The sequence below is a fragment of the Aristolochia californica genome, unplaced genomic scaffold, assembly GCF_029961685.1.
Source record: "Aristolochia californica isolate CCGP_79_NKW_82.1479 unplaced genomic scaffold, dmAriCali1.0.hap1 SCAF_14, whole genome shotgun sequence".
Classification (NCBI taxonomy): domain Eukaryota; kingdom Viridiplantae; phylum Streptophyta; class Magnoliopsida; order Piperales; family Aristolochiaceae; genus Aristolochia; species Aristolochia californica.
The window spans coordinates 8,803,301-9,059,245 of NW_027181815.1; the positions used below are offsets into that span (position 1 = coordinate 8,803,301).

The 255,945-nt window shown below is 39.5% G+C and overlaps 9 protein-coding genes and 1 pseudogene across 13 annotated transcripts; 8 read left to right on the top strand and 2 right to left on the bottom strand.

Moving 5' to 3' along the window:
* Positions 1-1,896: 1,896 nt before the first annotated feature.
* On the top strand, positions 1,897-30,976 carry LOC137949359 (separase). Its single transcript, XM_068795433.1, has 23 exons — positions 1,897-2,087; positions 2,243-2,351; positions 2,441-2,566; positions 9,857-10,150; positions 10,231-10,338; positions 10,464-10,685; positions 10,795-10,905; positions 11,018-11,164; positions 11,334-11,708; positions 11,808-11,897; positions 14,308-14,571; positions 14,661-14,784; positions 14,897-15,406; positions 15,523-15,748; positions 15,829-15,934; positions 16,159-16,335; positions 19,951-20,006; positions 20,086-20,315; positions 20,401-20,641; positions 20,786-21,176; positions 21,297-21,521; positions 29,873-29,960; positions 30,057-30,976. Exons 1-23 carry the CDS (start codon positions 1,897-1,899, stop codon positions 30,587-30,589), a joined length of 4,944 nt encoding a protein of 1,647 aa, XP_068651534.1. The 3' UTR covers positions 30,590-30,976.
* A 7,170-nt stretch (positions 30,977-38,146) lies between these two features.
* Positions 38,147-42,639, top strand: LOC137950045 (NAC domain-containing protein 53-like). Its single transcript, XM_068796395.1, has 6 exons — positions 38,147-38,184; positions 38,694-39,116; positions 39,296-39,573; positions 41,546-41,872; positions 41,957-42,154; positions 42,246-42,639. Exons 2-6 carry the CDS (start codon positions 38,960-38,962, stop codon positions 42,288-42,290), a joined length of 1,005 nt encoding a protein of 334 aa, XP_068652496.1. The 5' UTR covers positions 38,147-38,184; positions 38,694-38,959; the 3' UTR covers positions 42,291-42,639.
* A 3,017-nt stretch (positions 42,640-45,656) lies between these two features.
* Positions 45,657-47,463, top strand: LOC137949360 (putative clathrin assembly protein At1g03050). The gene is made up of 2 exons (XM_068795434.1): positions 45,657-46,305; positions 46,385-47,463. The coding sequence occupies exons 1-2, from the start codon at positions 45,657-45,659 to the stop codon at positions 47,461-47,463; spliced, it is 1,728 nt and encodes a 575-aa protein (XP_068651535.1).
* A 15,278-nt stretch (positions 47,464-62,741) lies between these two features.
* Positions 62,742-65,173, top strand: LOC137950479 (bidirectional sugar transporter SWEET1-like). Its single transcript, XM_068796961.1, has 6 exons — positions 62,742-63,097; positions 63,204-63,240; positions 63,906-64,001; positions 64,099-64,378; positions 64,461-64,580; positions 64,800-65,173. The coding sequence occupies exons 1-6, from the start codon at positions 63,064-63,066 to the stop codon at positions 64,974-64,976; spliced, it is 744 nt and encodes a 247-aa protein (XP_068653062.1). The 5' UTR covers positions 62,742-63,063; the 3' UTR covers positions 64,977-65,173.
* Positions 65,174-74,751: 9,578 nt separating this feature from the next.
* On the top strand, positions 74,752-80,709 carry LOC137950343 (BTB/POZ domain-containing protein At2g13690-like). The gene is made up of 2 exons (XM_068796750.1): positions 74,752-75,845; positions 79,351-80,709. The coding sequence occupies exons 1-2, from the start codon at positions 75,159-75,161 to the stop codon at positions 80,290-80,292; spliced, it is 1,629 nt and encodes a 542-aa protein (XP_068652851.1). The 5' UTR covers positions 74,752-75,158; the 3' UTR covers positions 80,293-80,709.
* Positions 80,710-86,696: 5,987 nt separating this feature from the next.
* Positions 86,697-102,117, top strand: LOC137950930 (transcriptional corepressor SEUSS-like). Of its 2 annotated transcripts, none has more exons than XM_068797596.1 (10): positions 86,697-86,998; positions 87,091-88,917; positions 88,996-89,115; positions 89,631-89,679; positions 89,790-90,004; positions 90,676-90,744; positions 91,621-91,718; positions 92,908-93,001; positions 93,355-93,424; positions 100,710-102,117. In XM_068797596.1, exons 2-10 carry the CDS (start codon positions 87,847-87,849, stop codon positions 101,663-101,665), a joined length of 2,742 nt encoding a protein of 913 aa, XP_068653697.1. In that variant the 5' UTR covers positions 86,697-86,998; positions 87,091-87,846; the 3' UTR covers positions 101,666-102,117. The 2 variants fall into 2 exon arrangements, with proteins under 2 accessions (XP_068653697.1, XP_068653698.1); XM_068797597.1 differs by having other exon boundaries at positions 87,191-88,917.
* A 6,191-nt stretch (positions 102,118-108,308) lies between these two features.
* LOC137949994 (phosphatidylserine decarboxylase proenzyme 2-like) lies at positions 108,309-221,600 on the top strand. Of its 3 annotated transcripts, XM_068796309.1 has the most exons (21): positions 108,309-108,577; positions 108,667-108,746; positions 118,723-118,747; positions 127,465-127,524; positions 127,597-127,665; positions 128,669-128,764; positions 128,866-128,916; positions 134,126-134,209; positions 134,323-134,414; positions 147,389-147,544; positions 147,647-147,731; positions 170,060-170,171; positions 198,104-198,204; positions 208,305-208,352; positions 208,478-208,624; positions 213,729-213,824; positions 213,939-214,013; positions 214,127-214,219; positions 220,607-220,693; positions 220,856-220,906; positions 221,168-221,600. In XM_068796309.1, exons 1-21 carry the CDS (start codon positions 108,392-108,394, stop codon positions 221,315-221,317), a joined length of 1,944 nt encoding a protein of 647 aa, XP_068652410.1. In that variant the 5' UTR covers positions 108,309-108,391; the 3' UTR covers positions 221,318-221,600. The 3 variants fall into 3 exon arrangements, with proteins under 3 accessions (XP_068652410.1, XP_068652411.1, XP_068652412.1); XM_068796310.1 differs by lacking the exon at positions 213,939-214,013; XM_068796311.1 differs by lacking the exon at positions 108,309-108,577 and having other exon boundaries at positions 108,685-108,746; positions 127,605-127,665.
* A 1,206-nt stretch (positions 221,601-222,806) lies between these two features.
* LOC137950481 (uncharacterized) lies at positions 222,807-223,725 on the bottom strand. Its single transcript, XM_068796965.1, has 2 exons — positions 223,443-223,725; positions 222,807-223,304 (listed from the first exon to the last, which is right to left on the bottom strand). Exons 1-2 carry the CDS (start codon positions 223,666-223,668, stop codon positions 222,988-222,990), a joined length of 543 nt encoding a protein of 180 aa, XP_068653066.1. The 5' UTR covers positions 223,669-223,725; the 3' UTR covers positions 222,807-222,987.
* A 13,399-nt stretch (positions 223,726-237,124) lies between these two features.
* Positions 237,125-237,684, bottom strand: LOC137949361 (kiwellin-1-like; annotated as a pseudogene).
* Positions 237,685-244,803: 7,119 nt separating this feature from the next.
* On the top strand, positions 244,804-250,728 carry LOC137950050 (PP2A regulatory subunit TAP46-like). 2 transcript variants are annotated; one of them, XM_068796402.1, is made up of 11 exons: positions 244,804-244,886; positions 244,982-245,078; positions 245,953-246,058; positions 246,190-246,312; positions 247,601-247,687; positions 247,828-247,932; positions 248,111-248,272; positions 248,581-248,616; positions 248,706-248,777; positions 249,955-250,235; positions 250,317-250,728. In XM_068796402.1, exons 3-11 carry the CDS (start codon positions 245,981-245,983, stop codon positions 250,555-250,557), a joined length of 1,185 nt encoding a protein of 394 aa, XP_068652503.1. In that variant the 5' UTR covers positions 244,804-244,886; positions 244,982-245,078; positions 245,953-245,980; the 3' UTR covers positions 250,558-250,728. The 2 variants fall into 2 exon arrangements, with proteins under 2 accessions (XP_068652503.1, XP_068652502.1); XM_068796401.1 differs by having other exon boundaries at positions 244,806-244,891.
* Positions 250,729-255,945: the final 5,217 nt, after the last annotated feature.

Genomic DNA, 255,945 nt, shown 5'->3' on the forward strand with positions numbered 1-255,945 from the left:
TTACTCTCTCTCCCAAGTCTCTTGCTCATCTTTTTTTTTTTTTTTTCAGATTATTGACAAGATTATTGAACCTCTATTTAAAAAAAAAAGAAAAGATTATTGGACCTTTTCAATGTTGGATTCTTTTTTAGAGACATATACCAGATATATTTTAAATGCTTTTAATGTTTCAATTATTTTTAGAAGTACTCTAATTTTCAATTGATATAAGACATATTTTTTTTGAATATTTTTAAATGATATAATTAACTTAAAACATGTGTAAAAAACCACCTTGAAATTGAGGCGCCCGCTTTGCTGCCTAGGCGGTCCACCTAGGCAATAAAGGAGTCAGTGACTCGCTATGTCTAGGCCTTTTTAAAACATTGCTCGAGATTCTCATAATTTATTATTATTATTATTTTTTTTGAAAAAGAGATTCTAATTATTTGTAGTATGCTTTTAACAGTAAAAGAACAGAAACACTTAGACACCTAACTCAATATGCGTTTGACAATAGAAAGAGAGAATTACCTTAAGACTCATACCTATAACATGGACTAATTCACTACCTGACCATAATAATTGGCCCTGGACCCTCATTGTATACCTGTTATCAAATTGCTTCCTTTTAGTTATAAAATGAGCTAACTTATAGAAACACTGGAGTAAAGTATGGAAACTCCAAGATTTCTAGTTTTCTGATTTTCCAATGGATAACTGTGACTTCATGCATGATACTTTAGTTTGGACATGTCTGATTTGTAGAATATTCAAAACCTCATGCATAATGTTGAAAGATGACGTGAGGGGTAATTTGGTATTTTTACCTTGTCTGTAATGCCTAGTGATGGCTCCATCTTGATCAGTATGTGTACACGTGTCTATAGATGTAATTTCGTGTAATTTGGAGGTGTACATGTCAAGTTATATGCTTGTAAGTCTATAGAGGTATTTTTTTTTTTTTATGAAAGTGCGTATATTGATAAAATGTCTATAGAGATATTTGTGACTTTTTACCCTATTTTCAGTTAAGTTAATAAAGGGAGAAGAGGCTCGACTTTTTGCCCTTACTCAGAGCTGTATGCTCTTCTCCAAAAACTCTCTTTCTTCTTCTCTTTACCTTCATTATTTTATAGATAATCTCTATCGCTCTCACTATTATATCAGCTATGTCATGAACATTTCTATAATATTAGAACTGAGGCATACATTTTAGAACATCTTTGTTGTGGTTAAGATATGGTTTAACCATAACTCTCTCATTGTTTGGGAAGGCTTCTCCTCGTGTAATCTGCTTGTTTGAGTTCTCTTAATGAAATTCAGCATCATTTAAAAAAAAAACCAAAGATATGGTTTAACCTGAAGATTTTATTTTTGACATTTTATTTATTTATTGAGGACGTTATTTTTGACAAAGTTGAGTTATAGTAAATTTCTGTGCCAGCTGAAATCTAACATCAAATTTCACTTCCAGGTGAATGTTTTAAACATTGTAAATGAAGTTCTCGATTTTGTATATTATTTTTCTAGCAAATGCCGGACCACAAATTCCCGTCTAGGTATCTGTGCTGCAAAACATTTAAGTGAAATTACAATTGACTCTGGACAGGTACGACCTCTTGTTTTGCTTTATACAGCAACTTTGTTTTCAGCATTTCTAAGTTCAGTTAAATAGATCATCCTAAAACTCTTCTAAGTTCAGTTGAATGGACCATCCTAATTCTTTTTCTTCTTTTTCAGGCCTTTATTCCTTGTGCTACTGTTTTGAATCTTTATGCTGCTGGATTGATTCTTACTGAAGGTGCCAATAGGGGATGCCTCCAAAAGTTGGCTGCTTCACTTGATTCATCACCTACTTGCTTTTGTACAGGGGAGGTTACTCATTCAGAGAAGGGTCCAAAGGCCTGTAGCAATATGCATGGTGGAGTCTCTCTATTCTCCTATATATGTGCTCTTGATTTCTTGTGCAAACCTTTTGCAGACAGTGTAAATACAGTTTGGAAGCATTCAATTTCAGAAAGTGAAGACATTCCATTTCTCTCTGATATAAGTGCTATTCAAGATCTGTTCCTTCATTTGTGTCATGCATTTGTTGTTGGATTAAGGTAAGGGATACTCTGCTGCATGATCTCTTGTTGTAGTTCTTTCAGAAAAAAAATTGAAGAAAAACTTTCAAAGTTTGAACAAGTTTTTCTTTGATTTTCAGCTTAATTATTTTAAGAATTATGTGTTGTGCCTACTGGTCACTTGGTTTGTACAGCAATGCATGTGACAGAGAAAGAGAGAGGTTGCATGAGAAACGCTCGATATTGTTTCATGTGGTAATGGCAGCATTTAGAGTCTCTCTGAGGACAAGTCGGAAATCCCAGGTTTTCACGGTTCATGATTGTTACATAATTGTCCCTTTTATCTTAACCATTTAAATTTGACCTGGGAGCTTACATTGTTGTTGTTTCAGGAGTGTGTGAATTTGATTGATTCTGTACTTTCTCAAGATTGGATTGAAGCCCAGGAAATAAAGTTTCTCATATCTTCTGTTTACAATGTTGGAGTATCTTTTTTTAATAATAAGCAGCTGGAGAAGGTATTGTCTTGCTTGATTCCATATCCTTTTCTGTCGTAGAAGACTTGTCATGTATACTTTTAGATTGTGATGATTTTATTTTATGACATTTTGATTATGAAATGCGCATGCTATTTCTTAATTATGTTGTGTAGAAAATAATAGGAAAGAGAAAAAAGAGAGAAAGGAGTAGAGAGAGATGCATGAGAGAGTTAGAGAAGAGCACGAGAGAGAGCACTTGTTAGGGGTCAGAAATCAACCCCTCTGTATTATATGCTCACTTAAGTGAAAGAACATCTAATTACAATAATACCCCTTTACACATAAACATTTAAGAACTCTCTAAATACAACTTGAAATAAAAAAAATGAAAATTGAACCATAAAAACTCTTAACATGAAGGCCAATTTTACTAATATCCTATGAGGAACATACAACAATAGTAAATGACCAAACTACCCTTATATATGAATTTCAACACTCCTCCCTCAAGTCGGAGCATATATATCGAGAAAACCCATCTTATTATAAAAAATTACAAATTCTTGCTTGCCTAAAGCTATAGTAAAAATATCACCAAGTTGATCAGTTGACCTCACAGAAGGAGTAACAACAACTGTACTTATAATATCACAAACAAAATGGCAATATGTTTAGTCTATTTTGGGTTGCTGAAAATGAAATTGCAGCCTAGGTATCATTGTACATCTTCAAGCTTCTTTAGTAGGAAAGTCTAATTCTTGTAACATCTATCTCACTCACGAAAGATCATTAATAGTGTGAGCCATTGCTTGATATTTAGCTTTTGCATCAAAGCGAGCCATAACATTCTATTTCTTATTCTTCCAAGTAAGTTTCTACCAATGAAAGAAAACACTTTGAGGTAGGCTTTCTATCCAATTTAGACTTTGCATAATTAGCATAAGAATATCCACTACTCTGTAAGTGACTATGAGGCTCATACAACAACCCTCTCCCTTGCATACCCTTCAAATACTGGAATATCCTATATGAAAGTGTCTAAGTGAATCCTTTTGTGGTGCTCCATAAATTGGCTAACTACAATGACAATAAATGATACGTCTGGTCGAGTTACTATGGTATAAATAAGTTTGCCTATTGACTTTCTATACATGATCTTGTCTTTAAGCTTAGAACTATTATCTTTATGGAAACCGTGATTTATTTCCATAGGTGTATCAGCTGGCTTTGCTCCCAATGAACCATATTTTTGAAGCATGTCTGTCACATACTTTCTTGGTGTTATAATAATTCCTGTATTACTCCTTGCTCCTCAATTCCAAGTAAATACTTGAATGAAACCAAACCCTTGGTTTCAAAGTGTTTTGTGAAATGTTCTTTGATTTCTTCAATGACTTTCTCATTTCTTATTGACAAGACTATATCATTAACATACATAATCAATGCGACAACTCCAGAAGATCTCTTTTTGAAACGAATAATGAGTGTTCACAGTGACTTCTAGGAAACCTCAATCACATGACTATTTGGCTGAATTTATCGAACCATGCTTTGAGATTTTGCTTGAGGCCATAAATAGCTTTGTTCAGCCTACCTACTTTTCCAATTTTCCCCTTAGCAACATACCTTGGAGGTTACTCCATGTAAAACTCATCGGTCAAATCTCCACACAAAAAGACATTTTTAACATTCAATTGGAATAACCCATGTTAACTACTACAGAAATTAATATCCAAACAGAGGACAACCGTGCAATAGGAGTATACTCTTTAGCCACAAGTCTGGCTTTATACCTTTCGGTCGACCCATTGACATTGTACTTCGCTATGTACAACCAACGACTGCCAACTATTGTAGCATCTGGTGGTGGGTCACATAAAGTCCATATACCTCTACCAATTAAAACTTCCATATCCAAATCCATAACATATTTCCAATAAGGAGATAATAAGACTTCTTGCATTGAAGAAAGAATAGAACATGAAGACAATAATAATGCACAACTTTTGAACGAACTAGATACAAAATAAAAAATGAAACAAACTTGGAAATGAGATGTTTAGTACCATAGTTAGTACAAGAACAAACACCTTTACGGAGATAAACAAGAAGATGCAAATCACTTACCTCTGAGGCCTCAGATGAAGAGGGCACTGGTGTTGGTGGAAGAGAGGGTTGTGTAAATGGCCTTGGAAGGTGTTCTTCGTTTATAAACTTGCAACGACTTCGGTGTTGGTGGATTAGCTATAGTCATAATGCCAGAGGTATCCTCCATAGGACAAGGTATATCACCATCCACCTCAAGCAAAAAGAAGTAACAGACTCAACAGACTGAGAAATAAGGAGCACTTTCGAAAAGGTTGTATATGCACACACATACGATTTTTTTATGGACGAATAGTAACATTTGGATCAGCTTATTTGGACCCGATGCTTAAAGGGCTCCTTCTAGGCCGCTTTAGCTTACATAGTCTTCATGGCGTCACTACTCCTCGCTCTAGCCACTCAACAACTTTGGTTTGGTCCCTCTATGCACCTCCTTGAGCTAAGTTCTTCGTTTGGTGCGCTTGTAGAAATAAAATCCTCACATTCGACAACTTAGGTGCGGAGCTCAAATACCAGACCCTTTCTGCCCCTTTTGCTACACCTCTCCAGAATCACCCAACCACGTGCTCCTTCACTGGCATTTTGCCTAGAAAATTTTGGCCAACCTTCTGAACCGGATTGACATCCAATACTGCTTCACTTGTGACTCCCATCTATGATTCACTCCCTCATTGACTCTCGACTTCATAAGCTAGGTGGAATGCTTGTCTCCAACTGCACGGTTCATATCCCTTGGGCACTCTGGAAGGAGAGGAACAAAAGGAAATTTCAATTTAAGGTTTCCAGTGCCTCTGTGCTTGCTGATTCTATTGTTCGTCAGGCCTCTACTTGGCTCCTTATGAAGAAAGAATTCTTCTACTTAGACAGCTCACATCTTCGTGGAAATTGGCGACTTGTTGCAACCATGTCTGGGTCCACCCGTTTCTCCACTATGGAAGTCTGGAATCCTCCTCCACCCTAATGCTTCAAGTTGAATTTTGACAGCAGTGCCTTTGGCTGTCCAGGCCCTGCGGGCTTCGGTGGTGTCATCCACTCGGGCAATGGCAGCTTCCTGCTCTCATTCGCTGGCCCCCTTGGCATCTCAAACTCTACCTCGGCTGAGCTTGCTGGCCTCTACCACGGCCTTGCCATCTTTCATGATCGGTTCTCTGGTCCCCTTATCATTAAGGGGGATTCCAAGGTGATCATTGATTGGTGTGCTAATTCTAAAATTCCCTCGTGGAAGCATTGGGATGTCTTCTTAGATATATGTGCCATTACCTCCACCCTCAATTGTACTTGGGCACATGTGCCCAAATCAGCCAACCACCTTGCGGATTCTCAAGCTAGACGGGGCACATCCCTTCAAGCCCTTGTTGTGTTTGGGAGCCCCCCTTTTTTAGGTTGTATCTTCTTTTCTTTTCTTTGTCTTAATAAATTCACACTTTTCATTAAAAAGAAAAAATGATACAGATCCATTTGTGCAGATTGAATTGGGTTGTAGTTTTTGGATTGTTTCCTCTTCAATTGACCTAGTTGTTATTCTAAGAGGTTTTATGCATATTAAAGGTGATTTTTCTTAATCCTAAATGAAATTTTGTGGCTTGTGTAGTCAATATACCTGCACATATTACTTTTGAATCTGCTAGGTGTTTGATTAAAAGTTTGTGTGAAGAAGGTTGTTGTGCTATTGCTATTGTGTTGGTGGATGTCATGGAAGATTTTGGAGAAGTGATTACTCTTGTTAGTTCCTTAGAGATTGCAGAAAACAAAGAGTATACTCAGATTACTTTTGTAAAGCTAGATGGGAGGAATTATTTGAATTGGTCCTAGGCGGTTAAGAAGTTTTTGATTGCAAAAGGAAAGCTAAATTATTTTTTGAAAAAGTGTGTAAATAGACTATAAAAGCGAAGAGTAAGTACAAACAAACCTAGGTCTGAGAGCCTTCCTCCACAATAAGGTGTTGGAGTGAAATGCCAACCTTAACCTGGGTGTCTGCCAAGTGATTAGCAGAACGAGGAATGTGCTTCCAATTACAGTTCAAATGAGAAATTAAATTACATATTTCCGAGTGCAAAAATATATTAGAGAAGATCTACTTGTTCACATAACTAAATTGAGAGGCCAAGGGCTATCGAGTACAAACGTGGTTGCTAAACTCTGTGCTGCCTCATGTTAGTAATTAGGTTATAAATTAGGTTATAAATTGTGAAACTGCTAAGGATATGTGGAAGATGCTAGAATCTATCTTTTTTTTTTTTATATAAAAAAAAAACAACTTGTCTCGTGTGTATGGATTATATTTTAAGTTTTTCAGGAAGAGCAAGGGAGACAAAATTGAGATGGAATATTTTATTGAGATACCCCATTTCATCCCTTTACTATTGATCCTATGAAACCAAGAAAAATGGATGAACAAATACAATTTGCCAGATTTTTGGATGGATTGGGGCCATAATATGAGGCTTTAAGAGCACAGATGTTAGCGGATGATGATGTTCTCACTCTTGAGAAAACTTATAATAGGATAATTAAAACATCACTTATAGTGGTGTCTAAAACCAGCAGGGAACCTAAAACTTCAGATGCTACAACCCTTAACCGATCCTCTACTCCTCGATTTGAGACAACTAGGGGGAGAGGAAGAGGTCTAGGACGTGGTTTTGATGGAGGAGGTAGAGGCCGAGGATGTCGAGATAGGAAATGTTCACATTGTGGAAGGACCAACCCTAATTTAGATAAATACTGGAAGAAGTTTGGAAAACCACCATAGGCTATCTCGTTTATATCTGAAGACATTGGAAGTGCATAGGAATCCAACCACTAGTCCACAAGATGAAATTTGGCAATTACTCCATCTTTTGGGACAACTCACTATTATATCTATGATTGCTTCTATATCTGAAGACATTGAAAGTACATCTTTGCTCATGGCACTCTAGCTACGCTAGGTACGCCTGTAGTACATATCTTTTCTCAACCATAATGTGTTATTGATTTTAGGGCTTCAACCCATATGTTAGGTAAGTCATCCTTGTTGACCAATTTGTCTCCTACTTCCTTGTGTAAGTCTGTGACATTACCAGATGGATCTTCCTCTGTTATAGGTGATGGAGTGGTTCAACCAACTCATTGTCTTTCATTATCATATACTTCATTGTGTGTTTTACGATTTGCAAGCGAGGATGATGATTGGTTCCGGACATGAAAGAGGAGGCCTCTACCATCTAAATGCCAATCTAGCTACGATTATGACTTCTAAGTTTGGGACATCCATCTCTGTTAAAATTGCATAAGTTTCTTCTTATTCTTCCTTCAAATATTTCATTTTAGTGTCGATCATGCCAACTTGGGAAGCACCATAGGATTTCTTTTCTATTGAGTAGTAGTCATAGTATATTTCCATTTGAGTTAGTCCGTTCTTATGTCTGGAGTCCCTGTCGGACTTCCATTTTGTTTGATTTTCATTATTTTTTAACTTTTACAGATATCTGTAGTAGAGTTACCTAGATGTAGGTAGAAATCTGATGTCTTTGATGTATTTGTAAAAAATTTCAATGAAATAAAAACTCAATTTGGTGCTTCAATTTGGGATTACTCATCAACCATCATGTGTGTTTACTCCACAAAAAAATGGAGTTGCAGAACGGAGAAATTGCCATTTGTTAGAAGTAGCTCGTACTCTACTGTTTCAGATGAATGTCCCCAAGTTGTCTTGGGGAGATGCTGTTCTAACCTCTTGCTACTTGATTAATAGAATGCCATCCTTTGTTTTTGGAGAAGTTCCACTGCAAGTTTTGAAACCAGAATGCTACTTATTTGAAGTCACACCCAGGGTGTTTGGTTTCTTGTGTTTTGTTCGTTCATTTGGTCCTCACATTGGCAAGTTGTCTCCTCAGGTTGGTGAGTGCATTTTCTTGGTTATTCGTGTAGTCAAAATGGTTATAAATGTTACGATCCTGCTAATAGGAAAACTTACATTTTAGTAGATGTAATATGTTTTGAGATTACACAATTTATTAGTGCATCACCGAAACTTCATCTTATTCTACTGTGGTTGCTGAGTCCCCTATTCTTGTTCCAGTTATGGATAGCCTCTTTGTACCTTCAACTGTTTTGCCTCATCCACTATTACAAGTATATGGATGCAAAAAGTTACATAGTGAATAGCCCAACGGACTGCAACATCAAGGCTCCTCTATGGCCCCCTCTGATGGGGTTGGATCATCTTCCTCCCAACCTATAGATCTTGCTTTCATTGATTTGCATCTTCCTATAGTTATTAGAAAAGGTACTCGTCATCCTATTTCAAAGTACATTTCTTTCCATAATTTGTCCTTTATTTTGGTTTGTTGTTGCTTCACTGTCTAGTGTTTCTATCCCTACTAAAGTGCAAGATGCCTTGTGTTTGCTTGAGTGAAAGAAAGCTATGGATGATGAGTAAGATGCTTTGCAAACTAGGAAAACCTGGATCGTAAGGTCTTCTATTGGTTTATGTATATTTGTTGGAGGATATTTGGTTAGTTGGAAGAGTAAGAAACAAAACTAGTAGACGTTCTAGTGTTGAGGTGGAGTATCGATCAATGACTCACATTGTACGTAAGCTCATGTGGATTCATTATTAAAGGAAATTAAAGTTGCAGTTGGATAACCTGTGATGCTTGTGTGTGATAATCAGGTAGCTATTTGCTCGCATCTTCCATGAGAGGACAAAACATATTGAAACTGATCTTCATTTTGTGAGATGCAGTTAGCGATGGCGAAGTGATTACCCTATATATCAAGACTATTGAGCAGATTGGTGATATATTTATAGAGCCTCTTGGAAAGTGAGACTTCAATAACCTTTGTACCAAGATGGGTTTGATTGATATATATTCCCCAGCTTGAGGGGGAGTGTTATAAGTCAGGGGTATTTTAGTCATTTCATAAATGTGGGAAATCTGTAATAATTTAGCTAGAAGATCCCAGATAGGTAGTGGAGTTGGGTAGTTATTATGTAACTTTTTAGTTTGTTTAGGAACTGTTTTCTGCCACTTAAGTACACGTCCCCAGGTGAGGGGCAAAGTAGTGTTTTTTGTAATGCACATTAAGTGGATTAATAAAAGGGAGATGGGGGTCGATTTTCCCCCATCGTGCAGGCTCTCTCTGGAGTCCTTTCTCTCTATTCCTCTTCCTCTTCTCTTCTTCCCTGTTCAATCTCTTTTCTATTCTCATTTTCTTACATTTATTTTTCCTGTTCAGGCGTCAATTGCTTTTGCACTATCTCACAGAGCATCATGGATCCATGTCTCTCTTCTCTGCCACAAGTTTACACATCAAGTTGAGAAAATGAACAGAGATAAGGTATCAGATGAAATGATTAAGGACTCTGTTTCTGATGCATGTGCAAAGACTGCAGTATATTTAGATGTTCTCCATCAATCTGGCAATTCTAGCACTGATATAGTAATTGTCAACTGCCTTCGAGATTGGTCTGCTGCTAGAGATCTGTTGAACTTGGGTGGTCCTGTTGTTTTGGTGAAGCAGTGGGCTAAGGTGTGATATTTTAAACTTTTTAATTTTTAATCCTATGGATTATGTGGTTCATGTAGCCTAATAGTGGCATGGCTTTTTAGATACTGTGTAAAGATGCTTTGAGTACTGAAGCAGCAGATAAAGCTTTAAGCCTCTGTTCCTTACTGCCTTCTTGTTCAACACAAACTATGGCCATCATTTTGGAGCAGGTTTCATCCTTTCTCTGCTAGTTTTATTGTTACCTGCTGTTTGTGACCTTGTTGAAAGTAACTTTTTGTTATTTTAAGCTTTGTTGATAATAAATCCTGTATTCTGATTTTGTTTTTTTGTTCAGGAGCTCTTAGCTTATTCAGAGTTAGAATCTCGAAACCCAAGTTTTTGCCAAAAAATGCAGTTGAAGATTATTTCGATTCTTCTGAAAGATATATATGGCTCTAAGAATTGCCCTTTAGAAATGTCAAAGGTTCTTTTGAGTAAGGGAAGGCTCATAAGGTCTTCTGCAGTTGATGGACTAAAAAACTGCATTCAGTGTCTGTCTGAGGCTATTTCTGTATTGGTAAGGTCTTCTTCTTCTTCATTCATAGCCAACTTCAGAACATGAAATATTAAATTCTAGTTATTTGGCGACAGTTGTGTGGGTGACACTTGAATGATTACTGAAACAGAAGGATATACTTGATGAACCTTCAAAAAGAACTCCTTCAGTATCCCATCAGTTAGCTTTGACTTATTGCTTGCATGCACTCTGTATCCAAGAGGAGGATCAAAATTTGAAGGTGAGATTTTTGTTTGGAAACGGTACCTAGTGAAGGCTTGATGTTGTGCTGTTGTATAGAACTGTATAAAGTTTCCTCTAAAAATGTTTCAATGTTCTTGTTCCCTGAACAGGTCATCTTGCATGATATTTCTTCTGCATTAATGTTGTGGTCAAGCATAGACATTCAAAACCATTCGATGTCAGACAGTCATGTAGATTTTCTTCCTGAGAAGACAATACCATTGCTTTGTCATGTGGCCGATCTTTTATCATTGAAGGTAGCCTGAAATTTGAATTCTTTCACTTTACCATAGATGCAATGCCACTTGGGGCCTTTAGTTGCATTTCATGTTATCCTTCACTCTGCATGTCTCTATGTGAAGTTATATAAAGGCCTACCCCTGGCTCAAACGAAATCTTATTATGCTCACTCAAATACAATTTCAGGGCTGCTTGGAATTTCAGTTTGATATTTATAAGTTGATCATCACTTTATCCAAGCGGCAAGACATCTCAATGGAGAGATGCTTAGCATTGTTATGGGGAGCTCGAAGGGTGAACCATCCATTTTGTGTTTTTCCAATCAGTGAAAGTTTCTTACTGAACTTATCAAACCAGTTTGGTAGTCATGTGGAGTCCTTGGATTTTTGGATTAGTTGTATTGAAGATTATCATCTCCAATCAATGTTGGGTTTCTGCCAGAAGCTTCTAATTCCTGATTCAATATCGTTTCAAGTTGATGGAGAGCTTTGTAAAACATTATCTAGAGTGAACATTTCAATTGAAAGAATAAAAGAGGCTGCATCTTCGCTTATTTCCAGTGTACGTTCTCTTGATATTGTTTTAGATTCTTTCTTTCAGAGTAAACACCTACTTAGACTAACTAATGTTTATTGCTTTGTGTCTCCTTTTTAATCTCAGGTTCCTGTGTCCAATGAATCAGCTTTCCTAGCAGGATATCTTTACTATGACTTGTCTGAAAGACTTATTTCAACTGGACAGTTGTTTGAGGTAAGTTGGATCAAATGTAATATGAAGTTTCTCCTTTTGTTTTTTGTTAAGATTCTCAATTGATGACATAAAGCACAGAAGATTAAGAATTCCGCAAAAAGAGGAGAGAAGAAAGGAATAGTTGATAGGTGAGAGAGTGCTCTAAAAGAGAGGGTAGAAGCTGTCAACTTCACCTCTTAAACCCTTATTATTAGGTTAATAAAACAATTTTTTACAAAAATACCCTTCACTTTTATCTAGAGAGTAAGTCATATGAATAAACTAAATCAAATACCCCTAAACACAAATCTACTAAAACTTGACAGTTTTGGTTGCTTGAGATTATTTATCAAGTAATCTTTACATTCTTGACCTTGAAGATCAAATTGTCTGGCTAATATCATCAGAACTGGACCAACTACTGACTGAGAACAGTGACTGGGTCTGGTTTAATCAAGTTAAGCCAGTGGTTCAACCAGGCTGACATGATGAAGGAATGCAAATTCCGTTTGCACACAAGGGAAGGACACGAGGAAAAAGGGGTCTGTCCTGCCCTTCGCCTTCTTGCTGCATTTTTCTGCATGTGGTCCTTCTGTTGTCGGTTAGGGTGGGTGGTACTTCGCTCACCTATAGAAGAGGGATCCCTGACCTTCTTCCCTTGTTCTATAAATTGTACTGGAAGGGGGAGGAAGTGATCATTCGAATTTAGCTGGTTCAGACAGGGTTGTTGACAGACACCTCTCTGTTGCCCTGGATTTTTCAATTTCAAAACCAACATGGGAACCAGTTTTGGTTGAGCCTGTTTCAATCAGCTGGTCCAGTCTGGTCCTGAGAACACTGATCTAGGCGTTGGGTAATGAACCTTGAATGAAATCACTAATCTTCATGAACACACTATCAGCTTAAAGTTATAAACCCTTATCATATGGGTAGCATAGATGCTACTGAATCCATGGTTTTGTGGTAATGGTAGATCAATATACGAAAAAGACTTGGTTTACTATGTCATTTAATATCTTAGAATCGAAGATTATTGCCACTTTGTGCTTGCCACTACCTGTTAGTCAAACAAGTTATTAAGAGATTGCAGTTCATTGCGAAACATTTTGAGGTCCATTATCTTTGTGGGGAGGTGATTATGTCTTTCTGTGTTCCTGCTGTGAATGTACCAGATAGACCCTATGAGACATCACCCAGACTCTCAGAGGCTACACAACCCTGTAAGAGAATTAGACAATGTTTCTAGTGTTGGTTTGAAAATTCAAGATTAAGCATGGAAAAAAGATGAAATAGAGAGAACATTCAAGAAGAAAAAAATGTTACAGGATACACAGAGAAGAAGTAGAGTGTGAGGGATGAACAGGGTTTGATTGGTCAACAGATGATCCCCTCCTTTTCTCTTTGTTTAAAGTTAAAGATGAGGTAAAAGTGCGGCAATGTTCCTCATTACAGTTCTCAAACTATAAATAACAAGTAAACTAACTAAATTTCCATTGACACGCCAAGTTTTTATTGCTGAATGTTCTCCCTCAAGCCCAGAACCAGAATATCTTATAGGCCTAGCTTGGCTCAAACATTGGTAAAAAGAGGCAACACTATGGTCAAAATATTACCTTAACTGATCCTTGAACTGTTCATGTTTTTTTTTTTTAATGAATGGTGCGTATATTGATAAAAAGGAGAAGAAAAATTACAAACCTAGGTCCAGGGGCCTGACTCCACAACAAAATATTGAACTGTTCATGTTGAGTGCACGTCTTTGTAGAAATCATAATAGCTCAAATAAAAGTGATAATCTACCTCAATATATTATATAATGAAATATCAGATTGCTAGCATAAAGACTGCTTCCTCATTATCACATGCCTTCTTCATAAGAATAGTAACTAAAAGGTTGACCATTTTAATCAAATATTTAATTGACAATAACAATTCACGCATAGTATAGGCCATATGCTTTATATTCTACCTTAATACATGATAATTGTTTATTTCTTTGGGGGAAGAGAGCGCAGGGGAGGGGGTGTTTAGTGCATAAAGAAAGTAGTCCACTTTAGGAAAGAGGAACTGAAAGTTTATTGTAGGATTATCCACCAAAGAATATGCTTTTTTGTGTTAGTCACATGGGGGGACTTAGGCCTCTGCCTCAATTGCCACATGGGGGTTTTCCAGTGTGAGGTCTTGGGTTCAAGTCTCACCAGGGGTAAAAGGGGTATGTGCATGTATCATCGACATTAAAAAGAAAAAAAAAGCTTTTATTTTCAGTTGTAAGGTTGAGATGGAGTTTAATATCATGCTGCTGCATCTCACTTAATCATTCTCTAGATTCTTCTCTGATGCCTTTGCCTCAGGTCATATTTAATTTCTGATAACTGCACATATTGAAGCTTAGCGACAGAATTTTTCTAATGGGTTGTTTTTGCTACTTTAGGCACTTGCATTTGCAAGAGAGGCACATCGATTGCGGACAAAACTATTAAACAGGAAATTCATATATTCTGTTGGGGCCCAATTTCAAAAAGGTGTCGAGACAGGGGATGCTATTCATAATAATGAAAGTGATAATATCTTCCTTCAGGCAACTGGGTCTCACACTACAGAAATATGGCCCAATTTCACTAAGCTACAAAACTTGGAAGAGTGTATTCTTAGTCCCTGGAATGTACTCCAGTGTTACCTAGAAAGCTGCTTGCAGGTTGTTTTCACTTTCTTCTGGTATTAAAAGCATATTCTTTGATTTGGTAGTTTTAGCTTATGAAGTCTCATATATATTTTTAATGATAGGTTGGTCTAATCCATGAAAATATTGGAAATGGGGCTGATGCAGAAGCTTTTTTGCTGGTGGGGAAGAAGATATCGTGTGTGCAGAGCTTACCACTTTATAGAGTTGCTTTTGGATGCTTCTTAGGTTAATTAATCTATCATTTCTCCATATCTTATTCATAATTATCATTCTTTGTTTTCATATGGAATAACGAAACCATTTTAGGCATTTCTTAATTGCTTGTTCTTCTTTCCAGGTCGAATATATTGCCAGAAAGGTCTCTGGAGTTTAGCAGAAGATGAACTTGAAAAAGCCAAACAAATTTTGTATGATAGCAACTCAAGTATTTGTGCCAATTGTAAACTGAAGTTGGAAGTTACTTTGGATCTTCAGATAGGTGATTTGGCTAAAGGCTGGTCTCACCTTACCACTCAAGTCAAGCCTTTGAGAAATAAATATAGTGGTCTAGATGTCTATAGAACAGCTTTAGATAAATTAAATCTTCCAGATCTGAAAAATGTGGCAGTGAAGAAGGTTAACAACTCTAACAACCGATCAGCTTGTTTACGGAGGAAACAAATATTAAAGCCTGAAAATAGTGTCAAGACAACCAGTGCTAGGGTTCGTTCTTGTCATCCTATTGTACAAGTTGATGAGGATCTTGTTAGGTGTGATGATGTGGAAAGAAGGTCCTTACAGGACTTTATTTCATTGAAGTGGGAATTTCATCGGAGATGTCTTTCACTAAAGTTGCTTAGTAGGATGGGTAAGGGCTTCTGACCTGAGTATTTTCCAAAAAATAGGGAATATTTACACTGGATATTGCTATTGAGATCGGTTTTCAGCTGAACCTGAAATCCTGCCTTCTATGTTCTTTTCCAGGAAAATGCATGAGAGCCCACAGTGAAGTCCATGAGCTACATAAAATATTCCTTCAAAGCATCTCACTTGTGTTCAAGAAATACAAAAGTTCCCATACTAACGATAATTCTGATCTGCTTAGGCTCATGGGGGAGAAGAGCATTCACATGTTTGTTGTGGAATATGCAACTTTATTATATGATGTCAGCTCGTTTTCTATGCAAAACCTTTTTTCAGAGCAAACTGGGTGAGTCATCTGTAACGGTTGATATTGAAATCTTAATTGCATTTGGTTGACTTATTATATTATTCCTTTTATGCCTTTAGCAAAATCAAGTGCTGTGCTCTTTGCGATATCGAGGTGTCAAGAGTTGTTTCCTGGCTATTGCAAGCTTTTGTACTTTGTCGTGAGCTCCCTTTACTTCTAGAGAAGGTAAAAAAATTCCTTTGATCTCTATCATGTCTACAGAGTTGTTTCAATATTTTTTTTAGTGTCTACATTTACTTTCTGGTGGAAGTTAATATGTTTTCTGTCTGAAAAGTTTCTCTTGCAATGACTTTTGACCTGTATTTTGTCAATAATGTAAATCTTCTTAACCAATTGTTCTTTAAAAAAAAATTGTGACTGAATTTTTAATTTTCATGATGACACTGCAGGTGGCTAGGCTCCTTGCTGCCCTATTTTTCCTTTTGACTGTTACAGAAAATTCTTCATTACCAATGCACTGTGGTAAATCTCTCTCTTCAGTTCATTGGGCGGCATATTTTCACCAAGCTTCAGTTGGTACTTACATAAGTCAACATTACCTTTCCAGTACAAGTGTAAAGCTTAAGGTCTGCAACTCTTTATCTGACCCTTCAAATTAATTCTCTTTTAGACCTACCAACACTACTGTTATGAAATGACCGAACTACCCTCGAACTCTAATGCTTCTCCTCAAGTTGGGGCATATATGTCTAGAAACTGTAGCTTGATACAAAAATGAACAAATTCCTGTTTCACTAGGGCCTTTGTAAATGCATATCCAATCTGATCTGTTATCTTGAGATATGGAGTGATCACTTTTCTAGACAATGAATGAAATGCCAATCTACCTCTATATGTTATGTTCTCTCATGGAATATTGGGTTGCTAGCAATAAAAATAGCTGTTTGATTATCACATTTCAACACCATTGGCGTGTTTGATGCTAGACCAAACTCATTTAATATAGGCTTCACCCACATATGTTCATTAATAGTGTGCCATTGTTGAATATTCATCCTCAACACTTAACCTTGCCACAAAAGTCTGTTTTTTACTCTTGCAACTTACAAAATTATCAGCTACAAACACAATACCTTGAAGTTGACCTTTTGGTCTAGCTTGGATCCTACATAGTGTGCATTCGAATACAATCTCCAAAAGGCTTGTAATTTGTAAGAAAATCCGAAAATCCTCTACTAGGAGCTCCTTTTAAGTATCTTATGATCCTTAGGCAGCCTCATGGAGAATCTTCTTGGGATTCTCCATGAATTGACTCAACTCCTACAACAAAAAGGTATAGCAAGACTAGTCACAGTGGCCTAGATCAACTGGTCAACCAACCTTTTTTTCATTGTTTTATCCTTGAGTAAAGGGTTTCCTTCATCATGTAGATTCAGATTGACCTCCATAGGAGTCTCTGCAGGTTTTGCTTCCAATACTTCTATTGAGACAATACCATACTACTCTTACCTTTAACAACTTTTGTACCTAGAAAATATTTAAGTGACACTATATCCTTAGTCTGAAGTTTTTATTTTATTTTTTTATTGAGATCTCTACTTCTATAATCCCCTTAGTATCATTACTAGGTAGCACCATATCAGCTACATATACCACCAATATCACCATATTTGATGATCAATAAAGAATAAAAAATGAGTGATCACTATGGCTGCTAGCAAATCTCAAAGACATAAAGACCTTACTGAACTTGTCAAACCTTGCTTATGGACTTTGTTTTAAGCCATAAAGTGCTTACTAAAGCTTGCATACCTTACAGTGTTTCCCTGAGTGACATACCTTGGAGGTTGCTCCATATAAACTTCTTCTTGCAAGTCCCCATATAAGAAAACATTTTTAATATCTTAATATGAAATAGAATAAACTTTATTTAAGCCACTGAAAGAAGTATTCAAACATTACTCAACCTTCCATAGGCAAGAAAATATAAAAAACATCCACCCCATAGGTCTGGTATTGCCTTTAGCAACCAATCATGTTTAATAGTGGTCCATTGTTCCATCAACAGTATATTTCACCGTGTAAACTCACCTACATCCAACAAACGCAGCTCCAACTAGTGTTCTCCTAGCAAGCAAAACAACTATTTTCTCAATCATTCCACTTAGGGGACACCACGACATCCTATTCTTTAGTGGCAATGGATATAGTGGAAAAAGACAAGGCAAATGATAAAAAAACATGTGATAAAGAATCAAAGAAGACAAAATGAGAAATGCTATACGATTTACCTTTCTGGAGATCAATAGGAAGATCAAGATTACTAACTTTTGGAGTTGTAAGCATGGAGGAAGAAGGTAAGGGCAATGAAGAAGATCTTGGCACAAACTTTTGGCGATAACCCTGTTGAAGAGCAAGTATGGAAGAGTCTTACGTGTATCTGACAACAAAAAGTCTCAAAGAGTCATAATTAATATGGTAGAGTCTTACAGGAGTCTCACAAGAGGAAGTCTCACAAAAGAGTCTTAATTAAAGGTGTTTTAGTTATGTTAGTCTTCTATTTATGTTTAGTTGTTCAATTGTTATAAGATTTATCTTTTAGTGTTTAACTTTGAGTGCTACTAGGACAAGGGTAGTTTAATTGTAATTGGATTTTACTTGTTTTCTCTATTATAAATAGAGGCTCATTGTACTCAAATTACAACAAGTCAGTGAAGTTTTTCTTTTTTCCAGAAATTTAATAGGCCCTTTGTAGAAGGTTTTATCCCTTTGTAGAAGAAGACGTTGTATTACGTGTTTTATTGGATTGAGCCTGGTTCTATCCTAAAATGACTAGCCACTTAGGAGGCTTATTGTTCAACCTTGTAACCCAATACCATTTCTTAATACTTATCAAAGTGGGACTTTTGCCCACTCAACTTTTTCCCTTACATCAAGATTTAGACAACGCATTTGAGATGTGGACACAAACTCTTAACGAAGCATACAATATACAAACTCCCAACAAAGCACAAACTCGGCCCATGCACATATCTTGCTTTGATACCACTAATGGATTGAGCTTGATTCCATCTCAAATGACTAGCCACTTAGGAGGCATATTACTCAACCTTATAACCCAACACCATTTCTTATCACTTGTCAATGTGAGTCTTTTCCAACTCAATATCGTTCTCATGTATAAAAAAATACAAGGAATATTAAAAAATCCTTAGAAAAAACACTTAAATTATGTTTTATCTCAAACATACATTAACCCAAATAAAAATTTATTGAATTACTCTTATATATAATTGGGTAATGGGTTAATCAGGTATGGAATAACCCTTAACCTTTTCACTTTTTTTTTTGGGTAAACTGTAAATGGGTATTTGGGTAAAATTACTGACTACATAATTGCGTAAGAATTTCTATTTTGTTTTTATTCCATTTTCATTTCATTTAATAAAAGATAAATAGAAAATCAGGTAAAAGGATAAAATTGAATCCCCTAAATCTATTATCATTTAAATACAGCTTGAATAAAGGAAAATATTGTTCTTATTGCTTAAAAGTCATTGTTTGCTCATTTGCTTGGACTACATGGTTTTAACCGTACTGACTATTATATTAAAGATTTTTGTTATTCTTATGAGGCTCACTTCTTTGATCATCTTGTTGGAGGTTATGTAAAGTATATGATTATTTAGGATCTTTTGAACCTAACAAAAACCAAATTTAGTATCTTTTGGAAACAAATTTATGTTTCTTTGTCGTCAAATATATTATAAAGTGAGGTTTGTGCAGTATCTGGTACTTGAAATTCACTTTGTTCCAGAATGGCAGATACGAAGTTCTATGTCTACTGGTTTTGATATAAGAAAAAAAAAAAAAAAACTTAGCAGCCTTCCAAAACCCAGTATGTATTGCTCGATGAGTAATATGTATCGGTTATACAGTTAATAACAATAATAGATGGAATAAACACATATTCTTATGGAGGTAAGTACATAAGAAAGTTCATTTTTAGCCAACTTACATTGATACAGCCAAGAAATTCTGCGACACAGGTAAACCAAACTAAACCTGTACTGCAGTTCATACTGTTGAAACCTGCCTGGGTCGTTACGCTCAAAATCCCATTCTTTGGGTGCCCCACTTTTTTAATGAAAATGTGCTTGAATCATGCCTGTTTCTTCTATTGTAAGTTATTTCTGACTGTTTATCTTATTCTTTATTTTTGGAATTTGATTGCCTAGCAGGGAGCACATTTTACTGGATCAGAGGATCATGTTTCCCGGACATGCAACTCTTGCAGGTCTTTTGACAAACATGCTATTGTCTTCTTTAAAAGGTTTTATATGTGAAATGATTTTTTTTTCATTGGGCTTTTGCAGATTAGTGCCTGAAAAACTTGAAGATCTTGAAAATTTTGTCGAAACTTTCTTCAATGGCCTGCCTAATGTTCCTATAGTTTGCATAAGTATGCTTGGAAGGAATTACGCTAATCTGGTTGGACAAATGCTTCATGTACCCTCAACATTTCCAGCTTGGTTGCTCTTCTCACGCTTTTATTCAGATAGGAAACCTTTCATAATGTTTATACCTGTAGATTCATTTGTTGAAGGTACTGGATTTATCAGAGAGAGATAGTATGTAAAACTTGGTTCTTTCTGGTGTTAATTGTGATACTAATCTTGTTTTCCATTTAGAAAATCAAAGTGGTGATGATGATCCTACCACACCTGTTTCTGAGGGAAACAAGTTCAACCAGAAGTGGATATGTCCTTGGGGCTACACCACGGTAGATGACATTGCTCCCCAATTTAGATCAATCTTGGAGGAGAACTATCTGTCAACGTCAAACCCACCCCAAGTTGATACTCAGAAAACCAGGATCAAGTGGTGGATTCAGAGAACCAGGCTGAATGACCGACTTGATACATTCTTAAGGTAGGTTTTTAGGTATGTATATATCTGAAGCAGGAGTTAATATTTAGCTCACAGCACATTAATGTTTTATGATTTTTTTTTTTATCTATGCAATGATGACAGGATTTAAGAATTCTTATTTGAAGTATAGTTGCTTTCTTGCAGAAATGTGGAAGATTTGTGGTTGGGCCCTTGGAAATGCTTACTCTTAGGGGAGCCTTCAAACACTGGGAACTTAGACAAAGTTGTTGCGAAGTTGAGGGTTGATCTAAGACGTAAATGCAACTTTGAAATACATGAACATCTTCTCAGAACAGTTGTTGGTGGGGCCTCATCTGTTGCTGAATCAGAACAGTGTGTCTCACAATTAGTGTTGTATAAAGGCTACCTTGGTAGAGGTGGTGCTTCTGAAAGATGCGAACTGTTCTCTTCTTTTTGTGGAGTTGGTGGCTTATGTGGATCCCCTCACCAACTGATTGTGGAAGCAATTGAGAAGGTAGCAGAAGATGTAGTTGACAGGGGACCAGTGGTCTTGGTGATGGATGCTGACATACAGGTGGTGATTGGCAGCACTCTGAAGCTTTAACCAATGATTGCCATTAACAACAAAAAAAAAAAACCATTTTAGTTCATTTCCTACCAAGTGTATGTTTTGATGGTTTTACTCTTGATACAGATGCTGCCTTGGGAGAGTTTACCTGTGCTGAGAAAGCAAGAGGTATATCGAATGCTCTCTTTGCAAAGCATCCGTGTGGCACTGCACAGAGAGAAAGTTAGAGGTTTTTCTGATATGTTTCCTCAAGTTGATCCTGGAGATGCATACTTTGTATTGAATCCCAGTGGTGATCTGAACAGCACCCAGCTTGAATTCGAGGAATGGTTTAAAAACCTGAAATGGGAGGTAGTTTCTGTATGCATTTCACTCTCTCACATACACACTGATACACACATACACAAAAGAGGAAAGTAGAAATAAATGAACATGATATTAGGAACAAGAAGCACTCTGGTTATAAGGCAATAGAGAGTTGATAGTTACAATTTTTCTTACTGTGTGTTTTCTGTAAAGATTGGGTGGGAATGGTGGCAATTGGTAGGGGATTGATTATGGATGTGGTAAGATGGTGGTGGTGGTTGTTGGTTAACTAGCTAGCTTTGCAAGCAACAAATCCTCTAGAAAAGATGGTTTTGTTTAGAATTCACTGGGTTGCGTGTCTTTCTAATATTGATAGAGAATGAATACAAATGGACCATCTAAGTTATGCCTATTCATAGAAGCCCACAAATACCAGTTGTTGACACAAGTATTTGGACTTAATTTTGTTGGATTGAGTTTGGCTCTATCCCAAATTACTAGCCACTTAGGAGGCCTATTGCTCAATTTATAACCCTACAAAACTTCTTAACACTTATTGATGTGAGGCTTTTCCCACTTAATAAACATACTACTAGTCAACAAACTCTTGACTGTGACAAACTTTATTGACTCTGACTCTTGAAAACGATCAAGAAATTGGTTCATCATTTATGTCTTTATGTTTGGTTTTTGTATTTCATTTAAGCATTTTGTTTTGTGTGGGCTTTGGTGCTCCTGTGAAGAGGCATGGATTATTGAATGGTAATTGTCATAGACATCCCTCTTAGATGCTTTATGTACGTTCCTAGGTCTTATTTTTATATGCGATTGTGTAATGAGAATCTAGTGGAAAATTTTAGTCTTATTGTCTGTTTAATTCAATGGAAAAATGAAGGCTTATTGCCTAAATTGCCCTGAAATATGGTCTAGTTGCTGACATACCCCTGTGTTTTACATCAATACCTACATACCTTTACTATTAAATGCTATCAATTAGCTTTAACTTGGGCTTGTGGAAGACGCAAATACCCCTGAATTGATAACATTGTGTGTCATCTATTTTATGTGCGTATGAGTTTTTCAATGTAGGCCCATTCAAGTGGGACCAGCATAATATCAGTTTAAGAAAATGATATGAGATCCACATAGTGATTCATTTATGCCCAAATTGCTTATGTGAGCTACATGAATTCACAAATATGAACAATTTTGGTGATATTGTAGGCATAAGTAAACATTTATTTGAAACTTAGGGACATGAGGGCAATTGCACCATATTTCAAGGGTATGTAGGTAATTAATTGATGTAGAGAAGCTAACCGAAGAGTACTTGAATACACTTCATAGATCTAAGCCTGATCAAGGACCAAGTCTTTATTGCTTGGAGTATATATTTTTCATTGATTTTTCTGTTATTTTTGTATTTAAAGGTTTAAGACATTTTTATCCTTTATTAGTTATAGCCAATAGGGATATTTAAAGATGTTTTACCTTAAGTATCAATTTAGGATTGTAGTGCACATAAATTGGTTAAAAAGAAATAAGAATTCCAGCAATTGTCGTTGCTCTTGCCTCTTTTCTCTTTGTGTCCTTTAGGGTTTTAGCAAAAAAACCCTCGATTCTTGACAATCCACTGCGTCAAGTGTTATAAGAGCAGGATTTTCCTGCAATGGCTGCTGATCAGCATGAGGGAGGTGTTGGTTCACAAGATAGGACTCATACATTAGGAACAATTTTTGGGAAGTCTGCAAGGTCTGTAAACATCCATACAACAAATGACTGAAGCAATGACACGCTTGCAAATCCAGCAACCTGGGACTATTCCTATCAATGATGGGGCTTGTGATCGGGTAGTTCAAGAGAGAGATTACCCAATTAGGAGGGAGCATCGATGAACCAACAAATCCTGCAACTGCCACCTGTTCTAGATGAATCCAGTGAGGAAGATTTTGGAAAGGGTAATCAAGGATTTACTGGGGGATGACCTTGTAATCATAATGATGACTACAAAATAAAGATTGATCTTCCTTCTTTCAATGGATAACTTCATATTGAAGATATCTTGGATGGGCTACTTCAAGTTGAAAGATGTTTTGATTATGCAGACACACCGAATCATAGCAAGGCTAAATTAATAGCCTATAAAAGCTGAAAGGAGCATTTGCATGGTGTGAACAACTTTAGATGACATGTAGAATGGGGAAGGCTCTATGAGTACAATTCTACGTCAGTAGAGCTTCATGGACTCCTCTCTGGGCTCCGTGTTTTCAAAGACAAATGTAGCGGTCCTCCTCATATTGAAGGGGACTCAAAGGTGGTCATTGGATGGTGTGAGTGTCCATCCCCTCCCCCGTGGCGACATTGGGATATCTTTCGGGAGATTTTAGAAATTACTTCAATTGTATCTTGTATTTGGTCTCACATTCCGAGATTCGCAAATTCGGCAGCAGATGTGCTTGCCAAGCAGGGAGCTACCCTACAATCACTGGTTTTAAGGGATCTGCTCCCTCCTCTTTTGTAATTTCTCTTGTTTTTATAAATACATCTTTATAAAAAATAAAAATAAAAAATTGTTTCGGTGATACCAGAATTGTTGAGAGGCACACAAATTGTTCGAGGACATGCCATTGAGTTCTTTTGGCTCTCATGTCGTAATGATCTAACTGAAACTGATTCACAAATGGCTTCTAGGTTTATTAGAGGGTTGGCACCCATTTTACAATAGAAAGTATCTATGCAAGAAGTGTGGAACTTAAATAAAGTTATTTGCTTGGCTATAATAACTGAAACACATTTTGGAAAGTTTTTTTATAAAGGTCAATCAGTTGGGAGATCTTATATGGGAGATTTATCAAGTTTAAAGCAAATCAAAACAAGGGCAAAGAAGTTATTGAGGAAGATCAACAAGCAAACTTAGGCTTTTAGCCCAAGGCTAGACGTCCACCCATAACACAAGCCTGTCAAAGGAGGAATTCTCAATCCTAAGGACAACTAAGTGGCAGGTACAGCAACAAAATTAGCAACAAAATCCTTATGCATACCCTGGAGGTAGAGCATGCTACCGATGTGGCTGGAAAAGGCATAGGGGTAATACTTGCACCCAACCTCGAGCTAAGGGATGAATGTTGTTAGCCTAGGAGATGATGACCAACATGACCAGCTTGTAGATAATTTGGTTGATGATGTTGAAGCCGTGGATGTTGAGCTTGGTGATGCACAATGGGCTTATGCTGATGAAGGAAAAAGCTTTAGAGTAGTAAAAGACTCCTAATTACAAACAAAAGACTCAACTAGATTCATACCACAAAATGTTTGGAACCCTATGCATAGTAAAAGGATTAGTTTGTGATCTAGTGGCTGACAGAGGTGGCAGAGAAAATATTGTAGCAAAGGTGGTGGTAGACAAGCTTGGCTTACATATGTTGCCTCATTCAAATCCCTATATAACTTCTTGGAATCAAGATGGACACCAATAAAATATTACCAAGCAATGTAAGGTTTCTTTTTCCTTTGAAAATGTCTACTTTGATGAATTATCATTTGATGTCGTTCATATGGATATTAGTTAGTAAATCTTGGAGAAACCATGTCAATATGATTATGATGTTACCCATAAGGGGAAGGATAATTTTATCATGTTTCATAAGGATGGGAAGAAAATGTCCTTGCTCTTATAGGAATGAAGACCAGCCAAAAACTTTTTAAGTGGATGGGTGTTTCCTTCTCACAGAAAAATTTTTAGAAGATGCCAAGGAAATTTGAGGGATGTAAGCCTTGGTTAATAAAGGAGAAGAACCATGAGTTTACATGTGTCTTTCTTGAAGAATTACCAGATGAATTACCACCCATGAGAGACATTCAGCATGTTAGAGATTTGATGCTGGGTGCTAGTTTACCTAACTGGCCCAACTAAAAAATGAGTCCCATGGAACATGATATTCTTCAAAGACATGTGGAAGAGTAATTAAAAAAAGGATTATTGCATGCAAGCGTGAGCCCTTGTGTTGTCCCTGCCTTACCCCAAAAAACGATTGTAATTGGAGAACGTGTGTGGCGAGCAGGGTTATTAACAGGATTACTATCAGATACAAGTTTCCCATTCCAAGGTTAGATGACACTGTTAGATATGCTTGATGGTGCTAGGTATTGATTTACATAGTGGATACCATCAAATCAGATTAAGACCCGGTAATGAATGAGGGATTGCTTTTAAAACCAAGGAAGGTCTTTATGAATGGTTGGTCATGCCTTTTGGGTTTCCCAATGCCCATAGCAGCACTTTCATGAGGCTTATGAACCATGTGTGTTGGAGTTCAGAGGTATTAGTGTCTTTTTATATGTGCATGTGTAGTCCCTCTAGTGACTTAGGTTCGGTAAAGTGATGGAATGTTATTGGGTGTCTTTTGTATGGGTTATTTGCTGTTTTAATTAGCTCTTTATGTAAAATAGTGCTAGAGGGGTAATATGGTCAATTCACTTAATTTTTATTTAAATTGCTTAATTAAATAGGTTTAGAGGTCGATTTCCAACTTCTAACTATGTGTTGGCCCTTGGACCTTTTCTCTCCTTCTCCCTTTGTTTCTTTCATTTCTATCTTCTCCTTTTCTGCTTCAAAACTTCTTTTGTTTAGTTTTTATCATGATATTAGATCAATAGGTCCAGGGGGAGTTCAAGTTTTTTATCTTTCTTCTTGGTACTTGCGACTTCTACAGGTAAGTATTCTTTACTTTCTGTTTTGATTGTTTTTAAAGTTTCAACTTTTCCTTCATCTGTGTACCAAAACCTATTGGTTCATGGCTTAATGTGCTGTCAAGTACTTACTTATGTACTGTACCCGATTTCTGGGCATGTGACTGCCCCTTTGTGAGTTTTCTTATAGGATTTTTATTGACTGTATTTTGGTGGTGTTTCAGTAGAAGTTCGTGAGATTGATATTAATAGTGTGTAGTGGGCTTTGTTAAGTGTCTATTACTTGTTTCAGTGCTGATCAATTGGTTGTTTGAGCATCAGCATTCATATCTTCTATCATTTCCTGCTCCTAGAGAAGTTTTATTGTTTGCGACCTATAATTTTCATTCCTTTGCTGTTGGTGACTGCAATTGGTAAAAGATTGTATAGTGGCAGCACGAGAAGAAGACGTTACTCCTGCTAGAGATTCCAAAAAAATTGAGAAAGATTGTACTTCAATTCAAATTATGTCGGTAAAATTAAACAGTTCGAATTATGCTTACTGGTCTGATTCAGTTTAGACGTATCTTAAGGCTAAAAGAAAGCTTTTATATATATTAGGGATGGTCCTCCAATCCCATTGAATGGAAAACTAGGAATCAGATAATTATGAAGTGATATCTTGGATTGTCAATAGTGTGGAGCCCAAGATTGGTGCACAAATCCTGACTTGTAAAACTGACAAAGGAACTTGGAAACTCTAAAGTCTCTTCATTCTCATCAAAGTTATCTATCATGGATTTATGATTTGTATTCTTAATATTATACTATGATGCATGGGAGTAAGAGTGTCACTGATTATTTTGATGAGATGTTGGCTGTCTTTAGGAAATCAACATCTATCATCTTCTTACCATTGATGCAAAGGCTCCCAGAAAGAAAGAAAATCAGATGCAGGTGTCTCGGTTCTTACACGGTTTAGGACTAGAATATAATGCCATCCGACCATGGTTATTGGTAAGATGATGATGTGCCTACTTTAGAAAAGGCCTTCTCCAGAGTTTTAAGAGTTGAAGGTGCAATTAGTTTTAGTGATAGAAGTTCTAAATTGGTTGATGCATCGACTATGGATTCTCTCTCCAAACAAAACAAATCAGAAATTACTAGGGGTCGTGGAGTTGGAGGTGGTGGATGTTGTCATAGTAGAGACGGAGGTGATTGTGGTAGAGGTCGAGGAGATAGAAAATGCATACATTATGGCAGAACAAACCATCAGTCTGGCAGGTATTGGGATAAATTTGGGAAGCTTGCATGGGTTAATTCTAGTGTGACAGGGTGGTAATGGTGAGCCTACTGTGTCTATTCAAAATCAAATTCAACAGTAAGTTCATAAGTTAAGGACAATTGTTTGCTTCTTCTGGTAGTTCGGTTTCTAAGCCTACTTCCACTACCAGTGCCACCCTTGCAACTTCAGGTATGCTTGCCTTATGTGTCTTCCTCTCCTAGTTGGATAATTGACTCAGGTGTTTCAGCACACATGTCAGCTATGTCATCTCAGTTATATCCTTAATTGCATCTTCTCTTCATAAATCAGTTGTGTTGGCAGATGGTTCCAGGTCTAATGTTTAGAGGGAGGGTGTGGTTCAGCCACATCTTGTTTATCTTTGTTATTTGTCCGATATGTTCCTAAGTTTTCCATCAATTAATTATCTCTAAGTCGATTGACAAAATCAATGAATTGTACTATAACGTTTTTTTTGAAACTTAGGATTCCATGATGTATAATCACAGCAGAAGAAGATTAAGGGGTGCAAAGAAGAAGAAGCGTTTTGGAGAGAAGGTTTTAGGAGGAGAATAGGAACAGTGACAAATTTGGAGAAAAAAGGAGGAAGATTAGGGTTATGGACTTGTCCAGACCCTCTCCCTTAAGTTTTATTTATAGATATCAAAAGTACTAATATTACAAGAATACCCTTCAAGTAAGAGTGAATAAGAGACATAAATCATAAACTAATTACATCAGTGTCATCTTTATGAGATGACTCTTTATTTACCATTATGCCACCATTGTGTAGGCTTGTGGGCCTTCTCCTTGGTCGTGTGGGCTTGAGCCCATCTTCCAACAGTTTTCACCCACTGTTTGTCTTTTAGGACTTGAGGACGATTAGTGGGGGACAAGAACGTGATAGCTTGTACTATCTTGAAGGGTCACATATGATTGCTGGACTTCATGCAAAGATTTCTCCATACCAGTGGCATCTTCGATTTACGACATCCATTTCAAGCTAAGATTCGTTTACTTTTTTCTTCGTTTTCTTCAGAGTTGTCATTTGTTGCTTGTCAGCTTGGGAAGCACCATAGGGCATTGTTTTTGTCCAATCGTCGTATAAGTAGTCATGTCTTTAAATTAGCTCATTCTGATGTATAGGACCGATACAGGGTAACTAGTATATTTAGGTTCAAGTATTTTTTGTCCTTTATTGATGATTACAGTCGTGTATCTCCTCAAGGAGAAATCTGAAGTGTTTAATGTATTTATGAAATTTTACTATGAAATAAAGAATTTTTGTTGCTTCCATCAAAATTCTGTATTGTGACAATGGATTAGAATTTGTCAACTATTTTTTTTCTAGTTTTTGTTCTGTCCAAGGAATATTGCATTAGACTTCTTGCCCGAAGTGACCTAACCGCCAATATGAAAAGGTGACTTTGTTGGTCCTTCGTCTGGCTGGGGATTACTTAAATATATTTGATAGATCCCAGCTCGAGAAGAAGAAGAAGAAATGAGGCCCCGGCCCTTATTGCTTAGAGTATTTGTTTTTCATTGATTTTTTGTATTTAAGAGTTTACGATATTTTTACCCTTCCTAAGTTATAGCGAATAAGGTTACTTTGATCTCTTTGAAGATTTTTTTCTCTTTAAATATGAATTTGGTGATATAATGGGCATCAATTAGTGAAAAGAAATAAGAATTTCAGTAGTCGTCTTGGATTCCTACCTCTTTTCTCTTTGTGCTCTTTAGTGTTTCAGCAAGGGAACCCCTCGACTTCTAGACTCTCCGCTGCTTTTTTCATTTTTTCATTTTAAAAATAAAATATGAAAAATAAAGTTAAGAATGTGCTTTTGCAACTGGGGGAAAGGGATTGTGTCCTCTTCCTCTCCTCTCTTTGACAAGAAACAGGGAGGGCTGCCCTCATTTCGTCATGGCAAGGAGGGAAATCTGCAGCCCTCGTGCAAAAAGAATGGGAGGGGCTCCCTTTCGTCTTTCTGCCAAAACAATAAGTAATTACAATGTTCTCTAGCTATGGTGACTGAAGTGCTACCTCTTGGTAAAAGGAGGGAAGAAGAGTATGGAAGGCTCCCTCTTAAAAGGTGGGGACCCTGTTACTCAGGAGAGGAGAATGAGCCCTCCCCGTTTTTAACTTTTAGTAGATATTACAATTAGATTTTATTATATTTTCTTTCTTAACCCTAATTTTAATGGATTCCATAATTCATTTGTCAAATTTGGTTGTATTCAGGAATATGGCATATAGGTTGCTGTATTAGAAATTATAGCATCTAAGCCCATATTGTAAACACAAACAACTGACCTAAATATGATTTTTTGAAAATTCTTGTTCATCTGGATGATTTGGATGTGTTGGTCTTTCTCTGTTACTGGCTCTATATGGTTCTTTGAATTTTTTAGATGGTGGCAAGATCAAATGTATGAGATTCCTGTGCAGGGGAGAGCTGGAATTGTTCCAACGACTGAAGAACTAGCCAGAGCATTACAAAGTCACGATCTATTCTTATACTTTGGGCATGGCAGTGGTAAGTCTGATTCTGTTTAGTGCACTTGATACTGACAATACACATAATGTCTTTTTTCACGATATGGATGAAGCAGCAATAATACTAATGATGCAGGGGTTCAATACATTTCTAGCCGTGAGATCCAAAAGCTGGAAAATTGTGCAGCTACTTTGCTGATGGGATGTAGCAGTGGGAGCCTCTCTATCGGTGGTTGCTATGGTCCACAAGGAGCACCAGTCTCCTATTTGTTAGCTGGTTCTCCAGCTATCATCTGCAATCTATGGGATGTAACAGATAAAGATATTGACCGATTTGGGAAGGTTGTGGTTGATTCTTGGTTGAAAGAAGCATCTAAAGCTATATCAGGTTGCTCACAATGTAATGCGTTAACGAAAGAACTAGGTCAGTTGACCTTAGGTGCTAAAGTAAGTGGTAAGGCTCCAAGGACTAGGAGTAAAGCCATAGCAGAAAGGGGAAAATCTCAAGATTCTTGTGACTATTGTAAGTGCAGGGAACATAGCAAAAGAGTTACACTTGCTTCTTTTATGGGGGAGGCAAGGGATGCTTGCAGATTACCAGTCTTGATTGGTGCATCTCCAGTTTGCTATGGTGTGCCGACTATAATACAAAAAAAAGCATCACAGTAGGAGTTGGTGTTATAATAATGCCTTCATCCTGTCATCTCAATTGTTGGATGAAAATTTCACTTCTGATGCCACATGGAGTGGGTTTTACAAAATCCCTTGGCCATTGGGAGATCTTGAAAAGCAGCTTTATCCCAGATAGAATCGAATAATCTGTCCGAATGATGAAGTCCTTGCAGCCCCTGTTTTGTACTATTAGATATGGTTATTGTAAATTTATTTTTACTATGTGGAACATTATTTGTTGGTATTATCTTATACCATGTAACGGATGTAAATGTATTAGGCGAACCTACACATGAGAACACTTGATTCAAGGGAATAAGAGCAGGTACCGTGAGAGTTAAAATTTTGTATTACTATCATGGTAGCACTTGTCATAGTGAAAAGTTTCAGGAACTAGGAAATATGCCCTTCAAGCTTGAGAGTGATAATATTTTAGCTGGTCAGGATCTCCACCTGTTTCAATTGCAAGATCTTTATCAAATAATAAACTTGTAACAGTAGTTGCTCCCACTAACATTGATATATTCTTTAACCATGGGGACTTCCCCTAAGTCTCTAATTCCTCTCTTTCCATGTAGCCTTTAAGCTGAAAGCAAACAGTTCTTTTGTTATTTTTTAATACTTGTTTCTAAATGAGGTATTTTCAAATATGATTTTGTACTTAGGGGAGGAGGGTCTCTCCTTGCATAATGCTTTTTGCCTAACAAAGAGACAAAGGGAGAGGGAGAGGGTGAGAAGGAGAGAGAAGCACTCCTCCTTCCCAGCCCAAAATTTTTAAATATCAAATTATTTTAATAATATGAATAATAAACTATTAATAATCTTAGAATGCAACAAATAATTATTACTTGTCTCATTACGTTAAATTTTAGAGGGGCATATTTAGAATTTGGTCACATTTAAAATACTCAACTTAAATAGCTATATTAAAAAAATACAACATCTAAGAGGGTCGTATTGAAAAATTACCCTTAAATTAAAGTCTATATACCTTTATAATTTCATAAAAGGTGCTTGCATACCCATATTTTAAACTCAATTAACTAACTTTAACTTTGGCTTGAGAGGCCCCTTATAATAACTATATTATACGAGCTACTTGTGTGGGCTGCCAATGTATTATGAGATCCACTATAGGGTAAATAAGTATAGGTAGGGGTGGCATCGAATCGAGCCGGTTCGCGAGTGGCTCGAGCTTGGCTCGGTTCGATTCAATTTATCTGGATTTCGAACCGAGTTTGAGATCCGGGTGAAGTTCGATTAAGTTAACGAGCCAAGTTCGACCAAACCATGGTTCGGTTCGAAAGCTCACAAGTCGGCTTGTTAACTTAACAAGCGGCCCGGGATTCAGGGAATCGAGAGCTCTGAGCAGAGCGACTAGTGAGCGGGAGGTTGATTGATTTCGACTTTGTTTCCTCTGCTTTCGTTCTCTTGATGGGAATTAGGGAACACAGATCGGCGTTCGTCACTTGTCAGGTGGTGATTCAGCGAAAATGGGAGGATTTTTTCTTTATTTTCCTCATTCTCCCTCTTCGATTCCTTACTCTCAATCTTAGTCTCGGTCTCCGATTTTTTCCTCTTCGATTTCTTCCACCAAATTTCTTCCTCGCCAATAGAAGTGATGGAAAGAGGTAAGTTGTTTTATTCTTAATCTTCTGGTTTTTTTTTTCATCGTCGTCCTAACATTGATTTTTTTTTTCATTTTTATCTTCTATATTCCATTATTTATCTTCGATCGGACGAATGCCTTTTATGCTGTTTTAGGAGATCCTTCCTACTTATTTCTCAAAGGTAATCTCATTCTCCCCTACTGTTGATTTTTATGTTTTTAGCTCTTACCGTTCTATTGAGTTTTGCATTTTAATTGTTTTGTATTAATGTTTTAACTCACCACCTCTCCTTAGATTCGGCACTCTGCGGGTTTCCTTCACCTTTTCACCGCAAATTAAAAGGTTCGGACTTTTCGCCGCAAATTAAAAGGTTCGGAGAGCTCCGTTTTTTGGAAAGAGACATCTCATATGTGGAGGTATCAGTTGCCTTTCTTTCTAGAAGATGAAAACCAAAAAGCTAAAGGTTAATGTCTATATTAAAGATTTTAAAATTGGAGTAAATATTCCTTTACTTTCTTGAAGAAAATAAGAAATTATGGACTTAGAAAAGATAAGAGCTGCAAGTGAAAAGTGACTAGCTCAATGACGTGGTAAAATATCCTAGACTCCTCATTCCCTAATCATTGGAATTTAAATATTGGCATTAGGACGACTAGGAAGAAATTGGGTACTCATACACTTAACTGCATCTAGAAACCTCCCTACGGAGGTACATACAAGTTCCTACTTGAGCAGTTTTGATAATCTTGCTTTGTCTTTTCCTGTCATTGTCATTAAAATGTTCCCCCTAGAACTGTTAATCTTCGTAGGCATTGTTCTCTTTATTGCTGATAAGTATCTTAGGTTATGTGTAGATCTTAAACATGTTGATTTTCTCCCAAAAATATGTTTTATACCAGTTGATGGATACCAATATATCTCACCATATTGACCCATATTTAACATTTTCTGGTACCCATTGTTTATACTCTTAACTATATTATGAAGTAGTCCAGATTGAGCATTGTTGTTTGTTGTATTTCAAAGTGACTTCCATTATAGTATTAAATCTGAAGTTTGTACTGGGACTTTGTATTTTCTTTTTACTTAAAGCATCATAGTCCATTGTTCTAGAAACCTTCAACATCATGAAAATAGATCCTAATGACAATTATTTCAATAAACCAACTTAAAATAATAATCATGAGTGTTAGAGTTGATCTTTGGTCTATCACCTCATATGGAACTCATCTTTGTACATAATGGGTAGCTTCTAGTACCCTGTTATAGTACGAGTTGGTGGATGAGATGCTCTTCTAAGACATTCTTTTGTAGTTAGTACATTATATTCAAAAAAATCAACATTTGGTATTGATTGAGGCAAACCTAGAATCCCTTTATCTTAATACACACCCATCCTAGAGAATCTTGTTATTAGTTGGATAGAATTCGTCAACTTTACTGTGAAATATTCCTTTTCCTTTACTTAATGGGAGGTGATTGTTTGGTTTACACATGGGTTCTGGTTGTGGATGTTATTCCCATTACAGTGTAGTACTTGTGCATCCATATTTGCATAGTTGACATTGAAGAAATTTCATTAAATCCTCAATCTCTTTCTTATACGAACTTAAGTTTACATATTTGATTGCTAAATCTAGTGATCCTGTACTTGTTGGATCATATGTAAATGGGAGGAGTTATGTAGCCTTTGAGACAGTATCTGTAGTTTTAGATGGACCTGCTAACTTGGTTTTCCGGTTGTAAGTGTTTCCCACTACTTTTTTTTGTGTTTTTTTTGAGTTTTAAATCCTTTAATTTTGCTTTCATCTATTTTTTCAATTGTTTATCTGGATTTTGTTCTTTGCTTTCATTTGTTGACTCTATTTCTTTCCTCAACTTCCTTCATCACTACTACTTCCTCTTCGTGACTTCCTATCTAGTTGAGGATTTTTTTCTGTTTTTGGTCATTGAAGTAATCCAGTTGTCAATTATACAAATCAAAACAAGCAAAACCCAAATAAACCTCAATGTGTCCAGTCATTCCTTGTTATGTACACTATTTCTATGTTGTCATATTCTTAATAAACATATTTACATTTGATAAGCTTTTATTTTTGAATTCACATTTCATATCTTGTAATTTATTGTTTAATATTTTATGTTTTAGGCTCTGAAATTGAGTGATGATCTCAATCTCAATTTCATATCTTGTAATTTATTGTTTAATATTTTATGTTTTAGGCTCTGAAATTGAGTGATGATCTCAATCTCAATTTCATATCTTGTAATTTATTGTTTAATATTTTATGTTTTAGGCTCTGAAATTGAGTGATGATCTCAATCTCAATGAGATTGACTGTGTAGGTCTGTTGGTTTATGCTAATCAAGAGGTAATACTCATTGGTCCATGTTTAAATATTTTAGATGACTAAATCCTGCAAAATGTTGTCAAATAGGAAGAATAACTAGTCGTTTTTAGTACCGATAGTTTTTTTTGTATCTATCCGATTCAATTGGGGCTTAAACCCAGTTTGCATGGAACTACTAATGTTAATTGGATTTATCTTTATTGTTTGGATTGATTTTTTTCTTTATGTTTTTAATTTGTAATTTTTTTTGTAGAATGTCAACACCTCCTCCTCAATTGACATCAATAATTAACATTAATTCTAGTGTCGCCATAGATAGTGACTCAACTCTACTAGAGTCATATCCCTCTAGAACTATTAATGTAACAAAAGTGAGCCTAGAAGAAGGTACCCTAAATGAGGATGAAGGTGACTCTACTCATAGTTCAAAAGGACAAAAAAGGTCTCATGTGTGGTTGGAATTCAAAAAGTCTCACTTAATGGTACAAAAAAGGCTCAATGTGTTCATTGTAAAATCAATTTGAGTGTTATTAGTTGTGGAGTGTCCACACATATTAGTCGACATTTGAAACGTTGTCTTGGTAGAAAAGTGGCAATGAGAAAACAAAAAACCATAACCTTTCAACTAGTGGGGTTTAATGTTGATCAAAGTCCATCTGGACTTCCTTTTATGGATTTTAGAGGTAAATATGATCAAGCTAAAATGAGAGTATTCATTGTTCATGGGATTCTTATGTTTGGGCATCCATTCATGATAGTGGAAGAGGAGAGATTTAATTTTGTAATGAAGATGATAAATGTGAATTATGAAAAAGTATCATGTAAGACCATTAAGAAGGAATGTATGGAGGTGTACGAGGCAGAAAAAAATAAATTAAATTTTTATTAAAAGAGATTAACAAGATTAGTCTTACCACGGATTTTTGTAAGTCCCAAAATCAAAAGATTTGATACATGGTTATTACTGGGCATTTTATTGACAGTAATTGGAAACTACAAAAACGAATCTTGAGTTTTATGCATGTTCCTCCTCCTCGTAGTGTTGACACAATAGATGCTATTTATATGTGTTTGAAAGATTTGGAAATAAAAAATAAAATATTTAATATCTCAGTTGATAATACTACATATAATGATGTTTGTCTGAGAGTTTTGAAAGATTTTTTTTTAAGAAAAAAGAAATTGGTTTGAGGTGGGAAGTTATTTCATCTGCGTTATTGTGCTCATATTCTGAACTTATTAGTCCACGATGGTCTTGTTCAGATTAAGGATACATTGAGAATGTACGTGAGAGTGTCAAATTCATAAATTTGTCTGAGGCTAGACTTCATACTTTTTTTGAAATTGTACAACAACTAGAATTACGTGAAAAAAGGTTGGTTATTGATTGTCCAACTTGTTGGAACTCCACTTATGGCATGTTGTCTTTTGCATTAAAATTCAAATATGCATTCCTTAGAATTCAAGTTAAAGAACCAACTTATGATTGTTTGCCAAGTCTTGATGAATGGGAAAAGGTTGAAATAGTGTGTGAGATTCTAGAAATTTTTAATGTAGTTACTGATATAATTTCTGGCAGTGACTACCCTACATCTAATTTGTACCTTAGTGAGATATATAAGGTAAAAGAAGTTTTGAATTTTCATTCTACAAATGAAAATGTTTTCATTAGGATAATGGTTAGTAGAATGAAAGAGAAATTTGAAAAGTACTGGGTAAATGCAATTTGTTGATGGCCATTGCTTCAGTTTTGGATCCAAAGGTTAAATTAAGGTTGATCGGAATGTGTTTTCCAAAAATATGTTATGAGGAGGAAGCTATGATGAATATAAACTTAGTTCAACGCACCTTATATGAGATTTACAAGGAATATGTATCCTTATATAATGTGGATATTAGAAATGAAGGGATTGCTTCAAGTATTAGCTCTATGGGTGGTTTCATAAGTCGTAGGTCATATTCTTCATCAAGTTCAGGTTGGTCAAAGTTAATGACTTATGTGAAACAAGTGGAAGTAGTTATTCACCAAGGTTAGAATTGGAAAATTATCTTGAAGAAGGTGTGTATATTTGTGAGAAAATTTCACAATATGATTTTGATGTTTTAGAATGGTGGAAAGTGAATCATATGAATTTTCGGGTATTATCTAAGATGGCAGCATACATCCTTATATTTCCCATATCCATAGTAGCTTCAGAGTCTACCTTCAGTACTGGTGGTAGAGTAATAGACTCATATCGTTCTTCCTTGGCACCAAATACAATTTAAGCTTTTATTTGTGGCGTTGATTGGGTTCAGGCTCTTCACGGTGTCAAAAAAAATCAAAAGGTGAATTTCTTTTGAATAATTATTTATTATGATATTTTTTAGTTTTATTTATTAAAATTTTGTTTTATGATTACAGCTTGAGAAGAAGATTGTGGAGATAATGCAACCAGTTATATGATTTTTCATGTTTTTCTCATCATAATAATTTTAATATTTTTATCTACATTAAGTAACTAATAGTGGAATAATATTTTTTATCTGACAATAATTTTTTTTATTTTTTTATTTTTGTCATAAGTGGAGATTTTGCTCATGCAAAGACTTAGTATATTGTTTTCTAGCACGAAGAGAATGAATTATAGTTTATAAAATTATACTGGATTTATAATTTTTATTTGGGTGATTGTAAATTGATATTGATATTTTATTTAATTTTTTTGTTTGAATATTGTATAAATTTTATTCATAATATTATGCAGTATTTATGAAGTGTATAAACAATTTTATGTAGGTATTATGTAGATAGGTTATGCCTAATTTTAAGTAGAGGTCATGCCCAATTTTATGCAGGTATTATGTACATAGGTTATGCCCAATTTTATGTAAAATGTATGCATAATTTTATATATAATTTATTTGACATGTATTTTTTGAAAAAAATTTAAATATATGTTGGAGCTCGAATTCGGTAAAAATTATTGGGCTCAAACTCGATAACAATTTTAGGATTGAGGCTGGGCTAGAGTTCCAAATATTTAAATCAATCTCGGCTCGGCTTGATGCGACTCCTAAGTAAATGTAATGATATTACAATATTTTCGGTGGAGGGGCCTTATGAGAAATCTGTTAAAAGAAGGGTCTCTTTTAAAATTAAGGGCATTGTGGAGGAGATATTGAAGCTTCCTCAGCAAAGCTAGTGGGAGGAGTATGAAGGAAGCTTCTTTTGGCGATCGAAGTGAAGCGTGGCCAGCCTGATCCTTTTTCCATTTGGTTTGCTTCAGTCAACCCGGTTCTCTTAAACCTTCCTACGGGTCGATAAAAAACCCGGGCCCACACAATGCCCTTATTAGCTCAATTATCTTATATAAAAAAATTAGATTAGTTTTTTAAATAATAATATTTATAAATTTCTATTTATGTTTTATATTTTAAAATTTTTTCTAGTGATTTATAATTATTTTAGGCATTTAGCTGGCTGGACCCTGGGTTGAGTTTCTAATATGGTCCAACCTTGGTTTGATTGAAGTTTCTGGTCTGGTCTTTGACTCCCTACTCATCGACTATAAAGCCCTCTTTTTCTTTCCTAACTAAGAAGAGTTCTCGTCCAACTTTCTCTGGTTTCTCTTCAGCGGAGGTTATTCAGGTCGGAACTTATAATTCTCGTTGATTTTGTTTATTTTTTTTTCTGGTTCGATTTATTTGATGAGGAGTTGTTTTTTAGAGTGAAGTGTTTTTTTTTTTCTTTTAGGGTTTAGGGTTTTACTGGTGCTCGCATTTTTGGATCGGCTTTGGTTGTTATTAAGGTTGATAACTGATTCGTACTGCTTTGATCCATTTTTTTATATTCTTGGTTTCTAAGGTTTGATTTTCATAAAAAAATTGTGAAGTAGACGTTTGAGTAGCTAGATAAATATGTTTGGACTTTTTGCGTTATGCATTGTGATGTATTTAGGCTTTCAATGAGTAGCTAGATAAATATGTTTGTTAGCTATGTTGTCTCTGCCGCTGGACCTTGTCAACATTTTCTTGCCGTGGTTATGTTTTTGATAGTATGTGCTTTTACTCCGATGAGAAATTTGGGTGTTTGATGCTTCTACATTTGCCCTATGTGTCTGACTTTTTTTTTTTTTTTTTTTTTCATTCTTAATACAGAACGTGCCTGCTCAGCCAATGTCTGTTAAACCCAGCAACGAATATTCGTGGCTTCTCCTCTGTGATATTTGTTATTTGTATCGCAATAACTTGTGGTGCTCTCGGCTTTGCTTGTTCCGGCACTGGACTTGACTAATTTTGGCTCTTGGATTTCTCAAGAAATTGCTTGACTGTGGCGTTTATTTGTTCCAAAGCCATTTTATTTGCGTATTAGAGGATTCAAGAACTTTGTTTCTGAAGAAAGTTTCTGTATTGGAAATCAGAAGATGGTAAAGAATACTCTTCCTCCAGGCTTTCGGTTTCATCCAACAGATGTGGAGCTAGTTAGGTACTATTTAAGAAGAAAAGTAATGGGAAAGCGTCTTCCTGTTAAAGCTATTGCTGTAGTTGATATCTACAAATTTTCACCGTGGGATCTTCCTGGTATGTAGGCTGGTTTCGACACTTGAATTTTAAGATTATTGCATATGGTGCTATTTTGTCTCTGGACTTGTATTTTTGTTGCTATTGATTTCTGTCAATGTTTTTATAGTTGAAACATCACCTTGCATAGCCTTTACGTAAATGTTGACAGCAGTATAAACTTCTTTTTGTTACTGCAGAGAAATCATGCTTACGAAGTAAAGACCTTCAGTGGTACTTCTTTTGCCCTCGGGATAGAAAATATGCTATTGGGTCAAGGACAAATCGTGCTACTGAAACTGGGTATTGGAAAACAACAGGGAAGGACAGAAGTATACCCTATAATTCCAGATCTGTGGGAATGAAGAAAACATTAGTTTTTCATGAGGGCCGTGCTCCAAAAGGAGCTAGAACTGATTGGGTCATGCACGAGTACAGGCTTGAAGATCAGGAACTAGTTGATGCAGGTTATTTACAGGTACAGTTAACCATCTTGCAGTTGATCTTTGTGTTTTAATAAGTAACCCAATTTCTGTGGAAGTGTAACACTGCCATCATATAATGCTTGTATCCATTTACTAAGAATTTTTATTTTTACATTAGAGAAGAAGATCCACAAGTCATAGAGGGTCACAAGTTTTATTTCACTGAAAAGATGTTATTGTTACTTTGAGGGTGTCTGGGTAAAAGTTAACTGTTAGAAATAAACATCGAAGGCTAGATGTTTAATTTTCTTGACTGAAACTATGAGCATAGTTTGTTACCTCGCATGATGTTGTGTAATTAGCTTGTTTCTAGGTGCCTTGACATTTTTTATTCAAACCTATTGATAGTAGAATTGTCAAGTTGCTTAGCTAGTTTAGAGTCAAATGTAGGTAGCTACACCACCTCTCTTCTAGTTATTTGACTGTTTGTCATCCCCTCTGTTTGCAATTTGGTTTGTTACATGTGTACAGCATGTTATAATAAAAAAAATGTTTTTTATGCGTTATTGTAAATATATGAAGAAATGCAGTGTATAAAAGGCATATTTATTAGTATCTGTATTGTAAGGGAACAAAAATCCAGTTTTAATTAATTGCGTTTTTTTATATTATTAGTGGTTACAATATCTTATGTAAAACATTTTGGTTAGGAAAAGAACTTCAGAAGAAGAAGAAGAAGACCTGCATTAAAATAAAAATTTTAAAAAGGAATAAAGAGTTGAAATAGACTTATGGGTTCTTCGTAAACAAGGAAGAGCTTTTACCATTAGATCTCTCATAGTTTGAAACATACCACTTATTTCATGATATGTAGGGAAAAGGGAGTATGGATCAAAGTCTATCTAAGATTGGTGCACTCCATTTTTAATTTAACCATGAACTTTCAATTTAATGACTTAAAACTTATTTTTAATTCAATATTAATTTATTATCTGATGCATTGATGATTGATGTTTATTTTAGTTATTTTTCTTATTTTTTCAGTTGTAATAATAAAATGGAGAAAATGACATTGATGTAAATGCAATAAATTAAATGATGTTCTTGTAGATTGTGTGACCTCTCTAAGGAACAAAAAGTTGGGAGCAGCTAAGTCGGCTGGCTTGTCTTGTGTTCTTCTTAATGTTATATCTAGTGCTCCACAGCCATGCTTTTGATGCATGGTTCTGGTTTCTTCTTATTTATGGTTCTATTTTTATTTTGTCTAGTTATATTTCATGCATCCAGAAGTTTGTAAAAAGTCTTAGCAATTTTCTGTATGTGATGCTTTATCAGTTTTTGGTTCTCTTGTTCATCAGTACTTTCTGCTACTGAATTGATGTACATGCGATTTTTATATTTCCAGGTTGATTTGTTTCTTTTCCTTTCATTTAAGCTTGTCCATCTGATGTGAATTTAAAACAACTAAGGGTTGTTTGTCCTTTTGTTGCAGGAAGTTGCTACAGATACATGTTATTTGTTGGTGTTCTTCATCTTTTTAACAGTTTATTAATTATATATTATTTGGTGTGTTGTTGTCTGCTCTAAAAATTTGGATCTGGTAGATCTTAAAATCCTGTAACTCTGCTGTGGTAAGTAGTATGGCAGGTCAATGTTTCAACTATTATTTCTATAAAACTTACTATTTTGAAGATCAAGCTGATTCCGTATGACTGATCACTAATTCTTCTAAAATATGACCCTGTTGCTCTCCTAGTTACGTCACATTCCACCTTTTGTTCACTCTTATTTAACAAGAGTCTCTTGATTCTAGATTGATTTTGTATGATGCAGCTCTGCTCCAATGAACATAAGACTTATGGTACTCTCTCTTTCATGTTACAATGTTGTCTTCATTTAGCAATTGTTCAATACTGATTTCTTGGTTTTTTATTCTCTACTTATTCCACCTTTTGCTCCTTGTTCCCTCCTCTTTTGAATATTTTGTGAGCTCAAGAATAATATATGTTGAATCTCCTATTGCAGGATGCGTATGTGCTCTGTCGAATATTCAAAAAGAGTGGGCCAGGTCCCAAAAGTGGTGAACAATATGGAGCACCCTTCAAGGAGGAAGAGTGGGATGAGGATGATGAAGATGTTGTGGAAGATGATCCTTTACCATTTGCTTCTTCAGATCCTGGTTCTTCATCCAGTGATGACCATCACCTTGTTCCCAGTGGGAACGACCGGAACGAAGTCAATGATTCAAGAGCTGCTCCAGCAGTCTGTAGGGACAAAACAGGTGGTGAGCTGCAAAATATTTTAGTGGAGATTGCTGAATTGAATGGCGGTGCTACATCTAGTATTAATGAGGTGAGTGCATTCTGGTAACAAATAGCATTTGCATACTTGGTGCATACTCTTGTCTGTGTTCTAACTGAATTCGGATTACCGCAGTTGAGTTTGGTAGGTAACGGGTCTCCACAGGATGATGGTTCTGTGATCTTTGACGGTTTGGGAGACATCAACACTCGGCCAGGTTGGAAGGCAAATGATCAAATGTATCTCGCAGAAGAGAATTATTTGGAACTGGATGACCTCTCCCCCCCCATCCAAGGTGGCTTTTCTGCTTTGGGAGCATCTGCTGATTCTGAGGTAAACAAATCTATGCTACCTTGTCCCACCTTGGAAGGTTTCATCGACAACAATTCAATTATGCTGATCAACATTTTCTATTATGGTACAGGTTCATCAAGCTACTAATGCTATAGCATGGGAGGAAGGCGTGTGAAATAACCTTTGGGCCATTTAGATGTTTAAAATATTGTGCCAATTTTTGGCAAGGCACAAATAGGGACGGAGAAGAAAGTCAATACAGCTTTCCAGTTACCGCCTTCTTTCCCTACAGATTTTGTCAGGTCTTCTCATCTACCGACTGTTTCAGAGATCAAGTTTCTCCAATTCGTGGATTACAAGATTAGTAAATGGTCATTCATTCTATCTCGCCGTCTATTTTCAATGGGGCTGTATAATACTTTAAATTTGTTTTTTCATCTTTTTCGTGTCAAATTTTACACTTAATAGGATAAAAACGTATGAGAACAAGAAAAGATTTTCCACTTTGTGTTATACAGTCTGAATTGAATTAGCAAGTTGAACAGAGTTTAGCCAAATTTGATCTTTTACGAGGGTCAAAGTATTGACTAACACTTTTTTTTTTTTTTTTTAACTTCTCCATGAAATAAGTCCTCAAACTGTAGTCGAGTATCAGAGTCACTTTTCCAATCTCAGTCTTAATTTTGAATAGGATCATCAAGAGCCCAAATTAATTGTCAGTAACTTGTAAAAAATACCCTGCAAAGCGTACATGTCTCATTCAGTATAAGCATGCATATAACTACAAATGTGATACTTGGCGTTGTTGAGTTAAATATTAAAGTACTCCTATCAAATGACAATAGGTGTACATAGAATCTATGAGATCAACACTATTGATTTTCAGGATTTCATGGATTTAATTTATGGAGAAAAGGAGAGATACCTATTGGGAGAAAACAGGAAGAAGAAGAGGTTATGGAGTTATTATCTTAAACCATCCCTTAAGTTCAATTTATAGATTAATTAAACTTTAACATTATAATTATGCCCTTGAAACTTAACCTAATTATATCAATGTCATATCTATGAGATGACTATTTATATATCATCTACCATCATTGTATGGGCATGTGGGCCTTCTCCTTGGTTTATGGGCTTTGAGTCCATCTTTCACATCTCTTGGATAAGTGGGTCTTCTTGGTCTTATGGGTTTGGGCCCATCTTCCAACACTCCCTCAAACTAGGGGTAAGAGAATATCATGAACTTTCAGCTTGCTGCAAATGGTGTATAAAATTTTCTTGTATAAAATGGTTGTCATCCATATCTTCCAACACTCTTCTTCACGCTAGTAGTCTCTTCCATGAGGCCCAACCGGCATAAGATAAGTGAGAGTAAAATCACTTCAAACTGTATGACATCGCTACATATTCCAGTCATAACTCATGTTTGATGTAGGGTACACTTCTATCTTCTGTAGGTAGTTGGCCTATACGCAGTGCTCAAAAGTGTAATAAAACTCCTCCATCACCGTGTCCCTCCACAGGATACCGACTCTCAAATGGTAGGAGCAATAAATACCAATTAAGGGGGATAACAGGTAATTACATGGAAGATAATATTTTGGGGCCACCTTGGCTTTCTTCATTATCAGAATAGCCAGCAATTGTGAAATCCTTTAATAATAATGTCTCATCCAAAGAGACACAATAGTAACAACTAAAATAGGTTTGGGCCCAATAACACGTACATGTTGATTTTCAGGACTCCATGAATTTAGCTCATGGAGAAAATGAGAGAGACACCCATTGGGAGAAAACAGGAAGAAAAAGAGGTTATGGACTTATTATCCTAACCCTTCCCCTAAGCTCAATTAATAGATTAATCAAACTTTAATTACAATTATGCCCCTAAAACTTAACCTAATTACATCAATGTCATCTCTATGAGATGACTCTTTATTTACCATCCTGCCATCATTGTATGGGCTTGTGGGCCTTCTCCTTGGTCTATGAGCCTTGAGCCCATCTTTCACAACTCTTGGATGTATGAGTCTTCCTTGGTCTTATAGGTTTGGGTCCATATTCCAACAAACACTTTGTGCTAAATGAGTATAGTTTACAACTGCAAGAGTGGTCACAAATTAGCAAATATCTTAAGCCCAATTTGTCAAGTAAATCTATAACATATTTTAGTCATGGTAATTTGATAACTAGGAATCCAAGAAAATCTCAATTCTTGGTTCCCAAGTCCCATGAAATCCTAGTGAAGCAATACTTTCTTTTTTTGTTTTCCAAGCACCAACTTTAATAAAGGATCGTTTCCTATTCAAATGTCTCCATGTCCTACTCAAAAGTGTCCTAATTGGTCTAGAAGTCTTCTCCGGTGTCCTTAGTGTTCCAAGAGTTTTTGTAAACCAGTCTTATTTCGATAATCCTTGACTCAAAAAAAAACCCAAAAAAGTCCATCACAACCATTCTCGAGCATTGAATAGAAAACGTTTAGTTCTCTAGGTTCCACCCTTCAGAAACCCATTTTCCAATCCCATTCTCAGATCTTGAGTTATAAGCATGTAAAATAAAAAACCCTAATCCTATAGCATAATGCAGTTTAAGATTGCCTAAGAATTTTTTATTATGGAATAGTCCTACATAGATTAGTGAGTACAAATATTTTGAGTTTATTATTTGGAAGAAAAAAAAGGCTTCCAAAGTTGGCTAGCCATTTTGGGATGAGTCTTGGACCCAAATTTACAAGGTATCAGAGTAAGTAGAAAGATCTAAGTTAGCTAGTCATTTTGGGATTGTTCAATAAATTGACAGAAGTCTAAAACTAACTGCCACATAAAAAACGGAATCATTATTATAAAGAGTTGCTTCTCTCTATGAGTTGAAATAATCTGGCAAGCAGAAATTGCCTATTTTTAGGAGATGAACTCTCCTCCATATTGGAATTCGTTTAAATTTCGAGGATGGAAAGGCCTCTACGGAGCTTCTCAATGGAGAGACTTCTTCTCGGAGAATTCCTGACGCTTAATGTGTTGAAAGGAGACCTGTCGTGACAAAGACTACCCCAAAATAGCTCGGTGGCAATCACCTTCCGTCATCTTTGCAACCCATGGAGCTCCTACTTTGAAGGAGCTGGTTTGGGTAGCTCAGAGGTGGTGTATATCCTTCCTGGGAAAGCCTTGGAAAGGGTAGAGAAAAAAAAAAACAGAGGGAGAGAGGGAAAAGAGAACGCCTTGGTATTCTATTTTTTCTCTCTCGTCTCCTTTTTTTCTTTTTCTGTTTTTCGTTTTCTCTTCTCTTTTGCTCCAACAAATCCATTCAGTCTCGTGGTGAAGGATTCAAACTTGAGCCATCCATTAAGGTAAGTTTATGATGCTTTAACATCTTGTTTTTCTTCTTCTTTCTCTGGAAGATCTTTCTGACGAAATCTTTTTTCTCAGCTTCACAGTTTGGTCCTTCACCATTTCCACTCCCGGCTTGTTTTCATTCTCCTACAAACCTTCCCCATATCAAGGAATCAGACAACCTCAAGCGGAGCACGTTCGGTTTCGCCATGGGTTCTAGCAAGATCAGGAAAGCCCTGGGGGCGGTGAAGGACAAGACTAGCATCGGCCTGGCCAAGGTAGGAAGCAGCAACTCCCTCTCCGACCTCGATGTCGCCATAGTGAAGGCCACCCGGCACGAAGAGCAACCGGCGGAGGAGAGGCACATTCGGGAGATTCTCAGCCTCACCTGCTACTCCCGAGCTTATGTTAGTGCCTGCGTGAACAGCCTCTCCAGGCGCCTCAACAAGACACGCAACTGGACTGTCGCCCTCAAGACCCTCATTCTCATCCACCGTCTCCTCACCGAGGGAGACCCCGCCTACGAGCAGGAGATCTTCTTCTCCACTCGCCGCGGCACCCGGCTTTTGAACATGTCCGACTTCTGCGATACCTCCAGGTCCAACGCCTGGGACTTCTCCGCGTTCGTGAGGACGTTCGCGTTGTACCTCGATGAACGGCTCGAGTTTCGGATGCAAGGGAAGAAGGGACGGCGGAACGTGCTGGCGGAAGCGGAGGAGGAGGAGCAGGAGGCGACGCCAGGGACGGGGGTTTCCTTGAGGTCCACCCCCGTGAGGGACATGAAGACGGAGAGGATCTTTATCAGGGTGCAGCAATTGCTGCAGCTCCTGGAGCGATTCCTTGCTTGTCGACCCACAGGCGAGTATTGACAAACGAACTGATGGATATTTTTCTGGAAATATAAAGAGGAAATTTTATTCATGTTTTTGAATTGCAGGTGCAGCAAAACACAACCGGGTTGTGATTGTGGCTTTGTACCCCTTGGTGAAAGAGAGCTTCCAGCTATACTACGACATAGCAGAGGTAATAGGCATCTTGATTGACCGCTTCATGGAAATGGAGGTCTCCGACTGCGTCAAGGTTTACGAGATCTTCAGCAGAATTGGCAAGCAGTTCGACGAGCTCGACATCTTCTACCAATGGTCCAAAAAAGTCGGAATCGCCAGATCGTCGGAGTACCCGGACGTGGAGAAGATAACCCAAAAGAAACTCGATATCATGGACGAATTCATCCGAGATAAATCTGCTTTAGCCAACAGCCGTAGGCTCAAAAGTCAGGAACAAATGCGGGAGGCGATTCAGGAAGCCAATGAGGAAGAGCCGTCGGAAGATATGAATAGCATTAAAGCTCTTCCGGCGCCGGAGAGTTCACAGGAAATCCTTATCCAGGAAGTGACGGAAGAGAAAGAGCCCGAAAAAGAGGAAAATAAGCAGATCTGTACTCAAGTAGAGGCAGATTTGTTGTATTTATACGACGGTGCATTGACATGCGAAGAGAAAGGAGATGAGTTCGCATTGGCATTGTTCGCCGGCGAGGCAGCGGCGCCTACATGGGAAGCATTCAAGGACGAATCATCGTCGGGGGATTGGGAGACTGCATTGGTGCAATCCGCAAGCAATTTGTCAAACCAGAAATCTTCGCTTGGCGGGGGTTTCAATATGCTGATGTTAGATGGAATGTACCAGCAGCCAGCGGTTGCAACGGGAAACCATGCAGCACCATCAGGCAGTGCAAGCAGCATGGCCTACCCTGTGAAGACACAAGGCTTTCTGGCACTGCCGGCGCCACCAGTCCCCGGTTCCCAAAATGGAGGAGACCCCTTTGCAGCGTCGAACACGATCTCGCCGCCGGCCTACGTTCAGATGTCGGACATGGAGAAGAAGCAGAAGCTGTTGGTAGAGGAACAGTTCATGTGGCAGCAATACGCAAGAGAAGGGATGCAGGGTCATCTACCTGTGGCACAGATGCACCCTAACTATCATATGGGAGCCTATGCACAAGGGTATTACAGGTGATTCTATTGTTAGACAGGAGAGGAGAGGGAACAGGAATCATTTGCCAAAGAGTTACCATGGTTATCATGGTTGAAGCTCATAGTTGTTTCTCTTGTTTTTGTAGGGAGGGTCATTGTACTAATATATAGTGTATATCAACACTTATGTTTTTCTAGGGCTTCTCGTGTTGACCCTTGACCCACGAAGACAATACAAGGCTCAAATTTCTAATCCTATGTGAGTATGAGTTGTTGTAAATTAGCTATAGAGGCACAAGTCCCTGTTTTGGAAATATTATAATCGGCCTTAAAATAATTTCTTGTGTGTGACATTTGGCAATCTAAAACACAGTGAATTAACTCTGAAGCGCAAAGACCTTGAGAGTATGTTAAGAATTCACAAAAAGGCTTGTCAACCACTATAATTCCTTTATGTTCATGGTGTGTGTGTGTGTGTGTGTGTGTGTGTGTGTTTTATTCAAAGTGGGTGTAAGATATATATCTAGTGAATAGAGAACACAAGGAGCTTATTGCTCATGAAGGTGTGGCAAAAATAAATGAATAACATGAGCAAGAGTTTGTTGGCAAGCTAAAAAATAAGCTTAGTTGTATATTGTTGTTAGGGTATAAAATTAAAGAAAAATTTTACTATCCCTTATCTCTATGATCATATTGGTAATCTTCTTTACCTGAGATCAAGCTATTAGAATACCAAGGTCATCTTGATAGATATATTGATATCTACAACATTGGTGTTGCCCCCATCACTCACCATTGTTACTCAAGTTTCATAGTAAAAGACATGCAAATCGACACTGACCAACTTGAAGTACACCATAGAACTCAAAATAGTAGTGTTGTGGGCACTTGTTACTATAAGGATTCTTGATTATTATGACGTGGTGATTGATATAATAGAGATTTGCTACTTACAAAAAATTTTTATTTATTTTCTCAAGTGTAAATGGTTCAATGTATACAATAAAAGGCATGGAATCAAGACGAATGACTAGTTCACGAGTGTTAACATGTCTCACACATGATGTGCATTGATGATTCTTTTGAATTAGCTTACAAGTGAAATATATTTTTTACGTAAATGACCCTGAACATGGTGCTCCCTTATGTGTTGTATAAAAGGTGGTTAATCGAAATGTATTTGATATTTTGGAACAAAAAAATACCACCATTAAGAAAATAGATGCCTACCAACAAGTCTCACCCTCTTGATGGCTTCACAATGTGCAACAAGACGATGATGAAAACTTATTGGTCAAGACTAGTATTCCACTTGAGCATAGATTGGAACCACTTAAGGAGGTATTTGCTTGAATGCAAGCAAATTCTCAACATAATTGCATATGAAAACTTATTGGTCAAGACTAATATTCCACTTGAGCATATATTGGAACCTCTTAAGGGGGTATTTGCTTGAATGCAAGCAGATTCTCAACATAAATTGCATTGACGAAGGAGAAGAAGAAGAGGAAGAAGAAGACGAAAAGGTAGAAGAAGATGAAGATGGGCAAGAGGAAGATGAGAAATCTCTCTAAGAAGCATGTTGAGAAACCTATTTCATCTCAAATGTTCTATGTTATCCATCACCCATCTTCTCACCCTATCCAACTCATTGTCACATCATGTCCTGTTAACAAAGCACAATGTTTTTCTTTTTCTTTTGGACTATTTTTATGTAAGTTTCTGTGTTGGACAATAATTTTTTGTATGTATTTTTACCATTTTTTTATTTAACTTCATTGACATTTAGCATTGTAATAAATTATTTATGCATTTTTTGTTATATTAATATATTTAACATCAGATTTTTTAAAAAATATCAATAGAATATTCACCAATAAAAAGAAGAAAAAATTATTAGTGAAAATTAAAGAGTATTCTCAACAAAAAATGTTGTGGACAAAAGTGAACCAGATTTTTACGGTGGATTCTTGTCATAAAATATTTAAAAAAAAATCAAATATATTATCGGGAAAGGAAAATTCATCATAAAATATTTTATTTTAATTTAAAAATAAAATTAGTAAAAAAAAATTTTAAATTGAAAATTTTAATAGTGCAAGCAATTTTGTCACAAAATGTATTTTAAAAAATTAAGGTAATATTCTATGGTAAAAATCTCCATCATAAATAATATTAAAAATACAAAATATATTTTATTAAATAATTTTAAAATCAATGTTGTCACTAACATAGAGGTCCATATTTTTGTTGATATTTTGTCTTTTTGCTAACAAAATCTTGTTTAATGTGATATAGATAGCATAGTTTGTCACTGAAATTCTCCGTCGATATTGTTGATGAATTTTTTACTTTTGTTGACATTTTTCTACCAATAGGTCTTTTAGATCCACTAGCCTTTTTGGTCATTGTTAGTTGTCGATGCAATAGACACATGACATATTGATTCTTGTTGTTAACCCAGGTGGCTTCTCAAGAGGGGGGACGCGTGTGTATGTGTGTGTGGCGGGGCGGGGCAGGGGGTTGTGGAAAGAGATGAATTGAGTTTTTTACAAGTTGTAACTTAAAGTGTGAAATAAATAAAATTGTAAGTATAGAAGGTGACGATTCTTTCGTTACTACACCATTCTGTTGAAGGGTATAGGCATAAGATGTTTGATGGATAATGTCATTCTCTTGACAAAAATAGTCAAGATTTCTGAAAGTATATTCTTTGGCATTATCAGACCTAAGTACTTTGATTTTTTTACCAAATCGAGTGACAACCATAACATGAAAGGATTTAAAAATGGATGGTATTTCAGATCGTTCTTTAAAAAGAAATAGTCATGTGGTACTAGTAAAAATTTAATAAAGTATTTGACTCAAGAAATGTTTGAGACGCTCAAGGATCCCCATACATCTGCGTGGATCAACAAAAAAAGAGAAATATTTTTAAGTTTTGGGCAAGGTGAGTATGTGGTCCCCTGGTGTTTGCTTAGCTGATACACTTCACAATTTAAATTCGACATATCCTTCAAGGTAGGAAAAAGAAGATGAAGAGATTGTTCAGATGGATGTCCCAACCAACTGTGTCGTAGACTTGTCTCAATTTCCTTGGTTGAGGCGATATTTATTTGAGGCATGTCTAGGTAGTAGAGCCCCCCTTGTTCATGGCCTCCACTTATCACCTGCTTCATTGTAAGATCCTGAAACACACAAGAAGAGGGTGAGATGGTAATTGAGCAATTAAAATATTGTGTTAGCTAACTAACAGATAAAAGATTCAAGGAAAAAGTAGGAACAATAAGAATATTTATGAGTGAAAGTGATGGTGTAACAGATGTGGATCCTTTCCTGAGAACTTTATTTTAGGAGTCGTCAGCTATGGTAACAAATTTATTCGAGAGACAAGTAGAAACCGAGTAGAGTAGATTTTTGTTATTTGTGAGATACTTGAAGGCCCCTAAGTCAATTTTCCAAGATGAAGAGGAGGAAGTGACAGAGAGCATACATGTAGCGGAGGTGGCAGTAGCAGTTGAAGAGGAACTTGGAGGAGAGACCATCAGTGTTTTCATTTTCTAGAATAAGTCATACTCATCATCAGTAAGGGTTTTCTTTTCTGTTGGTGGGGTAGACATGTCCTCCTTTGTATCACTTACTAAAGTTTGATTGGCCTTAACCCAATCTGGTATGCCATGGATTTTAAAATATTGATCTATAGTGTGACCATACTGTTAAGTTGTGGAGCCTAATTAATGTCCTACGTTGAGTACATAGCAGATGATACTTTAGTAGGAGTACACTGATTAGACTTGGCCGAGTACACTGAACTAGAGCTATAACACCTTGAAATCATTTGTTTAAGTTCAGGTTACTACTTGCAGGCTATACTTTGAAATAAAATATTAGATTGTGTTGATTTGTGTGCATTCCCCAACTTGAAAAACTAATCCCAAATTTTCATTGAGTCTATGTTTTCAAATCAAGTCATTGAGAACTATTTTATGTTGTTGATCATATTGAAAAGGTACTTGGGGTTGGTGTACCTAGTCTTGAGTAAGCAAGACAGTTTACACCCTATTAAAATTCGAGAGGTGTTGTGATTGAGGGTAGGGGTTGGTAAATTGAGTTTGGTGTTGTATGAGTTGTAAGACCTTGTGTGCGTAGGTGGTGCTGAAAATCCTTTTATGGGTCTAGGCTAGTGTACCTAGTGAAATGTTAAAAATCCTTGTGTTTAGCCTAGTAAGCTACTAGAAAATCTTTGTTAGTCTAGGCTAGTGTGCTTAGTTAGCTGTTGTAATCTAAGTGAAGGATGTTATTGTAAATTAGCTGTTGTGGTCAACATAATGGAGTAAGTCCCTATGTGGGTTGCGCTATAATTAACAATAGTCGCAATTTGTAGCAGATGTCCTACGGCAACCCAAACTAGCAATCCACAAAAGGATTTTTAACCACCTAAAAATCTTGTGTAGTTGATATCTAATTACTCCCACTTATGTTTTGATTATTGTGCATACACATAGATTGTAATGTTGGTCTAGGTGGCTTCTCAAGAGGAAAGGAGGGAGAGGGGCGGGGTTAATTGAGTTTTTGAAAAATTAAGACTTAAGGTGTGTAAGAATTGCATCAAATAAAAATGTAAATAAATAGACAAAAATTCACACACCACAATTGAACACCAAATATTTCTTTAACGATGTTCCCCTATTGGTATTCACTGCCCAAGAACCAATGTTAGGCAAATTTCACTAATACTCACTCTATTAGCTTGGAATTAAAGGAAAGAGATTCTGGCTCTCCTTCAAGCTATGTGTGTGCTCAAATACAAGATTGCAACTTAATCTCCCCCAGAGAGATTAGCTAGAATTTAGCTTTAGGAGACCCTTTCTATTCAGGTTTATCAAGGTTCTAGATGAACCTATTAGAAAATGAAAATTACAAAGAAAGGTAAAACTTACACCCTTGAATTTTGGAGAGATACCCTTCTCCTTGAGAGTTCCAAGCTTCCTGCCTTTGATGCACAATTAAGTAAATAGGAGCTTGACAAATTAGGAATTCAAGTTGGAATGAGAAATGAATGTAGTTTTGCAAAATATGACTCTCTCTCTCATTCTCAAAATAGAACTTAGAAAGGATTTTTAAATGATTGAGAATGAATTGCAGAAGTATGCCAATAAAAGCTGATTAATTTCTGAAGAGGACGTTTGGCTGGGTATTTATAAGTTCCCCAAGCCAAACTACTCGATTTTTGTCCGTTTGCAAAAATGTGACCTTATATTGATTGATCAATCGTGTGTAAGGTTATATTTTTGTTAGAAAATGACTTATTAATCAATGGTATGATCGATCAATATCTTCCTCTTGGGTCTAAAAATTTAAGTTGATTGATCATTATACAAGGTATGATCGATCAATTAGAATTCCTACTAGTAGTGCTAAACAAGTATGATCGATCAATGTTTTTCTATTTTATTTCCCTGGTTGGCAAGGTTTTGTATGATCAATCAGTCTCTGAAGGTTGACCAATAAATCAACATGATTTTTCTTTGCCTGGATATTATTAATTGAGCAGTCCACTTGGGTTGATCAATCATGCTTTATAACATAGTTTAGCCATGTTTTACATAATCGATCAATCGTTCATGTTTTATATTTTTGGCATGTGCACTTTTGGTTGATTGATCATTGGAAAATGTGATTAGACACAAATCCTTCCAGCACCTATATTATATGGTCTATGACCAACTCAAGACAAAGGTTGATGAGTGAAGAATTGAAGACTTAGAGTCAAGTCCAAATTGTGCTATAAAGCACGATCGATCAATACTTGTACATCGATCGATCAATTAGAACTTCACTAGATTGTTCAATAAAGCATGATCAATCAATACTTGTACATTGATCGATCAATTAGAACTTCACCAGTTTGTGCGATAAAGCATGATAGATCAACCACAACTAGACTGATCAGTCATACTTATCCAGGCATACATGATTTTCAAACCATAGTCGATCAGGTAGAATAATGCAATTTGGGAACACAAAGCATGATATAGCAACATCATTAAATTGATTGATCATTCTTGTATTGCATAACTAGGAGTATCAAAGCATGATCGATCAGTCACTGTTGCACTAATCGATCAACTTATGTTTGTTAGTCAACTTTAAAACATTGATCAATCAAAAAGCCATTTTTGACAAAAATATAATCGTTATGCACGATTGATCGATTAATCACTTTACACTGATCGATCAATGTTAGGTCGGCTTTTTGCAAACATGCACAAAAAATCTAGTTTGAAGGAGAAACTTATAGATAGCTCTCCAAATATCTTAAGGATGATGAGTTGAGCTTTTACTTGCATACCCAAACTTTGTAAAAATAGTTTTACAATCAAAGTTCCAATTTTACCCTATTGGAGAGAAAAATCGTCATTTTCTCAAATCTTCCTACTTCTCTCAAAGTTTCCAAAGCATACTTAGTTCGATCAAGCTCCTTTAATCGTTTGTGTTTAAACGTCTAGAAGCTTGGTTCTTATTTGGATAAAAGTTGTTTTCCATATTAAGAAGAAATTGTAAGTTTATATTCTACTATGGTATTCTTATTTCTTCTTTTATAGGTTCTATAGTGATGAGAAAGCTAGAGAAATTAGTTTCTAGAACTGAGAATCTAGAAGGGGAGTGCTTGACTAAAGCCAAAATCTAGCCCATTGTATTGAATCTCTTGGGAGATTAGAAATTGTGTAATTGGGATTACAAATGACTTAAGTGTGCCAAAAACTCTTTGTAATTTCCAGCTACTAGAGCATATATAGGAAATTTTCCAAGCGAGGGTTCTTGGGTAGTGACTACCAATAGAGGAACATTAATAACAAAAAACTTTGTGTCCCTTAGTTTTGGGCATGTGTGTTGAATGTTTTTATCCATATTGCTTTTGCATGCACATTGAATTGATCACAACTTATTTGAATGATTAACTTAGTTAAAATTCTAATTTATAATTTCAATTCACCCTCCTCTTGCGAAACCACCTAGGCCAACATAGGAAGGTAGTCGATTACATGAAGAAATAATAATGAAAAATCGTAAACCACATGGAGAAACAAGAAGGAGAAGCAATGGACCACTATGAAAGTCGTCAACCACATGAAGAAACAATAAAAAAGTAGTCAACCACTATTGCTTATAGAACTTGGCAAAAATGGAAATGTAGTCAACCATATGGGAGTAGTTGGCTATATTTGTTCATAGAATCAAGCCTATGCACCAAAAAGGAGTCGGCTACATGAAGAGGAATCGACTTCTCTCTATTTTAAAACGTTAGACCCAAATCTGGAAGTTGTAGGTCTCCAAATCTTGTAAGTAATTTACCAAAATGTTCAATAGGAAAATTATAATTTTATTAGTTATTTTTTTTAATTTTTGGATCTATTTTACCTAATTCTGAAAGGAAAAACATAACCTTATTCATTCATAACAGGTAATTTTTTTACATTGGAAATTGTGCTATTTAACCCAAAGACGCCCCAAATGAAAATTTATCATTGCCACAGTGAAAAAAAAATAAGACTCCTAAGGCTTCACACTCATTTTAAGAAGGTCGAGTCTCCTTCAAGCTTTGAAAGGCAGCCAACTTTGAATGTTTTCTTCATTAAGCTAAGTACTTCATTGCTTATCCTTCAAAGTATTGATTGAATACTTAGATATTAGTTTGTTGAATGTGAGCTAAGAGTTTTCAAGATCAAATTTGATTCAACCATTGTATTGTGATTTTTTGGCTGATTAACTACCACTCAAAATCTGCATTGTTGGCTTCTTCATTTTTAAAATTATATCTCAAATATTCATATGATGCATTATTGAGGTATTTGAAAAGGGTTTTTACTAAATATTGGTATTTGGGGATAAGATTTCAAATCCAAGTATTTACATGCTCATACTTTGATATAGATTGATTACACTTGGTTGAGTACACTGAACTAGAGCCATAACACCTTGAAATCATTTGTGTACGTTCAGATTACAACTCGTTGGCTATACTTTGAAATAAAATATTATATTGAGTTGATTTTATGTGAATTCCCCAACTTGAAAAACCAATCCCAGATTTTCATTGAATCCTGATTTTCAAATGAAGTCATCTTGAGCTACATATACTTTCAAACCAAGTCATTTAGGACTATTTTATGTTGTTGATCATGGTGAGAAGGTACTTTGGATTGGTGTGCCTATTTATTTGAGTTTAGATTGTAATTTGGTCAAGCCTTGAGTAGGCAAGACCATTTACACCCTATAGAATTTGAGAGAAGTTGTTGTAGTTAAGAAGTAGGGCTTGGTGAATTGAGTATTTTGTTGTACGAGCCGTAGGACATTGTATTTTGTTGTATTAGCCGTAGGACATTGTGAAGGCAAGTAATGCTGAAATTCCCTTTGTCGGTCTAGGTTGGTGTGCCTAGTGAACTGTTAAAAATCCCTATGTAGGTTTGGCTTATATAGTCTTCTAAACTATTGGAAATCCCTTTTTGGGTCTGAGCTAGTGTGCCTAATTAGTTGTTATAATTTTAAGTGAGGGTATGTTATTTTAAATTGGCTATTGTGGTCAATTGAGTGGCATAAATCCTCGTATGGTTGCATTGTAATTGGCTTTAGTGGCAATTTGTTATAGATATCGTATGGAAACTTAAACTTAGTGTAGCCTCAACGTGTTAAAACATCTTGGAGGTTGGACTAGAAATTCACAGAATGATTGTGAACTACCTAAAAATTCCATGTCTACTTGATATTTGATTGTTGTGTATACACATGAACTATATCTTCGACCTTGTTCTTATATTAATTGAAAAGGTAATAGATACACAAAGATAAATTAGAGTAAAATTTAAAACATACTCACTCCCCATCCCCCTACAAAATTTAAAATTAAAAAAAAAATCTAGTAGATTTTAAATTAATTTAAAAAAAAAAGGATAGAAAAGTTGTATTTTATGTATAACAAAGTCAACTTTGGCTTAAACTTGGACAACACATGTTGCTAGAACTAACTATTCTCATCTAGATTATTTGATTAAACTCAATAGACCATGTCATGTTCAAGGTATGAGATAGGTTACTTGGTTGCTTGACTTAAACTTGGACAACACATGTTGCTAGAACTAACTATTCTCATCTAGATTATTCGATTAAACTCGACGGACCATGTCTTGTTCAAGGTATGAGATAGGTTACTTGGTTGCTTGACTTGATCGATACAAACTAACTTGACTTGGGGGGTGCTCCCCCCCTTCCTAGCTTTATAACAAGTTTACCTATCTGATTTGAATCCTATGTACGGAAAATAAATCTATTTTATAGGGAGAGAATCTGCATAGATATATCCATTTAGGAAATGAAGGGACACTAATGCTCCCTAAAATTCATTTTTTATTTAGAAATGGGTTTTCAACCTTTATTGGAAAGAATGCTAGCAAACATCAAACTTCCTTTTCTAATCCTGACACCACTCTAGAATGTCTCAATGAAATATTTAGTGATTATGAAAGATTAAAATACAATTACAACAATTGGTTGCCTTCTACAACTTATGGCCATCCACCTACACTATCTCACAAACAAATATTCATTAGAAAGATAAAAAGGAAACAAATCAAAATCCTTCTTTTCTTCATTGTCAAAGGAAATGAGAGAGAAAAAAAAATAAAAGAGAATGAAGAACATCATACATTTTTTGAAAATATATAAAAGATAAGAGGCCGTGAGATCACTTGAGAGAAAAATATAGAAACCACCAAGGTTTCTGGTTATATTTCCTTCTCTTTGTCCTATTCTTACTCATGTTCACATATTTTGATCCTTCACATTATTTTTATAACAAAAGAAAAAGAAAATTCCAAATTGCAGGTGATATTTTGCTTGCTCCCTAATTCCTATTTTCAACCTTCCTATCTCCCATTCACTATTCAACTAAGCAAAATCTTTGAGTGAGTTGTCCATCTTTCTTGTATGAAATTATTATTATATCATTTTAAGCTCTTAGACTAGAATGTAAATAAGCAATATTTACTAAATCTAACTTTGGGCTTTGAAAACACTTATTACACCTTTTCAAAGTTCAAGATGGCAACGGCTTGCCAATACACCCAAAAGACCGATCTGTTAGGTGCGAAAAGCTACTGCCTACAAGAGTGGACAAAACCACTCTGACACCCACCCTGCCTATTTTTTACCGCCTCTCACGGGATTCGAACGAGGGACGTGGCGTGCCCAGCTCTGATACCATGACAACGGCTGGCCAATATACCCAAAAGACCGATTTGTTAGGTGCGGAAAGCTACCGCCTACAAGAGTAGACAGAATCACTCTGACACAAGACACTCTTTTAATTAAATAAAATTACAAAGCATCTATCACCATCACTGATTCATCCTAAGAGGGTAGTCTTCTGTTTCTTTTCTAGACATGAATCTGTCCCTTTAGTAGAGAGACTCTTTCAGAATCCAAGCTAATGACTGTTTTTTGCTTCCACTTGTCACTCTTAGGACAATAACTAGTTAACTATTCTCACCCCTTTGCTCCTCAAATCGGCAAAATTAACTCGATTACAATCTCAATCACAGTATCCTGGAAATGAAGTAAACTACAGGGAAGAATATCTACAACAAAGCTTTATACTGTGGCATCTGATCGAATGCTGCAAGCCACGATAAGGATAGATGCTACTGCATCAACCCATAGTTATCTAACCTTGTTTGACAAATCTCAAAAGAAGGGTCCCGAATGCACCCAAACTTTCATTTTATAAAATCAGCATTAAATTTCTCATAAATTGAGCAAGACAAAATGCCATTGTGTGGATCGAATATTATAAAAAATGTTGCATGGCTTGCAGGGCAACTTCGCCTACTTGTAGCCACATAAACATTGTGGGACCCAAACCCTCAACCACTAATGGTGATGCTGCAATGATCTGGTGAAGAGATTTTGGTTTTTTTTATAAATGTATTTGGTGAGTATTTGTATGAACAAACGGCTCGAATGCTATCTTGTTGTTGGAAGCAAAGGTAACTTCAATTCATGAATGGTTTGATTCATTGGAACCTAAATTGTCTTAGTTTTCCAATAAGAATAACATTTTCAACTGATTCTTTGATTCTAGTCAAGTTTAATATCCAACGCTCGTCTCAATAAAAACACGAAAGTGGTCTTTTAGAACATAGAAGGGTTGATATGGACATGATCTCACTGGTTTGTGTTTGTGATTGTGGTTAAGTATTGGAGTAACTTCATGGAAATGTATTGGACTGGCTCAAGAACAATGTGGGGCCACCCATCCTCACTATATAATGAGTTATAAAGTGAGGTATCACTGTCACATTGTGACCTGAAGCACTGAGAGTAGATGAAAATGAAAGAGATGGAGGTCGGCATTTACTTTCGAGTACATGAACCTGCAGTGCCCTCCTCCACATGTAATCAGGCGACCCCTCCCGGCCTCCAGAAGTGCCTGTTTCCATTAGCCTTTATTGCTTCTTTTAGAGACGAACTCGACCACGTCTTCTGTATATGCATGTAAAGAATAGACCCTTTCACCTGCTGCAATTTCTACTTTCAAACCATCCATTCTTGTACGCTTTGGGCTTTAATAAAAGGAGATCAGCGGATAAGTCTAATCTGTGGCTTGTCATTGTCACCCGTTTAGGTTTGGAAGTTTGGAAGATAAAAAGAATCCTGAAGAACCTAATTTGGCCTTAGGACTACATAAGTATATCTCAAAAACAAAATGAACCTAATTTAAGTACAAACCTTCAATAACACTCCCCTTCGAGCTAGAGTATAAACATCAAAAACACCCAACTTAGCAAAGGCATTATGAAGATTACTGGTTGCAGTTGTTAGGAAAGATGCAATGACTCTAGCAAGGATCAAGCAATGTACATAAATATTTCAAAGTAATAGCACAAAATATACTTCGCTCCTTGAAGGATGACCTTTCAACTATCCAAATTTGGATTCCAAACTCCATTTCAAAGTGTAAGGATTATTTGGAGTATTCATGAGTGCCTTAACTAGGAATCAAAAAATTATTGTTTGGAGCGAAAACAACTTAAATAAATGAGATCGTAATGTTCAAACATCGACTTATTGACATTCAATGAAATCTCAATAAAAAATTGTGTTAAAATACTTAAAATTTTCATATTCTAACCTTCTCTAGACTGGCCGGATCAAATGTTTGGGCCAGAGGATCCTAACAAAGAGCATTCCTTCTCCTTATCATTTGAACGTTCATGTTGGCTTGTTTTGATTGAATAAATAAACAAAAACAAAAACAAAAAACCCTCACTTGTCTCAACTCTAACAGATGAAACATTGATGAAATGGGTAAATGAAAGGCAACCCTATATATCTTGTTAGGGTTAAAGCTATAGGGCCATTTCAACTCAAGGTGAAGATAGAGTACAACATCTATATTTGTAGAATGATGTGTTCTCATATGATCAGGTGAAAGTCCAATCAGAAAAGTAGAGCCACATATAGAGGGTTGCACTGATAAGTGTTCATGTGCACACTAGCCATGAAAATTTACTTTTTTCAAAGTTTCTCTTCAACATCTCTATCTCTAAACAAACTCATGAATGTCATCTCTTATCAGTGAACAGATACCAATGAATGGTTTTAAGCTATAACAGGATTGATTAAAGAACTTCTTCTCAGCTACTTAAACGCTCTAAACCAAGTAAACCAGAAGTATCTTCAAGATACTTTTCACCCAGAAAAGCCAACAGAAGAAACTCACATACAGACTGACCATGATACTCAGAAAAACACAGTTAAGTATTCGCCTGTGTGTTTTGGCCCCCAATCATCTTTCGATAAAGGCCAGATGCACTTCATCTCAAAACGCGTCCCTGTCTTCTTCCCCATAAATGTAAACCCTAGTTTTTGTTTCCTTCCTCCCCGATCTCTTGACTGTGAGAACAGAGAGAGAGAGAGAGAGAGAGAGATAGCTAGGTTCATTTTACTTCAAGACTGAGTTTCTTTAGAGAAAACTATGTCCTGGTTCTATTCTGACATCAATATAATGATTAGATGCCCTTCGTTACCAGTAGAAGAGAAAGCTTCTCTCTTTACTGAAACAACAAAGCCAACCCACCAAGAGATAGGGTTGCTGACGCCATTGACGAACAGAAGTATCTGGTATTAACGAAGGTTTGTTTCCGATTTGAATGCTTTTTATGTATAAGGGAGATAATATCTGAATTTATTAATGAGCATCAATAAACGGGGACACAATAATCGCACAAATGGGTCCCTCTATCTGCTGCGAGCATGGCTAATATATTCCTTGCTGCTTTTACAGTATGGGCAGACATGATTCTCTGTGAATTTATTCTTTTAAGCATTGTAGAGGGATCGTTATCTGCCTAGTGAAAAGGAAAAACTTTCTTTTTTCTTCTTTTTCTCTCTTGATTCTGATAATACTGTGATTTGTAGTTACTGAATCTAAATGTTTAAATAATAGAAAGAATATAGAAACAAAGATGGTAAATGGGAAAGAGCTTTAAAAGGTGCCTACTTGATATCAAGAGACGTATGGGAAGTTATTTGTCACCTCTAGCAATTTATATTTGACATTGTTTGTAACATTATTTGTTCTCAATTTCTATATATGGAACCGATAATCCGTGTTCGAATAATTTGTTAACAAGAATAACTTTAAGCTCGTCTTGCGACGTAAACTTGCTAGAATTGGCTCTAACAAAATCCAGGTTGGTTCACTCTTATCAAATTGATTTTTTTATCGATTTTTTTTCATATGGGGTGATTGATGCAGCATAATACATAGAACAAAGCTAACCCCTAAACTTCACTTGACCACCTTTAAAAGCTGGTCAACCTTGTGGAATCTGCCCCTAACATTGATGCCCATGAACACAGGGTCAAGAGGAATCTCTCAAAAGACAATACATAGTCACCACAAGAAAACAAAATGTCCAAATTGGAACCATTTCTTCAAAGTTAGGCAAGGTTTCAACTATCAAAATCTTGTGTCTGCCAACCTGCTTAGGCCATATATATGTCATTTTTCCTTGCTTCATTTCATTGGTGGCTAATTCTTTCTTTGTTGTCATAATAACCATGGTAATGGTAATGATAGAGAATTGACATTGTATGAGAGGCTTTTGAGAATATTTCAATGGTTTTATTTAGATTTTGTCTTGATTCATAATTGTGTTTGGAATCAATTACCAATCTTCCATATAATTGGGTGTTTTTTTAAAGTAATTATTGTTCATCATCTACTTGTCTATGTGTCAACTTTCATGTAAAAGAGAAACAAATAGACATTAAAATTGTAGACTATCTTCCCATTGACACATACTTTCTACATGTATATACGTAGGCTATGCATGCACAAATGTTGTTCTTAAAAATGTATGTACATATTTCATGCATGAGATTCGTCTACTGTTCTTAGACCTAACTCAGTCTTCAACTATAGTGATTAAAAATAAGCGATCGTCAATAAAAATATAATTAAAAATTAGAAGAAAGATAATACGTGAAAGGGTCAATCCGGTATAATAGCATAATGACATGATGATCGATAGGAAAAATTAAAAATAAAAGATTTAAAAAAACTAGCATGGAAGGAGGAGGAAGAGTGTCCTTCTGTCCCGACTTCTTGAGAAAAATCTAGGGTTTGGAAGTAGGGCTCTTTCTAATGGTAAGGAAGATAGGAGTCCACACTCTCCTTGTTATTGAGGAAAGCTATAGAAATTTATGATGAAAGTATTTCAAATCTCCCTAGACCTATGTAGTGTTACAAAGAAGGTCAAGCAAGAGGGAGGGGAGGGAGGGGTTTTGCTACCCCTTGGTTGCCCTTATAGAGGATTCTACACAATGAAAGCTTCCAAAATTGGATGATTGTACATACATACTCACACTTGTTTAAGTGTGGTCAATAGTGTTACATAATAACACCCGTTACATCTCGGATATCGGATCGGGGTGAATATCGGATCAGTGACGGCTTATTTGACCTACCGGCCGCGAGAGGCTAATCTCGTCTCGTCACGGTCACTCTCGGTCCACGGGTTAACCGGATTTTCCCGTACAGATTTCCGCTTGCGAGTAATCACTGTACATGCAGCGGGTATCAAAATATACTCTCGTGTATGTTACACGTTAAACTGTTACTGAGCTCTGAAGTGCGGCCCGCGTGTGATACTCTCGTCGGCGTGTGCAGTGGAGGACAAGTGGCGTGAAGGTACGTCCAGTTTAATGCTAGCTTCCCTTGTTGAGGCATCCGCACCTCCCAGTCTGCAGCAAATACAAACAACTGTGAGAGAGAGAGAGAGAGAGAAGAAAAGGGTAGAGACCGAAAGAGCGGTGGATTCTTGTAGTATCGTGTCAGTAAAATTGATGTAGCCATTGTTGATTACCGAAGCTTCGGATAAGGACGAAATCAATAGCAGACTCCTTCTCATCTATAAAACCCCCCCTTCCTCTGCCTATCCATGATGTCTGATTCCTTTTAAGGCTCTCCGCTTTAGGATTTTCTCTGGGGAGTGGGCAAGTAAAGAGTGTTCGACTCTTCTCCGTGTGTGAGAGTTCTCTGTTTTCTGTCCTACTCGTGTTGAGAGAAAGAGGAACGAAGATGGCCGTTCTGCATTTCCTGTTTGGGATTTTCGGTTTGTCTTTTCTCTTCTCTCTTCTTTTTCTTTAGTTTCGTTTCGTTTCTGATTTAGTTTTGTTTGATGGGGTTTTTCCTCTCATGGATTTGGGTTGTTTGTGCAGGGAATGCGACTGCGCTGTTTCTGTTCTTGTCTCCTGTGTAAGTATCATGCAGTCTCTCTCTCTTTTCAGTTTCTTTCCTTCTCTCTTATTTGTTTTATTTGAGACTTGCGTTTGTTTCCTTCGTTTTCTGTGTATCTCGCGCATCCGTGGTTAAATTTCCTTTGCTCTCTTGCAACTTCTTATAATCTTTCATGGCAGAACAGTATCATCTTCTTATAATAAATAAGGATCGCATATTTTTCTCTGTTTTTTAAGCTTTTGGATTCTCTCCATGTATTCAAGAGGGTTCTGTTTGTCGTCAATTATGAAACTCCACTTGTATGAGCTTTGTAATTAAAGCGACCAGCGGATTCTTCTGGTACTTTTTGTTTCTCTCTCCCAAATTCTACTTCCCGTTTTCAAACTTTTTTAGTATTTTTGGCAGTATTAATGGAAGAAGTAAAGATGTCTCTCTTTTCTTTTTGCGGGTCTCCGTAATTTCCGTGCATCTTTCAGAAGAAGAAAATCCAAACCATCGTACCCTCTATCCGAAATTCAGAATGTTGTTTCTTCTTTTTCCTAATAAATTTGAACTGGACTCGTTACGCTTTCGAGTTTGGATTTTGGAATTTTCTTCTGCGAGTTTTTCAATCCTCCTTTTTCATTTCATTAAACTTTGAAAGACTGAATTAATTTGTTCTTGCAATTTATCTCGGTGTTTAGGATCACATTCCGAAGGATCATAAAGAGCAAGTCGACCGAGGAATTTTCAGGGATCCCCTATGTCTCCACCTTGCTCAACTGCCTCCTCTCGGCCTGGTAAAAAAAAAAAAAAAAAACTTGTAAAAGATGCCCGTGACCCTTCTTAAGATTTTTATCCCATCCACTCATGTCTAACTAGAAACTTCTGGGGCAGGTACGGGCTGCCGTTCGTGTCCCCTCACAACCTCCTGGTGAGCACCATCAACGGCACCGGCGCCGTCATCGAATTCATCTACGTCGTCGTCTTCCTCATCTACGCGCGTGGGAAGGTGCGAGGGAAGATCTTCGGCCTCCTCGTTATTGTACTCTCCGTCTTCGCGGCCGTCGCTCTCATCTCCGTTCTCGCTCTTCACGGCCAGAAGAGAAAGCTCTTCTGCGGCTTCGCCGCCACCATCTTCTCTATCTGCATGTACGCCTCTCCGCTCTCCATCATGGTAAGCACCACCAGCGCTGTCTCTTACGACTCGTTGGAAGGGGTTTTTGTTTGAAGTGGTAACATACTTTTCGGATGCGCAGAGGCTGGTGATACGATCGAAAAGCGTCGAGTACATGCCTTTCTTCTTGTCGCTCTTCGTCTTCCTCTGCGGCACCTCCTGGTTCATCTTCGGTCTCCTCGGCTCCGACCCGTTCATCGCCGTGAGTTTCCCTGGCTCTCTCTTTCTTTACTTACACCGGCTGCGTAAATTAGCAAAGATGCGGCGGACAAACCGCTCTCCATCTTTGCGTAACTGCAGATGCAGTTACTGAGAGTGAGACCTATGGAGGGCCACGTGATTTAATTGTGTGGGCCCTACCGTGAGTATCTTTGACCCGCGGTGGTGGGGTTGGTAACAAGTGTGAGTGAACATTGGACAGGTACCGAACGGGTTCGGGTGCGGGCTGGGGGCGCTGCAGTTGATATTGTACGCGATCTACAGAAAGGGCGGAAAGGGGGGGAAGGGCGGCTCGGTGGAGTTGAACGAGCCGGTTAAAGGTGCGGAAGAGAAGATGAACGGGCAAGATGTGATGAAGCAGCAAGAGAATCAAGTCTGAACAAGTGGGGACCACCTTCTTCTTTTTGTTTTTGGTATGGGCATTTGGGCCCACAATGACTGGGTAACGTGGCACGGTGCGTATGTGTGCGTTTTTATTTGTTACGCTCTCTCTTAAATTGTTATGGAAAAAAGTGGGGATGTAGAATTGTTACATTTTGGAATTTCGGGGTTTAATGGAAGGGCTAAATTTTAATATTTTGTTCTTGTTGTTACATTGGTGAGTTTGGTATTTTGGGACTTATCTCGCAGTTTAGAGATCTTAGTGACCAAAAAGAAAAAAAAAATAAAAGAGTATGAACCACATAAAATTTTAATCTTATTTATTTAATATTATAATTATCAGTATTTAATTTAAATTTATTATATTTTAAATAATAAAATAGAGTGATTCTAAGTGTTTCCTCGACTGTTGTACTCAATTAAACATTAATTAAACATTAATTAGAAGAGAAAAAGAACTATTTAGTTGTCTTGGTACTTCTCTCTCCTCTCTCTTCTCACTAAGCTCAAACTTGTTTTTCGGTTATAATTTATGTCTATCTTTGGTGTTCTCTTAATATCTTCCATTTCTAAGTTTGATATTGTTAATTTTGCCTTTTTTCCATTAATAATGTAATTTTAACATCTACAAAAAAATTATAATATTTTTAATATTTTTTATTTTTTTTGTAATTTATTAATTTTGTGTTTGCCAATTTAATTACTAGCATACCCACTTACAATCAAATTAGCAATCTCAATATGAAATATTAAAAACCTATGCTCTTGCCCTTTTCTTCATAATTGAGAGATTCTTTCATGCACAAAGTAAAGGACAAAATCTAGATATTAGACGCTAGATGCTTCAAGTCTTCATACACCTCATAGGTACTTCAAGAATAACTTGTTCTTCTTTTGGCTTTAAGGCCTTTTTGTATTGATTTGACTAGTTTTCCCTCATATATATAGGTACTTCAAAAATAACTTAGTCTTCTTTTGGCTTAAGGCCTTTTGTATTTGTATTGATTTGACTGGTTTTCCCTCATTTACTATGAATGCATGCCCCTAGAAGGCAAATACTTAATTTACAATTATCAGTTACTAGTTTAAGTTTTGATATCATCGTCAATAGATAAAACTTAGCATATAAAAAATGAATGCTCTCTAATAGTTTTTTTTACTCCCCCTTAATTTGTGCATGTATGAGACTTCTTTTTAATTGTTCCCTTCTATTTTACTTACTCCTCCTTAATCTATGCTAACCTTTTTTCTCCCCCTTAAAAACTAAGAGATTTTCTATTAATCGTCAATGTGCTTACAAATTGGGACATGGACTTTTTTTACAAGTATGGACAAATCATAACATCAAAATGCACAAAAAAACACAAATGGTGTCAACCTAGGGCAAGAAGAGCTATAGAGCTAGAAACTTAAGACTCGACTAGTATCTGTCATGGGGATGGGCAAATTTGTACTTGTAAGCTTTAGGTAGGTCATGAGTGACATCCACTATTGGGTACGCATGAGCTGATCATGGAAGGCTTCCTTGGCCTCTTCTCCTCTTTCTAGATCTAGTTCCTCATTGTTATTATCTTGAGTGGGACAAGGTCTCCTTGGATCAGTTCCATCAAATTTCACTTCAACGGACTCCTCTATGGTTTAAGTTACCCTATATATTGAATACTCCAGATGACACTATAGCTGGTTCTATACATCTCTTTTTAGAGACCCCATTTTGTTGAGGGGTTCTACATATTGAAATTATGTGGTGGTATCCTAAAACTCACCACTTGTATCACTCTTACTCCTAATCTTATACCATTTTTTATGTTCAACCTTACTGCCCACTCAACAACTTCACCAAATGTATCACTTTTATGTGACTAGTGATCTTATACCCCCTTTTATATGCTAAAAATAAAAGTCCAAGTATATTTAGACTAATCATTAACAATTTCAAAAACATATTTTTTCCACCAATAAAACTTCAACGTTTCACACAAATCCATGTGAAATTGAGTTTAAATGCGTTTTTCAAAATATTTACCTTTCATGCAAGCATTACAACTGCACCTACATTGTGTTGAATACCGGCGTTGCCCACCCAATATGCAAAGCACCATAAACTCTCTTAGAGTTATATAGTACTAAAGTGGGTCCACAAACTCGATATGACTTTTGAAATTGCTCAAACTGGATCAAACATAAATCTCTTCCACCTTTTCTATCGATAACGGAAGAACACCTAAGAACATTTTGTTAGGAAATTCACATTGTGAATTTCCTATTCTAATTTGGGTAATATATTAATTATACAATTATAGTTTTTATTATTAATGGCATGGGCTGAAATTAAGTGATCTAATTTTGTTAAGCCTATTAAGGAATGGGCTATAGATATGGGTCATGAATATGGGCCAATTGAGTAGATACCATAGGGAATTATGGGAACCCTATATAAAAAGACACAAAATGGTTATGGTCCCCAATATACTAAATCACACACAGTTTCCCTTCTTCCCATCTGGAAGAGAGACGAAGACCCCATTGAGGAATAAGGCGATTTAGTTGAGGAAGACCACAATATCAATATCCCTTCTTATCATTCATCACAGTCTATTCCGCATCAGAAGACAAAAGTCACAGAATGGATCCAGGTATGTTTTCAATCCTAATATTCTAGCATGTTGTAAATTCTGGATAAGAATTTACTATTAGGATTCTAACAAGTGGTATCAAAGCGGTAATGTTAGATTATTAGGATTTTCAGATTAATTATGTGGAGATCGACACTGAGCGCCAACCGACACCGGTGGTCTTCAGGAAAGTTGAATTTCTCTACGGAAGTCGTCAGGGTTGTGCGTCGGCCAGCATCACCGATGTCCGACTGTGGCGGCTCATGCTGCAGCGTCCGTTGGAAAACGCTACGATGACGTCCGCCAGAAGGCCACCGGTGGAAGCCGAACCCTCGACTGCGCGTGGCTGGAGGTTGAAGACGACCTCCAGCGCGCGGAAGAATGAAGATTAAAACAAAAGGCGTTGCAGTGACGTCCGATAGGATAAATGGGAGCGGCGACGAAATCTGTTGAGGCGATGCCCCCCGCTTTTCTCTCTACGCGTGAGTAGAGAGGGCGGCGGGCGGGAAAAGGGGGCGACGACGGAGGAAACCAGTCATCGGAAACGCTCTCCGTTTGGGTATTGTGTTTTCCGTCGTCGCCGTTGTTTTCTGTTATCAGAAGGAATCCGAACAGTGATCGACGGGCCAGAGCTGTCGGGCGAATGGCAGCTCCGAAAACAGAGAGTCCAGTGCTACAGCGCCCGTCGGAAAGAATGGGTGACAACAACGCCCATTGGGAGCGCTACCGTGGCCATTGGGCGACAGCCGTGCCTGTCGGGAAAGTTGTCGTCGCCGTTGGGCGACAGTAGCGCTCGTTCACTCCACCGGGCAAGCTGCCATGCCCATTGGGAAACTACAGTGCCGGTTCACTGCAATGGGCGTGCGTCCGTTGGGCAACTGTTGTGCCCATTCAAAGCAACGAGTGCGCTTCTATGTCCGTTGGACAAACAACAACGTCGCTATAAAAAAAAAAAAAACCTCTGGTTTTGTTAAATGGACTCAGGTGAGTCAACTCAGACCGGTTGCTGAACATCGGGGTCAAGTCGGCTCAGACTCAGTTCTAAAAAAAAAGAAAAAAAAATCAAATTTTTGCGCTCGTGGGAATTCGAACCCACGTGCAAGTTTTGCGTTTGGCATATATGCCCAAAAAGCCTACTCATATTTGTTTGTTACATTTGACTAAATATTTTGTTTATATATATTATATTACAAAACATTCATTGGAGCTCCAAGGAAATAAGGCCAACGCAACGACGCCAATGGGGCGGTGCCACAGTGTTGGGCAACTGAATATAAAAAAAAAAAACCTTTGTAGTGTAGAATAATTTGTCTAGAAATACATAGATATTTGTAGAGAGTTATTTATGCAAATTATGTGCGACCCAAAGGAAGACACAATTTGGCCAAATAAACAACGTACCTGTGATGATAAATGCATGACAATTATAAAGACTTTTCATGTGAACAATAGTCGGTCCAAAGAAAGGTTATTGTTTGACAGAACTTATTATCAGTATTTGATCATTGCACTGAGAGTACCACTTACAATTAATTTCTCTGTCCAAAGACTAAGAATTAATGTTGTACTTAGTTATCTTGAGATAGGTCCCCAATTTGGATTTTATTTTGTATTTGTCTATTTTTCTTTATATGGCATGCTAGTTAATGTGAGTACGCTTATTTATTTTGTTCTTTATACAGTTTCTGATACTCAGAATTGAATTTAATTTTGATAAATTCTTTTTTTAATACAAAAAAAAATTTGTATATCTCGTATCTCTTGAGGTCAGATGCTAACTTATTTCAAGAAAAATACGGTAAGCCAGTAACAAATTACGAACCACGGCATTCTCATAGAACCTAAGATGAACACCAAATTGTACATGTTTAGATTTCAAAATCTTGATTTGATACTTTGAAAGATAATAAAAAGAAGTAAATTAATTAAAGAATATGTATAACCACGCAGTTACACGCGCGAGAGGAGGATCAATTAACTACCTAAAAAGGAGCTGTCAGTACATCTCCGAGACCACCGGTGAGAGGGTGCCTGAGATATCCGACATGGCAGTTCCATTGATCTTCATCCGACTCCACCTCCATCGCCGCCGCGGCCTCAGCTCTTGCAGTCACCACAGGCTGCAGGCCCTGTCGTACATGCAAAACAATTATCTTCAGTTCATTCTTCCACATTTTATCTATCTAATTTTGCTTCTGCAATAGAAAGATGTTGAGAAATTTTTTTGCCAGTAACTCTATCTCTTTGAAGTACCTAAGAAACTAATTTTTGAAAAGAAATCTAATCCTTCGAACTGATTAAATCGTTACTTGAGCTCCATAAGAAGTCATATGTATTTTCATCTTTAGATTAGAAATCAAATTTGAAGCTAGAGAGAGGAAGAAAGCGAAAAAGAAAAATGAAAAGGAGGCTCGCACCTCCGTGAAGATCTTCAATGCTTCTTCTATAGTATTCGTGTTCATTACATACTGTGCCGCCTCCTTCAAGTCAACCAAACACATAAATCGAAAAATCAAGACAGACAAATAACACCAAAAACAAACGCAAAGATCACTCCAGATAAAGTTGCAGAATAATAACGAAAGCATTCTACCATGCAGCAAAAAAGAAAAACAAGATGATCCAGAAGCTTATTAAGCCTCTCTTACCCTAGCGTACTCAATTTGATCAAAAAGCAGAGTCCGAGGCTCGCTCTCGATCGACGATTTTCTCTCAATTCTCGGAGCCGATTTTTCATGTCTTCCATTGCTAATCCTTAGGGTTTTTTTTTTTTTCCAAACTTCGAAAAACCAGAAAACTCCGACAGAACGAGCGGAAGCGACGTCTCTGGAACATAGATGAAACTCGACACGCACCATTTCCCGATATTTATAAGCCGATTACCAAACACTCTTCGACACGTGATCCTTATACGTGTGAAACTTTGACTGGGAGGCGGAAACGTGGCTCTTCTCATGGGGATTTCGCCATCTGGGAATCTCATCACCTACGTCTGTCGGCACGTGTAATACGGATTTGTTGGGCCGTCGGGCGGTCCGTGATTGGAGGGAAACGTCGGTTGGTGAGCAGAGTTTGAAATGAGGACCACACGGAGGTGGAGTCAATTGACCCGTGTAGATTATCTGGTCCGGTTCACGGTTGAGTCGTCTCTAGTAACGCAGAATTTTATATGTGGTTATGGCTTGATTGGGGACTCAATTAGTGGGATGTCCAATAGGCATTAAATTATTAGGCAACTTTTATGCCTTCAAAGCTTTGTTTGATCAAGAGATTAGGATAATTGATGATGCTAATCATTCATAGAGATAAGTTGTTGAACCCTTTCAAATTGTAAAGGTATTCTAATTAGAGAATCTAATTTTACAAAGCTAAGGATCACCTTGTGACGTTTACCAAAAGACTTATAAACATTAACATATCTGTCATATAATTATATCAATTAGTGTTGCATGGGAACTTTTTAATTACTTCGATTGTTTAATATTGCGTGTGTTTATCTAAATATTATATCGACTGTTATGCAATGGTCTCCATGCGGTAAAGAACTTTTTTCCATCATAGGACGATACGATAGGACCATCGAATGTTTATTTTTTTTAATTTTCTTTTGTGTTTGATGGTGAATATTTTATTTAATTAAATTATAATGGGAGACTTAGCTCGACCAAGCTATGAAATTAATAATAATTCGTGCATTATACGAACATGGATAATAATTAATTTTAATTATAAATAATTAATAATTAAGATGATAAAGAACGAAAAATATGCGAGCATAACACATGTATTACATTATGCCTCGAATGGATGAGGTGGAGCCACAAATTCAAGTGAACAAGAAGTTGGACTTGGATGTGATTCGGTTGAATTTTTAATATTTTAATGTATTTATAGAGTTGTTGTTGATGATGGTGTCTACGATTGTTGGTAACAATTTAACATTGTAGTCGAGGGTTACTATGAAGACAATGGTCTCGACTATTATGAGAGGAGTGATAGAGATAATAGAGTCATGCTACTTGCATAAATTTTTTGTTTATATGATAAAATGTAAATGGTTTTATATATGTAATAAAATGTATGACATCAAGATGGATGAGTGGTTCACTAGCATCAACATGTATCAAACACGATGCATTGATGACTATTTTGCATTGGCGTATCAACTGGAATAATTTTTCTACATAGATGACATTAACCATGGTGGTCCATGGCATGTTGTACAAAGAGTGGCAAATCAAACTGTGTTTGATGTTTTGGAGCAATAAATATCACCACTAAGAGAAAGGAAGCCTTCCAATAGGACTTATCCTCTAGATGGCTTCACATTGTCCAATATGACAATGAAGAAGTGTCGTTGGTTGGGACCAATGTTCCACTTGAGCTCACGTTAGCACCACTTCATTGGTGAGGAAGATGATCAAGAAGGAAGACTATGAACTAAAAGAAGATGACCCATTTTAGATGTAAGCATAACTTATTGTAATTAATTTTAATAATGTTGGAATATGTTAGTAATTTGTGTTAAGTATTTGACTTTCTGCACCTTGATCGACTAGTCTTTTTGGGTTGTATTGGTTAGGTGTTTACATGGTATCAGAGCAGGTTTTGCACATCCCGCCTTCGAATCCTCGCATGTTTGGCGCGGGGACTTTGCATTTGCATTTGTATTTGACCTAAATAGGGATGGGTGCAATTTGAACTTTTGAAAACCCATCCCTCCCCTTTAACTTGACCTGAAACTCATCCCCACAAACTCATCATGTCTTTAGAAAATCACCCCATCCTCAGGCCATGACTGGTTTTTGCAAGGGCGTATTAAGTTAAGTTCATAAGGTGGGAATGAAAAATAATACATTTTAAATTACAGAAAACCTACCATAATGTTTAATAATCCATGTTTATCATTTTAATTGACCTTTAAGAATAAAACATTAAAATTTTACATTTTTCTTGGTTAAATTGTATATTAGTTTTAAAATACTTATATAAGTAACCCCATGGGCTAGGTTCGAGGTGGGGGATGGGAAAACTCGTCTTTGCTCCATATTTGCATCAGTTTTTTTTTTCTCACCATCCTAACCTTCTAAGGTGAAGGGGAACCAAAATTGGGTTTGGTCAAGTCGATGTTATGATTTTATACATTATTCTTTAAAGGTTTAATTTAACCTTTCATTAATATGTTTACTTGGTCACCTACAACTAAATAATACAACACCCTTACTCATTGTGATCTTACCTATTTATCTAAATAGTTGATAAATATTTGTCTCTCTCTCATGGAGATGATGGTATTGTAGTCTTATGGAGTAAGTGGAGAAAATAGTAAATTAATATTAGCTTGAGATAGCATTGTAATTTTCTAATTTTTCCTTTATTTTTATTTTCCTTCTTATTTTAATTTTTAATTTGGTTATTTCTTAAAAAATCTCTCTCTTTCTTGACTTTGAAGATGACTAGCTGTTTTTCTTTGTTTTCTCTCTCTTGTCTTCTTTTTCTTTTTCTTTTTCTTATTTTTTTTACATTGCAGAACTAGCAACACTAATAGTTATAAAAACCACTTTCATGCTTACTAATTTTTTTTATTTAAGACCCCCTTTTCCAATATTCCGAGCAAGAGAAGAGAGAAAGAAGAAAAAGAAAAGGGGAAGAAAACTCTCAGATAGAGAGAAGAGAAGAAGAGAAGAAAGGTGTGCGTCAAGCAAAGAGAAAGAGATTTACTCAAGAAAGAATTATAGAACTTGATTAATTCCGAATTACAACACCTCTATTTATAGTAGAGGAAGTGATAGAATCCTTATACAATTAACCTTTAAGTCTCTTAATTACATTCCAACTCTAACTCTCTAAGATAAGTTTATCATAAAAAGATAATACAATCTATTAGAAGTCTGATATAACTTGAACTTGAACTCTTTTTAAATCACGTGGACATAAGAGAGGAGGTTGGCTCGTGGTCTTATCTTTGTGGGTCCCACATGATCTTCTAGCTCATATTGATAAGATTACCAACTCGTGGTATCTTTGTGGGTCCCACTTGATCTTCAAATCTTCTAACTTATTCCGACTTGTGCCTCTTATCTCTTAACTCGTGCTAGCTTGGGTGAGGACTCTTCTTGGCATCCCACGTCCTCATGGTGGGTCTCACCAACTCGTGAACCATAGTGGGTCCCACATTGTAACATAAATTATTATAAATAACACATAAATTTTAAAAATATATAACTTTCTTGAAATCGAGAAATTTTTATCCCTTTGCATCTTACCCACTTAGCTGAGCAAATTGCCAATGAGCACACATTCTAAGCGTTAGTAAAATCCAACTAGCATTTCTCTCAAATGATACATTTTTCCTTCTCTCTTCTCACAACATCTCTCTTTTCCAATCTCTTATTGTTTTTTGGACCACTCAAATAATGATAGGCCTATTGTTGTATTTAAACCTACCTCGGTTCTTCTATCGAAAGTCTTCCACTTCTCATCGTATTTCCAATTGTGTCTATTCATTGGGTATCTCCTATCATAACTTTATCTTTTGTGTCCATTCGTTCTTCAACATTTATGATGGAAGGTTACTATGGAAGAAGGGAAGACAGTCATATATGAAAATCAAATATATAAGTTTACTTCTTTGTTACGCACGAAGAAACCCATGGGTTGTAGATGTTATTTTCATAATAAACACAATTTCAATGGCAGTATCACTTAGCTTAAAGCAAAGCAAATAGCTAATGACTACACTAAATATATGGTGTCAATTATGAGGAGACTTTTTGAACGGCCAAGTTTACAAGTTCAGTAGTTGGGTTATGACGATCTTCATAAAGAGGTTTACCTACCCCCAACTTCTTGGATTTGTGGTCGAGGGAGAGTAGGTATTCAAACTTAAAAAGTCTAATATGGACTGAAATAGTCCCCACTAGCTTAGTTTGAAAAATCCAGCAGAAGTGTTCTTCAATTTGGTTTTTTCAAGTGATATGTTTGTATATGGGTGTGATTCTTATGAAAGTATATGTTGACGGTATTATGTGGATAAGAAGTGATTCAGATGGAGTTTAACAAGTAAAACAGGGGTTGTATAAAGAATCTCAAACTAAAGATCTTGGTTTGTTAAGGTATTTGCTTGGGATTGCAGTGTTGCTAATGTAGAATGCGGCTTTTAAGGAGATTTTTCCCCATCTTAGAGTAAACCCATTGAACTCTCTGCCGTCTGCACCCCTTATCAGTTTCTATGATTTCGGAACCCCCGTCAGGGACTCTGTTTTGCAGAAGAGTACAGGCCGGCGACAGCAAACCGGCAGAAAGCGCACGCTTGCAGTAAGGACTAGTAAAAGCCAGGCCTGGCAGCCAGGCTGCCATTTCTCTGGAACAACAAAAGACACTCTTTTCCTTCTCTCTCCTTGCAAATCCCTCTTTTTCTTCTCCCAAACCAACAAAGAGAGCTAAATTTACCCACATTCCAAGAAATGCCGAGAACTTCCAAATCCCCGTTCTGTCCAATGCCCACCATGCCCTTATTTTCTTCCTGTCTTCCCTGAAAGAAACTGCACTAACGGCTTTCTCCGATGGTGAATTCCGGCGACCAGAGGTCCGCCTCCCATCGGAAGAACCCCAGCTTACGTCGTAGGTTGTGCTGTTCTTTCGTAGCCCCGCAAAGTCCTGAATATGTGCCATCCAAGCCATGGAAACGTGATAGCTCTGCAGCCTTCAGCTCCAAGCTGCATAACAGCGGCAGCTCTTTCCCGAATTCTCCTTCTCCGAACCCTAGAATGGGGTTGGGGTTCATTGATCCCCGAAGAATTCTCTCTCCTGGTAGGGTCTCGCCCATAGATTCCGAACCCCCACTGGAAACCCTTCCGGAGATCTCCGCGGATGTTAGTCAAGAGTTGGAACCGGAGGTCGAGCTGAAATTTAAGTCGATACCGCCGGCGAAGGTGGTTGCGTGTTCTGGGTCGTCGTTGGTGGTGCAAATGGAGGCGAATTCTAAGGATTCGTTGGATGTGAGGTTGGATTTGAAGGGGAAGGACGGGGGGAGGTTGGTGTTGGAATTGGAATCGGAAGTCTTACGTAGAAATAGTTCCTACTTGGCGGCGAAGATTGCTGAAACTCGACCGTCACCAAGTTATTTGATCGAGGTTGTAGACGTAGGAGATTTACATGTGTTCAGAGAAACGATAGAGCTCATGTACGAGAAGGATATTGTGAGAAAGCTTATGCAGTTAGGAGTGACTCGCTCAATTGGCATACTTGAGGTAGGACTTCTTTTTTGGCCTTTTTGCTTTTACTTCCTTTACAGTAAAGGATTGCGGGGATACTGTTTCTTGAAGTTGTTTGTTTAATGTCGTAATTTGGGATGAATAGGGAAGAAGAAAAGAGCTGAAATAGATGATCTGTAATGAAGTTTATAAAGTTTCAGAAAAAACTTTATCATAGAGTTGAATTATGTTCAACCAGATCTAGTATGGCTACGTTACGAACCAGAGATTGTCTAAAAAAAGAAGAGTAACGAAATAAATGAAATAAAATAAAATAAGCTTTAGCTGGTTCGGTTGTTTGGCCTTCTAAATGATTGTCAGACATTTGTCACTGGTCAGGTTGCTTTCCTTATTGAAGAACTCATTAAAAAATATAAATTGAAACTTTGTTTTTTGTTTTTTTTATAAAGAAGATGCTTGAGTTCTCGCCACTATTTGGAAACTAGAATAATCTTAAAAAAAAAAGTATAATGCTGTTAAAGTCCATTATCTCATACGGTTATGAGTTCAATCCATTGCACTTCTATTATCTATAATATTTTTGTTTGGACGTTTTCTGGATGGAGTTTTGGGTGCTAATGAGTATTTAAGCTTGAATTGCCTGAACTCCTCTGGTTTGTCTCCAGAACAATGTTTTTGGAACCTGATGGGTAATTCTCCTTTTCTGCGTTTTTTTCTTTCACTCTTCTACATTTTCTTCTCATTTTTTCACTAGAATGTAGTCTGGCAACTTCATTTGCAAGTAATGCTCTTGTACAGTACTCTGTGGTTAATGCTGATTTGTGCATGAGAAATAATAGATTGAGAATCACATTCAACAAAGTAACTATCATAGCATAGTTTCAATCGATTACTGTATGTTTATGTCGTTTTGCAACTTGTCACTCGTTACCTGTGCTCTTATTCCAATCCAGATTTTCACTCGTTTTGCAATTTTTTTATCAGTTTGATTAGGTTGGTGTATATAGCTCAGTTATGCTGTCCGGAAGGGCATGGATTCAAATCCCATTCTTGACAAATCACCTTTTCTTTTTTTCTTCTCCAAAAGAAAAAGAGTTTGTTGTAAGAGCTTTTTTTCTCAGGTAATGTTAGAAGAACTCTTGCATCATGTTATCGTAGAGAACTGACATGTTTTATGGGTCTGCTGGATTTATGTTGGTTTGTTTGCATAGAGTGGTAATTCTGGTTTATATTAATGAGTATGCAAGTATAACAAGTATAGTTTGCCAAATTGTCTATGCATTGGTAATTTTTGGTTGAAAAAATAGCTACATTGTTGGTGCACATTACTGTTCAAATCACCTGATTTCCCGGCCATGATACATCCTAGTACATAAGAAATTTAGACAAAAGGCTCGATATTTTCCAAATTTGTTGCAGCTAACTTAGTTATTCATTTTCTGTGGGTCTAAGAGTCACCTATTATGTTTAGCAGTTGATTTGAAGTCCTTCCAATAATTCAGTATATTTTAACAGGTAAACAGTGTGCAAGTCAATCAATATCTTTGTCATAGAACTGTTGCTAGTCCTTCTTGGGTCTCTTTCATTAAATGATTATCTTAATTTTGAAATGGTTGAAGTAATCACCATTCAGTTTTTATGACAGTATTGCCGTATCTAATGTTAAAACATCAATCTTTCTGAATGAGCATCTTAACTTTGTGGATACTTATTCGGTTAAAGTTTCTCCTTCAATATCAGGTAATTTGGGAAAAATAGACAATTAATTTTTTTTTAAATGGTAAACTTTTAGTTTATTTATTTATTTATTTTTGTTCTTTGAGAAGGATGAGATTTTATTAAAGCACAAACCAAAAAAAAAATTACAACCTAGGCAAACAGGGCCCCAAAACAACAAGGGATTGGAAGGCAACCTCTTATGTGTCAGCCACAGAGTTGGCTGAACGAGGTACATGAAACCAAGCAATATTCATACAAGAGGAAAGATCAAGGATCTCATGGAAAGTCTTCTAATACTTCTATTATTTTTATTATTATTACTATTATTATTATTATTGTCGTTGTTGATCGTAGTGGAAGGTGACGAGGTTGGACTCGATAACAACCTAAAGTTTGCTGAACCCAACATTCTCAATCTTTAGGAAGTCATAATGTTCACTAGAATGCTACTTCATCACATTTACAACAATGCTATTATCCCTTGAAAAAAATGAAAAGAACATAATTGTGGGGATGAGAAAAAGAAATAATTTTTAATAGAAAAATGATTTTTGTTTTAATGGTAAAATTTTGATTAAGAAAGGAGAAGCATAAAAGGGTCCCATGGGAAAAGCACAAAAGCAACAGTGAGGATAACAGCTAAGTCAAAGCTGTTAGATTTAAATACAACGCCTAATTAGAAAATGGTTGCACCTAACCTACACAGAGTTGAGTCTTTATTTCTTATTTCTTGTCTTATTAGTAACTTTATTAGTATTGTTCTTATTATTGTTATGAGCATTGCTAATTATCACTGTACTTCCAAGCGAAATTCTATACTTGCATGGTGTTTCAACATCTGATTGAGTAGATGTCACATCTGAGGAAACTAGAGGCAAATATTAGAAATATAGTAGGGGACGAGGGGGTAAAAATTTCAGCCGAAGTGACACATGAAGATTAGTCAAGAAGCCATAAAATGGTATTCTCACTTGCAAGCTAGATCAGACTTGCTCTTGCATAGGTGGCCTGGCATGCAATGTTTTCTATTTCTAGCCATTTTTTCTTGTATGGATGAAATCATATTCTCACAGACTTCGACCAAGGGACTGTTTAGTTTTAGTCCTTAATTCTTTTCAAAACAGCTGAGTCCTTAATCTCGTAAAAAAGGTAGAGCTGAAAAAAAACATCTCTATCTTGTGCATCTATGTCAGTCGTTACTGATTGAGGGGGTACCATGTGGATCCCAAGTGAGTAGTGTTCACTTGTAGAGCACATTGTGTGGGGGTAGATGGTTTGAACAATCCCATGTTCATCCAGAGGATCAAGGACTACTCATTAGTCAAACTGGTTACACCGCATATCCGATTCTATAAAAGCACCAATCAAATTGTTATTTGTTGTTCAGATATGACTGGAATTTTTTTAAATCACATATCCAGATGTTTTTGTCAAACGTCAGGAGAACATGTGACTTCTCCAAAATGCAGCCAGAATAGTTATTCTGCTCTCCTGATGGAGGATTTTCATGCAATCACATGCACTAGTGTTATGAATTCTTGCATCTAGATATCAAAACAAGTTGATGTACCATCAAATATTTGGTTTATTTTGGACAACTAATTGAGCTGTCAGCACCAGTATCATTTCACCCTTCACCCTATTTCCATGGCTGGGGGCCTTTGAATAGCTTTTCTGCCCTGTGATATTGCTCTGATTGATGTGGTCATAGTGCTTGGCATCAAAAGCATTAGCTGAGGAATATGAATATGAGATGTCAAAGTAGATCTTGCATGTGTTTATTTTTTATGAAGTATTAAAGTTGTCTCCATCTCATTGTCAGGTATCATCAACTATGAAGTTTGAAAAGGGCATTAATTCATGCCTTCACTACCTTGAGGCCGTCCCGTGGACAGAGAGTGAAGAGGAGAAACTGAAAACTCTCTTCACAAAGTGTACATTTGAAAAGCAAAAGTTTCAAGACATGTTAGCCAGGTTATATCCGCAAGAATCAGCAACTCCACCTCCTCTGGCAATCCATCTTGTCCGGTCTGTCACCCTTGGAGCTGACTCCAGAGATACACGAGCACTGAAATCCTTGGTAAAAGGCCTCTTATCCAAAAGCTCAGTCTATCAAAAAGACCATGCAGGCCTCACCAAAGAGGCTATATACAGCACATGCAACTCTTGTATCACTCTGTTGGCTCAGTATTTTCAGGAAGCCTCTAACTTGGCCCCCAAATTGGTGGGAGCAACAAAGGACAGTAGACGGCCCCTGATCGGGCGAATCTCCAAGCAAGTTGAAGACCTTAACTGGTTGTTAGAAATTCTCATTGAGAAGCAAATGGGAGAAGAGTTTGTGGGCTTGTGGGGAAATCAGAAAGAATTAGTGAGGATGCATGAAAAATCTTCTCCGTTGGTGAGATACGAACTGAGCCGGGTATCGGGCCATGTGTTCATCGCCTTGGGGAGAGGTAAACTACAATGCAGAGGGGAGGAGAGGTACAGAGTCCTCCATTCATGGTTTAGTCCCATGTTAGTTGATTTTGGGTGGTTACAGAGGTGTTCCAAGGGTCTGGATGTGAGGGAGCTGGAAGAAGCCATGGGTCAAGCCTTGTTGACTCTTCCATTGAAGCAGCAACAGAGTCTGTTCATGGAATGGTTCGCTTGTTTCTCAAAGAACGGCGCAGAGTGCCCAAATCTGAGCAGAGCCTTTCAAATATGGTGGCGGAGATCATTCTTGAGAAGTACCAAAACTCCCCAGAGTTGTATTGAGCACCATTGATGGTTCTTCCTGCCTGTTTGTTTTATCAACGGGGTTAGCGGCTTTATCAAAGTAGTCTGAAAAGAATGAATAAAAAAAGGCTTCATTTCGTTTACAGGGAGAAGCCGGGAGGAGATTGGTGGTTAATAAATAGTAATTTAAAAAAAAAAAAAAAAAAAAAACCGTGGACGGAGGAATCTTGATACGAGGCGTGAGAGTGAGCTGGAGAATCCAACTGTCAGCCTCTCGAGAAGACGGGATTTCAGACAGCCGTTCCCGTCGAGGAGATAGCACGTGACGTAATGCCACGTAGGCAGGAACAATTATAACGGAGATGCGGGCGTATTGAATCATGGATGGTTATGGCCACTTGCATGAAGTGATATGTATGACATGCTGATATGGTCCCGGTTAGGGTTTTCCCTGTCCTCAGATCCTCACGCGCGCTGTCGTCATTAAAAATGAAAATATAGTCATGGCAGTGAGGAGACGGCTGGACCCTCACGGAGAACCCAATATGAAAACCTGAACCAAGGGCCCGAACCATCCTAGTAATAAAATCGAAACAAAAATTAGATGATGGAGAGGTTTTCCCCCTTCTTTGTCTTAACTAATAACACAAGACCCAATGTGATAAAGCATGATTCAAGTGATAAAACACACAATTAATCCGTTACGAAAAATCATTTGGTGCGAAACGGCTATCTCATCCGTCTGGTCATGATCGGACGACTTAGATAGGCATTGATTGGATGGCTGAGATAACTTCATTTTATCTTTTCTAATTTCAGAGTTGATATTTATTTTAATATTTTATTTTGGGATAAAATAAGATATAATGACATTATTTTAATTACAATGGATTATAGATATCTTTGTCATAGCGGAATTATTTTTTCCTTTGTTAATTATAAAATAAATTTGAACTTATTCAGTGGAGGGGGAGTGGGCAATGTAAGTTTTGTTTGAAGTAAAACTAGATACCACCCAATAATCTCCTATTTAATCTTTAATACCACTAGTGGGAAAGTAAATACAATTTTACTCTATAACTAAAATATATGAATTTAAAGGCAGTATTTTTTAATCTTATTTTAAAAAGTAGAGTTATTATTAACTAAAATTTACTATTAATATATTATAATTAACTTTTCCTTTTTTATGATTATTTTAATTAAGAGTGTGTTTGTCGGAAATCGTATGAAAAAAGTGAAATTAAATATTTTCATATGCCTCAAAAAAAATTGTTGGATAGGGAAAATTTCAACTCCTATACCTCTTGTTCTCCAAAAACCTAAAGAAGCTAAGAAATGAATTTCATATTGATTCATTAGAAAATAATGGTAAAAATAAGTTGGAAATGCACAAAATCAAAGAATAATTATTTGTAAATTTAAATTAATATAAAATAGTCAAATGAAATATTTTTTGTTAGTTTATTTGTTTGGGATGGCATAACTAGACCCTAGTCGATTAAATTCACTCTGTTATGGGTATAAGTATAAAATAAATTTGGACTTATGACTATAGATCTAATTTTCAAACGTGTTCTAAGTCAAAAGTTGACAAAGGTAGCACTATGAGTAATAGATTCAAAAATCTAAGCTTAAAATTTTAAATTCATTTAATCTCTCAATCTTCATCTAAGTTGAAACCAAGTGCTATACAAAATTTAGTTACTATGAAATATTTAATTTTTTAAGTTAGCTTAAGTCTACAAGAGCTAGTTTTAGGCTTGGTTAATGAGTTAAGGTTAATTCCTAACCAATTTGATTTGATTGGTCTCTATAAATCAATTAAATCATAAATTTATTCAAACTTCTCAAACTAGTGAGAGCATTCTAAAAGCACGTGGATCGAAAATACCTCTAGGACAAAGAGTAAACTTGGATGCCTCTGCATCAATACATTTATGGGAATGGAAGATGGAGGAGAATGATGGCTGACTTCCTCAAGCTTGGAATTGAAAGTGCACATAGAAGAAGTTTGAAAGGAGCTATGTGGTAGAACTGACTTTGATGCCAAAAGGTTCACCCGACTATCAAAAATTTTGGGACCACTTGTAATTTTCACCTTTAATGGCAAGGAAGATAGTGCATTCCTTCAGTAATCAACTGCTAATTTATAGATTAAGAAGTAAAGAACAAGTCAATTTAAGAGTATATATTGTAGATGTCGTATATAAATGCAACATTAGGAAGGATAATCCCTTCATTCATGGATGAATCTTGACACACCTTTTAAGGAATCAAGAAGTGAAAATTGGTCAGTTCAAATTAAAGAAAGTCCTTGGCTTTGTGGCAGCCTCCCTAAACTCAAATGCTTTGGGAGGAGAAGATGTGGGGAAATAAAAAGAAGTTGAAAAAGAAAAGGAAGACGAAGTTGGCCATTTTCACCTCCATAGAAACAAAAGAAGAGTAAGCACATGATCTCAGAACGACTAGTCGCTATAGTAACTTATGTGTGTGAGCACATAGATAATATATTGTGAGGGCTTAAAGAATCATTGGACCTGACAAGGATAAAGGTGGAAAACTTGCATGATGTACAGTATAAAATCCTTGGTCAAAGAAGTAGTTAAGGGGAAGAAGAATTGGAGAATGAGGATGAAGAAGAAAGTTAGAAAGTGACTCCTCTAACACTAGTGGAGATGTAGGTGTCTTAGAGCCAATACGAACTTTAGAACTCATAGAGATTGATGATGATGATCCCTCTTGTGAAGAGGAGAAGAAGAACCAACACCTGTTGGGAACAAGAGAAGGAGAAACTAGATTGCAAGAGAACTCTAGACTGACTCTAGAGTACCAATAGAAACTAGATTGTTAGGTTCCTTACTATGGGTACTGATTGTAATCACTTCTTAGTCTCGTGATGAGACTCTTTTGGATATAATGATTATTATTTTTTGAATAATATTTTGAAATACAATATTACATCTATGTGACTTTGTAGACTCATGATTTGTGTGATATGATTTGGATTATGGTTGTTATCGTGTGCTTATAATTAATTTAAACAATGCCCATTGATACAAAACTTGGGCAAAAAGGATATGAAATACGACAAAGCCAAAACTTTGAAATAACTAAGTCTCACTTGAAGATTGTAGAAGAAAAAATTGTGAAGTTAAGAAAGCAGTCCCATAAGGAACTTGAGAAAGAAGCCAACATATGATAAAGTCATGAAGATGAGATTGGGATAAGAAGAAAAGTTGTAAGATGGAAGGATGAAGAAGTCACCAAAGACAGAAGATCAAAATAAAGTTAAGAGTACTCAAAAGATCAAAAGACAAACAAGAAGGCAAACAAAAGAGTGAAGAAGAAGATAATAAATTAAAAAAGATGTATTGAATGGAACGTCACAAGAACATGATGTGATGAGGAAGGGGCAGAAACCTAGATATGAAGAAGAAAAATATAGCCCCAAAGGTCAATTATCCTAGATTAGGGAATGGAGCATCCTTAAGAGGTTGAAAATTACCCTCCAAGGAACCAATTTATGGGGTAAAAAATCAATTAAAATCCTTGCATCAAACTCAAGAGGAGCAAATGTGGCAAAAGGTATAAAACTCATGCATATGCATTCTTCTGCACCCAAAATTGTATATTGTTAGGAATATTTGTCATCATAAAAAGTAGGGAGAATGTTAATCTCAAGATCCCCATTGAGATAAATTTGATGATGATAAATTTAATGTACTACTAAAGATGTACATTAAGTATTTCTTAACAACACAAAAAAACCCTAAAAGGAAATTTTAAGCCGCAAAACCATTCAACTAGTTAAGGACCTTCTGAACAACCCACTAAAAAAGGGAACAAGAAGATTATGTTAGAAAGCACACCATCCAAATAGTCTAGTGTACTATTTGACTGAACACGAGAAAAAAACTATTGGGAAACAACTACCTTGGGCAGCATTAGAACAACTCATATGGATGCTCTCAACACGGTAAGCAAGAAAAGCTCATCTCTAAGAATGGAGAAGAGAGAATTGTGAATTAGGACCCTTTCATCCAAACTTCTGAACAACCAACCCAATGAAGGAAAGAAGAGAAAAAGAAGGAAACAAACCTCTTTATGAAGACCGTTCAACCAGATAGAGACTATCCAAATGGACATGGAAGAGAAAAGCTAATGGAAGCGTATGATATTATTTTAATACTTTTGGATATTTAAGTTTTTAAACTTGTATATAATATTAATCATTAAAAAGTAAAAAAATAAAAATTTCTTTTGTTTTTCATTTTCCTTGTGCATATAAACAAGATAAATCATATTTGTCATTTCTTTTCTCTTATTTTTCATGGACATCCAAACAATAGAAAATAAATTTTTTTCCTTACTTTTATTTTTTCTTTTGTTTCCTTTCCTCTTTACTTTTTGTGTTCCAAATACAGCCTAGAAGAATGTAAAATTCTTAACTCCTTTGGCTAGTTAGGTTGATTTGATCGTAGAAGAAAATTGCTTGGCCAATGTCATGAACATAGTTAGTTTGGTTACCTTCTTCATTGTAAAATTCTCAACAAATATAAAATTTTTAGTTTTTTTTTATAGTAAATGAAGAATGTCAAGGAAATGAAATACTATCAATATCCTATCAATGTTATGCCTCACCAACTACGCGGAAAGGTGTCTAGCTCTAGTTCAATCACAAAAACTATGGTCAAACCACTAAAGCTATTAGAACGACGTCACAAAGATAAAATTTTAAGCAAAAATAAGAAAGAAACAAATTGGGGCCCCTTGTACAAGGGGGCAATTCCCTGTCCTTCTCAATAATCGGTGTAACTATTTGCACATAGAGGAGGGGGCATCCAACAAGGTGTATGGCAGGTTGAGAGGAAAGGGAGGAGACCTCAATGCATCACACTCTATTCAACTAGCCTCGTTGGGTCATCTAAATTTGTTGTTTAACCACTAAATAGATAGCTAAAAGTATTTTTATGTTTTCAAGCTCAATTGAATTCAATTCATTTGGCCTATCCAATTTGGGGCCATTGGTATTAATACTTATCATCAATATCCTCATAAGGTAAGTGCATAACAACTATAAAATGTTGCAAAATTTTCCATTTACCATCAATATCCTCAAATGGCAATTGCATAACAACTAGAAAAGTTTGCAAAATTTCCACTGTAGATAGGTTGGAAAAAAACAAGAAGGTTAATGGAATCCAAAGATGCATAAGCCTACTTTCATTTTTTATCACTCTTATCTTTTTAAGCAAAAGACAACTCTCACCCATCTTTTTAGTTTTTTTTTTATCGGTACAAAACACTTTAGTTAGAAAACTTTATACTACATTTTCTAATAAGGATCAATAAGTAATGTTATAAAAATTGGCTTTATCACTGACCTATTAAGCCACTAGGTTTAATTCAACCAAATTTAATCGTTGATTGATCGAAGATGATATTATAATCATGCCCCTATCCCTGCTCTAACTTTTATATTTGTATTACATTTTTATATATTTTTTTATATTAGTTTTCAAAGACAACAAAAATTGAAAGTAGCCTAGGAAAAGAAAAATATTTTTTAAATTTTAATTACTTATACACTCTTATTGTTTCTTAAATGATACTTTTTTTAGGAAAATGAAGGTAATAAAAGTTCTTTTTAAGTGAGCGTATTTTAAAAAAAAAGGCTAAATCAGGACTAGAGGAAGAGGTCGCTAGAGAAGATTAGATATCAAACCCTATCACAAGGACAGATTCTACGTGTGAATTTGGGCTTTCTAAATGTCTACATCAGTTTTTTTCCACTTTCTTTTAAGATTAAATATTTTTAATAGCCGCTTCAATATTTCGTCTAGACCCTATTTTCTATTTTTATCATATAAAAATGAAAATTTTGAAATATAATTTATATTATAAATTTTAATTTATAGAATAAATAAAAATCTCAAATGTGGTATACAAGTGAGATAATGAGACTTAGCTGCAATAATTATTTCCATAAAAGTATAGTCTGAACCCGAACCGTTTTGGTTGGACCGATGGAGCAGGAGGCCGGGTCGGAGACCGGCATTCCCGGTAAAACCTTCGCAAGGTTGACAGCATTGGGTCCGGTCAATCGCCGATTAATTATTGTTTCGAAGTGGCAAAGCTGTCAAATTAGTCCACTTTTTATACTAGACCCACCCATTGCCGGTCAATCGCGCATGCATCCCCGGAATCATAGACCCATTCCTCCTAGCTTCGCTCATTCGCGCGAATGTCTTTACCCGGGTCCTCCTCGCGCCACGTCTCTTCATCCGACGGCCTGGATCCGAGGCTTTACCGTAATTATTAAGACATCTGAGGCTGGTTTAAGATTGATGTGGGAAGTCAGCATGTTATGCATGTATGTATGGAAGCCATGATGATTGTTGCAACCGGGCAGATTGAAAGATTTGACTTATTTGGAGAAGACGGTAAAGAAGAGAATGAAGAAGAATTCAATCGGATCCAATGGAATTTTGACGTCCGCAAAGACACAGCAGAGTCTTTCTCATACACAGCGCAGAGACGGAAAGAAGAAAATAAAGAAAAAAGGAAAAGAGGGAAAACAATATTGAGCAAGAGGAAGAAGATATATAGATTAGATAAAATCAGGAACAGGGAAAGAGCCTTCTGGGAGAGAAGGAGAAGAGAATCGATAACGGTTTTCGGTGCTGAAGAGTTGTGATCACTTTTCTTTGGTCAGAAGTGTCTAGAGTGCAGGAATTTGAGAACGCACACTGGTAAGTTTTTGAAATTTTTGTTCTCTTTTTTTTTTTTTGGGTTGTGTGGGTTTTATAGCTCGAAGTTTTTTTGTTGGTTGTGTTGGTATTAGTGTGAAGCCCTAGGTAGCGCTTTTTGAGGTTCGTCTTTAGCTCCAATTCCGGCGTTTAGGGCTCGATCGTGAAGTTGCCTGACTGTGTTTTGGCGGGTAGGGAGGGGTCTTCGACGAAGGGTGAATTTTTGAAGACTGTTGACTGGTTGAGCAGTGTTTGAATTAAGGGGTTTGCTGTGGGAGTCGTTTCCTCTGGTGACATTTGATTGCTTTGCGTGGCTGTGGGAAATTGTGGCGAAGATTGAGTTTGGTGCTTGGATGGATGAAAGGGATTTTGTATATGTTGTGACTGGTGGTGGAAGCAGTTTGATCTGTGGAAGAGGACGGCCATTAATTAGACTCTGAAATGTATTGGGTTTTTGATCAATGAGAGGATTATCTTCTGTCAGTTGTGGGTGTACTATGAAGGTCTTGCTTGAAAACTGTGGGCGGAAACTACTGGCAGTTGGGAAAATAGGATGTTTGGAATTGGACTGTGTTGCTTCGTTGTGGTTTTACTCGCTTCTTGTTATCAGCTTGTTACTTGTGGCTGTCCACTTAGAAGAAGAACATATTTTCTTAAATCAATGCTGAAGAAGGAGTGGGAAGTCTCGAGCTTTGCGTTTTTGGACGGAATGCTACTCGGACTAATCAAAAGGTCCAGCCTTTTGCTGCAATAAGTTGCTTATTTCGAATTTGTTGGTTGGTATCTTTCCATGTTGTTTTGGTTCAATTTATTCGTTTAGTTTCCAATTCTGGTTCTTGTTTTCGTAAACTATGGTGCCGTCAGGGCCTCCTACTCCCGTTGGAGGGGCCCAATCTGTCCCTCCGTCCCTTCTGCGTACAAATTCTGGCATTTTGGGAGCTCAAGGTGGTGCTGTGTCTTCACAATCTTCTTTCCCCTCACTCCTCTCCCCCCGTTCTCAGTTCAATAACATGAATATTCTTGGAAACATGTCCAACGTTTCATCCCTCCTGAGCCAATCATTTGGCAATGGCGGGTCCAATTCAGGGATTTCTGCTTCAGGGAACCTTCAACGTGCGGGCATGGACATGGGAGGGGCAGAGTCAGACCCACTTTCTGGTGTGGCTAGTAGCATGGCTGCTTTTAATCCTTCATTCTCTCAGCCAAACAGTGGAAACCCAAATCCATCAGTTCAAGTGCAAGGTCAACATTTCCAGAACCCATCTGGGACTCAAATGGGACCTGATCAGTCTCAACCTCACGAACTTGAGTCACAGAGCTTCCTTCACGGCCATCAGCCCATTCAACAGTTTTCTGTTCAGCAACAGCAACAACAGCAGCAACAGCTGCCACCACAGCATCAGCAGCAGCAACCACTCTATCAATCACTTCGAGGAGGTTTGAACAATGTGGGACCAGTTAAACTAGAGCCCCAATTCTCAAGTGAACAAAATGGTCCATTGCGTTCATTAGGACCTGTCAAATTGGAGCCGCAACAGCTTCAGTCTCTGAGATCTCTAGGTCCAGTCAAAATGGAGCCTAATAATTCGGACCAGTCCTTATTTCTACAGCAGCAGCAACAACAGCAGCAATATCTTCAAATGTCTAGGCAATCCCCTCAAGCTGCTGCAGCTCAAATGAATCTTTTGCAACAACAGAGGATTTTGCAATTGCAACAGCAGCAGCAGCAGCAGCAGCAGCAGCAACAGCAACAACAACAACAGCAAATGTTGAAGGCTCTCCCTCAGCAACGGGCTCCATTGCAGCAGCAGTTCCAACAGCAGAATTTACCTGTCAGAAGCCCTGTCAAAACCATCTATGAACCTGGAACGTGTGCTCGGAGGTTGACTCACTATATGTATCACCAGCAGCACAGACCAGCAGTAAGGCTTTTGCCTGAACAATGATCACTAAGTTTGATGCTGTTTCTGGTTCATTGGCTCATATGTTTCTTTTTGCAGGACAACAACATTGAGTTTTGGAGAAAATTTGTTGCTGAATACTTTGCCCCTCATGCAAAGAAAAGGTGGTGTGTGTCTCTATATGGAACTGGGCGACAGACTACTGGTGTTTTCCCTCAGGTTGCTGTCTATTTTGATTTTGCTAACAAATCTCATTCTTGAGAGTTCATTATGCGATATTGTTTTTGGAAGTCCTGGAACTTTCCAATAATAAGACATTGGTTTTTTTACTTCGATAGTTGAAACTGGGATATATTTGAATTTATATTGAAATCTTTCTGGAGGAAAATGTCCTAGCGTTTCACCAAAAACCCCTCATACATGTTTCAAGAAATGTCATGGCTGTTGTTACTGATTGTTATATCTGTAAACATTGGCTATACCAGTAAAGATCTGGTAAACTACAATTTCCTACTGGGACTATGTTTCACACCGATGATGTAATCATCATTAAGCATATGAGAGGATAAAGCAAATTAGAAAAAAATTGAACTACTCTACCAGAAAAATTATTGGTTATATGAGACTATTCACTATATCCACTCCATACTTTCGCCATCCCAGAGTTGCACCCTTCTATTATACTTTGTTATTTTCTTCTTATTTGAAATGTTTATTTTCTTGCAATTCTGTAGGACGTATGGCACTGTGAAATATGCAATAGGAAACCTGGTCGTGGTTTTGGTATGTAATTCATATTTCAAGATTCCATTTTCTTTTTAGGATTCACCTAGGATTATTGGCTCTGTCAGTTACCTCATTCTTTTTTTTTTTTTTGTGACTTTTGTGATCAGAAACTACTGTGGAGGTCTTACCCAGGCTTTGCAAAATAAAATATGATAGTGGTACTCTGGAGGAGCTTCTTTATGTTGATATGCCTCGTGAATACCAGAATGCATCTGGACAAATTGTCCTTGATTATGCAAAAGCAATACAAGAAAGTGTTTTTGATCAATTGCGTGTAGTACGTGATGGTCAACTTCGTATTGTCTTCTCTCCTGATCTTAAGGTTGGATGTTTTAGCTAGTTTTCCCTACAGTTGTTTTAATGGTTTTTGAAAGATCTATGGGGTTGATTTTTAAGTTTGAACTGCCTGAGAGGCTAACTATGACTCCTGCTGTACCTGTGTCTGAAACCAAACCTGATTGTATAACCTTAAGACTACCCTTAAAAATGCTAAACCTAGTAACAGGATGTTAAGCCTAATCCTCAAACCTAAAACAAGGGACACCACTAGGCACTCTACAGAGGGACCAGAAAGCAGCAATGGTGACAGCATGCACTATCCTTAAATCTTTTGATAACTCCTACAATTTCTTATTTCTTTCGTGCATTATTTAAAATAGGACACTTAAATATAACTCTATTTTAGTTCTTTAAAAAAAAAAACTACTTTGAAAAGGGTAACTTTGCATAAGCTAGACTATAGCTTTGGAAATTAGTGTAAATTCTTGCCAGAATTATTTCATGTTTGTAACATCAAAATCATAATTCAACAAAACAATTGTAGATTATTTAGGTTATAATCTTAGGAAGATGATGGGAATTACTTGAGTGAGAAAATTGCACCTGCCCCTAGTGGTAAATCTGAAACAGAAAGTTGTAGATGTACTCTGATGTATTCCTAGAATTACTCCATACTAATTCATATTATGACTAATGCACGTAATTCTTTTACAGATTTGTTCATGGGAATTCTGTGCTAGGCGCCATGAAGAGCTTATTCCTAGAAGATTGATCATCCCTCAGGTAAGCTTGGAAAAAACCTTATTTTGGGGCTTAAATAAAATAGCTCCTAAGAAGTGTTGATTTTGTTGTTTTTTATGTGCTTTAAGAGTCAGACTGGTTTTGGGGACTGCATCTGAGCCATGTACTCACCACATGAGTGGGGACTATATTTTTTATGTCTTGTAGTCCTTCCTTCTTGTTCACTCTGAAATATAACAGCATGAAATGAGAAACCTATGGTTGTAAGAGTTCCTTAGACTTTGATTGTTTTTTTTTTTTTTTTTTTTTTTTTTTGAGGAAGGTGATAGTTCATTGCGGAACCTATGTCTTGTAATCCTCGTCTTTGATTGATGTCTATATCTGATTATTCTTTTTCCTTTTTGTAGCTGCTTCTATGGTCTTGATATCATGCAATGTCTGGATATGGGAAGTGCAAATAATTAATTTTTAAAGTGCATGTTTTGTTTTTCCATTTCCTCCTTCTGCACTATGGTTATCCACATTATACTACTTCTTTTGGCTCTTTATGCTTTATTATTAGAATTTTTCTTTATTTGGTTTATTTCCTTCTTTAAATTTGATTATTTATTTTTAGTGTTTGTTGGCAAGATCACTGCTTGTTGGGCTTGCTTAAATTTCAAATCAAGTTTAAATTTGGGTTTTTATGTCATGTCTATGTTGTTTTTATTTTTAAGTGCCTTCACAGACTCTTGTAAAATTCTTTTATTAGATTTCTTCTCTGTTTTGTTTGTTTCCTTGTTTGAATATGGCTATTGTTCCTTTTTATTACATAGAAGTATTTGATGACAAGATTTACTGCCGGTTGTGCTTGCTTGAATTCTAACTCAAGTATATTATGTGGTTATACTGTTTTTATATTGGGCTTCTCCTTTGCAGGTTAGTCAGTTGGGTGCAGTGGCTCAGAAGTATCAGACTGCTACTCAAAATGCATCATCCACCTTATCTGCTCAAGACTTGCAGAATAACTGTAATATGTAAGAGCTGTTAATGTTTTTTTTTTGTGTCTATACCACTGATTTTCTTATGCCGCCTCTTTTTTGTTACTGAACTAAGGAAAAAAATTTCTTCACACTGCTTATCCGGCTGAAAATCCTGAGGAAATATTTTTGTGTCCTTTGTTATTGCAAAAATCTGTTTTTCGCTGCTGGAAATGATATAACAAATTAGCTGTTGCTGTGGCACCATACTGGAACTATAATGGCTGCTCTGTTCTGTTGAGAAGTATTTTTTTTAATTTTTTTTCACTGTCTGGTGTTGCTTGTCTTTGTCTAAATTGCCCCGCATACAGTTAAACTTGTTAACAGAAACTCTGCATTAAGTCCTAAAAAGTGTGATACACCTTGTGACCCTGAATGACCACTGAAATGATATACTTGATGTTTTTTACTGTTTTTTTGTCAGAGATCTCATCATTTCCTCTAGTTGCAGCAATTTTTTTTTTTTTTTTTGGGTGATTTGACTGATTAATAATTAGCTTATAAACAGGAAGGTTCTGGCCTCAAACACTTGAGTCAACCCATTTAACCTGGGATATAAAATGTTGTAAATTATGAAAATTTTGATAATCTCAAAGCTAAGTTTCTGTTTGCTCAGAAGATAAGGGTTCTCCAACTGAAAAATCTTTGTGATATTTAACTGAAGGAATGACTTATCTGCTATTAAAGAACACTCTTCTGAATATTATTTTATACATTATTCTGGCATTACAAGAAGCCCCTAACTTGCCTGCTACTTGATTTTCTCATTTGGGATTGTATAGATAAATTTATTGTAATGTACTGATATTTTCTACTTTTTTATTCCATACGCTCATTGTTTCATTTGTTTGGCCTGCAATTATGATTGGTTACCAATGATAATTATTGCAAGTCAATTTTCCAGCTATCGTCTTCTTTGTGGGATAACAGGAAAAAAATGCAGTTTTTTCTTTTTGTTGGGTGCTTGTGTTTCTATGTTCACTTCAATCTGCTACACTGGAAATTTGTCATGATGTGATAAATCACATTAACTCTTCTAACCTGACTACTTTCGTAGGTGATGTTATTTATTTATTTTTGAGTTTTTTTTTATTAGACGGCTGGATGTCTTTTATCATTTCTTTCAACATTGCTGCTCTTAGGTGGTTTAATCTTGTTGATTTTACAAACTTCTGGTTTGCTTTAGGTTTGTAGCATCTGCTCGTCAATTGGCAAAAGCATTGGAGGTGCCTTTGGTAAATGATTTAGGATATACAAAAAGATATGTTCGTTGCCTCCAGGTAATTTGCTCTATCCATTGCCTCCAATATATAATCCTTGCTGTGTTGGCTTCATCTCATCAATGCTTCAGCTGACCATCTACAGACATCCTTTTTTTTGTAATGGTGATAAACCATCTACAGACATACTATTTTGAACTTTATGAGCAATTCTGCCAAAGTTAGCTTAATTAAGTTCAATCGACCTATTAATATTTCTGAATATCAAGAAGATGCGTGTCATATTTCCTATCATTGGAGGAAGAAAAAAGACTGATAATATGCCAAGAGGATTCCCAGAGAATTCTCTCTTGTTATGTTGTTATTTTCTATGTTGCCTAAAGGTGCATTAATTGTTTTTTTCATAACTGCAGATATCAGAGGTGGTTAATAGTATGAAAGATTTGATTGATTATAGCAGAGAAACAGGCACTGGACCCATGGGTAAGTGACAGGCCTTGTCTTATTGAAGTTACCAGAGGTTAGAAAGTTATTTGATTATCTAATGCTTTAAGAATAATATACAGATCTTGTTTTTTGTTGTCATCTTGTTTTCTCCATTTATCCTGTAAATAGAACTTACATGATACCAAATTTCTTCTTGTGATTGAAAAGCTGAAATCTCAGTCATTTATATTCTAGTTCTGGCAACTACAGATTATCAAAAGTTACCATGTGTTATTTTGTTATGGAACTCTTTTTCTTTTTCTTTTTTTCAAAATGTCGCTCTGCGCGCCCGTGTGCGTAGGAAAGACCGTGCAAGAGAGAGCCCCTCCAACGGTCACCGTCACTCCGGTAGGGCTACCACAATCACTTCCGACACCGGCCGAAGGAGTGTCGAAGCAGCATCGCGCAGAACCGAAAGAGATTTCTCTTCACGGCAAGGAAGAAAATCCACCAAAAGGTCGGACACATCCAACCACCACTCCGGTGAGCCTCCAGAGTCTCCGACGGAAGACCATGACACCTGCTAGACGACGGTCTCTCGATTGAAGAAGCGGAATAACCTTTTCCTCTTCAACTATGGAAAATGCAAAGTTACCATCGAGCGAGTCATTCGGAAATCTGGTTCGGTGATCCGCATCTCTTCAGCAAACGGATCAAAACTTTCCTTCATCTGCGTTCCAACAGAAGTGATCTCTAGTTTCAGAAAGCGACCATCAAAACGGAAAGATCCCGCCAACTCTGGTCGCAGGATTTGATTTTACTCTTCTTGGTGACTACCTTCCGTGGTCGCCGGGAATGTCAGGTCACCCATTGAAGAGGAACCTCTGTTTTGGCAAGATTATTCATCTCTGAGGCCACAAACTCGGGTTGTGGCCGGAGGGAGCTAGCCACAACTCTCCAATGCTTCTCCCCGACGATGCTAGAGCGAAGTTCCCACCCCTCCTCCACGAGACCCCCCCCCCCCCCCCCCAATCACACAGAAACCTCCAAAATCATTCAAATACCACCAAATCTTCTCCAAGACGGGCGAAATTTTTTGCCCTACTCCATTCTAGTCCAAACATCCCCCGACATCATCAAATCCAGCATTCTTCATTGGCTAATTGACGAACTCCACCTCCTCTACACTCATAGAATCTCCTACCTCAGCCCCCAAACTTAGCTTGTTCATTTCGGAACCCAGTAGGAGTCTTCTGCGGCTCTTGCTCTCACACCCCACACCACTCAGGCATTACCAGAGTGGCTCCCCTCGGCACCCTTCTGCCAATACGGCTAATGGGTTACTATCACTGGACTCCTTGTTGAGCTCTGACAAAACACGGTATTCTTGAGAGTCATCTCTGAGTTTGGCTCCATCATTGCTTTGGACCCACTAACTGAGCATTGCCGCCCCCCCCCCCCCCCCCCCCCCCCCCCAGGCATTTTTATAGCTGGCACTAGATCTATTCTCTTTGATCCCCCCAACTTTCCTTCCCACTTATTCGCCACACCACTCACCCACCCACCCATCTCAGTCCCCCACATAAATTATTCCTCACCTCGACAAAATTTATTCCAACCCTGCAGCTGCCATCCACCCCCTTGGATAATGGACTCTCCTCCCTCCAAGATATCCCCTTGCCACCTACCAACGTCGAAATAAAGGCCAGCCAAGACAGTTTCTCTAGGGAGGACCCAATGCTACCACTCGATACCCCCGTAATCCAGAGATGGGAGGCTTCATCTTTCCAGAGCCGATGAAAGAGCTAAAAATTTTGTGGTTGCTCTCCAGACAGAACAACATAAATACAACCCAGAGACCTGGGCCTAGATAGTGGAACTTGCCAGGGTGATGGGCACTGTCTTCACGAAGCCTCTCTCGGGAGATAACCACCCATCCGATAAGTCAAAGAAGAAGAAAAATGATCAATGATTATTCTCTCCTAGAATGTCCGTGGAATAGGGTCTGCGTCGTTTCACTCTATTTGGGACCTCCTTGCCTCTACTAAGGCAAATGTAGTTGTTCTTCAAGAAACCAAGGTGGATTGTCATCCCCTTGGCTATATTCGAGAGTTGTGGCACCTTAAGTAGCCTGGTTGAGTTTCATTGGATGTAGTGGGATCGGTTGGCGGCATCCTACTAGTGTGGGACACCAGTACCATAGAGCTGCTTGATCGATGTTGTGACTGCTTCTTAGCCAACAATGATTGGCTCCAACTTTATAGCAATGTCACAGGCAAAGTTCTCAATCGGGTCGTCTCTGATCATTGGCCGATTATGGTCGATACCCATTTTGCCCCCCCCCCCCCTTTTCAGTTTCAACAATAGCCCCTCTTTTGACCCCTCTATCCTGTCCTTTTGGGAGAGAATGATCGTTGCTGGCCCAAGCGGGTGGACCTTCCCCGTCAAGCTCAAGTTGTTGAAGCCGTTGCTGCGGTCCTGGGCCTCTACGAAGAAGGCCTCTTCCTCGGCTGAGAGAGCCTCTGCCCTTGCTCGGATAGCCGCTCTAGACTCAGAGGAGGAGTCTAGAGGACTCTCTTCTTTAGAAGTTACTCAAGAGGTTTGCCCTTCAAGGGCAAATGCAGTACTTTGCCCACAATGAGCTTGTGCACTGGAAGAAATGTGCAAGATATAAGTGGCCCTTTGATTGGGATGCTAATACTAAATTCTTTTACGCAGTAACCTCTGCACGAAGAAGAGTCAACCGCATAAATGGTGTGACTGCCTCAGATCAAACTCTTATTTCAGACTCATTCGTGATTTTTTTTGCAGATTTCTATTCTAATTGCCGGCCAGTTCGCCCTTTCTTCCAAAGAGTTCACTTCCAGGCTATTCCATTGGCTACAATTAGTCTCATCAAGCTCCCCTTCTTCAGTCGAGAAATTGAAATTGCAGCCCTGGGTCTTCCTCTGGATCACGCTTTGGGCCTAGACGGATTTAACGGGGAACTCTCTCGCTGATGCTGGCCCTTCACCAGAGTCGACATTGCTTGCATGGCGTGCTCCTTCTATTAGCATGGCATCAAATATAGGAGCATCAGAGCTTCGTTTATTGCCCTCATCTCTAAAAAAGTTGGGGCAGTACTCCCATCCGATTTCCAACTGATTAGTCTATCCACCAATGCATATAAGGTGATTGCGCGCCTCCTTGCTAATCACCTTAGGGCAGTTCTCCCTATTGCCATTCATCATGGTCAGAGTGTTTTTATCAAGGGAAGGAACATGATTCGGCCATGGCTTGTCACGAGCTCATCCTCCACTTCAAGGTTTTAAAGCTCCCCAGATTCATCCTCAAGCTTGATTTAGAAAAAGCCTTCGATAGAGTTAACTGGAAGCTTCTGAACACCCTCCTGGGGAAGAAGGGATTCAGGGAAAAATGGTGCTTTTTGGATTCAAAGATGCATCTCCTCTGCAAGCTACACCGTTCTTCTCAACGGAATGGTTTGTCGGTATTTTAAGGGAACCAGGGGAATCAGACAGAGAGACCCCCTTTCCCCTTTGCTTTTCAATGTGGTAGTAGAATATCTGTCCTCCTCGATACACTTGGCCAAGAACTTGGGATGGCTCCTCCCCACGACGGATTGCACAACCTTTGATATTCTGATCCTCCAATTTGCAGATGATACTATTTGTTTTGCGGTTGGTACTATGGATCAAATTAGAAAACTGTGTGCTGTTTTGGAATATTTGAATTGGCTTCTGGTTAGAACATCAATTGGAAGAAAACCACTTTTCTAGGTTACCACATCGTTTCATTTGTGCTTCGGGGTATGACTGACTACTTGGGATGCTCCTTGGGAAATTTGCCAATTACATATCTAGGGCTTACACTTTTTGACTCTCGGCCTTTGGCATCACTCTGGTCCCCTCATTGAGAAATTTGAAAAGAGACTAGCTACTTGAAGGAGTAAGCTTCTATCTACAGCAGGGCGCCTCACTCTCCTCAAGTCTTGTTTGACAACGCTGCCAAACTATCTGCTATCATTCATGCACTCTCTAGCCTCCGTTTGCTCCAAGATTGATGCCATCCGTCGACGATTTTTCTGAGGAGGATCAGAAGACACCTTCAGTTATCATGTGGTGAGTTGGAAAGATATTTGCAGGCCTCGTAGTAGGGGAGGATTAGGCATCCGACTTACGAAGGAAGTGAACAAAGCCCTTATGTTTAAATGGATTTGGAACTTCAACATCAAGCATAACAGCCTATGGAGAGATATGGTCAGGTTCTAACTTCAATTTTCGGGTGCCTGGTGGAGAGAGGGTGGCATCACTCGCCTCCAATCCCTGATATGGAAATCAATTTATAAGCTCTTCCCAGTATTCAAAGATACAACTTCCTTTCACACAGGCAATGGAAGGACCCTCCTCTTCTGGTCGGATGAATGGTGCGGCCCTCGCCCCTTCTCGGAGAACTTCTCGAGGCTGTCTATGGTGGCTAGGGACCTCTCTTGCTCAGTGGCTGATTCTTGGAGGAATCATTCGTGGATTCTCCTATTCTGTCGGGGACTAATTGATGAGGAAACTTTGGCTTTTTGCTCTATCGTATCCAGACTCAGCAGTTCTATTATCCGTGAGCATGCAGTTGATGAACTGACTTGGAAGCCCAACATTAATGGTCATTTCATTGTTGCTTCCGCCTACTCTCATATTAGAACGCAAAACTACAATATGCATGAGCACATGGCAAACCTGGTATGGAAGCTCTCAACGCTATTTAAAATCAAATTTTTTGTGGTCGGCCATTAGAGAATAGATCCTCACATTTGGCAACCTTCATAGAAGAGGCTTCACCGCCCTTAATCGTTCTTGTCCCCTTTGTGGTGTATGCAATGAGACAATTCAGCATGTTTTCTTACATTGTGGATTTTCTTGGCAAGTCTGGATGAAGATTTTTCAGAAGATTGGGCCTCAAATGGGGCTACACCAGGACCTCTTTGGTACCTATGAGATGGTTATGGGGATCCACCTTCCTTTGTTGGGCAAGTTAATTATTTTGGCATGTCTTGTGCATGTCCCATGGTGCCTATGGCTCGAGCGAAATAACTGGAGATTCAACTCCAAAGCTAGCACCCCGGACAATACGGTTTCACATGTTGTGGGCCTTATCTTGAGTTGGTTACATACCAGGAAAGAGTTTGCTGCTTTATCGGGTGTTTCCCTTCGGGAAATTTGGGGTTTGATTGCCCTTGCAGGATTTCAGTTATGGTCATTTGGGATCCTCCCCTTGCGATTGCATCAAACTCAATTTAGATGGTAGTGCTATTGGTTGTCCTGGGCCGGCTGGAGCAGGTGGTGTTTTCAAAGGTAGCAATGGAGACCCTGTTCTATCTTATACTGTGCCGGCGGGCATTGCTGATTCAAATACTGCTGAAGTGAGTGCTCTTCTATTCGGCCTCCGAATCTTCAAGGTATGTCTCCCTGGCAAATTGATTATTGAAGGAGACTCAAAGACTGTCATTTGTTGGTGTCCAAAAGATAGCTCCCCCCCTTGGCGCCACTGTCCTATCACTGATTGTATTGTTGACATTGCATCCATTCATTGTAGTTGGAATCTCATTCTTAGATCAGCCAACTCTTTGGCTGATAAATTGGTAAAATTCGGAACTTCCTAGCAATCTTTCATTGTTTGGGAAGGTTTCTCCCCTTTGTAATTTGCTCGCTTGAGCTTTTGCAGAGTGCCCTCTAATGCTCATGATTTCTTTTTAACTCAACATCCATTTATTGTTTTTTTTGTGATTTTTGTGTTTTAAAAGATTTTAAAAGCCTTGAGTAACAATATCATCTTTGGCAATAAGTCCACTCTGCAAAGATGGAACTATGCTTTTGGCTAAATATTCCTTCCTACTCTGTGCCATTAAGGGCGTGTTATCCCAAACTAATCATAATATCGTTATCATTACTAGTGTTATATATGTTGTGTGCTATGTTGATACTTTTAGGGGTATTGCTCTGGTTTACTGAGTACCACCTTTTGTATCGCACAACATACTCTTGTAATACTTACAATTTTGGGGCCACTGCTGTTCAATGTTTGGAAAGAACTAGTGAAGTCAAGGTTTACATTCTCAGTAAAAGTACTATTCAAAAACATTGCAAGTATACAAAACAGAGAACCGTGTAATGGGATTGATCTTTACATGAAAAGAAGAAAAAGTAGTCCTTATATTCCTTGTAATCTTACCATGATTCTTTGATCCCAGTTGCAGTAATTTCTAACTGCTTCTCTTGTTTCCTGTGTTTGAACATAAGATTCAGTTCTTTTCCATATTTGGCATCTGAAACTTTCACCTTTGTGTAAGTTCTTTCAACTGTTGCCAATTGTTGACACGGCCCACTAACCCAGCTCTGGCTGAACTTAATCTGGCATATGTTTCTATTGACTCGGCTATTAGCTCCTATTCAACACTCAATTCAAAATGGTTCTGGAGTACAGCTTCCCATCTCCGGCATCTGTCTTCAGCTTGTTCCTTTTTTTTTTTTTTTTTTTTTTTTCTTTGGGTTATAACAAAGAGAAAAAAGACTCAACTAAGAATCCTCCCCAGGGAGACAAAGGATCACAACAAAAACTAAAAGCCAAGAAGCAAATACCCCCAAGAGAAGAAGTGTCAAAGGGGGAGTGAGGCCCATACTGCAAGGTGTTGCCTGCTGACAGGGGTGCATTGCTTAGAAACATTTGTGTTCTTATATAAGTCTACTATGTCATCAAAGTACAATAAAAAATGACTGCAGACAGTTGCTCAAGGTTAGTAAACTTCATTGGGGAGGTTTACCTGACTCATGTTGCCCAGAAAAAGAAATAGCAACCCCTCATTTACTGCTTTTCTTGTCAGATTCTTTCTTTGTATATTTGCTTTGTGTATATGTGCTTATTATTTAATTAAAAAAATTGCTCTTTGTTTGTGCTTGTGTTGATTCATTTGAAAATTATCATTTTCATCCAGAAAGACAAACGAATGATATTGCAGTATTTACTTTTTCTAATCTTTTGCTTTGTCTGTGGGGATGTTTATGTAGCTGCTTGGTGGATTCTAGTTGTCTTGCACCTATTTGAGTAGTTTTAGTAGATTGTTTTCTTAGCTTCTATTGCATAAAAACTGATGCGTCTTTTTTTATTGTTTTGAGTTTTTAGACAGTTAGCATTCTGAATTTTTTCCTTGGAAGTGATGTGTACCATGGTCCCTGGTATCTTGATATCAGCTTGTTTACAACGGTTACTGCAAAAACTCTGTTATTTGTGCCGCTGTATGTGTTCCTTTGTTTACTCATTTCCGTTTTTATAATCTAATCATTTTTTTCTGGTGCAGCAAGTTTGATAAATTTTCCTCGAAGGACTGCTCTATCATCTGGGCCCCACACTCGAGGCCAACAGCCTGAGGAGCAGCAGCCCCTTGCACAGAATAATTCAAACACTGACCAGACCTCTGTGCAGGCTGCTTCTGTGCAGATTCCTCCTAGTAATGGTGTAGTAAGTGTAAATAACCCCCTCAACAATGCCCCATCCACCAACTCCACCTCCGCTACAACTATTGTTGGACTGCTCCACCAAAATGCAATGAACTCTTCACAAGAAACTCCCATCAGCAATGCAAATAGCCCCTATGGTGGGCCAGGTCCAAGCGTTCAGATCCCATCAGCCAGCTCTTCAACATCACTCCCTCAGTCTCAACAGCCTAACCCTGCATCTCCCTTCCAATCACCCACCCCTTCCACATCTAACAATCCTCAACAAAATTCCCACAGCACCTTACCTCCCTCAGCGACTACAAACTCCCCGACAAATATCTCCATGCAACCATCACAATCCAATGATGCTGACCCAAATGATTCTCAAAGTTCTGTCCAACAAATTATACAAGAGATGATGATGTCATCACAACTGAGTGGAGGTAACAACATGGTGGGTATGGGAACCTTGGGAAATGAGATGAAAGGCATCAATGGGATGGTACAAACAGGTACAGTAGGTCTAAATGGCGGGACGTGCCTGGTTGGGAATGGAATAGCCAATGGTTCAGGTATAAGTGGTGTTGGATTCGGTAATATCAGTGGTATGGGTCCTACTGCAACTGCTAGTGGAATCAGAGCTACCTTGGGCAGTAATAACTCAGTTGCTTTGAATGGAAGAGCCACGATCGGGTCGATGCCAGCAGACCCTAGCATGAACCACCAGAATCAAGATTTGGGTAGCAGGCTCTTAAGCGGCCTTGGGTCAGTAAACAGCTTTAATAATCTCCAATTTGATTGGAAGTCATCACCGTGAAGAGGCCTCATCAGTTCTATCGATGTGTTTTCTTTACACGAAAGAGGGGTGCCAAAGCCAGAGAGGAAGAAAGTCCTACATCAGGATGGGGCAGCCCCTCCCCCGTGATTCCGAAAGTCGATATACCCTAGTTTTCCCAGGCCTCTCCTTTCAGTTTGTACCTGTACTAATTCTATTGAGAATGGGAATATATAGTTTTGCATCCTTCTCTTGGGACGTTATATGGTGCTTGTCTCTTCATTTCTCAATGTCGTTTTAACATTACTTGCAAGGGCAGGGTTGGCAGTCTTGCTGTATCAGTGGTTTTCACAGCACATCGAAAAAGGAGGGCAAAAGAGTGCAAAAACGTTCTTTGGTGGATCTTGATGCTTCATACGATGGGGGTTTTGAGTTTCTCTTAAATGTACACGACGGATATGCTGTCTATTTTGAGAGTAATCTACTTATATTTGGGAATCGTTTTTGTTTCGTCTGTTCCACAAAGCTGCTCAAGGTTTATATAATTGAAAGTATTCTACTGTTTCTCATATTAACGATGACCCATACTCTTTGAAAATTTCAGAACATTTTCTTGAACTTCTCGACAGGTCATTGTTATCTTCTCATTTTTGTTCGAAATGGACCTGACCACTTATGTAGGTCGAGCTAATTCTGGCAACATTGATTGATACTAATTGAAAAAACCTTAAAAAAGGTTTTCTGAAGCAATAATCATCAATCAGACGGTACACAATTTAGATCAAATAAACTTTTGAATCGATTCTTTCATGTCAACTATACAATCTTGCTTTTGGTAATCAAAGCTAATAAATTATTGAGCTACAGATTTTATTTCTTTAATTGTCTTAGGCAGTTATTTATTTCCGACTTGAATCAGATACCTTAAATATCTAGATATAAGGAAGAAATTCATAAGAAACGGTTGATATATCTTTATTTTTCGTTTCATGGTTTTTCAATTTTTTTTTTTGTTGTTGAATTTTTTTTTCATCTTTTGATCTCTCTTTCTTGAATATTTTTTTCACACAAAAATTACCATAATATGTGGAACAAAATACATTTTTCTTGTACTTCTTTATATACTTCTCTCCCTCAAGTTGGGGATAAAAAGGATATAGACCAACTTAGACAAAACACAATTGGGAGAAGAAAATCACATGTAGTTACACAACAAAGCTCTAGATACCAGTCAAAATTATCATAGCCTAAAACACACTCTGCTCAATTTTAAAGGCGAAAAAATTGGCTAACTTTAGGGCTAAACAAATCACCTCTTGGGTGAAGAACAAAAGACTTGACTCAAGTTGGATATTAAACATACTCATATACTTTTTAGGTAGTGAGTCTAAGCATTGTTCTAAAGTGGTAAAAACCTAAGATGATAAAATTAAGAAATACTAGAGAAAAACAACTTTAATCGAAAAAATGCAGTTATGCAACACTCGTACTTCCAAAGTGACATTTTTTAGAGTTAACGATGCGAGAATACATAACCAATTAACACAAACATAAAACTTGAAAACAACATTGAAGCAAGATATTGCATATTTTGAATGAGTACATCATGGAGTGATGAAGTCTGACAAAAAACTCTCTTTGGAAATTTTGATATCGATAACCCTAAAAATATAGCTTAGAATTACAAACTGTTTGTTGCTCAAGAAAATAGACTCAAAGATCTTTACATTGATATCTAATTTGAGATAAAAATATTTGTTCTTGAATCTTTTGTGATCTCTTGATTTTCTTTGTTCTGTAGCTTGACCCTTGCCAACTCTAATGCGAATATCTCCTTAAATATAAAACAGATTGACATAAAATTTCCTCCTTCATATACTAGACTTCAATAGATTTCATCCAAGTATAATGTTTCTTTATAAAATATATTTCTATTGAGATTAAAAAACCTGATAGATTTAGGACTTTGTAATCTGGCTTAACTGAGTATTATTTCTTCTTTGGCTAGCATGACCATTGATCCTTGTGAGGTTGATATGTGTAGAATATAGAAAAGTAGAATAATATTGTTGTGATTATCATTGATCAGGTGTATACTATTTATAGAATTACAACAGAGACAATAAGTAATTACAACTCTACAATTTGAGTCATGTCTCTAATTCAATCACTTACAATTTGAGTTTGTTTTTGTTTCAATCACCTTTTATCTTTATCTCTATCATGCCCTCACAAGATGGAGCTCCGAGAGGAGAGTCCAATCTTGATCTTCAAAAAGAGGAAGCGTGTTCTCGGAAGTGGTTTGGATAGAGCAATGACACTGGTAGCGGGTGAGAAGAGTAGTGACATTGGAGGCGGATGGAATTACATCATCCAGTTGAAGAGCATTAGCACCGGAGGCGGTTGGGGCGGATGGAATCTCATTATCCGGTGGAAGGACAATGGTTGGGGCGGACAAAATCACATTGTCCGGATGGGATGAAGAGGATCTATAGTGAGGTTTTTTTTTTTTTAAATATATATATTTTGCACATGCGCGGGATGAGGTGTCGGGGGGATTTATGTCGTTGTTGTGGTTCAATCAAGAAATGTTTTGGTACAACGCCAGTGAGGGTATTGGTAGGCAACGAATTGAGATCAATGGCGGCAGAAAAAGCGATGCACAGAGGGGGGGGGGGGGGGGGGGGGGGGGGGGGGGGTGGAGGAGTTATGTGTTGTGACACTAGCGATTGTGGTTACAGGCTAGAAGCGACGAACTGAGACTAGTGGCGGTAGGCGGTGACGACACGGGGAAGTTCGAAAATAGAAAAGGAGGGAGTTCGACGACAAGGCTTTTTTTTTTTGGAGAATATCGTCGACGAGATTTTACCATGACAAAGCTATTTAGAGAAACGGAGTAAGGGAAGAGAAAAGGGAAGAGAAAAGTACCAAGTATGGGCGACGACAGTTGGCTGCAAGTGACAACAGCTACTTCTGAGAAGGATTTCCAATTATGGCAAACTGGTTCTAATTAATTGATCAGGAGCTTTGATACCATGTAGAATATACGAATGTAAAATAATGTTGTCGTGATTATCATTGATAAGGTGTACACTATTTATAGAATTACAACAGAGACAGTAGGTGATTACAACTCTACAATTTGAGTTTGTCTTTGTTTCAATCACCTTTTATCTTTATCTCTATAGTTATCTTTATATTTATCTCTATCAGATAAATATATCTCCCTCTAGAAAATTCAAATTGAGAATCAATTTGATAAGGTAAAAAATAAATTTAAAAATATTTATTTTGACATATAAATCTCTATATAAAGACTCGTTCATGACGGCTTAAGCTGCTTGAAAAGTGATGTTTTATGTTGTTGCTCAAACCTCTCTTGCAGTTGAACCTTTGCTACTTTAAATATCGATTTCTTTTTGTAGAAAACTCCGATTGCCAAACTTTATTTTTGTATTGGAAAGTAGACTCAAAGATATTTTTTTAATATATAATTTTTAATATGAAAAGTTCAATACAAAGGTGTGAATACAAAGAAACCAACGGGTATTGGGACATAAAAGAAAGAAAAAAGAAAAAATATAAATCTAAATTACTAGAGATGATAGATCAAAAAAGGATGACATTATCTTTGTGGGTTAAACGAGTTAACTCACAGAATCTGCTTTGATACCATTTTGAATTTCTTGAAAAGAGAAAGATTTCACTAACTTGTTGTAATTTGAGTATATGAACCTCTATTTATAATAGAGGAAACAAGTAAAATCCAATTACAATTAAACTACCCTTGTCCTAGTTACAACCAAAGTTAAACACTAAAAGATAAGTCTTAGAACAATTGAACAAATGAATATAAATAAAAGACCAACATAACTAAAACACCTTTAATCGAGACTCTTCAGTAAGACCTTCTCTTGTGAGATTCAATAATAATTCTAACTTTGTGAGACTTCTTACTGTGAGAGTCATGTAAGACTCTTCTATATCTGCTCTTCGACACTCCAACTCTTTCATATTAGATTGTTATTACATAGAAGGATTAAAGCATGATTTAATTAACAATAACCAATTTTGGGATAAAGGTAATACAATATCATTTGAAAAATGAGAAATGCTTGGTAAAGAATAAAAACAATGAAACCTTATTAGAGGGCCATATAAGTAGATATTCCTGTGGTAAATATCCTCGACTTACCTTCTACTAGTGCAGTAGATTTGTATGCAAACATAGATGAGTCTTGGTTATGGCATAAGGGGTTATGACATATAGGAATAAACTCCTTGAACAAATTGGCAAGGAAAAACTTAGTGAGAGGACTACCAAATAAAAAATTTGTAAAAGGAAAACCTTGTAATGCTTGCCAACTTGGGAAGTAAAAAATAAATTCATTTCAATCAAAAAACATACTTTACTACTAGACCTCTACAACTAATCCACATGGATTTAGTTAGATCTACTCATACCTTAAGCTTAAGTTTGAAGTGTCTCACCCTAGTGCTTTTGGATGACTTTTTTGGGTTTACATGGGTAGATTTTTTAGCAAACAAGAATGATGCATTTCCAGGCTTTGAAAATTATGTGAAAAATTGCAAAAAGAACAAGGCTACAACATTATCAAAATCAGGAGTGACCATGGAGGAGAATTTCAGAATTCACTTAGAGGACTATTTTACTCAACATGGTATAGAACATACATTTCCAGCTTCTCGAACTCATCAACAAAATGGTATTGTTAAGAGGAAGAATAGAACGTTAATTGAAATGGCTAGGTCTATGTTACATGCATACTATTTGCCTCACAAAATTTGACCAAAACTGTAAATATAGCTTGCTAAATTGTGAACTGTGCAAGTATTAGACCCCATCTCAATAAAACTCCTTGTGAGTTGTATATGGGCAACCTTCCCTATATAACCTACTTTAGAGCCTTTAGATGTAAAGTATTTTTATCAAGAGAACTAAAAAAGAAATTAAGGAAGTTTAACTCTAGGGCTGATATATGAATATTCCTAGGTTTCATCTATATTATTTATAACAAAACATCTATGAAAGTTATGGAGTTGGTACATGTTGAATTTGATGAATTAGATCCATCAAGTACAACACCAACTCCAATTTTTTATAACGTAGAGGAAGCCCCTTTTGATCAATTAAGAGGTTCCCAATATCAAGAACAAAATCTTGAAGAGAATCCAAGGGACATGAATAACTAAAAGGAACGTCCTACCGAGCCAAAGAACTATAGGTTCCTGATTGATCACCCCTTAGATAAAATAACTGGTGACTCCCAAAGAAAAATTGCAATTAAAAGAACAACTTATGAACACATGGCAAATAGTGCCATTATTTCTCAATTATAGTTTAAGTGTTTTGTGGAGGCCGAAAAAGGATTTTTTTTTGGCTAAAGGCAACGTAGGAAGAACTTAACTAATTGGAAAGGAATCAAGTTTGGACTCTAGTATCTAGAACCAAAACCAATAAGTGATAAGAACTTAATGAGTTTTTAGAAACAACACCGATGAAGGAAACAAAATTTTGTGAAACAAAGATAAGTTAGTTGCCAAAAGATATAAGCAATAAGAAAGAATGGACTTTGAAGAAATCTAGGGTACTCCGACTTCTAATTTTGCTAATGCAAAATTGGCAGGATGAGTACTAGTGGTAGTTGTTAATTACTTGAAGACACGTTTGCCTCTTGGTTTTCCAAGAAACAACACTTAGTTGCCATGCCTACCACCAAAGTTGAGTATATCACTGCTGAAAATTGTTGTGCACAACTTCTATGGATGAAACCACAATTAGGGGATTCTGCTTTAGAGCAAAATAAAATGTCTCTCTATTATGACAACATGAGTATAATAAGCCTAAGTAAGACCCGATTCACTACTCTTAGGTCAAAACACAAAGAAATTAGACACCACTTCATACGAGAGTTCGTTCAAACCAAGGTAATAAAATTTGAATTTATTCCTAATAAAACCATTAAAATTTGATAGATTCTCCAAACTAAGAGGCAAACTAGGCATGAACAACCCTTCTTAGTCCAATTATCTGAATTTTCATAGATCTAAAAAGCATATCCCATTCTTATTATCAAAGAAATATGAAATTAAAAGAAAAACCTCAATTTTGGCATGCCTTATATTGCACGATCGATCAATGAACATCGATTGATCGATCAATCATGGAAAAATCCTACTTAAATCAGGGTTTGCCCTATCGTGAACGGGTTTCACAAACTCAAAACAAAAAAAGGTGACAGAGAAACCCTAAATAGTAATATTTATAACCTTCTACCATGGCTATTTCATATACGCTTAAAGCTTGACTACCCGTGCTAAAGGAGTGTGCTTGTTTCCTAAGTGGCGTTCATGTGTGACTCATCACCACTTATCCTAACCCGTTCCATGTCACTCAACGTGGAACACGTTGTCTCTAGAAGTCTTTTGACCTTTTTTGTTTATTTTAATCCGATCGGTGGCCTGCTCAAGAAACAAAAAACACAGTAGATCAGAAGCCGTTTACGGATGTGATTTTTCAACGGTATGTACTTTCAGTAAATTAATGGTAGTTTCGTTATAATGTGCAGTTTCACGGCCTATCTTCTTCTCCAAAAAAAAAAAAAAGCCAAAACGAGACAAAAATCTGAAATCCAGACCAATCGGCTCCATCCGCGAAGCAGAATTAACTTTTAGAAAGAAGGAACGACAAGGTGTCGTAGACATCAGAGCTCGCCGGAGTTTCACAGAGGTCAAGTTTCTGGTCAAATGGGGCACAGGCACTCGAAATCGGACAGTTCGGGATCCTCTGACGGTTCGGATTCCTCACGTTTTCCCCGATTCCGGCGAAGAATCCGTCTCCATCGTCGAAGAAAAAGCTCCAACTCCACTGGCCAGCGGACGACAATCGTTGTCAAGGATTTCGTCGGAATTGCGCGAATTCAACTAATTGAAGTATCTTCGCGTTACCTTCTCTATCCGTATCCATGTCGTTACTGTTAGCTGTTAGTTTTCTTAGAAGAACTTCTGGTTCTTGTTTGCAGGCCGAGATGAAGTTCAGGGACCGCTGGTTTGCTTGCATTTCCTTGGGTGAGAGGACGTATCGGACTGTGAAATCTGATTAGTTAAGCTCTCTAACTCGGTTCTGGCTTCTTGACTTGTGGGTTTAGACGTTGGTTTGGATCTTTGTTTTCTGTTTGTCAGTCCTGCGAACTGCTCAAACTTTGCTGTGTTTATTTTTATGACTGCTGTTTGTTAACGTTTATAAAACGGAGGTAATGAGGCGCATTTTGACTATGGTGACCGATATTTACGCTCCCTAATATGGTTAGTTTTTTATTTTCTAATTCAGGTTTAATTTCCGCATTAATTGAATGTAACTGAAAAATCCACGTCAAACTAGTCCTTTTAATAGCACAAGTGCTCCTATATTATCTTCATCAATGAAAACTTACTATGTTTTCCGTGTTTGGTGGAGCTGCGAATCTGTCTTTTAGCTTTTCTCGAATCTACCTGGCTTTACCTTTTTTTTTCTCACTCTGTATATACCCCTCCTATTTTAACTGCTTTTTATAGTTTTCAAGTATACCTTCTTCAACTATCCAAGAATTTTTTGTTTTTACAGTTACTTTTTTATAAACATTGTAACTTTTTGTAATCATTGAGTTACATTTTATGGACCTGCTTAATGGCTAAGAGTTTTAATTTCATTTTACAAATTTACTATATTGTCACTGTTTTTTTCTAGCTAAGGTGAATTGCAGTGAGCTGGAAATGATCAATATATGTTCTCCAGCTTGAAGGGCAGAGTTGTAAATTTTGTTTTTTTGAACAATGAATATTTATAAAAGTGAAAGGGAGAGAATACAGCAGAACAAATGCTCCAAATACTGCAAACACAATTAGGCTGCCGAGGCCGGCTTCCATGCACAAGATGTTGTTTCTCAACCCCCTCTCTAGCAAGGGAACCAACAAAACTATTTGCTGATCAAATGGATGCTAAAGCAAATGTGTGGAGCTTCATCAAAGTATCTCCAAAGACACTTTAGAGATTCAAGATTTTTAGAAAACCAGCTAATGACAACCATAGAATCCCTGTCCACTTCAAGTAGGACCTTGAATTCCTGCATGAATATCTTTAAACCCACAAAGGAGAGATCTAAAATCATCTTCCGTAGCATCAGTCACATCTAGAGGGCCTGGGCAAGTGAGGAAGAATTTCCTCATCGTCATTCCAGAGTCAAAAGCTAGGAGGATATTACCATTAGGAGATCTGAAAACACCACCACATCCAGAGAGCCCCCGGAAGCCCTTTAGAGCTCTCATTAAAATTTTGCTTCATTGGCTCAACAGTTGGAGGAGTCCAAGAAGCAATCGTAGACGGAGAAGTACATGTTTGATACATTGAACCGCTTTCTCTTGATAGGCATGCTGGAAAAATCATGAAATTCTTTTCTTAAACATGCCCATGAAAGAATCTGGTTGGCTTTTTCAATGACACCACCCAAAGAGAGAGAGATGACCTACTAATGTTTGTTTCTTTCCATATAATCCACTGACTAACACCAAGGGATGTTGTACAGTGGTTTGCCCAATTCCACAAAGGGTGATCAAATGTATTGATGTATGGATTCCTTAAAAGAAGATAGAAAACAAAGACAAATGCCAATGCATGTTATACTGGACCCCCAAACTTTCAAGGAGAAAGGGCAGTGTAAAAGGAGATGGTCAATGAATTTGTTTCAGCCCCACAAAGGAGATAACGGAGAATTTACCATTAGAAGAGTTTTTCAAATGATTTTATCATGGGATTGATGCAGGATATAGAATTTCTCAAGCTCACAAAATAGTCTACTAGATGAGAGGGCTGTCTTGGTCATGTTGGCCTCTTCGGAACTATAGATCCCAGTTTCTAGTACCATCTGCCTAAATATTGATTCTACAATAGAAATTGATGGATTTCTCATGATTCTAAATAGATCTGGATATATTTTTATCTAATTACTTTCACTACATTGGGAACATCTATGTAATTGGTTGTCATGGTAGGGAAGAGAATGGACTGTGAGCACAGAAAATTGAAGGAGCGAGATCTAGAAAAAACAAAGAAGAAAAGAGCAGAAAGAAGAAGCGTGGGAGATTGATAGTATGAGAAAGAGACCGAGTGAGATATGGATCGAGAAGCTCTGTGTCAAAAGTCTTCCCCCTCTCCCGCATAGCATAAGCAACTCAGAGAAGGGGAAAAAAGACGAGAAATCCATCAAAATGGGAAAGAGCATAGTGATGGAGAATCTGGAGGGCTTGATCCTGATTTGGATCGAAGGTTGGATGTTGCCTTTGATGCCTTCACTGAAATACCACCAGCTCCTATAACTCTAGCAAACATTGCAATAGTTGCAGAAAATGACTAGCAAACGGTTAAAACCAAGAGGCGGCCACCTATGAGATGGTTATGGGGATCCGCCTTCCTAATTCTGTTGGCATGCCTTGCGCATGTCCCATGGTGCCTATGGCTCGAGCGAAATAACCGGAGATTCAACTCCAAGGCTAGCACCCCTAATAATACAACTTTTTAGGAAGTGGGCCTTTTCTCGAGTTGGTTACATACTAGGAAGGAGTTTGCCTCTCTATCGAGCGTTTCCCTTCTGGGAAATTGGGGTTTGATTGTGCATATGGCGTGCCCCTGCAAGAATCCGGTTATGGCCATCTGGGATCCTCCCCCTTACGACTGCATCAAACTCAAATTTGATGGCAGTGTTTTAGGCTGTCTTGGGCCGGCTGGAGCTGGTGGTGTTTTCAGAGACAGTAGTGGAGATCCTATTCTATCCTATGTTGGGCCGGTGGGTATTGTTGATTCAAATACTGCTGAAGTGAGTGCTCTTTTATTCGGCCTTCAAATCTTTAAAGAGCGGCTTCATGGCAAGCTGCTTATTGAAGGAGACTCAAAGACTGTCATCAGTTGGTGTTCAAAAGATAGCTCCCCCCCTTGGCGCAACTGGCCAATCACTGATTGTATTGCTGACATTGTGTCATCCATTCATTGTAATTGGAACCTCGTTCCTAGATCAGCCAATTCTTTGGCTGATAAATTGGCAAAATTCGGAACTTTCCAGCAATCTCTTAGTATTTGGGAAGACTTCCCCTCTTGTAATTTTCTCGTTTGAGCTCTCATAATTAAATTCAGCATCATTTCAAAAAAAAAAAAAAAAAAAAAACTAGAGGTGGTTATGGAGGGACCAACGAGATAGGAAGGATGCCGTTTTCTCCTTCCGATATGGTACCACCACCTAATACCTGAGGAGAATCAGAGACTGCTTGGGCATGGAGAATCAGATAACTGTTTGCATAGGCTAAAAAAAATCGTTCATCTCTATTCCCAATTTCGCATGCGGGTCATTCATCAGGCAATTCAAACTTACCTGCTTCGATCGGCACTCCAAAAACATTATGAAAAAATTGTGGATTGGCGATCTTTTTTCCGACCTCTCCACCTTCACAGATAAGCTAACCAAGGAATGCAAAATCGCTCAGTGTCACCCTGGTACCATCATGGCCGGAATCTAGATACAGGAAGCTATCTCCTCTAGGTTTGGATGGACTATATTCAAAGACCACCTACGAAACCTCTCCCCTTCCAAAAACCCTTCTCATCCCCCCCAACACTGCTACAATGGCGTCACCCTTCCCTAATCTTGTCCCCACTATCGAGCCTACAATTCCAACTCTACTACCATCGCCCACTCCAACTACCATCTGTGACCCTTCAGGAGCACCTACCAACAATCTCACTCTATCTATCCAATCTTTAATTGATGACCATGAAAGACTTGCCAACTCTTTGATTGTTACCACTTCTTGTCAATCCGCTGACGGACACTCTATCATCATTTGGAGATCCAGCCTGGTTCATCTTCAAAACCTTCTAGACAATCCTATTTAGGACCCTCTAAATGGCTGCTCTGTTTTGACTCATCTGATGACCTATTATCGATTGTCGCCCTTACACCTAATCGAAAGGCCAATATTGTTAGCATCAAATGGTGGAATCCAAGCTCCAACGCCTCCAATCTCGGATAGTGGAATTGCATATGGGGTCTCCATGCCGAACTTTGGCATAACCAGACCATCAACATGATTGCAGCTCTCTTTGGCAAGACAATTAAGTTTGACGGCACCACATTGCACATGTTCATACTCGATTTTGCACGAGTCTTCATCTCTCCCACTCAACACTGGACTGATCACAAGATGCTTAAGGTTGTTGTTGGCAGCGTCTTCTTTTGGATCAAGGTTGCCTTCGAGGAGTTTTGTCACACCCTTTCCGACAATGTGGAGCTTGATGGTGGAGAACCCAGTCCGCAGCCTGTGCCGGGTGATGTCCGAGTCAATGATTCAGCCGTTGAACCAGGTAACTGACACCTTTCCTGCCCATTCGTCCACCCAGATTCAAATGCAAGCCCAAGTCCCCATGCTACAGCTGGTTCATGCCTCCCCATTCTCTCCTGGCGACACCTATCCTTGTCAGCCCGTCTCAACCTCTTTTATAAGCCACGTCTTACTCCTCTGTGCATATGCCAAGAACTGTTGATAGACAACCCCTCTGACTAGCCAATCCAGCAACTCAAAGCGCCGCCTTGCAGTTCTGACGCATCCACTAGTTGATGTGTCAACTCAGCTTCCCAAAAAACTCATCGCACATGCCCCTTTCCCTATGCATCATACGTCGCCTCGTACACCTTTTTTGCCTCCACCTCATCTTCCCCAAGAACCACAAACTAACCAGCTGCTTCACCATCCCGAAATGCTGGCCAGCCTTAATACTCCATCATTCAGTCTGACGATCACTGCCATGCATCCACTTCCCTTACAAATCTTTTCTAATCTATCAAACAACTACCTCAAGCCCCCTGTCCACTTCTCAGGATGCTTCCTTGAACTCCTGGCAGCCTAGTTGTAACACTGCTGCAAAATCCTCTTCTGACATTGCCACCTGGAATCCTATCCATCTTCTAAATCTGCCAATCCCATTTCACATATTCCATCCCCCGAAATGAGCAATCCTTCTTCCTTCCTCTTGATCCCTCATCCCAACCACTTTGTTATGCCTTCTTCCGACTGCAATGAACACTCCTATCATCTGCCTTTCCACCAGTACAACTGCTGAAATCTCTATTTCAAACTATCCAGAAAACTTCTCCACCCACTCCCTTACCACTTATCAGAGGAAAGAGAAAAACTCCCTATGCCTATTCTTCAAGGCGAATCCAGCAATGCTACCCAATACCCAACGGAAGCCAATACATTTCACTCCTCCCCAACCGGATGAGAGATCCCGATTGCTTGTTGCCGAGCTTCAAACCGAAAAGAACAAGTACGACTAGGAGACTTGGTGCCAGATGATGGAACTGACAGAACTTATGGGTGTCGAACACAAAGACCCACCCCTGGAACTAATGCAGGAGCTTCAAAGTCTAACGTCAAGAGGAAATGATTTTTACCTCTTGGAACGTTTGTGGAGTTGGTTCAAAGAAAAAGAAAGCAACGATTCGTAGTCTCCTTACTGCGAACAATTCCTCTATCATCATTCTTCAAGAAACCAAAGCTCAATGTATGGACGGCCTTACCGCTCATGACCTTTGGCACTGCCCCACACTTTACTGGATTGCCATGAATGCTATTAGGCTCTTTGGTGGCATTCTCATCCTTTGGAACATGAGTCTGGTAGATGTCTGCAACATCTCTCATGGATCCTATGCCATTGCACTCAATCTTTATGACCGAAGCTCCGGCATTTGGTGGTGTTTGGCTGGTGTTTACGGACACACAAAGTATCATGATCGCAAGTCCTTCATGTACGCTGGCTCTTTGCAGGGGATTTTAGCATCATCCACTTTTGTAATGAAAAATCACCTAGTGCCACTCGCATCTCCTCTTCCATGAGAGGCTTCGCCAACTTCATTGGCTGCTGCAAGTTGGATGAAATCACTACTTCTAGGAAGTCTTTCACGTGGTCAAATGGGCAATCTTCCCGCATTTGTTCTAAACTTGACAGTTTCTTGGCGAATTCTGATTGCCTTTGACTACTTCTGAAAATGCTGATTGGCCGCTGAATAGAATTACCTTTTACCAATGTTTTCTGATCAGAGAGCTTGGCAATGGGTTTGCTGCAGGAATTCTGTGTATGTTTTGGGTTTGCATAGTGGTATGTTGAATTTGGACTGGATGGGCCCCCAAATTTCATTGCTGAAGTTACAATTCAGTAGAAGGTGGCTGTAGGTCTCCTCCGAGTTTCCACAATGCTTGCATAAGTTGTTGAAAATTGGCTGCCCCCACTTAGTTAGCTCTTCAAATGTGAAAATTTTGCCATGACATGCTGCCCATATGAATTTCAGCACTTTTTTGGAGCTAATAGCTTCCATGCCAGACCAGCTGAGATGAGGCTGTTGTTTTTCAATGTTGTAATCTGAGGCTGCTAAGTATGTGCCTGAGGTAATAGTCCATACACACCTTTTCAAAAGAAAAAAGTATGTGCCTGAGGAACGAGGACTCCACACTGACTCATCTTCATTGTCCCTTGAGAGATATAATGCTTATAGTAATTTGATAGACCCCAAATTAGAGGGTGATTAATGGGTCAGAGGCATTTTGGGAATTTAATAGTGTTAAGTGTAATTTAGGGGGGAAAGGAAGGGAGAGGAGCATCGTGTCGTTTTGTCTTCAGAGCATGGCTCAGGGAGAGTATTGGTCTCTCGAATACCAGGGTTATCGGCTACGATTTTCTGGCGAGTTCTCCATTTATTTCGACAGTGGAGTTTCCGTTTTCTGGCGTTGGTTGTATGCGCAAAGTACTGGGATTCATCGGAGGTATTGCTGTTCGGGTTCAGCGATATCGGCAGGGAAGGAAAGGTTTGTCTTCCTTCTTTCGTTTGTTTTGGCTTGAAAATTTTTATTCCTGTGTTGGGGTATATCATCTGGTATCAGAGCGAGGTTGGGTTCGCATCTGGAGTTCGGCAGTGAAAAGGAGTTTCCGTTTTTCGATTTCGGTTGCATTCAAGGCACTGTCTGACTAAATTGGAAGTATATCAGAGGTTTTACGGTGCGTTGTCGGCTAGAAGGGGGTTTCTGTACGTTTTTGGCAGTAGGGATCGAAGCGTATTCTGCCGGGAGTAGAGAGTGAGTTAACGGTGATTTTCGACTTCGGCGATTGGTAGAGAAGAAGAAGAAGAATAAAAAAAAAAAAAAAATTCATGGCGACTACCAGAATAGAGTTAAGGGTGGAATCGGTGGAAGGAATCGTGAGTTCCGTAAGCGAGGAGGTGAGCTCGATGAAGGAAGAGGTTCGGAAGATTCTGGCCATGGAACAAGGGTTGACGACAATGATAGGGCATGTTGAGCAACTCCTGCGTACCCAAGAGGAGTTTAACCAAAATCTGAATGCGCAGAGTAGGACAGCGAGACAGGGGCTGGACTCGGCAGTGGGCGATAACTCGATCCAGAGAGGTATCAGACATGGAAGAGATGGTGGCGAGGTTGACCGGAATCGGCAGAGCCGATATGAAGTGCGATCCAGAAAGTTAGAGTTGCCAGTTTTTAAGGGAGAAGACCCCAATCACTGGATTTACAGAGCTGAACGATATTTTTCGCTTAACCGGGTATCTCACGGTGAAAAACTGGAAGCCGCCGTAGTATGTTTGGAAGGGGAGATATTAAAATGGTTCAAGTATGACAATAACAGGAGGGAGATCATGAACTGGGAAGAATTTTAGTCCTTATTGCTAAAAAGGTTCCGAAGTTCTGAAGACGGCTCTCTTATGAGAAATTTTTGGCGTTGCAGCAGGAGACCACCATGAGAGATTACAGAAGGCGATTTGAGGATTTGGCTTCCACGTTGGACGATATTCCAGAAAAGGTGTTGGAGTCCAACTTTGTTAATGGGCTTAAGCCAGAAATTCGGGCCGAGGTGAGGGTGTTGGAGCCCAATGGGTTGGGAAAGACCATGGAGTTGGCCCAAAAGTTGGAAGAAAAAAATAAAGTTATTCCGCAAACCCGGTTTGGGTTAGGGACTCCAAACCCAGCGGGGACCATAGTTGGGAGTACTGGGAGTACCATGTCCATGGCAGAAACGACGAAACATGGGATGGAGAAGAGGATGCCATTGAGGAAACTCACGGAAACCGAAATCCAATACCGGCGAGAGCGGGGGTCTGTGCTACTGTTGTGATGAAAAATTCTCAGTTGGGCATAGATGTAAAAACAAGGATCTACAGGTGATGATTTTACAAGAGCTGGACAACGAAGTTATGGACGATGGCGATGATGGCAAGTGTGAACAACATGTCGAAGTGGATAGAGCGTATGCTCACATAGTGGAGGTGTCGTTGAACTCGGTAGTTGGATTAACACTTCCGACGACTATCAAGATTGCGGGAACCATCGGTCGTCGTGCTCATTGATGGTGGAGCAACTCCAAATTTTATTCCCACTACAGTGGTAAAAAAACTGCACCTGCCTTTATCCCCCATAGCAAAGTATGGCGTTCAATTGGGTACAGGTGAGGCACTTCCCAGGGGAGGCATTTGTAAGGGGGTTCGCTTAACTCTTCAAGGCATAGAGATCGTGGAGGATGTTTTGCCTTTGGAATTGGGAAGCACCGATGTGAATTTAGGTGCACAGTGGTTGGCGACTTTAGGCAGAACATATACGAATTGGAAAACACTTGTTATGAAGTTTCGATTGGGTAATGAGACAGTCGTGTTACAGGGAGATCCCTCCTTGCACAAAACTTTGGTTTCACTCAAGGCGATAATGCGAACTATCCAGCCTGAGGGACATGGGGTTCTTGTGGAGTTGGGCAGTACAACAGTGGCAAAGTCACAACCTGCTGCCATTCTGACTATACGCAGAAAAAAAAAAAAAAAGACAGGGCAGTAGCAGTTGGAGTCTTTGGTGCAATGGAAGGACCTCCCGGAGTTGAAACCACTTGGGAGGATTTCGAGGCAATGAGGCTCCAGTTTCCTGTTTATTCCTGTGTTGGGGTATATCATAATTCCAGCAGGCTGGTGAGTTCAGCCCCTTCCTCTTTATCGAGATTCCTCCTGAGATTAAGATACCAGCCTTTGTTTTCCCCTTTCCCTCTTGATTCCAGAACTGAAATATTTAGGCCTCTTGCTACATTGTACAGCCTTGGGAGACTTTGCTTTAATGGTTTGTCACCCACCCAGTGGTCTGACAAGAAAGTTATCTTGTTACCCCTTCTCGCACGCAACCTGAAGTTCTGGCTGAATTTTGGCTTCTCTTCAAGATTGCCTTCTAAATACAGGATGTCCTGTGTGGAGGGCTGTCAGCTGGTGGACTGAGGAGATCATTTTCTAACAAATTGTTATTCTAGCTTTATTTCACTTTCTTGTTTCTCTAGTAGTTCCTCTTTTCTTTGCTATTTGTTGGCCCCTTTCTTGTGTTCTTCTCTTTGCTTAATTAAATTGTTCGAGCGTTAAAAAATGTTCTCCAACAATGTGAAAAACATTGTTCTTGATGTTGCTCTTGATATTATGTTTGTTCTGTGCAGCAGTTAAATATAGGAAACCTTAAATGGAGTCAGTTGGCATTAACTTTGTCAATGCTATAAGTGTGAACTTTTGTTGTAGTTATGCACCATTCAGTCAACTTGGTTATCAAACATCAGTCAATTTGGCTGCTGATTTGTGTGCTAAATTAGGCCCCCCTCCTTCAATCTCTTGTTGTTATGGGAGGTCTCCCTTGATGTATCTTCTCTTTCTTTGAAATAAAATTATCAACATTTCCTAATATGTATTACTTCCATAGGATTGATGCTCTGAGTACTTAAGATTGGAAATTACTTCGAGAGAGATGTGGCTCGAAGATAGGAAATTTTGTGTTCAATTGTTTAATTTTTATCTTTTGTCCATTTAAAAAAAATGAAAAGTTCTATATTTTGTCTTTAGATATATTTGATTGTCGAAATCTGTGGGCAATCATGATATTTTGCATATCCCATTTAAGATTGTGTTCTATTCTTTGAAAACTTTCTAACACTTTGTCATTTTTTAATTGCTATGGTTTGGACACAAATGAATCTGCAGCACTCACAAGCCCGTTTGGAAATCGGTGAGTCAATTCACATGACCGGACTTAATATGATTTGATGGTTGTTGTGAGATCAATATTCTTTTTGTGCCATTTATATTAAATGATAAAAAAGGTACCATATTGGATAAAGAATAAATAGATGTGATCATTGTTTATCTGCACATTTCTTTGATTTCATAATATGTACCAGAAGATTGTTTTCTTTTTATTGTTTAGGTAAAAGGCATATCATTTTTTTTTCTGAATTTTTTTTTTTAAATGATGCTGATTTTTATTAAGACAAAAGCTCAATAGATCAAATTACAAAGGAGGGAATCCTTCCCATACAATGAGAGATTGTTGGGAAGTTCTGAATTTAGCCAATTTATCAGCCAGAGAGTTGGCTGATCTAGGAATGAGATTCCAATTACAATGCAAAGAAGATACAATGTTAGCAATACTATCAGTGATGGGCCAGTGGCGCCAAGGGGGGAGGCTGTCTTTGGAACACCAACTAATAACCCTCTTCGAGTCGCCTTCAATGATTAACTTGCCATGGAGACGATCTCTGAAGATTTGGAGGCCAAATTGCAGAGCACTAACTTCAGTAGTATTAGAATCGGCAATGCCCACCGGACCCGCATAAGCAAGAATGGGGTCTCCATTGTGACCTCTGAATATACCACCTGCTCCTGCTGGACTAGGACATCCACTACCATCAAAATTCAGCTTTATGCAGTCACTGGGGGGAGGATCCCAAATAACAATTCTAGGAGCTCTGCTAGGGCCAAACATGTGAGCGATCAAATTCCAATTTTCCCGAAGGGAAACCCCTGAAAGAGTGGCAAAATCCTTCTTTGTATGAAGCCAACTCGAGATGAGGTTGACGGCATGAGAAGCCGTGTTGTCTGGGGTACTGGCTTTGGAGTTGAATCTTCGGTTGTTCCGCTCGAGATAAATGCACCATGGAACATGAGCAAGACAGGTTGAAAGAATTAACTTGCCCAGCCGAGGAAAGAGAATCCCTCGAACCATCTCAAAGGTGCCAAAGAGGTCCTGATGTAGCCTCAATTGGAGTTCGATTTTCTAAAATATCTTCATCCAAACTTGCCACGAAAATCCACAGTGTAAGAGGACATGCTGGATTGTCTCTTCACACTCACCGCATAGGGCACAAGAAAGATCGGGGGCAGTGAAGCCTCTTCTATAGAATCTGTTCTCTGATAGCTAACCACACGAAGAACTTGATTTTGCTTGGCGCTGAGAGTTTCCAAGCCAGATTTGCCTTGTGCTCATGAAGACTATAGTCTTGCTTTCTGATATGAGAGTAAGCCGAAGTGACAGTGAATCGACTATTATTACTCAGCTTCCAAATCATCTTATCAATTGAGTGCTCTCGAAGAATAGTACTGCTGAGTTTAGTAAGGAGAGAACAAAAAGCCAACGATTCCTCATCATTTAATCTCCAACGAAACTGAAGACTCCACGTGTGATCACGCCATGAATCGGCCACAGAGCAAGAGACGTTGTTTGCCACCCTATGCAGCCCCGGAGAGTCCTCTGAGAGAGATCGGGGGCCACACCATTCGTCCGACCAGAAGAGAAGGGTCCTTCCATTGCCCGTTGCCCATGTGAAATGCGGTAGCATCTCTAAATACTGGAAGGAGCTTGAAAACTAATTTCCATATCGGGGATAGTAGGTGAGCAGCGCCACCCTCTCTCCACCATGCACCCGAAAACTGAAGATAGAATTTCACCATATTCTTCCATAAACTGTTGTACTTGTTGTTAAAATTCCAAATCCATTTGAGCATAAGAGCTTTGTTCATTTCTTTTGTAGGCCGGATGCCCAAACCTCCCCTATTATGGGGCATGCAAATATCCTTCAAACTGACCAGATGGTATCTAAAGGTATCTTCTGAACCCCTCCACAGAAATCGTTGGCAGATGGCATCAATTTTGGAGCAAACGGAGGCTGGACAGTGCATGAATGATAACAGATAATTTGGAAGCCCCGCCAGACAAGACTTGAAGAGAGTGAGACGCCCCGCTGTTGATAAGAGTTTACCCCCCCAAGTGGCTAGCCTCTTTTCAAATTTCTCAATGAGGGGGGACCATAGTGAAGCCGAAGGCCGAGAATTTATTAATGTTGTTGGCTTTTTATGTACTTTATCGGTTCATTAGTTGAACAGATTGATGCTCCTTTTTCTATTAGTTTCATTTTCAGGTTTTCAATTAAAAGAATCAGTTTGAGCTTGTAATATGCTCGTTTGAGCTCTCATAATAAAATTCAACATCATTTAAAAAAAATAAAAATAAAAAATAAAACAATCAGTATTTCATCCATTTTAAGAAATGTATACTGACAGTACTAATCCAGTTTCCTAATTTTTAGCATCACTTGAGTTTAATTTTTTCAGCCAAATAAGGTTGAACCCATGTTTTAATTGTGCATGAAAGAACAGTAGGTGCTCCAATTTGTGAAATTGTGTTGAATCCTCTTCAATGTAAGATAATGATCTTAAACCATTGGTGCTATTGATGGTTTTGGAGAAAATTTCAGTTACTTTGTTGTTGGACATGATGATGGGCCCTTAAAGAATTTTTTAGCAGAAAGAGAGAAAATGAGGGTAGATAGACAATCTTTTTCAGTTACTCTAATTATTGAATTAGATTTGGATGGGCTTCATAAGTGTTGAGATTATTGTTTTTGCAATATGTTATTGACGAGGGCTTTCTGGGTTACATATTTTATGCTAGCTGGCTCCGCTAATGAGTTTTTCTAATCCTCTTTAATGCTTGTGGGACCTAAGAGCGTTTATTTCCTTTACTTCATTTGGACTGCTTGTTGAATAGGTGAGATTTGCAATTTTGTGTTTAATCGAATAGATACGAGTATTAAGGAGTACCATATGCTCTTCAATGTTTTTTGCAACAAGATCCCAATTCTCACGAAAATTGATCCCTTCAAGACTTTTGAATTCTTTTCTCATACGAATCCAAGAAGTGACTTGCCCAACAATCTGATTGCAAAGAATGTAGCCAGGAAGGGATTTGTTATTAAACCTTCTGTTATTCCGTTCTTTCCAGAGACCCCAGATAATGTGACCGACGCTGAAGGAGATTAATAACTTTCCAATTTTAGGGAGATTAACCTTTATAATCGTGTGGATTGTAGAAACGAGATTTTGGGAGGAGCAATATTGCAAGCCAATTTTGTTGATGAGATTTGTCCATACCGAGTGCGCATAATTACAATGCAATAGTATATGCTCCGCAGTTTCAGCGAAGGATACGCAGAATGGGCAAAGAGGGTCCAAAATGTGCGTTCCCCGATGTATTAGCGAATTTGATGTTAGGATTTTGTTTTGGCATGCAGTCTAGATAAATAATTTTGCTCTCGGGGTACGTGTAGAGACCACGCAATGGCTGATGGGTGACAAGATTGAGCATGGGAGGGGGAGAGAAGAGCTTTATAGGCAGATGAAGTAGAAAACGTACCTTTGGGACAAAGTGTCCATATCAAGGTGTCTGAGCCATTTTTGACATGGGCCGAAGAGAGTCTCGTAATGAGTTCGGTAGCTTCAATAGTTTCTGCTTCTGTCAGCCCTCTACAGAGATTTAAGTTCCAGTCACAAGAATTCCGCCCGACAGTTGAAATATTAGCCTCCTTATTTCTGTCGAGAGAGTAGATTGACCATAACAAGAGTTTAGACTAGCCTGACCTATCCACCAATCTGTCCAGAAATTTGTCCTACTGCCAGATCCAATATAACACTTGACAACGTTTTTGAAAACAGGCAACAACTTTGCTATTTTTTTCCAGACGGGAGATAATCTATTATACCTTCCTCCTTCAGTCCACAATCCCAAGAACTTATCTGCTTTACTAGCCACCATGTTTCGCCAAACCAGAGACGGGGCCATGTTGAATTTCTAGATCCACTTCAAAAGCAGAGCCGAGTTTGTTGCTATAGTGTCACGAATTCCAAGGCCACCCCTAGCAAAAGGGTTACATACGTCAACCCATTTTACAAGACAATATTTTTTTTCACCATTTTGCCCACCTCATAAAGATCTTCTTTTTAAAAACTCTATTCTCTTCCTTATAGAGGCAGGGAAATAGTACAATGATAAAAAGTAAGATGGAATACCATGTAAACATGACTTAATCAGAGAAGCCATCCAGGCTCCTTGTGAGCCCACAACTCGCGGATATATCCAAGGGGCAGAGAAGCCGCCTTGGTAAAAATAGCAACATTTGCCTTGGTAGAGGCAAGGAGGTCTCGAATTGCGGCATGGCGACGCACGGATCCAATTCCTCGAACATTCCAAGAGATAATGATCATTGATCACTAGTCTTCTTCTTGGATTTCTCAGACAGGTGGTTGTCTCCCTTGAGGGGCTCCGTGTAGACAGTGCCCATCACCTTGGCAAGCTCCACTATCTGTGCCCAGGTTTCTGAGTCGAATCTTTGTTGTTCTATCTGAAGAGCAGCCACATACTTTTGAGCTCTTTCACCCGTGTCCGGAAGGATGAAGTCCCCTATCTCTGGATTGCAGGGGTATCTAGAATTAGCATGTTAAGCACCTAGCCAATACATCCCAAAAGACCGGCCTGTTAGGAGCGGAAGACATAGGTACTTAACCCCAGGACCATTGCGGTACACCCCGCCCACCCGAGCCGACGACCACGGCGGCACTAACACAGCAATGAGAGCCGGGTCAGGATCCCATAATCCCTTACGGCCCAACACCAGGGGCGTGCGGTCCTCCTGCGTGCGCAGGGACTCGAACGCGGGATGTAGCGCCTGCTCTGATACCAAATGTTAAGCACCTAGCCAATACATCCCAAAAGACCGGCCTTTTAGGAGCGGAAGGCATAGGTACTTAACCCCAAAACCATTACAGTTGGAGGGGGCGACCTTACTGTGGAGTAGGCCGTCACTAGAGTGGGCCGCCGTGGACGTCGGCTCGTGAAGGTGGGGTGTGATGTTATGGTCTTGGGTTAAGTACCTATGCCTTCCGCTCCTAATAGGCCGGTCTTTTGGGTAGTTTTGGCTAGGTGCTTAACATTTGGTATCAGAGCGTGCTCCCACGTCGCGTGTTCGAATCCCAGAGGGGGCGACCTAGCGGAAGGGGTGACCTCAATGTGGAGTAGGCCATCGCTAGAGTGGGCCGCCGTAGACGTTGGCTCTCGAAGGTGGGGTGTGATGTTATGGTTATGGGTTAAATACCTATGCCTTCCGCTCCTAATAGGCTGGTCTTTTGGGTAGTATTGGCTAGGTGCTTAACATAGCACTGGGACCATCCTGGAGAAGCTATCTTGGATGACCTCTATTCCGGCGCTGGAAGGTGGCAAGGGGAGGAGGAGGAGGAATTTTTGGGTGGGAATATCTCGGAGGTGGTGGAGGGGGAGAGTTCATTATTTGAGTGGTGGTTTGAGGGGTGTGAGGACTGTGGGATGGAGTTATAGGAATGCCTTCGGGGCTTTTAATGGGGGGGGAGGGGGTGTGGTTATTTCGGGGGGTAAAGTGGGAAGGTGAATGACAACTGTAGGTATCTGGGGGGTGGAATAGATTCTATCAGGGATAATATCTGTGGTGGGTTGAGATGGACTGGTGGGTGCGTGGTATGGCAGGCTTGAGGGAGGGACAACCAAGGAGGTAGCTGGAATAGAGTCATCGCCAACTGTAAGACTGGCTGGTTCAGGACGCATCTTCTGGGGAGAAGAGGTTGCTGCTCTCAATGTGTGGACAGGTTGAAGAGAGTCTCTGAATTTAGTTGTAGGATTCGAGGTCACATTTCTGAAATCTTGCATATCCGCCAACTCAATAGGAATCCAGAATCGAGCATTATCCACCATAATGCATCAGAAGTAGCGTCCTTCGCAAGGATGATAGGATTGACGAGGATCCGGGTCTCATCAAGACGATGTCAATGCTCAGTAAGGGGGTCTACAGCGATTATGTCACCAAACTCCGAGATGATGCTCAGGAAGACCTCATTGTGCCATAGTTCCACAGGGAGGCCGGTGATTGTTGCCCATTGCCCAAATTGACTAGAAGGAGTCGAGGGGAGCCATTCTAATATCGAAATGATGCCCAAGGAGGTGTGGGGTGTGAGAGCAAGGGCTGCAGAAGACTCTTGCTGGGTTTCAAAGTGAACACGCCAGGAATGGGGGTTGAGGTAGGAAATTCTGGGTGTGTAGGGGAGGTGAAGCTCATCGGTCAGCTATTGAAGTATGCTGGATTTGACGATACTGGAGGGGGTGTGGACTAGGATAGAGCGGGTCAGAGATTGTTGCCCATTATGGAGCAAGTTGGGAGAGATTTGGATGGTTTTGGATTTTTCTGAAGGAAAACGGTGTGTAGAAACATGGTGTTCTGAAAAAAGGTTTTGAGTGGCTGGGTTAGGTAATTTCGAAGGAAGGGGGGGGGGGGGATCTCGGGGGCTCCCTCTACCGGAGTCTGCGTCGGAGAGAGGCTTCGATGGCTTCTTCGAACTCCTTCTAGCCAAATCCCGAGTTGGTGGCCTCGGGAATATAGTTCTTGGGGAGCACTGTTGAGCCACGCCGATGGACGACACGACACTCTCTTTGTCCCCGAAAGGAGCTCACCGACAGGAAGAAAATCGAATCCCGTGTCCAAAGTTCACGAGTTCGGTTAGCTTTGTTTGTGGCTCATTGGAACTGAAGGACGAAGCTTGAAGCGGCTTCCATCGGAACACAGATGAAGGACATCTTCGATCTGACAGAAGAGGAGATGCGAATCAACTGTCTAGAGCTCCGGGCGACTTTATCCACTGTAGCTCGGTTTTTTCCGTAGCTGAAACGGAAAAGGGGGTTCCTTTTCTTTTGCCTGGAGATCGTCTTCCAGCTGGCTTCAAAATCTTCCGTAGTAGGTTCCGTTGGCTCGTCAGAGGGAAGATTCAAGGTTTCCGAGCGTCTAGCTTGACGTTTTTCTGGTTCGGAATTTCTATGTCTTCTCGGAATGGCAACTTCTTTTCATCGATCGGCATCGGAGAAGGAGTCAGCATCCTTGTCGGAAGTCTGCCGTCGAGGGTTCCGGTCACCGGCCGAAGGGACGGTGATCGGAGAAATATCTCAGCTCATTTTCGAAAATCGGCGCACGTTAGCACATTCGAAGCTAATAGTGCACGTTACTCGTTTCATCCCAACATTCTAATAAGTCTTTGTTTTGAAATTTTGAGCTCAAAGATTATTCATCTTCTGTGACTTCTCAGATGGGTGGTTATCTCCTAGGAGAGGCTTCGTGAAGACGGTGCTCATCACCTTGGCAAGTTCCACTATCTGGGCCCAAGTTTCTGGGTCGTCTTTGTGTTGTTCTGACTGGAGAGCTGCCACAAACACTTGAGCTCTTTCACCCGGCTCTGGGTTGCAGGGGTATCGAATGGTGGCACTGGGTCCTCTCTGTAGATGTTGTCTCTGCTGCCCTCTAGCTTGGTGCAGATAGGTTACAACGGGAGGGGGAGAATGTTTTGCTTGTGGGCACGAGGAGCGCGCTCACTGCTTCCAGACTCTGCATCAGAGAGGTAATTTTCAGGGAGGGATTTCTCGGGGGTGAGCTAGGGGGGAATTCCAATATCTGGGGGGAAGTTTGTGGAGTGTGGGGGTTATGGGGATGATTTGTAGGAGGGTCTGTGGGGGTTTCTATTGGGAGGGGGGAGGGGGGAGGCAGAGTGTTATGTTTGTATTATCAACTGCTTTAGCTTCATCCTCTGAACTATCGTCACCTAGTCACTTCCCTGGACTGACTAGGAGGATGAGTGATGATCGACCTACCAATGTTATTTGTAGCCATCAACTGTTTATCATGCTGAAAACCTCCATCTTGCTGATTAAATGGTTGGGATAGCCCCTTAATTGTTCTCTATACATTCTGGATCGTCTGATTTATGCACTTGGGCCATGAAACCTCTTTAAACAGATTGGGTAGGATCCTACTCCCACTGCATTAGACCAACTCGGGGTGAGAAAATATCATGTTCCAAATAGATTGCAACAGCATACCATTTTTTTATATGCTACATAACTGTGGAGAAAAATCACCTTCCAGAGGAGTTACAAATGATTGCAGACCCTCTATTTGTTTGGGAAGAGTAAACGTCTAACTAAGATATACAGTATAATTTGAAAACTTGGGGCTCTGGAACTCTTACATTTTTCACAGTTGTGTTTGCTAGGAAGTAAGTTTGTGAACAGCTTTTTAATGCATAGAATTCCTATGAGAAGTTTGCATTACTCTAAACCTAGCAAGATTGTTCTTGCCTGTAAGCTTGCTAACAAAAAGAGGTGTGATGCATGTTTCAGTTATTGAAGAGATAATATTCATGTCTAGGGTCCTTGGCTTATGAAAAATTTATGCAACTTGAACATTTATGTCTTTGTGTCTTAAGAAAATTAATTGATGTCATTTAAAAAAAAATTCATGTTGTATCTGATTAAAGCATGACTGTATTTTAAAGAAAGCATTCATCTGTAATAGGAGCAATTTGATTTGACACCATGAGCCTTCCTCATAGGAAATGATAAGCTACTCCACAAAGTAGGAATGTCTTCTGAAGTTCCAACTCTTTGGCTTATTTTGACTTTACCTATTAGTACCTGCTTACTTTTTGGAACTTTTATTGTTAGTTTCCTCTTGAATATATGCAGCTTACCTTTCTTTTTTTCCTTTTTATTAAAGAACTGAAGCTGAAAAAACTAATTGGTACATTTTAATGTAATATTTGCAGGAGAAGAAGGTTTTATTGGAAAAAAATGGTGCTCATATTGCACGAATCTCTGTGTTTGAGGTGTGTAATTTACTTCTGCCATTGACATTTATATGCTCTATAGGGTCATAAACTTTTTCAGTTGCTTGGCAGACCAATAGATTGTCAAAGAGCAACCTGGTGGGATGCTGTGAAATTGATCTCTTGGATGTACTTTCTAGGGTAAGTCATCCATCTGAACTGTGTATGCGCTCATTTTCCTGTTTAACCTTTTGAAATAGGTTACTTTTAATACAGCCTTAAGCTTTGGCCTACTTCAAGAGATGGCCACTTGTTTGCCGTATTCTCTACTGTTGACTTTGTAACTGGAATCTGGTAGACAATATGGCCTGACAGTTAGTGGCCCTAAAGGAGAGTAAAATTATGTCAAGTAGCCATTTTACCCTCGAAGTAATCTTTCAAAAAAATATATTTTTAGGAGGAGAGCTGTGCCCATTCTAGGCATCTTGCACAGACCCTTTCCCTTCCCACTTTTTCACAATGCCTTTGACACACCTTCCAAGATTCTAACCGAGCCAGACAAGGAGTGCTGCATGCCACAATATTCTTCCAGTTTATTCTCAATGATGCACCCAAATAGTCCATGAAATCTTCTGTAAGTTGGGTTCAAGCTAGCACCTAATGAATAGATTTCTCCATGACAGGTCCCAATGATCCACAATGGTTGGAGAAGACCATATTACTTCTTGCCAGCCACAAACTCCATGGGACAGCAGCTCCAACAATTTACAGATACCCTTTTGAATGTTGATACATACCGATACACACTTTACCCTCAATACGACTTGAACCCAAAACCTCATGGTAACCAACTCCCATCCCCATGTGGCTGCATGTGGAATTAGGCTATATTTGAGTTTGTGGCGAACTTGTTGGGTTATTTAAAATTAGGCTAAAGCTTACAAGGCCATATTTGGTATTAGACTGAAACAAAACATGTATGAAAATTGCTCTTTGAAATACTGTGACCTTATTAATTAATAATTATTTAAGTTAACTGGACAAAACACACATTTACTCGTGGCTTTAGACTAGTTATTCATTTTTTTATCTTGTCTTGTAAGTTGTAGTCTTTTCCTCATAAGTTGGTTCTGTACTAAAGTTACTTATCGTGCATGTACTTTTCATTTAATTTTCTCAAGTGTATCATGTTATGGTTTTTCAGGACTCAAGTGACTCAAGTGACAAAGTACTTGACTTGCTAGACCCGTCATCAGCAAATGCAGTTGTGGGTAGCATTTCTCTTTCATGTTCTCTTGAGGTATGCAGTGGAGAATATTTCCTGAAGCTGAACTACAGGTTCTGGTAATCACTTGATATTTTTGGTGCCTCTCACATATCTGTAGTTCGATGTCTTGCCAGGATCCAGTTGAAACTGAAAAAAGTTTTGTCAGGCGAATCTTAGCTATTGTGGTATGTTTGCAATCATTTTGCATGTTGTCTTATTCTTCATTTATTTTATTTTAGTTTTCTTGAGAATGGTGATTAGCTTTTATTGAGAAACCAAATAGGCTTAAAGTACAACATAGAGTACATAAAATACAACTAGACCATATCTAACTAGAGGATAAGAGATGGCCCAAAACTGAGTGAAACTTTGGCTACACGACTTTTAAAGGAGATTAACTTCTGAGTTGGCTGATCGAGGCACTTTGTTCCAGGCTATGCCATTCTGAACTCAGATCTGAGATCTCATCATTTATCTGCTTGAGGCTCCTCGGGGAGTAGTCTTCTTACTTGTGCAACCAATGGCCAAGGCTGAGTCACCTTCCATGATTAGTGATTAGTTGTCCTTTGAAGTTCTGCTTGAATAGTTTAATACCTGCCAAAAGAGCTTTTGAATAGTTTAACACCTGCAGAATTCCCATCAGGGAACAAATCCTCACCTCTGACAACCTCCATAAAAGAGGCTACACAGCCCCCGATCGTACTTGTCTCCTTTGTGGAGTATGGGACGAGACAGTCCAACATGTTCTCTTACATTGTGATTTTTCTTGGCAAACCTGGATAAAGATCTTTTAGAAGATTGAACTCCAAATGGGGCTACATCATGACCTTTATGGCACCCATGAGATGGTTATGGGGATCTGCTTTCCTAGGTTGGGCAAGCTAATTCTCTTAGCATGCCTTGCGCATGTCCCATGGTGCCTATGACTCGAGCGAAATAACCGGAGATTCAACTCCAAGGCTGGCACCCTGGATAATACAACTTCTCAGGCGGTGGGCCTTATCTCAAGTTGGTTACATACTAGGAAGGAATTTGCCTCTCTATCGGGTGTTTCCCTACAGGAAAATTGGGGTTTGATCACGCATATGGCAGGCCCCTGCAGGAATCCGGTTATGGCCACCTGGGATCCTCCCCCTTGCGACTGTATCAAACTCAATTTTGATGGCAGTGCTCTAGGTTGTCTTGGGCCGGCTAAAGTTGGTGGTGTTTTCAGAGATAGCACTGGAGACCCTATTATATCCTATACTAGGCCGGTGGGTATTGTTGATTCAAATACTGTTGAAGTGAGTATTCTTCTATTCGGCCTCCAAATCTTCAAAGAGTGTCTCCATGGCAAGCTGCTTATCGAAGGAGACTCAAAAAATGTTATCAACTTGTGTTCAAAAGATAGCTTCCCCCCTTGGCGCCACTGGCCAATCACTGATTGTATTACTGACATTGTGTCATCCATTCATTGTATTGGAACCTTGTTCCTAGATCAGCCAATTCTTTGGCTGATAAATTGGCAAAATTTGGAACCTCCCAGCAATATCTCATTGTTTGGGAAGGCTTCTCCCTTTGTAATCTGCTCGTTTGAGCTCTCTTAATAAAATTCATCATCATTTAAAAAAAATACCTGCAGAATTGTGCAGTGAAACCATCTGGATCCGAAGCCTTGTCATTTGGCACTGCTTTTATGACCTCCTCAATCTCTTCAAATGATAAGGGACTCTCTAGATTTCTGGTCTCTTCACTTGATGGTTTTTAGCTGCAGGTTCTCAGGAAAAAGCCTCTTTAACTCCTCATCATAGAAATGAATGAATTTTGCTGTTATATCCTCCTGTTTTGATATTTCCGAGCCTTTAATGTTCAGAGTGGCAATTCTGTTCCTTCTCCTATGAGCTGAGGAGATGGCATGAAAGATTTTTTTTTTTTTTTTAAGTAGTGCTGAGTTATATTAAAATGCTTAAAAGAGCAAGATTACAAGGAGGGGGAACCGTCCCAAACAATGAGAGATTGCTGGGGATGTTCCAAATTTATCTAACCTATCAGCTAAGGAATTGGCTAATCTAGGAATATGATTCCATGAACATGTAATTGAGATTACAATATCTTTAATAGAGGAAATAATTGACCAATGCCACCAAGGGGAGGGAGGCCGAACTAGAGCACCAACTAATGACAACTTTAGAGTCCCCCTCAATCAGCAACTTCCCGTGAAGATGGTCCTTGAAAATCTTCAATCCAAGATGTGGCACCTTAGCAGTGTTGGAATCAACAATACCAATTAGCCCAACATAGGAAAGACTAGTCTCTCCTCTATGATTTATGAAGACTTCCCTCGCAACGGCCGGTTCGGGGCAACCCAAAACACTTTCGTCGAAGTTCAACTTAATCCAATCACCAGGGGGAGGCTCCCACTCTGACATGATTGAAATCTTCTGAAGGCCCGCCATATGGGCCAGAAGAAACCAATTCCATCGAAGGGAAACACCGGCCTGGGGGGGCAAATTCCTTCCTAGTGTGGAGCCAGTTAGAGATCATATCCACGACGCAAGAGACCGTACTATCTAGGTTGCTGAACTTAGAATCGAATCTCCAGTTATTTTGCTCGAGCCAAAAACAGTATGGGATGTGAGCAAGGCATGCAGAGAGAAGAAACTTGCCAAGTCTAGGCAGACGTGTCTCCAACACCATTTGGAAAGTGTTGAATAGATCTTGATGAAGGCCCACTTGAATGCCAATTTTTAGAAAGATGGCCATCCAAACTCTCCACGAAAAGCAACAGTGCAGGAGAACGTGCTGAACTGACTCCTCACAGATGCTACAGAGAGGGCAGGTACTATTAGGGGCGGTAAAGCCTCTCTTGTGAAGGTTGTCTACATTGAGGATTTGCTCCTTGATGGCTGTTCAAATGAAATTTTTTATCTTGCTAGGCGTTGAGAGTCTCCAGGCGAGATTCGCCTTGTGCTCAGGCAGACTGGTGTAATCCTCCCTGATGTGAGAGTAAGCTGAGGCTACTGTGAAGATACCACTGATGCTAGGCTTCCAAATCAATTTATTTTGCACTCGCTCCCAAGTGGTGGTACTACTAAGACGGGATAGAAGCGAGCAAAAGGCTATAGCTTCATCATCATTCAGGCTCCGACGGAAGAGAAGACTCCAAGATTGATTACTCCACTACTCATCAACCCAGAAAAGAAGAGTCCTCTCATTTCCAGGGTAGAAGGAGGTCACGACCTTGAAGGTTGGAAGCAGCTTGTAAACGGATTTCCAAATTGGGGATAGATGGCGGGGAGCGCCGCCCTCTCTCCACCAATGGCTTGGGATTTGAAGATAGTAACTCACCATATTCCTCCACAAATTTTTGTGATTGGCATTGAGATTCCAAATCCACTTAAGAATGGAGGGCATTGTTCATGTCCTTTGTAGGTCGTATACCCAAACCACCCCTAGCCCGAGGCTAACAAATCTCCTTCCAACTGACCAAATGATATCTGAATGTGTCTTCTGAACCTCTCCATAAGAAGTGACCGTGAATAACATCAATCTTTGAACACACAGAGGTCAAACACTGAATAAAAGATAGGAGGTAATTGGGTAGCCCAGCCAAGCAAGACTTTAACAGAGTGAGTCGACCCGTTGTGGATAGGAGCTTGCCCCTCCAAGTGGCAAGTCTCTTCTCAAACTTCTCAATAAGTAGGGCCAAAGTGCAGCCGTTGGTCGAGAATCAAAAAGAGGAAGACCCAAGTATGTAGTTGGCGTGTTCTCCAGAGTGCACCCCAAGAAATAAGCCATATCTCTAAGCACTGCACCATCAATGTAGTATCCCAGAAAAGTTTTTTCCTCCAGTTTATATTCTGATTTGAAGCCAATTCAAATAGACCAAGAACAACCCTCAGCTTCTTGATCTAATCCATGGTGCCCACACCGAAACAAATGGTGTCATCCGGAAACTGAAGAATCAAAATATCAAAATCCTCAGCATCCGCCGTGGGGAGGAGCCACCCTAAGCCCTTGGCCAAATAAATCAAGAAGGAAAGATATTCCACCACCATGTTGAAAAGTAAAGGGGACAGGGGGTCCCTTCGGCAGATGCCCCGAGTTCCTTTAAAATAGCCACACACTATTCCATTTAGAAGCACCGAATAACTGGCCGAGGAGATGTAGCTTTGAATCTAGAACCTCTATTTGATACTAAATCCCATTCTTTCCAGAAGAATATCTAAAAACTTCCAATTGACTCTGTTGAATGCCTTCTCAAAATCAAGCTTGAGAACAAATCTAGGGAGCTTCAAAGTCTTGCAATGATGAAGGAGCTCATGATAAGCCATAGCTGAATCTAGAATGTCCCTCTCTTTAATGAAAGCATTTTGCCCCTAGTGGATGACAACCGGAAGTACCGCTTGGAGACAGGCAATCACCTTATAAGTGCTAGTGGTGAGGCTAATAGGCCAAAAGTCCGAAGGAAGATCCGCCTCATCTTTTTTGGGAATAAGGGCGATGAATGAAGCCCCTATACTCTTGAAAGTTATGCCACGGTGGTAGAACAAGTGTACCATATAGGCTATATCTTCACCAATGAAGGGCCAATAGTGATGGTAAAATTCTCCATTGAAGCTGTCTGGGCCCGGATCACTGTCCAGAGGGAGCCCCATAGCTGCTTTCTCAATTTCTTGGCTGGAGAAGGGGAGCTCAATAAGATTGGCGGCTGCAGTAGGGATAGCCATAAGATTGATCCTTTGAAAGAAGGTCGAACTGATTGATATTCAGTGTAAAGACCTGCAAAAAAGCTCACGAAATTGTTAGAAATAAGGGATCTGTCCGAGGTAATCTCACATTGACACAAAGCGATGTAATACGATTAGCTCTTCTCTTGGCAGTGGCAACGGCATGAAAAAAATTAGTGTTGGCATCTCCCTCAGAAAGCCACTGAAACAGGCCCTCTACTTCCAATGCACAAGATCACAATGAGCGAAGGCTTGTAGTTGCCCCTGGAGAGATCGTTTTCCTGCTTCCAACCAAGATCTACTGCTTTGGTACCATAAAAAAGTGTGAAATTGAAGAGTTTAGAGAGAGAAACTGAAAGGGAGAAAAAAGAGGAGAAAGAGGAGTGGAAAACGAGAGTTCTGGAAAGACTCTCCTTGGAGGTCGAGCTTGACTCCCAAACCTTTTATAATAAGTCTCAGTACAAATTACAGAAATGCCCCTATCACTTAAAAATTACTTAAACTTTTATATCTCCATACATACTTGTTCAAATTATGTAAAAGTAGGACTAGAGACAAAACTAAACACATAGAATAAAATAACATAGCTGCTGGAAATTACAATAAGTGCATAATGATGATATTGCCCTTCAATGGATTTTTTAACAGTATTCATGTGTTATTTCATTTTGTATTTGACATTTAGGACTATAATGCGGATGGCATGCTTTCCTTCTCTGAGTTCAGTGGCCTGATAGATGCATTTGGCAATCAAGTTGCAGCTGGCAAGGTCAATAGAATTTTTTTTGCCATAGATGCCTTGCTCTTTTGTTTCTGCGATCTCTTAAGCAAGATGGTTATTGATACTGATATTTCTAGCAACTTCTTGACATCATTTCTTAGAAAGAAGAACTTTTTAAAGCAGCAGATAAAAATGGTGACGGTGTTGTCAGCATGGATGAGTTGGCAGAGCTTCTGGCTGTTCAACAACAAGAGTAAATCCTTACTTGTTTGACTTGAAATTTACATGACCTGTTTCTATCAACTGTTTTCATTTTTTTCTTCTATGAATGCTTTGTTTTGGCAAGTTCTCATGTATCATCTATACTTCAAAATCTACTGACTGATTTTTTTTTTCTTTTCGAAATGAGGCTGAATTTTATTAAGACAAAAGCTCAAACGAGCAGATTACAAAGGGAGGAGGCTTTCCCAAACAATGAGAGATTGCTGGGAGGTTCCGAATTTTGCCAATTTATCAGCCAAAGAATTGGCTGATCTAGGAATGAGATTCCAATTACAATTGAAAAGTTGGGTCCAAGGCCCATCCCAAAATGACTAGCCAAGTTAGGAAACCTCTTTCCCTACTAATAAACTCAAGATCTTTGTACTCACTAATCCATGTGGAACTATTCCTTAACACTCCCCCTCATGTGTAGGCCCCCTTTTGTGGCTCTACAAGTGGATAGTTTAGGTTTAGGCCCACATATGAGTACTTGCTCTGATACCATGAAAAATTGGGTCGAAGGACAATCCCAAAATGACTAGCCAACTTAGGAAAGCTCTTTTCCTACTAATAAACTCAAGATATTTGTACTCACTAATCCATGTGGGACTATTCCTTAACAACAATGAATAGATGACACAATGTCAGCAATACAATCAATGATGGGCCAGTGGCGCCAAAGGGGAGAGCTATCTATTGAACGCCAATTGATGACTGTCTTTGCGTCACCTTCAATAATCAGCTTGCCATAGAGATGTTCCTTGAAGATTCAAAGGCCGAATAGAAGAACACTCACTTCAGTAGTATTTGAATTAGCAATGCCCACCGGCCCAGCATAAGATAGAATAGGTTTTCCATTGCTACCTCTGAAAACACTCACCTGCTCTAGTTGGCCCAGAATAGCCTATTGCACTGCCATCAAAATCTATTGATTGAATTGATGAACTCTAGCTACACATCCATGGAACTAGTTTTTTTTTTTTTTTTTTTGAAAATGTGTATAGACTATAAAAAAGACCATGGAACTAGTTGTTCTCGTTGCTTTTGAAAGCTATCTTTAGAAAGAATTGGATATATGTTTATCCAGTCTTTTTGAGTAATAGTATAAAAGCTGTGTATCTTAAAAAAAACGAATATAATAATGTGTGGGAAAAGGTTGTGATTTACTTTTTGTGGAATTATAGGATAAAAAGGTGAAGTTTTGAAAGAAAAAATGTAAATAATCTTCCAATTTTTTTGAATGAAGATGTATAAACTATTTTTTTTGAGAAGTAAGTGTGAATGTATTACTGAAAAAAAGATTACAACCTTAAAAAGCTAAAGAGACATTTCCTCCACAACAAGGTGTTGGAGGGAAACACCTTTTTTAGCTTGAGCATTAGCTAAGTGATTAGCTGTTCTTGGAACATGTTTCCAAGTACAATGTAAAATAGAAATTAACTTACAAATTTCCTCAAATAACTCCCAATGACGCAATGGAGGTTTGGATGGCTTTGTGCACCAGTTGATAATGACTTGAGAATCTCCTTCAACAAAGAGGGTACCTTCCTTTTTTTGTTTAAAAAGTTTCAAACCGTTGTACAGCCCATGTAATTCCGCGCTAGTAGAGTCAGATATACCAATTGAACCCGCATATGTGAAGATAAGATTGGCTTGTTCATCGTGAATAACTCCGCCAAAACCAGCCGGTCCCGGACATCCAAGAGCACTTCCATCAAAATTTAGCTTAAAGTACCCAGGAGGGGGTTTGGACCATTCAACCATTTCATGAGCTCTTACCGGTTTAGACATACCTACAACATTTTGCCAATTTCCTCGCATGTTTGTCCCTTTCAAGTTGTAAAATTCTTTGCATTGGAGAACCCAAGAAGTTACTTGACCGATAATCTGATCACAGAGAATTTTTCGAGGGAGACCTTTTTGATTGAATTTCGATTATTTCTTTCTTTCCATAAATTCCATGCAATGTGTCCAACACAGCAAGAGATTAAAATTTTTCCCAATTTTGGGAGACGAGAGCTAACCAAAGTTAAGATGGTGTTCTGTAAATCTTGAGACGGGCAATATGAAATACTGTTATCCATCAATTTGGTCCAAATTTTGTGAGCATATGCACAATGTAGATGCGTATGATCTGCTGTTTCGGGAGATGAATTACAAAACGGGCATTCTGGGTTTGGAACATTAACGCCGCGTCTTTGTAAAGCGTCAGCAGTTAAGATTTTCTTGCGGCATATCGTTCAGATAAAGAACTTAACTCGAGGAGGAATAGGGAGCGCCCATGCAAAGGCAGCAGGATGTGCCTCTTGGGGAGTCGGATATGCAATCATATGGTGGTACGCAGAAGAAGTGGAGAACGTACCTTGTTTGTTCGGCGTCTAGATAAGTGTGTTAGTAAAGCTTCTTAATGTCACTTCTGAGAGCATATTGACCAGGCCAGTGGCTTCCAGAGCTTCAGAATCATTAAACTATTAAGAGAGGAAAAATACAATACGTAGCTAAAAGGGTCTTCCTCCACAATAAGGTGCTGGAGTGAAACACCTAATTTAGCTTGAGTGTCAGCTAAATGGTTAGCTGACCTAGGAATGTTCTTCTAATTACAGTTCATAAGAGAAATTAAATTACATATATCAAAAAACATATCCCAGTGCCGCCAGGGGGGAGGAGTTGACTTTGCACACCAGTTAATGACAATTTTAGAATCACTTTCAATATAGAGGGGCCCCACAAGATGGCGTTTGAAAATCTGCAGCCCATTAAGCAAATCGGAGAGCTCAGCAGTGGCAGAATCGGAGATTCCAATTGGCCTAGCGAAGGTAAAAAGCAGACAACCATTACCATCATGGATAACTCCACCAAAGCCGGTAGGACCAGGGCATCCAAAACCACTACCATCGAAATTTAATTTGTAGTGGCCCATCGGAGGGGGAAACCAAATTTCCATAGTCGAGGGTTGGGAAGGATAAGTCATGCTAGCTATCAGCAGCCAGTTCCCTCTTAGGTTGGAGTCGTTAAGATTCCGAAATTTCTTATGCATGAGGATCCACGTGGAAACTTGGCCAACAAAATTTTCTATCAGTATATCAATAGGGATAGATTTTAAGTTGAATTTTTGGTTGTTTCTTTCCTTCCATAAGGCCCAAATGATATGACCAACGCAGCAAGAGATAAGTAATTTCTCGAGCTTTGGGAGGCTAGCACTGGTAACAAAGAGAATAGTGGACGTAAGATTTTGAGAGGGGCAGTACTGGAAACCGATTTTGTTGAGGAGGCTAGTCCAGACAGTGTGGGCAAAGTTGCAAAGTAAGAGGCCATGGGAGGCTATTTTGAGAGAAGTTTGGCAGAAGGGGCAGAAGGGGTCCTGGATAGGGGTTCCTTGTCGGATTAAAGAATTAGACGTGAGGATTTTGTTCCGACATGCGCTCTAGATAAAATTTTTTGCACGTGGAGGGGCAAGCAAGGTCCAGGCAATGGCTACAGGATGATCGGTTTGTGGGGGGTATGGGCAGCTGAGGAATTTATAAACAAATGTAGTGGAGAAAGTACCTTCTGGGCAAGGAGTCCATATGAGTGTATTAGGCACATTCTAGGGAGTTGCCGCAGAGAGACAAGTAAGGAGGTTGGATGCCAATAAAGCCTCCGAGTCCGAAAGGGCTCTTCGGAGATTGAAGTTCCATCCTCCATATTTGGTCCATTGGTTTGAGATAGAGGCTTCAATATTCCAAGCCAAATTTGAAATCAAACCATGGCTGATATTGAAATTGCACTAGCTCATCCACCAATTTGACCAAAATTTTGTTAGATTTCTCTTAACAAAGTAGCATTTTACAACCTTCTTGAAATCATGAAATCAGTTGGAAGGATATTTGCATGCCCCATAATAGGGGAGGTTTGGGCATCCGGTCTACAAAAGAAATGAACAAAGCTCTTATGCTCAAATGGATTTAGAATTTTAACAACAAGCACAATAGTTTATGGAAGAATATGGTGAAATTCTACCTTCAATTTTCGGGTGCATGGTGGAGAGAGGGTGGCGCTGCTCGCCTCCTATCCCCGATATGGAAATCAGTTTTCAAGCTCCTTCCAGTATTTAGAGATGCTACCGCATTTCACACGGGCAACGGGCAACGGAAGGACCCTTCTCTTTTGGTCGGACGAATGGTGTGGCCCCCGATCTCTCTCAGAGGACATTCCGGGGCTGCATATGGTGGCAAACAACCTCTCTTGCTCTGTGGCCGATTCATGGAGTGATCACTCGTGTCTTCAGTTTCGTCGGGGATTAAATGATGAGGAATCGTTGGCTTTTTGTTCTCTCCTTACTAAACTCAGCAGTACTATTCTTCGAGAGCACTCAATTGATAAGATGATTTGGAAGCCCAGTAATAATGGTCGATTCATTATCACTTCGGCTTACTCTCATATCAGAAAGCAAGACTATAGTCCTCATGAGCACAAGGCAAATCTGGCTTGGAAACTCGCAGCGCCAAGCAAAATCAAGTTCTTCGTGTGGTCAGCTATCAGAGAACAGATTCTTACTTCAGACAACCTTCACAGAAGAGGCTTCACTGCCCCCGAGCTTTCTTGTCCCCTATGCGGTGAGTGTGAAGAGACAGTCCAGCATGTCCTCTTACACTATGGATTTTCGTGGCAAGTTTGGATGAAGATATTTCAAAAAATCGGACTCCAACTGGGGCTACATCAGGACCTCTTTGGCACCTTTGAGATGGTTCGAGGGATTCTCCTTCCTCGGCTTGGCAAGTTAATTATTTCAGCCTGTCTTGCTCATGTTCCATGGTGCATTGGGCTCGAGCGGAACAACCGAAGATTCAACTCCAAAGCTAGTACCCCAGACAACACGGCTTCTCATGCCGTCGGCCTCATCTTGAGTTGGCTTCATACAAAGAAGGATTTTGCCACTCTTTCAGGGGTTTCCCTTTGGGAAATTTGGACTTTGATTGCTCACATGTCTGGCCCTAGCAGAGCTCTTAGAATGGTTATCTAGGATCCTCCCCCCATTGACTGCATAAAGCTGAATTTTGATGGTAGTGCTATTGAATGTCCTGGTCCAGCAGGAGCAGGTGGTATATTCGGAGGTCACAATAGAGACCCCATTCGTTCTTATGCGGGTCTGGTGGGCATTCCCGATTCTAATACTACTGAAGTTAGTGCTCTGTTGTTTGGCCTCCAAATCTTCAGAGATCGTCTCCATGGCAAGTTAATCATTGAAGGTGACTCGAAGACGGTTATTAGTTGGTGTTCCAAAGATAGCTTCCCCCCTTGGTGCCACTGGCCCATCACTGATAGTATTGCTGACATTGTATCTTCTTTGCATTGTAATTGGAATCTCATTCCTAGATTAGCCAACTCTCTGGCTGATAAATTGGCTAAATTCGGAACTTCCCAACAATCTCTCATTGTATGGGAAGGATTCCCTCCTTTGTAATTTGCTCTTTTGAGCTTTTGTCTTAAAGAAAATCAGCATCATTTCAAAAAAAAAATATTATAATTTTTTTCCAGATAGGGGACAACCTATTACGTCTCCCACCCTCTGTCCACCATCCAGATAATTTGTTTGCTTTAGTGGTGACTAAAGTTCTCCAAATCAAATAAGGACAAATTAAATTTCCAAATCCATTTAAGCAGCAAGGCAAAATTAGTGGTAGCAGTATCGCGGATCCTAAGACCTCCAAGGAGTTTAAGTTTACACACCTCACCCCATTTCACGAGACTATACTTCCTTTCACCATTCGGTCGTCCCCAAAGAAACCTCCTTTTGAGGAATTCAATTCTTTTCCTGATAAAGGCTAGACACCAATATAATGAAAGAACATAAGATGGGATACTGTGAAGGCATGATTTAATAAGAACAAGCTACTCCCAATATTCAGAGATGCAACTTCCTCTTTTGGTCAGATGAATGGTGTGACCCCCACCTCCTCTCCGAGGATTTCCCGGGGCTCTCTAGGGTGGCGAGGGACCTTTCTTGCTCAGTGGCCGATTCTTGGAGAGATCGCTCATGCACTCTCACGTTTCACCGGGGATTAAATGATGAGGAAATTACGGCTTTTTGCTCTCTCCTCTCCAGATTTAGCAGCACTACTATTCGTGAGCATGCAGTTGATAAACTGACATGGAAACCCAGCATTAATAACCGATTCACAGTTGCATCTGCCTACTCTCACATTAGAAAACAAGATTATAGCATGCATGAGCACAAGGCTAACCTGGCATGGAAGCTCTCAGCGCCTAGTAAAATCAAATTCTTTGTGCGGATGACCATCTAGGAACAGATCCTCACCTCTGACAACCTCCATAAAAGAGGTTACACTGCCCCCGATCGCACTTGTCCCCTTTGTGGTGTGTACGACGAGACAGTCTAGCATGTTCTCTTATATTGCGACTTTTATTGGCAATTCTGGATGAAGATATTTCAGAAGATTGGTCTCCAAATGGGGCTACATTAGGACATTTTCGGAACCTTTGAGATGGTTATGGGGATATGCCTTCCTAAGGTGGGCAAGATAATTCTCTTGGCATGCCTTGCACATGTCCCATGGTGTATATGGCTCGAGCGAAACAATAGGAGATTCAACTCCAAGGCTAGCAACCCGGATAATATAGCTTCTTAGGCAGTGGGCCTTATCTCGAGTTGGCTACATTTTTGGAAGGAGTTTGCTTCTCTATCGGGCGTCTCCCTTCGAGAAAATTGGGGCTTGATCGCGCACATGGCGGGCCCCTGTAGGAATTTGGTTATGGCCACCTGGGATCCTTCCCCCTACGACTGCATCAAACTCAATTTTGATGGCAGTGCTTTAAGCTGTCCTGGGCCAGCTGGAGCTGGTGGTGCTTTTAGAGACAACAGTGAAGACCCTATTCTATCCTATGCAGGGCCGGTGGGTATTGCTGATTCAAATACTGCTGAAGTGAGTGCTCTTCTATTCGACCTCCAAATCTTTAAAGAGCAGCTTCATGGCAAGTTGATTATCGAAGGCGACTCAAAAACTGTCATCAGCTGGTGTTCAAAAGATAGCTCCCCTCCTTGGGGCCACTGGCCAATCACTGATTTTATTGCTGATATTGTGTCATTCATTCATTGTAATTGGAACCTCGTTCCTAGATCAGCCAATTCTTTGGCTGATAAATTGGCTAAATTCGGAATCTCCCAACAATCTCTCATTGTTTGGGAAGGCTTCCCCTCTTGTAATCTGCTCGTTTGAGATCTCATAATAAAATTCAGTATCATTTAAACAAAAAAGAAAGTACAAGCTTACCCGCTTTGGAGAGAAATTTTCCTCTCCAAGAAGCCAGACGGCCCTCCAGACGCTCAATACAAGGATGCGAAGAGCTTTTTGAAGGCAAAACGGATGACAAGGGGAGGCCCATATAGGTGCAGGGAGGTGTAGCAATTTTGCACCCTAGATAACAAGACTTAGAGTTCAGAACATTTGGATCAATGTTGAAACCGGTGATGGAGGATTTTATCCTGCGTACCTTTTTGCCGATGAGATTTCAAATAAATGAAGCAGAGCTTTAATATGAAAAAATTGGTTCATTGTAGCTTCACAAAAGAGAATGGTATCATCTGCATACTGAAGGAGGGCAATATCTTGACTAGGGTCATTAGAGATGGGGCTTAGCCAGCCAGAATTTTTAGCAAGACGGAGGGTGAAGACGAAAGGAGATAACGGGTCCCCTTGTCGAATGCCTCTAGTTGCGTTGAAGAAACCACAAGGTTTACCATTGACAAGGACAGTGTATGACGTAGTAGAGATACAACTTCTCATCCAGAATTTCCAACGGGTGCTGAAACCCATTTTGTCAAAAAGGTAGTCAATTAAAATCCAACTGACATGGTCGAAGACTTTTTCAAAGTCAAGTTTCAAGACAAATATGGGCAATTTGGATTTTTTGAAGGAGTCAAGGAGTTCATGGGCCGCCATTGGTGAGTCAAGGATATTAGACCACAAATAAAAGCATTTTGACAAGGGTTAATGATTTTGGGAAGGAGGGATCTGAAGCGGTTGGCAAGAATTCGAACTATGAGGCTGATAGGCCTAAAGTCTTGGGGAAGGGCTGAATTGGCTTTTTTTGGGATTAGAGCAATGAAGGAGGCACCAACAGCTTTATGAGTGATACCAACTTGGTGGAAATTATGAACAAAGGCATACACATCATTTTTGACTATTCCCCAGAATTTGTGATAAAACTCACCATTGAAACCATCTGGACTAGGGGCTGTCCTTGGGAAGGCCGAGAGAAGCCAAATCAATTTCTTCTGGACAGAAAGGGCGCTCTAGTTCATCCACATCTGAAGTGGATATAAGCTTATATTCGAGCTGATATAGTGTAGGACGGTTGAAGCATTCCTCTAAATAAAGATCTGAAAAGAACTTGACAAGGAGGTTGGATATTGAGAGGCTATCCGTGATCACCTGGTCTCCATGACAAAGAGAGGTGATACGGTTAGCCCTTCTTCTGGCTGAGGCAATAGCATGAAAATATTTTGTATTTCCATCCCCCTTGGCCAACCTGTGGAATCTAGCTTGCTGTTTCCAATGAATAGTTTCATTTCTAAGAAGATTTGGGAGCTCTTGATTTAAATGATTTTTGATAAGTAAATCAGGAGAAGAAAAGAACCTTTGTTCTTCGAGGAGATCAAACTCAAATATGTGATGTCGGACCGAATCTTTCCGAGAGGCAGCAAAAGCGCAATGGTTGAAAGACCAAGAGCAGATCTTCGCTTTCAGGGTTTTGAGTTTAAGGGGGCAACCCGGGTTAGGGTGATGAGCAAGATCTTGCCACCAGATAGCAAGTTCGGAATTGAAGGATTCATCAAGGAGCCAGGAGTTCTCAAAGCGGAACGGAGATCGACCCCAAGCTAGGGGGTGAGTATTGATTTGTATCGGCCAATGATCGGGGCCAGTTTGATTGAGGACTTGGCCTGACGTATTGGAAAAAAGATGGAGCTAATCATTATTTGCAAAGAATCTTTCAAGTTTGGAGAGGACTGGGGTTTTTTGGCCATTTGACTAGGTGAATTTTTTTTCCAGAGAATGAGATTTCAGAGAGTTCAAGGCTACCAATGAGATCCGAGAAGGCCCTCATTGTGGAAGAGGTTCTAATGGCGGGAAGGCTTATTCAGAGCATTGAAGAGTGGCCTTGAATTCCCCAACAAGGAGCCAGGGCAGGTCCTAGAGTTGGACGAGGAGGAGGATTTCTTCCCTAAAAGAGGCACGGTCACAATGGCGAGTTGGGCCATAAATGCCAGCTAGGGCCCTGAAGGTCCCCAGGGATCGGTCATGAAAGCGAATGCTGATAGAGAATTGGGCTGGCTGAGTGAGAATGGCTTCAATTGAATTTGGATTCCAAATGACAAGAATGCCACTAGAGTGCCCAATCGCGTCAACCTTTGCCTATTCAGGGTCCGAGTCATACCAAAGTTCACAAGAGACAGAAATATCAAAAGTTTGTAACTTAGTTTCAACCAATATTACAATGCTTGACTTACATTAAAAAGGGCCGCCTTGATAACCGTGCACTTAGAGCATAAGCCGATTCCACTGACATTTCATGAGAGAACAATGATTGAGGGGGGGTGGGGGTGAGATCCTCCTCTGGGCAGTGGAGAGAATTGTGGTACTATTTGCAGAATTCCCACACTAATTTTGTCATTTCCTCAAACTCTTGCGGTGGATACTCGTGCTCTTGAGCTTTGAGGAACTGGATGAAACCGTCGGCAGCCTCACTTTGGGAGATCAGAGAGAAGTTTGCCAGATAATAAGGTTTTGGAGGGGAGGGAATGGGCGGAGAACTTTTGGGAGTGCATGGTTTTGGCGGGCTAGGCTCTTTGCCCTTGCTCTTCTTCTTTCTTCTAGAATAGGTGAAAGCAAAAGGGGTAGCGGGAGGCTTTTTTTTTGGAGTTCTTTTGGAGTATGTGAATGCAAAAGGGATGATGGGTGGTTTGTTGGAAGAACTTGAGGCCTCCATTGGATTATTTGACTTGGGTCCAGAGGGGTTGGACAAAGAATGTGAGGGAAGTGGGTATTTAAACAAACTGGCAGCCGTTTATTTGGTGGGGTGAAGTGATTGTGCCTTTCAATAAGATTCAGACATTCCTTGAAGTTTGAGTCCCGCCGATCTCCTACATCAGAGAAGGATCCTGATTTTGACCTGTTGTCAGCTGGGGAATCATTAATCTGTGGGGATGACAAAAGGGTGGGGGTTGCCAAGTGGCGGCACTGAAAAGACTATTTGGGGAGTTGGGGTTTTGGTGGCTCAGTGTGGCAGAAGTGGTAAAGAAGTTTCGAATTTGTGTGAAATGACATGTGGAAGATGCCAGAGTCAGAGGTGGGGCAATTAGGACAATCTCCCATCCTTTGACAGGACAAGAGATAGAAGGATCAGAAAGATGTAGATTGCAGAAAATTGGCGGGTATTTCGAAGCCTTTTTTTTTATTGGATGGCAGTGGGGGTAGGAGAGGTTGCAGGTTTGGAGATGATGTGGATGGAGGTAATTTGGGTTTTCGAAGGGGTGGGGTAGTCTTGGGGAAAGGGCGCAACACTTGAGTGGGGTACGGTCGCATTGGGAAGGGGGGGAGAGGTCTTTTCAGAACTCGAGGGAGGGTCATTGATCGAAGGGAAGGGACCCCTCGGGATCAGAGCTATGGTAGGTAGCGGAAGAGTCGAGGAGGCGGGGAGGGCGGCGCTCGAGGTGGATGAGGTTATCAGAGTAGTTGAAGGGGCTGTCAGAGTAGCTGGAGGGAGGAGTTGACGGGGCATAGATGGGACAAATGTAAGGGGTGGAGCTCTAGGAGGAGGGATGGGGATTGGTGATTTGACTTGATCGGCATAGGATTCAGAGGGGCAAGGGTAGGGAAAGGCGTTTGAGGAAGGTACAGGGAGAGGATATTTTGGGAGACAGGCGATGTCAACCCAACTGACAGGTGGCAGGGTGGGGAGGGTGATATGACCGAGAGCTGTAGAAGGGGGTTCGATGTGATTTTTTTGGGGGAAGAGAGGGTTGATGTGGCTGGTGACGTGTTTGGAATAGATGAGAGGATGGCTTGAGTGTTCAGGTGAGGTGTCAGAGTGAGGACAGGTGGGGATTTCGAAGTTTTTTGGGCGTGGGATTCCAAGGGGCTGGTGTTCAGGGAAAGTGTGGGGGGAGGATTTTTCGGGAGTAGGGCGTTGTGAGCCCAGCTGACAGGTGGCGGTGTGGGGGAGGGCGGTTTGATCAAGGGGGGCAGAAGGACATTTGATTTGGCAGGTGACTGGTTCGGGTCAGGTGAAAGGACGGGGGGTGATTCCGAGGTTTTTTGGTTTTTGAATTTTGAATTTGGGTTCGGGACAGCTGTCCCTGTAGGTTCATTCGGTGAGTCCCTATTTATTTGGTTTCAGTTTGACTCCAGGCCAGCCAGGTTTAGAGTTAACTTCGGATTCTTCTGAGGCAAGCCAGGCTGAGTTGGACTCGGTGAGAGGCCTTGCGAGTCGGAAACCATGGCGGGGAGGACGACCAGGTTTTTGAACTCCAGGATGATCCAGGTAGTGATCTCGCCGGAGATAAGATTAACATAGTGAGTTCCACTTATCGGAATTTTTGGCCGGAGGAGAAATCTCTCCCAGTGGAGGAGCACTGGCTGATCTTCTGCCCAGATGAGTTCACCGAAGATGCTAGCAAGGCATTCCAGGGTGTGTCAGCACCGTAGCTCCGCAAGAATGCCCCAAACATCCAACCAGTGGCCTGAAAGGAGGGTTGTGAGGCTAGAAGGCCAGTCTTCCATTCTCAGAATTGGAAATCCCACTTCGTTCTTGAATTTAAGTAGTTTGTGTCAGTCTTCTGCCGAGTTGAAAACTAGAAGCCACTGTCTGTCCTGAATCTGAGGAGTGGCACAAACTTCAATCGTTGGGGCTTTTCCATGGATCCAGTTTCTTAATTGTTGGCCTAAGTTGTTGGCGGGGTGGACAGAAATGACTGCAGCCAAGGATAGCCGGCGTACTCCCTTGGTCATAGCTTGGGCCGGGAGGGTAAGAGAATAGTCTTTTTCATGTTGAAGGATCGGGGGGAGGGTGGTAGTTGGTCGTTGGCTCTTTGAGTGGGGTGGAATTATGGCGGCTGGGGAGGGTCAGCTTTTTTCTGGATGGGGGCCTCGGGGAGGGGCGAGGTTGTTGGAGGATTTTTTTTTTTTGAGGATTTGTTGTAGGGTTAGGCGGACTTTTTTCCATCCAAGCCCGGATTTAGAGCTTTGAAGCAGAAGCAGTGAATAGTGATATATAGTATCAGTAGTGGTATTTCGCCCCAACACCTTGTTGTGGAGGAAGACTCATCTAGCTAGGTTTGTTTGTACTTTACTCTATCTTTTAATAGCTTATACACCACATTTAAAAGAAAAAAAAGTAGTGTCTTTTCTTGAATCCTTGGACCTCACTGGATCTAGTTGGAAAACATAAGCTTTGAACATTGTAAAAAAAAAAGAAAAAAAAAAATATGTGTGTTTTGAATGTAGCCAGTTGTAATGTTGCAAGACCAAGGTTTGTTGTATCAGAGTTATACATCTCAGATTTTGGGGAGACACTATGGGTGTTATGGAACAGATAATGGGCAGGGTTTAACAAATTTTCAGTTTTACAGGCTGTATAATAGGGCATTACATGCATTATGCTCAATATATATTGAGTTCCTATGACAATCACCCGTGGTAAAGACCAAGCAAATGGGGAAAATTGATGTTCGCAGCATGGGGTTCATGTGACCTGTAGTTTATATTATGGAGCTGAATCTCTTTGTAAATTTTCATTTTGCTAGCTAGCTGTGGCATAAATTTTACTCTCTTCTCTCCCTCTTATGGATTGTTTTTTGAAATTCATCATTATGAAAATATTCTAAGCATGATGTGCCATTATATTTGGTTCATATGGTATCGTATTTTTTGATTGTAGTAATCATTGGTCAACTGCATTCTATTGTAGGGAATCTCTTATCAGTAGCTGTCCTGTATGTGGTGAGACTCTTAGCAATATCGACAGGCTGAATGATATTATTCACTTAACTTTATGCTTTGATGAGGGAACTGGAAACCAGATCATGACTGGAGGATTCTTAACAGATAAACAGGCATCATATGGGTAAAAAGTTAACCAATTGTCATTTTCAAAGTGATCCTTACTACAATAATCTATTATGCTTTGAAACAGAGAAGACATTAATTTTTGTTATTTGTGCCCCAGGTGGATTTGGAAGTTAAGTGAGTGGGCCCATGTCTCATCTTATGACATTGGCTTAAAATCTGGGTCAAAGGCTTCACATATCTTGGTATGTATCTTACTATTACAATCATTATTTTTATTATTTTTTTTAAAAGATGCTGATTTTTATTAAGAAAAAGCTCAATCGAGCAGATTACAAGGGGGAAGCCTTACCAAACAACGAGAGATTGCTAGGAGGTTCCAAATTTTACCAATTTATCAGCCAAAGAATTGGTTGATCGAGGAACGAGGTTCCAATTACAATGAATAAATGACACAATGTTAGTAATACAATCAGTAATAGGCTAGTGGCGCCAAGGGAGGGAGCTATATTTTGAATATTAGTTGATGACCGTCTTAGAATCTCCTTCCATATACAGCTTACCATGCAGACGTTCTTTGTAGATTTGAAGACCGAATAGAAGAACACTTCAACAATATTTAAATCAGCAATGCCCATCGGCCCTGCATAAGATAGAATAGGGTCTCCACTGCTGTCTTTGAAAACACCACCAGCTCCAGTTGGCCCAGGACAACTTAAAGCACTGCCGTCAAAGTTGAGTTTGATGCAGTCACAAGGGGGAGGATCCGAGGTGGCCATAATTGGGGTTTTGCACGGGCCCGCCATATGCGCGATCAAGCCTCAATTTTCCAGAAGGGAAACACCTGATAGAGAGTTCCTGGTAAGTAACCAACTCGAGATAAGGCCCATTGCATGAGAAGCCATGTTTTTCGGGGTACTAGCCTTGGAGTTGAATCTTCAGTTATTTCGCTCGATCCATAGGCACCGTGGGACATGCGCAAGGCATGCCAAGAAAATTAGCTTGCCCAACCTAGGAAGGCAAATCCCCATAACCATCTCATAGGTTCCAAAGAGGTCCTGATGTAGCCCCATTTGGAGTCCAATTTTCTGGAAGATCTTCATCCATACTTGCCAAGAAAAATCACCATTTAATAGAACATGCTGTATTGTCTCATCACTCGTACGACAAAGGGGACATGTACGATCGGGGGTTGTGTAGCCTCTGCTATGGAGGTTGTAAGAGGTGAGGATCTATTCCCTTATAGCTGTCCACACGAAAAATTTGATTTTACTAGGCATTGAAAGCTTCCATGCCAAATTTGCCTTGTGCTCCTGAATGCTGTAATCTTGCTTTTTGATATGAGAGTAGGCGGATGCAACTGTGAATCGGCCATTAATACTGGGCTTCCATGTCAGTTTATCAACTGCATGTGCAAGGATAGTAATGCTGTTGAGTCTGGAGAGGAGAGAACAAAAAGCCGAAGTTTCCTCATCATTTAATCCCCGACGAAACGTTAGACTCCATGAGCGGTCACTCCAAGAATCTGCCACTGAGCATGAGAGGTCTCTCGCCTCCCTAGAGAGCCCCGGGAAATCCTCGGAGAGGGAGCGGGGGCCGCACCATTCATCCAACCAAAAGAGGAGGGTCCTTCCATTGCTTGTGTGAAAGGAAGTTGCATCTCTGAATATTGGGAGGAGCTTTTGAATTGATTTCCATATCGGGGATAGGAGGCGAGTAACGCCATCCTCCCTCTACCAGGCACCCGAAGGTTGAAGATAGAACCTGACCATATCTCTCCATAGGCTGTTATGCTTGATGTTGAAGTTTCAGATCCATTTGAGCATAAGAGCATTGCTCATCTCCTTCGTAGGTCGGATGCCTAAACCACCCCGATTGTGGGGCATGCAAATATCCTTCTAACTCATCAAATAATATCTGAAGGTGTCCTTTGATTGTCTCTAGAGAAAATGCAGTCGGATGGCGTCAATCCTGTAGCAAACGGAGGCTAGACAGTGCATGAAGGATAATAAATAGTTTGACCATCCTGCCAAACAAGACTTGAGAAGAGTGATTCGCCCTGTAGTAGATAAAAACTTGCCCTTCCAAGTAGCTAGTCTCTTTTCAAATTTCTCAATAAGGGGGGACTAAAGCGTCGTTGAAGGCCGAGAGTCAAAGAGTGGGAGTCCTAGATATATAATTGGCAAATTTCCCAATGAGCACCCCAAATAGTCAGCCATACTCTGAATCACAAATGATTGGATGTGATAGCCTAGGAGAGTGGTTTTCTTCCAATTAATGTTCTTACCAGAAGCCTATTCAAATAGTCCCAATACAGCACGCAGTTTTCGGATTTGATCCATAGTACCAACCCCAAAACAAATGGTATCGTTGACAAACTGAAGGATCGACACATCAAAGGCTGCACAGTCTGTCGTGGGGAGGAGCCATCGCAAGTTCTTTGCCGAATAGATCAATGAGGATAGATATTCTGCAGAAATGGGGTCTCCCTGCCTGATTCCCTTGGATCCCTTAAAATACCCGTAGGCCGTTCCGTTGAGATCAACGAGTAGCAAAGGAGATGCAACTTTGAATCCAGAAGCGCCATTTTTCCCCGAATCCCATCTTCCCCAGGAGAGTGTCCAGAAGCTTCCATTTAACTTTGTCAAAGGCTTTCTTGAAATCAAGCTTTAGGATGAATCTGGAGAGCTTTGAAGCCTTAAAATAGTGGATGAGCTCGTGGCATGCCATGGCCGAATTTTATATATCTTCCTTCCCTTGATAAAAACACTTTGGCCATGATGAATGACAATAGGGAGAACTGCCTTGAGGCGATTGGCAAGGAGGTGCGCAAGCACCTTGTAGGCATTGGTGGTGAGACTGATCGGCCAGAAGTCAGATGGAAGTTCTGCCTCTTCTTTTTTAGGGATGAGGGCAATAAATGAAGCTCCGATGCTCCTAAATCTGATGTCATGCTGATAGAAGAAGTGAACCATGCAGGCAATGTCGTCTCTTATGAAGGGCCAACATCGGCGGTAGAATTCCCCGTTAAAACCATCTGGGCCCGAAGCAAGATCCAGAGGAAGACCCAGTGTTGCTTTTTCAATTTCCCTTATGGAGAAAGGGAGCTCGATGAGATTAGCTGTTGCCAAATGAATAACCTGGAAATGATCCCTTTCGAAGAAAGGGTTGATTGGCTGGCAATCCGAATATAAATCTGTAAAAAAGTTCACCAGTGAGTCTGAAATAAGGGATTGATCCGAGGTAATCTCACCATTGATGTTGAGCGTGGTGATGCGGTTGGCTCTTCTCCGTGCAGAGGTTACTGCATGGAAGAATTTAGTATTGACATCCCCATCAGTAAGCCACTTAAATCTTGCACGCTGCTTCCAGTGCATGAGCTCACTATGAGTGAAGGACTGCATTTGCCCTTGGAGGGCATATCTCTGAGTTATTTCCGAGGAAGAGAGGCTTCTAGATTCCTCCTCAGAGTCAAGAGTGGCAATCTGAGAAAGGACGAAGGCTTTCTCGGCATAAGAAGAGGCCTTTCTCGCAGAGGTCCAGGATCGCAGCAACGACTTCAGCATCTTGAGCTTGGCTGGGAAAGTCCAACCGCTCAGGCCAGCAACGACCATCCTCTCCCAGAAGGACTGGATAGAGGGGTCAAAAGAGGGTGGTTATTTCCCCGGAGGGGCTCCATGTAGACGGTGTCTATCACCTTGGCAAGTTCCACTATCTGGGCCCAGGTTTCTGGGTCAAATTTTTGCTGTTCTGTCTTGAGAGCAGCCACATAATTCTGAGCTCTTTCGCTCGGCTTTGGAAAGAGGAAGTCCCCTATCTCTGGGTTGCAGGGGTATGTAGTAGTAACACTGGGACCTCCCTAGAGAAGCTGTCTCAGTTGGCCTCTATTCCGGCGCTGGTAGGTGGCGAGGGGAGGACGAGAAGGAATTTTTGGGTGAGGATTTCTCAGAGGTGAGGGATGGGGAGTGTTCATTATCTGAGTGGTGGCTTGAGGGGTGTGAGGACTGTGGGGGTGATTTATAGGAGGGCCTGCGGGGTTTTTAATGAGGGTGTGTGTGGTTATTTCGGGGGATAAGGCGGGAGGGTGAATGGCAGCTGTAGGTATCTGGGGGTTGGATAGATTCTGTCTGGGAAAAATTTTGTGGTGGGGGGTGTTGGGTGGTATGGCAAGCTAGAGGGAAGGACTATCGAGGAGGTAGCTGGAACAGCATCAGTGCCAGCTATAAGATTGGCTGGGAAACGACGTATCTACTGGGGAGAAGAGACCAGGGTTGCTGCTCTCAATGTGTGGACAGGTTGTGAAGAATCTTTAGATTCAGCTGCAGGGCTTGAGGTCACATTTCTGAAGTTTGCAATATCTGCCAACTCAATGCGGATCCAGAATTAGGCATTATCCACCATAATGCATCGGAAGTGATGTCTTTTGCAAGGACGAATAGGATTGATGAGGATCCAGGCCTCATCTAAGTGATGCAAGTGTTCAGTAAGAGGGTCCATAGTAATTATGGAACCAAACTCCGAGATGATGTTCGTGAAAACCTCATTGTGCCATAGTTCCTCAGGGAGGCCGGTGACTGTAGCCTATTGCCCAAATTGACTCGAAGGAGTCGAGGGGAGCCATTCTGATATCCCAATGATGCCCAAGGGGGTGTGGGGGTGTGAGAGCAAGGGCCACAGAAGACTCTTGTTGGGTTTCAAAATGAACAAGCCAGAATTGGGGGTTGAGGTAGGAAATTCTGGGTGTGTAGGGGAGGTGAAGTTCATCGGTTAGCCATTGAAGGATGCTGGATTTGACGATACTGGGGGAGGTGTGGACTAGGATAGAGTGGGCCAGAGATTGTCGCCCTTTATGGAGCAAGTTGGGAGGGATTTGGATGGTTTTGGATGTTTCTGAGTGAAGGTGTGTTCGGACATCGTGGCCTTAAAAGAGGTTCTGAATGGTTTCGAAGGAAGGGGAGGGCTGATTGGAGGGAGAGGTGGGCTCAGGGGTGTTTTGTCTCTAGTGGGGCTTGGAAATAAAGGGGGGGGGGGGGGGGGGGGGGGGGCTCGTGTGGTGTCGCTGGAGTCGGTGTTGGAGAGATGCTCCGGATGGCTTCTACAAACTCCTTCCAGCCGAATCCCGAGTTGGTGGCCTCGGGAATATAGATCCTGGTGAGCACTGTTCAGCCACAACGATGGATGACACGCACTCTCTTCGTCCCCGGAAGGAGCTGACCAACAGGAAGAAAATCGAATCCTGTGTCCAAAGTGCACGGGCTCGATTGGCTTTGTTCGTGACTCTTTGGAATTGAAGAACGAAGTTTGAAATGGCCTCCATCGGAACGCAGATGAAGGACATATTCGATTCGACGGCAGAGGAGATGCGAATCACCTGTCCGGAGCTCCGAGCCACTATCTCCACTGTAACTCTGTTCTTTCCGTAACTGAAACGGAAAGGATGGTTCCTCTTCTTTCCTCGGGAGATCGTCTTCCAGTTGGTGTCGAAACCTTCCATCAGAGGTTCTGGAGACTCGATGGAGGGGAGCTCCGAGATTTCCGAGTGTCTAGAGTGACTTTTTGTTGGATTGATGATTGCAGATTGTCTATGTCTTCTCGGCAAGACGTCGTCTTTCCGTCGATCGGAGTCGGAGAAGGTGGCTGTGACCTTGCCGGAAGTCTGTCGTTGTGGGTTCTGGTCACCGGCCATGGGGATGGTGACCGGAGAAGGGTCCCGGCTCATTTCGAATAGTGGCACACGTTAGCGCATTAGAAATCATTAGACTCTCGGTGCATGTTCCTTTTTTGTTTTTTATGTTGAAATGGTGAACTTAATTGAGCCCAAGGGCAAACTAAGGAGGGTTGACCTAACAATGAGAGATTGGAGTTTACCCCCATAGCAAGCAATCAGCTACATGATTAGCAAAGCAATTTACAAGATACCAACTAAGTACAATATTGGAAGACCAATTTTTGATTTCTTAGAAAACATGCCAAAATATCCTAGGAGAATCAGCATCATCTGAATTCCATTAATGACTCTGAGAGTGTCTCTGGGTATAGACTTCAAAAATAAAAAGACCAAGAGAGTCTCCACAAATGACCGACTTATGGAACGATAATGGAAGGAACCTGTAGTGAGCAATTTGAAAAGGGTGCGATAGTTATGAAGCTAAAAAATGCTAAAATCAAAGTTAAAGGTCTGGTTCAAATTCCACCGTGCTTCCCTCTCTGCTAAAAAAGAAGCCCTTTGTTTTCAAGTTGAGGCTCTTGACCTCCTCAAAAAAGGTAGACCTCACACTCCCCATGAATTTTCTGAAAGTACTATTGCTTCTTCAAATCTCCAAAATTTGATGAATCATGACTGCACTATATAGAAGCAGCACAGAAGGGGATGCCAATACTATGTCTGAATGAAGGGGATGCCAATACTAACTTCTTTCAATCTATTGCTTTGGCTCGCAGAAGATCTAACAAGAATAACTCTCGCCAGATCAGGAATGAGTTGAGCTCTAATAGATTTGAAATACCTAATGAAATCGTAAGTTTCTACACAGCTCTATATGAAAAGGAATGCCATAACATACCTGTACTTGATCTTTCCTTAAGTGTTTGTCTCTATTGCAAAAAGATAATCTTGAAAAGCCGTTCACCATGGAATAAATTGATGTGGCAGTCATCCAAATAAATTTGGATAATACACCAGGCCTGACGGTTTCACCGGGGAATCCTACTGAGCTGCAGGACACTTTATTGCTGATATGTACGGGCAATGGTGGATGATTTTTATTCAAATGGGATTATGTTCAGAAATTTGTGGGCTTTCTTCATTGCCCTTCTTCCATAAAAGGAGAACATGGAGAAAATTTCTGATTTTTGTCTTATTAGTACGATTTCTGGTGCATACAAAATCATTTCCAGACTTCTTCCTAATAGGCTGAAAGTGGTTGTCCCTCACATCATCAGCCATGAGCAAAGCTTGTTCATGAAAGGAAGAGTTATCTTAGATGCTGCTATGGAGGTCCATAAAGTAATTGATTGCTTTAAACGCAGCTCTCAGCCATGGTCTATGTCGAAGCTTGACTTTGAAGAGGCCTTTGGTTTATTTGCTACAAATACCTTGATATTATGATGGCGAAGATGGGGTTGGGGTAAATGGAGGAAATGGATAAATAGCTGTGTTGCATCTACTTTATTCTTGGTTCTCATTAATGGTAGCGCCTGTAGTTACTTCAAAAGTTCAAGGGGATTGAGACAAGGTGACCTTCCTGTTTTTTGTTCAACGTTGTGGCTGCAGGTTTATTCTAGTCAGCAATGGAATTGAAATGGCTTAATCCCCTTTTCATGGATGGTTATTTGGATCCGATTAGTCTCCAATGTTCTTCCAAAACTCTCTCCCCTCCCCCCAAAAGGTCAGAAATAATGGCACCGCCCAATTCGTCCTTCCCTCCACCAATGGAACCTGAAATTCCTGAACAGACAGTGTCCCCCCTGTCATCACTACATATCAAAGAAGACGGCGACGCCTGGAGAAAGAGATTGAGAAAGGAAGTAAGGCCTCGGCCATCCTCAAGCGCCTGAGAGGCATGACAGTCCTCAGCTCCCGACTCCATCACCTGGTAGACCTAATCACCTGGTGGATGAACTTCAGGTCGAGCGACCTAAATATGACGACGAGACATGGCAACAAATGATGAGTCTCACGCGAATTTTTGGAGCAGTGTACAGAGGTTAGTTGCCTGGAGACAACATCTTGTCGGGAGTTCAAACCCTCAATTCCAAATGATTGTGTTATCTTGGAATGTAAGGGGTATTGGTGGCTTTCGGAAGAAGGAAATAATTTCAAACTTTCTCTCCCAGTTCAAACCATCCGTGGTTATTTTACAGGAGACAAAGTATCAGGAGATGTCTGACACTATCGTTAAGGAGATCTGGTCGAATCCTTCTATAAAATGGGCGGCTGTTAACGCATTAGGCCATTCCGGGGGGATCCTTGTGGCCTGGGACTCTTCTCTTTTGGACTCCCTCCAGATGGCTGAAGGTCATTTCTCCCTAGGCATTCAGTTCAGGGACCTCTCCTCCGACAAGATATGGTGTATAGGGGGAGTGTACAGCCCAAACAGATATCACGAGAGAAATCTCTTTTGGGAAGAATTATGCGAGTTATATCAATCTTGGAGACTCCCATGGATTTTTGCGGGTGACTTTAATGCAATCCGGTACTGCAACGAGAAGAAATCCCCCGCCACTCGTATTTCTACCTCTATGAGAGGTTTTTCATATTTCATTGGCAGTTGTATTTTGGATGAAATCTCCTTATCCGCGAAAAATTACACGTGATCAAATTGCCAACAACAACTGATTTTATCAAAGCTGGACCATTTCCTAGCTTGTCCATCCTGGTTGCAGCTATTTGGAAATGTCTTGGGGCGTGTTCTCAATAAGGTGGGGTTAGATCACTGGCCAATCATGGTAACTACTTCTTTTGAGAAATGGGGTCCTTCCCCCTTCAGGTTCGAGAACTCATGGCTGTTTGCGGAAAATTTCGCTTCTCTTATTGATGGTTGGTGGTCAGAAGCCCCAAGCTTAGGCCGACAAGATTGGGCCTTCCCTCTGAAGCTTCGCTTCTTTAAAGGCAAAATCAAGGAGTGGGCCGCCTGTCACTGTATTGCGTTGGCTGATGAAACGACCTCTCTTCTTGCTTAGATAGAGGATTTGGACCTTGCCGAGGAGCAAAGGTACTTGACTTTGGAGGAATATTCTGTTCGAGTTTCTCTCAACTCTAACCTCAATTCTATCCTTCATCAAGAGAAAATCCAATGGAAACAACGAGCTAGATTTAAATGGCCGAAGGAAGGAGATGCCAATACTAAATTCTTTCATGTTGTGGCTTCGGCTAAACGTAGGTCCAATCGAATTACCTCATTATGCATTAATAATGAAGGTAACGTCGTGTCGGACCGATATCACTAATGTGTTGTTGAAGTATTTTACAGATCTATACTCAGAAGAATCCTACAATAGACCAAAATTACATCACATCAGATTCTCTCAGTTATCTCCAACTACTGCCTCTTTATTAGAGCTTCCTTTCTCGGACGTGGAAATTGAGCACGCTGTCCTAGGCATGGAATGTGATAGAGCGCCGGGCCCTGATGGCTGCAATGGTGATTTTCTTAAGAGATTTTGGCACAGTTCAAGGAGGACATCTCAGGAATGATTCACGGTTTTTGTAGAAATGGGGTTACCCTCCGCAGTATCTGTGCGTCATTTATTGCTTTGGTCCCGAAGTAGGTTAATGTCGAGAGACCGGAGGATTTCCGACCAATCAGTCTCGTCTCAAGTGCCTACAAAATCATTGCTTGAATTCTGGCTCATTGCCTAAAAGCTTGTCTTCCTACCGTCATGCACAGAGGGCAAGGTGCTTTCCTTAAAGGAAGAGAGATTTTAGACTCCACTATGGCTGCACATGAGCTTATTGACCACTTCCAGCGGAACGAGGAGCCCAGAATTGTGCTGAAACTTGATTTAGAGAAGGTGTTTGATAGAGTAAATTGGATTCTCCTTGATGAGATCATGGGTCAGATGGGTTTTGGAGACAGATGGAGATTTTGGATCAGGAGTTGCGTAGGATCGGCCTCAAATTCTCTCCTTTTAAATGGCACAATCTGTGGGTTTTTCAACGGGTCCAGAGGTATTAGACAAGGTGACCCGCTCTCCCCCCTCCTTTTCAACATGATCGGTGAATTCCTCTCTTCTATGTTTTATTCTGCAATTAGCCTTAGATGGCTTCCTCCGATCAGCCCTCAAGAAGCATTTAATGTCCCTATCCTCCAGTATGCAGACGATACTATCATATTTAGGATCGGTAACATTGAGGGAGCAAGGAAGATTAAAGCGATTTTGGGCCTTTTTGAGGTAGCATCAGGCCAGAAAGTCAATTGGAGAAAGATCTCTCTAATGGGGTTTAACATTAGTCCTGAGCTTCTTGCAGAGATGGCTAGTTTATTCGGTTGTTCAACAAGCAATCTACCATCCACATATCTTGGCCTGCCATTTTTTAACGGCCGCATTTGTAAAAGGCTTTGGACTCCGGTGGTTGAGAGGATTGAATCCAGGTTGGCAACTTGGAAAGAACGGTTACTTAGTAAGGCAGGGAGGTTCACCCTTCTCAAATCTTGCATTGCAGGTATTCCAAATTATTCTCTATCTTTTATGCCCTATCCTGCATCCATATGTAAGACAATGGATAAACTGAAAAGAAGGTTCTTATGGAGAGGATCGAGTGATACCTTTAAATATCACTTGGTCAAATGGGATGAAGTCTGTTTGCCAAAAAATTTGGGCGGACTGGGGATTCGGAAAACCAAAGATATGAATCAAGCTCTGCTCCTTAAATGGCTATGGAAAATCAATACTCAATCCTCAAATCTTTAGAAGGAAATGGTTATCGCCAAGCTTGGAGGTATGACTCATTGGTGGATGTCAGGGGGAAATCAGAGAGGTCTATCTCCAATTTGGAGAGTGCTATACCTACTTGTTCCAAAATTTTCAGTTGCTTGCAAATTCTATGTTGGAAACGGTAGGACTCTTAAATTTTGGGATAATTTATGGCTGGGGCAGGAACCACTACAGAGTGCCTTCAGAGGTTTGTTTCTCCTATCCACCCATAGGAATATATCGGTTGCCGATGCTTTCGAGGAGGGTGGTATGAACTTGCATCCTAGAAGAGGACTCTTAGATTCCGAGGCTTTAAAGGCCAGTCGATTGATGGATTCAGTAACTGCTATAAAAATCCGTCCTTTGGTGGCAGATAAGCTCGTTTGGTGGCCAGAGAAAAAAAGCATCTTCTCAGTATAATCTGCTTTCAGTTTCATCAATGGTTGGAATACTTCTCATCAGAATCATGAGGTCTTTTTTGTTTGGCATCTATGTGCTCCACCTAAGATTAAATTCTTTATGTGGAGTGTTTGTCACGGCAAGATTCTCTCCGCGGATGTGCTTAGAAGAAGAGGTCATCCCTTAGTAGACCCCTTATGCCTTCCCTGCAATATTGAAGCCAAGTCCACTAGTCACATTTTGCTTCAATGCATCTTTTCATGGAAGGTGTGGACATCCATTCTCAGCAGGACAGGGATTCAATTTTGTATGGCGGCCGATTTGATCGCATTCAGTAAATCGCTTCTTGGTATGTCTCTTCCTGGTCTCGGCAAGGTGATGCTCTCGGCCTGTGCTAGCTTTATACTGTGGGGTTTATGGAATGAGCACAACCGTAGAAGGTTTGAAGGTAAAATCGAATCTGCGGATTGGGTGGCGAACCGAGTGGTTGGGCATATTTCCTCTTGGCTCCTCACGAAGAAGTCTTTCTCCTCTTTTGTGGGGACTCCTGTCCGTGATAACTGGTTTAATTTGGCTAGGTTAAACTTGAAGACAAATGCCCGGACTATGCAGGAATGGACCCCTCCTGATCCTGGTTACCTTAAGTTGAACTTTGATGGTTCCTCTCTAGGTAACCCCGGACTCTCAGGATTTGGCGGGGTTATCTCGGACCACCTAGGTAACTAACTTTACTCATATGCTGGCCCTTTAGGAATCTCAAACTCTACGTCGGCAGAGCTTCACAGTCTCCTCAATGGGCTCCACGTTTTCCGAGATAAGTGCTCTGGCCCCCTCCATATCGAAGGGTACTTGAAGGTGGTCATTGGATGGTGCGAGCGTACATCCCCTCCTCTGTGGCATCATTGGGACATTTTTTGGGATATTATTGATATTTGTTCATTATTATCTTGTATTTGGTCTCACTTTCTGAGATCTGCAAATTCGGCAGCCGATGTGCTTGCTAAAAACGGAGCTACCCTACAATCCCTGGTTGTCAGGGAGATGCTCCCCTCTTTGTCTTGTAATATATACGCACATCTTTTTCAAAAAAAAAAATGTTGGATCCGATTAGTTGCATGGCAGAGTTTGATGTGCCTCGTCTTCAGTTGCGGATGACACGCTCATTTTTGGTGTTGGTTCACTGAAGTATGCAGTGAAGATCAAGGCCCTGCTTGGTTTATTTGAGATTGTGTCGGGACAAAAGGTCAATTGTCAAAAACCACACTTTTGGGGTTCAACATCTGCCTAGCATATCTTCAGTCAATGGCGGATATGTTGGGATGCTCATTATCCTCGACCCCAACCACATATCTTGGCCTCCCTCTCTTTACCTATCGCATCAGTAAGGATCTTTGGACCCCGGTTATTGAGCGGCTAGAATCACGTTTGGCCACTTGGAGAGATCGTTTCATCTCGAAAGTTGGAAGACTTGTCCTTCTTAAAGCTTGCTTGGCCAGTATTCCTAACTATTTCCTCTTCTTACTCCACTGCCCAACTTCGATCTGTGTGCAAATTGACAAATTGATGAAAAGGTTCCTTTGGCATGGCACTTCTTCGGACTTTAAGTATCATCTTGTGGGACGGAAAGATGTGTGCATCCCCAAACCTGGGGGAGGGTTGGGTATACAACTCACCAAGGATATGAGTACGGTTCTTCTCCTTAAGTGGATTTGGAAATTCAACAATGTTGGTAGTAATTTTTGGAAGGTGATGGTATCCCACAAATTGAACTGGCAGAATCATTGGTGGACTTTGGAAGGAAGGAGAGCTTCGCTCTCTCCAATCTGGAGAGCTATATTCCTTCTCCTTCCCCTTTTTCAGCTCAGGTCTTCGCTTCCATGTTGGCAATGGTCGCATAGTTCCTTTTTGGGAGGATTGGTGGGTTGAGTTTGTTAAGTTCTGGAGTCTAATTAACGCCTTATGCCGCCCACGGGATTTGGGGATTTCACACTTGCTTTTCGGTTGCCCTAGTTTTCTCCTAGCAATTGGGGTCACCGTTATTAGGGTGATTGATGATCATGAGTTGCGAGAGAGTGGTTAGAAAAATACACAGAGGGAATGGTGTGTGCGATTTTCTCTTGTAAACTTCTTCTTCATCATATTGAATGACTATAGTGGCGGAAGGACAAGATGTAGTCTCACCTTGAGGCGCACCTATATAAATATTGTGTGTTCGTGCTTGATTATTTTTTCGTCTGCTATTATTATTGCTCTTGATAGTATTGAATTAGGGTGTCTAATTCCTAATGGAGTCCGGACCTTTGAGCGCCTCCTTCAGTTGTGTTTGGCAAGCCTCTTCCCAGTGCTGCCTCTTTGTTGACAACGCCTAGAGATCTGGATCCTAGGATCTTTGCCTCCCTCGTGGGTTGGATGACTCGAACGCTTTGCTTGCCTCACACCTGTTGGAGACTCTCTCTTCCTCTAGGCCCAGGGAGACCATAGCTGATTCGATGATTTGGTGGCCGGAAGCTAGTGGTAATTTTTCAGTCTCTTCCGCTTACTCCCTCATTATGGGATGATCTTCGTCATTGTCTGATCATGAGGTGGCCCTTATTTGGCGATTGTGTGCTCCCTCGAAGGTCAAATTTTTCCTGTGGAGTGCTGGTCTTAACAAGATCCTCACAACTGACAATCTTTGACACTGTGGTAACCGTAGTGCTTGTGCTTCCTGCCCCCTTTGTGGCCATGTGGATGAGACTATTAGTCAGCTTCTCATCTCTTGCCCTTTCTCATGGTTGATTTGGATGAGCATTTTCAGTCGGATTGGCTTTCAGCTATGCTTGCCACGGGATCTTCTCTTGATCTGGTGCATGCTCCTTGGAATCTCCTGCCCAAATTGGGCAAGATGCTTGTCTCTGCTTGTGTTGCTTTTATCCCTTGGGGCCTCTGGAAGGAGTATAACAATGGGGATTCAACACCAAATTTCTCTCTCAGGATAGGGTTGCCTCATCTATCATTGGTTCCATCTCTATACGGCTCCACTTTAGGAAGGAGTTCTCCTCTCTCTTGGGCTGCCCTCTCAGAGACAACTGGCGTGCCCTTGCTCACATTGGCTCTCCAGCTAGACCTCCCGTAATGCAGGTGTGGCAACCTCCTCAACTGGGCTTCATCAAGCTGAATTTTGACAGTAGCTCCTTTGGCAATCCCGGCATGGCGGGCTTTGGTGGTGTGTTTCGGGACTCCTACAGGAATCAGCTCTTGTCCTACTCCGGTCCCATGGGCATCTTTGACTCCACCTCTACTGAGCTCCAGACCCTCCTCAGTGGCCTCACCATTTTCCGGGATCGTCTCTTTGGCCCTATCAACATCGAGGGAGATTCTGCGGTGATTATTAGATGGTTCTCCTCCTCTACCCCACCATAGCGACATTGGGATGCTTTTTATTCTATCATGGACGTTATCCTCCACATTACCTTTATTTGGTCACATGTTCTCAGATCTGCTAATTATGTGGTTGACGCCTTTGCTAAGTAGGGAGCTTTCCTCTAATCCCTGGTTGTAAGGGGTGTGTCTCCCTAGTTTGTTTGTTTGTTCTCTTTGATTAATAAATTATCACTTTAAAAAAAAATGGATGGTTGGTTGGAGAAACCCATTGTGCAATTTGTTGACGATACAATTGTCTTTAGGGATGGATATATGGATCAGCTTCTGCGCATCAAGGAATCCTGAACATATTTGAGTCAGTGTCTGGTCAGAAAATTAATTGGTAGAAGTCCATGTTATATGATTTCAATATTCGGCAATCAGATCTAATTTCCATGGCAGTCTTGGAAGTTGTCCACGGGGTTTTCTTGGTGTTGAACTTGGCTTACTCCTTTTCAATGGTGGAACTGACAAAACTCTTTGGAATCCGGTGTTGGAAAAGCTTTAGTATCATCTCTCTACATGGAAAGGGAGGTTAATCGCCAAGGGTGATAGGTCGACTTTTATCTAATCTTGCATCTTGTGGATTCCAGTATCTGAGCAGCTTGGAGATTTTTTCACTAAAGCACAGTCTAAAAGAGAGTTTCCTATCTCATGTAATAAGCTTGGCTCACTAGAAATTTATGCTTCAGCTGAAGTTATAGTAATTGGGCTGAAGTTTCAGTTATTTTCATACATTTTTTTTTAAATGATGCTGAATTTTATTAAGAGAGCTAAAACGAGTAGATTACATGAGGGGAAGCCTTCCCAAAAAATGAGAGATTGCTGGGAGGTTCCGAATTTTGCCAATTTATCAGCCAAAGAATTGGCTGATCTAGGAACGAGGTTCCAATTACAATGAATGGATGACACAATGTCAGCAATACAATCAGTGATTGGCCTGTGGTGCCAAGGAGGTGAGCTTTCTTTTGAACACCAGCTGATGACAGTCTTTGATTCGCCTTCAATAATCAACTTGCCATGGAGCCGCTTTTTAAAGATTTGGAGGCCGAACAGAAGAACATTCACTTCAACAGTATTTGAATCAGCAATACCCACCGGCCCTACATAGGATAAAATATGGTCTCCACTGCTGTTTCTGAAAACACCACCAGCTCCAACCGGCCCAGGACAACCTAATGCACTGCCATCAAAATTGAGTTTGATGCAGTCGTAAGGGGGAGGATCCCAGGTGGCCATAACCGGATTCCTAAGGGGGCCCGCCATGTGCGCTATCAAACCCCAATCAAACCCCAATTTTCTCGAAGGGAGACGCCCGATAGAGAAGCAAACTCCTTCCTAGAATGTAGCCAGCTCGAGATAAGGCCCACTGCTTGAGAAGCTACATTATCCGAATTGCTAGCCTTGGAGTTGAATCTCCGGTTGTTGCACTCTAGCCATATACACCATGGGGCATGCGCAAGGCATTCCAAGAGAATTATCTTGCCCAGCTTAGGAAGGTGTATCCCCATAACTATCTCAAAGGTGCCAAAAAGGTCCTAATGTAGCCCCATTTAAAGACCAATCTTCTGAAATATCTTCATCCAGACTTGCCATGAAAAGTCGCAATGTAAGAGAACATGCTGGACTGTCTCATCACACACACCACAAAGGGGGCAAGTGCGATTGGGGGCGGTGTAACCTCTTTTATGGAGGTTGTCAGAGGTGAGGATCTGTTCCCCGATGGCCGTCCACATGAAGAATTTGATTTTATTAGGCGCTGAGAGCTTCCATACCAGGTTTGCCTTGTGCTCATGCATGTTGTAATCTTGTTTTCTAATGTGAGAGTAGGCGGATGTAACTGTGAATCGGCCATTAATGTTGGGCTTCCATGTCAGTTTGTCAACTGCATGCTCACAAATAGTAGTGTTGCTGAGTTTGGAGAGGAGAGAGCAAAAAGCAGTAGTTTCCTCATCATTTAATCCCCGGTGAAGCGTAAGACTCCATGAGCGATCTCTCCAAGAGTCAGCCACTGAGCAATAGAAGTCTCTCGCCACTCTAGAGAGCCTCGGGAAATCCTCGGAGAGGGGGCGAGGGCCACACCATTCATCCGACCAAAAGAGGACGGTCCTTCCATTGCCTATGTGAAAGGAAGTTGCGTCTTTGAATATTGGGAAGAGCTTTTGAATTGATTTCCATATCGGGGATAGGAGCCGAGTAGCGCCATCCTCCCTTTACCAGGCACCCGAAGGTTGAAGATAGAACCTGACCAAATCACCCCATAGGCTGTTATGCTTGATGTTGAAGTTCCAGATCCATTTGAGTAAAAGGGCATTGTTCATCTCCTTCGTAGGCCGAATGCCTAAACCACCCCGATTTCGGGTCATGCAAATATCCTTTCAACTCACCAAATGGTATCTGAAGGCGTCCTCTGATCCTCTGCAGAGAAAACGTCGACGGATGGCGTCAATCCTGTTGCAAACTGAGGCTGGACAGTACATGAATGATAATAAATAGTTTGGCAGCCCAGCCAAACAAGACGTGAGTATCTTGCAGTATCTTTGTCAGTTTACTTAGAGTAATCTGATTTATGTTGGTTAGTAAGGACAGATTAATACTTTTCTATGTAACCATTACTTAAGAGGATAAAGGGTCGAGTTTTACCCTAATTCTCTGGACTTAATTGAAATGCAGAAAATTTTATGCCATCGTTTGCATACTCTTTTTTGTTTTTTTTTTTGGAAATGATGCTGAATTTTATTAAGAGAGCTCAAACGAGCAGATTACAAGACGGGAAGCCTTCCCAAACAATGAGAGATTGATGGGAAGTTCCGAATTTTGCCAATTTATCAGTCAAAGAATTAGCTGATCTAGGAACGAGGTTCCAATTACAATGAATGGATGACACAATGTCATCAATACAATCAGTGATTGGCCAATGGCGCCAAGGGGGGGAGCAATCTTTTGAACACCAGTTGATGACAGTCTTTGAGTCTCCTTCGATAAGCAGTTTGCCATGAAGTCGCTCTTTAAAGATTTGGAGGCTGAATATAAGAGCATTCACTTCAGTAGTATTTGAATCAGCAACACCCACTAGCCCAGCATAGGATAGAATAGGGTTTCCATTGATGTCTCTGAAAACACCACCAGCTCCTGCCGGCCTAGCACAGCCTAAAGCACTGCCATCAAAATTGAGTTTGATACAGTCGTAACGGGTAGGATCCCAGGTGACCAAATGTGCGATCAAACCCCAATTTATCTTGGCCAACCTAGGAAGGTGGATCCCCATAACTTTCTCATAGGTGCCGAAAAGGTCCTAATGTAGCCCCATTTGGAGTCTAATCTTCTGAAATATCTTCATCCAGACTTGCCAAGAAAAATCACAATGTAAGAGAACATGCTAGACTATCTCGTCGCACACACCACAAAGGGGACAAGTACGATTGGGGGCTGTGTAACCTCTTTTATGGAGATTGTCAGAGGTGAGGATCTGTTCCCTGATTCATGTCCACACGAAGAATTTGATTTTACTAGGCGCTGAGAGCTTGCATGCCAGGTTTGCCTTGTGCTCATGCTTGTTGTAATCTTGCTTTCTAATGTGAGAATAGGCGGATGCAACTGTGAATCGGCCACTAATGATGGGCTTCCATGTCAGCTTATCAACTGCATGCTCACGAATAGTAATGCTTCTGAGTTTGGAGAGGAGAGAGCAAAAAGCCGAAGTTTCCTCATCATTTAATCCCTGACGAAACGTGAGACTCCATGAGCGATCTCTCCAAGAATCAGCCACTGAGCAAGAGAGGTCCCTTGCCACCCTAGAGAGCCCCGGGAAGTTCTCGGAGAGGGGGTGGGGGCTGCACCATTCATTCAACCAAAAGAGGAGGGTCCTTCCATTACCTGTGTGAAAGGAAGTTGCATCTCTGAATATTGGGAGGAACTTTTGAATTGATTTCCATATTGGGGATAGGAGGCGAGTACCGCTAGGAGGCGAGTAGCGTCATCCTTCCTCCACCAGGCACCCGAAGGTTGAAGATAGAACATGACCATATCTCCCCATAGGCTGTTATGATTGATGTCAAAGTTCCATATCCATTTGAGCATAAGGGCATTGTTCATCTCCTTTGTAGGTCGGATGCCAAACCACCCCGATTGTGGGGCATGCAAATATCCTTCCAACTCACCAAATGATATCTGAAGGTGTCCTTTGATCCTCTCCAGAGTAAATGCCAACAGATGGTGTCAATCCTATTGCAAACGTAGGCCGGACAGTGCATGAAGGATAATAAATGGTCTGGTAGTCCTGCCAAACAAGACTTGTGGAGAGTGAGTCACCCTGTAGTAGATAAAAGCTTGCCCCTCCAAGTAGCTAGTCTCTTCTCAAATTTCTCAATAAGGGGGGACCAAAGCGTCGCCAAGGCCGAGACTCAAAGAGTGGGAGTCCAAGATTTGTAACTGGCAAATTTTCCACTGAGCACCCCAAAAAGTCAGCCATACTCTGAAGCACAGGTGAGTCGATATGATAGTCTTGGAGGGTGGTTTTCTTCATGTTAATGTTCTGACTAGAAGCCAATTCAAATAGTCCCAATACAACACGCAGTTTTCGGATCTGATCCATAGTACCAACCCCAAAGCAAATGGTATAGTCTGCAAACTGAAGGATCGACACATCAAAGGCTGCACAGTCCGTCGTGGGGAGGAGCCAACCCAGATTTTTGGCCGAATAGGTCAAAGATGATAGGTATTTCGCTACCACATTGAAGAGCAAAGGGGAAAGGGGGTCTCCCTGTTTGATTCCCCTGGATCCCTTAAAATAACCGCAGACCGTTCCATTGAGAAGAACGGAGTAACTTGCAAAGGAGATGCAACTTTGAATCCAGAAGCGCCATTTTTCCTGGAATCCCATCTTTCCCAAGAGAGTGTCCAAAAGCTTCTAGTTAACTCTATCAAATGCTTTCTCAATATCAAGCTTTAGGATGAATCTGAGAAGCTTTAAAGCCTTAAAATGGTGGATGAGCTCGTGACATGCCATGGCCAAGTCTAATATATTTCTTCCCTTGATAAAAGTACTCTGGCCATGATGAATGACAATAGGGAGAACCGCCCTGAGGTGATTGGCAAGGAGACGTGCAAGCACCTTGTAAGCACCGGTGGTGAGACTGATCGGCCGGAAGTCATATGGAACTTATGCCCCTTCCTTTTTAGAGATGAGGGCTATAAATGAAGCTTCCATGTTCCTATATCTAATGCCATGTTGATAGAAAGAGTGGACCATGCAAGCAATATCGTCTCTGATGAAGGGCCAACATCGGCGATAGAATTTCCCGCTGAAACCATCCGGGCCCAGAGCATGATCCAAAGGAAGACCCAGTACTGCTTTTTCAATTTCCTTACTGGAGAAAGGGAGCTCAATGAGACTAGTTGAGGCCGAAGGAATAGCCTGGAAATGAACCCTTTCGAAGAAAGGGCAAACTGGCTGGCAATCAAAGTATAATTCTGCAAAAAAGTTCACCAGTGAGTCTGAAATAAGGGATCGATCCGAGGTAATCTCACCATTGACGCTGAGCGTGGTGATGCGGTTGGCTTTTCTCCGTGCAGAGGCTACTGCATGGAAGAATTTAGTATTGGCATCCCCCTCAACTAGCCACTTAAATCTTGCACATTGCTTCCAGTGCCCGAGCTCACTATGAGCGAAGGACTGCATTTGCCCTTGGAGGGCATATCTCTGGGTTACTTCCGAGGAAGAGAGGCTTCTAGATTCCTCCTCAGAGTCAAGAGTGGAAATTTGAGAAAGGACGGAGGCTCTCTTTGCTGAGGAAGAGGCCTTTCTCACAGAGGCTCAGGATTGCAGCAACGGCTTCAACATCTTGAGCTTGGCTGGGAAAGTCCACCCGTTCGGGCCAGCCACGACCATCCTCTCCCAAAAGGACTGGATAGAGGGGTCTGCCATTGAAGTTGGTATCTACCATAAACGGCCAATGATTGGAAACAGCCCTATTGAGAACTTTGCCTGTGGCATTGCTGCATTACTGGAGCCAGTCGTTGTTGGCTAAGAAGCGGTCAAGCTTGGAGAGGATGGGGGGTTGTCTGCCATTTGACCAAGTGAAGGTCTTCCGAGATAGGGAACCCCATCAAGATCCCAACTGCCAATAAAGTCTGCAAATAGCTTCATGGAGGTAGTGATTCCCCGGGAGGGTGGGGATTTCTCATGGCAGAAGCAGGTAACATTGAAATCGCTCACAAACATCAAAGGAATGGGCCACCTTTGATAATTCCTCAAAAGGTCATCCTAGAAGAGATGTCTCTAATGGTGTCTAGTAGGACCATACACACCCACAAGGCACCAAATGTTCCCCGATCCTTTGTCTCTCAGCTTGATTCCAAGGGAGTTAGTGTTACAACAACGATCGAGCACCTCAATGGTATTAGTGTCCCACACCATCAGAATGCCGCCAACCGATCCAATCGCATCCACAGAAATACATCCAGGCTCCATAAGTGGCCACAACTCGCGGATATATCCAAGGGGCAGAGAAGCCGCCTTGGTTTCTTTAAAATAGCAATATTTGCCTTGGTAGAGGCAAGGAGGTCCCGAACTGAGGCACGACGATGAACGGATCCAATTCTACAAACATTCCAAGAGAGAATGATCATTGATCACTAGTCTTCTTCTTGGACTTCTCAGACAGGTGGTTGTTTCCCCGGAGGGGCTCCGTGTAGATGGTGCTCATCACCTTGGCAAGTTCCACTATTTGGGCCTAGGTTTCTGGGTCGAATTTTTGCTGTTCTATCTGAACAGGAGTCACATAATTCTGAACTCTTTCACCCGGCTCTGGAAAGATGAAGTCCCCTATCTCTGGATTGCAGGGGTATCTAGTAACACTGGGACCACCCTAGAGAAGCTTTCTCGGTTGACCTCTATTTTGGCTCTGGTAGGTGGCAAGGGGAGGAGGAGAAGGAATTTTGGAGTGGGAATTTCTCGGAGGTGGTGGAGGGGATAGTTCATTATCTGAGTGGTGGTTTGAGGGGTGTGAGGACTGTGGGATAGATTTATAGGAAGGTCTGAGGGGCTTTCAATGGGGGGGGGGGGGGGGGGGGGGGGGGGAGGTGATAGATTCTATCTGGGGTTATTTCGGAGGTTGGGACAGATAAAGTGGGAGGGTGAATGGCAACTATAGGTATCTGGGGGTTGGGATAGATTCTATCTGGGATCAAATCTGTGGTGGGTTGAGATGGGTAGGTGGGTGGTATGATAGGTTGGTGGGAGGGGCTATCAAGGAGGCAGCTGGAATAGTATCAGAGCCAGCTGTAAGACTGGCTGGTGTAGGACGCATCTTCTGGGGAGAAGAGACCGGGGTTGCTGCTCTCGATGTGTGGACAGGTTGTGGAGAATCTCTGGATTTAGCTGCAGGACTCAAGGTCACATTTCTAAAGCCTTCCATATCTGCCAACTCAATGCGGATCCAGAATCGGGCATTATCCACCATAATGCATCGGAAGTAGTGTCCTTCGCAAGGACAATTGGGATTGATGAGGATTCGGGCCTCATCAAGGCGATGTCAGTGTTCGGTAAGAGGGTCTAGAGCAATTATGGCACCAAACTCCAAGATGATGCTCGTGAAAACCTCATTGTGCCATAGTTCCGTAGGGAGGCCCATGACTATAGCTGGTGGAAGGGGATTTCTTGGTGGTTATCTTGTAGCTGTCTTCCAGGAAGACTATTTGGTTTTTTATATTGATATTATGAAATTTGTGATCTCTAGACCATTTCAGGTCAAGTGGGCTACAGATGCGATTGTGCAAATTGCATGGCAGGCATATTTGTGCATTCTGGTGTTTTCTTACAATATCTAGTTGTTGAAAATCATTTTTTGAAAAATTTCCACTGGATGTTTCTGGATAAGTTTGTGATTGTTATTTGGATGTATGTTTCTTTGTGTGAGGAAGGGCCTATGTTTGATGTTATATCTCTTTCTTTTCTCTTATTTGTATTTCATTGTTGTTAAACTTGGGTCTGGTCCATTCTTAGTTGGAATAATTGGATCTCTATATCCTTGGTTTCCTGTTTACACGTCTCTAGATCAATAAACACTAACCACTCGTCAACAACACAAGAATTTGTAAAACTTATATTTTGTCAGTGCTTTATTGTGCATTCTGGTGCCTTTTTTTTTTTGCTATCGCTGCTATGAGTGTTTTAGGTAATTAATGTGAAACAAATACATGGTGTTAAATCATGCTAGTTTTCATATCCATACAAGTCTAAACATCTCTATAGCATGTAACTCTCTACAATACCCTGAATTTCACTATGCAAACTGAACTTTATGTCATTATTGAAATCTCAAATTTCCTTCACTACGAACTTCTATACTTTCAGGTTTTTGATCGAAGGACAAAGAGGCTGGTGGAAGAACTCATAGATGGCAAGATTATTTTGTCAATGAGGGCTATCTATCAATCAAAAGTTGGTCTCACTCTTATTAATGCAGGTTGGTTGACACTAATCGGCATAGGATCAGATATTTGGAATGGATGAAGGAACAGACTTCTTGTTTCTAAACTTTTCTTCTGTTTATTTCTCACATGTTACAAAAACACAATATATTTCTTCACATCTTGTACTCAACCTGTTTTTGAGTTACTTAAGTTGCCAACATGATGGAAAGGATAAATGTAAATGCATCACATATCTGGATAGTTTTTTTTTTAAATGTATCTAGATAGTTAACTCCTACAGTTTATCTCAGCAATGTGGCAAGTGAAAAAAGAGAAATTTATTTTATTTATAAATGATGAATATTTATAAAAAAAACAATATGAATACAACAAGAGGGGGAGGAGAGGCCACAGGTGAATTGTATCCCTAATTAAAATACAAGGTCTATAGACACCTGATTTAGCTAAATAGTCCGCAACATGATTGACTGATCTTAAGATATGGGTTCATGAAACTGAAATATCTGAACGCAAATTAACAATCTCATTATGATAGTGCTGAATACACCAAGCGGGAATAAAAGAACCAGAAAGGCAAGAGATGGACTGCAAGAGAATCTCTTTCAACTACAAGGGGCTAGAAAACTGCTGAACATATTACACTGACCAATAGGGCCCAAGAAAGGATATTCCACAATACCATTGTGATCCTTAATTACCTCACCTATACTAGTTGGGCCAAAGGTTACTTAATGAATTCCAATCAAAATTATACTTAACCTTCTCGGGGATGGGTGGGGAGGGCTCCCAATTGACCATGGAAGGAGAATCTTGAAATCTAACAAAATCAAGCCAATTTTAATTACGAACGTTCTAAAGTCTCCTATGAAGAGGGTAGATATTGCTGGCCAATGGGAATAAAGGTTTTTAAAGGAAAAGAAGAAGAAAAGCTGATTGGAGCTTGTGCTCGAACTAAGAACACCCATAGGAACAAAAACAAAGTTGGGTTTTTCTTGGCTACTTTATTCAACTACAATTTTATTTAAAATAGATGGTTACAATCATAAGATCAACCTTGAGGCCTAATGATTATACTAACCAACTAATTGAAGTTATTAAACTTATATCCCATTTCATGTCGGGTTGTTGTTTGGGAGCCTCCCCCCACCAGTCATTATAAGCTAAATTTTGATGGTAGCGCCTTTGGGAACCCAGGTTTGGCTGGCTTTGGCAGGGTGATTTTTTATCCAGTCGGCATTGCCATACTTTCTTACTCTGGCCCTCTTGGAATTGTTGATTCGACCACTGCTGAGCTCTATGGTCTCCTTCATAGCTTGCGTATCTTTCAGGACTACTTCAGTGGTCCCCTTATTGTGAAGGGAGATTCCAAGGTCGTCATCGGATGGTGCTCCATCTCATCTTTCCCCCCATAGTGTTACTGGCAGATTTTTTTTTATATTTTGGACATTGTTTCCACCATTTCTTGTACTTGGTCTCATGTTTTTAGATCAGCCAATTCAGCTGCTGATTTGTGTGCTACCCCCCTCCTTCAATCTCTTGTTGTTAGGGGAGGCCTCCCTTGATGTATCTTCCCTTTCTTTGAAATAAAATTATCATCATTTAAAAAAAAAATTCTTATATCCCATTCATACCCAACTTCCTAAATTATGGCTATATAAGCATAAGAATAACTAAATTTTTTTGGCCCAGGTGGCATCTCAAGATGGTGGGTGAATTGATAATAAAATAAAAATTTATATGTTTGTCATGCAATTCAAGGTAAGCAACTAAGTAAAAATATGATCAAATGCACACAACCACAAGGAGGCAAATTTTTTTTGTTATTGATATTTTCCTAGTGGAAATTACTACCCAAGAACCCTTGCTCAAGAAAAATGCATTAATTTTGCCCTAGTAGTCAAAATTGCAAAGAGATTAATTGACTCTTTTTAAGCCAAGTGTAATACCTAATTACACTATACCCAATCTCTCTCAAAGAGATTTAGTACAACTAGATTCTAGCTCAAATAGGCACTCCCCTTCTAGATTTCAGACTCTAGAAAACCTCCTTGAAAGGAAACTGGAAAATACAAAAGAAAAGGGAAAATTACACCTTTTTGGAGAGACAGCCTTCTCCTAGTGAGATCCAAAATTCTAATCCTTAGAGCATGTGACTGAAGTATGTGGAGCTTAGAACAAACTAGGATACCAAAAATATCAAGAGAAAGTTGAAGATTTGGGCAAATTTTAAAGAATTTCTCTTAAAAATGATAGATTTGGAAGAATGTGAGCAATAATAGTCATTGAAAATTTTGATTTACCAATAAATGCTCAAATGAATGCTCTCCAATGAATTTCAGAGCCTATTTATAACTTTCCTAGCCAAAAATAGGTGTTATTTGGCCATTTTCAAAAAAACTGCACAAAGGGTTGATCGATCAAGAAAAAGTATGATCAATCAATCAAAACCCCAACGCCTATATTTTTAGCCTTGTGATAATGATGTTGATTGATGTAGGTCATAGGTTGATTGATGAAGCTTTACATGGGTTGATTAATCCAGCTTTGTACAAACTAGTCTGGCAAGATTCTGGTTGATCCTCTTTGCAATATATTTCACACCCTTCATTCAAAAAACAAAAAAAAGATTTTGGTTGATCCTGCTACTGTTTCCCAGAAAGATTCGGTACGTCGCCACATTTCTAAGCTTGATCTTCACGAAGAACAAAGGTCCCTCTCTCCTCCCGATTTACTTCTCAGAAATCATCATAATCTGGAATATTCAACTTTACTTCAAAATGGTTCCATTCATTGGAAACAACGTGCAAGATTCCGCTGGTTGGCCGTAGGGGATGGAAATACTAAATTTTTTCATGCCATTGCCTCGGCCGCGGGGAGGGCTAACCGTATCACTTCTCTCTGTCATGGAGATCAAGTGAGCACGGATAGTCCCTCTATATCTAATCTTCTTGTCATGTACTTTTCATAGCTCTATTCGGAGGAGCATTTCAACAGGAGCTCGCTATTCCAGCTCGACTATAAGCATATCTCACCTTTTGATGTGGATGAATTAGAACGACCCTTAAACCTTGAAGAAATTGATTCTGCTGCCCTTGGCCTTCCAAAGGACAAAGGTCCCTCTCTGCTCCCGATTTACTTCTCAGAAATCATCATAATCTGGAATATTCAACTTTACTTCAAAATGGTTTCATTCATTGGAAACAGCGTGCAAGATTCCGCTGATTGGCCGAGTGGGATGGAAATACTAAATTTTTTCGTGCCATTGCCTCGGCCAGGCGGAGGTCTAACCGTATCACTTCTCTTTATCATGGAGATCGAGTGATCACGGATAGTCCCTCTATATCTAATCTTCTTGTCATGTACTTTTCAGAGCTCAATTCAGAGGAGCATTTCAACAGGCCCACGCTATTCCAGCTCGACTATAAGTGTATCTCACCTTCTGATGTGGATGAATTAGAACGGCCCTTCAGCCTTGAAGAAATTGATTATGCTGCCCTTGGCCTTCCAAAGGACAAAGGTCTCTCTCTCCTCCCGATTTTCTTCTCATAAATCATCATAATCTGGAATATTCAACTTTACTTCAAAATGGTTCCATTAATTGGAAACAACGTGCAAGATTCCGCTGGTTGGCCGAGGGGGATGGAAATACTAAATTTTTTCATGCCATTGCTTCGGCCAGGCGGAGGGCTAATCGTATCACTTCTCTCTATCATGGAGATCAAGTGATCACGGATAGTCCCTCTATATCTAATCTTCTTGTCATGTACTTTTCAGAGCTCTATTCGGAGGAGCATTTCAATAGGCCCACACTATTCCAGCTCGACTATAAGCTTATCTCACCTTCTGATGTGGATGAATTAGAATGACCCTTCAGCCTTGAAGAAATTGATTCTTCTGCCCTTGGCCTTCCAAAGGACAAAGCTCTTGGCCCCAATGGTTTCAATGATGAGTTCTACCACAAATTTTGGGACACAATCAAATCAGATGTGTATGCCTTCATCCAAAATTTCCACCAAGTCGGCATCACTCACAAAGCAGTAGGTGCCTCCTTCATTGCTTTAATTCCAAAAAATCCGATTCTGCCCTTCCTCAAGATTTCAGACCTATAAGCCTAACCACCAGCTACTATAAAATCATTGGCTGACTTCTTGCAAACCATCTTAGATCCCTCCTTCCCAAAATCATTAACCCTTGTCAGAGGGCCTTTATCAGTGATAGAAATATCCTGGACTCTGTAGTGGCTGCTCACGAACTCCTAGACTCTTTCAAAAAATCTAATCTTCCCAGATTTGTCCTAAAACTTGACTTTGAAAAAGCTTTTGACCGTGTTAACTGGAAATTAATTGATTACCTTTTTGACAAAATGGGTTTCGGGACTCGGTGGAAATTTTGTATGAGAAGCTACATATCTTCTGTTTCATACTTTGTCCTTGTTAACGGAAAACTGTGTGGTTTTTTCAATGCAACAAGAGGAATAAGGCAAGGAGACCCTCTTTCTCCGTTTTTCTTTAATCTCATTGCTGAACACCTAGCTTCGATGGTCCGTTTTGCTAAAAGTTTGGGCTGGCTAAGCCCTGTCTTAGATGATCCCAACCAAGATATTGCACTTCTTCAGTATGCTAATGACACTATACACTTTGGCGAAGGTGCAATGAACCAAATCTCTCATATAAAAGCTCTGCTCAACTTATTTGAACTCACTTCTGGGCAAAAGGTAAGTTGGACAAAATCATCCATAATTGGGTTAAATATTGATCCTTCTGTTCTGAATTCTATGGCTACTTATCTGGGATGTAAAATTGTATCTCCTCCTTGTACATATTTGGGACTTCCTCTATCATCTGCACTACCTTCCAAAAGTGCTTGGCACCTTGTCATTGAACTTTTGGAAGGCCGTCTGGCTTCCTGGAGAGGAAGATTCTTGTCCATATCAGGTAATCTTGTCCTCATCAAATCCTACCTTCACGGTATTCCTTCTTATTTCCTTGTACTGTTGCCCTACCTTTGTTTGAAAAAGAATTGAATTCCTAAAGAGGAGGTTTCTATGGGATAGGCCAAACGGTGAAATGAAGTACAACCTCGTGAAATGGGCTGAGGGATGTAAACCTATAGCCATGGGAGGCCTTGGGATCCGGGATACATCAACAACTAACTCTACCTTGTTACTAACATGGGTCTGGATATTTAACATGCATCATGATTTGATCTGGCGGACTATTTTTGCTGCTAAAGCAAACAAAATTACTGGTTAGTGGGCCGAAGGTGGAAGATATAACAAGGTATCCCTCATGTGGAAAAAATTTGTAAAAATGCTACCTGAATTCAAAAAAGCAGTCAAAAGCTACATCGGATCAAGATGTCTGACAAAATTTTGGTCAGATTGGTGGGTGGGGCTGAGCTGCATCAATATCAGCCACAGTCAAATCTTTTCCTTGACAAGAAATAAGGATGTGATCATATCTGAACAAAGAACAAATTCTGGCGAATGGAATTTAAATCTCCGAAGAGCACTGTCAGATACTGAAGCACTCGAGGCTTCCAATCTCATTACCTGTTTATCCTTAGCACGACTCAGAAATGGACCCGATTCACTCATGTGGACTCCATGCAGACAAGGTACGTTTTCTACTTCTTCAGCTTACAACTTTTTACTTTCTCCCAACCCCCCTCAAGCATGTCAACCCGCAGCCATTGCGTTGTCCTAATTGCGCCTCCTCGAGTAAAGTTCTTTATTTGGAGCGCTTCCCGAAGCAAAATCCTCACATCCGATTCCTTAATCCGTCGAGGAACTCCTGTTCAGGACCCCATGTGCCCCTTCTGCAAAACCTCCCCCGAAACTGCCTCCCTCATCTTGTTACATTGCAACTATGCCCACACTATCTGGACCGGCCTACTCAACAAAATCGGTCTACAATATTGTCCTTCTCAGAATCTCTCATCCACAAGCCTTATTGTTACTAGTGCTCATCTTCCTAAGCTCGGAAAATTGCTTATCTCTTGGTGCGTTGGTCATATCATTTGGGCCTTATGGAAGGAAAGAAATAACTGCAAATTCAATCTAAAATCTCTTCCTTGCAACATTCTTATTGAATAAATTGTGGTCCAAGTTTCCACGTGGATACTCATGCGTAAGGAATTTTGAAATTTAAAAGGCTCAAAGTTACGAGGAAATTGGCGGTTGATAGCTGACATGTCATACCCACCCCGCCCCCCAGTAATGGAAACTTGGGCCCCTCCTCTGATGGGACATTTCAAATTAAATTTTGACGGAAGCTCATTTGGGTGCCCAGGCCCTGCTGGGTATGGGGGAGTTATCCATGATGAAAATGGAAATCTTCTTTTCTCCTTCGCTAGGCCAATCGGACTGTCTGACTCTACCACTGCTGAGCTTTTGGATTGTTTAATGGGCTAAACTTTTCAGGCAACGTCTGGTGGGCCCTCTCTGCATTGAAAGCGACTCAAAAATCCTTATCAACTGGTGTGAGAAGTCCTCAACACCTCCTTGGCGGCACTGGGATCTTTTTTATGATATTTGTAATTTAATTTCTCAATTGCAATGTAATTGGAAATACATTCTTAGATCAGCTAATCATCTAGGCGTTTTACTTCAACACCTTGTGGTGGAGGAAGGTCATTTTTAGCCAGGTATTGTAATCTTCACTCTTTTATTAACATTCACACATTCACACCTTTTACTCAAAAAAAAAAAAGATTCTGGTTGATCACTGCATTGCGTTTTCCGCGATCACTGCACCGGGCCCATTCTAATCGAGGGAGATTCTAAGGTGGTGATTAGCTGGTTTGAGCATTTCTCAGCACCTCTGTGGTGCCATTGGGATATTTTTTTTTGAAATTATGAAAATTGTCAGCTTGTTTGAATGTTTTTGGTCTCGCATCTCGAGATCAACAAATTCTGTGGCTGATGTTTTAGCCAAACAGGGAGCTTCCTTGCAACCTCTTGTTGTTAGGGGATTGCTCCTTTTTTTGGTTCTCTTAATAAAATCACCTTTCATTAAAAAAAAAAAAAAAAAGATTCTGGTTGATCGATCACGTTTGGATAGGTTGACTATTCATTCTTTATAACTTCTGCCTGCAGCATTCTGTATGATCAATCATGCCCAAGGGGTTCATCGATCAATGCTTTGTAAACCTACCTATCTGCACACTAGTTGATTGATCAAGCCAACAATTGTTGATAAATCCAGCTTTATGGAAATGGTTGGCTCGATCGATCAAGCTTTATAGAAATGGCTACTGTCATGGTATAATCGATCATGCCTTATAAACGTTGATCAATTATGCGATTTTGAAATGTATTCTATTAAGTTCAAAGCATGATTTAGGCTATTTCCAATGGATTTAATGTTTCTAAAACATTTGTTTGCATCGAAAAAACATGGTTGTAGAAAACATTTCATGTCCTAATGATCTAATGCATACTTGTACTTGAGAATCGGAATTTTGCCGGTTATCTACTTATATAGTTAAGAGTTCTTGAGATTTTTCTAATGTGCCTATGACAGCGGCTAGCCAATACAACCCAACAGACCGATCTGTTAGGTGCGGAAAGCTACCGCCTACAAGAGTGGACGGAACCACTCTGACACCCACGCCACCCATTCTTGACCGCCTCTAACGGGATTCGAACGCGGGACGTGGCGTGCCCAGCTCTAATACCATGACAAACGCCTAGCAACTTCCCAGGAGGTCACCCATCTTGGGACTACTCTCGCCCAGGTTTGCTTAACTTCAGAGTTCTTAGTCAGATACTTAGCCAATGTAACCCGAAAAGATTAGCCGTTTTAAGGTGCGGAAAGCCAAGTATTTAACCCATCAGTGGACCAGGGGTGGACGGAACCTAACCCAGGTGGACCGGAACCACCTAGCTCTGACACCCATGGTGCCACGAAGCACTAAAGTTTCAGCCATGGTGGACGATTCTGCCCAGCTCTGATACCATGACAGCGGCTAGCCAATACAACCCAACAGACTTATCTGTTAGGTGCGGAAAGCTACCGCCTACAAGAGTGGACGAAACCACTCTGACACCCACCCCGCCCATTCTTGACAGCCTCTCACGGGATTCGAACACGAGACGTGGCGTGCCTAGCCCTGATACCATGATAGCGACTAGCCAATACAACCCAACAGACCGATTTGTTAGGTGCAGAAAGCTACTGCCTACATGAGTGGACGGAATCACTCTGACAGCCTAAACTCGAAGTCTTTAGTTCCTCATTCTTCTCCAAGGTGTTTCTTAATGTGACTTGAGTCTTCTCTTTGGCTGGAGGTCTTTATCTTGAATATGTCAATTCTTCCTCATAGATTTTGTAGATGTGTCACTTGAAGGTAAAACATCTAAAATGCTATAACTTACAAATTTTTCAGCTTACTTAGCATAAGTTTTATTATCATCAAATCCTGGGAATGAGTCAACCTTGGTTAACAAAATGCCTTTTGGATGCCTCATAGAATTCCACTCTCCTATGAAAACCTCGTTCTCCAGGTTCAGCAATGATTAGTATTGCAAGTGGAATGTTTTGTAGTTGGTTTGAAGTCAGAGTTCCACCAAACCTCCAATAAATAAAATTGGTTGCTGAATTCTTTTATGCTTGAAGTTGAAGCCCCTATAGGGTACTTGTGCATGAGATAACTTCTTGTCATATGGGGTGAAAATGACTTTTTTTCAATGTCTCATTTTTTACACTACTTGTGGCCTGTAACTCAAGTGTAATTGATCTTCAATTGGGAGCCTAAATAAAAAAGCATAGAACCTTGGGACAATGGATGACACCAACATCACCAATCGTAGCTGAACATTGAGGACAAGTTTCTTGTAGGAGAGGTGGACAGTTATTTGTCACCCAAATGGTATTTTCTTATCTTTAAATTTTTGTAGGGGTAGTTCAAGAAGTTATATTTTTTTTTCCTTTGTGAGAATGGAGTGATTTTAATGAGCTGAGGGTAAAACAATAATACAATGACTGGAGAGGGGTCCCTATCAATGAGCGATTGGAAGGATACCTCTTCTCTGGCAAGTGAGTTAGCCAAATGGTTGGCTGATCTTAATACATGGTTCCAGTTGGTTACATTTGAAGAGAAATCCATTGCCTCAAAGAAAAGTTGTCTCAAATACCCAGCGGGTTGAGCATTCTTGCTGCGCCAATTGATGACGAACCTCCACAATTAAGTTGCCTTGGAGATGGTCTCTGAAAATCATTATGAACACCATCAATTCTGCCTAGGTGGCATTTACCAAAGCTGGATCTAAAAACTCCTCCAAATCCTGCCGGCTTGGACACAAGGGGAATAATTTTAGTCCACAGAGGTAGTATAGTTATTAGATATTGTAAAATTATGAGACAAGAGAGTTGAGAGAGAGAAGAGCACAGAAGAAGAAAAGAGGGTTAGAGAAAGAGCGTAAGCAGCTCTCAATGGGGTAAATCACGAGTCCCATCTTGGTTTTGTTAACTTGAGTAAAGATTGGAATGACCTGTCTACCCTCATTCAAGAACTTCTTATATCTTCATAATTACATATCCAAATACTAATGAAATAGATTGATGGTCTCGGATGATGGAGAGCGAGAGCGATGATGCAGTAAGGAGTGGCGATACACTAAACGATGGAGAGCAATGCGATACAGAGCGTCATCAAGAAAGATGTGATAAAGAATGAGGCGAATCGGAGCGGATCGAAAGCGAACCGATGTGATGCGATGCGGAATGAAAAAATATGAAGCATCGTGAATGACGTGATGTCGATCGACACGGGGTAATACGGAGCGACACTCGGGACCCCATCTTGGGGCCTCCTCTCTCCTCTCTCGTCTCAAAAAATCCAGAACCCCCAGAACCACACCCCCTACCACAACACCCCCCAAACCCTTTGGTGGATGCCGAATCGACGCAGAAGGCGCAACAGCAAAATAAATGCATTGAAGCGGAGACCTCTAAATCGAAAGAGCCAGCCGACGAAAAAGGATGGCAAACTATAGTAAGTCGCACATCAAGATGAAGGATCAGATTGGGAAATCCAAAAGATTCTCATTTCCGAAATGGCATTGGATCTTTCTCCCTCCAGAAGACGATAGACCAAAATGGCTCGTCTTTGAAAATCATCTTCTGAGCAGGAGTAAAGCGATCCTACATCTCCATTCCCATCTAGGCCGTGGAAGCTTTCAGTTTCATCCTACATAAAGTTTGGGAGGGGAAGGACGAAGTTTCGGCCGCTCCCTCTTCACTCGGGAGTTAGAGTTCCAGATCCACACTCAATTCCACAGGAGAAAGCTCGAATGCTCGATCTCCCAGAGACGAGCTAGTAAAATCATGGGAATGATTTTTATACAGTAGAGCCCAAACTCTAGCTTGGAATGGAGACAATTCAAATCCTCGATATTCCACCTTTCTCAGACACTAACCCCAGAAAAATCCCCCACTATCTACCACCTAAAAAAAACCAGCTTGTTGCCACCCATCATCACCCCTCAGGAGAAAATAGAACCCCCAAGACTCACCGCTGGAAACACCTCCTCTACCCTAACCACTCAGAAAACCCCAATAAAACTCCCAAAGAAAACTATCACCCTTCCCCCCTCTCCCTCCCCGAAATCAGCCACCCACGAGAACCATCTCTCCCTTATCCTCCCTAACAAACCCTGAGAGAGGGTAGGAAGAGGTTTTCTTTAGCGGCAATTGTAACAGTTGCAAATGATTACAACTCAGCCATGTTGATCGGAGCTTGGATATAAAAAAAAGGCTACATTCGATGGCCAGTGATGACCACTCACATCCAGAATCACCTCTGGATGTTAGCTTTCAGTTCTCTCGAAGATAGAGAGGCATTCTTCAGAGAAAAAAATGAGATAGGATCCCCAATAACAGGCAAATGGCCTTGGGATTCCGGCTTATGCTGGATCAGATAGAGAGTAACGGTGCATGGCATCCCGCTAGAACTTCGATGTAAGCGCACGCTCGAAAGCATAGCAAATATCTTCAGAGAGCTCATATGGGCCGAGGACAACCCTCAGGAATTACTTTGGCATAATTTCTTCATCAGACCAAAATCCCCGGTAAGAGGAACCAAACTCATTGAACTTTTTTCTGGTGATTTCTCCGCCTGGATCTCACTAGAAGTCGTTGATCTATGTTGTCCCCTCCCCCCAATGGCTTCCGACTCACGAGCTCTGGAATCGTGACTGACTTAGCAAAAATCTCTGCTGAGTACTGAGTTAAACCAGATCTGCCCGAGTTAACCAGTCAAATTCTGGCCACCTCGGGTTTCGTCCCCAGAAACATCTCGAAGGAAAATTCAAATTTTTTATTTTGAAATGATGCTGAATTTTATTATGAGAGCTCAAACGAGCATATTACATGAGGGGAAGCCTTCCCAAACAATGAGAGATTGCTGGGAGGTTCCGAATTTTGCCAATTTATCAGCCAAAGAATTGGCTGATCTAGGAACGAGGTTCCAATTACAATGAATGGATGACACAATGTGAGCAATACAATCAGTGATTGGCCAGTGGCGCCAAGGAGGGGACCTTTCTTTTGAACACCAGCTGATGATAGTCTTTGATCACCTTCAATCATCAGCTTGCCATGGAGCCGCTCTATAAAGATTTGGAGGCCGAATAGAAGAGCACTCACTTCAGCAGTATTTGAATCAGCAATACCCACTGGCCCTGCATAGGATAGAATAGGATCTCCACTGCTATCTCTAAAAACACCACAAGCTCCAGCCTCCCAGGACAGCTTAAAGTACTGCCATCAAAATTGAGTTTGATGTAGTTGTAAGGGGGAGGATCCCAGGTGGCCATAACCGGATTCTTACAAGGGCCCTCCATGTGCGCGATCAAGCCCCAATTTTCTCGAAGGGAGACGCCCGATAGAGAAGCAAACGCCTTTCTAGAATGTAGCCAGCTTGAGATAAGGCCCATTGCCTGAGAAGCTATATTATCCGGGTTGCTAGCCTTGGAGTTGAATCTCTGGTTGTTTCGCTCTAGCATATATACCATGAGACATGCGCAAGGCATGCCAAGAGAATTATCTTGCCCAGCTTAGGAAGGCGTATCCCCATAACCATCTCAAAGGGGCCGAAAATGTCTTGATGTAGCCCCATTTGGAGACCAATCTTCTGAAATATCTTTATCCAGACTTGCCATGAAAAGTCGCAATGTAAGAGAACATGCTGGACTGTCTCGTCGTACACACCACAAAGGGGACAAATAAGATCGGGGGCGGTGTAACCTCTTTTATGGAGGTTGTTAGAGGTGAGGATCTGTTCCCTGATGGCTGTCTACTTGAAGAATTTGATTTTAGTAGGCACTGAGAGCTTCCATGCCAGGTTTGCCTTGTGCTCATGCATGCTGTAATCTTGGTTTCTAATGTGAGAGTAGGCGGATGCAACTGTGAATCGGCCATTAATGCTGGACTTCCATGTCAGTTTATCAACTGCATGCTCACGAATAGTAGTGCTACTGAGTCTGTAGAGGAGAGAGCAAAAAGCTGTAGTTTCCTTATCATTTAATCCCCGGCGAAATGTAAGACTCCATGAGCGATCTCTCCAAGAATCAGCCACAGGGCAAGAGAGGTCCCTCGCCACCCTAGAGAGCCCCGGGAAATACTTGGAGAGGGAGCGGGGGCCATACCATTCATCCAACCAAAAGAAGTGGGTCCTTCCATTGCCTGTGTGAAAGGAAATTGCATCTCTAAATATTGGGAGGAGCTTTTGAATTGATTTCCATATCGGGGATAGAAGGAAATTTCAAATTTCAAAACCCTAAAACTCATCACTCACCCCATCATCTCACCGCCTATTGCCAATCCCGAAAACACCTTGCCTCGCACTACCCCCGTACCCTTTCAACAAATCCCAAAGTACCACCCTGACAGAAACTTCCAACACACTCCTCCCATCTCTTCCTCGCCAACTCAACTCTTTTCCCTCTCTAAACCAATCTACCACCGATTCCCCTTATCCCCAACCAAGTACCACTTTGGCCTCTCCCCTCACGACACCTAGAAACCCCGGGCCTTTGACCTTCCCCAATCTCGAACTTTTGCACCTAGAGCCAAGAGCTCTAACTCCCGACATCATTCATCTACCATGTCCCCCCTCATTGGGAACCCTTCCCCTTCTTATCAATCACACCACCCCCGATCAACATCTCTGTACCAGCCTCCATCTCTCTCTACAGCCATGTCAGTCAGACACTGACTCAATCCGTCCCACCCGCAGTCTTCCCCTAGATACCCGAGCCCTCACCTCAAGCCCCCTAAACACTCTAAACCCGTTCTGCCACTCCCTATCCCACCCGGACAATCCCTCACCCGATGCAAATCTTCTCTACCCTGACAGGTCCCCTCAAACAAATGATACATTTCCCCCTCCCTCGGGAACCCAATTGTACCCTGAGCATGATGGAAATATTTCTCGAGACCCCTCAAATCCCCCCGCCGAAGTCTCGCCTCCAATTAAATGGAGTACCCCCCCCCCCCCAGATCAACTCACCTCCTCCCACCTCTAATCCTTCCTCTATCGCCCTTTTCCATACTCCTCTAACCTCAATGGACCCCAATTCCACAAAAATTCCAGAAACCCCGACCAATCACTATGGAAACAATACCCTCTCCCCCATCACCTATTCCAGACGCAGGCCCAAGCAGGCAAATCCACCTGCAGCCCCCATCAAAACTTACTCCAGGAGGAAATTTCGCAACAAATCACAGGACCCTACCCCAGAACCCAGCAATCCCCAACAGAACCCGCCCTCTACCCCATGCCCCCAATGCTCTGAATATCTGAAAGACTATCCTCATCTCACCCGAAAGGAACGATGTAAAAATTTATAGACATGGATTATAAAACACTCGGCAGGCAATGTCTCCCTGCATAGGCTCGAGAAGATGCTGGAGCTGTGTTGGGACTTCTCCAAATACTATAATGGCCTCTTCTGCTACACAGATGAGGATATTTGCAGGATCTCTTGGCCATGATAGTCTTATCCTAGAACGTCCGAGGAATCAATTGCCTTAAGTGAGACACTATCAAAGCAACCCTTTTTGAATGTAAGTATGATGTAGTTGTACTTACAGAAACAAAGCGACAATATTTTGATCTCTCTGTAGCACGCAGTCTCTGGTTTAAATCTGACCCCGAGTGGGTTGTGATCAATGTGATGGGACACTCTGGAGGCATCCTTGTAATCTGGAACCCGAATTCGGTTGAGGCCGTTTCTATGGAACTCGGTCGATTTTTTCTCTTTGCATTCACTTTCGTGACAGATCTCTGGGATCCGAATGGGCCCTTGCGGTGATCTATGGGCCTTCGGGCAATGGCGACCGATCCATCTTTTGGGATGAAATTTTATTTAAAGTACAACAATGGAATGTCCCCTAGCTTCTAGCTGGGGATTTCAATGCCACCCTTCATTGTTCCGAAAAAAAACCCTCCTGCAAAAAGAATCACCTCCACAATGCGAGCTTTTTCTGACTTGATCAGTTGTCTTGAACTCATAGAAATTCCCCTTGCATGGAAAAAAATTACTTGGTCCAATGGCCAAAATCCCCCCACTCTCTCCAAATTAGACCGTTTCCTGGTTAATAATGACTGGCTGACTCTTTTCCCCAATACTGCTGGTCAGGTTCTCAACAAAATTGGCTCAGACCACTGACCTATCCTCATAAATTCTCATCCCCCAAAATGGGCTTTTTCTCCGTTCCACTTTGAAAATTCCTCGCTATTGGAGGATTCGTTTACTTCAAACTTGAAGAATTGGTGGGAAGATCTCCCTCATCATCCAAATCCTGGGTGGGAGTTCCACTACAAACTCAGAGCTCTCAAATTAGTCATAAGACCCTAGGCTCGCACCCTTATTGCTGATGTTGGAAAAAATAAAGCCTCCAACCGTCTCCGACTCTCTGAGTTGGATCTCCTGGAGGAGCGAAGGTCTCTCTCTCCCCTTGAAATCATCTACAGAAATAGCCTAAACCATGAACTCTCAAAAATCCTCACCAAAGAAACCACTCATTGGAAACAACATGCTAGATTCCGATGACTATCTGACGGGGACGGAAACACAAAAAATTTTCATGCTATTGCCTCCAACCGAAAAAGAACTAATGGTATATCCTCCCTCCTAATCAATGGAGAGGAATGTACGGCTGGTGTTTCTATTGCTAATGAGTTTTTGAAGTTTTTTTTCAGGTCTTTACACAGAAGAGTATTTCAACCGCCCTGTTATGGACCAAATTGACTTCCGATGGATCTCTGAATCTGATGCTTTTCATCTGGAAAAACCTTTCTCCCCAGATGAAATTGATGCAACAGCTCTCGGAATGCCTAGAGATAGGGCCCTTGGCCTGGATGGCTTCAATGGGAAATTCTACCGTCAATACTGGGACATGATCAGAAGCGATGTGCACAAATTTGTTAACAATTTTCGTCAAGTAGGTATCACCTAAAAATCCATTGGTGCCTCCTTCATTGCCCTTGTTCCAAAAAAATCTTGTTCCGCACATGCCAAAGATTACAGACCCATAAGTCTCAACACAAGCTCCTACAAAATCCTAGCTCGTATCCTAGCCAAGCACCTCAAATCTGTTCTCCCTAGTATCATCAGTCCCTGTCAGAGTGGTTTTATTGCTTGCAGAAATATACTAGACTCATCTATGGCTGCCCATGAAATCCTTCACTCTTTCGAGAAATTGAATATTCCAAGAGTAGTTATCAAACTTGACTTCGAAAAAGCCTTTGATAGAGTCACCTGGAAACTAGTAGACCACCTCCTCAATAAGATAGGTTTTCCCATTCGTTGGAGATTCTGGATGAGAAGTTGTATTTCTTATGTCTCCTATTCAATCTTGGTAAATGGCAAACCTTGTGGATATTTCAAAGGCTCTAGGGGAATTAGGCAGGGGGATCATCTGTCCCCCCTTTTGTTCACTCTCATTGGAGAACAGTTAGCTGCAATGGTCCATCTGGCTAAAACGTCAGGATGGCTAAACCCTTTCTCTCCTAAACCCTAACCCTGCTCTCGATATTAGCCTCCTTCAATATGCAGATAACACTATTCTTTTCTATGACAGCTCCCTCAATCAAATTCATAATTTAAGTGCCCTACTGAGCTTATTTGAAATCTCATCTGGGCAAAAAATCAGTTGGGAGAAATCATCTATCTCGGGTTACAATATTGAGCCTAGTCTACTCAACTCTATGGCCAACTATTTTGGATGTCACATTGAATCATCTTCTGGAACCTATTTGGGGCTCCCTCTGACCCCTCATCTCCCCTCTAAGGCTTTTTGGCACCCTGTCATTGAGCGTTTGGAAGGGAGGCTTGCCACCTGGCGGGGGAAATTCTTCTCAAAAGCAGGCAAGTTAGTTCTTATCAAATCATGTTTGCAAGGACTTCATAACTACTTTTTATCTATGTTCCAATGTCCAGCTTCAATCAGAAACAGAATTGAGCTCCTAAAGAGACGTTTCCTCTAGGGTGGTCCAAACGGTGAAAAAAAATATCATCTGGTTAAATGGGAGGAGGTGTGCAAGCCAAAAGCGTTGGGTGGGCTGGGTATCCGAGATACCTCCACAACAAACTCTGTTCTCCTCCTTAAGTGGATCTGGAAATTTAATATGCATCCTGATTTGATTTGGAGAGCATTTGTTGTGGATAAAGCAAATCTCCACTCTGGCTGGTGGATAGAGGGAGGGCGAATTTACTCTCTCTCACCTGGCTGGAAAAAAATAGCTTGACTCCTCCCCAAATTCAAAATGGCTACAAAATGCTACATTGGAAATGGAAGCACAACAAAATTCTGGAATGACTAGTGGGTTGGCCAATCCCCTCTCAAAAATAGCTTCCCAGAAATCTTTGGCCTCTCGAGTAACTTCCCAGAAATCTTTGGCCTCTCGAGTAACTCGGAGGTCTATATCTCTGACATTTGGTCAGAAAACGGGGACTGGAATCTCAATCTTAGAAGGTATCTCTCTGATCCTGAAGCTCTCCTTGCATCCAACTCCTTCACAATCTTCCAACCAGAAAGCCAAATATCTCCAGTGACGCTCTAATCTGGACTCCCTGTCCAAAGGGGTCCTTCTCCACATCTTCCGCCTATATATTCTTAAACAACCTCTCATCAGCCCACCCAAAGCACCCTACTACCTGTGCTTGGGATCTACTCACCCCTCCACGTGCTAATTCTTCATTTGGTCTGCCTGTAGAAACAAAATCCTAACTTCTGATTCTTTAATAGGACAAGGCACCCCTGTCTTGGACCCTTTCGGCCCTTTCTGCAAAAATACTCCAGAAACAGCAACCTATATCCTTCTATCATGTCAGTTTGCTTACCTAGTCTGGACTTCCCTTCTAAACAAAATTGGCCTACAATTCTGTGCCTCTGGAAACATTGCTGACACTGTCCTCTCCCTCGTCAGCTCAAAGCTCCCAAAATTAGGTAAAATGATAATATCTTGTTGTATTGGACATATAATCTGGGCTCTCTGGAAATAACGTAATTGGAGGAAATTCAAATTCAAAACTTGTCCTATTGAGGTTTTGATTGAGCAAAGCTCTAGCCAAGTTTCTGTCTGGCTCTTAAATAAAAAAGAATTTAGAAAATTAAGTGATTCAAACGTCAGAGGAAACTGGTAGACTATCATTGGGCTCCTCCCCCCCCCCCCCCCCCCCCCCCCCCCCCCCATCTATGGCTACATGGGGCCCCCTCCTCCTGGGCACACAAAACTCAATTTTGATGGAAGTGCTCTTGGCTGCCTGGGACCAACTGGATCCGGTGGTGTTATCCACAATGGAAATGGTGACCTCCTCTTCTCATATGCAGGCCCCCTCGGCAACTCAGATTCTACCACTGCAGAACTCTATGGTCTTGTGCACGGGCTCAAAATCTTCTCTAGCCACCTTTCTGGTCCCCTTTATATTGAAGGCGATTCAAAAGTGGTCATCAATTGGTGTGCTAACCATGGTCGACCCTCGTGGCGTCATTGGGATATATTGAATGAAATTTATAATTTATTTTCACTGTTAAACTGTAAATGAAACCACATTTCGCGCTCTGCTAATCACCCGCAGACTCCCAGGCTAAGGCGGGTATTTCTCTCCAACACTTTGTTGTGGAGTCAGGCCCCCAAAGCTAGGTTTGTAATTTCCTCCCCTTTTTTTTTATCAATGGCCCTTCATCAGAGACGATATTGCCTGCATGGTCCACTCGTTCTATCAGCATGGCATCAGATATAGGAGCATCGGAGCATCGGAGCTTCGTGTATTGCCCTCATCCCTAGAAAAGAAGGGGCAGAAATTCCTTTTGAGTTTTGGCCGGTCAGTCTCACCACCAATGCTTACAAGGTGCTTGCGCGTCTCCTTGCCAATCACCTCAAGGCGGTTCTCCCTATTGCCATTCATCATGGCCAAAGTACTTTTATCAAGGGAAGAAATATATTAGACTCGGCCATGGCATATCACAAGCTCATCCACCATTTTAAGGCTTTAAAGCTTCCCAGATTCATCCTAAAGCTTGATTTTGAGAAAGCCTTTGACAGAGTTAACTGGAAGCTTTTGGACACTCTCTTGGGAAAGATGGGATTCCAGGAAAAATGGTGCTTCTGGATTCAAAGTTGCATCACCTCTGCAAGTTACTCCGTTCTTCTTAATGGAACGGTCTGCAGTTATTTTAAGGGATCCAGGAGAATCAGACAAGGAGACCCCCTTTCTCCTTTGCTCTTCAATGTGGTAGCGGAATACCTATCATCTTTGACTTATTCGACCAAAAATTTGGGTTGGCTCCTCCCCACGACGGACTGTGCAGCCTTTGATGTGTCGATCCTTCAGTTTGCAGATGATACAATTTGCTTTGGGGTTGGTACTATGGATCAGATCCGAAAAATGCGTGCTGTATTGGGACTATTTGAGCTGGCTTCTGGTCAAAATATTAACTGGAAGAAAACCACCCTCCTAGGCTATCATATCGACTCACCGGTGCTTTAGGGTATGGCCGACTATTTGGGTGCTTTAGGGTATGGCCGACTATTTGGGTGCTTTAGGGTATGGCCGACTATTTGGGGTGCTCAGTAGGAAATTTTCCAGTTACATATCCTGGACTACCACTCTTTGACTCTCGGCCTTCGGCAACGCTTTGGTACCCCCTCATTGAGAAATTTGAGAACATATAGTCCCGTAAGTGATAATAAATGCAAAATTACAATAATATCCCTATTCTTATTTTACACACACACACACACACACACACACACACACATATATATATATGTTAACAACCCCCCTCAATTAGATGCTAGTAAGTCAACCAACAACAATTTGCCAACAAAAAATTGATGCCACTGTTGAGTCATTGCTTTGGTGAAGACATCAGCCACTTGGAGATCAGAAGAAATGTAGGGAAGAGATATCACCCGAATCTCCAAGATATCTTGAATAGAATGACAATCAACCTCAATGTGCTTGGTGCGTTCATGGAAAACGGGATTGGTGGCAATCTGAATAGCACTAGTGTTATTTGCATGAAGAGGGGTAGAAGTAGTCTAAGGAAAGTCAAACTCCGAAAGAAGACCACGTAGCCATACAATCTCAGAACAAGCAGTAGACATGGCACGGTACTCGGCCTCAGTGATGATTTTGAAACACGATCATGTTTCTTACATCTCCAAGAAATTAATGCATCATCTAAAAACATACACCAACCCGTAGTAAATCGACATGTATCTGGACACCTAGCCCAATCAGCATCACTATAAGCAACAAGTTGAAGGGATGAGCCGGTAGGAAAGAATAACCCATGAGTAGGAGAACCTCGAAGATAGCGAATGATGTGTCGAACTGCTGCAATATGGAGATGCCGAGGAGAGGACATAAACTGACTAACCTGATGAACTGCATATGAGAAATCGGGGCAGGTAGTGGTCAAGTAGATGAGACTCCCAACCAGGCGCCGATAGAGAGTAAGGTCATCTAGAAGGCCCCCTTCATCTTTCCTGTATTTGACATTGACCTCCATAGGAGTATCAACCGAAGAAGTGTCCTCCAAACCAGCCAAGGTAATAATATCTTGAATATACTTATGCTAGTTTATGAAAATACCATTGGCCCAATGATGTACTTCCAGTCCTAAGAAGTAGGTGAGCTGGCCAAGATCTTTCATATGAAAAGTGGTATGCAACAGCTGCTGAACCTTAGAAATCAAACCATAGTTAGTGCCAGTAATTATAATATCGTCTACATAAACCAAGAGAAGGACTATACCCGATGCAGATTTGTGGAAGAAGAGAGAAGAATCATACTGACTTTGTGTAAACCTGAAGGTAAGAAGCGTACTGCGAAACTTCTCAAACCAAGCCCGGGGAGCTTGCTTGAGTCCATATGGAGAACGCCTTAGCTTACAGACATCATGAGGAGAAGAAGTAGTCATACCATAGGGAAGCTTCATGTAGATCTCTTCTTGAAGGTCACCGTGAAGAAAGGCGTTCTTCACATCCATCTGATGCAGTTGCCACGACTGGGAAGTAACAATAGGTAAGATAGTTCGAACCGTGGTCATTTTGGCAACAGGAGCAAATGTATCTTCATAATCTATCCCATATTCTTGTTTGTTGCCTAGAGCTACTAGGCGAGCTTTGTACCGATCCAAAGAGCCATCAGAGCGAAGTTTTACAGAGAAAACCCATTTACTCCCAAAAGGCTTAATTGTAGGGGGGCAAGGAACAATATCCCAAGTGTGATTCTCCTCAAGAGCTCGAAGTTCTGTTTGCATTGCATGTTGCCAACACTCATGTTTCATGGCCCGTTTGTAACAAGTGGGAATGGAAATAGAGGATAAGGTAGCCACAGGAGAGACAGTGGAGGAGAAACCATAGCAATGAGGAGGCCGAGTAGGCCGGCGAAGAGCGGTGGAAGCTAGAGTAGGAGTAGGAGCAAGCACCAGGACAAGATCGTGAGGGGGCACAGAGGAAGTGGAATCAGACTCGTGTCTACTACGTCTTCCATACACAAAACCAGGTTTGAACCTTTCCACAATTGTCGGAGAATCATCAAAGCTAGGCAGAAGAGATAAAGATGCATATGGCAGCTCAACATAAGATGGAAAGAAATATTGATTTTCAAAGAAAACTACATTCCGAGAAACACGTATACGACGAGCATGTGGATCATAACAAACATACTTTTGAGGTATAGCATAACCAAAAAAAGCACACTTAGCTGATTAGGCTGTAAGTTTATGTCATTCATGAGCAGGGAGATGCACAAAACAAACACAACCAAATGTCCGAAGATCAGAATATGAAGGAAAATGGCCAAACAACTTAAAGGGAGATGCATGATGTAATGTAGGAGAAGGTAAGTGATTGATCAAATGAACCGAAGTAGAAAGCGCTTCACACAAAAAACAAGAAGGAACAGATGATTCAAGTAAAAGGGTTCTGACTACATCAAGAAGGTGACAATTTTTTCGCTCAACAACACCATTTTGTTGCGGTGTCGAAGGACAAGAGCGTTGAGAGATGATCCCTTTGCTTTGAAGAAAGTCCTAAAACTCATTAGACATGTATTCGCCGCCAGAATCAGAGCGGAAGACCTTGATGCTGGCAGAGAATTGAGTCTCTAGAAGTACAAGAAAACGCTTAAATACTAAAAAAACTTCTGCCTTAGCCCGTAGAAAGTAAACCCAAGTAAACCGACTACAGTCATCAATAAAGGTGACAAAGTACTTGTAATGTGCATGAGAAACAACAGGTGTAATCCCCCAAACATCAGTATGTATAATATCGAAACATTGTAAGGCATGAGATGCATGATGAGGAAAAGGTAGAACTTTACTTTTGCCAAGTTTGCATGATGGACATTCAAAAGAAAGATCAAGAGAAGAACATGCTTTATGTCCCAATACACCAGAATTAAATAATTTTTTAAGTACATCAGAGTTTGGGTGGCCTAAACGTTTATGCCACATCTTAGGTTCAGAACCAAAAACATTACATACAAAGGAAAGGAAAGGAAAACTAGGACTAATGGTGGAAGGAAAAACATAAAGAAGAAAAAGTCGTTCCACTTTAGGCCCTTTCGCAATCATCATCCCTGACACTTGATCCTGCACAACACAACCAGATCGAGAGAAATGGACATTACAATTATTATCGACCAATTGACCAACAAAAATAAGATTTGTGGAGAGGTGAGGAGACACAACAACATCAGTTAAGCAAGGAGAAAGATCACCAACAGCACTGATAGGCAGAGAAATGCCATCAGCGGTGTTAATTTTCTGATTTCCATCATAATTTCTGACATTAGAAAGAGAAACAATAGTATTGGTCATATGGTTAGAAGCTTCGGAATCAAAAATACCATGCCTTAGAAGAAACCTTATGATTACCTGAGAGCCCAAAAGTAGATAAAGCAGAAATGATCATCTGTTGTACCATCTCAGGAGTATGTTCGAGTTTGCTGAGGTTGTAGGTGCAGCAGGAATAGGAACAACCGGCGAGGCAGCAGGCAATGCAATAGAACTAGAGGCACCAGCGGAGGCAAGATAAGCAGTGCCCTGCTTCCTTTCAGGTCGAATGGGGTAGACAGAGATGATATGACCCTATTTCTTGCAGTAGTTATAGAACTTCCTAGGGCAATCCCGAGCGATATGACCAAAAGCTTTAAAACTAAAGCACTGAACAACACGCATGTCTCTTCCCTTATTCCTCCCCTGGGCTGCATAAGCCACAATAACAGGGGCACTAACATTAGCCCGATGTTCCATGCCAGCCTGAGTTACTATACGCTGCTCCTCACGAAGAAGTTCATTGAAACAAGTATCTAGAGATGGTACAGGATGACGATTCATCATATTAGATCGTGCAATTTCAAAATTGGAACGGAGCTTCATCAAGAATTGATCTCTCTTGCTGTTTTCATGTACTACTTGAATAGCAAAGAGAGCTGCAATGGGATTAGAATAAACAATGTCTGCATAGTTAGCCCAAAGGTTTTGAAAACCAGAAAAATATTCCTCAATGGAGAGACTTCCTTGTGTGAAATTAGCCATCTCATATTCCAATTGAAAAAGCCGAGCCGTGTTGTCTTGATGATAAACCTTGGCGAGGTAACTCCACATGTCAGCCGCATTTCTATAAGGCCGCAGATTGAGAACAAAGTGAGGCTCAGCGGAGCCAAGGATCCAGGTCATGACCCTAGCATCCTTGACTTTCCACTTGGACAAAGCCCCGGCCTCTCGAGGTGCGGGATCACTCCCATCTATATGACCCCATAACTTTGTTCCCATAACAAATAAACGAAACTGAAATTCCCTCGCAGTGTAATTTTTACCCATAAAACGAATAGGGAACGAGTCTTAACCTATCAGTTGACATGATAAAATCCAGATGACACCTCTCTGGACAGATTCTTTACGTACATGCACTTGATTGGTGTTTTGTATCTATAGACACAGAGCCCAAAAATCACGAGCAGCAGCAAAATGAACAACCAAAAAAAAAAATATCCAACCTCTCTGCTATGTCTCAGCAATAACAACCACAAATCCGAAAATCATGTGCACCACGCGGAACCCCCCCTGACTGCAGAACTGGTGGTCCCAATGCTGACGTCAATCGCAATTCCAATGCGACCAAGCATAAACCCCTTCTTCCTTACCCACTGTCGTAGTGCTGTTACTGGACTGGACAGGATGTCCCCGTCCTCGTCGAACACCACGCTTCCGCTGCGCTGGACTAGATGATGTCCCCGTCGAACAGGACGCTGAACTCAAAAGACGAAGGCCCCATTTGGACCAGAGCCTAAATCTGGCGCCTTAGACTACTCAGCCAAACTGTTTTGCTGCGGGATGTCCCCGACGATCAAAACCTGACCGGATGTCGGAGGCGAAGCAAAAGACACCAAAATCCACGGCAAATCAAGAACGAGAACCTAGTACGACGAACTGAGAGAGAGGGGGAAGATAACTCACCTATGAGAGCACCGAAGCGTCGAAGGAGTACTCTCCGAGGATCTCCAACGCCGAATCAAGACCACAAGGGAGCTGAACAAGCTCTAAAAAAAAATTTAGGGCTCAGAACGAAGCTCTGATCCCATGTCAAGATCTTCAGAAGATTATTTTCGATTTCCCCATTGATTTCATACATCGAAAGAGGGAACTTAGGGAACATATAGTCCCGTAAGTGATAATAAATGCAAAATTACAATAATACCCCTATTCCTATTTTACACACACACACACGTATATATATATATATATATATATATATATACACACTAGCTACATGGAGGGGCAAGCTTTTATCTACTGTTGGGCGACTCACTCTCCTCAAGTCTTTTTTGGTAGGACTGCCAAACTATTTCTTATCATTCATGCACTGTCCAACCTCTATTTGCAACATGATTGACGCCATCCCTTGACGTTTCCTCTGGAAAGAATCAGAGGACACCTTCAGATATCATTTGGTGAGTTGGAAGGATATTTGCATGCCCCGCAATCGGGGTGGTTTAGGCATTCGGCCTATGAAGGAGATGAACAATACCATTTTGCTCAAATGGATCTAGAACTTCAACATCAAGAATAATAGCCTATGGGGCGATATGGTCAGGTTCTATCTTCAACCTTCGGGTGCCTAGTGGAGGGAGGATAGCGCTACTCGCCTCCTATCCCCGATATGGAAATCAATTCAAAAGCTCCTCCCAATATTTAGAGATGCAACTTCCTTTTACACAGTCAACGGAAGGACCCTCCTCTTTTGGTTAGATGAATGGTGCGGCCCCTGCTCCCTCTTCGAGGATTTCCCGGGGCTCTCTTTGGTGGTGAGAGACCTCTCTTACTCAGTGGCTGATTCTTGGAGAGATCGCTCATGGAGTCTCACGTTTCGTGGTAGATTAAATGATGAGGAAACTACGGCTTTTTGCTCTCCTCTCTAGACTCAGCAGCACTACTATTTGTGAGCATGCAGTTGATAAACTAACATGGAAGCCCAGTATTAATGGCCGAATCACAGTTGCATCCACCTACTCTCACATTAGAAAACAAGATTACAGCATGCATGAGCACAAGGCAAACCTGGCATGGAAGCTCTCAGCGCCTAGTAAAATCAAAATTTTCATGTGGACGGCTATCAAGGAACAGATCCTCACCTTTGACAACCTCCATAAAAGAGGTTACACTGCCCCCGATCGCACTTGTCTCCTTTGTGGTGTGTGCGACGAGACAGTCCAACATGTTCTCTTACATTGCTACTTTTCTTGGCAAGTCTGGATGAAGATATTTCAGAAGATTGGTCTCCAAATGGGGCTACATCAGGATCTTTACGGAACCTTTGAGATGGTAATGGGGATACACCTTCCTAAGTTGGGCAAGATAATTCTCTTGACATGCCTTGCACATGTCCCATGGTGTATATGGCTCAAGTGAAACAACCAGAGATTCGACTCCAAGGCTAGCAACCCGGATAATATGGCTTCTCAGGCAGTGGGCCTTATCTCGAATTGGCTGCATTTTAGGAAGGAATTTGCTTCTCTATCGGGCATCTCCCTTCGAGAAAATTGGGGCTTGATCGCGCACATGGCGGGTGCCGGTAGGAATCCGGTTATGGCCACCTGGGATCCTCCCCCTTACAACTGCACCAAACTCAATTTTGATGGCAGTGCTTTAGGCTGTCCTGGACCGGCTGGAGCTGGTGGTGTTTTCAGGGACAGCAGTGGAGACCCTATTCTATCCTATGCAGAGCCGGTGGGTATTGCTGATTCAAATACTGCTGAAGTGAGTGCTCTTCTATTTGGCCTCCAAATCTTTAAAGAGCGGCTTCATGGCAAACTGATTATCGAAGGTGACTCAAAGACTGTCATCAGCTGGTGTTCAAAAGATAGCTCCCCTCCTTGGCGCCATTGGCCAATCACTGATTGTATTGCTGACATTGTGTCATCCATTCATTGTAATTGAAACCTCATTCCTAGATCAGCTAATTCTTTGGCTAATAAATTGGCTAAATTCGGAACCTCCCAGCAATCTATTATGATCCTGAGGTTAAGTACTTGGCTTTCAGCTACCTATCAAGCCGGTCTTTTGGGTAGTATTGGCTAGGTGCTTAACATTTGGTATCAGAGCAGGCACCACGTTGCGGGTTCGAATCCCGGAGGGGGGGACCTAGAGGCCAGATTAAAATTACTGGTAGACCCAAAAAGTGGGTCGGGCCAGTGTCGCTAGAGTGGGCCGCCGAGGACGTCAGCTCATAACGGGGGGAGTATTGTTATGGTCCTAGGTTAAGTACCTATGCCTTTCGCTCCTGACAGGTCGGTCTTTTTGGTAGTATTGGATAGGTGTTTAATATTTGGTATTAGAGCAAGCACCACGTTGTGGGTTCAAATCCCGGAAGGGGCGACCTAGAGGGGGCAACCTAGAGGCTGGATTAAAATTATTGGTAGACCCAAAAAGTGGGCCGGGCCAGTGTCACTAGAGTGGGCTGCCGAGGACGTCGGCTCATAACGGGGGGAGTATTGTTATGATCCTGGGGTTAAGTACTTGGCTTTCCGCTACCTATCAGACCGGTCTTTTAGGTAGTATTGGCTAGGTGCTTAACACAATCTCTCATTGTTTGGGAAGGCTTCCCCTCTCGTAATCTGCTCATTTGAGCTCTCATAATAATATTCAGCATCATTTCAAAAAAAAAAAAAAAATATGCACTTTCATCTAAAAAAAAAAATGAAATAGATTGATGTAAACATATTGAATCTATTGGTGCCCTCACTGCTACATGCATACTCTGGAAAACGACCAAAATATCCCTATATTATATTTAACACTCTCGCGCAAGCTGGAGCATACATATCTAGAAGACCCACCTTGTTAGAAAACCCCCAAATTCCCTTCTACCCAATGCTTTAGCGAAAACATCAACTTGATCACATGATCTAACATAAAGAGTAGTAACCTCCTTTTTCATCACCGCATCTCGAACAAAGTGACGATCTACTTCTATGTTTTTGGTCCTCTCATGAAATATGGGTTGCTTGCAATATAAAATGGTAACCTGATTGTCGTAATACATCGTCGTAGGTGCATCAACCTCTAGACTCAGCTCGTGAAGAATTGATCTAATCCATTTCAACTAACTGACTGTATGAGTCATAATTCTTTACTCAACTTCTGCACTAGTGCGGGTCACTATATTCTATTTCTTGCTTTTCCAACTCAATAGGTTCCCCAACAAATACCCAAAAAGGAAAGAAGTCAACAAAGGATCAGAAATTTCTTCTACCCGGTTTCCGAGATGGATAGATTGCCCTCTTCTCTGCAGCTGGCTTTTAGGATCTGGCAGTTACCAAAACAGCAAAGCTTGGGAGTTTTTAGAAGAGGTGATGGCTTGGAGGTCAAAGCATAAGGAGAAACAATCAAGATAACGTACTTGTAGCTTTTCCATTTTAGCTTGTCTGCCCAGAGACCAGCGACAGAGAGGGCTTAATATTTGCTTGACATATTCCTAAATTTAGGGTAATGGCAATGTATATCTTCAATTAGAATTCTTGAATGTTGGACTTTATTTTGGTTGGCAACATGTTGTAATGAAAACTCTTCTGACCTTAAATGTAAATAAAGAAAATGCTCCTTTGTTCTAATTATGCCTATGACTTGATATTCTATTATTCGCCTCAATTATCTACTCTTTCTTGGGTCATTGTTTGAAACCAAAAAACAACTGGTGACAAAAGATTTGAAGGACTGAATACGTGTCAACAAGATGTTTGTTGGGTTTGAATTAATTCAGATACTTGCCTTTGTTCTTGGAGGTAGTGTTACTCTTTGTTTTTTTTCTCTTAGTATGGATTAACTTATCAAAGTTTAAATAAGTTGAGAAGTTCCAAAATGTATTGTGACTAAGGAGTTAAATACCGATTGTATTTACTTTAAAAAAAAATTGAATTAGTAAAACTGATTTGTGGCAGGTGCTAAAGAGTTATTACAAAGCATCTCAGAGAAGCAAGGGAGGCAAATGAATTCTCCAGAATCAGTGAAAGACATACCTACGTTTATTGATTTTTTTAAGGTATGCATATTATCCTTTATGTTTCTAGATGGTTTGCTTACGTTTATTGATTTTTTTAAGGCATGCATATTATCCTTTATGTTTCTAGATGGTTTGCTGCATGAAAACCTTGAATTTACTAGTGGGCTCAGTGAATTGACATTGTCAAGTAGTTATACAGTGCCGAACATATGAATAAGTTTAACAATTGTAGGAACCGAAAAGCTGATTTTAGTGGTTGAGGTTTACTATATTACAGAAATATTGTCCTACGAATCTCAATACCTCTCAACCATAGTTGAAATAGTTCTGTCCACATGATTTTGTTTTTTTTTTTTTTTTTTTTTTTAAAGTCAGAATTTCATTAAGAGAGGATTTACAAAGAACAAAACAATCAAATACAAGTTCAGCCTCAAGTAAAACATAGCTCAACCTGTTTCTAATGGGAATGCATTACCCACAAACATTTGTAAGCCCTCAATCAAACTACATGATTCTCAAAAGAAGAAATCCCTGAAAAGTAGCAAATCTCATCAGCATTATGAAGTAACTGCCTAGGGACCCTTGCTGGAGTTTTAAGCCAACTAATCACCACTGAATCCCCTTCCACGATGATAAGAGACAAGAAAAACTGTTTATATAGCTTTAAACCAAGGAGAAAAGCATGAAACTCTGCGTCCATAGAGTAACATACTCCAAAGGGAATAGGGAAACTACAAAGAACTGTATATAAATGATCTTGAAAGATACCACACACACTCGCATAGAGGGGCTTTTTTCAAAGTTAAGTCTTAACCTTATTTATAAAAGGGTTAAGGTAGATCTGATCGGTTCCTCCCTCAAAATTTGAAACGCCTCAAAGTCAAATTGAAAGTTTGGGCTTCTAATCTGATCTCCTCTCTTCGTGTTGAGAAAGACTCCCTCCTTTCCCAAATCGGTATCCTGGACCAAACCAAAGAACAAAGGTACCTCTCGAATACTGAATTTTCTTCTCGATTGACCTTTAGATCCGCCGCCAAGCTATTCTTCACTTGTGAAAGTGCATTGGAAGCAGTATGCCCGTTTCCGTTGGTTGATGGAAGGGGATGCCAACACAAAAAAAATTCATGTCGTCGCCTTGGCGAGGCGAAGGACTAACCGAGTTACCTCATTATGCATTAACAATTAGGCTTACCTTATTATGCATTAACAACGAGTCTACCTCGGATAAATCCTCCATTACTGATGCTTTGATCCAGTTTTATGCAGATCTCTACACTAAGGAGTGCCCATGTAGACTGATAATTACAGCACCTTCACTTTACCAAAATCTTCACCGTTGCTGCTTCCTTTTTGGAGCTTCCTTTCTCCGATATGTACATTGAGAAGGCTGTTCTAAGCTTGGCTTGTGACTGTGCGCCTAGCCCCGATGGTTTCAATTGTGACTTCTACCGTAGGGCTTGGTCCACTATTAAGCAGGACATTACTGACATGGTTTGGGGCTTTTATAGAGAGCCCATTACATTCCAGAGCATGGGAACCTCTTTATTGCTTTGGTCCTGAAGAAAGCTACTGTTGAGCAGCCGGGTGACTTTCGTCCCATTAGTCTCATCTCCAGTTCTTACAAATTTATTGCTCGGCTCCTAGCTCGTCGTCTAAAGACCTTCCTTCCCTTGGTCATTCATCATGGTCAAGGTGCCCTCCTTAGGGGAAGAAATATTCTGGACTTCTCCATGGCGGCACATGAGCTATTTGATCACTACTCCCGTTCCAGCACCCCTCATTTTTCTTTGAAGTTGGATCTTGAGAAGGCCTTTGACAGGGTTAATTGGGATCTCCTGGATGATCTATTGGGTCGGATGGGGTTTGGTGACCAATGGCGATTATGGATTAGGAGCTGCATCTCTTTGGGCTCCTTCTCCCTCCTTATTAATGGGACTGTTTGCGGATTCTTTAAGGAGACCTGAGGAATAAGACAAGGAAATCCGCTATCCCCTATCTTATTTAATATCATGGTTGAGCTCCTCTCATCTATGATTTACAAGGCTAAGGAGGTTGGCTGGTTGGAACCAATTAGCAACATTGATGCATTTGACATTCCCCTTCTTCAATATGCGGATGATACTTATATTTGGGGTTGGATCCCTAGATTATATTATGAAGATCAAAGCTTTGCTGCGAGTATTTGAAATTGTTTGGGTCAAAAAGTCAACTGGGATTTGGACGTCGATTCTTAGCAAAATCGGGCTCCAATTCTGCTTCCCTGAGGACTTGGCTGCCACCTGTCGAATGCTTGTTGGTACTCCTATCCCCGGTCTTGGAAAATTGATGATCTCTGTTTTATCCGCATTCATCCCCTGTGGTCTCTGGCTGGAGCGCAATCAACGAAGATTCAATGCCAAATTCAGCACTCAAGATAGAGTCATTGAAACCATCTCAGGCAATATTGCTACTTGGCTTCACTCTAGAAAGGCCTTCTCCACTTTCTCGGGATCATCCATCAGAAATAATTGGAGAAGCCTAGCCCAGCTCCACATCTCTTCGAAGCCCCTTGTCATCTGCGAATGGATGTGCCTCCTGTTGGAGTCCTTAAGTTGAATTTTGACGGATCTTCTCTTGGTAATCATGGTTTAGTCTGTTTCGGAGGCGTGATTCGTGATTCTTTTGGGAACCAGATCGTCTCTTTCTCCGGGCCTCTCGGTATTACAGACTCTATGACAGCTGAGCTTCAAAGTCTTCTTAATGGGCTTTGTGTTTTTCGCGATCATTGCTCCGGACCGATCCTGATTGAGGGAGACTCTAAGGTGGTGATCGGTTGGTGCGAGAATGCCTCTGCACCTCCGTGGCACCATTGGGATGCCTTTTTTGAAATTCTGGATACTGTTAATCTTTTTTATTGTTTCTGGTCTCTCATTTCGAGATCAGCGAATTTTTTGGTTTTTGGTTTTGCCAAGCAAGGAGCCTCCTTGCAATCTCTTGTTGTCAAGAGTTAGCTCCTTTTCACTGTTATCCAATCAGACATGGCAGTTGACTGAGTTATCAAAAGGGAAGAAGGCTTGCAGAATAAATGGGTGTACTGAATAAAAGATGAACATGATAGCAGCAAGCGGTACAAGACAAGACTGGTGTAAAGGGTTTTCAAAAAAAAGGAGGGCAGTCCTCCCTATTGCCATTCACCATGGCTAGAGTGCTTTTATTAAGGAAAGAAACATTTTTGGTTCAACCATGGCATGTCATGAACTTAGTCATCATTTCAGGTCCTCAAGCTCCCCAGATTCATCCTCAAGCTTGACTTCGAAAAGGCATTTGACAGAGTTAATTGGAAGTTTCTGGACACCCTCCTGAGGAAGATGGGATTCGGGGAAAAATGGCGCTTCTGGATCCAAAGCTGCATCTCCTTTGCAAGCTACTCTGTCCTTCTCAATGGAACAGTTTGTGGGTATTTCAAGGGAACCAGGGGAATCAGACAGGGAGACCTCCTCTCCCCCTTGCTCTTCAACGTGATAGCAGAATATCTATCCTCCTTGATCTACTCAGCCAAGAACATGGGATGGCTCCTCCCACGACAGATTGCACAACCTTTGATATTCCGATTCTCCTGTTTGCGGATGATACTATTTGCTTCGGGGTGGGTACTATGGATCAGATCAGAAAATTGCGTGTTGTTTTGGGATTATTTGAATTGGCTTTTGGTCAGAACATTAACTGGGGAGAAACCACTCTTCTTGGCTACCACATTGATCCAGCTAGGCTTCAGGATATGGCGGACTACTTGGGATGCTCTGTGGGAAATATGCCAGCTACATATCTTGGGCTCCCACTTTTTTATTCTCGGCCTTCGGCATCACTATGGTCCCCCCTCATTGAGAAATTTGAAAAGAGGCTAGCCACTTGGAGGGGCAAACTCTTATCAACAACGGGTTGTCTCACTCTCCTCAAGTCTTGTCTGGTTGGGCTGCCAAATTATCTGTTATCATTCATGCACTGTCCGACCTCTGTTTGCTCCAAAATTGATGTCATCCGTCGGCGATTTCTCTGGAGAGGTTCAGAAGACACCTTCAGATACCATTTGGTTAGTTAGAATGATATTTGCATGCCTCATAATAGGGGAGGATTGGGCATCCAGCCTACAAGAGAAATGAACAAAGCTCTTATACTCAAATGGATTTGGAATTTCAACAACAAGCATAACAATTTATGGATACCTTTAGTTTTCGGGTGCCTAGTGGAGAGAGGGTGGCGCCGCTCGCCTCCTATCGCCGATATGGAAATGAATTTTCAAGTTCCTTCCAATATTCAGAGATGCTTCCTCGTTTCACCCGGGCAATGGAAGGACCCTTCTCTTTTAGTCGGATGAATGGTGTGCCCCCCGATCCCTCTCAGAGGACTTCCCAGGGCTGCATAGGGTGGCTAGCGTCCTCTCTTGTTCTGTGGCTGATTCATGGAGTGATCAATCGTGGAGTCTCCCTTTCCATCAGGGATTAAATGATGAGAAATCATTGACTTTTTGCTCTCTCCTTACCAGACTCAGTAGTACTATTATCCTGGAGCACTCAGTTGATAAGCTGATTTGGAAGCCCAACAATAATGGCTGATTCACTGTCACTTTTGCTTACTCTCATATCAGAAAGCAAAACTACAGTATTCATGTGTACAAGGCAAATCTGGCTTGGAAACTCTCAGTGCCAAGCAAAATCAAATTTTTCGTGTGGTCGGCCATCAGAGAACAAATTCTTACTTCGGACAACCTTCATAGAAGAGGCTTCACTGCCCCCGATCATTCTTGTCCCCTTTGTGGTGAATGCGAAGAGACAGTCCAACACTCTTACACTATGGATTTTTGTGGCAAGTTTGGATAAAGATTTTTCAGAAAATTGGGCTCCAAGTGGGGCTACATCAGGAGCTCTTTGGCACCTTTGAGATGGTTCGAGGGATTCACCTTCCTCGGTTGGGCAAGTTAATACTTTCGGCCTGTTTTGCGCATGTTCCATGATGCATTTGGCTCGTGCGGAACAACCGGAGATTCAATTTCAAAACTACCACCCCGGACAACACGGCTTCTCATGTTGTTGGCCTCATCTCAAACTAGCTTCACACAAAGAAGGATTATGCCACTCTATCAGGGGTTTCCCTTCGGGAAAATGGGAATTTGATCGTCCATATGTTTGGCCCCTGTAGAACTCCAAGTATGGCCATCTTGGATCCTCTCCCTTGCAACTACATTAAGCTGAATTTTGATGGTAGTGCTATTGGATGTCCTAGGCTGGTTGGAACAGGCGGTGTGTTCAAAGATCACAATGGAGACCCTATTCTTTCTTATGTTGGTCCGGTGGGCATTGCCGATTCTAATACTGCTGAAGTTAGTGCTCTGTTGTTCGGCCTCCAAATCTTCAAGGATCGTCTCCATGGCAAGTTAATCATTGAACGTGACTCAAAAACTGTTATTAGTTGGTGTCCCCCCTCCCCTCTGGCGCCACTGGCCCATCACTGATAGTATTGTTGATATTGTATCTTCTACTCATTGTAATTGGAATCTCATTCCTCGATCAGCCAACTCTTTGGTTGATAAATTGGCAAAATTCGGAACTTCCCAGCAATCACTCATTGTTCGGGAAGGCTTCCCTCCTTAATTGTATTTACACTGAGATTTTCTCTCCAATACTGAAATTGACCACTATTAGAATAGTGGTTGGACTAGTGGCAAATAAAGACTTACACTTAGAGCAGTTGGATGTAGAAACAACCTTTCTTCATGGTAATTTGGAGGAAGAAATTTACATGATGCAGCTACAAGATTTCAAAGCACAGGGAAAGGTTTGTATGGTCTTAAATAAGCTCCAAGACAATGGTATAAGAGGTTTGACACCATTATAAGTAGTAATGGTTTCTTGAGGTGTCAAGCGGCATTGCTGTTATGTGAAGAAGCTTGATGACTCCTACATCATTCTACTGCTATATGTTAATGACATGTTGATAGCAGGTGTTTGCAAACAGGAAATATATAAGTTGAAAAGGGAGTTGTCCAAGAAGTTTGCAATGAAGGATTTGGGTGCTGCAAAACAAAACCTTGGGATGAAGATTACTAGTGATACTGATGTCTTGAAATTGTCATAAGAAGAATATGTAAAGAAGGTGTTGAGCAGGTTCAACATGAACGATGCAAAACTATTGAGTACTCCTTTGGCTAGTCACTTTAGGCTATCTAAGGAGCAGTCACCTTCTAAAGAGCAAGAGCGAGCCAACATGGCCAATGTGTCTTATGCTTCTGCTATTGGCAGTCTCATGTATGCCATGGTGTGCACTTGACCAAACATAGCTCATGTAGTGGGAGTTGTGAGCAGATATATGAGTAATCCAAGTAAGCAACATTGGGAAGCAGTGAAGTGGATTCTCAGGTATTTCAGAGGCACTGTAGACTCAGCCTTATGTTTCAGAAAGTTAGACTTGGGATTACAAGCTTATGTAGATGCTGACATGGCTGGAGACATTGATGGTAGGAAAAGTACCACTAAATATGTATACACATTGGGCGGTACAGCAGTTAGTTGGGTCTCTGAGTTGCAAAAGATAGTTGCTCTTTCCACTACAGAGGCAGAATATGATGTTGTGACTGAAGCTAGCAAAGAGATGGTATGGTTGCAGTCTTTCTGGGAAGAATTAGGTCTCAAGCATGGGACGAATGTGTTGTATTGTGACTATCAGAGTGCTATTTATTTAGCAAAGAATCCCGTTTATCATGCCAAAACAAAGCACATATAGGTGCATTATCACTTCATCAGATCGGTTCTGGATGATGGAGTCTTAGTACTTGAGAAGATTCAAGGAAGTTAGAATCCGGCTGATATGTTGACAAAGATTGTTACAATTGAGAAATTGAAGTTGTGTGCAACTTTAGTTGGACTTCTCTCTGAGGATTGAGAAGTTATTGCCACTGCAGAGGAGATATTGATGATGGACTAGTCTCCAAGTGGGAGATTGTTAAGTTGTGGCGCCTAATCAACGCCCTACGCTGTGTCGGTACATGAGGTCATCATGGGGGTTGGAAGGGGGGCAGGAAGCCCCCCTCCTGGGGGTGTGGGGGCGGAACCCCAGCCCGGTCCACGATATATTAACTATTGTTTCATTAAGAGCAGTTTGGGAATTTTATTCTTGTATCGCGGTTGCCCTAATTTTCTCTTTATAATTGAAGGGCGTCGCTATTAGGGTTTTATCATCACCGAGAAGGAGCTTGAGTTGTAGCCCTCGAGAGGTTAGAGAAAGACACCTGTAAGTGTGTGATTTCTCTTGTAAACTATTTTATCTTCATAGTGTATTACTGTAGTAGTGCAAATCACCTTGAGGCGAACATGTATAAATCTTGTTGTCTTTTTCGTGCTTGCCTTTTCCTTTCTTCTGCAATTGTTGTTATTGCTCTCGTTAGTTTGGAATTAGGGTGTCTAATTCCTAACACTTCGATCCATGGCTGGTCTTTTGGGGTGTTCTCTTTCCTCCTTTCCGACCACATACCTATGTCTCCCCCTTTTTACCTCTTGTATGAACAAGGAGCTTTGGAACCCGGTTATTGAGAGGTTGGAGACTCGGTTGGCCACTTGGAGGGGTCGTCTCCTTTCAAAGGCTGGAAGACTTATTCTTCTCAAATCCTGTTTGGCTGGTATCCCTAATTATTTTCTCTCATTTATGTATTGTCCTGCTTCGATTTGCCATCAAATCGACGAATTAATGATAAGATTTATTTGGTGCGGTACTTCTTTGGACTTTAAATATCATCTTGTGAGATGGAAGGATGTGTACACTTCCAAATCTAGGGGAGGTTTGGGTATTCAGCTCACCAAGGATATGAACATGGCCTTCCTCAAGTGGATCTGGAATTCAATACTACTGACAACAACCTTGGGAGATAAATGGTGACATTCAAGCTAAATTGGCAGGAGCATTGGTGGACCTCGGGAGGAAGGAGATATACCCTCTCTCCAATCTGAAGAGCTATCTACCTCCTTCTTCCTTTATTTTGTTCGGGCATTCGATTTCATGTTGGTAACAGTCGCTTGATTCGCTTTTGGAAGGATTGTTGGGAGACTTCCTTTAGTAGTGTTTGGCAGGCCTCCACCCAATGTTGTCTCTCGCTTGCTAATGCTTGGGGATCAGGCGCTTGGGACCTCCACCTTTGTCATGGTCTTGATGATTCGGATGCACTTCTTTCTTCTCAGCTCTGCCCTTCTTTCTTCTCACCTCTGCCCTTCTTGATGATTCGGATGCCCTTCTTAGCCTCTATCGTGGACGAGTGGAGGACCATGCCATAAGCTTTATCCTTTCTAGTGCTCTATTTACCTGCTATTGCCTACCTTTGTGATGGTGGTGAGATACTTTGTTGGGAATGGCCGCCTCCCCTTGTTTTGGGTTGATTGGTGGGGTGACTCTGGACCGCTCAAGGACTATTACTCTGGCTATCAACCCTTAGCTGCAACCCTTCCATCTCTATAGTTGACTCGTGGAGGCCGACACTTGCTGGAACCTTCACCTCAGGCGAGGTCTCAATGATATTGTTGCCATTGATGACTACACCCTCTTGGAGGACCTTGGCTCTATTCCTCTCCATGCCTAGGTTGAGGACAAAATCATCTAGACACACACTACCAATGGGAAGTTCTCGGTTGCCTCCGCCTACCTCCACCTCTCTTGTTGGGTGTTGGGCCTTAGGTAGAATCATGCGGCATTTGCTTGGCGTTTCTCTACCCCTCCAAATATCAGATTTTTTGTATGAAGTGTTATTCACAACAAAATCCTAATGGTTGACAACCTTTGGAAGTGTAGCAATATGATACTTTCCATTCTCTGCCCCCTCAGCGGCCTTGGCGAGGAAAGTCTCTCACTTACTCCTTCACTGCCCTTTTACTTGGAGAGTCTGGACCTAGTTGTTCAATCTCATTGGCATCCAGATTTTCCATCCTAGCGATCTCAATTCCACCTGCTATTGGCTCCTCAGATATTCCCTTCCTTGTGTGGGGAAAACCCTCCTTTCTACCTACTTTGGTCACTTCCCTTAAGGGCTTTGGAGGGAAAGAAATAACCACCACTTCAGCTTCAAGTTCGCCAATGCTAATGAAGTTGCCATGGGCATCATTGGGCAGATTTCCTCTTGGGTCCTCACTAGAAAGGAGTTCGCCCACCTGGCCAATATCTCTATTTGTAACAATTAGCATCTTATTGCCCAGATGTCTGCCTCGTCACCCAGCCCATCTGTTCATGAGTGGACGACTCCACCACCGGGCTTTCTCAAGCTCAATTTCGATGGAAGTTCTCTTGGAAACCCAGGGTCTGCTGGCTTTTGCTGTGTTATCCGCAATTCTTAGGGTACCACCCTCCTCACTTATTCTGGGCCTTTCGGAACATTGAATTCTACTAATACTGAGCTTATGGCCCTCCGCCAGGGACTCTTTCTTTCAGGATCAATTCTCCAGACCAATCATTGTTGAAGGTGATTTCCTGGTGCTCCTTCTTTTCCAAACCTCCTCGGCACCACTTGGAATGCCTTCTATGACATTAAAGATTCCTCCTCTTCCCTCTCTTCTCGCTTCTTTCTTCTATCTCTAGTTCTTATTGTCTCAACTTAATAAAATTGAGGAAATTATTTCCATGTTCAAAGGGGAGGATAATTTTTCACTATAGAGGATCATACCCTGAAGGACAGTACTCACTTTGACCTCATTAGAGTCAACTTCCCCCGGGAGCCAAGCAAGACGAGTATAGCCCTCATCATTTCTAATCTGCTCCCCAATGGCATTGGGTCCAGGATTGCCTTTTGAACTCTTGTCAAAATTAATTTTGAGTGAACCTGTCAAAGGAGGTGTCAATTCTTGCATGGTATAAATACAAACTGGGCTGAGCAGCATCATTTTTCCAATGTAATCTAAGAGTGGGTCCCATTTAGTCTTTCAGTTCATCAGTAAGTTTGTCCAAGATAGGAGCACATGCTTTGTTTTTTCTATAACGTCACATAATGAACATTCATGAGATTAAAAGGCCCCTCTCATTACACTTGAAAATTGATTGACAGCTTCCATTATATAAGGTTTTCTGACATTCTTACAATTTCTTGCGACCTGCCTTCTGTTCTGTGAACTCATTGATTTCCATTTTCTTAGGATCAAATTAATGTGGCTGATGCAAAGTACCCTGTCGAATATTTCAAGGTAATTTTTCTGACATTGCATTGTGGGAGAGATCCTTCATATTATGGGATGTTTTGTCAGTCATTCTCATTACTTCTTCTATTAGAAAAACTCAAATCATGTTCTTATGTTTTTAAATTTTGCAGACATTTAATGAGTTTTTCATAAGAGAGTTGAAGCCTGGAGCAAGGCCTATTGCACATGAGGAATATGACAGCGTAGCTGTTTGTGCTGCTGATTGTCGACTGATGGCATTTAAGTCAATTGATGACAGTATAAGATTTTGGGTTAAGGTAATCACTGGCTTCGTGTATTATAGATTACTAATGCACCAGTTATGAAGGTTCTTCAATGTTTTATTTCCTTTTGTAATCTTTTTCTGGACAAAATTGTTGGTTATTATTACTACTTTGTTGTTCTTGTTGAAATAAGTGATTTGCTTTCTAGGGGTGTCTCTGTCGCTATGTTTTCCAAGGGGCAAGCTCGTCATTGTACTAATAAGCAGTTGATTACAAGGGGCTCGATGGGGGTGTCTATGCTACTGAGGTTGTTATGGTCGTACCATAATGTGTAGCAGTGAGACAGTTTTGTCCTCACGTGTAAAATTTTGATCAAGTCAATATAGAGGGATGGAGACCAAGACCAATTACCCTCTCTTCTTGGGTGATGCAAACTATCCTGGTTGTTTGTTCTCCTTTGCTAAGTTTATCCTTTATTTCCCAACTATACATAGTATATTTTGAGAATCGTGAGAAATATATTAAGAGAAAGAATTTACAAGATACAAAAGGAAAAAATCACTGTCCACGCAATAATAGAGAAAGAAAAGGCAAAATAAATGAACATCAAAGTGCAAAGCATCATCAACCAGAAGAGCCAGGAGATGCACATTATCACGAGCCAACAAATCAGCCACGGAGTTGGCACTACTAGGTGAATGAATCCATGTAATTTGTACCTACCTGTAATGCAGAATTTCATGAAAAACAGGAAGAAGCTCCCTTGGAGGGGGATTTTTCAAAATTGAACCAAGAGACCACTTCTAAAGAATCACCATCAACCTCCAAAGGACCTGAAATTGTGTTATAGAAAACCTCCACTCACACAAAAGGGCTTGGAGTTCTATATCAATTGAATCACAACAACTCAATAGTGCAAAGTATACCTGGGGGATCTGGCCAGAACAGTCTCCAATAACACCCCCACTTCCAGTGGGGCCTGGATTTCCTCCTGAACTTTCATCAAAGTTCAATTTTAACACCCCTTAGGAGAAGGGGACCAAGGGACAACAATGGGAAGTCGAGTATCAGAGGAAGTAGCAATATCACTCCAATGCGTTATCAAAACAGTACTGATCTGGCTAGAGCGTAATCGGAAGCACTTCCAAGGGCATTCCACTCCTCTATCGGCTCCTTCTACTGCTTTCAAAACAACACTGTTTCCTGGATTTGCACTCTCAATGACTTCAAACAATTTGATGGGGGATACTGGGAGCAGGTTGCTTAAATTTTCCATTCCAAGCATTCCACCTTGCAACAATAGATTCCTCCATCCATCAAGCTCAATTTTGACGTCAGCTCCCCTGGGAATCTTGCTTCAAGGGCTCTTTTATGAAGTTTTGAACCTTGTTGATAATGTAATTTGCTGGAATCATGTTTTGATATTAGCTAATTGTTTAGCTAACCAGCTCGCAAGAGAAGGGGTTTTCACCCCCTCTCCCCTGCTATGTAGTTGCTGTTTTGGGCTTGTTGAATGAACGCTTCATTTTCTCCACAAAAAAAAAAAAAAAAAAAAAAAAAAAAAATGAAGAAGAAGAGAAAAAGTACTTGAAAGATGATGCACACCTTAAAAAATTACCTAAACAGGTGTGAAATGAATAATATGGTCAACTACAACTCCCAATGACTGATTCTGACCATTAAAAATCTTTATTTATTTATTTTGAAAATTATGTGAGTATTATTAAAGAAAACAAGAAGATACGAGCATCTTAGGGAAGCTTTCCTGACACAACAACGGATTGGAGAGAGGCTCCCTATTTAGCAAAGTTGTCAGCAAAAGAATTTGCTGGGTACAAGTGAGGGTAGAAGTGATGTCAGTGATTTCATGGAATACCATTCAGTGACATCAGGGTGGATCCTTCGGAGAGGAGCATCAACCAATCACCATCGAGGAGTGTCCTTCAATAAGAAAGGGGCCAAAGACGTGGCCACGAAAAATGATGTGGCCCTGAAAAAGCGCAAATAGCTCAACAGAAGTAGAGTCAGAGACCACCAATCATCATAGAAGTAAAGTGGGCCGCCATCTAAATTCTTGATAACACCACCAAAACCAGCGAACCCTAGTAGCTAATGGTACTTCCGTCAAACTTGAGTTTGAGAGCACCAACAGGGGGAGGTTGCCAAGTTTCCATGGTAGGGGAGCCGAGGTGGGGCAGACAGATGGGTCAGGGCTTGCCAATTGAAGCGGAGGGAGGTGCCCTGAGGTTTTGATATTCCGTCCTAGTGTGGAGCCCAGAAAGGAAACATCACCAACGATTAAGTCAGAGACCTCCTCATTTCTGAATTTGCAGTTGAAGCGGCAGTTGTTCCTCTCCTTCCAAGGCACCAAGGGGTGAACACAAGGCATCAGGAGAGAGATGTTTTCCCAACTTTGGGAAATCTTTTTTTTCCCTTCCACAAGGTCCTGGAAAAACAGTTTGCAACAAAATTCACCTTTAAGTTCACAATGGGCACTTTAAAAACTTACATAAAATCCGGAAAAAAAAAAATTAGCTAGCACATAGAAAAATCAAATTTTGATAATAAAGCACCCCAAACTGAGAAAATAAAAGGATATTGACTGAAAATATGATCAACCCGCACATCCTCTACACCACAAAACTTCAATTGCCTTACCCATCCTAACAAGTTGATTGGTGGTTAAAAACTTTCCATTGGAAGCACAACAAAAGAAAGGCTTAACTTTAGGAGGTGCTGGAATTTTCCAAGATTAAATTAAGATCATCATGTCCAGTGGTGTAATCCTCCTAATTATGTTGCTCAAGGCGAGAATGGCAAAGTCAGCAAATTTAAAAAGTGATCTATGAATTGAAGTAAAGTTTGAGGGCTTGGTTTGATAAATTTAGTAGAACAATGACTTCTTTAGGGTTTATATGTTGCCATTGTGACCACTAGATGTTTGTTCTCAAGCACCCGTCTGGTGTTATTGTTCTGGTGGTTTATGTGATGGAAAAGGTCTTGAGGAAGTGAAAATTAATTTAAGGGACAATTTTAAACCAAAGATTTGGGACAAATTAAGGATTTTCTTGGCTTAAAGTGCCAGAAGTAAAGGTGGTATTGTGTTGTCTCAAAGAAATTATGTTACAGACTTGTTGCAAGAGTATGGCTTGTTGGGGACGAAGCCAGTGAAAACTCCAATGGAAGTAAATTCCAAATCTTTACAATGACCAGAGTCCATTCCTTAGAGATTAGAAACAATATAGAAGATAGATTGGAAAGTTTATTTTGTATGACAGTAACTACACCTAACATTTCCTCAGCAGTAGGAATTAAAACTCGGTTCATGGAAAACCCAAGAAGAGTTCATCTCAAGGCAGCAAAAAAAATTCTGAAATACTTGAAGGGTGCTCTAGGTATAGGATTGTCGTACAAATCCTATGAACATCTTGGGAATTATGTGTTTTTCGGATGTGAGCGATGCTGGATCCAAGATGGACTGGAAATCCACTACAGGCTACTGACATTTGTTGGAGGGTGACTTAGTTAGAAAACCAAGAAACAAGCAATGGTTGCTTGATCTAGTGTGTTGACGCAAAGTATAGAACGATGGCTTACTCAGCCAGTTGACTCATATGGTTGAGATATGTCCTGGTGAAGTTTGGTTTTGGAACAAAAGATCTTATGCGGTGCGACAACTAGACAGCTATCTTCATTGCCAATAACCTAATATTCCATGAGTGGACAAAGGTTATTGAAGCGGATTGCCTCTTTGTACAAGATGCTATGAATAGTGGGAAAATTGTGACTCCATATGTATGGTTCTGTTAATCAATTGAGAGATAATTTTATAAAGGCTCTTGGGAAGTGTGAGTTCCTTTGTTTGTAACAAACTGGGTTCTTTTATATTCATGATCCACCTTGAGGGTGAGTATTAGAGAGTACAGAGGTGAAATTGTATTTTCACTATATGTGTGGTGGTATACCCTCTTCATAGTAGATGTAAGTTGATTAGGTGAAGTTATCCTATCTTTTTGTAAGCCTAAGCAGTGGCTATTTTAGAAGGAAGTATTTTGTAATGTTTCAGTTAAGGGCTTAATGAATTAGGTTTAGAGGACGTCAAAAGCCTGTAATGAAACTGCCCTCTTTTACGATAGTTTCAGAGCTCTTTTCTCTGTTCGCTCTCTTCTCTTCTAATCTCATGAACCTCAGGACTTTACACCTATGTTCTCTATGTACTAGAATTTCTTATTAGCTTGTTATTAACAAGTCAGCTAACTAAAGCTCTTAATTGTTTTGTTGCCTTATATCTTTCTATGTGTGTCTCAAAACCTCCATACCAAAAAGATAATTGTTGGAAGACATGAGAAAAACTCGTGGTACTATCTTAATAGTATGATCAAGTGGATATCTAAACCACTGAAGTCTTCTATGCCTCCTTGTCATTGGTATCTTTAGCTTGGTCATCCATCACCAAGGAGCTCTATTAGTTATTTCCTTCTTGAGTCCTACGTTTTCCTTTGATTGTAAAGCATACCAGTTTGCGAAACATCATGGGACTGTTTTTCCACAAAGAGTCCATGACAAGAATTGCACTCTATGTGCTTTGGTTCATTTAGATATTTGGGGCCCATGTCAGTTTTAGAGTTAGTTTGTGCTTTAATAATTTGTATCTTTTATTGATTATTTTAGTTGAGTCATTTTGACCTAGTTGTTGAAAGTCAGATCATTGATGCATTCCAAATTTTTTATTATGAAATGAAAATTCAGTTTGGCTTCAATTTTTTTTTTCAATCAGGTATAACCTAGAGTATAAATCACATACCTCAACGGTTCTTAAAGATATCTTGACATCTTGAGATCTTCTAGTGCAAACCTATGCACATCTCTATAATGGTCTTTAATGTTCTTTCATGAATTTGTCTGCTGTGTCGCTGGATCTAGGGCCACAACTAAATCTAGTTCACACATATTCACACTCACAGAGGATCTCATAACAGAAACCTTGGAGGGCAGAATGCCATAGGATACCAAGAATATGACATTGACCTTTATCCAAACTTTCTTAGTTTTATTGCATCACTATGATAGAGCTTTTGAATCTTTTTGTTGGGATTCAGTTACCTATATATATATATATATATTCTGATACCGTGAGGAATGATACATTTGATTTTAGGGGCGTAAGTTTTCTGTTGAGGGCCTTCTTGGTACAAGCATTGCCGCTGGAAACTTCAGCAGTGGATCTATGGTGATATTTCGGTTAGCACCTCAGGTAGACTTAGTTGCAGAATTATTTTTATTTTTATCCAGCAGTCAGCAATCATCAAGATTTATGTAGATTATGAGTTCTTGACAAATTATCCTCTAATTTCCAAAATGTTGACAGGACTACCATCGGTTCCATCTTCCTGTTTCTGGAGTTATTGAGCAATTTCTTGATATTCCTGGTTACTTGTACACTGTATGTTAAAGTTGATTGACAATGTTTTGTATGTGAATGTGCTTGTCCATTTCTTGATAAATGAAAAGAAAGATCCTTGATTGTCACTTTCTTAACTGTTTTATTTTTGCTAGGTAAATCCAATAGCTGTGAATAGCAAATACTGTAACGTCTTCACTGAGAACAAACGAGTTGTATCCATTATTTCAACTTCCGACTTTGGAAAGGTTTGTGACCTCTTTCATATGCTTGCTTTGCAACTTCTTCAGTTTACAGGCAAATTGTAAAAGGCAATGCATGCTTTAAAAGATTGCTGGACAAAAATATTGAAACTGTCAACTAGTGCAGGTCAGATGGTACTTCTAGGTAGTCATATTGGTTTTGTTTGTTTAATGGTTGTGTTATAGCCAATACAATCCAGGCTCTCAGTTGGGCAACGAAATTTTTATTTTTTATTTATTTAATTTCAGTTCTGCCAAATAAGTGATAATTCCTGTCCTGGACTCTTTAATTTCCAGACCAGGCAATAAAGAAAATCTGCTTTTCTTGTTGAAAGACATAGACAAGATTAGGTGTCATTATTGCAAATTTCTTATATTTTGTGTCTTTTCTTCATCTAGGGTGAAGGGTATATTTGTAATTGATGTACTCTTGACATCTATAAATAAAGGCTAAGGGGGAGGGTTTGGATATCGTCCACAACCCTAATTATCTCCCTTTCTTATCTCCTCCACGTGATTACTTCTCTCCTCCTCTTCTCCTCTTCTCTTCTCCTTCTTCTTCTCTCCAACATTCTAAGTTGAAGATCTTGATAGAATGGAATCCTGAAATCAACATGGTATCAAAGCTGTGATTTCAGGATTTCAAAATTTTCTTTTACTCGGATCATGATTCATGAGGGCACTGTTCGGCATGGAGGAGCTGCATGACAAAGATAAGTTTTTCTCTTTTTCTTGGATCTGAAGCAGTCAATACCCCATGCCTCCCTTTGGTATTATAACGATTTATTTCTGCTAATCTGCGTCTTTTAATGACGATTTTCTGCTACTAATCTGCTGCTCTTTCATACGTTGGTATGCTTGCTACTTTGCTCTGTATATTTGTTGGTATCTTAAGTTGCTCTGCTAGCTCATAACCCGAATCTGTTTGCTGCCCTAATCCTGGTTCATAACCCATGTTAGTATCCTAGTATTTGTTAATAATTTTCTGGTTACGTTGATAAGAACAGCAGAGTATGCTCGGGAGAATCATGTTCCATATCTTGGCATTTGCCTTGGAATGCAGATCTCAGTGGTCGAACTTGCTAGATCTAGTGCTGCATGCATTTTAGTTCCTGGTGGTTTCGGTGATCGAGCAGTGAAAAGAATGATATTAGCTGTTACTCCCGAGCTCAGTATACTTGGCTGAATTCGTTTTTCTCTTTAAGTTGCTGGATAGAATCTCTGAAACCAGCACTACTACTTTGCTGCATACTATTCTGGTAGAAACTGATCTGTCGGTGTTCCCTCGCTCATCCTTCCTGGAGTTTCTGGCTTCAAGCTTCCTGTTCTACGGATCTTCTAGAGTTCTTTTTCGCATTCATCAGGGATCATGGCTCTGTAGTTTGAGCAAGAGGACAGATTACAAACCGGATCGCAGTTTGCTCTGTAGCTTGGTTGGCAGATCATAGTTTGCTCTATATCTTGGTTTGATATTACAAACCTGATTGTAATTTGCACTGTAGCTTGGTTTTAGCTTGCTGGGCATATCTGTAGCTTGGTTCATTCCATCATTCCAGCAACATACAGCAAGAATCTTCCTGTTTTAGATGATTCCAGCAACAGTGACAGAATTCCAGAATTTCTTTCGGTGGAAACAGTAAGAACTTCATTGGCGTATATTTTATTCTTGGAAGATTTCATCTTGACTTCCTTAAATCTGGATTCCTGCTGCACTCTACGGCAGCATCTTGCTGTTTTTGTTGCTGCATATACCAGGTAAGTTGCTGTGTATACAGGTCTCAGTTTCGTTGCTGTTTTCCCTTGGAAAGATGCCTTCAATATACCAGGAAAGCATTGATTCTTGCAGCTGTTGATGCATGCTCATTTCTGTACGTTGCCAACCAGATTGTATCTCTTTTAGCAGCAGATTTCCCTTGATGCTTTTGGATGTCTCCAGCTGGTGACTTACTGTCTGGCTTACATCCTAAGTCTGAAACCGAGCCAGCACACTTCACGCCCCAGCTAGGTTCAGGAAACTGAGACCAGATTGGCGTCTCACATGCTCAGCACCGCACATTCTTCATTACTTCATGTCACAATTCGGAATAGTATTATGTCCATCGTAAATGCCACTCTATTCGTCAAAATAATTCCACTGTGCTCGGCTTGCCAATTATAGAGACGTTGAATATCTTGGTATCTTTACTCGGCTAAACTCGGTATCTTGACTCAGCTTGACTTGGTTTCTTGACTCGGCTTAACTCGGGATCTTAACTCGGCTTGACTCTCTCATTACCGAAGCTGCTATCGTGTCTCATTAACCTCGTTGCTGCATATTGGGTCCCTTTAATCGAGACATTTGTGTTGAAGTAGAAAATCCTCGGATTGATTACTATGGATTATTACTCACTGATTGTTGTCAACTTGCAATAAGATGGCTCTTAAGAACACCAGAGGCCAGAAGACTATCTCTGCCAAAGAATTTACACTACTTCAGAAGATAAAGTGTCTGATGGCTCATACAAACAACCAGGCCACCTCCAACAAGATTTCTCCTTTTGATGCTACTTCTATAACAGGTATGGTTTCAGTTACTTGTCCATCCTGGATCATTGACTCTGGGGCCTTTGAGCACTTGACAGATAATTGATACCCTTCTAAGTTCTATATCTCCTTGTTTACTTGACAAGTTTGTTTCTATAACAGATGGATCCCAAACCAAGGTATGTGGGGTGGGGTCCACATTTGCTACACCTACTCTTCATTTAAAAGATGTCCTATTGGTTCCTGAGTTTCCATTAAACCTTTTATCCATCAGTCAACTCACAAAAAAAATTAACTCTTCCATCGCCTTTGCTCCCACTTCTTGTGTTCTTCAGGGTCTGAAAACAAAGCAGGTTATTAGTGGAGGCCATGAAAGAGGAGGGCTCTATTATCTTGATTCACCAACACTAACAGCCACAACTAGTGCTCAGCATACGGCTCTTCAGTGGCACAATAGGTTAGGACACCATCCCTTCAGTCTCTCAAAAAAAATATTCCCACCTTATAGTCCATTTCCAATCTTAACTATGAAGACTATCAAGTGAGTAAACACAGCGGAGTAATTATTCTCCTCACGGTGAAACCAAAGGTATTGCCCCATTTTCTTTAGTTCTTACTGATATATGGGCCCGATGAACATCTCAAATGTTTATTGTTTAAAGTATTTTGTTACATTTGTGGATGATTTCTCTCGGGTTACTTGGTTGTTCTTATTAAAAGAGAGATCAAAAGTATTACCTCTTTTTAAGTCTTTTTTGTGCCATGGTGTCTACTCAGTTTAACACCACCTTTAAGATTCTTCACTCCAATAATGCCAAGGAATATATGTCTATAGATTTCCAATCCTTTTGTCAGGACAAATAATTCACCAAACTTCTTGTGTCTACACACCACAACAAAATGGTGTGGCTGAAAGAAAAAATAGACACCTTCTTGAGGTTGCCCGTGCTCTACTACATCATATGCATATGCCTCATTTCTATTGGCCCCATGCCATCCTCACAGCCTATTATTCAGTGCCTGGTAACTAGACACCACTCTTTTATTTTTCCTATTAATTAGTTGTTCTCTCTTCCTTTGAGAGTTTTTGGGTGTACCTATCTTGTTCATGATACTTCCCCCATACTTCTAAATTGGATCCCGGGGCAATTAAATGTATTTTTTTGGGGTACCCTATACTCAGAAAGGATATCCATTTCTTTCGGAAACTGTTTGTTTCGAGTGATGTCACATTCTTTGAGGACCAGCCCTTTTATCCATCCTTTGGTGCCCCACCTGGTTTTTCTGCAACAAATGAATTTCCTAAGCCTATTATGCCAATTAATGACTCAGCAGCTCATGGCCGTATTGATGTACCTGTCCCGTCCCCTAAAGCATTGGCCGACACTGCACCCGTGGAGTCTCCAGATCCCGATGATGTAAGCTCTCCTTCTCCACCCCCAATTTTTGGTTCTCCATTTGATACCCGACCTATTGCTCTTCAGAAAGAACCTACGGCTTGCACCCGACCTTCTACCTCTCACCCCATTGCTCAATTTTTATCCACACATCGGTTATCACCATCATGTTGTCAATGTCCTGTCTTTATTTCTTTTGTTGCTATTCTTCATTCTTATCAGGAGGTCCTACAGAATCCAGGATGGGAAGCAGCCATGGACAAAGAGATGACTGCCCTTTACAAGAATCAAACATGGTGCCTTGTTTCCCTACCTGGTGGCAAAAATCCAATAGGCTGTAAATGGGTCTTCACTGTCAAACAAAATCAGGATGACACAGTGGCCCACCTTAAACCACACCTTGTGGCTAAAGGCTATACCCAATGTTATAGGATTGATTATGAGGAAACCTTTTCTCCAGTCGCCAAACTCAACTTGGTGTGTCTCTTATTATCTCTCGCTACTAAATCTTGATGGTCTGTCTTTCAACTAGATGTAAAGAATGTCTTCCTCAATGGTGATATTAAGGAGGAAATTTATATGCAGCAACCACATGGATATGTGGTTGAGGGGGAAGTTGGTATGCCGCCTTCAAAAATCATTATATGGTCTGAAGCAATCTCCGCAGGCCTGTTTTGACAAGTTTAGTCTAGCAATGATTCAATTCAGGTTCACAAGGTGCTCTGTGGACCATTCTGTAGTTGTCAAGCATACTAAGAAAGGTGTCGTACCACTTCCTGTATACGTGGATAATATTATTTTGACTGGTAGTGATACCAATAGTATCAGTCAAGTAAAAAACAAGATATATAATGAATTCAAGATGTAAGACTTGGGGTTTTAGGTTTTTCAGTCTAGCATCTTATCACATCAAATATATGTTATTGACTTGTTTGAAGAAACAGGAATAATGGGATATCGCCTTGCTAACACCCCTATGGAGACAAATACAAAACTATGTGTTGGCTCGGGAGAAGAAGTTGATGTGGGCAAGTACCAGAGGTTAGTTGGCAAGCTTATCTATCTCACTATGACTAGACCAGATATTTCTTTTGCAGTCAGTGTGGTCAATCAGTACATGCATAAACTTTAGATGTCTCATTGGCAGGTATTGCAGAGGATTCTCAGGTACTTGAAAAAGGCACCAGGATAAAGTGTCATGGTCATTTCAATATTGAAAGTTTTGCCGATGTGGATTGGACTAGATCACCAGATGATAGAAAATCTACTTTAGGATACTATACTCTAGTTGGAGACAACCTTGTTACATTGAAGAGTAAAAACCAAAATGTCATTGCAAGGTCCAGTGCAAAAGCAGAATACAGAGCCATAGCACGTACAGTAAGTGAGCTTCTGTAAATTAAATCTCTTCTAGCAGAATTGAGAACTCTATTGTGACAATCAAACAACAGTCCACATTGCCTCCAACCTAGTTTTTCATGAGAGAACTAAGGATATCGAGGTGGACTTTCACTTTGTGAGAAAAAAGTTGCAAGCAGGAATCATAAGTCTTAAACATGTCTTGACTCATAGACAACTTGCTGATATATTCACAAAGTCAGTCAACTCCAAAATTCTCTCCACTGTCTATACCAAGCTGGGGATATACGATGTTTTTTCACCACCAGCTTGAGGGGGAGTGTTGAAAGACAGAAACAAACTTAGGTGTCATTATTATAAATATCTTATATTTTGTGTCTTTTCCTCACTCTTTCTAAGGGGAAAGGTATACTTGTAATTTATGTACTCTTCACATCTATAAATAAAGGCTAAGGAGAAAGGAGGAGGTTTCGGATATCTTCCACAACCCTAATTCTCTCCCTTTCTTCTCTCCTCCTCTTTTCCTCTTCTCCTCCTCTCTTCTCCTTCTTCCTGCTTCTCTCCAACACTGTTAAGTTGAAGATCTTGATAGTATGGAATCCAGAAATCAACTTTTCTATTATATCCTTAGGGAATTATTTGGGGTCAAATTTTAAAGTTCTTTTCTTCCATAAATATTCCTAAAGATCCAAGGCAAGAGATCACCGAATCTTGCTTCACACCAATGAGAAGTCACATTTTAGCTAATATGGTCCAAAACTGGTCTTATTTACACTCAACATAGCAGGGACCCTTTATGGAGGTTATTTCAACATGGTAGGAATTGAAAGATTTTACAAGACCAGTCATACCACAATAAAATGCCTAAGACTCTTGATTACCATATTAATTCTTAGTTCTTTAAAGAGATTTATCATGAGAGTGCTTTTGTATTCAAATGGTGGACATATATTTGTAATTTGACTATAAATAACAGTGGGAGCAGCTTGAGGTTGTCTGAGATATTTGGATATTGCAATGGGTGTGAAACAATATATAAAAATAAAAACCCTCTTAACTAGCGGAGTGTTATGACTCAAATGTCAAAAAATAAGAGGCTTTTACTGTGATGCAGGTAGCATTTGTTGCAATTGGGGCAACAATGGTCGGCAGTATCACTTTCAACAAGAAGCAGGGGGACTATGTGCGGAAAGGAGAAGAGGTTCATACCTGTTACTTGTGGATAAGTTTTGTTTAATTTGTCTTTTGGGTTCTTGTTATTTGTTTATGCATGTTATTTTGGTGTCTCTTGTTCTGACTCCAGGCATTAAACTACTAAGGTCTTTCAACTAACATACCCATGTTTCTCTGTGTTTCCTGACAGTTTGGTTATTTCTCATTTGGTGGAAGCACTGTAATTTGTGTGTTTGAAAAGGTTTGTCTAATATTTTATTTTTACTTTCAAATGAAACAATCTTTTGAACTTTACTCAATCATTTGGTTACTTTCTTCATGAATTCTTTGGAGTAATTGTCTTTATCATGTTCCAACTGATCCCATTTCTCACTCTACCTGATCGTCGATCATTTAATACCTACTAATAATGTTGAATATAATAATACTCAATTCATCATCGCTTAATTGATAAATGTTTTTGTTGTTTGAATCTGTGCAAACGACTTGTACTGCTTTGCAGGATGCAATTGATATAGACGAGGACCTCGTTGCAAACAGTGGAAGATCACTTGAGACCTTAGTGTCAGTGGGCATGTCACTGGGCGTCTCCAGAAGAAGCAAAGCTGAAGCTAAACTTCCTAATATGGATAAATGCAGAGTGTGTGATTAAACCAGTCATAAAATTTCAACAGTGATGGAATAACAGACGAGAACGAGAGGTGGCAGTCCTCAAATCTGTACGTACATTAAGCCATGCTCTTTAGCAGCTGTAATTTATAACATATGAAGTGCGCTGTATTTTATATCATATGAAGTGCACGAAAAGTGGGATTCCTGCTCTGTTTGTACGCGAGAATGCTTCATGGTTATTTGTAAAATAATGCTTGTTTATGAACGTCAGAAGTAAGGTAACAAAACCAATATTAACACAAACATTGAGTTGAATTGGAATGTTTGAGGACTATCATGTTTCTGTTATATAAAGTAATCTTTAGATTTAGTCAAATTTTGCCAAAGAAACCCATGTAAATTACTTTCCCATCTGCAAAGCTCTCATAGAATAATTACTATAGATTCATATAAACTACTAGTCATTTCTTCAATTCCTATTCCCATTCCATTTCATTCATTGCCCAGTTCCCTTTTAATAGCCAAGTAGTTCATCCTCATTACTATAGCCCAAAGTTTAGTAAGTGTCTAAAGCCCCAGCTGAAGTCTCAGTCCTCATCCTTTGTTAGTGAGTCTCTTGGTTGTTATCCTTCTTAGCCAAGACTAGTACACCCTCATTGTGTCTCATGTGTCATATCGATCCATAAGAGTCCCATTGTGTCAAGTCTTAATTAGGTCGAGTTTTAATTCACTAAATCCTATCGAGTCTAACCTTGTCTAGTTTGATCCCACCTATCGTAGTAGTTGAAAATTTAGGAGAGAAATTTCATTTAAGTATATTGGTACTTTATTTACAAAAAAAAAAACATAAAGAATCAAAGAGCGAGAGACCAGAGAGATGTAGGTTGGGAAGCATAGAGCTTCAAGAGAGAGGAGGATACAGGGAGCTTCTAGAGAGAGGAGGACGAAGAAAGCAAATGAGCCAGTGAAAGTGAATAAATTGGCTTCACCCACGGAATTCACTTACACTCGTTTTATATTGGAGCGAGTGAAAGTAAATAAATCAGTTCATTCACTTTTACTTTCTAGTTCGATCCCACCTATCGTAGTAGTTGAAATTTTAGGAGAGAAATTTCATTTAAGTATATTGGTACTTTATTTACAAAAAAAAAAAACATAAAGAATCCAAGAATGAGAGACAAGAGAGATGTAGGTTGGGAAGCAGGGAGCTTCAAGAGAGAGGAGGACGAAGAAAGCAAATGAACCAGTGAAAATGAATAAATTGGCTTCACCCGCAGAATTCACTTACACTCATTTTATATTGGAGCGAGTAAAAGTAAATGAACTAGTTCATTAACTTTCACTTTCCCTCGTGCATACTCTAATGATTTTTGGTAAATGAGAGTTTACTTTGACTTTTCTAAGTGTGCACTAACAGGCCTATGATACTTAACATCACATAACAGTCTTACATAAGAATGGGTGATGAGAAACTATTCTGTTCTCAACGTATGGATCCTTCAAATCTCATTGTCAGAGCTCCATAAAAATAATCACAATCTCACAATCTCACAATTGATCCCCGACCTTAAACTTATTATCCACTACATTTCTACGAAAATGCAGTTTTGATCGATACAAGAATAACTGATTAAACCACAAATTTAACAACCGTTTGGACCACAATTTCCATTAATCAGAGAACAGTCTCCAGATCAATTTTCAGCTTCACTAATCCAAGTACTTCTCTATAGTGTCTGTCAGAGTAGTTCTTGGCACAGCCCCAATGACGCTCTCTTTCTTCTCTCCATTTTTGAAGAAAAGCACGGTGGGGATGCTCCGAATCCCGTACTGTGTAGCAATTCCGGGGCAATCGTCAGTGTTAACCTTGCAGCAGACGATCTTCCCTGCGTATTCCTTGGCCAATTCATCAACGACTGGAGCAATCATCCGACAGGGACCGCACCAGGGTGCCCAGAACTCAACCAACACCGGGCTCTGGCTCCCGATAACAACATTTTGCCAGCTACCATCTGTCACCACCAAAACTGCAAAAGAATTCCGACGAAATCACCGTCAATGGTGCAGTTTCCTCTGAAATACATTCCCACTTAGTTTACCTAAAATCTTTAGCTTCGACATACACCCAAAATTTGCACCTAGAAAAGATGAAAAAGTGCCTTTACCTTCGTCAGTTCGAGCTTGACAAACCACTCGGGAGCTTCTGCGAGCAATGGAAGAAGACGAAGAAGAAAAGGAAAGTGAAGAAGAGAGAGTGGCCATCTTCAGGCCAGTACATGTCGGCAAGTTAAGCTTTCTCCCGGAAGAAACGGGGAGTCTAGTCTGCAATACGCCGCCTCTGGAGGTGAACGTACCAATGGACGTCACTTGGACACAGGCTCCCAAAGCCATCGTTGAGACGTCCTCCGCTTCTTCCGACCGTAGTAGGAGTAGAAGCAGGTTGGGGTTTTGAGTGTATTTTTTAAGTGGATATTAACGTAATTGTATGTATGGTGGGTGTGAGGCCATTATCATGTGGACGTGGTTGTTTTGTTACAAGAACCATCAACTTTCCTTTTCATCTGTATCACCAACTGAAGTAGGACCTACTAGACAGCCTACGAATGAAGTTCGTGGAAAATGGGACTTTCCTTCAACCATCTAATCTCCACAAGTTACTCCAAATGAGCTAACGAGCAGCATCTCCATGTCAATCGTTGTAATTGCTCTTCACTGCCACCAGCACCACCATTTCTACCATGCCCTGAGGAGAAAACAACAAATAGCAGCTTATTAGAGCAAAGTTGCTGTGCAGTCTAGTACCATTTGGCTTTCCTCTATCCGAGCTTCCTGTCAAAATCAACCTTGTAGTAGGTGACTAAAATCATCAGCTGAGAAATCCAACTCCTCTTATCCTTGGAAAAGAATAAACTATCCGTTACCTTTTCTTCTGATACACACACCATTACATAACATGCGAAAACTGGCAATGTAACTCAACTCTGTACTTGAGAAAGGGAAAGAGGAGTTTTTAAGATGAAACAAATCTTGCCAAAGGACAAGTGAATAGACAAGTTCATTCCATGTATCAGGAACCCACCCCTGGAAGGCACCAATGACTGCAGTCCTGGCGATGGAGGGGAACCGGGCCAGAGTCTGACCCATGATAGTATAATGATGAGTGGCCATCTTTCCCGAGTGCTTTCATCTGGGTGACATTTAAAACAGCCAAATTTTGTACAGGAGGTTCTTTCATTACATCTGCAACTGTGCCAAGCAACTAGTCCATGATTGTTGAGATGCAGCTTCCCCCAGTCTTCCAGTCTCCACCTCTGCATCCACATGATTTTTAGAATGAATTTTTTGCAGACATGAAACAACGGATAATAGCCTCAATGGTAGTAACCAGTGGTATACGTGTAATATTAGTGCTGAGTTAGGTTTAGAGTTAAGAAGTCTTAATGAGGAGTATTTTAGTCAGATAATTTATCAGTTAGGAACCAGAAGGGTGATGTCCTCATGAGTATTTTGGAGAAAATAAACGAAAATAATGCTACTTCAATCACATAATGGGAACTTCAACCATTACTTGAAAGCTCTTCAGATAGACTCATTTCCAACATAAGACTTTTCTTTAAAAAAATCAAAATTTGACCTCAGATCGTTGACAGCGATGAACTCTCAATACACAAACAACTATGATCCACTCTTCCAAGGATGAGAAGAAACGATGAAGCAATAGTAAATCAGCCTACGCAGTGTTCACAGAATCTGCATGCAAGCAAGGATGCTGGTGCCTCAGACCATTGACTGATTCATGTGGCAGGTAATAGCTCCAAATCCTCCAAACTCAATCGAACATCCATGAATCTATTCCCCACAATACACAAACAAACAGCTGGACAGCAGTTCAAATTGAACTGGTAACAAATTAACTGAGATAATCAATTTTATCCGAGTCATCTGATGGCACACTAAATTCTGCTGCATCCAAGGCCCAGCAAATCGATGAGTTTTATCACCTAAATCTCTTATAAGAATGATCAAATTTTATGGGAGGTTTAACTAAAATAGCAAAATGTAGCACCTAAAGGTCCATAACTTAATAAATTAAGAAATCTCAGCTGAATATTTGTGCAGGTCACCAGATCTACAGCTGCTACCACTCTCAGATGTTTCAAGCAATTCAACTGGAAGATATAGTACAATATAGCAGTAGTAAAGTTTTAGTAGGCTGATATGCTTACCCCTAATGGTCTTCTCATAGTTCCTCCAATGTTCAGGGTTGAAAACTAGCACATCTGCATCTTTCCAGTGCAGAGAAGTCCAATCCATCTGATCAAATCTCAAGGTGGTCTTCATTTTCTCTAGAGGTCCAGCTGGGGCACGACTCTGAAGGACCAGATGCGAACCTTAAGCAACAAAGGGTTCGACTAGTTTTGAAGAGCAGTAAAACGCAGAAGTCAATTCAACAAGTTCTCCCCTTAATCAGATAAATTTCATCTTATGTTTCACATTATGAGGGATTCAATACAAGTTCTTATATTCACCACGTTGTTTGTACTCAAGCCTAACTATTCCCCTCAAAATTCATTTTTTTTCTTTACATTGAATGGTTGAAATCTCCTTTTTGTTATGTGGGTGAGTTTTCTTCATTCTTTGTTTGTTTGATTTAATTTTTATGCCAAAAAATCCTCCTTAGGAATTCTAAAAGTCCTCTTGAAATTCTCCTTTAGGTCTGGTTTATTGGAGTAACTGCCCAATTAAGTTGTTAAAACTTTAAGTTGTTAAAACCTCAAGTTAGGGTCCGAAGAATAGTTTTGGAAAGTAATAACTAGTTTGATTTTTATTTTATTTTTCATTTTTTTAATCACAATTGGTTATTGAGTTATTAGAATTATGCCTTAGAATCTCAAACAACAACAAAAAAAAAAAAAATCGAAAAATGGATCATGCTTGTGTGATCTATTGGCTGGTTTCCTAACTTTTACTTGCTGAATTTGATCTCTTTAAATTACATAGTTTTGCATTCCATAGTTTCAAATATTTTTTTAGTTTTGAAAAAGGCTTGTCCTCTTTCCTCCTAAGTTAACCTAAAAGGTATTGGTTTTCTAGACGAAAAAAAAAATTCTTTTGTAAGTCATAATGTCTGAATTGTCAAACACTTCTCCTTCCTCTACATATGCTAATTTCAACAAAGGTGATCCGTTGAGGATTACTACACTTCCACCTAAAGGGTTCAGTAATTATTTATCTTGTTCCCAATATGTGAAACGTTTTTTTATTACTAGTGGCATTGTTGAGCATATAACTCAGCCACCAATGCATATGGATCAGCCCTTGGTTGAGGGAAGACACACTAGCTATTAAGTGGTTGATTAATAGTGAGGAACATGTGACAAATAATGTGGTATACCTAGAGACAACCAAAGCAATCTGGGACACATGTTTTGAATTATATTCTACCCCTAGCAGTCCACAAAAGATTTATGATATTTTCAGGAGATGTGCAATAAAATATATAAAGACAATCTTCATGAGTACTTTGCCAGATTCAGAGGGTTGCAATAAGAGTATAATGTTACACGATCATATGAACATGATGTTGCCACACAAGACAAATAGAAGGAAGACCTAGCCTCGGCTATATGTCTTGCTAATCTACCACCCTACTCAAATGTTGCCAAGTCACAAGTAAAACCCTTCTTTAGTGATGTACTTGCAACATGCTAAACTCATTCGATATTTGTGAGTGAGTATTCTAACTCCTAGTCCTTAAGTACTTGAAAGATTGGAGTTTTAGGATTTAAATTGCATAAAAACATATTTAGAATCATCATATACATCACCTAGAAACATGTTAAAGCACTTAGAGAGAAATTCTCATGCTTTATAGATATATACATTTTAACCTGGCATTAGAATGATCGATAGGTCACTAACTGTGATTGATCATCCAGAATTGTGCAGGCCAGACATATAAAGCATGATCGATCAACCATAATCAATTGATCGATCATCAAAGAAATGGCCATTTCATGCTATAACGCATGATCGATCATAGCTTTCCAGGCAAGTAGAATTAACATGAAATGATCAATCATCCCTCCAGTTTGATCGATCAGTTAGAACCTTGCCAATAAATGACTTCAAGTATGATCGATCAAATAAAAATACACTGATTGATCATACTTGTATTGCACAGCCAGAGGGAATCTCGATTGATTGATCAACCACTGTCAATGATCGATCAATTTAACTTTTCTAGACCAACAATAACATATTGATCGATTAATCCATTGATCAATAAGTCATTGTCTAATAGAAAAGTAATCATTATGATCGAATGATCGATCTGTCACTTACCAGTGATCGATCAATCAAAGGTTTGATTTTTGCCAACAAATAAATAATGGCTAGTTTAAGTTGGGGAAGCTATAAATAGCCCACCAAATCATGATTAAAGAAAAGAATCAACATTTATTGGTATATCTTTAAGCCATAAATCTTTATTTTGCAAATTCCATTCAAAAGTGCATTAGAGAGAGAAAGGGAGAGACCCTTATCTTTGAAAAACCTTCTATCTCTTTCAATCATCCTTGCATGCATCATAGTATAAGCTCCTTGATCATTCTACAGCATGCTACAAAGGAGTAGGCAGGTTGAATTTCTCGAGGAGAACCATCTCTCCAAGTAAGGCTGTAATTTTTCCTTTTCTATTATGTATTTTTGAACTTGATAATCTAAATAGAAAAGTCTAGCTAGAGCTTGAATCTAGCGGCAATCTTTGGTAAGATTAGCAAAAATTTTGTATTGAGCAACACGTGGCCAACGAGAGTCGGAATCTCTTTGTAATTTTCTAGCTATTAGAGTTAATAGTGGAAATTTTCAAAAACATGAATTCTTGGGCGGTGACTACCACTAAGGGAATTGTCCATGTGGTGTGTGCATCTCTCTACTTATAATGAATTGTTTTTATGCATGATATTTTGATTAAACACATAAATCAATTTTAATTTTAATCTCTCAATTCACGAGAGCCCCACCCCCACCCCCTTTTCTCCTCCTCCTCATCCTCCTCTTGAGAAGCCACCCGAGCCAACAACATATTTTGAATTCTCAGAGGAAAATAAGTTATTAAAACCCCGACATATTGTCATATACATCAAAATACACCTATATGTTCAAGTTATGTCTCGAATGTTAGACATATCAGTATAAATATTGATCTTTATAAGGTTGTAATGCTACACTTCCAAATTTTTGAGACATATTGTCATTTGCATATATATATGTATTGATGTCAGATTGACCTCTAGTTTTATGTTTTGACAAAGGTTGCTTGACTCAGTTGATACACAACATCTTGCTAGACACAACTTGAATTTTGAGAGTTCGATAGCCAAGTCTGAGTTGCACAACATTGATAAAAATGCTAACTTCGGATTAATAGTAAATACTTTATAAAAATAAAGTAATATATTATAAAATACTACTAATATATATATATATATATATATATAATTTAAATATCTATCACATATATGCAATAATAGTACAAGATAAATTTAATAAATAATTATATAATATATTATAAATTTTTAATATAGGAAATTTTTTGTTATAATATTTACAATTAAATTTATGTTATGAAAATGTATAATAAATTATAATTTAAATTAAAAAAATTAAAAAAATTAAAAAAAAAAAGTTATAGGTTCAAATAAATGAATTCGATGTAATACAAAGATGAATTTCCTATTTAAGAAATAGGATATTAATGCATCGAGACATGAACCAAGAAGACTTCCCAAATCAGCCTCTTCTTACATAACAAAGAGATTAGAACTCTTGACCACCTTGATTTACTTATGTGGCTCAATGGACTTCATGGCTCGGTCTTTTAACATGGCATTAGACCTAAGGGTCTAAACCATGGCGGATTAGAGCTCTTAACCATGTTGATTAATTAATCAAGCTGAGTGCCCTTCATGGCTTGATTTGTAAGTTAGCATTGGGCCTTAAGATTAAAAGCTTTTCCAATAAAACTTTCTCTATAAGCAACATTGCCAAAACATTGAGAGCAAGCGAAGTGACTTCTATTAGTCATCGATGTAGCAATTTTAATTCAAAACCTACATACTTAAGTTGGTTGTCGATGTTTTTAGATAGGAACCCAAAGAACTTGTATTGGCTCTAGAAATCACATATTCTCATGTGATAGGTGGGGAGTTGGAGAGCTATTCTATCTATGTTACACATTCTTAACTAGCCATAGGGCTTTTGAAGGGAAAGGGCAAGGTGGGAATGAAAATTAGATGATTCAATGAGATACAAGAAATTGTGTCTGGAATGAGAAGATGGAGAAGAACAACAAGGGTTTTAAGCATTTGGTGTATTGGCATTTGAGGATACTAGAAGCGATTTCTTTAGAAATATGGCAGTAGTGTTAACCATTTTATCATGAGAAATGGTTTCTCTTAAGGGTGGTCTCAAACTGCTAACAGTTGCAACTGCTTTGCAGTTGCAACTCCCTCGGTAACACGATGTCATTAATACCTTAATGGAAGGTTGGCAAAGTTAAGGTTTTTTATACAGTTTTGGTCCCCTATCTCGTCACTCAATCACCCTTCAGTTTACACCATCGCCAAGAGTGTTCAGAGATTGGAAGCGCCAAACAGAGAGAACAAAGACTTACGGAATCTAAAGCGTATGGAGGAGGTATGATCTTTGCTTCCATTTACATTTATATGATGAATTCATGACGTTAGAAATTCATATATATTTAAACAAGTAGTACTGCAACTGGCTTCCTCTTCCCTTGCTTTTTGTTCCAATGAGGCCATCTATTCCACCCTGTTATTCCTACTCATGTTGAACAAAGAAACTAAAATAATGGTAGTGGGGAACCCATTGGGAGAAACAATACACCTATGGAAGCATCCACCATTTTGGCTTGCCCTCACAATTTGGGTTGAAGAGGAAGGGTTGCTCTCCTGCATAAAAACATCTCCATGGAAATAATTTTTAGGCATAAGTTTCCAAGGACATAATTTTTGTCAAGGAAATGGAGGGATACTAATACTTTTTTCAAAATAGGTTTCCACCATTTCCTAGAAATGACACTAATAGGCACATAATTCTAAAAAAATGTGTCAAGGAGTGATGCATTGCTCTTTGAATCAAGGCAAATTTATAAATCCACCAGCACATAATTCAATTCAGTCGACGAAATGCAATTTTGCACCAACAAAAATACACACCTATCAGGGGAAATTAGTTTTCTGCATACAAAGTTTGCAGAAAGGTGATAATAAAAAATTTGAATGGTCTTAAAAGTGCTAACTTCTACTACACTTGATTCACTTTGAGAAGAAATCACTTGGATTTGTTTTCTTTAAAGGATAGCCACCTCGTAATGTCATAGAGGAATTGTGAGTGAAATTTTTGGAATCGTCACCACATGGTACCACCCCTTTCATAGTTGATCAACAGATAGAAAAGTTATACTTTAGTCTCTATTATCAAAAAAATTATATTTTAGTCCCTTCTAATGGGTTTTGAATTTCTCAACAAAGTGGGATTAATCGATATAAGTTATGAGATTTTCCATTGTCGATATTATAAGCAATCTCTGAGTGAATGGAATATCTTTTATGTGACATGTAATAGCACGTCATTGATCACAAAGGAGAAGTGTGTCGCTTCAGACATGGGAAATTCCAATAACTTGCTTTCACTAGACACTACTTCTTCGTTTTATTAATAGTCCTCCTACCATCATATAGTTCACCTTAGGAATTAGATGTGTTAAAGCAATATAGATGAGACACTAACTATTATTTAGGTAAAAGCATAAAAGCAAACAAGCAAATTGTCACTTAGGATAGAACTACACTGTTTAGATGGAAAACACGGCTTTATTCTATCTATTATAAAAACGGAAACTTGATTCAGAGAATTCGTTGAGTATTTGATTAGAAGCTTTCTTCATATGGATTGATCAATTTGGAAACAAAAACTTGTAAGTTATGCAATTATGAAAGTTTCCTTAGTCAATGTTAGTTTATAAGTTTTGTGTTTTTGTTAATTGGTTGTACATCTTCTAGATCGTCAACTCCAAAGAAATTTGCTCACCCTCATGAAATTATCTTGAAGTCATACTTGGTCAAATTTTTTAAGTTATTTTTCTATCATTATAGTCTCTTTCTTATTATTAAGGTGATTATTTTTCCTTCATTACGTTCCCCACATACCCATTTTTATCGGTTACCTTTCTGTTATCATCCTTTTTCACTCTCGCATACTCCTTTGGGCCAACCTTTTGTCTGTTGCTTCGGTTGGTTTCTCTTTTTATATACATATGGGTGTTTTAACTCCATTGAGATTTTTTTATGAGTACCCTTTAGTGGTTTTTTATCGTCATCCTTTGAGTGACGGGCATTATCCTTTCTTGTGATTATTATCACTGCTTTTGTTTGAAATCCTATGAGGTTAGTTTTGACCTTTTAATACATACATCGCCCATCTTATTTTTTGAAAATTTGTGTCCAATTGAGTTCTTATCCTCAGGAAACCTTTATGAAGGAGATAATAAATACAATTATGTTTTTGTTTCAAGTTGGGATTACATCGATATCTTCCAACTTGAGGGGGGAGAAGTACAAGAAGAAGTACAAGAAAGACGTATTTTATTCTACATGACGTGGTAATTTTTATGTGATCAAAATATTCAAGAAAGGGGGAACACAAAAGTTAAAGTTTTTGTATTTATGAAGAATTAGAAGAAATTTTTTCAACAAACGAAAATTGAAGAGCAAAAATCTTTTTCATTGTAAGTTGAAGTTATAAAATTCACCTTGAGGGGGAGTGTTGAAGTGCAAATATGGAAGAGTCTTACATGACTCTCACAATAAGAATTCATACAGAGCTAGAATTATTATGAGAGGAGGTCTCACGGAATAGTTTCAGTTAAAAGGTGTTTTAATTATGTTAATCTTCTATTTATGTTCAATTATTTAATTATGATAGGACTTATCTTTAAGTCTTCTATTTAGCCACCAGAGCAACATCAGAGCTAGGTGGTGCTAGGCGTTTGACAAGCAAGTAATTCAGTTTTTCCCATCTCTTATTCCTATGGGTTCCTGCTACCTTTCACTCGTCTTGGAGAGGATTTGAAGGTTGTGTTGCTTTTATAGGGGAAACTGAAAGATCTACCCACCCATGCTTCCACTTGTAGACAGAGAATGGGTCCCAACAGCTTAAGAGCTCCCATCAGACAACGTATGTCAAGTGAATGAAAGGACATCAACAGGTGGGTTTCAGCATTTCCAACAAAATAAGGGTTTAGCAGTAGGTTCTTCCATTTACGGCAACTCTCACGACAATTTAAAAATAACTAGGCTACTCTGGTTGGTGCCCACCTCTGATTTTAGTCAGCTATTGTTTCCCGTTGCCATTGTCGGGGAAGACGACTCTACTGAGCCCATTTTTTGTTTTTTGCTCATTGGATTATTTCCTCCGTCGAATTGTCTGCATCACCGAGCCCATTGTATGGGTTTCTGGTTCCTGCTCGTCTTGGGGAGGATTTGAAGGCAAGACCGACCCACCCATGCTTCCACTTGTGGACAAAGAATGGGTCCCATCAAACAACTTATGTCGAGTGAACAACCACTTTTAAGTAGTAAAAATTAAAGAACCAAGAGTCAATTGTGATTTGTTCCAATTTAAAAATATTGAACCACATCGATTAAGTCAATGCTTTTACTATGCTCATGAATAATGCTAATACCAAAAGCTAAATATTATTAATAACTATTATTAATTGACTTTTAATTAGATAATGTCACATGAAAATTGTTCAAGAGCAATTATGGAAGAGTCTTACTTTACTCTCATAGGAAGAAGTCTCAAAGAAGAAGAATTAATATGGTGGAGTCTAACACGAGTCTTATAAGATGAAGTATCGTGTTTTTGTTTTGAGGATTTTTATCTATTTTAGTTTTTCTATTTATGTTACAGTTGGTTAATATTCTAGGATGTATCTTTAGAAGTTAGACTTTTGGTAGAACTAGGACATGGGTAATTTACTTGTAACCTGATTCTACTTATTTCCTCTATTATAAATAGAGGCTCATTATACTCGGTTAATATAATAAGTTTGTGAATTATTTTAATTCTCCATAAATTCAACATAATAATACAATAAGTTTTGTGTTGACTCAGTCAACCCATAGAGATAATGTGATACTTTTCTATCAATCAACTCAGTTTGCTCCAGATTGTATGCTTCTTTTTCTTCCATATTGATGCTTTCCAATCCCAATACTCATTTGTTCCTTGAAACTCACACCTTCATCTTATACATTCCATACTAAAATTATATATTTATGGAAAGGAATTTGAGTCTATTTTTTTATACAAAAAGAATTTTATCAATTGAAGTTTTTTACAAAGATAAATCGATATTTGAAGTTGTTAGAAGATGGGCTCAAGCCCACACGTCTAAAAGGTGGCATCTTGTATTTGACACCTTCTTGTCTTTTTCTTGGTGAAAAGTTGTTCTCTCTTCCTTTGAGAGTTTTTGGGTGTACCTATTTTATTCATAATATTTCCACACATTCTACTAAATTGGATCCCAAGGTACTTAAATGTATCTTTTTTAGGGTAGAAATGATATGTTTGTTACAATTCGTCTCTTTGAAAATCGTTTGTTCCTAGTGGACACTACACCTATGGAGTCTCCAAATTCCTCTGAGGTAAGTTGTCCTTCCCCACCTCCTATTTTTGTAGTCCTTTATTTGATACCCGACCTATTGCTTTTTGGAAAGAACCTAAGGCTATTGGCTAGGCGTTTGACAGGGCTTGAACCTGACCTTCTACCTCTCACCCCAATTCGCATTTTTTTATCTACCCATCAGTTATCACCATCTTGTTGTCAGTTTCTTGCCTCCATTTCTTCTATTGCTATTACTCAATTTTATCAGGAGGCCTTTCATAATCCAAGATGGAAAATAGCTATGGATGAAGAAATGGCAACTCTTTACGACAATCAAACATGGTGTCTTATTTCCTTACCATCTGTTAAAAAGCCAATAGGTTGTAAATGGGTCTTCACTATCAAACAAAATCTGGATGACAGTATGACCTGACTTGTAGCTAAAGGTTATACCCAATGTCATGGAATTGATTATGAGGAAACAATTTCCCCCGTCACCAAGCTCAATTCGGTGCATCTCTTATTATCTCTGGCTACTAATTCTCGATGGCATGTCTTCCAGTTAGATGTAAAAAATATCTTCCTCAATGGCGATATTAAGGAGAAAATTTATATGCAACAATCACCTGGATATATGGTTGAGGGGGAGTTGGTGTGCCGCCTTACAAAATCATTATATGGTCTGAAGCAATCTCCGTGCGCTTGGTTTGACAAGTTTAGACAAACAATAATTCGATTTGGATTCAAAAGGTGCTCTGTGGATCATTTTGTATTTGTCAAGCATATTGAGAAAGGAATTGTACTAGTTGTATATGTGGATGATATTATTTTAAGGGGAAGTGATTTCAATAAGATTAGTCAAGTAAAAAACAAGATATGCAATGAATTAAAGATGAAAAACTTGGGACTTCTTAAGTACTTTCTCGGTAATGATGTTCTTCAGTCCAAGCATGGTATTATCTTATCATAGAGGAAATATGTTCTTGACTTTCTTGAAGAAAGAGGAATGATGAGATGTTGCCCTACTGAGACCCCTATGGAGACATACAAAACTATGTTTGGCAAGTACCAGAGGCTAGTTGGCAAGCTTATTTATCTCAATGTGACTAGACCAGATATTTCTTTTGCAATCAATGTGATCAGTCAATATATACATAAACCTCATATGTCTCATTGGCAAACATTGGAGAGGATTCTCAGGTACTTGAAAAATGCACCAAAAGTTTCCAAAGAGATAATTTTTGTCAAGAAAATGGAGGGATACTAATACTTTTTCAAAATAGGTTTCCACAATTTCCTAGAAATGACACTAATAGGCACTAACATTTTGATTAATTCAAAACATATTTCTTCATTTACATTGTAACATGTGCATACGTGTAATTATCATATTTTGTAGAATTTGCACAAGATTCTACAAAATGAGTCAAGGAGTGATGCATGGCTCCGTGAGTCAAGGCAAATTTACAAATCCACTGGCATATAATTCAATTCAGTCGGCGGAATGCAATTTTGCACCAACAAAAATACAAACCTATCGGTGGAAATTAGTTTTATGCCTACAAAGTTTGCTGAAAGCTGAAACAAAAAAATTAAAATGGTTTTAAAATTGCTAGCTTCTACTGCACTTTATTCACTTGGAGAAGAAATGACTTGGATTTGTTTTCTTAAAAGGATAGCAACCTCCTAATGTCATAGAGGATTTGTAAATGAAATTTTTGGAATCGTCACCACATGGTACCACCCCTTTTACAGTTGATCAAAAGATAGAAAAGTTATATTTTAGACCCTTTTTTATGGGTTTTGAGTCTCTCAGCAAAGTGGGATTAACCGATATAAGTTCTGAGTTTTTCCATTAACCAATTTTTCATTGTCGATGTTATAAGCAATCTCTGAGTGAATGGAATATCTTTTCTGTGACATGTAATTCAGCACGACACTGATCACAAAGGAGAATGTTAAAGCAGAAAATTAAGCAAGCAAACTGTCACTTAGGATAGCTCTGCAATGGATAATGGCAGAAGTGTAGACAACTTAAAAACTGTTATTTAGGTAAAAGCAGAAGTGTAAACAAGCAAACTGTCACTTAGATGGAGAACTCTGCACTGTTTAGATGGAGACAAGGTTTTATTCTGTCTATTATAACTAACTTGTCTAAAACGAAGGCTCTTCTGTGTTTAATTCTAGCATTTGCAGTGACAGTAATGGAGTCCTCCGAGGATTTTGCAGTGACTGCTGGTATAATCACGGCAGGGAGAGCAGTAGCTTATGCACTCCGAGTCCTGGCAGTTTGGCATATGATGATCTTGGCAGCACTTTGAGGCGTCCTCGTTGATCACAAAGTCATTCCCTGCAACAAACAGATCGAACTGAGTATGGAGCCAAAAGCAAGAAATTAAGAGGAAGGAACGGCTGTTTTGCTTACTTGCTGTTGCCAAGGCAAGCATGACCATCAAGAAGGTGGCGACGATTGCGACGTAAACTTTACCCATATTGTTGGCTTCTTCCTCTTTCGTTTTCTGAGTACTCAGATCGCCGGCATGCATTGGGTTTATATAGGCATTGCCCATGAGTTGTCACCACCAATCTCTGATTCTAAAGTTTAATCGTAGGAATGATCAATATAGACAGAAACGGGGAAGAGATTTTCGAAATGGTAACAGAATCACAATCTTTGGGCTAGTTTCCTTTCTTTGACTTTATTTGAATTAAGGCCGGGAAACCAGATAATTTGCTTTATATATGACTGAAATATTAGGAAACAATTCAGAGTATGTACTTAAATTTCATATTCTCGTATCTTCAGAAACAGTTTCCAAAAGAGAACTTAAAACACAGGCAGGCATAAGAACGTAATCGGATTCTTTGGGCTGCTCATAGAATGGAAAGGAAAATGCTAGAATTTATACGAACCAAACAGAAAGAAAAGAAAAAGAGAAGTATGTCATTCTATTTATTATTTGCAGTGACTTACTGAAAACAAAAAGAAAAAAAAATGAATAGATTAGGCAACATCGATTATTCTCTAGCTACCTTCACCGTCTTCCTCTACTACTTTTTTTTCTTTACCAGATCAGTTTAAAAAGAAAAGAAAAATTCATTACTTTGATCTATATATCAAGTAGAGAGGCCCTTTTAAGAAGATAATCTTTACGAATCTGACCAGCTAATATCATAATCTCCGATGTCGGAGTTAGGGATCCCAAGCGCCTTCCACAGAGCAGGAGAAGCATCGACAATGTTGTTAGGGCATGAGGTCTGGAAGTCATGATCAGAATCATAACCATAGACGGAATCACATTCATCGACAACCTTAGCTTTCCATTCGCATTAATCCTGATCTTTTGGAGGCAACGACTTCCATGGTTGTACCATCCAGTCGACAACGCCACCACGTGCTCGTCATCGCTATGGTACTTGTTATCGCACTCAGATGGACCTCCGCCATCACCGCCTTTGGCAAAGCTGTTAATTGTCATGGTTGCACGGGTGTTGCCGGTTATGGGAGGAGAACAACGATACTGAGGATACAACTTACCAGCCTTGCAGCAGTTGGAATCATGCTATGTGTTACACTTTCCGGTCTTGCCTTTCAAATACCCACTAGGACTGCAAGTGCCAAGGGAGGACGAAGAGTAGCTGTTCACAAGATTCACTGTCGTTGCCACCAGTAGCATGGACACCAGAGCAAGTAATTCAGCTTTTACCATCTTTTTATTCCTATGGGTTTCTGCTACCTTTCATTCGTCTTGGAGAGGATTTGAAGGCATCGTTGCATTGATAGGGGAAACTGAAATCTCGACCCACCCATTCTTCTTCCTCTAGTAGACAAAGAATGGGTCCCAACAGCTTAAGAGCTTCCATTAGACAACGTACGTCGAGTGAATGAAAGGACATCAACAGGTTGGTTTCAGCATGTTCTTCCAACAAAATAAGGGTTTAGCAGCAGGTTCTTCCATGTAGTTGGTGCCCACCTCATATTTTAGTCTGCTGTTAAAAGGGTTGACCCAAACCCAAGGCCTGATGCAAAGATTATTTTGAAATAGCAATCCCAATTGTGAGCAACAACAATCGCTGTAGGTGGAATGTATTCATGAATGAGGATGTATGAACATGACAAATAGAGGGTGACAAAGTAACCAATAAATTCAAATTTGGATAATAAAAAGAACAAAATTAGAGAAAGAAGAAAGGATAGAGACATGAGATTAAAGAACAAAATGAAACATTGTTTTTGTGAGTTAACCAAGTCAACTCACTTATTTTGCACTAATTCCTGGTTGAAGTTTTTGGAGAGAATAAATTCGTTGATGGATTGTAATATCAGCACATTGTTGCTCGATTTATAATAGTTAAAACACATAGAATCAAAGTAAAATTGAACTACTCACTTCCTAGTTACCTCCACAATAGAACTCTTAATAATAAAATAAATAAATAATTATTAAAAATAATTGATAGAATTAAAACACCACCCTTTGTTAGACTTCCTTCTATAATAATCATGTAAGACTCCACCACATTAATCATACATTATGAGACTCTATTACTATAAGAGTTATTGAATTTTTTGAAATGAAAAATAATTCACTGACTTGATTATAACCTAGTACAATGAGTTTTTTTATATAATAGAGGAAATTAGTAGAATTAGGTTACAATTAAACTACCTATATCCCAATTACACCAAAAGTCAAGAACTAAAAAATAAGCCCTAGAACAATGGAACAACTGAACATAAATAGAATACCAACATAACTAAACCACCTATAAACTGAACCTTTTCTGCCAGACCTCCTTTCCATGAGACTCTTTTTAGAGTTCACCATATTAATTTTTAACTCTATGAGACTTCTTGTTGTTAGAGTCATGTAAGACTCATTCACACCTGTTCTTCATGGTAGATTATGTCACCTACCTCATCTTTCATACTCCTCTCTCTATTCTTCCCCTCAAGTTAGGGGGCAATAACAATTATCCCAGCTTGAAACAAAAAGATAATTGTAGTAATTATCTCCTTCATCATGTGTCCCAAGGATAAGTAGTCCATCAGACATAAAAACCTTGGTACCAATAAAATGTCTCAATAGAATTAAAAACAACCATATAGAAAAAGGACCAACCTAAGTAACTGTTAGAAGATATTATGTAATTAGGGTATCATTGATGTATTTAATTTATGATTCTTGTCTCTTCTTCACTCTTACTAGGGTGAAGGGCATAATTATAATATTGTATTTTAACATTTTTAAATAGGGCTTAAGGGGGAGGATTTGGAACAAGTTCACAACCTAATTCTCCAACCTCTTTCTCCTTCTCCAAATTCATCAATCTTCCTCTTCTACTCGTAAAACCTTCTCTCCACTTAATCCTCTTCTACTATGATTATACATTATGGAATCCCAAGTATCAACATAGTATCAGAACGGGGAAAGATCTGAGATATAAAAGGAGAAGAAGATGGACAACAAGGGGAGGAAGAAGAAGAATAAGAAAAAAGAAAAAGAAATAAAAGGAGTTTCACATTTTTCCTTTAGTCTTATTTCTCAATTCATATTTTCTATTGTCGTATGTTTCATATAGAAAATTATATATAGTTGGAAATATATTTGAGTTTAGTTTAAAATTCAAAAAGAATTGTTGAAATTAGATTTTTCTAGAAAGAGAAATCAACATCTGAAGCAGAAGACGTCAAGCAGCAAAAATGTTTTGTGCAGTTGTAGAAGGGTTCAAGTCTTTTTATGTCATCAAGAAAGAAACTTTATATGGAGAAATATCTATTAAAATAAATATAAGTAAGTCTATTTTCTTACCTATTCAACCAATTCTCAATCTGAGTTTTTTATATGGAGATATCGATCTCGGAAGAGTCAATGGTCAAGTTGGCCAAAAAAAAAAAAAAATACTTAGCTCAACCATATTACATAGTCCAAAATATATCAGATTTTTTTATCAAAAAAAAAATATTTTATGAAGATAAAGTATACTTGGATGAAATTTATTTAAGTCTAGTTTTAGAAGGAGAAAATTTCATGTCAATCTGATCTATATTTAAGGAGAAATTCACATTGTAAAAATCAAAGGTGATGCTGGTATCTATTGCATATGAAAATTCGAATTTTCTGCTTCACTTTTTAAGTTGTTGTTATTGATCAACAATATTAGAAGAGTATATCATGATCTACCCTTGGAAATTTTCTATTGGTTAACTAACAATATCCGAAAAGAATCTTTAGAAGATCATCCTATTTTCAAAAACTTTTTTTGATTTATTTGTCAAAGAGATGAAGTGTTCCTATTTTGATTTATGGCAACTTCCCAAAAAAATTAGTTACTTGATTTAATGTTGCAAATTACAGAAGTATCTATGTAAGGAGATTTTGATCTAGGATCATATTCAAAACGTGTGTTTCTTCTCTGGTTATGAGAAAACCTAGTAGCATATTAATAGCATGTTGGAGCAGCACTCGATATACTTATCCCCTTATGAAGTGAGCAGCCTCACTCAACCTATCACTTGGTGAAATCCTTTCAAACTATAATTGGTCTAGCCTCAAGCTTTGTCATCGATTTTTTATCTTACCTTTCATAATCGGTTTCATTCTATAATAACATCTTTAAGTGTGGACTATATTCAAAAACAGGATACTTATGTCATTGGCTGCTAATTAGTTGGTTTAAATGGCTAGTTCTCGATTTGGTGTCTGAATTAATCACTTATACAGTAAGCATTGAAGCAACATCCATTATTGTTTTATTCACTCTTCTCTATTTTTTAGAAGACCTTGCAGCAACTCTTGGAACTAGCATCACTCAGTTCAGTTGTTCTTTTATGAAGATTAATAGCACTTGGTTCAACTTATTGGCAATTTATTACTCAGTTCTAGCTTATTATTGAGTGCACATCTTCCTTATTCAAGGATGGACTTGCTACAGATTATTTCATGTGTCCTTTATTACTCTTAAAGACTTTCATTATTTACCGATTTTTCGTTGATATATAACTACACATATGGTATGTGTTATTTGGGCATTGGCCTATTTCCGTTTCTGCTATTGTGTTTCTTTGATTGAGACATTAATATAAAAGAAGAACTCCTTGGTTGCTTGCCTTGAGTTCATTATTTACTGATTGTTGTCGGCATTGGTTCATTAGTTCATATGATGGAGATTTACATTACTTAAGAAAATAAAGCACATGGTGACCCCACATCTTATCTTCCTTTGATTCTCATTGCCCTCTTATTATTTGGCAGCCTTTCTCCTACTGTCCTTTATTTGACTCTCACTCTTACCCCTTTGGCCAACCCTTTTGGAGTGTTGCTTTGGTTGGTCCCTTTTATATGTATAGGTGTTTTTTAAGTCATTTGAGAATTTTTATTAGTACCATTGGTCTCTTTGATTCTCCTGCCGATTCAGATGATAAGTTGGAAAGTTTCCTATCAAGCCTCTTCTCTCTCTTGGGAGTGCGGCTTCTTTTGCCTAGCCATTTGGAAGTTGTGTTAAACGAACTCTTCCAGTAATTTTTTTCTTTTAACTATTCAGACAATGCATGTCCAGTTGTACGATATTTCCTAAAGCGCTTGGTTTATTTTTCTCTCTTATAGCCTTCTTTGTGCTAGCCATTTGAACATTTGGGTGCATTAACTCTACCATAAGCTTTTCTCTCTCCTTGTTGTTTAAACAGTAGGCTTCATGTTGGATTAGATTGCCTCTACACTTGTTGTGCTAAGCTTTCTTCTGGCCATTTGGATGTTACCCTAAATGATTGATTCCTAAGAGCTTTTATATTTTTATTTTGGGTGTTGATTTCTTGGGCCAACACATAAATACAAGAGATCTGAAGAGAATGAGGGAATAAAGGAATCTAGCTCTTGGGAGAGAAGACAGAAGAAACCAACGGAGAGAAAGATGAGGAAAAGAAGGAGGTTTAAGGACTAATTAGAGCTAAGAGGAAGAGGCTTGAATGCTCTACCCCATGCCTTGAGGTTATATTTATAGTTGTGGGAAGGTTTTTAAAATGGTTACAATGTCTTTAGGAGTACATGCTTCAAAATAAAAAAGACATAAGAGGATATAGACCAACTTGCATAATTATAATCATATGTCATCTCTATGGAAGTTTTCTTTATTTACTAGCCATGACACCCCTACACATGTCAGTGTCTTTTAATACTCCCCCTCAAGCTAGTGTTTTTAAGTTCACTTGTAAATAATTTTGGTCAAGAAACTTGTGTGCTTGAAAAATAAATTTTAAATACCTTGTTTTGATTCATCTTGGTCATGTTCACATCTTGCTTGTAGTTTTCATCTTGTTCTTGTCTAATTTTCCCCCTTGGATATTCTAGTCACATAAATTTGATTCCCACAACATGTAAAATTCTTCATTATTGGTTACCTCTGTATTGTACTTCTTCTTCTACTTTTCCCCCTCAAGCTAGGGATCTCTTTGTTCTTTACCAAGAAACCCAACTTGCACAACATAATGGTGAAAGAAGAAAAATCATCCCTAGTCATACAACAAAGCTTTATACACCAGTCAAAACGGTCATATTCAATTTCAATGGCAGAAAAAAAAAACCCACTTTAAGGCACAACAAAGATAACACTCTCTTTTAAAGGGTAACTCAAACATAAATCACCTTTTGGTTGAGAATAAAAGACTTGATTCAAGTTAGATGTTGGGCACCCTCCTATATATTTTAGGTAGTCGATCTAGGCAATAATTTGGAGTGATGAAAATAAAAAATAAATTGAAGAAATGCTAGAGAGAAACAATTTTTATTTGAAGGAGGTGACTATGCAACACTCATGCTTCCAAATGAATCTAAAATGTGACTTTTTTTTTCTAAAAAACTAGGGGAGACTATAATGGTAGAATTGAATTAACATAACAAATTTAACCAAGTATGACTTTTAAGGGGTAACCAAGTTTGACTCAAGAGGGAGAGAGAAAAATAATTCCTCTATGAACATGATTATTGAGAAAAACAATATCTTCAATAAGAAAGTTTTGAGAGGAAACATAATAAAGGAAACTTTCTAAAAATAGACTTTTCATATAAGGCAATTATTTTTTAACACAACTTGACCAATTTGAAAAGAAAAAATTCAAGAGATAAATTCTGAAATAAGTGAGATTTAGGACACTAATATTTGAAATATAGGATTAGTAAACAAAACTTTCTAATTCAAAAAATTTAGATTTTGTCAAAAAAGAAACTAAAGTCATATAGGGAAATACTTCTCTTAAGGAAACTAATATAACGTGAGATCAAATAAAGGAACTAAGGAAGGAAAGATACTCAAGTTGGTAAATTCTTGAGTAAATTTTGAAAACAAATAGAAGATTTAACCAACATTAGCAACTCAAAAAGTGAAGCAAAAAAATCGGTTTAGATTCGAATTTTCGCATGCAACAGGCTACTAATAAGACCATTGATTCTTCTAATGTGAATGTATTTCTCTAGAAAGATCAGATTGAAGAAATAGTTTATTGGGATAGAAATTAAACTCAAGTATCTTTCTTTTGAGATATAATTCTCTACATGAATTCTCATTCTTATCGGTACAAACCATTCATAAATTTGAAGCTTCCAACTACTACTTGAAACTTTTTATGCCCGACCTTTGCTACTTTAGATGTCAATTTCTCTCTCTAAAAAAATCTAATTGCAAAAATTATTTTTGAATTGGAAACTAGACTCAAAGATATTTCCAACGGTATATAATTTTCTATATAAAAATCATGCGTAAGAAAGTGAGAAATTTGATAAAAATAAGAATTGAAAAAGAGGATTAAAGAGAAAATCAACAAACTCCTCTTTTTCTTTTTCTTTTTCTTTTTCTTCTTCCCTTTCTTCACCAACTTCTTCTCCTTTTCCATGTCAAATCTTTATCAACTCTGATACCGTATTGATTTCTAGGGACAACACATAAATACAAGAAAACTCAAGGGAAAGAGAGAAGAGAGGAATTCTAGCTCTTGGGAGAGAGGAGAGAAGAAACCAAGGCAGAGAGAAAAGAGGAAAAGAGAGAGGTGTAAGGTGGAATTTGAGCCAAGAGGCAGATGCTTGAATATTTTACCCTATGCTTTGAGGTCGTATTTATAGTTGTGGGAAGGTGTTTACAATGACTATAATGCCCATACGACAATATGCTTCAAACAAAAAATGACATAAGAGGACAAATACCAGTTTATATAATTACAATATTATGTCATCTTTATGGAAATTTTTCTTATTTACTAATCATACCATCCCTACACACGTGGGTGTCTTTTAACATAGGGATGATCAATCAAAACTGCCTCTAGGCAGTTCAAATATTGTGTTTTTTGGTTTGAGTTGTTTCAAATCATTTTCTATTCGCGATGTGAACTATCTCTGATTGTTCAAACATTTTTTTTGCCAAATCTTAGTTTGGTGCATTTTGATCATTATTCAAACTTACTTAAGACATGCAAATAGTAGTTTAAGTGTTTGTTATCATAAAAAATAATTCAATGGAGATCTTAAGACTAACGCCTTTGTCAAAATTTCTCAATTTATTGACAATAATGTTGTTTGTGAACCAAGAGTCACATTTCTCATGTTGTGGGCAAGAGACTAATTCTTGACAGCTTACCCTTGTCAGTGCCTTCGATTCTCACTTGAGGTAGAAAACAACATATATGAGGCCTTTGAATTGGTTTGGAGCTGTAAGCTGTCATAATTGCTCATCTCATTTTCAGATTTGGGTATGAAAATCTTAATAATCTTTGTTATTTCGTTAACATATAAAAGTTTATAAAAGTTATTACTATTTTGTAAAGCATATGGGGGAGATATAGTTTTATGAATGTAGAGGAAGTTGGAAAGTTAGTGGAAAACCTCTTTCTAGGGCGGTCGGAAACTCGTATCTGAGAAGAAAGGTCAGGTTCGTGTAAAACCCAGCGGTTTCCATTCAAGATTCGTTTAGTTTCTTTTGTTAATCGTTTTTCAACTGACAAATCTGGTCCATCTCCAGCATCGCGCCCTACGGTTCCGAAATTCCAGTAATCGCCATTATACTTCACCTTATCTCTAGGGTTTCTTCCCATCTTCGCAGCAATCTCCTCTCTCAGGTAACACCTTCATTTTGTTTTTGTAATCCACGCTCTTCGGTTCTTTTCCTTTGTTGCAGTCGCTTCAGATCCTTTTCAGTTCTCTTGTCTAATCTGGTATTGAGAAATTTATAAATGCCAATCTTCTATATTTTGAAGTGAATTGCTGCGGATTCATGAATTGTCTAGTATGCCTATTATTCACATAAAAAAGAGAAAATATAGATGAGACGTGTTTGGTTTAATGGACCCTTAGTCTTTGCTTGGGATAACTTGCTTCCAGATTATCTTTTTTTATCTGATAACGCTAACTGATTCGACTGGAGTCTTTGTTACCCTATTTGTACAAAACTGCTTATGGTTTGAAGTAGATGATGACGAAAGTGCTGGTTTTCCATTTTTTTGTATCATTTTCATTTCTGTTTTTGGTAATATTCGGAACTGTTAAAAAAACTCTAATATTGGATTGAATAAGAGTGACTACTACATGTTGGTTATAGATATGTACAGAGGTATGTTACAGAGGGGCATGTTAAGGTTAAGATTTGCTGAACAAGGCAGAGATGGGTTTGATTGGAGGGCAGGGTGTGGATTCAATTGTTGGGTTTTCTTCTGGGTGGTATTGGGATTTGTGAAAATCTTATTGGATCCCTCCGTCTTCCACTCCTAGAACTACTACTGTGCTACATCCCTGACTGACTGTATGTTTTACATTGTAAAGTTGCTGCTTTTCATTTTCATTCTGACTATAAAATTTCCTACCTCCTTGGTTTTGAGTCAAGCCCTGACCAAATCTTTGTTATTCTTCATGTTGTAATCCTTCATAGAATCTCCAAATTCTACTGCTTGATCTTCTGGACTTAGCTACAAGTTTGTTCCCATACTTGCTCTTTAGGGTTTTTAAATTCTTGTGAGAAGTAAAAATGGAGGAAACACCTCTTCCAACACTCTTTGAGCAAGCCCGTGAAATACATTTTGTGGCAGATTCCGGCGCAGATCAGGTAACCTTTATGGCTTTTCTTTTGGTGTCATTACTTATTTATTTATTATTTATTTTTTAGATTTACGTTTTTTTCCTTTTTTATTTTTGCTGTTGTTGAGCTGATTTTAAGTATATTTCTAATGTTTTCAGGCTGTTTTGAAAAGAGGATGTCAATTGTTGCAACAATGTGATGAAATGGTTGGCAAGCTTGGCTTGTTTTCCAGTAATGAGACCAAGGAGGATATTAGTACTGTTAATCTGAAGTATCTGCTGGTATTTATTTATGTTCTAATTTGACTTGTGGATATAGCAATTATTTTTACTTTGAAATGTTGGAGGTATTGTTAATTCAGGTTTTTTGTTTCAGTTAAAAAAAATAAGGTTTGTGGTTATGTTCCTCCCTGTACTTGAGTCGATTTTTTTGTTGTAGTTATTGGAATATGTTGTTTCTGGAATACTGTGTGAAATCTGCATGTAAACTTTTGGTTTTTTTGTTCCAGTTTTATGGTTCTCTTTTTTGTTGTACTATTATATTAGAAGTTTTTTTTTTTTTTAAGAGAAGTTATTGGAGTTTCTGTTTTACCAAATTTATTGCATTGTGGAAATTAAGAAGAAATTTGGTGGTCAATATGAAGTAGGAGTTTGGATTTGAGCTTCCAATGTTGTTATTGTGGCTCTTCCTTATTTATTTGCTGCTTCAATAAATTTTCTCCACAAACATTTCAATCGGCTTTTTTTTGGAGGAGTTAAGATGAAAAATCAGTTTGGGCATTTGGGTTAAGGATCTATAGAAGTATTTCTTATAGGTTGTTTTCTGCAAGTTGGTGAATGTCTACATGTTTTTATGTCTAGTGTCGAGTCTTGGGTTCAACTCACTAGGGTAGGGGGTTTAAAATAAAAAAAGGTTCATATTAACTGTCAAAAAGTACAACTCAATAAATGCTTTCTGAAAAGTAAAACATAGTTCATACTTTTTTTTTTTTGATAGAAAACATAGTTCATATCAACTATCAAGATAGGTTAGCCATATTTTACTGAATTCTGGAGAACTTTGGTATATAGAGACAATTAAACCTAAATTGCGAGGTGGTAATCCTTTAGTGTTTTCAAGCCATGAATTGCATGGGCACTTAGTTCCTTGTTAAACAAAACATTGATAAATGCTTCCTCACAGGTATCAAGTACAAGGATACTTATGTGCGTATTGCACACTGGCTAGGTTATTTTTATACATATTCAAGCTTGTTCAGTCTTTCCATTTCTATGATTCTGTGATGCATATCATTGTTTTACATTATTAAGAGATGGAAAGGCTTCATTTTTTTTTTCCTTTTGAATTTCAATTTTGTGCATGTATTTGGTTAGAAGGTTGCTGGGTACTGCATAAAAGCTGGTAACTGCTGATTTTGAGGTGGAGGGAGATTAGTTTATGTGTCATTGTGTCCAACCAGTTCCATACATATTTCCAAGTCTTACCTTGTTGTGTGTCAACTTATTAAGAAGAGGTTGCCCGACCTCCTATTTTATGTTGATTTTTGTTTTCTCTTGTTTTTCTCTTCAGATACCATTTTATCTTGGAGAGTTGACTGAAAAGATTGCAAGTGACAACAGGATACAGACTATAAAAATTTCTGAGGACCGACTGAAGGTAAATATCTTCTATCTTGTCTATTACATGGATCTCCAAGTGCTAGGATCTTGTCTAGTATCTTGTCTTCTATCTTCTTCTTCTTCTTCTTCTTCATGGGTGTAAGCATCATTGTTGAGTAATGTAGGTATATCTCATAGGAATTCATCTCAACATGTGAGGCAATGGAGCTTGTACCTGAAGAAGAGTTAGACACTAATTTGCAGCAGGGATCAGTTACTTTTGCTGCTCAAAGGGCTAGAAAGGCAAGTTTTTTTAGGACTTATGCTCTGATGGTAGTTTTAGATTCTTCAATGGATTTTTTGTGTCCAAAGTTTATTTATGGTAACTGATTTATTATTGAAAACCTTAATCTCTTTATTTATGCTACCTCCCATTTTCACTACAAATTGGTACTGATTATTGTGGTTACCTCATCTTTAGATTGCTCGATTTAGACGACAGAAGATTGCAGAGGCAAAACTGCAAGAAATTAAAGAAAGAAAGGAGCGGCAACGCCGGTCTACTAGAGCAGGAGCTTTTTCAAGTCGCATTGAGTATGGGGAAGACGACACATTGGATGATGATAGTGAAGAAGAGCATGAGGTCAATTTCTTGTTTAATAAATGTTGAATTCAATACAAAATGTTGAACATTTTGTATCTAGTTTTTTCGTAGACCAGCAAGTCATCGAGGCCTGTGTCAGTTTGACTTGTAGTTATACTTGAAAAACAGTATTTTATTTTTCTCATATCTTTTGATCAGATTTGCGATACAGATTTTGGGGGAAAACCTTTATTAGTATATATTTAGTATTAGAGAGCAAGTGTCTTTTGCTGTTGTTCTGCTTAATGATGTATGTTTTCTGTCTGCAAGTCACGTTAATTCTGAAGTTAAATGCTTTTATGGTGCAGGCTTGGCTTATTACCATTTCATTGGCTTTATGCAAGGTCAGTTTTGCCAGGTTACCAAATTTTTTAGCACTTAAGTGACTGTTCACGATGTCTTATGTGCTTCTCTTATCTGTATACTTTCATAGGCTTTTGATCTTCTGGATATGCTAAAGAAAGAGGAAGGAATGCTTACAACTGTGAAGGAGAAACAGTTACAGGTATCTCTTAGTCTGTGCTAACAAATTTTAGTATCGTTGTTATGGTCGTGGGTTAAGTACTTGGCTTTCCGCTACCTACCAGGCCGGTCTTTTGGGTAGTATTAGCTAGGTAGTCAACATTTGGTATCAGTGCAGGCACCCACGTCGCAAGTTCGAATCGCAAACTTAGCAGAGGGGGCGACCTAGAGGTTGGATTAAAATTACTGGTAGGGTCTCAAAAAAGGTGGGTCGGGCCAGTGTCGCTAGAGTGGGCCGTCGCTATAGCGGAGGGGGCGATCTAGAGGCTAGATTAAAATTACTGGTAGGGTCACAAAAAGGTGGGTCGGGCCAGTGTCGCTAGAGTGGGCCGCCGTGGACATCGGCTCGTGAAGGTAGAATGTGATGTTATAGTCCTGGGTTAAGTATTTGGTTTTACGCTACCTACCAGGCCGATTTTTTGGGTAGTATTGGCTAGGTATTCAACAGCTATCACATGCTGACTTTGGATGTGCTCATGTGGATGACATGTTTGGGGGAATAAAAAAGAAAATAAAGGGGGCAAGCATTGGTGCTCATCTGCATTTGAATAAATAAGAAAGCTACTTATGTTCCCACCTTTCTGTACTATGCCTAATGACTACTCTAATTCTAGCAGATAGAAGCTAGAAACTTGGTTGAAAATTGTCAATGTTTGTCTGATGTAGTAAACAGTTCAGACTGTATGATCATCTTTAAAATTGTATCTATTGCTGTGCTAATGCTGCTCAAATGCATCCTATGAAGGAATTTGCATATTTGTTCTCATGCCTATGGCTCTATCTGGCAATGATCTGAAGGTGCAAGGGTGATCCGTTTGCTCATTCCAATGGCATGCACTCATTCAGTTAACTGTTTTATTGGGAAATGTATACATTGCATGGGGGTTTAATTGCCTGTTTTTTATCCAATTACCTGTGGGTCAATGGGTAGGTTAATTGGGGCTTTGGCTCAATGGTCAGTTTGGTGGGTGGGGGGTTGTGTGTATTTGTCTAATCAACATTCAATAAAAAAGTTAAAGAAAACCAAAATCAATAAAAAGTCATATACAAAGGCATGAACAAAACGTGTAAGATAATTCTATGAAAATATCAATCAACTTTTTTTTAAATGTATATTAATCAACTTATATGGTGGTGTATACATTGCATATGCATCACAGGAAGGAGAAGGGGTATTTTCTCAGACAGTCCTTGATGAAAGAACTAAGAAAGCTGAAGCTTGGCATCAAAGTGCTGCAGCTCGGTCACAATATACAAAACCTGCACAGCCTATAACATGTGCTACTTTTGCTCAAGATGTTATTGAGGGGAGGGCCAGAGTCTCAGAAGCTCAAGACCACAAGCACCAGCCTATCATGTTTGGACCTGCAAGCTTGGTGAACAGAGGTTTAACTAGTGAAAGAGAAAGGATGGCAGCACAAGTCTTCCAACCTGGTCATAGGTCTGGTTGAATTTTATTCTCTCTCTCTCTCTCTCTCTCTCTCTCTCTCTCTCTCAATCACTAAATCTGTGGCTCCTATAGGTTGCCCACCATGAGTATTGAAGAGGCTGGCCTACGAGAAATGGAGATGATGAATAACTGGCAAGAGAGGACTGCCAAATACATCGAAGAAGCTAATTCATCGTGGCACAACAATGGTCAGAAGCAAGCAGACGATGGAGATGATGACGAGGAGGCTGTAGAAAAGGCAAGAGCATGGGATGATTGGAAAGATGATCATCCTCGTGGGGCTGGCAATAAGAAACTGACACCCTGTGGATGAGTATGGGACTGGAGTTTTCTCTGGTAAAAAATTTTGTGCATTCTAACAGCTGTGCTTGTTGGATGCCCTTTATGAGACCCAAAACGTGTAAACAATTATAATTAGGTTGAAGGTTTATGAGGGAGGTTGTGTATATTATCAGCAACCTGGATTTATTTGTTTTTTTCTTGATATCTTTGCCACCTTGTGTGCTTTAGGAAAAAGGAGCCTTCCCAGTGAGGACTTCTTACCCTTGAATGGTGCTTCTTCCGTGTGGCTAGCAAAATGAACTAATAGATATCAATAGAATGTTATAAGTTAGAGACTTTGATTTTGTAGAATTTCGATATTGTTAAAATTTAAAAGAAATGATCTTGAAGTAGAATCTCAGAATGGGTTAAATGGTCACAATCCCTAAAACTGATCAGTTTGGTCGACTTCCTTGAAATATTCTAATTGCTCTAACTTCTTTGATATTTAAATTTTGTCACTCTCTCTCTCTCTTTCTAACCTGTTTCTATGAAGACATTGTTAAATTTTAGGGTTTCATGCTTAAAACGACTAAGGTTTAAGAGAAGAAGAAAGGAATGGAGAAGAAGGAGAAATGAGGAAAAGAAATAAGGCAAGGCATGTGATGCCAGAAAGGAGATTGGAGAAAGTGAGGAAAATAGAGTACAAATTTTGTGCCCTCCACCTTTCCTTGATATTTATAGTTTTAGGATAGAAACCCTAGTACATGAGTAAAAAGAATAGGAACATAAAATTTATTATAATTACAACTCATGCCACTTGTTCCCTTAATTACAATAGATACCATTCGTACTATTTCAACACTCTCCCTCAAATTGGTGCAAAAACATCAAATATTTTTAACTTGGTACATGTAGTTGAGAGGGAGTTTGAAAAAATAACTTTTGTGAAAATATCTGCTAATTGGTTCTTGGAAGGAACATATTGTCTAGATATGATATTTGCTTGCAATTTTTCTCGAATAAAATGACAATCAATTTCAATGCGCTTGGTTCTTTCATGAAAATTGGATTGGTTGCAATATGAATGACTATCTAGTTTTCACAATAGAGTTGCATAAGCTTAGTTGTCTGAAATCCAAGTTCTATCATCAAGAATTTTAGCCATAACAGTTCATTTACTACATGAGTCATGACCCTGTATTCTGCTTCAACACTTGACCTAGCCACAACATTCTATTTTTTTCCTTCTCTAGGTGACTAAATTACCTCTAACAGTTGTACAATAATTGGAAGTTGATTTTTTATCATCGGGAGAGCCAGCGCCCATGGATTTTATCATCAACTTGATTTTCCTATTATAACAGGTTGTTCAAAATGATCACTTGTTTTTTTGTTGATTTTTAATGACAACGTATAAACGTAAGAGATCTCAAGAGAATGAGAGAAGAGAGGAACTCAAGCTCTTGGGAGAGAGGAGAGAAGAAACCAAGGGAGAGGAGGTGTGAAGACGAATTTGAGCCAAGAATAAGAGGCTTGAATACTCTATTTTATGCCTTGAGGTTGTATTTATAGTTGTGTGAGGTATTTACAATGACTACAATGTCTTTAAGGCTACATGCTTCAAAAGGAAAAAGACATAAAGAAGATATACACCAGCATGCATAATTATAATTTTACACCATCTCTATCAAAATTTTCTTTATTTACTAACCATGCCACCCCTACACACGTGGGTATCTCTTAACATCTTCCATCAAATATTCTGCTTTTTCCTAGATACTCGATTCAAAGACCCATGGATTTGTTGTTTGCTTGTTGGCTTCATATAATTCAGAAAACACTAATTTTCTCAATGCTTCTTGCTCATATCTTTCATCAAAGGGTGTTATTCTATAATGTCTGTCAAGCAAGTTTCCCACATTCATTTGTGAATGTACTCCTACTGGTGTTCCATCTTGCAAATAAGGCATATCTGGTCTAGGCAAAAAATTTGAAATGATACCTTTATTCCCATGCCTTCCCGCTTCTTTATCACCTACTTTGATTTCATCTTTTTGTTAAATATATACAAGAATCATTTCTGGATTATAACTGGATCCTTTTTTTTTTTTTTTTTGGATAAGTTTTCTTTATGGTGGATACCTGAATGCCAAGTATGGCTTGTAATAATCTATTTTCTGGAGAACACGATGATTCCTTCACCACTTGAGGCGTTAATTTACCTACTGAAATTTCACCTATTTTTACCCAAGATCCCAACATCACAATTCTGTTTCTGTCTAAATTGCTGAGTAAATGAGATCCCAAATGGGGTATTTCCCTAGTGATTCTTTGAAGAACTTGGCTTGTCACATGAGTCTGAATTTCATATTTTTGGATGTGAAAAGAAGTATAAATATTAACATATGCCAAAGGCTCTCTAATGAGTGTCGTGTCTTCAGAATTGTAGCCTTTTGACCAAAACTCTCTGATTAGAAGAGAAATCTGGCTAAAATTCTAGGATTTTTGGAGAAAATGAAACTTAATTCACATCAACGTATGGAAAGATAATAGGAGAAAAAATAGAAAAAAATGAGAGATTTTTGGTAGAACTAACCTATGGTACTTCTAATATCGGTATCTCCAAAAAATATAGTTCAAAATCACAAACAGTTTGTTGATCAAGAAACTAGACTCAAAGGGCTTTAAATTGGTACCTAATTTGACAAAAAAAAAAAAAAAAACTTCGTACTTGAATCTTATATGATATCTTGATTTGTTTCATTTCGTAACTTAACCCTTGCAGGCTCCATTCCAAATATTTTCTTAAATATAGGTCAGATTGACATTAAAGTTCATCCTTTTGAAATTAGACTTTGATACCTTTCATCGAAATATAACTTCATAAAATATACTTATTTTGAGATAAATAATCTGACCTAGCCGAACTGAGTATTATTTTTTCTTTGGCAAGCATAACCATTGACTCTTTCGAGATCAGTGTCTCCCTCTAGAAAACTTAGATTGAGAATTAGTTAGATAGGTAAGAAAATAGACTTACATATATTTATTTTAATGTAAATCGTCATTCTTAATGGCTTACAACAACTCAAAAAGTGCATCTCTTGTAGTCTAACCTTTGCTACTTCATATATTAATTTCTCTTTGTAGAAAACTCTGATTGCCAAAATTCATTTTATGTTGGGAAATAAACTCAAATATATTTTCGTCAATATATAATTTGCAATATGAAAAAATCATTATGGAAGTGCAAAAGCCAAGAAAACTACGGGTACCGAGACAAGAAAAAAAAGTTAGAATATGAACCTAAACTACTAGAGATGATAGATCAGAAAATGATTACATTATCTTTGTAGGTTGACAGAGTCAACTCACATAACCCAATCTGATACCATGTTGAAATTCTGTAAGGAGAAAAACTTCACTGACTTTATGTAATTTGATTACATGAATCTCTATTTATAATATAGTAAACAAGTAGAATCCAATTAAAATTAAATTACTTTTGTCCCTATGAGACTAATAACTAAATATAATAGTCGAATATGATTAGTTTTGCAAGAAAATTTATAAATAGGGACCCAAACTCATCCCAAAGCACTAAATTAGCATTTATTGCAATACTAAAGCCTCCAATAAAATTTTTATGCCAAAATTTCTGATTTTACCCTTTACATGAGAAAAAACCTAAATAACCATATTTTCCTAAACTATTTGCATATCTCTTAACATTCCTAGTTCAATCAAGTTCCACATACTTGATTGTGGATGCTTAAAGGATGAGGAGTTTGGATCTCACTAGGAGTTCATTGTCTCTCCCAAATAAATGTGTAAGTTTTATTTTTCACTTTTATACTTTCACTTTCCTTGAAAGATGTTTTCTAGAACCTTGACTCTAGAAGGGGAGTGCCTACTAGAGCCAGAATCTCGTAATAAGAAAATCTTATGGCGAGAAATTGAGAAAAGTATACTTGGGGCTTAAAGAGTCTTGATGAATCTCTTTGTACTTTTTCTAGTAGAGCATATTAGGAAATTGTTCCAAGCAAGGGTTCTTGGGGGATGATTATAACTAAGGGCACATCGAGAATGAGAAATTTGTCTCTTTGTAGTTGTATGCATGTGCCTTTAGTTTTGTCCACTTATTTAATTTGTTTGCACTCCAAGCACTTAAATTGTTAATTTTATACTCAATTCACCCCCTCATCTTGAGACGCCACCTGGGCCAACATCCCCTTCTTGTTAGGTACTATTTTGCTTAATTTTCCTTAATCTCCTTATAGGAGCCTCCTCCAAGAGATAATTTTGGCCTGAAAATCCCTATTGAGATAATTTTAATGATAACAGATACTTAAGGTACTACTGATGTGGATTAAATATGCAACAAAATACGAAAAAAAAAAACTAAAGAAATTTTTTAGTAGCATATTCTTGTGACCAGCCATAGTCCAATCAAATGGCCTAGCTGCACTATCTAACCAAGTAAGAGAAGCCCTCAAAACAAATGACCCATTGAAAAAAGGAACAAGCACCTCATGTCAATCAAATGGCCTAGCAACATTGTCAAACCAAATAAGAGAAAACAAAAAACTCTCTAGAAGCAACAAACGGGGCTACTATCCCACCAGCCCCAATGAACACTCAACACATCGAGGCAAACCCATCCATTTGGATGGAATGAAGCGAACCATTTGATTAGCTAGAGAGAGAAAACGATTAGATGAAGTCCATTCACCTAGACAACCAAACAACCACCCCCCAAGGGGCAAGAAAACAAGAAGAAAGAAATAAGATTTGTGAAGAAGAGCATCCAATAGGATGGAGATTTTTCAAATGGCTAACAGAGAGAAAAGCTATTAGAAGCATTCATCCGACTAACCAAGCCAATAAAGTCGAATGCTCAAAAACGAAGAAAGAGGCATTTTTTTTTGTTTTTATATGAATATGTATTTTTATTAAAATAAAAGGAAAAAAAATTACAAAGGCGGAGAGAGTAAGAAAGAGGCATTCATGTGAGGCAGACTAACCGGTCTATAGTTGTTCGAACAACAAGTGCCTAAAAAGTTGTCAATCAAGATTGAGGGTCTACATTGATTTGAAAATTATTTGGAGTTTTGGGGGTTGAATTCATAAAATAGGAGTATCTATGTGCATTGGTCAAGTATATCTAAAGTAAGCTCCCTTACTTTGAAATCAAACTGATTGATTAGACAATTACTTGTGGGTTTGTATAATGAATTAAGTTTTAAATCATTCTGCTTTAAGTATTATCCCGCTTTTTTTTAAAATAAATCCAATTTTAACTTTAAGCTTTAATTTTAAAATTTTAGTCAATCAAAGACGTTTAACTACTACTACATAGAATAAGTATTTAGAAATGGTGTATCTATTCATTATGCTTGAACTACAAGAATAGCATGTGGGAAAGGGTTTTGCATGT

What these genes read in the sequence shown, in the direction of transcription:
- LOC137950479 (XM_068796961.1), top strand. Translation starts at nt 63,064, where the DNA reads ATGGCCGTTCTGCATTTCCTGTTTGGGATTTTCG. An exon ending in TTTCCTGTTTGGGATTTTCG is followed by an intron (nt 63,098 to 63,203) that starts GTTTGTCTTTTC and finishes TTGTTTGTGCAG; the next exon opens with GGAATGCGACTGCGCTGTTT. An exon ending in GCTCCGACCCGTTCATCGCC is followed by an intron (nt 64,581 to 64,799) that starts GTGAGTTTCCCT and finishes AACATTGGACAG; the next exon opens with GTACCGAACGGGTTCGGGTG.
- LOC137949994 (XM_068796309.1), top strand. Translation starts at nt 108,392, where the DNA reads ATGGGGCACAGGCACTCGAAATCGGACAGTTCGGGATCCTCTGACGGT. An exon ending in CGGACTGTGAAATCTGATTA is followed by an intron (nt 108,747 to 118,722) that starts GTTAAGCTCTCT and finishes ATGAATCTGCAG; the next exon opens with CACTCACAAGCCCGTTTGGA. An exon ending in ATGTGCGGAAAGGAGAAGAG is followed by an intron (nt 220,694 to 220,855) that starts GTTCATACCTGT and finishes GTTTCCTGACAG; the next exon opens with TTTGGTTATTTCTCATTTGG.
- LOC137950343 (XM_068796750.1), top strand. Translation starts at nt 75,159, where the DNA reads ATGGTGAATTCCGGCGACCAGAGGTCCGCCTCCCATCGGAAGAACCCC. An exon ending in GCTCAATTGGCATACTTGAG is followed by an intron (nt 75,846 to 79,350) that starts GTAGGACTTCTT and finishes TCTCATTGTCAG; the next exon opens with GTATCATCAACTATGAAGTT.
- LOC137950050 (XM_068796402.1), top strand. Translation starts at nt 245,981, where the DNA reads ATGGAGGAAACACCTCTTCCAACACTCTTTGAGCAAGCCCGTGAAATA. An exon ending in TTAATCTGAAGTATCTGCTG is followed by an intron (nt 246,313 to 247,600) that starts GTATTTATTTAT and finishes TTTTCTCTTCAG; the next exon opens with ATACCATTTTATCTTGGAGA. An exon ending in TTTCATTGGCTTTATGCAAG is followed by an intron (nt 248,617 to 248,705) that starts GTCAGTTTTGCC and finishes ATACTTTCATAG; the next exon opens with GCTTTTGATCTTCTGGATAT.
- LOC137949360 (XM_068795434.1), top strand. Translation starts at nt 45,657, where the DNA reads ATGGGTTCTAGCAAGATCAGGAAAGCCCTGGGGGCGGTGAAGGACAAG. An exon ending in CCTTGCTTGTCGACCCACAG is followed by an intron (nt 46,306 to 46,384) that starts GCGAGTATTGAC and finishes TTTGAATTGCAG; the next exon opens with GTGCAGCAAAACACAACCGG.
- LOC137950930 (XM_068797596.1), top strand. Translation starts at nt 87,847, where the DNA reads ATGGTGCCGTCAGGGCCTCCTACTCCCGTTGGAGGGGCCCAATCTGTC. An exon ending in GAAACCTGGTCGTGGTTTTG is followed by an intron (nt 89,680 to 89,789) that starts GTATGTAATTCA and finishes TTTTGTGATCAG; the next exon opens with AAACTACTGTGGAGGTCTTA. An exon ending in GAAGATTGATCATCCCTCAG is followed by an intron (nt 90,745 to 91,620) that starts GTAAGCTTGGAA and finishes TCTCCTTTGCAG; the next exon opens with GTTAGTCAGTTGGGTGCAGT.
- LOC137950481 (XM_068796965.1), bottom strand. Translation starts at nt 223,668, where the DNA reads ATGGCTTTGGGAGCCTGTGTCCAAGTGACGTCCATTGGTACGTTCACC. An exon ending in TCAAGCTCGAACTGACGAAG is followed by an intron (nt 223,305 to 223,442) that starts GTAAAGGCACTT and finishes ATTCTTTTGCAG; the next exon opens with TTTTGGTGGTGACAGATGGT.
- LOC137950045 (XM_068796395.1), top strand. Translation starts at nt 38,960, where the DNA reads ATGGTAAAGAATACTCTTCCTCCAGGCTTTCGGTTTCATCCAACAGAT. An exon ending in TTCACCGTGGGATCTTCCTG is followed by an intron (nt 39,117 to 39,295) that starts GTATGTAGGCTG and finishes TTGTTACTGCAG; the next exon opens with AGAAATCATGCTTACGAAGT. An exon ending in GAGCATCTGCTGATTCTGAG is followed by an intron (nt 42,155 to 42,245) that starts GTAAACAAATCT and finishes ATTATGGTACAG; the next exon opens with GTTCATCAAGCTACTAATGC.
- LOC137949359 (XM_068795433.1), top strand. Translation starts at nt 1,897, where the DNA reads ATGCATGGTGGAGTCTCTCTATTCTCCTATATATGTGCTCTTGATTTC. An exon ending in CTGAGGCTATTTCTGTATTG is followed by an intron (nt 10,686 to 10,794) that starts GTAAGGTCTTCT and finishes TTACTGAAACAG; the next exon opens with AAGGATATACTTGATGAACC. An exon ending in GTACAAGTGTAAAGCTTAAG is followed by an intron (nt 16,336 to 19,950) that starts GTCTGCAACTCT and finishes ATTGCCTAGCAG; the next exon opens with GGAGCACATTTTACTGGATC.